The sequence below is a fragment of the Hemiscyllium ocellatum genome, chromosome 20 (genome assembly GCF_020745735.1).
Source record: "Hemiscyllium ocellatum isolate sHemOce1 chromosome 20, sHemOce1.pat.X.cur, whole genome shotgun sequence".
NCBI lineage: Eukaryota > Metazoa > Chordata > Chondrichthyes > Orectolobiformes > Hemiscylliidae > Hemiscyllium > Hemiscyllium ocellatum.
Window position 1 is genome coordinate 33,564,133 of NC_083420.1, and position 267,643 is coordinate 33,831,775.

The window sequence follows — 267,643 nt, forward strand, 5'->3', positions numbered from 1 at the left end:
GTAACATCTTCAGTGGGCTCTGGGTGAAGCATTGTTGATAAGTCTTGCTTTCTACCTATATGTTTGGATTTATTTGGGTTAGTAATGTCATTTCCTGTGGTGACGTCATTTCCTGTGGTGATGTCATTTCCTGTTCTTTTTCTCAAGGGTTGGTAGATGGGGTCTAACTCGATGTGTATGTTGATAGAATCCCGGTTGGAATGCCATGCTTCTCGGAATTCTCATGCGTGTCTCTGTTTGGTTTGTCCAAGAATGGATGTGTTGTCCTAGTCAAAGTGGTGTCCTTCCTCATCTGTACATATGGGTCCTAATGTCGTTTTGTGGCTAGTTGATGTTCATGTATCCTGGTGGCTAGTTTTCTGCCTGTTTGTCCAATGTAGTGTTTGTTACAGTCCTTGCATGGTACTTTGTAAATAACATTAGTTTTGCTTGAGTCTGTATAGGGTCTTTCAAGTTCATTAGCAGCTGTTTTAGTGTGTTGGTGGGTTTGTTGGCTATCTTGATGCCAAGGGGTCTGACTAGTCTGGCAGTCATTTACCAGATGTCTTTGATGTAGGGGAGAGTGGCTAGGGTTTCTGGAAGTATTTTGTCTGCTTGTTTGGGTTTGTTGCTGAGAAATCTGTGCACTGTGTTCATTGGGTACCCGTTCTTTTTGATTTTCCTTTGCTCTGCATAGTTGCTCTGTGCTGCAGTGTGTGGTGAAGGCATTGCATAGCCTCACTCAGGATAGAGGGATTCTAGGTTGGCCCACACTAAAACCCTAAAACAAAGCCAAGTGATTCAAATTTTCTTTGGCAGCTAGGCCGGCAAACTATTGTAGTTGCTGCTGATATGTTAATTCGAGACAGCAAAAACGTCCAGCTAGACCTAAACTAAGTAAGAGAACTCATAGGCTAGTATCCAGGAGTGTGCATACACTGGAAAGTCCACTTAGATGTAGTTTTGAACAGTTATATGGTTGGCAAATCCAAATGGGCTAAAGTCGACAAGATCAGGTTATGTCTGTGGGAAGATGAAGTGAGGACAATCAAAGGTGCCCTGGCTCCCACGTCTAGCCTGGTCTCCATCCTGGCACCTTTGCATAAACTCTTAAAAGACGGTCAGCCTTGGAAACAGTCATGTAGCCAAGCCAGGAAAATGAAGAAACAGCTATCAATGTCTAAGATTTTGGCACACAATGATCCACCAAGATCTGGCACTGACATGTGATGCCTCCCTGTACACTTTTGGGGTAGTGTTAGCTTATAGGAAAGGAAAGATGAACAGCATATGCATCCAAGACTTTGGTAAATGTAGAGTGTAAATATACCCAGATAAGGAAGAAAAGTCTGGTGGTCACATTTGGAGTCAGGAAGTTCCATCAATATCTTTACAGATGTAAATTCATAATAATAACAGACCATAAACCCCTGCTAGGTCTACTTAAAGAGGTCAAGGTAGTGCCACCCTTAGCTTCAGGCTGAATTCAGCAGTGGACTCAATTACTAAGTGTGTATAATTACAAGTTGGTCTAGGAGGCGAACTAGTGAATGAAATTACACCCCCACTGGTGGTACCGCCACTTGAAGAGGCCGTAATGGTTTTAAAGTTTTTGGATACACTTCCAATCACAGCTGACAATATCAGACTTTGGATACAAAAAGATACAGCCTTGGCAAAACTGAAACAGTGATGGGGAAAACCAAAGGAAAAACCTTTCTGGACCTGGAGACGCCAGATCACAGTAGAAGATGCCATATTATTATGGGGAGCAAGAGTGATTGTCCTGAGATAGAACTGGTCGAACTCCACCAGGTTAATCCAGGGGTCTCCAAAATGAACATTTTGGCAAGAAATTATGTTTGGTGGCCAGGATTCAATGCAAAAATAGCCATTTTGATGGAGTCGTGCCCAAGGTGCTAATAGGAACAGCAGCTCCACCACATTCATAGGAAAGGCTGGGTAAACCCTGGTCTTGGTTAAATGACAAACATGCAGTTCCTTTTATGGGATCAATGTTTTCAGTCATTGTGGCAGCCCACTCAAAGTGGCTAGATGCACACAGAGTTCATTCACCAAACTTGGGGATGACGATAGAAAAACTGTGCATATCTTTTACAATACACATACACCTGAAAGTGTTGGTCACAGATAACGGGCCATTGTTTACCAGCAGGGAATTTGAGTATATTAAAAGTCAAATGGTATTCGATATATAAGCACAGCTCCATAGGATCTACCATCTAATGTCTGGCAGAAAGAGTAGTCCAAACTTTGGAGGCATGTTTAAAGAAACAGATTACAACTTCACTGAATACTAAACTGCCCTGGTTCCTATCTGATTATGGCACCATCTTTCATGCAACTACAGGGATAGTTCAAGCAGAGTTGCTAATGGGGAGAAGGCTTTGCGCTAGGTTAAATCTGTCCTTCCTGGACCTGGGGGGCATGAAACTGTATCAGGAACATCGATGCTAAGCTACAGAGACAGTTAACTTCAGTGGAAGAAGTTTGGTGTAGGAACCAAGGAAATGGCTCTGCATGGGTAAGAGGCATGATTGACGCAAGGTTAGGTCCAGAGACATATAAAGTTCGGGTAAGTGAGACAAACCTGAACAAGCACGTGAGGTATATGAAAGCTGCAAAGTTGTAAACAATGTGCAAGCGAAACATGCCCAGTTGCTCGGAACAGGCAGAAAAGCTGCCGGAACCTGTGGGTTCTCTCGCTCCATTAAGCATTGAAGAGACATTGGAATCAGAGATGGACATGGTGGATGATGCTGTCTTGATGCCTTTGGTGCCTGAAGAAGAGAATGAATTTCTTCCAAGACAGTCTGGTCGTAAGAGGCGAGCTACTGTATGTTACAGCCTGCCTGTATCTGAGGCAGAATTCAAAGAACCTGACCCAGTGCTAAAATGCCCCAGGAGGAGCTGCAAGAAAAAGAACTGGTCCATGATCTCGGACTCAGTGGGGGAGGGATGTAGTGAATGTAATAACATCAGCCAGATGGACCTCACAGAAATGGGACTGTTAATCTGATCCAATCAGGGAACCCAGGCTAGCAGATATAAATGGAAGTGCCAGACATCCTGACACTCAGAGCTAGCTTAGGAAGCCAAATTAGTGTCAAGGACTTTCCACATGTAAATAAAGGGTGACTTAGTGATGGGATACCAGCCTCTGTGGAGTTATCTTATGTGGGTGTGGAGTCACATCATAGAATCCCTACAGTGTGGAAGCAAGCCATTTGGCCCAGAGTCCATATTATCCCTCCAGAAAGCACCCAGACCTACCCCCAATCCCATTCCTGTGATGCTTGATTTCCCATGGACAACCCACTTAACATTTGGACTGTGGAAGGAAACCAGAGTGCCAAGAGGAAACCCACATAGACACGGGGAGAACATGCAAACTCCACACAGACACTTGCATGAGGCTGGAATTGAAGCTGGGTGCCTGGCACTGTGAGGCAGCAGCACTAACCACTGAGCCACTGTGCCATCACATGTCAGCCACACTAATTAAGGATGGAAGATTTCCTTCCCTAAAGGACATAAGTGAAATAGATTTTTTTTTCTGATATTCAACAATAGTTCATGGTCATCCTTTGTCTCTAATTTCCAGATTAATATTGAATTCAAATTCCAGAATCTGCCATGGCAAGATTAAAATCCAGGTCCTCAGAACATTACCTGGTTCTCTGGATTAACTGGCTGCAAAGAACGCCTCATCTTCCACCGTGGAACACTTCAACCCCAGGGCATCAATGTGGAACTCATCAGTTTCCTCATTTCCCCTCCGCCAACCTTACCCCGGGTCCGACCTTTCAGCTCAGCACCATCCTCATGACCTGCCCAACCTGCCAATCTTCCTTCCCACCTATCCGCTGCACCCTACTCTCTGACCTATCACCTTCATCCCCACGCCCATCCACCTATTGTACTCTTTGCTACCTTCTACCCAGCCTCAACCCCCTCCCATTTATCTCTCCACCCTGGAGGCGCCCTGCCTTCATTCCTGTTGAAGGGCTTTTGCCCGAAACATCGATTTTCCTGCTCCTCGGATGCTGCCTGACCTGCTGTGCTTTTCCAGCACCACTCTGATCTAAACTCTGGATTAATTGTCTGGCAATAATAGCACAAGGCTGTCATCTTACCCTGAAAAGGGTCACCTACAGTTGGATCCATTCATTAGAAACAAAAAAATCAGTCTTGAAAACATGAAGAATATTGGAATAATATGTAGCTGTACATTGGAGTCAAAAATATTCTGGAAGTTGCACATTCAGCCGGATGGTCTGGATATGGGGATAGTGAACTGGAAAGTGAGAAAGCAAGTATCGAAATGTACAATGTACAACACTGACACCTTAAGGTGGGTAGTTATTATGCATGTAGACAATACAACAGAAAGATAAAACAAGACGCTTCCAGCCACAATAGACTCTGAGGCTGGAGAGTTCAAAGTTCTACCTTCTCATTCTTAAACTGCTGCTGCTACTGGGATATATTTCCAGTGGTCAGTCTCTACTCTGTTGCTCAAGCAGTCACTTCACATGTATTTCTCATTACACTATTCAGATGAGGACCCAGCATTTGTAATACAAGTAATTTAAAATCAGACCTATGCTGTTTGGAGAATATAGTGAGATCAGGTGCTATTTAGTGTCTATTTAGCTATTACATTAGCTGATTTCAGTGACCAACTCAGTCACATGAAATAGGAACAGAAATAGGCCATACGGCTTCTTGAGCCTCTTCTACCATTCAATAATATTATGGCTGATCTGTATATATTTTGAAGGTGATATTCCTGTTTGCCCATGATGTCCTTTGTTTCTCTTAGCTAACAAGAATCTGCCTACATCTATCTTGAAAGTATTCAATTGCCTCATTTTCACTGCCTATTGAGTTCATATTTTGATTAGATGTATGAAATACACTTCCTACGTTTGTCTCTGAATATGATATCCTGGCCTTTGGTATGGGCTACATTCAGCAATAGTTATTAAATGAGAAATGGTTTAAGACTAACTATATTGACACTATATATTTAAATTCTATTCCCTGTTACTGTTGTTCCTAATATCTGAAATCTCTCCAGTTATACCATCGCATCAATATTTGGATTGATGGATTAAGACTAGACCTAAATAACGTCATGAGCATACTTTTCTAACTCTGGACTTGAATTCCGCTGCCACAAGTGTCTGACTAAATGCATTTCTTGCAGTTCACTGTTCTAAGTCTAAAATATTTAATCTTGTTCTCTAAAGTTCCTTGACCTCAACTATTAGAAACAGTCTGCTTTCTTATATTCATTCCAACCTTTTATAACTTTTAACATTTTTGTCATCCTAGAATAAATGTTTGAGTATGAGAAAATTGAGAGCTAACAGAGGCTACAAAGTCAAAATAGGTCAGAGACTGAGACACTCAGCACTCTGGTCAGAATCTGCCCTCTTTAATCTCCTGTACTCCTCAAGTTATTTCTGACAAAATACAGTCTGACAAAGCTTGTTATCTTATACTTATCAGAAAATTTTGCAAGAATATTAATTTGAGGGAAACAACATTTTGTACTGTACGAAAAGGGAGTGTTGATTGGTGGCAGTGTTGCCAGGAAAATTCACTGGTTAGCTGATGACTGATGGTTAATTGCTAAGATTTGTTTAAATTTAAACCAAGCATAGGAAAAGGAGTTTGGTATAAGAACCAAGGGAATGCTTCTGCATGGGTCCAGTGTCGTATCAAGTTCAGGTAAGTGAGATAGTCCTGAACAAGCATGTGAGGTATATGAAAGATGCAAAGTAGTAAACAATGTTCAAGAGAAACATGCCCAGTTGCCCCGAACAGTTGGAAATGCTGCTGGAACCTATGGGTTCTCTCTCTCTCTCTCCATTAAGCATTGAAGAGACATTGGAATTGGAGATGGACATGGTGGATGGTGCTGCCTTGATGCCTTTGGTGCCTGAAGAAGAGAATGAATTTCTTCCGAAAATCAACCCATCCAGCCTGCCCTATCATTCAACACGATCATGACAGATTGGACACTTCAATGCCTTTTACTCACCCCATCCCTATACCATAACTGGTAATCAGAGGTCTATCAATATCTACCTTAGAAATACTGAAAGCCTTAACTTTCACAGCTGTCTCTGGCAGAGAATTCCAAAGCCTCACAAATGTTTTGTAAAAGAAATTACTTCTCATCCCAGACCTCAGAGGTATTGCCCTTCTTTTTAACTGTACCCCGAGAAACATTTTATCTGCATCGACCCTGTCTCTCCCTTTAGTAACTTGAAGGATTCAATTAGATCACCTGTCATTCTTCAAAACTCTACAGAATACTGGCCCAGTTTGACCAATCTCTCTTCATAGGGCAGTTGTGCCATCCCAGGAAAGAAATTTTGTGAACCTTCATTGCACTCCCTCAAAGGCAATAATATCTTACGCAAGATAGAGAGGTCAAAAGTGCAAACAATACTTCAGTTATAGTCTAAACAAGCTTCCACACAACTGAAGCAAGACTTCACTCTTCTTATATTCAAATTGCCTTTCAATAAAGGCTAACATTCCATTAGCCTTCCTAATACCTTCCTGTACCTACATGCTTGCCTTTAGTGAATTATTGACAAGGTGTCTTTGTACATCTATGTTTTGCAACCTCTTACCATTTAAGAAGTACTCTGCACATCTGTTCTTCCCACCAAAATGGATAACCTAATTTTTTTTCCACAATTTAAAACAGTTTGACTCTGATTGATCAAGGCATAGCCCTTACAAATTAACGAGAAATTGGCTAATACCTATTTTGTTAAGTTGAAACTATACTTGTATGTCCTATAGAATATATTTTAAATGCTCAAATGGTCAAGACAAATTCCACCACTGAATATGTCATACCCTTAAGAATAGTACCCCTTATTTATACTATTTTTCTCCCAAAGCACACCACCACACACTTCTTTGCACTGAACTTCACCTGCTATCTAAGATGGCAGAAGCAGAGTAGACAGATTTTGGGCTCTTCAGGCCAGGATTCATCAATCCATCTGCTTTTATCTCTTTTCTTTCTCTCTTTCCTTTTTTCTAAGATTTTAAAGTGTTTTATTTTCTGATAAGAAAACTTACCTTAGAGCAGCTGAGAACCAGAATGGAGTAGGCTGGAGGCTTGGAGTTACATGGAGTGGAGCAGGCTGGAGGTTTGGGAGTTACGTGGAATGGAGCAGGCTAGAGGCTTGGAGTTACGTGGAGTGGAGCAGGCTGGAGGTTTGGGAGTTACGTGGTATGGAGCAGGCTGGAGGCTTGCAGTTATGTGGAGTGGAACAGGCTAGAGGGCTGGATCGGCTGAGAGCCAGAGCAAAAAGGGCTGGAGGACTGGAGTGGCACAGAGCAACTGAGCTGGAGCAGAGTGGGCTGGAGGCCTGGAGCAGCGTGGAGAGGCTGAGAGCTGGGGTGCAGTGGGCTGGACGCATGGAACGGAGTGAAGACAGTTGTTGGACTGCAGTCTGGCGTGAGGCTGGTCAGACCATGTGTGGAAACTGAGCCACTGCAATTTAATCTTAATCTGTAATTTGTTTATCTTTTCAATTATGTTTTATTTGAAGATAATGCAACTTATTTTCTTGTTTAATTTCTCTTTTTGTTTCTAAGATTTGCATCTAAATTCTTTGTACCTAAGATGGCACCATGAAAGGTGACATTGTAAGCTTTTCACTGCATTCCTGTACTTCTGTACTTGAGTACATGTGACAATAAAGGATATTCTATTCTACACCAGTCAGTGTCATTTGAAGTTTTACATTATTCTCACAGTTTACATTTCTTCCAAATTTTGAGTCATCTGCAAACTTTGAAATTTATGCTGGACAGCAAGATCTATATTATTAATATATATCAGAAAGAACAAGGGTTTTAATATCAACCCCTGGGGAATATGACTACAAATATTCCTCTAACCTGAAAAATATCCATTTTTCCTTTACTTTGTTTCCTATTGCTCAGTAAATTTTATATCTGTATTGCTATTGTTCTTTTTATTCCATGACCCATCTCTTTTTTTCAAAAGTGGTTGTGTGCTGCTGTATGAAGCACACTTTGGAGTCCATGTACATCACATCAATCGTCTTGACCTCGTCAACCCTCTTTGTTACATCTTCAAAAATCTCCAATAAGTTGGTTAGATACAATTTTCCCAAAACAAATTCTACCATAATGTATATTCTTCCACATGACTATTAATTTTATCCTGAATAACTGTTCCTAGAAATGTCCCCACCATCAGAGTTGAACAGATTGGTTCTCCAATTGCTGAGCCTATATTTACAACTTTTTTGAACAAGAACTCAACATTTGTAGTTTGGCAATCATCCAACATTGAATCTGGAGAAGATTTAAAGATCATTGCCGTCACTCTGCAATTTCCAAACTAATTTCCTTAAATATCCTCAGATATATTTCATCTGCTCCCAGCACCATATCTACTTTAAATGCTGACAACTTACCCAGTTCTTCCTCCTTAACATTTTAAAATCCTTCTAGTAACTGAGTTTATTCCTCTATCACAATGGCTTGACTAGTTTCTGTCTTATAGATAAAGACAAAAGCAAAGTATTCATTTAGTACCTTAGCCATGACTCTTGCCTCCATGTATAAACCCTTCTTGTTCCCACATTAGCCCTCCTACTCTTTTTAGCATCCTTAGCAATGTGTTTGATACTTAGCTTCCCTTTAAAAAGAGTTTCCTTGACTCAAACTCCTCAATGGTTGCTCCCTTCTTTGGTAATTCAATCTCTTATCTCCAAACCAACTTCGCCTGACTCCTGAGACTGCTCCAAAGTGTCTAACTACACAGTTTCAGCTTTTAACAAACAGCTCACTTTATTGAACTGCTGCTGAATCTCATTAAACTTTAACTTCTCTCATTAAGTTAAGTGATTAAACGATTGCTGCTTGTCAGCTTTCTTTACCTCACTCTGAGCTACAAAAAATGTTTCTGTTTACCCCTTTCCTTCTTCCACAACATGAAGGCACCACTCCTCAGGATTTCTCCTGATCCTTAACTGCCTTGAATCTGCTCATGGTAAAATGTCTTTTGTATTTCAGCACTCTCCCACATCCAAACTGCAACTAACTTCTAGCAAACACACCCACATAAGAGAAAGCAGAGATCCACCATTGTCATGATGATGTAACCTGTTCTGGCCTGTCCTTAACCTGGTCTTTAGGATTATCTGAAAGTTTGTAAGATAGTTCAGCTCTAACTTGCTCTGGACTGCCATTATGACAAGCTTTGCAGATAACATGTCTCCAGCTAAACAAACTGATTTCATAGCTGAAAATGCGTTGCTGGAAAAGCACAGCAGGCCAGGCAGCATCCAAGGAACAGGAAATTCGACGTTTCGGGCACAAACCCTTCAGGAAAGTGTGTCCAGCAGGCTTTTATCTTAGCCTGCTGGAAACACTTTCCTAATTCCTGATGAAGGGCTTGTGCCCGAAACGTCGAATTTCCTATTCCTTGGATGCTGCCTGGCCTGCTGCGCTTTTCCAGCAACACATTTTCAGCTCTGATCTCCAGCATCTGCAGACCTCACTTTCTCCCCAAACTGATTTCATAGCCCTGTCTCTTCTATTCTGCTTCTATTAAACAACTAATATACCGGCAGGGAGATTTACTAGAGCTGCTTAGTAGGATTTAAACCAGTAAGATGGGTGGTGGGATCCAGGGAGATAGTGAGGAAAGAGATCAATCTGAGACTGGTACATTTGAGAACAGAAGCAAGTCAAACAGTCAGGGCAAGCAGGGACAAGGTAAGACTAATAAATTAAACTGCTTTTATTTCAATGCAAGGGGCCTAACAGGGAAGGCAGATGAACTCAGGGCATGGTTAAGAACATGGGACTGGGATATCATAGCAGTTACAGAAACATGGCTCAAGGATGGGCAGGATTGGCAGCTTAATGTTCCAGGATACAAATGCTACAGGAAGGACAGAAAGGGAGGCAAGAGAGGAGGGGGAGTGGCGTTTTTGATAAGGGATAGCATTACAGCTGTGCAGAGGGAGGATATTCCTGGAAATACATCCAGGGAAGTTATTTGGGTGAAACTGAGAAATAAGAAAAGGATGATCACCTTATTGGGATCGTATTATAGACCCCCTAATAGTCAGAGGGAAATTGAAAAACAAACTTGTAAGGAGATCTCAGCTATCTGTAAGAATAATACCGTGGTTATGGTAGAGGATTTTAACTTTCCAAACATCAACTGAGACTGCCATAGTGTTAAGTGTTAGATTAGATTACTTACAGTGTGGAAACAGGTCCTTCGGCCCAACAAGTCCACACCGACCCGCCGAAGCGCAACCCACCCACACCCCCACATCCACCCCTTACCTAACACTACGGGCAATTTAGCATGGCCAATTCACCTGACCCGCACATCTTTGGACTGTGGGAGGAAACCGGACCACCTGGAGGAAACCCACGCAGACATGGGGAGAACGTGCAAACTCCACACAGTCGCCTGAGTCGGGAATTGAACCCAGGTCTCAGGCGCTGTGAGGCAGCAGTGCTAACCACTGTGCCACCGTGCCGCCCACAAAAATAACCTGCCGCTAAATGGAGAGGAGATGGAGAGGAATTTGTTAACTGTGTACAAGACAATTTTCTGATTCAGTATGTGGATGTACCTACTGGAGAAGGTGCAAAACTTGACCTACTCTTGGGAAATAAGTCAGGGCAGGTGACTGAGGTGTCAGTGGGGAGCACTTTGGGCCAGCGACCATAATTCTATTAGATTTAAAATAGTGATGGAAAAGGATAGACCAAATCTAAAAGTTGAAATTCTAAATTGGAGAAAGGCAAGTTTTGATGGTATTAGGTCAGAACTTTCAAATGCTGATTGGGGGCAGATGTTCGCAGGTAAAGGGACGGTTGGAAAATGGGAAACCTTCTGAAATGAGATAACAAGAATCCAGAGAAAGTATATTCCTGTCAGGGTGAAAGGAAAGGCTGGTAGGTAGAGGGAATGCTGGATGACTAAAGAAATTGAGGGTCTGGTTAAGAAAAAGAAGTAAGCATACGTAAGGAATAGACAGGATAGATTGAATGAATCCTGAGAAGAGTATAAAGACAGTAGGACTATACTTACGAGGGTAATCAGTAGGGCAAAAAGGGGACATGAAATAGTTATGGCAAATAGAGTTAAGGAGAATCCAAAGGGTTTTTACAAATACATTAAGGACAAAAGCGTAACAAGGGAGAGAACAGGGCCCCTCAAAGATCAGCGAGGCGGCCTTTGTGTGGAGCCACAGAAAATGGGAGAGATACTAAATGAGTATTTTGAATCAGTATTTACCGTGGAATAGTTTATGGAAGATATAGAAAGTAGTGAAATAGATGGTGACACCTTGCAAAATGTTCATATTAAAGAAGAGGAAGTGCTGGATGTTTTGAAACGCATAAAGGTGGATAAATCCCCAGGACCTGATCAGATGTACCCTAGAATTCTGTGGGAAGCTAGAGAAGTGATTGCTGGGCCTCTTGTTGAGATATTTGTATCATCGATAGTCACAGGTGAGGTGTCTGAGGACTGGAGGTTGGCTAATGTGGTGCTACTGTTTAAGAAGGGTGGTAAGAATAAGCTAGGGAACTATAGACCAGTGAGCCTGATGTTGATTGTGGGCAAGTTGTTGGAGGGAATCTTGAGGGACAGGATGTACATGTACTTGGAAAGGCAAGGACATGGGAAATCATGTTTCACAAACTTGATTGAGTTTTTTTGAAGAGGATTGATTAGGGCAGAGCGGTAGATGTGATCCTTATGGACTTCAGTGAGGCATTTGACAAGGTTCCCCATGGGAGACTGGTTAGTAAGGTTAGCTCTCACGGAACACAGGGAGAACTAGCCATTTGGATACAGAACTGGCTCAAAGGTAGAAGACAGAGAGTGGTGGTGAAGGGTTATTTTTCAGACTGGAGGCCAGTGACCAGTGGAGTGCCACAAGGATCGGTACTTTTTGTCATTTACATAAATGATTTGGATGTGAGCATAAGAGGTACAGTTAGTAAGTTTGCAGATGACACCAAAATTGGAGGTGTAGTGGACAGCGAAGAAGGTTACCTCAGATTACAACAAGATCTTGATCAGATGGGCCAATGAGTCAAGAAGTGGAAGATGGAGTTTTATTCAGATAAATGCGAGGTGCTGCATTTTGAGAAAACAAATCTTAGCAAGACTTATACACGTAATGGCAAGGTCCTAGGGAGTGTTGCTGAACAAAGAGACCTTGGAGACCTTGAACCATGCAGGTTCATAGCTCCTTGAAAGTGGAGTCGCAGGTAGATAGGATAGTGAAGAAGGCGTTTGGTATACTTTCCTTTATTGGTCAGAGTATTGAGTACAGGAGTTGGGAGGTCATGTTGCGGCTGTACAGGACACTGGTTAGGCCACTGTTGGAATATTGCGTGCAATTCTGATCTCCTTCCTATCGGAAAGATGTTGTGAAACTTGAAAGGATTCAGAAAAGATTTACAAGGATGTTGCCAGGGTTGGAGGATTCGAGCTATAGAAAGAGGCTGAACAGGCTGGAGCTGTTTTCCCTGCAGCATCGGAGGCTGATGGGTGACCTTATAGAAGTTTACAAAATTATGAGGGGCATGGATAGGATAAATAGACAAAGTCTTTTCCCTGGGGTGGGGGAGTCCAGAACTAGAGGGCATAGGTTTAGGGTGAGAGGGGAAAGATATAAAAGAGACCTAAGTGGCAACTTTTTCACACAGACGGTGGTACGTGTGTGGAATGAGCTGCCAGAGGAAGTGGTGGAGGCTGGTACAACTGCAAATTTAAAAGGCACCTGGATAGGTATATGAATAGGAAGAGTTTGGAGGGATATGGGCCGGGTGCTAGCAGGTGGGACTAGATTGGGTTGGGATATCTGGTCGACATGGACAGGTAGGACCAAAGGGTCTGTTTCCATGCTGTACATCTCTATGACTCTATGAATAACCCTCTGAACTGCCATATGTTTTATCTGTTCTGGCAATCACTAAAGCCTAGCATTTTAATTACTTTACCTCTTAACTGTTAACCTCTTAAAATAACATGACTCCAGCCTTTTAGCACAACTAGGTTTCAAGGTATTTCAATTGCATTTATCTCATCTTCTACCATTAAACTTCAATTATCAAAACTTATACAGTGTATACTAAAATGCTTGCACCATGAACTAGATATTGGCCACAGATAAAGTGATAAGATGTTGCTTGAAAGTGAAGAGATGTTGCTTGATCTGTACAATTGCCACTGTCACATCTTCATAATTTTTCATGTTTATGCCATTACTGGAGCTGGCTTTATTTTGTCACCATGACCATTGTCTATTCTGAGACACCTTGTTTCCCATTTTATCATAAGTGATCCCTGGATTTATTTCTTGGTTTAAGTGTTTCCTGGATATTGTCCGGCTGTGGGTGTCCTCTGGAATTTATCTTTCATATAAGTGTTGCCAAGTTTAAATCTCTCATGAGAACAACAAAAGAAGGGAATTGATTGCTCAAATCATTCATTTTCTCCGCCATTCAACAAGGTCATGGCTGATCTCCTACCTTTACATGTATCTTCCCATTCTATCCCCATCTTCCTTGATTTAATCAATTATACAAAATATCTATCAATCTCTGACTTATTCAACAACTGAACACCCAGATTTCCTTGCGATAGTGAATGCTAGAGGCTTTCAATGAGGAGATTTCTGCTCAGTTCAATCCGAAATAACCGAATCCGTATTCTGAAACTGCGGTCCTTAGTTTTAGGTTCCTCACGCGGGAGAAATATCCTTCCAGCATCTCCCCTATCAAACCTCTTCAGAATTATGGACCTGATTTTCCGAGGAGTGGCAATCTCATGCATATTTCCATTCTGCTCTTTCTTTTTTTATGAAATGAGGGAGCTCCTTGTTGAGGTGGAGTTTCTGATCAGGGTTTGTTTAGTAACATGGATTCATACTTCCATTCTGACAGTTCTTTTGAATCACAGAACCATTGGGAAATGTCAAACCACATCCTCATTTCATAGCAGTCAGCTACCATATTCTGGAATTTAAAGATTCAGACAACAACAGTAATGTCAGTGTGATATTAAGGAGTAGGAGAGGAGAGTGTCTGCTGCATAGGTGCAAAGTAGGGTAATAAGTAGGTAGGATGTCAGAGTACCAGGTTAGTAGGGTGCCAGCTGGGTAGGGTGTAGGATGCCAGGACAGTAGGGTGACTCTGGAGTAGAATACCAAGAGGGATGGCAATGGAATGCAAAGTGGCACTGGAGCCAGGTTAGTGATGTAGGCTTTAGGGTTGGTCAGGAAAGATTGTGTGGGAAAGATCGTATTATGTGTGGGATGGGAGGTTGGGTGTTGGGTCCCAGGAGGAAGGTTGGGTCTAGTGAGGGGGAGCTGGGTACAGTAGCAGAGGAAGGGGCATTGGGTGTATGATGGAGGAACAGGGACCATGCCCAGTGGTGTGGGAAGGAGTGTTTTCGTGTGGGGTGGGTTGAAAGGAGAGCCAGTGCACAGCAGAGTGGGTGTATAAGGAGTCTGGTGGAGGTATTGTTGGGGTTGTAAGAGGTAAATATAGGGTCAATTGAATAATCACTCAGGAATTAAACTATGCAGTTAATAATCTTTGTTTTCTGAGTAACTATTTCACTTAATTTCATTGGAACCCTCTGAATTCTCCTGTTTAAATAAAAACCTTTGCTGATTTACAGATGTAGAAACAAACCAGCAGGTCTGGCAGGATCTGTGAAGAGTAATCTGCTGAGCTTTTCCAGCAACTTGCGTTTTCGTTTCTGATTTACGGTATCTGCAGTTCTTTCAGTTTTTATTACAGATGTAGAAAAATTGTCCAATGGAACCTTCAAGTTCCCAGGTAATTCCTTCGGATTCTGCTAGAATGAGGATTCAGCAGGGTTCCTATGGTTCAACTCCTTTTACGCTGGCATAAAGATTATCTGCTCCATGGGAAATCTAGACCTTTATCTCTCTGTAAGGCCACCTCTTGTTCTTCAAATCTGTAAAGAATGTAAATCTAATCTGCCTCATTGCAAAATCCCTACATCTCAGAATTCAACCTATTGAACCTTCATTACACCTTCTAGGGCAAGAATGTCCTTCATTTGGTTAAGAGACTAAAACTATTCACAGTATTCCAGGAGTGATCGCACTGAGGTCATGAAGTATGAAAGTAAAAAAGACATTTTCACTTTCATACTTCAGCATACTAAAAGCTAATATAGCATTTGCTTAGCGAGTGTTGAGAAGATTTGTAGCTCAGGTTGAGGTTCTGGATTTAAGTTTGCTCCCTGAGCTGGAAAATTCATTTTCAGATGTTGCATCACCATATTAGGTAACATCATTAGTGAGCCTGCGGATGAAGCACTGGTGGTATGGTCTGCTTTTTATTTATGCGTTTAGGTTTCCTTGGGTTGGTGACATTATTTCCTGTGGTGATGTTATTTCCTGTGGTGATGTCATTTTCTGTTCTTTTTCTCAAGGGGTGGTAAATGGGAACCAAGTTAATGTATTTGTTGATATCGTTCCGGTTGGCATGCCATGCTTCTAGGAATTCTCGCGAATATCTCTGGCTTATCCTATGATGGATGTATTGTCCCAGTCGAAGTGGTAGCCTTCCTCATCTGTATGTAAAGATACTAGTGGGTGGTAAGGCACAGGTCTACTAGCTTGACAATATTGTCCTTGTTGATGAAGTTTGGTGTATGTGTCTTTGGTTCTTCCAATAGTGTAGTCAGTGTTTCCTTGTCCAGGTTGATGTTGATTGATGTGAACAGAGCTGTTAGGTCAAAGGAGACCATTATTTCATCCTTGTCTATCTTGGTGTCTTCGACGGTCTTCAGGAATTCTTAGGTGGAGTGGATGGAGTGGCGTGAGTTTTCTACTAAGTGTTTTAGTCTTTGGTGTAACTCCTTGAATACTCTGTAAGTTGAAGTTCCTGATAGCGAGTTTATGGGCCTGAGGGGGGCTCCTGGTTTGTGAATAATAAGTAATCCATAGAAGTGTGCTGTGTTGGATCCAACTGGTTTCATTTTTAGAAAATTGGTCTTATTTATTTCTCCAGATTTCTGAAGTTTTTTTAATAGGCAAGTGATTCGTTTCTCTAGTTGTGGGGTCTGGTTTATCGCCACTTGTTGGTAAGTGTTGGTATCTGCAAGCAGTGCATTCGCTTTCTCAAAGTAGTCTCTTTGATTTAAAATGAACGTCAAGTGTCCTTTGTCTGTGGTAGAATAACAATGTTTCTGTCTTTGTTTCAGTCCTTCTACTGCATTTCTTTCTTGTGTATTGAGTGAGTTTCCTTCCTTTTTCCTGCTCAATGTTGGTACGACTGTCTGTCTGGTGGTTTGCTCGGTTTCTTCTGTGAGTTTGCCTTTCAGTATTGTTTCTAAGGCTGCTAAGATGTCTTTCTTGTCCGCATCCTGAAAGTTTAATCCTCTTACTAAGACAGCTTTTTCAGTATCTGTTAAGGGTCGGTCAGATATGTTTTTATCCATCCTTCTATATTGCCTGTGTTGTTATTTTGTGTACATTTGTCTAGTTCTTTTCTGCAGGGCTAGTTTTTTTCCATTTTCTGTGTTTGTTGCTGCCTTATGTCTATGGCTTGTTGTACTGTGTCTGTCTACTCATGGCCTGTTGCGTTAGTGAGTAAAGTGTTTTTGGCACAAAATTTCCCAATTGTATTTATGGAGTCTGTTGTGGTGATCATTGATCATCTCACTAAGCATTCTGCAGCCGTTTTGCTCTGCTATTCTTGTGGCTAGTGAGGTGTTAAAGGGAGATTTGTATTTAAGACTTTTAGGTAGTACCTGTTTCCTTAGGCATTCGTGCAGTAAGTATAACTGCTCATGTGTGGCTCTCTGTTGGATGGTATTGGTTTCCCATTTTTGAGCCAGTTTTAGTGTATTGCGCCAATAGGTGTTAGCAATTTTGAGATGATTTGTAGCTCAAGTTGAGGTTTTTGATGAAGGTTTGCTCGCTGAGTCGGACAGTTCAGTTTCAGATGTTTCATCACCATACTAGGTAACATCATCAGTGAGGTCCAGTTCAGTCAGTCGAAGGAGGGTTCATGCCCTTCCTGAAGAAGGGCTCATGCCCGAAACATTGACTCTCCTGCTCCTTGGATGCTACCTGACCTGCTGCGCTTTTCCAGCAACACATTTTCATCATCAGTGAGCCTCCGGATGAAGCACTGGTGGTAAGGCCTACTTCTTATTTATGTGTGTAGGTTTTCTTGGGTTGGTGATGTCATTTCCTGTGGTAATGTCATTTTCTGTTCTTTTTCTCAGGGGGTGATAAATGGGATCCATGTTAATATGTTTGTTAATGGAGTACCGGTTGGAATGCCATACTGCTAGAAATTCTGTGTCTCTGTTTGACTTGTTCTAGGATGGATGTGTTGTCCCAGTCAAATCCTTATGTAAGAATATTAGTGAAAGATACCTTCAACAACAAAACCTAGGGACATCCATGGGATCACCAATATCAGAGTTCTTAGCAGAGGCAGTAATGCATAGTTTCAAACAAACAGGTCTACCAACCAACCAACCAACCAACCCAAAATTTGGGTCCACTATGTGGATGACACCTTTGTCATCACTAAAGGAAACAAACTAGAGGAAACCTTCAAGACCACCAATAATATATTTACTGGCATAAAATTCATTAAAGAGGAGGAAAACAAACTGCCATTCCTAGACTTCGCAGTAGAGCGAACAGCCAATGGGGAACTTCAAACCAGCATATACAGGAAAACAACACATACAGATCAAATACTGAACTACAGAAACAATTGTCCCAACATCCACAAATAAAGCTGCATTAGAACATTATTTCAACAAGCCACCACATACTGCAGCACAGAGGAACTACAAAGAGCAGAGGAAAATCACCTCTACAGTATATTAAAAAGGAATGGGTACTCAACAGTCCGCCCATTTCTCACCAACAAACCCAAACAAGCAGACAAAACACATCCAGAAACCTTAGCCACTCTCCACTACATTGAAACCATCTCACAAATGACTGCCGTACTACTCAGACCTCTTGGCATCATCATAGCCCACAATCCCACCAACACACTAAAACACCAGCTAATGAACTTGAAGGACCCTATACAGACAACAAGCAAAACTAATGTCATTCACAAAATACCTTACAAAAACTGTAACAAACACTACATTGGACAAACAGGCAGAAAACTAGCCACCAGGATACATGAACATCAACTGCCACAAAACAACATTACCCACTCTCAGTAGTATCCTTACGTACAGATGAGGAAGGATACCACTTCAACTGGGACAACACATCCATCCTAGGTCAACCCAAACAGAGACACAAGTGAAAATTCCTGAAAGCATGGCATTCCAAACAGAACTCTATCAACAAACACATTAACTTGGATCCTATTTACCACCCCCTGAGAAAAAGAACAGGAAATGGCATCACCATAGGAAATGACGCCACTAACCCAAGGAAACCTAAACATATAAATAAAAAATGGACCATACCACCAGTGCTTCATCTGGAGGTTCACTGATGATGTTACCTAGTATGGTGATGAAAGGTTTGAAAGTGATCCTTCTAGCTCAGCGAGCAAACCTACATTCAGATAGTATTTGCTTTCCTACTTGTTTTCTGTAACTGCCTGTTAACCTTTTGTCCCTTGTGTACAAAGGCACAAATCAGAATGGAGTTGTGAAGAAAGATCACTGGACTCAAAACATTAACTGTTTTCTCTCCACAGATGCTGCCAGACCTACTGACATTCTCCAGCAATTGCTGTCCAATTTTTGTTCTGTTTTCTGTCCATTGGTCAATCCAAACTTAATAATAATATATTGCCATATGATCTACTGGACCCTGATTTGTGTAAATAACTTCGTGTGACACCTTTTTGAATGCTTCTTGAAAATCCAAATATGTTACATCTTACAGCATACATTTGGTTTCTCCACAATCTGTACCATGTGATAAATACAATTTCTTTTTCATAAATCTGCTCAATAATATTATTATATATTAAATGCCTATCACTATGTCTCCTGCACTAGGTTGTAGTACATTCTCTACTTCAATGCCAAGCTATCTGGTCTATAGCTGTCTTCTTTCTTCTGTTTTCCTTTCTTGAGTCGTGACATTTTACTGGCTAAATACTAAGTTCTAATAATAAATTCCTTTTCATCTTCGTTTGACATGAGTGTTCCCTTAATCTGTATCTCTGTCCACAGTTCAAGATTCCCACTACAGAAAACATAATCTCAACATCTACCCTGTCAAGACCCCTAGAATGTTGTGTATTTCAATAAGATGACCTCTCATGCTTGTAAACTTAAATGAATAAAGACCTAACCTGCTTAGCCATTTTTGATATGTCAACCACTTTATCCCAGCTTTGTGAATCTCTGTTAAATTATTTCCAAAGCTATTTCCTTTCTTAAATATAGGGACCAAAATTTTACAAAGTATAATTGGTGCAAACTCACCATGACCACACCTATTGTTCAGTTGTAACAAGACTTCCTTATTTCTAAACTCCAACCTGCTTGCAATAAAGACACAAATTCCATTCGCATTCTGAATTATTTGCTGTACCTGCACACTAGCTTTTTGTGCTTCATGTGCAAGAATACCCAAATCCCTATGTGCTGTACATTTTTAAAAAATATATTGAAAATTGGATCTTTTTAATATTACAATAAATACAAAACAATACAATTCAAAACAATACGAAGAACACAAAAAGAGTTGAAAAAACCCAACCCGCCCTCATGTGCAAATGTAAAATATATATAGAAAAATATATGTTAAAGAAAGAAAACAACTAACTTATTTAACTAAATAAATAACAAACTATTAAAGAGTATTAACTCAACTCAGCCAAACAAAACACTTAAACGTTTTTCCTGGGTATTGGACTTGTAAAGCACAATTGTTACGGCTACATAAAAGCCCTTATTAGTGTGGTAGATAAATCTGTGTCCAGGTAATCCATGGCTCAAAGGTAGAAGACAGAGGGTGGTGGTGCAGAGTTGTTTTTCAGACTGGCAGCCTGTGACCAGTGGAGTGCCACAAGGATCGGTGCTGGGTCCTCTACTTTTTGTCATTTACATAAATGATTTGGATGCGAGCATAAGAGGTACAATTAGTAAGTTTGCAGGTGAAACCAAATTTGGAGGTGTAGTGGACAGCGAAGAGGGTTACCTCAGATTACAACAGGATCTGGACCAGATGGGCCAGTGGGCTGAGAAGTGGAAGATGGAGTTTAATTCAGATAAATGTGAGGTGCTGCATTTTGGGAAAGCAAATCTCAGCAGGACTTATACACTTAATGGTAAGGTCCTAGGGAGTGTTGCTGAACAAAGAGATCTTGGAGTGCAGGTTCATAGCTCCTTGAAAGTGGAGTCGCAGGTAGATAGGATCGTGAAGAAAGCGTTTGGTATGCTTTCTTTTATTGGTCACAGTATTGAGTACAGGAGTCGGGAGGTCATGTTGTGGCTGTACAGGACATTGGTTAGGCTACTGTTGGAATATTGCATGTAATTCTGGTCTCCTTCCTATCGGAAAGATGTTGTGAAACTTGAAAGCGTTCAGAAAAGATTTACAAGGATGTTGCCAGGGTTGGAGGATCTGAGCTACAGGGAGAGGCTGAACGGGCTGGGGCTGTTTTCCCTGCAGCATCAGAGGCTGAGGGGTGACCTTATAGAGTTTTACAAAATTATGAGGGGCACATGGATAGGATAAATAGACAAAGTCTTTTCCCTGGGGTGAGGAATCCAGAACTAGAGGGCATAGGTTTAGGGTGAGAGGGGAAAGATATAAAAGAGACCTAAGGGGCAACTTTTTCATGCAGAGGATGGTACGTGTATGGAATGAGCTGTCAGAGGATGTGGTGGAGGCTGGTACAATTGCAACATTTAAGAGGCACTTGGATGGGTATATGAATTGGAAGGGTTTGGAGTGATATGGGCCAGGTGCTGGCAGGTGGGACTAGATTGGGTTGGGATATCTGGTTGGCATGGACAGGTTGGACCGAAGGGTCTGTTTCCATGCTGTACATCTCTATGACTCTATGTCTTATAGAAATTCACAGTTTTGTGTTGTACCATACTTGTGAGAAAATCCAAGGGAATATGCTCCATAAAAATCTTCCGCCAACCCGACAGGCATGGGGGAATTTTGGATATCCAACCTAGCAAGATATTCTTTTTTGCGCAGAAAGTGAGGATGCTGAAAAGTTTTTTCTTATGCGCATCTTCAGGGGACACACTGGACAGGCCAAGAAGAGAGATCAGGTCCTTCTCCACCCTTACACCCAAAATCCCCTCCATTGCACCCACCACAGTGCTCCAGTATGTTTGAAGCCTACCACAGGACCAGAGACAATGGGTAAGAGTGCCCTTACCGACCTTGCACTTGGGACATGTTTAAATTTTGACAAATGGTCCAGAGCCAAGTGTACCCTGTGGAGAATCTTCAACTGTAAACCATGGGTCCTATTGCAAATTAACATCTTTCTTACATTTTCCCAAATATCTCCCCATGCTTCTGAGAAAATCTCAATGCCTAGCTCTCTTTCCCACATCCTGCAGAGTCGATCGAGCTCATCTGAGGGGGCACCCCCCAATTGATGATATAAAGAGCTGACAGAAAGTGTACTCTTAGCATTGAGCACCCTCCTCTCTCTCTCGGATTTATAGGGATCAGTCAAAAGTGTAGTCTTCTTTTGAATAAAATCCCTAACTTGAAAAAAATGAAAGAAGTCCCTGTTAGATAGCTCATATTTCAGTGCTAACTGATCGAAGGACATCATTGTGTCTCCCTCAAATAAGTCGCCCATGCAAGACACACCTCTAGCTGCCCAATGTTTAAATCCTGTATCTAACATCCCTGGTTGAAAGTCTGGCACACCCACCATAGGTGTAAGAAAAGATGTTTTGCCAATATTGCCTTCCCTCTACCAAATTGCCCTCCATGCTTTAAAACTATTGATAACTCTTAGGTTATGGCAATATACCCGAACTGTCCTCATTTTGTCCAAAAACAGCAAGTTAGTAAGGGGGTACCTTGCCTGGGCGGTTTCGATATGTAACCATACTGAAAGAACATCCCCACTCACTCACGTTGGATAAAAGCGAGCTTCGTTGGTAGCTTTTAATGTCTGGGAGATTCACTCCCCCGAATCTGTGAGGCAGTTTAGCTAATTTGATAAGGGGCTGCTTACAATGCCAATAAAAGAGCTGAACCAGCCATTCAGTCTCTTGAATGTTTGCTTATCGAAAATTAGGGGGAGCATATTCATCTTAATAAGTGCTACTCAACCCAACCATGAGACTGGAAGCGCCTCCCATCTTTGAATGTGTTGTTTGATTTTGTCAAATAACTGAACAAAATTAGCTTTGAGAAACTGATCCAGAACTGGAGTAATGAATATGCCCAAATACACAAAACCCCCCTGTGACCATTTAAATGGGAATCAATATTTGCCCTCAAGACCCAGCTCCTTCATAAGACCACCCATAGGCATAGCCTCTGATTTTGCAAGATTAATCTTGTACCCCAAAAAGGTGCCAAACACACTGATACATTGTATAAGACGAAGCAGCAAAACTGCTGGATTTGACAAAAAAATGAGGACATCGTCCGCACACAATGAAATCTTATGTCATTTTGACCCTACTTCTGGAGCTGATATATTGGGATCTCTATGAATGACCTCCGCCAATGGTTCAATCACCAATGTAAAACACAGTGGTGAAAGGGGACAGCCCTACAGGTTCCCCCCTAAAAATGTTAAAATTGCTTGATTGCACTGCACTGGTGATGACCACAGCGGGAGGGTCACTGTAGAGAACTTTTACCCATCTTATAAAGACTTTGCTTAAGCCAAACCACTCCAGAGTATAAAAAAAGGTATGGCCACTCAACTCGGTCAAATGCCTTCTCTGCATCTAGAGAAATCACCAATCCTTGTATTGACTGCTGTTGACACACTTGAATTACATTAAACAGCCTCCTAACATTATTGGAGGATCTGTGGCCCTTTATGAAGCCCATCTGGTCCTCTTTAACAATAGAAGGTAACACAGGCTCTAGCCTTAACCCAAGAATCTTAGCGAGGATTTTAAAGTTCACATTTAAAAGTGAAATGGCCTGTACGAAGCACAGTCCTCCAGGGACTTCCCTTTTTTAAGAATAAGTGAAATATTGGCCTCTCTCAGAGATGGCGGGAGACAATTATGGCTGTATGAGTGATTGAACATCTTGAGCATAGGGCCAAACAATATGTTTATAAATTCCTTTAGAATTCACTGCGAAGTCCATCAGGACTGGGCACTTTTCCACTCTGAAGCTGCTTCACAGCCACTTGCACCTCTTGCTCTGATAAGGGGCATTGAGAAAAGACTCTTGTTCGGGGGTCATGCCTGGGAGCTCCAGATCCTCGTAAAAAGGACTCCATTTGGCCCGCCCCTCTTCACGACTCTCAGATTGGTATAACTTAGAGTAAAATCTCTGGAATGCCACATTAACCTTTTTGGAGTCACATGCTAGATTCTCTTCCCTTCCTTAATTACCGTAATGGCTTGAGGGCACTCCTTTTCCTGGCAAGATATGCTAAGTATTTGCCTGGCTTGTCACCATGCTCATACATCCTTTGTTTTGTGAAAGTAAGCTCCTTCTTTGCTGTCTGCGTGAGCATGGAATTCAATGCAGACCGCAGCGCCGTAAATTCTCTGTATCTTGACCAATGAGGGCCTGTCAAAGTAAACCTTCTCAGCTGCCTTCAACCGTGCTTCGAGGAGATGTTGCTGCTCACCCTTCTGCTGCTTCCTACTGGCAGAGTAGGAAGTGACTAACTCCCTAGCATAGCCTTTGGCAGTTTTCTAAAGGACGGATGGGCTACTAACCGACGTGAAAATGAGGACTGCAGATGCTGGAGATTAGAGTCAAAGGTGTGGTGCTGGAAAAGCTCAGCAGGTCAGCCAACATTCAAGGAGCAGGGAAATCGACATTTCAGGCAAAAAGTCTTCATCTGGAATGAGGCCGAGAGCCTCGGAGGTTGAGAGATAAAGGGGAGAGGGGTTGGGACTGGGGGCAAGGTAGCTGAGAGTGCAATAGGTGGATGGTGGTGGGGGGTAAGGGTGTTAGGTCAGAGAGGAGGATGGAGTGGATAGGTGGGAAAGAAGATGGACAGGTAGGACAAGTCATGAGGGCGGTGCTGAGCTGGAAGGTTAGAACAGGGGGAAGGTGGGGGGAGAGGAAATAAGGAAACTAGTGAAATCCACATTGATGCCGTGGAGTTGGCGGGTCCCAAGGTGGAAGATGATGTGTTCTTCCTCCAGATGTAGGGTAGTAAAGGAGCGTGATGGAGGAAGCCCAGGACCTGCATGAACTGAGTCTGAGTTAATGTCTAGGAATACCCAAATTCCCTACAGAAGTACTCCACAAACTTATTATGCTTGAGGATAAAGTGATCCATTTGCCAGTGCCTCAGATCCACTGTATAGTCCCTAATCTTAACCAACAGGTACACTGGAGCATGATCAGAGATGGTAATATTACCAATCATACAAGATGCCACCAAGTCCAGGGTTGCTACAGGGGTCAGAAAAATATCAATCCTGGTGTCACATCTGTGTGAATTGGAAAAAAAACATAAAATCCCTGCCTGTAGGGTGGAGATGACTCCAGCCGTCCAACAACCCTAACTCCACACACATATCCACTAATTGTTTAGTTTGCACAGAGGTTATCAGGGCCTTTGGACAACCTGTTTACTGTGAGATCCATGAGACAGTTAAAATCTCCCACTATAATGATATGCTAGGACTCAAAACTGATCAGTTTAGAGAACGCATCTACCAGAAATTTGAGGGGATGGGCCAGAGGGCAATAAACATTTAAAACGACATATTCTTCCCTGTTTATCAGGGCTTTGAGAAATACAAATGTCCCATGTGTGTCTTTAACACATTCTAGTAACTGAAATGTGAGATTCCTCCGAACCAATATAGCTACTCTCCTACTTCTGGTATTAAAGGATGACCCGATCAAAGCCATTCTGCTGTAGTTTCAAATGCTCCCTATCATCCAAGTGTGTCTCCTGTAACAAAGCAATATCCACCTTCTCCATCCTAAGAGTCGAAAGTAACTTCTTCCTCTTAATTTGTGAGTGACTCTTCTTGATGTTCTAGGTACACCATTTAATCAAGTCATTAGCCATAATCTTCTGCAGTAAGATTTAAATTCCAGACAGGAGGAACCCGAATCACAAGTCGCCAAGTCTTAGTGACACAAGATCTATCGAACATAAAACTACAGAAACTAAAACCACTTCACTTTACAAACGTACAAAGCTATCAAAGATTATATACAACAAAAACCAAAAAGCAAACCAACATATAAAGTGCCAACAGTATTGTATAGGGGAACTCATCCCATGCCCAAAGGGGACAATTACCCATCCCGAAACCCAATTTTCCATCCCACTGCCAAGACTGCAGCCCAGGCATTTAAATACCTGAACCAGGTATAAACTGCCCCTAAGTAGGCATCTAGTCATCCCAACCATTTACCTTCCTCTTAGCTAGAGCCACACAGCAAACACAAGCAGAAAAGAAAGAAAATACACCATGGAATAGCAATGTGAATAAAGAAACTTTTTTTCTAAAAAAAAAAGGGGTAAATACCCCACCCATCCTTTGGTATTACTTAGCTTAGAAATTGAAAGTACACATCTCAACTGTTGCCAAACTTATTTTAAACCAAGATATTACCAATAAAAAAAGGAAAAGAAAGCCCCAACTGGACCTCCCTGTTTTTTAAAGAAAAAAAAACAAAGAAAAACCCAAACAACACTACTATTTGTACATACTAAATTGTTCAGATTAAGTTAATTTGTCCACAATGTCTCTTGCCTTCTCCGACCTGTCAAAGAGCTGCATGGATCCATCTAAGGTGATCCGAAGCACCGTTGGATACCTCAGAAAATACTGGATCCCAAGCTCCGTCAGTCTTCTCTTGATACCGTCATAGGATTTTCTTTTCTGGATCACTGCTGCTGAGAAGTCCTGGAGGAACATGATCTTAGAGCCCTCGTAAGTTAGGGCCTTCGGATCCTTCCCCTGGATTCTGAAAGCTTCCACGATTCTCTACTCTATAATAATGAAACCGCACCAAGAGAGGACGAGGATGTTGACCCAGATCTAACCTCTGCACCATGACCTGGTAAGCCCTCTTGACCTTCAAGCCTCTCATTCCAGCCTCCAAGTTAAGGAATTTCGGCAACCAGTTCGTAATAAATTCCACTGGCTGCTCACCTTCCTTACCCTCCGGTAGACCTACAATCCGAATACTTTTTCGTCCTGCCCCTGTTCTTGAGATCATCCACTTGGTCACGCAAATTAAGGATCTGTGTCTCAAGGGCTTGGATCCTATCCTTGGAGGAACTGGTATCAGCTTCCACCACTGTGACTCTGTGTTCTACCTCATCTGTCCTTTTTTCGAGGCCTCCCAGCTGCTGTTCATGCTTCTGCAGCATGATGAAGACCAGGGCCAGCTTCTCCTCTATCTGCTTTGCCAACATCTTGCGAGATTTTGCAAGCTCCTTCATCAAGGCCTGGTAAGTAATTGAGTACAAGAATTCTGCAGGCTGGGTCGCCGGCCCAGCCTTGGATGCTCCTCTTCCCTTATACGGCATCTCTGATGGTGAAAACGCAAGTAAGTTGACTTTTAACAATTTCCTGGGACTCTACAACCTTTCCAGATTCCCAGGTTGGGCGGGTTAGAAGTTCATCCCGCATGTGTTGTGGTGCAGAGCTCTGCAACGCGATCCTCCTAAATTGTCGCCATCTTGGATCCCCCCCAAGCTGGACATTTTTGGAGTCTCTCCATTAACTAATCATCTGGCTTTTGATTCATCCTACCAAAATTCACACTTTCCTGCATTAAATTCCATCTGCTAAGTTTTTGTCCATTCACTCAATCTATTTATGTTCCCTTGCAAATTCTTAAATCCTCTTCACAACTTGTTGAGACCGTCACTAATTTTCTTCTATTTTCCTGATTTTTAGTTTGAAATTTTGAGTTGAAAGTTAAACATTAAACTTTAGACAGCAGCTTGTTTTGAAAAATAGCTGAGAACAAAAGACAGATGTTTGCTGTTGGTAACTAGTCTGGAAAGATAATGCATGTTAATTAATGCTCTGAATACACTGTAGACATTTTAACACCAAGATGTTGTTATGCTCAGGGACTGACAGCTAGTTGGATATTGAATTGGCCAATCAAGACGGACTAGAACTGGCCAGCCAACCTCAGAAAATGTTGAAAAAAAACCAGAAACAAAAGAGTTCACTGGCTGTGACTGGGTTTTGAGCAGGAGACAGTTTTTTTGCACACGCTTCTGGAAAGGATTTTTTTTGGTTTTATCCTCTCTAGTTCTTCTCATGTTACTGACTGGTTGGAAGTTCTGAGAAAAAAATCCAAGTCTGTAAGGAAATGTCAGTCTTCAGCTTCTTGAAAGATGTTTGCATTGACCAGTAACTTTAGAATTCAAGCAAGAAAAATAGTCCTATGTGCCTGTAAGAATTATCTAAAAATTTCATGAAGGCCTGGTACTCATTATTGAAAAGGAGGTAAAAACAATGACTGCAGATGCTGGAAACCAGATTCTGGATCAGTGATGCTGGAAGAGCACAGCAGTTCAGGCAGCATCCAACGAGCAGCGAAATCGACGTTTCGGGCAAAAGTCCTTCATCAGGATCTGATCCAGAAACTCATTATTGAAATGATAATCAAATCAGTAAATTATGATTGTTTTCTTTTCTAATTTAACCCTTAACTATGCCTGTCTGTCAATGTCTGACAATCAAGGAATATTGGGCTTAGATTGTAGATTGTAGGAATTCCTGATGAAGGCTTTTGCCTGAAACCTTGATTCTCCTGCTGCTCGGATGCTCCCTGACATGTTGTGCTTTTCCAGCACCATACTCTTATTGTGATCTCCAGCATCTGCAGTCCTCACTTTCTCCTAGTTAATTAGATTGCAGTTTATCTGTGTGCTGGCATGGAGAAAGGCACACTTGAACAAACGCTTGGCGAGTCGAGATTTGAAAGGAAATAAAGCAGTGTAATGATTCATATCAGGTGGGTATACTGGAAAGATTAAGTTATTTCCTATCAAAACTTTTATAATAACTTCAATTTGTGCTAATCCATTTGGGTCAGAATGGAGTTTCCCCTTAAAACTGGTTTCCTAACTCCTGTCTGGTAACTTGTCCTTGTAGCCTAATATACACAAGCTAAATGAAAATACCTCAATGATTAGAAGGGTCAATGGGCTGAAGTGGCAGATGGAGTTTAATTAAGATAAATGTGAGGTGCTGCATTTCGGAAAAGCAAATAAGAGCAGGACTTAAACACTTAATGGCAAGGTCCTGGGGAGAGCTTCCGAATAAAGAGACCTTGGAGTGTGGGTTCATAATTTCTTGAAAGTAGAGTTGCAGGTAGATAGGATAGTGAAGAAGGTGCTTGGTATGCTTTCCTTTATGGATCAGAGCATTGAGTATAGGAGTTGGGAGGTCATGTTGCGCCTGTACAGGGCAGATTAGGCCACTTTTGGAATACTGCATGCAATTCTGGTCCCCTTCCTACATGAAGGGCGTTGTAAAATTTGAAAGGGTTCAGAAAAGATTTGCAAGGATGTTTTGAGGGTTAGAGGATTTGAGCTATAGGAAGGGGCTGAATAGGCTGTTTTTCCTGGAGCGTCGGAGGCTGAGAAGTTTATGAAATCATGAGGAGCATGGATAGGATATTTATTAAGGTCTTTTCCTTGGTTGGGAGAGCTCAGAACTAGAGGGCATAAATTTAGAATGAGAAGGGAAAGATATACAAGGGACCTAAGGGGCAACTTTTTCATGCAGAGGGTGGTGTGCATATGGAGTGAGCTGCCAGACGAAGTGGTGGAGGCTGGTACAATTGCAGCATTTAAAAAAACATCTGGTTGGGTATATGAATAGGAAAGGTTTAGAGGGATATGGGCCAACTGCTGAAAAATGGAACTAGGTTAGGTTAGGATATCTGGTCGGCACGAGTTAGACCAAAGGGTCTGTTTCTGTGCTGTACATTTCTATAACTAAAATTACATTCTTAATACTAAGTAATTTTTAAAGTTATGAACTTGGTGTCTAAGATCTGCCATTTGTAAAGTCTGGTTAGGTACAATTGAATAATTTAGAGGTCACTGAATGTTTATTTGACTGTGTTGCGAATTCAGTGATCATGAGACTGATTTGGTTTGGCTTGCTATCCATTATAACAACATGCTGTCTCACTTATATTTATATCAGCAGCAAATTTGGATATGTTACACTCTGTCCCTTCCTCCAAGTCACTAAATAGTAAATAATTGAGTTGCTCAGACTAATTCTTGTGGCACTCCACCAGTTACGTTTTTCCAACATGATAAAGACCTATTCATTCCAAGTGTCTTGTGTGTTAACTGATCCTTAATCCATGGTAATACACTATCCCCTGTACCAGGGTCCTTAATGAATGCCTTCTAGAAATCCAAATACACTACATCTACTTTATTATACCTGCTTCTTCCATGTTCAAAGATCATAAGAGGGCCAACACTCACTCTCATTCTTTTCTAACAACCTGTATAAAATCTTGCCATTCATTTTTACGTCTGTATTTAACTTTCTTTCCTACTCTAAACACTTAATAGAGGAAAACTGTAGTCAATGTTCTCTATTTTCTTCACTTTATCCTACTTTGTTACTGTTAGACAGTCGGTAGAACACCAAAACTTACTTATCCATTAATCCCTCATCTCTACCCAAATTGATTCGACAGCCTGATTTCCTAAACCAATACCATCTGTAACTATTGTGCAAATGCCATCTTCCAATCTATTAATGCAACTCTTCCAACTTTACCTAGCTTCCTATGTTTTTTGAATGTCAGATACTTCTCTTACTATTCAGGAGCTAATACTTTTCAACCTGCAGCCATGTCTCTATAATGGCAATTAGATTTTTTTTGGTGTGTTATATCATTTAGTTACTTTGTAAAGAATGGTACATGCATTCAGCCTTTAGTTTTGTCTTTTTGTTATCTTTGAACTATCTAGTCTTGCTTGTTGGTGTACCTCTAATTCATGGGGAACTGAGACCAGTACAGGGGAAAGTGTGAGTGATATCATTAAGGCAGTCTATGCTTGAACAATGTTGGGATCTATATTCTAATGAATTGCAAAACTAAGGAATAGTGTTTTAAATTAAATAGTGGAAGCAAATATGTCAAAGAACAGAGACAGACTAAGAAGAAAATAGTAGTATGGGAAATGCAGATCAGAGAATGACCAGGAGGGACAGAGAAGAAAACGATAGACAATAGGTGCAGGAGTAGGCCATTCTGCCCTTCGAGCCAGCACCACCATTCAATATGATCATGGCTGATCATCCTTACTCAGTATCCTGTTCCTGCCTCATCTCCATAACCCTTGATTCCACTATCCTTGAGAGCTCTATCTAATTCTTTCTTATATGAATCCAGAGACTGGGCCTCCACTGCCCTCTGGGGCAGAACATTCCACACAGCCACCACTCTCTGGGTGAAGAAGTTTCTCCTCTCACCCAGAGTGGTGGCTGTGTGGAATGCTCTGCCCCAGAGGGCAGTGGAGGCCCAGTCTCTGGATTCATTTAAGAAAGAGTTGGATACAGCTCTCAAGGATAGTAGAATCAAGGGTTATGGAGATAAGGCAGGAATAGGATACTGATTAAGGATGATCAGCCATGATCATATTGAATGGTGGTGCTGGCTCGAAGGGCAGAATGGCCTACTCCTGCACCTATTGTCTATCGTTTTCTTCTCTGTCCCTCCTGGTCATTCTCTGACCTGCATTTCCCATACTACTATTTTCTTCTCTTAGTCTGTCTCTGTTCTTGGACATATTTGCTTCCACTATTTAATTTAAAACACTATTCCTTAGTTTTGCAATTCATTAGAATATAGATCCCAGCATTGTTCGAGCATAGACTGCCTTAATGACATCACTCCCACTTTCCCCTGTACTGGTCTCAGTTCCCCATGACTGGCATCCACTACCCCCACACCAGACCTTGAGCCATGTATTGTCACAACTCTTGGCAGAGTGGTCTGGTAGTATTGCGCAGTACTCCATGAGCTGCACCAAGAATCTAAATATTTTATTTAATCACCAAATAGTCCAACTGACTCTTTTGTACTACTATCAAGAATAAAAGAAATATTCATTAGGCTTTGAGTAATTAACTCAAAACTTGTGTATATGTATAAATAATAAGTGGCAATATTAGTTAGTTACTGTACACAATTCATATTTAGCCCTTTAATCCTGAACACACACACACACACCAACAGTCCAAAGTCAAAGACTAAAAATGGGAAGACACCATGAGCCAAAGTTTCTTGCTGACGAAATGGAAATGCTGATAGCTGTAGAATTGATGAGATCTTCAAATCAGATTGGGGTTTGGATGAGAGACAGATAGAAATTCTAAGATTTATCTTTATCAAATTCCTATAATATTTAAGCTGAGACACATCTTTGTAGCTGGATATGGATGGTAATGAAACAATGTAGGTTGGATGGGTTTTAGATTGGTTTCACAAGTTGGTGCAACATTGAGAGCCTGTACTGCGCTCTAATGTTCCACATTCTGTGTTTATCTTTCTTAAAAGCTTTGTCTTGTATTCTTTCCATATAGACATCTAACGTTTTATAAACAATGAGTGACCTACAATACACTTTAACTTCTGTTTCAAGGATTCATGTGGTAAACATGCTGGCAACCTAGAAATTATCCCAATGTTTCTTTCACAGTTATTAAGGAAAATGAGTTCCCAACAATACCAGCGCTATAATTTCACATACACTATAACAATTTTCATGTGGCTATGTTAACAGTCCTGAGAATACAGCCTTTGAGGTTCCACATTTTATGTCCTAGGTCCTCACACAACCTAAGCAGAGATTTCTCTACGTTTGTGAGGATTTGTCGAATGCAAAATTAGCATTATAAGAGACAGTGCACTTCAAAAATACTTACTTGGCTGTAAAGTACTTTCAAGACAATCAGTTGTCATGAAAACCAGTTTTCTTTTAGCTATAGTTGGAGCATTTAGCCAGATGTTATTTACTCTTTAAAGGGAATTATAGAATTGTTGTTAATTATGAATTAATCCTTTAAATAATTTAAATCATTTGGAATCTGGAACTCACTTCCTAAAAGGGTGGTAGACATAGGAACACTCAAGTAATTTTTAGATGAGCACTTAAAAATGCCACAGCATACAGTCTGGGGATTCTGTAATGCAGTGACTGCATCCCTACCTCAGGATCAGAAGCCCTGGGTTCAAATCCCATCTACTCTAGAAGTGTGTAATAACATTCCTGAACAGATTAAATTTTAAAAATTTACAGGCTATGGATCATTCACTGGAAAATGGAATTAGAATATGTAGATGGTGGATGACATGATGGGCCAAAGGGCATTTTTCTGTGTTAATAAAAATTCTGATTCCTACCCTCACTACATCACAGCCCTATCTACTGACCTCATTTCAATTTTCCAATACATTAATCCTGGTTCAGTTTGAATGGATCCCACTGAGATAAAGAAGTTCTTTCTTTCTGCAGACCTATTACCAGTGTCCCATGAATTGAAACTCTCACACTACTGAGACATACATTTAATCTTCCAGTCAGTTTATTCCAATACCACTTTGTGAGATTCATGCTGCAATCCAGATCTGTGGTGTTTTCAATCCTAGTTCTTCAAATATTTTTGAGCAAACATCATTACCACTTCTACCTATCTTGTTTTAATATGGAGGTCACCATCTCAATCCTCTTCCTCTCCAATTTTCTCTAACTCTAGCAAGGGCAGAAATTAAACTCACAGTTAAAGAAAAATACCTAGCCCCTGTCATTATGCTACTCCCATTTTTACATTCGTTTTCGTAACCCTACTCAAATGACCATTTTAATTGTCAACCATGTTCAATTTGTTTATGTGTTCTAAGAAAAGCATGAATTATTAGGCAAGGGCAAAGGTTAAGGCACTTTAACTGGGTTCCATATTCCTGCCCGATTCAATAATCGGCAACAAAGGAAGCAGATGTCCTGGGAGCAACGTTGGCCAGGTACAGAGCCTGAGAGTTGTCAGGCATAGATGGAGCAGAGACCACAGGTAACCCAGTACATGAAAGGAGCACACATCAGCAGACACAAAAGAACATTTTGGATGAATCCTTTATTATATTTCTAAGACACATATGGATACAAGATTGTGTAAATAGAGAGAAGGCAGAACAGACTGTCAGATGGGAGTCCAGCTCACTTCCTGGTGAAGCATAAAATAAGCCCAGGATGCTTAAATGAACCTTCTAATTTTGAGTAAACAACACAACATAAACAATATTCCTCTCTTTAAACACCGACAATATTAAATGAAGATGGTATTACTGTATGTGCTTGTGTATTATGATAAGTATAAAAGTTTAACTTTTTACGGCACTCGGAATATTAGCTTCTTCCATATTAAAATAAAAGCAAGTCTATTTCATCTTTATATTTTATCATATACCATCAAAAATACAAATTGTTGGCCAGGATCCTGAAAGAATTTTGGATCAAGTCAGGTCAGCAAGTCCCTGGCTTGTCAAATGACCAGGTTCATTTCCACAACAGTGGACAACAACAGGAAAAAAACAAATTAAAGCTCTGGGACTGGAGGAAATAAACAATATGTCAGTCATCAGATGATTCCTGGTGGAAAGAATATACTGGGGCTTTATAAAACTAAGGCCCAATTTAAAACCTGGTCACTTTTGTTTTTAAAAAAAAAGGTATTGCTGAGCAATTTCCCTGGCATCTGCTGTTGTCCATGCCATAACCCACCCTCGCTCACATTTATGTTGGTGTAAATCGTCGGGCCTGTGCACGAATCCTCTTGTCGTACTCCACTCGGTTTTGGCTGTGAAAGGAATACAATGTTACTCACCAAATGTTCATGGCTGACCACTATCGTGCAAAGTAAAATAATCTACAGAATGGGTCAAGACCCTGTTAAGTGAATGAAACTCAACCAAGAGACAATCGTTAACAAAGGCAGAAAAAGGCCTCATTTTGTTAAGAAACCCTAACCATTTACTAGTGGATGAGTGATGCTGGCTGCTTTCCCACATCTCTCAGCTCCTTCTCAAACAAATTATCTAAGATTTTTTCATCTTATTGAGTCCTCAATGAGAAATCCAATTAAAAAAATACATACTTCACTATACCATTATTTAACTTTGAAATGAATCAAATCCTATTCTGTTAATTGTCGGATACATTACAATAACCCACAGTTGAAAACCCCCAAAATCTGCTAGAAACATAGAATGAACAATGAACATGCCAGTGAGTCACTGGACATAGGCTCAGACTCTTGCCTCAGATGTTAACCTTTCATCCAGGTTTCATACTCAAATTATCAGCTTCACTCATTCACTCTTTGAACACAGCGTGAAATCCAGACTGTTTGCTGCATGAACAGCTGTGCATTTATACAACAGCATCTTATATTCACACTGGAATATTCATAGAGATGTACAGCATGGAAACAGACCCTTGGGTCTAACTTGTCCATGCCGACCAGATATCCCAACTCAATCTAGTCCCACCTGCCAGCACCCAGCCCATATCCCTCCAAACCCTTCCTATTCATACACCCATCCAGATGCCTTTTAAATGTTGCAGTTTGTACTAGTCCCCACCACTTCCTCTGGTAGCTCATTCCATACACGTACCATCCTCTGTGAAAACATTGCCCCCAAGGTCTCTTTTATATCTTACCCCTCCCATTCTAAACCTATGCCCTCTAGTTCAGGACTCCCCCACACCAGGGGACAAAATCTTGTCTATTTATCCTATCCATGCCCCTCATGATTTTATAAACCACTATAACGTCATCCCTCAGTCTTCGATGCTCCAGGGAAAACAGCCCTAGCCTATTCAACCTCTCCCTATAGCTCAAATCCTGCAACCCTGGCAACATCCTTGAAAGGATTCAGAAAAGATTTACAAGTTTCAAACATCTTTCTGATAGGAAGGAGACCAGAACTGCACGCAATATTCCAAAAGTGGCCGAACCAATGTCCTGTACAGCCACAACATGACCTCCCAGCTCCTATACTCAATACTCCGCCCATTAAAGGAAAGCATACTAAACACCTTCTTTATTATCCTATCTACCTGCAACTCCACTTTCAGGGAGCCAAAAACCTGCACTCCAAGGTCTCTTTGTTCAGCAACACTCCTGAGGACCTTACCATTAAGTGTAGTGGGAATGAATGGACTAAACATTCACAGCAGACAGCTCAATGGGGTGATTGGAATATTCTGCTGCAGCAGCTAAGATGTTTAAAAGTGAGAGTTCTTAAACTGCATGTAGTGGTTGATTTTTCATTAGAATTAACAAACACAAGACATGAAACACTAGTGCAAGTACAATTAGCTAACAGCATTTCAGAATCTTGTATGTCAAATCTTTGCTCCCTTAAAGAAAAAGCACATGTAGTTGAGGCTTACCAGTAGATTGTGTAGGCTTCTGCTTGAGCTGGGTCCTGAACATTTGGTTCATTTAAAAGTTCTTGAATACCTAATAATATCTGGGCAATAAAAGTAAATGAAGAAGTGTGAACACATTGTGCAAACTTCTCAGTTCAGACACTGCACTACCTTAGAATGTCAAATGCCAATGTCGAAAAAAAGCCAAAAAGAAATGGGTGTTTCCTTCTTGAACATCAGGGTTCTAGAAATTTGGGAAAATGCTAACTACTGTTAACGTCCTTAATCCTATCATCTAGTTTTTCAAAGCAGTTGAGGGGACGAGAACGGATCACATCTCTGAAGCTGAATGATGTTTTACATGTGAACGGTTACTTGCTATGAAGGAGAAAAGTTGAACAAACACTGGAAGAACTCAATGTTCTTTTGAGAAGTATCTTTCAATGTACAGCCATGCAAATCATGAAAACACCAGAATTATACTGTTAGCTGATCTGAGCAAGGCAGAAATACAGGTATGCGCAGTGTAGGCAGGGAAAAGGACATGAGAAATCCAAAGCCACTCAACGCCATCTGGGACACCAGTTAACAAATGATTGCTGGGCAAAGATATCATTACCATATATACTAAACGCAAATATTGACGCTGACTATTATCCTAAAATAAAATTAATTTTTCATTTACCTAGTTCATCAGGGATCAAACTACATTGATATTCTTAATTGCTTACTGTACTCATTATGGTTTATTCACTTAATGGCACACAGTGGAATCTTTAGATTTTTCTCTGCCAATTCTAGTGGCAATCTTCCAGTCAATTGATAAGACTAACATGTATCACATGATCTATCAGATTGCTTTCATGAAAGAATAACAAATACACAGCTCAATTTAAACTAGAGAGAAAAGTGGCAGAATAGATAAAAGGTATTTGCTAAATGGTCACATTAGCTGCAGATTGATCCAACTGGATGTCCTTAGACTTTAAGAAAAATGATGTTTTAGAATTCAAGGTGTGACTCAGAAGATCCAGGAAAAGGTATGATTTAGTTTTCAGGTTTAGATTTAGTTAAAAAAATGAAAGAAAAAAGGTTTTGTTATCCAACATGCATCAATTGACCTTCAGTGGAAATATGAGTGAAACACTGATGAACATTAACATGCCAACCAACAAGACAAAACAAATACTGGTTTACAAAAAAACACTTTGTGAAGATAGCTGGCTACAAGAAAACTTGTTTAAAGTGGCTTTCATGTATGCAGGATGGCACAAAATTACAGTTGGCAATATTCAAAAGCAGGTAAGTGTTGTCATTTACGTTCAGCAGAATGACCTGTTGGATGTTGCTGCTTGGAAGAAATGGATCAAAGTATGGAACTTGAGACCAAGATCACGTGTGCACAAATAGACCTCACAAGGTCAGTTTCCTGAAAGATGTGAAACAACTGGAAGATGGCAGGTTAAAGAAAGACAAACATTTTCAAAATGAAATGAAAGCACTGTGGCTAGAAACATTGTATCAATAGGTCTTACATGCATGGAATAAACCTGATCTAGATAGTGCAAAATCAACTTCTAAAATATGGGACATTCAATGTGCTTGATGGTGCTGAAGATGATTAAGTTGAAATTCCTGGTACTACCAATGATGACAAAGAGGAGAAAAATGCATGATTGTTTTACAAATATGCTACTAGGATAAATTTTTCCATGATTCAGAAAGTGGTTAAAAGAATTTAAGTGAAGGGCTTGTAGTGAATTTCTTATGATGAGTATATCAAATTTATATGTCGTTTATCGTGTAATAAAATGTTAGAGTAAAATAAGTGTTACAGAGTTCATACTAATTTTTTGTGTTGTTGGTTTTTACTTTATTTCACTTTATTTGGCCTTTCTTAAGGGCCAAAGAATGCATGCATTTCTATCCCTCAAGAACATTAACCATGGCCTTAAAACTGGCCCAACATCTGACTTTTACATTAGCATATGTAGTAGGTCCTACTCCAACCCTTCTCCAAAAGCAGATAACTCACTAACATGGAGAGGAACATTCAGTTGGAAAGACATCAGTGGCGCCCCAAAAACGAAGTTGGTCCCAGGGAATAAAGGAGAGCTTGTAACAGGAAAATAAATTCCTAAACCATGACAATCATTTAAAAGAGAACTGCATTCCGATCAATTGACTGAGGTTTGAGAAAATAATCTGCCATATCATTGCAGGGTTTCATAAATGTGCACACTTCATCTCAAACCTCAGAATTTAGACTGGACACTCACTTAAGTGCCCTCGATTATCCCTCAATCCCACCAGTAGGAGCTAAATCTATTTTCTAAATTACCCAGTTACTATTAGTGGAAATGCTCTCTGTGGAGTTATAATTAAACCCTATGCCACATCCTTTTTCACATCACGCTGACCTGTTTGATAGTGATTGCTGGCCTCCAATCCTTCTCCTCTTCTAGAATTGACAGACAGACAGTTCCTGACGGATATACATTTGGGTGGAATATTGGTGGCTCAAATTTGCCTTAAACAAAGAGAAAAATTTGAAAGGTTTTGCAGTGATAGAGTAACTTAACTAAAGCAGATTGGCCATCACATGCATACACAGGTCAATTATTAAACTCACACATGCATTGCAGTTGTGTTAATTCAGATGCAATGCACTTGAGGCATGAACAAGAGGTTTGCCACCATCAGCATTGAACTGTATTGTTATATGGTCTTCTGTTTCATTCACAGTTGAAAATTACAAATTAAAATAATGCAAAAGTCAAATTGTTTGAGATATTTTCTAAAGCTAGGACAAAGGAGGTTGTTGAGGATCAATCATCTCAGTTTCAGGTCATTGTTCCAGGAGTTCCTCAGGGTCAGAGAATAGTTAGAACACAAAAGATGGACATACTGCCTATTGTATTTATGCTGGCCCTCTGAAGAAACAATGCATTCCCCTGCTCCCCCCTCACCCTCCTTCTCATAACTCTCCAAAGTTTTCCTTTTCAGATAATGATCCAATTCCCTTCTGAAGTTTCAGATAATGATCCAATTCCCTTCCACTGTCAGGCAGTCTATTTTAAATCTCAGCCATCTACATGAAAAAAAACTTTCCTCACATTGTCATTAATTCTTTTGCCAATTTTCTTAAATAATTTCTTTACAATTGAGTTCTATCATTCTCAAATCTACCAATAAGAATGTTTTCACCCAATCTATTGACCAGGTCCTAATAATTTTGAATACTTCTATTATGTCTCTTTTTTAATCTTGTCCACTGAGAACAATCTAATTTCCTATAGCTACATAACTGAAGGTCTACATCCACGAATGCACTCTAGATGCAAACATCTTCACTGCTTCAATGACTTTTCTGACACAAGGCAAGAAGTGGAGATGTTCAACAATGCTTGTGGTCCTCAGTACCATTTGTGACAAATACTGAAAGAGTTTGTGCCTATATACAGAAGGACATAAACAACTAGCAACAGTGTGTATCAATGAAAAGATGGACTACAGCAAAATGTTGTGTCTCCTTCCAAACACATTATATTACACCTAGAAGGACCACACCATTAAATACATAGGACTACAAAACACACACTCTGATTGGGACACATACCATACCAACTTGGAAATACATCACTGCTCCTTCAGTATTAACTAGCCTAAGTCCTGAAATTCCCACTGTACCAGCACTACAGGTTCACCAACAACACATGGATACAATGGTTCAAAAAGGTGGCTTACCAACATCTTTTCAAGGGCAATTAAAGTTCAGCTATGAATTGCGACCTTGTCAGTGGTATTTAAAATCTCATCTACAAATAAAACAAATTGCTAAATTCTCACTGCTACAACACAATTAATAGTTTAAATTGAATTTCTCCAGATAATGCGGTGACAGTAATGTATTATGATTGTTCCACACAGTGCACTAGTACCAGTGCCTTGACTTACAGGTATCCAGAACATAATATTTCATATTTTTGCTTTCACACAAAAATGCCTGTCTATTGTCGATACTTACACTTTGGCGGTGAAGATGGATAGTCATCCTTAAAAAGCACCCGGAGTTTAAATAAGCCTCCTTCCCAAGTTGTCTGTTAGAGTGAAAGGCAAAGTAGATTTATTTTAAAATTGACTGAAATGATTATGTGCAATGTGGTTTCAGATAGTTTACTCACCCCTTTTTTGCCTGGAATAGCACACTCCCAATTCATCAGGTTCATTGTACCATCTGGATTCTTCACAGGTACAGCCACAAATCCCTACAAAACAGTCAAAAAGTATTAGGTCATACCAAATATGGTAATGCTATGAACACAGTCCCCTCAAAGATCTTTCCATCTTGTGTACCACAGATATTGGCTCCTTAAATACTAGTCCTTTCACACACAAGAACAATGACCCGTTAATTATCACCGAGTCTCTTTGACCTGTCAAATATCTGTGTACGAGGGCACTTGATCCCTTACATCTTCACACCGAAACCTCCTAAATGCACCTCAAGAACGAATTTGACAGTGAACCACTGTAGGATGTTCTTAGGGTGTGCTTTCTATTCTCAATTAATTCTTGGAATTTAAGTGTCACTGGCAAAAGCAGTATTTGTTGTCAATTTCCAATTCACTGTGAAGATGGTGGTGAATGAACTTCCTGAAATACTACAGCCTATATAGTGCAGATTATTTCTAGATTTATGAATTAATTTAATTTAACATTTCTCCATTTTAGCACATGCCTCTGGGGAACAAGCTTGAGCTTAGTCCAGTAACATTAACACCATGTGATCATCCTCTGTATGAATCCAAGGTCTCTCGTCCTTCTTACACAAAAGATCTGCAATTGTAAAAGTGAACCTATATCAAGTGTTATGGGGCAGAAATTAAGTATTGTGAGAATGTACTATGCCTTTATAAATATCATAATTTTCCTAAATTTTCTGTATTCTTTATTGTAGACAGGTTGAGAGTTTGCTGCATATTTTAAAAGCAACCTGACACTCATTGCAAGTACTGGTTACACAGCCGCTATTCAAGCAGAAGAAGAAGCCTGGTTTGCAGACAAGAGATGAATACAAATTTACCTGTCAACAAAATTGTTCTGTGAAATAGTGAGGGATTATTGATGACAAAGAACTTCTTCCCATCAACTCTGTGATTAGCTGCAAAGTAGCTTGGGGGTGTGAAATCATCAAACCTCTAGAGGAAAAAGAAAGCTGCTTTTGCTCTGCAGCAAAAATCATCTCAACCTGAAGACAGTCATTTTCCCCCTCATCAGTTGCTAGAAGCTCAGACTCCTAATCGGTAAATTAGAGATTTTATAAATGTGAATCAGTCACCTTGTACTTTCTGCAAGCAAAAGAAAGCATCTGGAGAAGGAGTATCAAATAGCAGGGCATCCTGTCCCAAGCTAAAAGATCCATCTCTACAAATAGGAACCATTTAATTGCTTTCCCAATCTTTCCCTCTGCCCATCACACTCATATTTTTGTTTCTTGTCTGCATGTGTGTATAATGAGGTAGTTTACAAGGGGGTCAGAGTTTTAACTAGTGGAATGTTATGTCAATGGTTCATAACTGTTTTCCTGTAGCGAGAAACCATTTATTTGTAATAAATAAATGTCATCCTTCCTAAATAGAAAACACAGACTTGGTTTCTCAGTCAACCTGGGGCAGGTAAATTAGGAACTCAAAATCTTTGAAAATCTTCAATTTTTATGATGACTCCGGATTTCCAGCCTGCTACCCTAGACAGCAGTAACACCATAAACATACGTACAAATGGATGGTCTTTCCTCCATGCCTTTCTTTCCTGTGAGAGGCGATTCAAGGCAATCCCTGACATCTTCGAGCCCTTAAGAACAGAGAAAAACAGACCATAAGCAGCAGACACAGCCTTTCTACCTATACTACAGATTGAAAGCAAGATTTCCCTGTTGAGGCATTTTATAAAGTCTAATGAATTTTCTGAAGATTATCAGCAGGAAACTATCAGATAGTCATCTGGTTATCAGCAGAAATATTATTGTTTCTCATATCTGAACATGCCCTACTCCACATACCCTCAATTCTACTGCACCATGGATAGGTTTCAGAGATCTGGGCAAGGCTTGGCTGTGACAACTTCCTCTCGCTAAACGACCTTCAAATGCTCACAAGAGACTGCCTGCACTCACAGAAAGAAGCAAGAATAGCAGGGAAAACAAAAATCCATCAGTGACTGTGATTATAGAAAAATAACTTCCTAACTGGTGACGGTTATAGGTCCTACAGGTTAAACAGTAGTTTGTTAGCTTTGTCACAGTCTTCAGCCGCAATTGGGCAGAGTTCCCAGAAAAATATTGAACTATGCTCATCTCACTTTCACATGGATTTAGACAATCAAGTTAACCGTTCAAACCAACTGGATGACTTGTAGCAAAAACATAAATTGCTGGAAAATCTCAGTAGGTCTGGTAGCACCTGTGGAAAGAAAGCAGAGTTAATGTGTCAAATCCAGTTACACTATGCGATTTGAGAAGACTTGTAGTTCAGGTCGAGATTCAGGTTGAGAGTTTGCTTGCTGAGCTGGTAGGTTTGTTCTCAGACTTTTCGTCATCATGGTAGATAACACCATCAGTGAGCCTCCAGTGAAGCCAGAGCTTTCACCAGAGGCTCACTGATGATATTACCTAGCATGGTGAAGAAATGACTGAGAACAAAACCATCAGCTCGACAAGCAAATTTACAACCAGCAACACCTGTTGAAAACAGATTGATTCCTGGACTTGACATATTAATTTTGCTTTCTCTCCATGGGTGCATCGCCATCTTGATTTCAAAATATATCACCCTTTCTCTGTGTTGGGTCAAAATCTTTGAATTCCCTCCTTATGGCATTTTGGGTCTACCTACAGCCATGGACAGCAACGTGTCAAGAACACAGCTCACCATCACCTTTTCAATGGCGACTAAGGGATGCCAAAGTGCCAATAAATGCCAAAGTGCACATTTCACAAGAGTAGATTAAAAAAGCTTTCCTTAGATGCAATGTGGAGCAGACTGGAAACATATATGAAGTCTTTATCTGGTTGAACCTTCATGCGATTGCAAACCCACACAGAAAGCTGACCCTAATTGCCTTCCAAAGTGATCTAGCAGCCATTCAGTTGGATTCAAAGGTGGCAATTAGAGATGAGCAAAATGACTGCCCACTGCTGGGAATTGGAAGCTACTGGTCTGGCTCCAGTTATCACACCCAGGTTAAGTAAAACTGGCTTCATCACCACAGAAATGTCAGTCATCATGAAAGTTGCCGGACTGCAACAATTCCACTGTTTAATATTCTGGAGCAAGTTATAATTAATAAATTAATTCATAAGTTAAATCTAAATGGATTCCAACTGTACACAGATGTCAGGGGCGGGGAAACAGTAAGGGGAGCCTCAGCCCACTCACTCCAGAGAAACTGACGCAAGTCTGTCACCAACAACCTAAGATGGGAAACTTTAATGAATTTCTGGTGGGGCAGGTTAATGTCAGTGAGCTGCCCACTGCAGCATGGATTATACCAGCTGCTGCCCTGAGCTAGGGGCAGTATTATACATGGTGTTGCCTCATTCTCCATGGCTGGGGGTTTACTTGCTGTGCCCTCCCCAGGACCTTAGTGCAATAGTTGTACGCCCACCCCTGGGTGTTGTCTATTATTCTGCCCACCCCAGCCCATGTTACCTGCAATTCTTCCCTTCCCAAACAACAATGTTATATGCTGCTCCATCAATATCTACCAAGCCCCACACCTCAGGTATCACTTGCTCCATCCCACAGACACCAGTGTTACCTCTCTCTCTCACACTCATCTCAGGGGTGTACCCTTTCTTCCAGGTCACCTCTCCTGAGGTGCACCTCGTCTCTATAGCACACCCATTCCCATGTACCTCCATCGCTTCCCGTACCCAGGGTTAGCCCCATCTCAAGTATCTTTCCACTCTTCTTCTGACCCCCAACCATTTCATGTTTTCCTCCTCTTTCCCACTCTACACTGTGTCCATCTCTTTCCCATTCCTGCCCTAATCAAGACTGTGCCTCTCCATTCTGGGCTGTACCTCTGGGGTGTAGACTTCCCTCCACTCCCCCCCCCCCCCCCCACCCCTCAGGATGTAGCCATGCCTCCTCAGGCTGTAGCCCTCCCTCCCTCTCCTGAGATGTACCTCTCTCCCACATCCCAAGAGAGGGGTACAGCCCCCAGGGGTGAACTCCCACCCACCCAAGGCTGTATCTCTCTCTCTTTCTCATCCCTCCCCCACCCCCAGGCTGTACCCCTCTCTCTTCCTTGCAACAACCAGGCTGCACCCCCTTCTCTTCACCCCTCCTCCCGGGCTGTAATGTGCCCCCACCCCCACTCCTTAGGCTGTACCTGCTCCCAGCCCCACTCTGAGCCGTACCTCTCCCAACCCCGACACACAGCCCCTGAGCTGTACCTTCCCTCACTCCCACCCCCTGAGCTGTACCTCCCCTCACTCCCACCCCCTGAGCTGTACCTCCCCCCACCCCGACACACAGCCCCTGAGCTGTACCTCCCCACACACCTCCCGGGCTGTGCCTCTCCCCAACCCCACACACACCCCCTGAGCTGTACCTCCCCCCGTGTACCTCTTGTTGTTGCCCCGGGCTGTGTACCACCCCCACTCCCCCCCGGGCTGTGTTCCCCCCCTCACTCCCCCCCCGGGCTGTGTTCCCCCCCTCACTCCCCCCCCGGGCTGTGTTCCCCCCCTCACTCCCCCCCCCCGGGCTGTGTTCCCCCCCTCACTCCCCCCCCCGGGCGGTGTACCCCTCCCCCGGGCGGTGTACCCCTCCCCCGGGCGGTGTACCCCTCCCCCGGGCGGTGTACCCCCCCACTCCCCCCGGGCTGTGTACCCCCCCACTCCCCCCGGGCTGTGTACCCCTCCCCCGGGTGTACCTCTTGTTGTTGTCTTTCCCGCGGCTCCGGTTCGCCCGGCTCGAGCTGCACTTCAAACGGACCCGAAGGACCCCGCGGGGGAGATGTCCGGCGCGCCGCCTGCCCAGAATGAGGCGTCTGCTCGGGGGAGGAGTTATCGTAACCCTGAGCCTTCCCGCTGCCGTTGCAGCCTCATCTGTGTGGATCTACGGCTGCACGGGATTCGGAAAAAAAAAATAGGAAGGTCGAATCCTGGCCAAACAATATCGTACAGGCATGGCGCAAGTCGACATGGTGGTCAACTCTGGCCCTGGCTTCCGGTCCTTTTGGGATCTTGCTGTGCACAGGTTGACTCCCAGCTGTTTAATGTCCAGTTTGGCCCAGAGCTTATTACTCATCCCCCTCCCCCGAGGATTGAAGACACAGGCATTCCCAGGCCGTGATTCAGTTCTTTAAAAACAATTTGACATATTTCTGAGACGTTTGTGCCATAGACTGCAGCACAGGAAGAGGCCATTCGGTTCAGGGAATCTGTGATCCGTTTTAATCTTCACAGGAGCCAACTCCCAATTTACCCCAGCAAGGTGAGGAAAGAGAGAGCTACACCCACGTGTAGCCACATCAATCAGCGAGTTACATTTCCTCCTGATATTGCCACACAGAATCTCAGCAGCACAAACATCCCGCCCATTCCTCACCCCGGAAAACATGGAAAACTTCCCGCTGCAGTCATATCACAACCAGTGCTTCCTAGTGCCAGGACTAGTCTTACTGCTGCCAGTGCTCATCAGACAAATTCCAAATACCAGAGCATACTGCTCTCATTTCAGTCCAGTATATCTAGTTTCTCCCCTTCTGGTGTGTACAAAGACACTGAATTAAATTCATCATTAAATCCATTAACATCATACCGCCTTGTTCCAAAACATCAAAGTGAAAACATAGAGTCATAGAGATGTACAGCATGGAAATAACCCTTTGGTCCAACCCGTCCATGCCAACCAGATATCCCAACCCAATCCAGTCCCACCTGACAGCACCCGGCCCATATCCCTCCAAACCCTTCCTATTCATATACCCATCCAAATGCCTCTTAAATGTTGCAATTGTACCAGCCTCCACCACATCCTCTGGCAGCTCATTCCATACACATACCACCCTCTGTGTGAAAAAGTTGCCTCTTAGGTCTCTTTTATATCTTTTCCATCTCACCCTAAACCTATGCCCTCTAGTTCTGGACTCCATGACCCCAGGGAAAAGACTTTGCCTATTTATCCTATCCATGCCCCTCATAATTTTGTAAATCTCTATAAGGTCACCCCTCAGCCTCCGATGCTCCAGGGAAAACAGCCCCAGCCTGTTCAGCCTCTCTCTGTAGCTCAGATCCTCCAACATCCTTGTAAATCTTTTTTGAACCCATTTATGTTTCACAACATCTTTCTGATAGCAAGGAGACTAGGATTGTACGCAATATTCCAACAGTGGCCTAACCAGTGTCCTGAACAGCCGCAACATGACCTCCCAACTCCTGTACTCAGTACTCTGACCAATAAAGGAAAGTATACCAAATGCCTTCTTCACTATCCTATCTACCTGCGACTCCACTTTCAAGGAGCTATGAACCTGCATGGTTCAAGGTCTCCAAGGTCTCTTTGTTCAGCAACACTCCCTAGGACCTTACCATTAAGTGTATAAGTCCTACTAAGATTTGCTTTCCCAAAATGCAGCACCTCGCATTTATCTGAATTAAACTCCATCTGCCACTTCTCAGCCCATTAGCCCATCTGGTCCAGATGCTATTTTAATCTGATGTAACCCTCTTCGCTGTCCACTACACCTCTGATTTTGGTGTCATAGGCAATAGACGATAAGTGCAGGAGTAAGCTATTCTACCCTTCGAGCCTGCACCTCCATTCATTATGATCATGGCTGATCATCCTCAATCAGTATCCTGTTCCTGCATAATCTCCATAACCCTTGATTCCACTATCCTTGAGAGCTCTATTCAACTCTTTCTTAAATGAATCCAGAGACTGGGCCTCCACTGCCTTCTGGGGCAGAGCATTCCATACACTCACCACTCTCTGGGTGAAGAAGTTTCTCCTCATCTCTGTCCTAAATGGCCTACCCCTTATTTTTAAGCTGTGTCCTCTGGTTCAGGACTCACCCATCAGCGGAAACATGTTTCCTGCCTTCAGAGTGTCCAATTCTTTAATAATCTTATACGTCTCAATCAGATCCCCTCTCAGTCTTCTAAACCCAAGGGTATACAAGCTCAGTCGCTCCAATCTTTCAACATAAGATAGTCCCGTCATTCCAGGAATTGACCTCGTGAACCTATGCTGCACTCCCTCAATAGCTAGAATGTCTTTCCACAAATTTGGAGACCCGAACTGCACACAATATTCTGAGTGTGGTCTTACCAGGGCCCTGTACAGCCGCAGAAGAACCTCTTTGCTTCTATACTCAATCCCTCTTGTTATGAAGGCCAGCATGCTATTAGCTTTCTTCACTACCTGCTGTACCTGCATGCTTGCCTTCATTGACTGGTGTACAAGAACACCCAGATCTCTTTGTACTGCCCCTTTACCTAACCTGACTCCATTCAGGTAGTAATCTGCCTTCTTGTTCTTGCCACCAAAGTGGATAACCATACATTTATCCACATTAAACTGTATCTGCTATGCATCTGTCCACTCACCTAACCTGTCCAGGTCACCCTGTAATCTCCTAACATCCCCCTCACATTTCAGCCTGCCACCCAGCTTTGTATCGTCAGCAAAATTGCTAATGTTACTGTTAATACCATCTTCTATATGATTAATATACGTTGTAAAAAGCTGCGGTCCCAGCACTGATTCCTGCGGTACCCCACTGGTCACTGCCTGCCATTCGGAAAGGGAGCCGTTTATCACTACTCTTTGTTTCCTGTCAGCCAATCAATTTTCAATCCAAGTCAGTACTTTGCTCCCAATACCATATCTTGCTCACTAACCTCCTATGTGGGACTTTATCAAAGGCTTTCTGAAAGTCAGGTACACTACATCTACTGGATCTCCCTTGTCCATCTTCAGAGTTACATCCTCAAAAAATTCCAGAAGATTAGTCAAGCATGATTTCCCCTTCATAAATCCATGCTGACTCTAACCTATCCTGTTACTGCTATCCAGATGTGTTGCAATTTCATCCTTTATAATTGACTCCAGCATCTTTCCCACCACTGAGGTCAGAGTAACTGGTCTATAATTTCCTGCTTTCTCTCTCGCTCCTTTCTTAAAAAGTGGTACAACATTAGCCACCCTCCAATCTGCAGGAACTGATCCTGAATCTTATCGAGCTCTGGAAATTAATCACGAACGCATCCACGCTTTCTAGAGCCTTCAGTACCCTGGGATGTTGACCATCAGGCCCCGGGGACTTACCAGCCTTCAGACCTAACAGGCTCTCCAACACCAATTCCTGGCAAATATAAATTCCCTTCAGTTCAGGTCCTTCAGCCACTGTTACCTCTGGGAGATTGCTTGTGTCTTCCCCAGTGAACAGATCTGAAGTACCAATTAAACTCTTCTGCCATTTCTTTGTTCCCCGTAATATATTCCCCTGTTTCTGTCTTCAAGGGCCCAAATTTAATCTGAACCATTTTTTTCCCTTTTACATACCTAAAAAAGGTATGCAAACTTACTAACTGTACCTCTTATGTTCGCATCCAAATCACTTATGTAAATGGCAAAAAGTAGAGGGTCTAGCACCGATCCTTGTGGCACTCCACTGGTCACAGGCCTCCAGTCTGAAAAACAACCCTCCATCACCACCCTCTGTCTTCTACCTTTGAGCCAATTCTGTATCCAAATGGCTAGTTCTCCCTGTATTCCATGAGATCTAACCTTGCTAATCAGTCTCCCATGGGGAACCTTGTCGAACGCCTTGCTGAAGTCCATATAGGTCACATCTACTGCTCTGCACTCATCAGTCCTCTTTGTTACTTCTTCAAAAAATTTAATCAAGTTTGTGAGACATGATTTCCCACGCACAAAGCCATGTTGACTATCCTGAATCAGTCCTTGCTTTTCCAAATACATGTACATCCTGTCCCTCAGGATTCCCTCCAACAACTTGCCCACCACTGAGGTCAGGCTCACCGGTCTATAGTTCCCTGGCTTGACTTTACCACCCTTCTTAAACAGTGGCACCACATTTGCCAACCTCCAGTCTTCCGGCACCTCACCTGTGACTATTGATGATACAAATATCTCAGCAAGAGGCCCAGCAATCACTTCTCTAGCTTCCCACAGGGTTCTCGGGTACACCTGATCAGGTCCTGGGGATTTATCCACTTAACCGTTTCATGACATCCAGCATTTCCTCCTCTGTAATCTGGACATTTTGCAACATGTCACCATCTATTTCCCTACAGTCTATATCTTCCATGTCCTTTTCCACAGTAAATACTGATGCAAAATATTCATTTAGTATCTCCCCCATTTTCTGTGGCTTCACACAAAAGGCTGCCTTGCTGACCTTTGAGGAGCCCTATTCTCTCCCTAGTTACCCTTTTGTCCTTAATATATTTGTAAAAACCCTTTGGATTCTCCTTAATTCTATTTGTCAAAGCTATTTCATGTCCCCGTTTTACCCTCCTGATTTCCCTCTTAAGTATGCTCCTACTTCTTTTATACTCTTCTGAGGATTCACTCGATCTATCCTGTCTATACCTGACATATGTTTCCTTCTTTTTCTTAACCAAACCCTCAATTTCTTTAGTCATCCAGTATTCCCTATACCTACCAGCCTTCCCTTTCACCCTGACAGGAATATGTTTTCTCTGGATTCTTGTTATCACATTTCTGAAGGCTTCCCATTTTCCACCAGTCCCTTTACCTGCTAATATCTGCCTCCAATCAGCTTTCGAAAGTTCTTGCCTAACACCGTCAAAATTGGCCTTTTTCCAATTTAGAACTTCAACTTTTAGATCTGGTCCATCCTTTTCCATCACTATTTTAAAACAAATAGAATTATGGTCGCTGGCCCCAGAGTTCTCCCCCACTGACACCTCAGTCACCTGCCCTGCCTTATTTCCCAAGAGTAGGTCGGGTTTTGCACCTTCTCTAGTAGGTACATCCACATACTGAATCAGAAAATTGTCTTGTACACACTTAAGAAATTCCTCTCCATCTAAACCTTTAACGTTATGGCAGTCCCAGTTGATGTTTGGAAAGTTAGAATCCCCTACCATAACTACCCTATTATTCTTACAGACAGCTGAGATCTCCTGACAAGTTTGTTTCTCAATTTCCCTCTGACTATTGGGGGGTCTATAATACAATCTCAATAAGGTGATCATCTCTTTTTTCTTTCTCAGTTCTACCCAAATAATTTCCGTGGATGTATTTCCAGGAATATCCTCTCTTAGCACAGCTGTAATGCTATCCCTTATCAAAAATGCCACTCCTCCTCCTCTCTTGCCTCCCTTTCTGTCTTCCCTTTCTGTCAGTCCTGCCCATCCCTGAGCCATGTTTCCGTAATTGCTATGATATCCCAGTTCCATGTTCCTAACCATGCCCGGAGTTCATCTGCCTTCCCTGTTAGTCCTCTTGCATTGAAATAAATGCGGTTTAATTTATTAGTCCTACCTTGCCCCCGACTGTTTGACTCACTTCTGTTCTCAGCTGTACCCTGTATATTAGTCCCCTTTCAATTTAGGTGCAATCCGTCCTTCTTGTACAGGTCACTTCTACTCCAAAAGAGATTCCAATGATCTGAAAATGTGAATCCTTCTCCCATACACCATCTCCTCAGCCATGCATTCATCTGCTCTATCCTCCTATACCTGCCCTCACTGGCTCGTAGCACTGGGAGTAATCCAGATATTACTACCCTTGAGGACCTCCTTTTTAAATTTCTGCCTAACTCTCTGTAATCTCCCTTCAGACTCTCAACCTTTTTCCTTCCAGTGTCGGTTCCAATGTGGACAATGACCTCCTGCTGGCTCCTCTCCCCCGTGAGAACATTCTGCACCCTCTCTGAGACATCCTTGATCCAGACACCAGGGAAACAACACACCACTCTGCTTTTTCTCTGCTGGCCACAGAAACGTCTGTCTGTATCTCTGACTACAGAATCCCCTAATACAATTGATCTCTTGGAAGCTGACGTACCCCTCGTTGCATTAGAACCAGTCTCAATACCAGAAACTTGGCTGTTCATGCTACGTTCCCCTGAGAATTCATCACCCCCTACATTTTCCAAAACAGCATTCCTGTTTGAAATGTATATATCCACAAAAGACTCCTGCCCTAGTTTCCGACCTCTCTCACCCTTCCTGGAGTTAGCCCATCTATGTGACTGTATCTGAGACTTTCCCCCCTTCCTATAACTGCCATCCATCACATGCTGTTGCTGTTGCAAATTCCTCATCGCTCCTATCTGTCTCTCCAACCGATCCACTCGATCTGATAAGATTCGCATCCAACAGCATTTATGGCAGATATAATCCACAGTAACCCTTAAACTCTCTTTAAACTCCCACATCTGACAAGAAGTACATATCACTGCAAAGGCCATTTTTGCTCCTTCACAATCTACAGACCCAGAAAATAACACCGTCTTATTCCTCCACAAACACTGCCCCAGGTTAAATTAATAGCTATGGCTTATATTTTAAGTTTAATCAAGAGACTTATCTCCAAAAACATATAATCAAGAAAGAATCCACTATTTAGAACTTAAAAATTTGATGCTGGAAAAGCGCAGCAGGCCAGGCAGCATCAAAGGAGCAGGAGAATCGACGTTTCGGGCATAAGCCCTTCTTCAGGAATGAGGAAGGTGTGCCAAGCAGGCTAAGGTAAAAGGTAGGGAGGGGGGACTTGAGGGAGAGGCGTTGGGAATGCGATTGGTGGAAGGAGGTTAAGGTGAGGATGATAGGCCGGAGAGGGGGTGGGGGCGGAGAGGTCGGGAAGAAGATTGCAGGCCAAGAAGGCGGTGCTGAGTCTGAGGGTTGGGACTGAGAAAAGGTGGGGGGAGGGGAAATGAGAAAGCTGGAGAAATCTGCATTCATCCCTTGTGGTTGGAGGGTTCCTAGGCGGAAGATGAGGCGCTCTTCCTCAAGGTGTCATGTTGCCATGGTCTGGCGATGGAGGAGGCCAAGGACCTGCATGTCCTTGGCGAAGTAGGAGGGGGGGGGTTAAAGTATTCAGCCACGGGGCGGTTGGGTTGGTTGGTGCGGGTGTCCCAGAGGTGTTCTCTGAAACATTCCGCAAGTAGGCGGTCTGTCTCCCCAATGTAGAGGAGGCCACATCGGGTGCAGCGGATGCAGTAAATGATGTGTGTGGAGGTGCAGGTGAATTTCTAACAGACATGGAAGGATCCCTTGGGTCCTTGGAGGGAAGTGAGGGGGGAGGTGTGGGCGCAAGTTTTGCATTTCTTGTGGTTGCAGGGGAAGGTGCCGGGAGTGGAGGTTGGGTTGGTGGGGGTTGTGGATCTGATGAGGGAGTCGCCGAGGGAGTGGTCTTTCCGGAACACTGATAGGGGAGGGGAGGGAAATATATCCTTGGTGGTGGGGTCTGTTTGGAGGTGGTGGAAATGATGATGTATCTGGAGGTTGGTGGGGTGGTAGGTGAAGACCAGTGGGGTTCAAGGGTGGAGGAGCAGGAAGTGGAGGAGATGCGGTGGAGAGCATCGTCAATCACGTCTGAGGGGAAATTGCGGTCTTTGAAGAAGGAGGCCATCTGGGCTGTGCGGTGTTGGAATTGGTCCTCCTGGGAGCAGATGCGGCGGAGGCGAAGGAATTGGGAATATGGGATGACGTTTTTACAGGGGGCAGGGTGGGAGGAGGTGTAAGCGAGATAGCTGTGGGAGTCAGTCGGTTTATAGTAAACGTCCGTGTTGAGTCGGTTGTCCGAGATAGAAATGGAGAGGTCTAGGAAGGGGAGGGAGGAGTCTGAGACGGTCCAGGTAAATTTGAGGTCGGGATGGAAGGTGTTAGTAAAGTGGATGAACTGTTTAACCTCCTCATGGGAGCACGAGGTAGCGCCGATACAGTCATCATGAAGCGGAGGAAAAGGTGGGGGGTGGTGCCAGTGTAGCTGCGAAGAATCCACTATACTCACTACTGCAGCCTTTCTCTTAGACAGACTGAAAAAACAAATAACCTATCTGATTCTGTGCTGTGAACTTCGCCCAATAGCTCGTCCAGGTTTAGTTGTGAATTTCACTGTTTGTTAATTTTCAGTTTCACTTGAGGAAGGAATGGGGCCCCAAACGCTTGCGGTTTCAAATAAACCTGTTGGGCTGTAACCCAGTGCCATGTGATTTTTAACTTCATTAATTTTAAAGACCTCTATCAGGCCCCTTTTTCCTGCACTAGTGAACTCCATAATGAAAGTGTACAATAATATATAGTAACATCAATTTTAGTTGACCCAACATTACATATTCCATTCGACAAGGGAGGCGCGGTAGTAGTTTGGCGCACCGACCTTTACACCGCTGAGGCCAAACGCCAGCTCGCGGACGCTTCCTCGTATCGCCCCCTTGACCATGACCCCACCTCCCACCACCAAACCATCATCTCCCAGACCATCCATAACCTCATCACCTCAGGGGATCTCCCATCTACCGCCTCCAACCTCATAGTCCCACAACCCCGCACCGCACCCAAAATCCACAAACCTGACTGCCCCGGCCGACCCATTGTCTCAGCCTGCTCCTGTCCCACTGAACTCATCTCCGCGTACCTCGACACGGTTCTGTCCCCTTTAGTCCAAGAACTCCCCACCTACGTTCGGGACACCACCCACGCCCTCCACCTCCTCCATGATTTTCGCTTCCCCGGTCCCCAATGCCTTATCTTCACGATGGACATCCAGTCCCTGTACACCTCCATCCCCCATCACGAAGGACTCAAAGCCCTCCGCTTCTTCCTTTCCCGCCGCACCAACCAGTACGCTTCCACTGACACCCTCCTTCGACTGACTGAACTGGTCCTCACCCTGAATAACTTCTCTTTTCAATCCTCCCACTTCCTCCAAACTAAAGGAGTTGCCATGGGCACCCGCATGGGCCCCAGCTATGCCTGTCTCTTCGTAGGATATGTGGAACAGTCCATCTTCCGCAGCTACACTGGCAGCAGCCCCCACCTTTTCCTCCGCTACATCGATGACTGTATCGGCGCTGCCTCGTGCTCCCACGAGGAGGTTGAACAGTTCATCAACTTTACCAACACCTTCCATCCCGACCTCAAATTCACCTGGACTGTCTCAGACTCCTCCCTCCCCTTCCTAGACCTTTCCATTTCTATCTCGGGCGACCGACTCAACACAGACATCTACTATAAACCGACTGACTCCCACAGTTACCTGGACTACACCTCCTCCCACCCTGCCCCTGTAAAAACGCCATCCCATATTCCCAATTCCTTCGTCTCCGCCGCATCTGCTCCCAGGAGGACCAGTTCCAATACCGTACAGCCCAGATGGCCTCCTTCTTCAAGGACCGCAGATTCCCCCAGACGTGATCGACGATGCCCTCCACCGCATCTCCTCCACTTCCCGCTCCTCCGCCCTTGAGCCCCGCTCCTCCAACCGCCACCAAGACAGAACCCCACTGGTTCTCACCTACCACCCCACCAACCTCCGTATACAACGTATCATCCGCCGTCATTTCCGCCACCTCCAAACGGACCCCACCACCAGGGATATATTTCCCTTCCCTCCCCTATCAGCGTTCCGCAAGGACCACTCCCTTTGTGACTCCCTCGTCAGGTCCACACCCCCCACCAACCCAACCTCCACTCTCGGCACCTTCCCCTGCAACCGCAGGAAATGTAAAACTTGCGCCCACACCTCCTCCCTTACTTCCCTCCAAGGCCCCAAGGGATCCTTCCATATCCGCCACAAATTCACCTGCACCTCCACACACATCATCTATTGCATCTGCTGCACCCGATGTGGCCTCCTCTATATTGAGGAGACAGGCCGCCTACTTGCGGAACGCTTCAGGGAACACCTCTGGGACGCCCGGACCCAACCAACCCAACCACCCCGTGGCTCAACACTTTAACTCTCCCTCCCACTCCACCGAGGACATGCAGGTCCTTGGACTCCTCCATCGGCAGAACACAACAACACGACGGTTGGAGGAAGAGCACCTCATCTTCCGCCTTCCAACCACAAGGAATGAACTCAGATTTCTCCAGTTTCCTCATTTCCCCTCCCCCCACCTTGTCTCAGTCGGTTCCCTCAACTCAGCACCGTCCTCCTAAACTGCAATCTTCTTCCTGATCTCTCCGCCCCCACCCCACTCCGACTTATCACCTTCACCTTGACCTCCTTCCACCTCTCACATCTCCATCGCCCCTCCCCCAAGTCCCTCCTCCCTACCTTTTATCTTAGCCTGCCTGGCACACTCTCCTCATTCCTGATGAAGGGCTCTGGCCCGAAACGTCGAATTTCCTGTTCCTTGGATGCTGCCTAACCTGCTGTGCTTTGACCAGCAACACATTTTCAGCTCATATTCCATTCCAAACCCATTGCCCCAGCGGTTACTGACCTACAGCGCAGATACCCACAAATCATTTACCTTTCAATCCAAACATGGCCCCACCTTTTCCTTAACATATCCATTTCTATTCTCCTTCAGGGTTTCAACACCAAAGTACACCAATATTCTTTGCTCTAGTTCTGGACTGGAGCTTGGTCATGATCTCAAGACAAGATGAGGGACTTCTTCTCACAGAGAGACATTGGCTTTTGAAATTCATTTCCAGATAGATCCGTGGAGGCTATGCTGTTGAATGTACTGAATTTGGCTTTTGAACATCATGAGGGCAGGCAGGACATCGATTTAAGACCACAACACATCAGCAGGCCTGATGGGATAAGTAACCTAAGGAATGATGATGGGCGTTTGCCCGAAACGTCGATTCTCCTGCTCCTCAGATGCTACTTGACCTGCTGTGCATTTCCAGTACCACTCTCAGCTCTGATCGCCAGCATCTGCAGTCCCCACTTTTTCCCATGTGATCTAACCTTACTAACCAGTCTACTGTGCCAAACCATGCTGAATGCCTTGTTGAAGTCCATATAGACAGTGCCCACCGCTCTGCCTTCACCAATCTTTGTCACCTCTAAAAAACTCAAATCAAATCTAGTGACAGGGATGGAAAGTGGTGCAAAAATGGGAAAGCCAGGTGAAATTTTTGCAAATGCATAGCTTTGATTTTTTGACATGACAGAGGGCCAACTGGTGCAAAGTTTGCAATGGTCGTGATTGCTTGAGGCCACCATTTTTTAATGATTTGGAATGTTGATTTTGGACTGGAGTGTACAAAGTTAAAAATCTCACAACAGCTGGTTGTGGAGTATAAATTGTAAGACACAGAATGTATAGCAAAAGTTTATAGTGTGATGTAACTGAAATTTTATATTGAAAAAGAGCTAGATTGTTTGTTAAGTCTCTCATCTTTTAGAATGAACGCGTTGGTTTCAGTTCTTCCGTATGTAAATTGTAGAACTTTTTAAGAGTTACGTGCAGAGGGTGGTATGTGTATGAAATGAGCTGCCAGAGGAAATGGTGGAGGCTGGAACAATTGCAACATTTAAGAGGCATTTGAATGGGTATATGAATAGGAAAGATTTGGAGGGATATGGGCCAGGTGCTGGCAGGTGGGACTAGATTGGGTTGGGATATCTGGTCGGCATGGACGGGTTGGACCGAAGGGTCTGTTTCCATGCTGTACATCTCTATGACTCTATGCTCCAGTTATGACCTGTGCACCCCTTTCCCTACCCTTAAAACCAAGACGTCATCCTTCCTACTAACTCCTTTATGTTACCCATTCTTGTGCCTTTTGTTGAGTTTTTTTTAATGAATCTTTTTTAATGAATCCTAGAACAGGATAATCCGGTCAGTGAATAGCTGCCACATTACAACACTGCCTTATTGGATACAAAGCATTTAGGGACATTCTGAGATTGTATAAAGTACTGTAGAAATGTAAGATTGTCTTGTTTACTCAAATCTCAGTTCAGCAGCCATTCAAAGAAAGTGTCTATCGGCTGGTACAATTGCAACATTTAAGAGGCATTTGGATAGGTATATGAATAGAAAGGGTTTGGAGGGATATGGGCCGGGTGCTGGCAGGTGGGACTAGATTGGGTTGGGATATATGGTCAGCGTGGACAGGTTGGACTGAAGGGTCTGTTTCCAAGCTGTACATCTCTATGACTCTATATCAGCTTAGAATCTGATTTAAATTATAGTTGTGTCGTCACATTGAGAGCTCTGGGCTGAGGTATACTTCTGACGGCCACCAGAGGGCAGACAGGTAAAGATGTTGAAGCTTTAATACAATATTTAGGTGAAGACCATGCAGCTCCTCTGGCTCTTGCTCGAAATGTCGAGTGTCCTGCTCCTCGAATGCTGCCTGACCTGCCGTGCTTTTCAGCACCCCACTCTCCACTCGGATCTCCAGCATCTGTAGTCCTCCCCGTGTCTGCACTGGTTTCTTCCGGGTGCTCCGGTTTCCTCCCACAATCGAAAGGTGTGCAGGTCAGGTGAATTGGCCATGTAAAATTGTCCATAGCGTTAGGTACATCAGTCAGAGAGAAATGGGTCTGGGTGGGTTCCTCTGTGGAGGGTCGGTATGGACTTGTTGGACCGAAGGGCCTGTTTCCACACTGTAGGGAATCTAATCTAATCCTCCTGTTTGATTGGTGATCAGATTTACTCTCATTGTATATAAGAAAATCATTTATCCAAAGTACCAGAGGGTTAGGGACAGCAATACATCTCTCAGTGGTCGCCAGTAATAGAAACAGTTAAGAGGAGAGTATTGTAAACACAGTCATTTGTAACCAGGCACTTTAATCTGAAGGTGTGGCTGAAGAGCGTGGTTGTTCTCCCCCATGTCATATCACCTTCTAGAAAGCACAGTTAGAATTCTTGGTCTCTATGATGAAATGTTAAGGTGAGAAATTCCAAGTTTAATAAAGTGATAAGGGTCAAAGTTCAAGCCCCCAAGTCTGGCAGGACTGAAACCCAAGATGTATACAAGGTAGCCAGGAAGGAATTGAAGAATAGACTTAGCAGAGTTAGAAGGGGACATGAAAAAGCTTGAGCAGGTAGGATTAAGGAAAACCCTAAGGCGTACTACACTGATGTGAGGAACAAGAGGATGGTCGGAGTGAGGATGTGACCCATCTGGTATAGTGGAGGGAACTTGCAGTTGGAGTTAGAGCTGGCAGGGATGGATACTTTGCTTCACTATTCACTACTAAGAGGGACCTTGACATTTCAGAGTGCAGCATGAAACAGACTGATATGCTAGAACAGGTTGATGTTAGGAAGGAGGATGTGCTGAAAGTCTTTTAAAAACGTAAGGATGGATAAATCCCCTGGACCAGAAGGGATACTACAGGAAGTGAGGGAAGAGATTGCTGTGCTTTTAGCGATGATTTTTGTGTCCTCACTGTCCACTGGAGTAGTACCAGATGATTGGAAGGTGGCAAATGTTATTCCCTTGTTCAAGAAAGGGAATGGGGATAATCCTGGGAATTATAGACCAGTCAGTCTTACGTCAGTGTTGGGCAAAGTATTGGAGAGGATTCTGGGAGACAGGATTTGATTAGAGATAGTCAACATGACTTTGAGAGGGGCAGGTCATGCATCATAAATTTTACTGAATTCTTTGAGGAAATGACAAATCATGTTGATGAAGGTAGAGCAGTGGATGTGGCGTACGTGAATTTTAGCATGGCAATTGATAAGGTCCCCATGGCAGGCTCATTCAGAAAGTAAGGAGGCATGGGATACAGGGAAACCTGTCTGTCTGGATGCAGAATTGGCTGGCCCATAGAAGACAGAGAGTAGTGGTAGACGAAAAATACTCAGCCTGAAGCTCAGTGACCAGTGGTGTTCCACAGGGACCTTTGCTCTTTGTAATTTTTATGAATGACTTAGATGATAAAGTAGACGGGTGGGTTAGTAAGTTTGCCAATGACACGAATATTGGTGGAGTTGTGGAGGGCTGTTGTAGGTTGCAAAGAGACATTGACAGGATGCAGAACTGTGCTGATAAGTGGCAGATGGAGTTCCACCTGGAAAAGTGTGAAGTCATTCACTTTGGAAGGTCAAATTTGAACGTAGAATACAGGGTTAAAGGCAGATTCTTGGCAGTGTAGAGGACCAAATGGATCTTGGTGTCCATGTCCATAAATCGGTCGAAGTTGCCACCTAGGTTGAGAGGGTTGTTAAGAAGGCGTATGGTGTGTTGGCTTTAATTAGCCAGGGTATTGAGTTTAACAGCCACAAGGTTATGCTGCAACTCTACAGAGCCCTGGTTAGACCACACTTGGAATATTGTGTCCAGTTCCGGTTGCTTCATTATAGGAAAGATGTGGAAGCTTTCGAGAGGGTGCAGAGGAGATTTACCAGGATGCTGCCTAGACTGGAGGGCATGGCTTATGAAGAAAGGTTGAGGGATCAAAGAAGGATGAGAGGTGACTGGATTGAGGTCTGCAAGATGTTGAGAGGCATTGGTAGAGTGGATAGCCAGAGTCTTTTTCCCATGGCAGAAATGTCCATCACGAGTGCGTACAATTTTAAGGTAATTGGAGGGAGGTTTAGGGGAGGTGTCAGAGGTAGATTCTTCACACAGAGAGTGGTGGATGTGTGGAATGCACTGCCAGCAGTGGTAGTAGAGTCAGATACATTAGGGACATTTAAGCAACTCCTAGATAGGCACATAGAAGTTAGTGCAATGAAGGGTATGTATGCTGACACAACATCGAGGACTGAACGACCTGTCTGTGCTGTGCTGTTCTACCTTATAAGCGACTAGCAAACTTAGACATGTGCTGAACGAAGACAGGATAAGGCCAATGCACAACTATAAATAGGGCTTTAGTGGGCGGCACGGTGGCACAGCAGTTAGCACTGCTGCCTCATAGCGCCAGAGACCCGGGTTCAATTCCCGCCTCAGGTGACTGACTGTGTGGAGTTTGCACATTCTCCCCCTGTCTGCGTGGGTTTCCTCCGGGTGCTCCGATTTTCTCCCACAGTCCAAAGATGTGTGGGTCAGGTGAATTGGCTAAATTGCCCATAGTGTTAGGTAAGGGGTAAATGTAGGGGTATGTGTGGGGTTGCGCTTCGGCGGGTCGGTGTGGACTTGTTGGGCCGAAGGGCCTGTTTCCACACTGTAAGTAATCTAGTACAATCCCAGTAGCAACAAGGAGGAGTAAAGAACCACTTACGAATAACAAAATTTTAAGTGCACATATGGATTTGGGAAAGTTTTTGAGGGCAAGTAAAAGGTTAAGTGGAAAAGGCTCCACATTGATATATTAGAGTCATAAGGATATACAGCATGGAAACAAACAAATCTTTTGGTCCAACTCGTCCATGCCGGCCAGATATCCTAAATAAATCTAGTTCCATTTGCCAGCATTTGGCTCATATTTGTCTTAAACTCTTTCTATTCACTTAGCCATCTAGATGCCTTTTAAATGTTGTAATTGCACCGGCCTCCACCTCTTCCGCTAGAAGCTCATTCCATACACCCACCACCCTCGGTGTGAAAAAGTTGCCCCTCAGATCCTTTATAAATCTTTCTCCTCAAACCTTAAAGCTATGCCCTCTAGTTTTGGATTCCCGCATCCCTGGGAAAAGACTTTGTGTATTTACCCTATCCATGACCCTCATGATTTTATAAATCTCTAAGGTCACTCCTCAATCCCTGATGCTCCAGGGAATATAACCCCAGTCTATTCAGCTTCTCTCTGTAGCTCAAATCCTCCAATTCTGGCAATATTCTTGTAAATCTTTTCTGAACCTTTCAAGTTTCACAACATCCTTCCTATAGCAGGGAGACCAGAATTGCATGCAATATTCCAAAAATGGCCTAACCAATGTCCTGTTCAGCCACAACATGATCTCCCAACTCCAATATATAATGCACTGACCAATAAAGGCAAGCCTACCAAATGCCTTCTTCTCTATCTATCTGCGACTCCCACTTGCAATGGACAATGAACCTGCACTCCAAGGTGTTTTGTTCAGCAACATTCCCCAGAACCTTACGATTAAGTGTATAAGTCCTGCCCTGACTTGCCTTTCCAAAATGCAGCACCTTATATTTATCTAAATTAAATGCCATCTGTCACTCCTCAGCCCGTTGCCCTGTCAAAACAAGATCCCGTTGTACTCAGGGGTAACCTTCTTCACTGTCCACTACTCCTCCACTTTTGGTGTCCTCTGCAAACTAACTATTCTATTTGAACTTCAGCAAAAAAAACTTTTGAGTGTCATTTGGGAGACAGAGTCATACAGCACAGAAACAGACCCTTCAGCACAATTCGTCCTTGCTAACCGGCTGTCCTGAACTGAACTAGTCCCATTTGCCTGTGTTTGGCCCATATCCCTCAAAATCTTTCCTATCCATGTAACTGCCAAGTGTCTTTTAAATGTTGTAATTAAAAACATCTCTGTGAGATGGTCAATGGTGTGGTAGGGTTAGGCATTTGAGATTCATGGAGTAACCATAACACATGGCAATCAACACATTGCTCAGTCTGGAATTGTATAACAATCCTAAATTGCTCATTCATTTAGGGTTGATAAAGTAAATAAAAACATAGGCTTTGGATAGATTAGGAATTTAGGCCGACAGATGTTGATTCAGATAGAAAGTTCAAGAAAAATAACATCTGCAGGAATACATAGTCTGCACTCGATTGTAGGTAAATTGCCTTTTCTGCTGGGGCATAACTTTCGAGTTTAGCCTGATGACCTGCTGTGTCTCAATACTGAGCAAATCTGTACTGAATCAAGATGTGTACTCTCTGCAATCCTAATTTTCTTCACATTCTCACAGGCAAGAACGAACTGCAATCCATACACCAAATCTGTGGAAGTAGTTTAGGAGCAAGATAGATGAAACTTCAAGACATTCGTGATGAAGGGCTTATGCCCAAAACGCCAATTCTCCTGCTTCATGGATTCTGCCTGACTTGCTGTACTTTTCCAGCGCCATACTTTGACTCTGACTCTTTAGCATCTGCAGTCCTCACTTTCTCTTAGTTGCTGAAACTCCAAGAAAATAATACTTGTCTATTCAATGCACTGGGTCACGAAACAAGTGAGAGAGAGAGAGAGAGAGAGAGAGAGAGAGGGGGGGGGGGGGGGGGGGGTGGGGGCAGATATCATTTTCCTATATACCATAGCTATTAAACTCAATTGTTCATAAGATTTGGATGGATTTACAAAATAGAAAACATTTCATGCAATTCTGTTTCCCACTAATGCAACAGTAACTAAGCTTATTTAACATTCCAGTCCACCTGTTATAGCTCACTTCAAATTAACTCACTCTGGTTCTTTGAAAGAGAAGCAGTTCCTATTTCCAGGTGCCCTGAATTCAATTGCCCATCCCAAATCTTAACTGAAAATTTGTTTCTGGTTGGGATGTTTTCTACTTGAGTGGAAGCCCATGGAAAAAAAAACTGACTTCCAATTCCTGACACCAAATGCTGGTCTTTACATCAAATATTAACATAACCACAAAAACAGGCACTGCTGAGCCCAATTGAATCCTTACACATTCCATACAGCTTTCAACAATTCCAGAGGATTCACAACTCTGAGAACAACTGGTTTGGAAAAGTTTGAAACTGAAATCTTCCCACTTAGTAATGGAGTTCCATAACCAGGTATTCATTTTATCTCAAATCACAAGACCAGAAGTAACATACCGCCCAATATATGGAAGCGTTGGTTTTATCTTGGGCAGGCAAGCCACTTATGAGCAAATTATTGATGAGGTTAAGGATGAGGCACAATGAAGTTACTAAAAAAAAACAGACCAGAGAGGATGACAGTTTCAATGCACTGTTTTACTAGGATTTTTACAATTAAATCCTAGGCAGAAATATGGAGCCAACTCTGGGATATAAACTCAAATGACCCTTTTCTTTATCATGTTACTGTCTTCCAACAGACAAAGAGACTAGATGGAGTGTTAGAAGCTCACGAGGAAACCATTGCAGCCAGAGCTGTTCCTCAACTTAGTCTTTTAAAAGGAGATTAAAAATCTGACCATCTCAGCCTTGAATATACTTAACAACCCAGTCTCTCCATTTTCTTAGGTAAAGAATTTAATTACTCTCAGAGAAGAAATTTCTCATCTTTATTTAATGGGTAACCACTTACTCAGAGATTATGGTGTCTTGGTCAAAACTTTCAAACCACAGGGAACAACCACTCCATATACAACTTGTCAAGTTCCCTAACAATTTTGTTTGTTCAATAAGGTCATCTCTCATTCTACTAAATTCCAATGAGTATGGACCCATCCTACTCAACCTCTCCCCTCCGAACAGGGCTTCCATACTTGGGAAACAACCTAGTGAACCTTCTCTGGACTGTCTCCAATGAGAACATATCTTTCCTTAGATAAGGGACCCAGAACTGTTTAAAGTTTTCCAGCTGTGCTCTGACTAGTGCCTTGTATAGTTTTTAGCAAGAACTCGGTATTTTTATATTTCATTCCCTTTGAAATAAAGGCCAACATTCCATTTGTCCTACCTATTAATTGAACTTGAATGCTAGCTTTTTGTGATGGATGCACAAAAGTTCCTAGATCTTTCTATGCTGTAGCTTCCTGCAGTCTTTCCCTATTTAAACAATATACTTCTTGTCAAAGTGCATAACCTCACATTTTCCCTCATTATATTCAAGGCTGGCAGTCAGACTTTAATCATCGTGCTAGGCCAAATTTACTTGGGCAATTATAGGCTCTGCTTACTTGATGCTCTTAGTAACTCTGTCACCGGGCCCAAAAACAGAAGTTGCTGGAAAAGCTCAGCAGGGCCGGCAGAATCTGTGAAGAGAAATCAAAGTTAACATTTTGAGTTCGATGACCCTTAGAATATTGTGGGGTTAGGCTCAATTCAGGCAATGCAATACTTCAGATAATTCATAATCCAAGCCGGATTCACTTCCTACTTGTTGGATATGGAAAGCAGGAATAGAAAGATAATTGCAGAATTGTGAGAAAGGGATTTCGGGCATTTCAACATGACCAAACAATGTACACAAGTCTTAGATCATTGCACTCAGTGAGGGACTGGCTTTTATTGTGTTCAACCAATGCAACAATATACAAAAAAAAGCTTTCAGCTTTTGCAGATTTATCACAACAAAAATTGAATAGGTTTGGAAGAATGATCAGAAAACCACAGCTTAATTGACAACACTTCCCAAAGCGCTCTCTTAGGAATCCAAATTAGTATGTTTTGATAAATGTGTGCGGAATAAATTCCCAAAATTAACTGTTTTTATAATTGTCATAAGGACCAGACACCCCTAGAACATAGGCATGAACCTTAAAAGATTCTCTCTCATTGCATCTATTCTTGGACTACTTAGTGATCATACACTGTGCTGTTCATAGCCTTGACCTGAAGTGGACCAGTAAAATGCAATTATTCTGTTCTAATGTATTGATGGTAATAGCGTATGCTGATGTGCAATTGCAAAGGTATCAGACAAATACCTCATCCCAATTGCAAGTCGTCATTTACAAGTATTTGCACACCTTTTGACAGAGGCAAACAGAAACTCCAAGAGATAAATTAGTTTTATTTAGTTCAGGTGCTGGGGCTAATTTGGCCCACCAATGCCTTTCTGGCTCAGACTCACTTTGTTTGCACAGTTCAGGTGGCAAACCTGGGACAGTTGTATGGGTCAGAGACTAATCAAAGGAAAGTCTAGGAGGTGTAAATTCACTATTATTAAATTCCTTTCTCCTACTACAAACAAATCAGAACAATGCGTTTAACCATTTATACATCAACTACAAATGTACAGAAATACATTAAAGTTACAACACAGAAACAGACCATTCAATCCAACAAACACGTCAGTGTTTTAACACTTTTTGTGGAAGTAAACACATTTATCCACCTTTATCTATATTCCTCTTCCCTTTCTCTTGCATCTCTCAATCTTAGTTATTCTGATACATTGACAGTTTCTGCATTGACCACTAATCCTGAAAATGACTTTTACAGTCTCAACTCAGAAGTTTCTCTTGATATTTGTTCTAAATCTCCCACATGCAATCTTATATGAACACTGGAATAAAGTCAGTTTTCAACCTTGTTCTGTTCAACATAATTTTAAACATATTTAATACCCCCAATCTTTTGGTTTTAACAGCAGATTAAGTACAAGAAAAAACTGCATGGACTGTGCAAACGCAAGGGAAAGCGGTGTGTGGACTGTGCAAACGCAAGGGAAAGCAGCGCATGGATTGTGTAAACACAAGGGAAAGCAGCACGTGGACTGCGTAAACACAAGGGAAAGCGGCACATGGACTGCGAAAACAAGGTGAAATGGTGTGAAAGACTGGATATACACAAAGTGAACCGTATGTTGGGCTATGTACACAGGAGCAGAACTAGTGTGCAGATCTGTGTAAACATGGGAAATCCTGTGTGGGGCTGAACATATAAATGTTGTTTGTTCAGCTCACACAGGTACAAAGCAGTGGCACTTGGCTGTTATTTTGTTTGCTGAACTCTACAGATACCCATCACTGACACCCAGGTGTCTAATTTTATTTTCTATGTTTACAGGTGTATTGTTAAAAGAGACTCGTTTACAATAAAATGTGGCTACAGCGTAAACCGAACTTGTTCTCACTTCTATTGCCAATTCATGTACATTCCAGCTGGAGTCAATGGATAGTGCATCAAAGCGGAAATTTTGACTGAGCCTACATCAATTATTCAGGAATATGGAGATTACTTGCAAGGCCTATATTGTCACCCTAGTTGAGGCCATATTAAGCATTAAGGTACTAAGTGACACCATAGACATTTTCCATGTCTGATTAAAACACTAAATGAAACAGAAAAATTAACCTTTATGAAGGGAGAGAGATTTAGAACCCTTAAACTCTCCTACTGAATTGGGAAAAGGAGTGCCATATTCAGCACAAACAGCTCAATTTAAATGGTTTTCCGGCTAAATTGTTTCACTGAGGTGATTTTTGTTTAAATGGCCAATAACGGACAATGTCCCTGAAGAAAGGGTGAAACACACTAAAAAGCGCAATAGATATCAGTAGTTACAACAATGAGAAATTCTGTCAGGCAGAACATATAGAAGCTTGAACACAGCACCAACAGGTTCAAGAACCACTTCCTCCCTGCCATTATTAAACTGATGAATTGGACTCTCTACCTTCAAATAATGTTGATCTTGTTAATGTTGTTCTTGCCTCGCGTATATCCTGGGCAGTGGAACCCGCCTCACTCTGTCCAAGCTCTCTTCACCCTATGATCTATATGTCCTTACTTACTATGATCTGCTTGTAATGCTTGCATTTCACTGTACTTAGGTACAATCAATTGAAAAGTTCTGAAAACAGCCAGAATTGCAACAAGTCTAAGTGTTGGCTTCAGCAAGTTTTTTTTATATAGATATATAAACGTTTAAAACATACTGGAAAGATTTAACAGCTTGAACTATAGGTCTTTAATAGTACACAAAACCCCTAAAAATATATGTGTGAGAGTGTGCGTGTGATAGAGAGAGAGAGAATCCAAAAGTGTACAAACCACTTCTCAAGTGTTGAAAACAGCAATTATTAAAATTAAAAAGCATTACACCATGCGACCTTTTAAAAATATTCTGTCAGAATTTGGCAGTTCCTTGTACATTTTCCCTATGATCTTCAAGATAAACTGCTTTCAGTCGACACTGATGGCTATCTTACTTAATAAAACATGAAACGCCAGTTGGAACTGCTTGGGTCCATCTCCAGCATCCACAGAACATCTAGCAAACTGAAGCAACTGATTTTGAAGTACAGTGAGAGGTGATTACCCAGCCACTGTGTGTGCTTCCTCTTACAGCCTACATACATTTCTGAAGGAATTAGCTTAATCAGAGCCATGTGGAAGCACATCTGTTGAATATGACACAGCCTTTACTCCATGATCAATAAACTGTTACCTCAGCTTTACACTCAGTTCAAGTTCCAGGCTTTTTTGCAAAATATTATTTTAACCTAATTATTTTACAAATAGGCATTTATTGGTTTAATCCAAGGAGCAAAACTTTGCCAAAGTAGGCTGTTGACCAGTTGTACTCCATCGCTGAAGTGGTACTGTTGCCCCTAGCTAGACATGCTTCAATATACAGATGTCTTTATGATGCATTAAGGTTTCTAAACTCTTGAAATGTTCACTGTCAGTACGAAAACTCAGTCTTTGTACAGCGGAGGCAGAGAGGGAGATCAAGGTTCAAAGGTTTTGCAGGAAGTGTTCTGGCTGCTCCCTCTTGCATTTCTCCAGAAAGTAAAATAACTTAAAATTTCTTGATAGGTCAATACAGAACTGACATCACATCCGTGATCCTCGTTCTTGCAGAATCTGTAAGAGAAAGTAAACATATATGTTACTGTAATCTCTGCTGTAAGATCCACATATAACCTCTGTATAGGCTGTGCACAATACCACGGAACTCGGCTGCAGCACCTTGACAAAACAGCTCATAATGTACCACAGTTCACAGATACGCCATCTTGATAAAAAAGCTAAATCCAAAGATTTCAGGCACCTCACCTCAACAAGACAGCACAATCTATGATGTACACAGATGCATCACCTTGATAGTACACCCATAATATAACAAATTCAACACTGAAATTCTGTTTGGATACCTAGCCTAACTGGTCAGTAGATTAGCAAAATCAACTAAGTAGACAACACTTTTTTACAACTTCCTGCCTTGGAAGGCACATGAGGGAAGGTATGCCACAGCATAACTGTTTTTTAATACTCTCGAGGAGAAATAAATCACCTAAGGTTTCTGCTCCTGAATGTGATTAGAATCCCTAATGCATGTGTGCACATTACTTGACAGGAGGACTGGGCTCAAATCAAACATGGAAAGCATTTACAGACATTAAGGGATGATAGGAAAGTGGCTTACCCCATAATCTGGCTCCGTTACACCTCTGCATTATTAAAAATACTAATATGTTCTAATCAGTAGCAATAACTGTTGCATGAAGTTGCATGTATTACACTGGCTAAGAGATACTACTTCCAGCAGCACATCTAAATGATCAGGGTTCCTCTAGGTTTTACATTCAAGTGTTGAAGAATTCAGCTTCACAGAACAGCAACAATGGTATCAGCACTCAGACTAGATTTTAGATTAGACTTACAGTGTGGAAACAGGCCCTTCGGCCCAACAAGTCCACACCGACCCGCCGAAGCGCAACCCACCCATACCGCTACATTTACCCCTTACCTAACACTACGGGCAATTTAGCATGGCCAATTCACCTGACCCGCACATCTTTGTGACTGTGGGAGGAAACCGGAGCATCCGGAGGAAACCCACGCAGACACGGGGAGAACATGCAAACTCCACACAGTCAGTCGCCTGAGTCGGGAATTGAACCCGGGTCTACAGGCGCTGTGAGGCAGCAGTGCTAACCACTGTGCCACCGTGCCGCCCACTAATTCTATGAAATTTATTCAACCTAATTAAAAAATGCGGCTGCTAAATTATGTTGCTGTTGACTGGCACTAAAGCATAGCTTGTACTTAAGATTGCATAAGATTTTGGACCGTGTCTGCAATCTTGAAATTACTCATTTAAACTCATTCCAAAGAGACAGACAAAATTCAAACTGCCCCTCCTGAAGATGTTAATTTTTCACTGTGGTATGGTTTTCTCAATGCCTTAGCCAGGAGGGTTTTTTTTCCTCAAAGATAAGGTGGAATATTAAGTATCATCAAGCAATCCAATTGTGAAAGTATCACAGCCAAGCCCAGTCCTGCACTGACAATGTTCACTAGCGGAAGAGTACTCCTTTCCAGTAGAACAGGCTGATCAAAATCTTAGGAGCAGTAAGATCAAGTTCAACAATAACAGAGTCAGGACCAGAAGCCTGGACGTGGATCGTGCAGCACAATGGACTTTAGTCCACACATGTAACATAACGTACAATTCTGAGAAATAGATGCTTCACATTGTGCTTCATGATAGCAGTGACATTGACCTCCACTTACCGTCTCTGCAGTGCATTTATAACTTGGTCAGATGAGAACCATTCCCCTTTTACATTTGTATACTGAATAAATATAATGTTGGAGTCCGGGACAAGCTTTCAACAGCCAAGAAACTAACAATCTAAAAACTTTTTCTGCAGAGAAACATTAGAGGGTTTTGTAGTTTCTGAAGGGTCACTGAACTCAAAACATTAACTCTACTTTCTCTCCAGAGGCTGCCAGACAGACCTGTCGCATTTTTCCAACAGTTTCTGCTTTTGTTTCCGACTTACAGCATTGGTAATTTTTTAGGATTTTGGATCTATGAGGCTAGTCATAAAGAAGTATCAGTAAAGAATGAAGGTTAAATGATTAAAGTGGCAATAGCAGACCAGCAAGGCAAGGAATGACTATATGCCTATCCTAATATTAATAGTCTTAATATCGTTAAGTTAAAAATTGAGAATGGTATCAAGTTATTGAGAGCAACATTAGCTGAAATGAATTGCCAAAGCCTCCCTTGTGTCAGAGGCAATACCTAGACGATCTGCTCAAGGTTTCATTCAGCAGGCACAGTAAGATCGAGGACTGACTTGCCTTGCTTGTATTGGATCAGAGACTACATGGAATGGCAAAAGGCTTTGATGATCCAAATTGAGGATGGATTGCAGCAGAGTTACCAATCTGCTCATGTTATTGGTAAAACAGCAACAGTTCTCCCCTCCCTCCCACCTTTTATTCTGAAAATCAGATGCACAGTAAGCAATAAACTCAAAACACAGCTTAACGTAAACTAAACAGGTGGGAATATGTTTCTGATTATCAATATCTTAGCACCCAGCAAAGGGACTATATAGATATATACAAATGGCAACAGGACAAGGTACAAGAAATTGGATTTTTAGTGCATGTATTTTGTAGATGTCCTCAAAATTGAAGCCTGGGTCTCCGTGGTGGACTATACCAAGCATCTCTGCAGCACAGCAGAGCATTCAACACTAGGAAAACACATAGCACAATATCATTCTACCAGGCACATGGGCATCCAGGCTGGTCCAGTGCAGGGTCACAGATTACAGTTCTACAAGGGTGAGGGCAAATGGGGAAAATAAGAGGGTTTGTGGGTTTCTACAGGTAGCCAATGCTCACCAGTACATTTTATTTCAAATTAATCTGAGTCATTCATTTCGCAATCCGTTTCTTCATCTTCGCTCTGGATTCAACATGCAGCAAAAATATAAACAGGAAGGAAAAAGAATGTTGTAGGAAATTTAAACTTTCAAACTATAGTCAAGTATCCTGTCAGCACTAAAAAAAAAGGGTTCAACAGAAATAGATGGAGAAAGGCTATTGATAAAAAGTTATACAATTTGTCTTACTGTTTTCATTAATTTGAAATCCAATATTTGTTTTTTACTTCAATCTTCTTCATCTTGTGAAAATAGAGATCCAAGGTGATATTTGGGAGGACTTCCAATACAGATAATGGACTTCCAATACAGATCGTGTTGACTCCCAAAGGAGTGAGTTCAGCCTTTCAGTATTTCACTTAAGGGAACAAAGATTTATTTTTATGCAAGCATATGACATGCAAAACCTTGAACTTCCTCATTTTCAATGATCCATTCTATCCTGGTGAAACAGCAATTTGCTTTTACTTTTTCAATTTCTTGATCACACGGGCCAATTGTCCAAGGAATGGCAGATGGAGTTTAATTCAGATAAATGTGAAGTGCTACATTTCAGAAAGGCAATCAGGGCAGGACTTATACACTTAATGATAAGGTCCTGGGGAGTGCTGCTGAACAAAGAGACCTTGGAGTACAGGTCAATAATTCCTTGAAAGTGGAGTTGTAGATACGTAGGATTGTGAAGCCGGCGTTTGGCATGCTTGCCTTTACTGGCCAGAGCAAATGAGTGGAGGGCTTGGGAGGTCATGTTGCAGCTATACAGGACATTGGTTAAGTCACCTTTGGAATACTGCATTCAATTCTGGTCTTCCTGCTACAGGAAGGATGTTGTGAAACTTGAAAGGGTTCAGAAAAATTTACAAGCATATTGGAGGGTTTGAGCTGTAGGGAGGGGCTGAATAGGCTGGGGCTGTTTTCCCTGGAGCTTTGGAGGTTGAGGGGTGACCTCACAGAGGTTTATAAAATCATGAGGGGCATGAATAGGATGAATAGACAAGGTATTTTCCGGGTTGGGGAATCCAAAATCTAGAAGGCATAGATTTAAAAGGAACTTAAGGGACAAAGTTTTCATTCAGAGGGTGATGTGTGTATGGACTGAGCTGCCAGAGGAAGTGATGGAACTTGGTACAATTATAACATTTAAAAGACACCTGGATGGCTATATGAAAAGGAAGGGTTTAGAGGGATATGGGCCAAATGCTGGCAAATGGAACTAAATTAATTCAGGATCTCTGTTCAGCATGGACGAGTAGGGCTGAAGGATCTGTTTCCATGCTGTACAGCTCTATGACTCCTTGTCAGTATATTGCATTAGTTGCTCACAATGTGGCGGTTTCTACAAAGGAAAGATCAAACACAGACTGGATAACCACTTTGTGAAACACTTCAGTCCACAGTATTACCACCAAGCTTCAGTGATGTAATTTTAAGTCTCCATCTTGCTCCCATACTGTTTCTGACTTTGACTTGTCAGTATTCCATTAAAATTATACACAAGCTCAAGAAAAACCTTCTGAGCTCAACACTGAATTTACTTTTAGATCATAGTCTCTGCTCACATTGTTTTCTGTTTTTTTTGCTGCCTTTTTAAAATTTTCTTTCCCCTCTTCAAAATATTTACTTTACTTTGTGCTGAGATGGCAGTTACCAGATCATTCACGTCACCTTTTGACAACTCGAGATTCTTTACTTGTCTCAATGCCACTTCCTCTTGCTTTGAATCATAAAATATTTTATCATGCAATCTATCCTGCCCTTCACCTTATCACAGACCTTTCTTCTATTCTTCTTCCCCTCTTTTCATGTGTTAAATCTATTACATACTTAGCTTTTCCTTCTGATGAAAAATCACCAATCTAAAGTATTAAGAGCTTCTCTCTCTCTGCAAATATGACTGAACGACTAACAATTTCTGATATCCTTTGTTTTTGCACTGATAAGTTCAACAGTAAATACTAGCTTTAAATTCTGAGAGAGAACTAGGGCAGGGGTATCCCTTCTATCAGTAGCTACTTTTGGCAGAAGACATAGCAGCTCATTTAAAATCTAGGGCACACAAAATACATTTACACTCACTGCTAAATCCAACAATAGAGTTACACAGCTCAGAAACAGACCCTTTGGTCTAACTTGTCCATACTGACCAGGTTTCCTAAACTGAACTAGTCCCATTTGCCTGCATTTGGTCCATATCCCTCAAAGTTTCCTATTATACACTTATCTAAATGTCTTTTAATGTATTCACCTTTACTATTTCCACAGCAGCTCATTCCATATATACATCATCCTTTTGTGTGAAAAAGTTACTCCTTGGGTCCTTTTTAAATCTTTCCCCCTCACCTTAAATCTATATGCTTTGGTTTTGGACTCCCCTATCCAGGGAAAAGACCTGGCCTATTCATTTTATCTATGCTCCAGGGAAAATAGTTTCAATCTATCCACCTCTTGGTATAACTCAAACTCTCCAGTCTTGGTAATATCCTTGCAAATCTTTCTTGCACCCTTTCCAGTTTAACAACATCCTTCATATAGCAGAGCACCCAGAGTCATTCAGTACTCCAACTGTGGCCTTACCAATATTTTGTACAGCCGAAAGATGACATCTCAACTCCTGTACACAATGCTCTGACCAACGTAGGCAAGAATGCCCAATGCCTGCATCATCCTGTCTAACTGTGAAGCCACTTTCAAGGAACTATGTGCCTGCACCCCCAGGTCTCTCTGTTTGACAACACTCTCTAGGATTCTACCATTAACTGTGCAAGTTTTCTGTCTTACCAAAATGCAACAACCGACACTTATCTGAATTAAACTCCACCTGCCATTCCTTGGCCCAGTGCCCCAGTTGATCAAGATACCATTATTCTCTTAAAAAAAACCCTTCTTCACTATCCACTGTATCACTAATTTTGGTGTCACCTGAAAACTTATAACCATGCCTCCCATATCCTCATCCAAATTGTTCTTTTATAAATGACAAGTAACAGTGGACCCAGCACTGATCATTGTGGCACACCTCTGGTCACAGGCCTATAATATGAACAACTCTCTGTCATCACCTTGCCTTAGAATAAGCAGAGCCAACATTGGATAAATATCAGAATAGAATATCCTGATGAAGGGCTCTGGCCCGAAACGTCGAATTTCCTGTTCCTTGGATGCTGCCTGACCTGCTGTGCTTTAACCAGCAACACATTTTCAGCTCTAAATATCAGAATATTCAGTAATATAGTACCTCAAGTATGATCTTTATTAGATAGATCCTTTCTGAGACAAACCAGCTTTGCGTATTATAATTAACACTGGAGCTGACAAAATTATGTGAAATGCCCAATCAGTTGTATGTGGTATCCTTAAGAGATACTTAAATATCTATTCTGGTTATCATAATGAGTGTTAGCACACATCACTTTTTGCATCCAATGTTTGCATGATATATTCCCAGAAGCAGCCCACACCGTAATGCACTCTCCTTACCCAACCTTACAGAAACACTAGTCACTCCTGTGCACATATGAGAATGCTGCATACAATGACGAACTGCTGACAAAGACCATTTGACACTCCACAAATTCATTTCTGTTTGGACTTTCAAAATGACTTTTGTCATGATACTTTGTGCTGGATTAATGCCAGAGATCAGAATCACAGAAAACAAGCACTTTCAGTCCATAAATGAGGGTTAATTTGTACAATTCCACTCACCTTGGCTTTTTCGCTGGGTTCCGTGTTTGTGCCATATGGAGCATTATGCAACTCCCTGGAGACAACACAAAGAAATTCAGCCTGGTCTTCATTTCCATAGTTATAGGAAGAGCCAATACTGACTAACTGGATAGGGGAATAAGATGATTTGATTAATCAATGTACATTCACAGAGGTCAACAGATCAAGACATGTTCCCAAATTATCATGCATCAGGGAAATGGGGTAATAATGTCAAGTTGCCAACTGACACCAATCCCAATACCCTCTGCTCCATAAAAGCATCAATAATTGAATTCAGTTTACATCAGTTTAGGTAATTATAAAAACATTCTACAGTATATGTATGAGTGATACACAGCACAAGCAACAGAAAGGCAAAAGGAAGGACAATGTTTGGTGGTATATGGTCATGCTTCTCAAGATGCCACGTGCTGAAAGTTTTAACAGACACAGATTATAATCAACAAATCACTCTTAAAATGCACACTTAACAGCAAGTGTGAATGAATTACTGCCTCTGGCTGAAACAAATTAGGATGGGCACAACCAATTTAGTTTCAACAAAGTCTTGAAGTTCAGGAGCAAACGGAGAATTCATTTATAGTTTAAGGTTGATTATTATAATCGCATAAAATAGATACAAACAACCAGACATTACATACAAACAATAATCCAAGTTAATCTTGGGAGGATAAAAAAGATTTCAGACTTTAAGGGCAATGATAATGCTGAAAATACCCCTTTCACCTCCTTCCTAACTTATTCCTGCTGTCTCTCTCATTTCCCTTATTTCATTCCTTCCATCATACCCTGCAGTATCTTGATCCCTTCCCTTCCCTTTCATTTGGACCTTTTTTTTGTTTCCACCATTCCGATCTCTGTCATCTCATATTTCAGTGCCTGGGGAAAGTGGAAGTTGTCCAACATGAGACACTGGAGTCCAGTACCTCCTTAGCTGAATAACTTCAAGCTACTGGTGACTTTACAGGACAAAGGCAGGAAAGTGAATGCTAAATACATTAAATATACTTGCACATGAACAAGCACTTCTTCAAAATATATTAAATACATTAATTTTTAAATTTAGAAAAGCAAGATCTGTGCTGTGGCCAGACAGTGAATAATATTACAGATAAAGACTGAGATGGCTTATGGTTTGGTGACTGCCACATCAAAAAATGTTCCAACTGTGGCAGCAGGCAAAAAGAAACTGAGCAAGACTCCGATGTGAATGCAATTAAAATCAGAACCACAGCAGTGATCCTGTGAACATCCTCTGCAGGGTAAAGATACAGGAGCCTGGAACCAAATACTGCAGTGACTGCCAGTGGTGCGGATAGTCACTAGGAGATAGGAAGATGAGACAAGACCCCACACCAGACACTAACATCCTACTCAGGCAATGTCAAGTTACAGTGCTAATTTATGAAGAAGGTCTCAACTCAAGCTTCTGCCACACATTTGGTTCATAATTGAACCAAATGCCATCTGCTTCCAAAAGTGCATGGAATTTTGGGAAATATCAAGTAGATAATTCAGCCATTGATTTATTATTCATTAAATTCAGAATGGAACCTGCTAATGAATATTTTAACCCAAACTTCCTTTCAGCTCCACAAAAGTTAGGGATTGTGGTCACTTAGTTTGTCCATTACCTTGCATAACTTGCCACTATTTCCAGAGCATCCAAATGATTCCAGTACAATTTTCACTTAATTTCCTTGTGCACTTCCCTGGTAACAAATGATCAGCAGTGTATTCATCAGTCCAAATTCAAACCTTTACAAAGGAGCTGGCCAGTGATCATTTTTGATATCTTAACCAAATGCTTCTACTATACATACACAGCATCTGAACAATGAGCAAAAGGAACGGCATCACATCTTTCCACTAAGTACTTTAAAACCTTGCAGGATTGGACATTGAGTTCAACAATCTCATCACCTTTACCCCATTTTTTCCCTTGCTTTTTTTCTGCTTTCTATTTTTGTAATAGAGTTATTAGTGATTATTCTGGTTTTCCTGGTTATACCTCCTCTCAACCCATCTTTTCTTTCTTTCATGTTCCATTAGCATAGCTTTTTACTTTGAATCATTGTTTAATCTCTCATGCTTTCCCATCAGATCACAGACTTACCCTTTTAGGTGCTTAGTTGTACTGTACAAGAATTATGCTTTGCTGAAGAAAGAGATGCTGCCAAAGCTTTTTGTGTTGCACTCGTCAGAACAATCATAAGTGAACTGCACGAGAAGAGGTTGCTGACTTGTTAGCAAACAGACTGATTGGTAAAGGTGTTGCCATGGAGAATGCACCAAGGAACAGTTAATCGCCAAGTTCAAATTCAAATGAGGCAGAGGAATTCTAATTGGACTAAAGCATTGCCAAGAAGTGTGCACAAGCAAATGGCTGACCCACCAAGCTTTTGTTTGGGTGATAAATGCACAATGATGACATGCTCTGTTTGCAATAGACAGTGTGTCTGTGAATATATGTAGCTTCTAGCACATTAATGAGCTCAAACAATAATCAGAATTAGTTGTTTGCATAACTCAGCATAAATCGGATTAGTTAGACACTTTTGAATTTTATAAAGGTGGTGGATGCAGTCAGTACTTGTGTTGCTTGATATGATCCGCCATGTGTTAGGATGTATGGCCTACGTAGCTGTCATCACATTGATGCTGAAATTCATATGTTACTCATTTGTGTGGTACACAATAACATTTTTTGCTTGACGGTAGCAGACATTACCAGCAAACACCACTCTGGTCGCTCCAGCATAGTTGTAACATGAAACAGTTTGCTTCACCTCTTGCTCAAATTTTTGTGACATTTTATGCTTTCAGGGTAGTCAGGATGTACAGAAAGCATTTTTCAGGATTAAAGATGGCAGATTTAGGCCCATTCCTGAGTTGGTTTGCTTTACAATAATCAACTAATTTCCTAATTTCCATTCTCCATGGTAACACCTCTACCAAACTCACTGAACAACCAGCATCCTCTTCTCATGCAACATAAATTGTTGGACCTTCCTTTTTGTTCTCTCCTCTAATTTGCCCTGCCTCATTTAAAAAAGGTGTTACATCTCCAAGCAGTTCAGGCAATGGGTTATTGATAGGAAATGTTATCACATTCTTTCTTCACAGATATCACCAAACTTGATTGGTTTGCAATTTTATTTCTATTTCAGATTTTCAGCGTCAACAGTAATTTGCTCACACACCATCAGATGTTCCCCTGGCTGACTTACCCTCACAGATACAGTTGCTTAGCCAGCAATCAAAAGCTTGATTTGATGAATTATTTCAAGAAAGTGTTGAATCTGTCACAGGACTCCTCAAACAAAAACAGGTATTGTAGAATATTCATCAGAGCCAGTGATTTGGACTAACAGCTGCATACAAGGGTCAGTAGAATTTTTTCCCCACCTTAATGACCTGAGTTTTGTTTATTTTGCATCTTCGAAGAAACCATATACAGAACAACCTCGATTAGCCGAGCATCAATTTTCTGAATTTCAGATTATCAGAAGAGATTTCAAGGTCCCGTAAAAACGCTACCTATTATCCGACCAGTTATCCAAGCTCTCAGTTATCAGAACAAAATACTCCTTGCCAGTTTTGTGTTGATAACTGAGGTTATTCTGTAGTTCTGGGAGGTCTGGGTCAGGCTGGTCTATACTGCGATACATCAGGCATGGACTGGGTAGACTCTGTCTTTTCCTGTTCATTATTTGAATTAATTTCTCTGCTCATAAAATTATGGAGCAAATCCATCTCTCAGTCTCATCCCACAAGATTGACCATAGTGTCTGCACAGAAAAACACCAACACCATCTGCTCATGCTAGAGTATCTTAGCGGAAACGCTGCTTTTCCAGAGTGAGCAACAAAAACAATCCAATAGTGATGTTTTAAAACAGTTATTTAATTATTATATTCCCTGTAATAGAAAAGGGAAAATAAAGTACTGGCACCTGAAATATTTTTGTAACAAGGTCTCAAGGGAAGATCTTCTGGTAACCAGGAATAAAAGCTACTGTAAACAGGTACACCCTGTAAATAAGAAGCAGCTCCTGCTTGATTTTACATTGATGACACTAACATTTGGCTCTGATCCGACCTTCAAAAACAAAACAAGCAACTGCCTGCAGCAAGACGACATTCACAAACACAATGCTCACAATACAAAGTCTCATTCCAGGGCCCCTTTGCAGATCAAGAATATGCTTATAAGATGGTGGCAATGTTGGTTTAAGGGGCACAAGAAATGCAATCTTGTCAACATCACTTGCATTTTTTTAAGAAGAAAAAAGATTGAGGCTTAGTAAAAATCCTGGGAACATTAAATTGAAACAACCTGATAACAGAAGCTGATTGTTACCATGTAGAGTGACCAAGTTAGCACAGGAAAGGATAACTTGTGGCCTGGTCAGGACGCATTTCAATATCAAAAATCAATAGTGTTTCAAAACTGCAAAGTCATTGTGGTTTATAGTCCACCAGCAACCAACACAAGTGCCATTACTCAGGAGAGTCAAGATTAGAGTGGTGCTGGAAAAGCACAGCAGGTCAGGCAGCATCCAAGGAGCAGGAAAATCGATATTCCTGGTGAAGGACTCCTGCCCGAAACGTTGATTTTCTTGCTTCTCGGATGCTTCCTGACCTGCTATGCTTTTCCAGCACCACTCTAAAATGTTGACTCTAATCTCCAGCACTTGCAGTACTCACTTTCGCTCATTACTCACGTGAGCCTGATTCATTGTTGACACACTATTTTTCATAGAAGGCAAATGATGAAGTCCAAGACTGCCGTGCCCACAGTCCATACATATGGTGACCCAATTATTGAGAAGAATCCTTAATTTCCACTTTGATGAAGATATTGAGGGCAATTACAGTGTCTGTCACTCCAGCTGAAATCAGTTAACAGTACAGTTGGAGACTGAACCTGTAGATTCTGTTCTGTATGAACATGCCAAAGACAAAGCAAGATCATATTCATGCTCTTTTGCAGGAGAATGAGAATTTAGAGGCTAAATTAAAAAGGTCAACCACAAAAGTAATCATGTCTGGATTACTACTGGAGTGAAGAACAAATTGGCATAGGGTAAATAAGATCAGAGAGTGAATGCAAAGTTCAAAGACTGGTGTGGATAAAATGGGTTTTAATAAAGAGACTGGAACCAATATAGGGGAAAGACGGCGCATTTTAGTTGAGAGTGACTTTACTTGCAAAATGCTAGGGGACTTGCATTCTAGAAAGTGAAGCAACTAGGCTTATTTATAAGCCCTTAAGCTAAAGGGTTAGTGGGGTTGGAGGCAGCAGTGTGCACAGAGAAGATCAGCATGAGGTTCCCTTGCCCTATGTCTGACCTGATGCCATGAAACTCCATTGGGTCCAAAGTTGATGTTGAGACTCCCAGAGAAAATCCCATCTAATATTTACCACTGTGCTGTTAACTCCGCAGAATCTGTCCTGCTGGTAGGACAGTACATGCATAAGATGGCTATAGTGTTTTCTGAGACTGTGTGCAAGATAGTATTCCCTGAGCATGACTATGTCAGCTTGACTAGTCTGTGATACAATTCTCCCAATCTTGACATTAGCCCTCAGATGTTGGTAAGGAGGAATTTGCAAGATCATAAGGGCGAAGTCTGCCATGGTCACTTCCATACTTCTGGTTTTGTTCCTTTGAGATTTTTAAAGTATTGATATTTTTCAGAGAACAATTTAAGAGTCAATGATACTGAGAGTCTGGAGTCACATGTAGGCCAACTCAGGCGAGCAATTATTGACCTGAACATTTGGCCAGAGGGCAGTTAAGAGTCAACCTCATTACTGTGGGTCTGAGGATAGCAGTTTTTTACCCTCTAAAGGACATTAATGAACTAGATGGACATCCACAATTGATAATGGATTCATGGTCATCATTAGAGTTTCAATTATACCCTTTTCTCACTGAATTGTGGTGCGGTGGGATTTGAAACTAGGACCCAGAATATGACTTGGGTCTGGGATTACTACAGTGACAATACTACAATGCCATCTCCTCCACATTACGAAGAAATACATATGCATTGGAGACACTTCAGCGAAGTGTCAAAATATTCAGAATGGTTTACTCCAGAGAACTGTGGAAGCTGTATATAGAATATATTCACTGCTAAAATAAGACATTTTAAAAATAGGAGAAATTCAAGGTTATGAAGAACAAACAGGACAGTGGAGGCGAAGCCAACATAAGATCAGCTATGATCTGGCTGAATGGCAGGGTAGCTTGGGTGACCAATAGTCTACTGTTGTTCCTAGTTCTAATATTCAAAGACTGGATGTGAATAGGGCACATTGTAATGAAAGTTCACAAGTCTTAACTGGTTGCGCTGCCAAAAAAAAAGTTCAAACACAACGCTTATGAAAAAAGATACAAGTGTCTTATTTTAAACCTACACATGCCTAGACATGCCTCACCAGCCCACTGTGTATATCCAGCTGTTGCAACTCTCTGCCAAGGAGCAGTAACTGGAGAGCACAAAAACAACCACCAAAAACAAAATACTTTTCATTCTTAACCAGATTATTTAGGTCACATCATAATACGAAACTCAAATCCTAGCTATGCTTATCGGCCTGTCTGGAAATAATTATAGTAGTGTTGGATAACCTTGTTGTGTTAACACTGGGTCTCAATGAAAGGCTGTGTTGTGAAATGTTAGTTAACGTGCTTTGCCATTGGCAGGGTTTCCAAAACAGGGCATGCTTTAAAGCACAGATGATGTCAATAATTTCTTGTGCTGAATGATGCTACTGACAACCCATCCCTTTCCTAATGAGGAGGATAAAAATAGCAAAACTAAACAGCCAAGACCCTTTTTGATGGCTAAATAGGTCCACATAGATCAAAAATGCAGAGATAATTGCCTGGTCATTTTCTGCTAAATGTATGAATCCAAGCAGATTTCATGAAGCAAGTGTTTATTAAGGCCAACATTAACCAAATATCAATCATGCAACAGCTCATTAAGGTGCATGGTGATGTCTGACTGCAAAGAAAAAGTGCCGGCGTTCTTAACACACAACATGAGTACAACTATATCACTGAGGTAGGAAAGAGAACAGTACATTCAGGAGAAAGATTCCATTATGAACGCAACAGGCCAAATGACCCTATAGTCCACACTGGTGTTAAAGCTCTATCAGTGCCTCTTCTCATCTTTGTTCATCCATCAGCATAAAATGGATTTCTGTCTTGCTCATGTTCAGATCCAGCCCACCCTTGGAGCAAACTGGTGTTTCAAACTGGAAGCCCTCTATTTGAATGCAAAACTGCCTTCTCTTTACATGTGGATCTAGCATTCAATTTTCTAACTCCATAACTGATGTTATTCCTGGGGTGGTTCCAATTCAAATTTAAATGTGCTAAATTTCAGGAATTATACTATTTCACACCCAGGATGAATATAGAATCCTCAGTTTGCCTCTCGGACCATTTAAGCTCAAGATAACATCACAAGAATGAACTTTTGGGTGTTTGATGAGTTGAAGTAGTTATCAGAGGGAAAGGAGATGCTCTTTGAGATTTGTTTTGTTTTTAAACTTCTCAACATGCAGGAATTAGTTCTTACTCATATCTGTAGTATCTATTTTATACTATTATTAGGTTGCAGTATTTTATTTGGGAACCTGGATTCAAGAGTGGAGAAAAAGTAGATTTGTCTTCATTTCTTTGAAGGTGACTTATCCTTTTTTTTGCAGAAGTCACAAAGTAATTTTGAATAGTATTCAAATAGTTTTTCCAAAAAGGAATGCGACTCAAGTTAAATGAATTGATCAGCAATCTGGGAATTAACTGATGACATGTTTGCAAAGTTGAATTTTTATAACATTCATAAATACAGACCAGGCCATCATCAGGTTTCAGTTAAAATAAGTCATCCAGAACAGCAATTGTTCTTGTTCTTCTCTTCAAACACAGAATTGTAAGTGGCATTCAGGCTGAAAGGGAGTCTTGAGTTGCTTCAGCATTCTCAAGCAAACAAATTGGAAATAATCACTCTAGTAAGAAGTGAACGAGATGGGAGTGATACTTCACTGTAAAAAGGGTTAATTTTTTATTTTCCCTGTTTGTGCTAAGTGGTCTTATATCTCTGTTTTTGCTTAATAATTTTGCATTCTTTTTAGGTAAAAAAAATAGAAGCCTCATGTCAATATCTTCAGTGAAAGACCACCTCTGTAACCAAAGTGCAAAAAAAAACTTATGATCAGTAAGCTAAATTTCATTGAGATCTTACTTGACCAGTAATAACATCAGTGTTGATCTTAAAGGAGAGGCTTGTCTGGGATAGGAATTATTTGAATTTACGTATACCGGTAACCCTAAAAATGTATTTAGGTGAGCATCAAGTACCAAAAATCTGGAATCCAGCAGCTATAATGATACCTATAATATCTTAAAGGTAAATGTGGGGCAATAGTTATACAAGAATCAAACAGTAAATTTGAGAAAACAGAAAATCTGTCAATGGAAGTATTAATTTTATGGAGTGATTAGAAGTGTACATAAGTGATAAAGGATAAAGGGTAGAACCTAAAAGTCTCATTATATAGAAGCCAAAAAAATTGTGGATACTAGAAATCAGAAACAAAAACAGAAATTGCTAGAAAAGCTCAGCATCTGAGGAAGGATCACTGGACCTGAAACACTAACTCTAATTTCTCTCCACAGATGCTGCTAGACCTGCTGAGCTTTCCCTCATTATCTGCCCGGGCAGTCTCCAGCCCAGAGGACTCAACATTGAGTTCTTCAATTTCAAATAACCTCCTGTTGAATAAGGGCTGAACAATAAAGGTTGGGATAAAGTTAGTCCCAAGGAGTAGCCTTGAGGATGCTGTACGGCATTTGACTCTCAAAAATAGACATGGCCAATATCAGATAAAGCGTTTGAATAATTATTTTCAAGAAGAAATTCAATGATTGCCCATTGCATGTTCCACAGATTCTGTGTACTTATTGGAGAGTTTGGATTGTTTAGCAATATCATAAAACAGACTGAACAACATTAAATTCAATACTAACTTGAACTGTCCAGGTTTGGTTCCACAATTTGTCAGAAGATAATAACATGAGTACTAGTTGACAACCAACTTCATCAACATTTCCATATGCTACACTTCACAGCACAAACCTTGCAAGTAACAACTTTTCTACATCTCCACCAATGCAAAAAGCAAAATACTGTAGATATTGGAAGTTTGAAATAAAAAGAAAATTTTAGAAATACTCAGTTGAGGTGGCATCCGTGGAGCGAGGAAAAATTTAATGCTTCAGGCCAATTAGCTTTTATCAGTTCTGAAGGACAAGCATCTTTTGCCAAGTATATGTTTGAAGACACATGATCTATTTAGATTTGGAAACGTTATCTCATCCCCAGTTTATTCTCATTAGTCTAGAATTTGATAAATTGCTACTTTATACTTTACAAACATTTCGTGCAAGCTGCAGTCTGTTACATACTCTATTGTACTGAATTTTGAAGCTTCAAGTCTCCTGTGGTAAACAGCCCTAAATTTAGGTATAAAATCTTTTGCCCAGTGGCCTCAGTCTTGCCGAGGTTATAATTGCTGTCTTTGTTTATTGTTGGCCTCAAACATCCAGCTATTTTTGAAACTTGCTTTTGCTTCATTTCAAGCTCATTTTGCTTCATTTCGAGCAATTGTTCTTGAATGGTGCAAATAAATTGAGAAACACTTTCTGAATTAGATTTTATGCATATTAAATATATGAAGATTTTACTGCAGTGGCAATGACAAACTATCATACATTGATGTATATTTTTTCCTTCCTTTTCACTTCTTTTGATCTTGGAAACTTCATTCTATTAATCATTACATAAAATAGAAGGGCTACAATAAGTGTAAACATTTCTCTTCCAAGAACTGATTAAATTTCATGAGGAAAATATCTATGGAAGTTATGGAAGAGCCTTTCAAAAAGGATACAGCTATTTTTCTGCTCAACTTCCAGGAATTAAGTAAATATTTCACACCAACACCAATATTAAGTATACAGACAAGAGAATGGAGTGCAACCGAATGATGAGTAACATATCCTGATTACTTCTCTCTCCATACTGTGGCAGTAGTTACATCCAGGATGTTCCTTTTGTGACTTGTGTGATGACCTAGCCAGAAAAGTTTCAAGTCTTTTCATCAGCTGATTTTTATCCTATTAGATCTCTCAAATTCAGGTTTTAAAGTGAATAAAAATATGATGATGAGACCAAGTGCCAGGGAATTGAATGGCTGGAGAGTCCTACCCAAGCTAACCATAGGCTTTTTATTTTTGATTTTCTCTCTCATTTGTAGGTATAAAGAAATTCCACTACTTTTATCAGGTAATCTCACAAGCTGAGTGAATAAGGATTGAGCAATATTGTTTATCCGCAGAGAATAAACAGTGTGACTGATTCCATCCTCAACAAATCATTTCCAAAAGGGCATACTATCACAGATCAGAAGCAAGGTGCTGCTTTGATTTCCCTCTGTCGAAATGTTACCTTGCCAGAGATCAGATAAATGAGTAGAGACAAGAAATTGTACCCAGGAGTCCTGGTCTAGCTATTGTCCTGGAGATTTAAAATCTAATGTTATCCCATAGATGTAAAGTGCATCTTCTATTGTATCAGAAGACAGCGACACAGGACATTTTGTACTGTTGGGTCTCAAAGTCTATTTTGAAATAGGAGCTAAATTAGCAGGAATTACTATTTTCAGGAGTTCTCAGCAGGCCTGTGCTTTGTATTAAATATTCAGGGAATACTTTGGAACAAGTCTGAATACAGAGAATCTCTACCCATCAAACCCACTCTGCACTCCAGGCACCAGTGTTACATTAAAACAAAAGAGCAAAATACTGAAGGAGCGGAACTCAAATATGAACAGAAAATGCTGGAAACACTCAGCTGTTTGGCAGAAATTTGGTAGGAAGAAAACGTCATCTACTGGAATCATTAACCTGACATGACACTTCAGAGATTAAGCCCAATCTGAGTGTTTCAGTACTTTCTGTTTTTATACCAGGGCTTCAGCTTTGTTGCTCAAGGCCAACTGAACAAGATTTGCAAAATAGTTCTTCTTTAAAAAAAATGGCTACTCTCAAATCTTAAGATATAACTCAACGGAAAAGCAATCATCGTGCAAGGACACAGATAAGAGTTGTCTTCATAGCTAAGTTTTTAAACCAAGCCTGACGCAGGTATCATTACTGTGCAAAATGAAGATTATCAAAAAGAAGCATGTAACATTATACAGATTAATTTTCAAATATGATTGCATAATTTGTATTTTAGGTCTACATATCTTTAAAAAATCTGTAAAAAAAAGTACATTAGAGAAGCTAAAACAACGTTGTAAGCAGTGCAATCAGTTGCAGTACATAAAGGTGCTGTGTGTACATTATATAACATTCATACATACACACAAACACACAATAGCAGCAACCACAGAATTGAAACACATGAAAAATCTTTCAAAGATTGGGAAGATGTAATGTAAAGCAAGCGATGGTAACAAGCAGGGAAAAAGTGGCCGTGCATTATTAGAGTGAGTGTGGAGGGTATATTGGGACAGACCTCGCTGGTGCTGTTGTGGAAACTGGTCTCTTCCCCCTTCACTTCCCGCGACACAATCAGCAGAAACTCTGACTGATGATCCCGCCCATAGCCATACGGGGAACCTATACTGACCAGCTGTAACAACCAGAGCAGAGAGTTTGTAATACTACGTATGCTAAAGGAATTTTTACACTTCAAATTCACAAAAAGTGGAAATTAAACACATTTAAAATGATTTGTATAACATTTCAAATATATTTTCATTAGTTGTTTTCAACATTGACAGAGTGGCAATTATTCAAAATATATAATAGAAATATTGATCAGAAAACAATCCCTATTTTCTGATGAGGTCCTAGAATCTTGTACTCCAGAATAGTTCACAGATGCCTACCCATTACCTTTCATTGGTAGCAGTCATTGTATAGGATAACAGTTGACTGAGGGAGCAGACATTTTTATGGGTCAGAGGAATGAAAAGAATCATCCATCAATCTGATCCTACACAAAGTGCTAGTACCCAGTTATAGAAGAACATTCAAAAGACGATGAATCAATTATATTATCTACATCTGCTTAACCAGGTAGAGTGCAAGTTCAGGCTGGAAAAGGAGATGAATGATGGACCCACATTCAAAGCATACACAAGTTGAAAGCTATCAATTAACTCAGGTCTGAAAAATCCCAGGCTCAACTCCTGGTTTGCCTTCAGGTTAGCACATTAGTCAGGGTGTAGCTGCAGTGTTAAATCAGCCTTGATATCCTTGGATTATTGAGTGAAAAAAAAGAAAAATTTAATAGTAAAATTTACATTAGTTGTCCATTGACACTCTGTTGGAAAGGATAAATATGGCAAGAACAGGATAAGTATGACTGTGATGTCTCACAGAACTGAAGAGCCTGTGAACACCATGATCTTGACTTGTGTAAAGAATGGCCACTTAGAGTAGGCTTCCAAATATGCACAGCAGCTATGAAAACTGCCCTTATGGGGATAATCTTCAGAAGAGAGGAAACTCTCAAAAATCGGTAGGAATCCCTAAACTCATTTTAGTACAATATGTTAAATGAAAATCGTACAAAGAGAAAATAATAGCATAAATCAAGGGTAGCCACTTTCTGGGAGATGTACTGCAATACTTGTAAGACTAAAAACTCCCAATATAAAGGATTAAGATGGAAAATGAATTTAATTAAAAACATTTAAGTTCAACCCTGAAAATTATTGCTTTTCAAATGGACCATCTAAGATTTCTTCTATGGCACAAAAATATTGACTTTGATCTTTAATAGCAATTCTGCCATATCAAATTTTTGAACATGAGAAAACCAATTCTACAGTTCACAAAACACCACACTTTGGGTATATTAATACTCTGTTAAAAAGGATTGTACAAGAGATATTAGGAAACAGAAAACAGCAGTTCCAAGGAAAAATTAATGGAGTTGGGTGAACAAAGGGGTCAAACAATCATCTTTGGTGCAAGGGGTCAAGGTAGAGAAATGTAAACAGAAACAATGAACCAACAGGGAATGCACTTGTGCTCTCAGAAAAAGGGACTTCTCTTCTTTGACAAGCTAATGTCAGGTTAGGGGCTAAATTGAAAAGCAGAATGAAATAGGTAGTAATATCTGGATTACTACCTGACACACGAGTAAATTGATAGTGTCAACAAGGTTAAAGAGGTAAACACGTGGTTCAAGGATTGGCGAGGGAGAAGTGAGTTTGACTTTATAGGTCATTGACAACAGTACTGGGGAAGGACAAAGCTGTTGTGTTGGGATGGGCTTCACCTGAATCATGCTGGGACTAGAGTTCAGGCGAATTGCATAACTACGGCTGTGGGTAGGGCTTTAAACTAAATTGTTCAGATGGGGGGTTTTGGTGGGTTGGGGTTGGGGGGGGGATGGGGTTTGGGAGTACATTCCATGGAAGATTACAGAAAAGAGAGTTGGCACTCTTCTAGTGGAAGAGCTCACCTGAGGTAAAAGTTTCCAGAACAAGTAATACGACAGTGTGGGGAAAGGGTCAAGATCTAACTTTATGCACAACAGATAAGGGGACAACCATTTGAAAGGGGGCAGTCAACACAGCACTGAGGGCGTTATACTTATATGCCTGCAATATATAAAACATGTTGGATGAGCTGGTAGCAGATTAAAATTCTGGATTTAGTGATCAGACAGATTAAAGGAACTGAAGGTGAAGGAACGTTAGGGAGCAGTGAACATAATATGACAGAATTCATCTTGCAGTTTGAGGGGCGAGAAGATTGAATAAGATGAATGGCATTACGATTGAGTAAAAGTTATTACAAAAACGAGGGAGGTCGTGGCCAGAGTTGATTGGAAGGGAAGCCTAGCAGGGAAGTCGAGCAGCAATGGCAGGAATTTCTGGGGGCAATTCAGGAGGCATAGCAGAAATTCATTCCAAGAAAGAAGAAACTTACTAAGGAGAGGATGAAGTAACCATGATGACAAGGGAACTCAGGGACAACATAAAAGCAAACGATAAAGCGTACAATGTGGTAAAGATTAGCATGAAGCCTTTCAAAATTAGAAGAACAATAAGAGAGGGTAGAAGATGGGAAGAAGCTGGCTAGTGATATAAAAGAAGATTACAAGAGTTTTTTTAGAAATACCTACAAGGTAAGAGGGGCGAGAGTGGGGACACATTTACTGTTGGAAAATGAGGCTGGAGTAGTAATGGGGATAAAGATATGGAACGTATGAATGGAAACTTTACATCAGCTTTCGCACTGGAAGACACAAGCAACATATCAGAACTTCAAAATAATTGGGGGAATAGGTGAGTGCAGTGGCTTATGAGGAGAGACTGAGTAGACTGGGATTATATTCATTGGAAATCAAAAGGATGAGGGGGAATCTTATAGAAACATATGAAATTATGAAGGGAATAGATAAAGGTGTTTCCACTGGCAGGTGAAACTAGGACAAGAGGGCATAGCCTCAAAATTAGGGGGAGCAGGTTTAGGACTGAATTGAGAAGGAACTTCTTCAAGAGGGTTGTGAATCTATGGTATTCCTTGCCCAGTGAAGTAGTTGATACTATTCAATAAACATTTTCAAAGCTAAGATAGATTTTTTTCACGAAGGAGAAGTGCTGGGGAAGCTGAAAGGTCTGAAGGCGGATAAATCACCCGGACTGGATGGAATACATCCCAGAGTTCTGAAGGTGACAGCTAAGGGAATTGCAGAGGCATTGGCAGTGATCTTTCAAGAATCACCAACGTCAGGGTAGGTTGCAGAGGACTGGAAAATGGCTAATGTAACAGTACTTTTTAAAAAAGATAGGGAGAAATAGAGGCAGAGGTCAGGAAACTACAGGCCGGTTAGCCTGACTTCAGTCTCTAGTAAGGTTATTATTAAGGGTGAGATTGTAGAGTACTTTGAAGTGTATGGTAAAACAAGACAAAGTCAATGTGGATTCATTGAGGGGAGATCTTGCCTGATAAATCTATTCAAATGCTTTGAGATGGTAACAAGTTAGATAAAGGACAGCCAATGGATTTGGTCTATTTGGCAGGAGAAATAGCAAAAGCACTTGTGGTAATTTTCTAAAATTTGCCAGACTCTGGGATAGTTCAAAGAGATTGGAAAACAGCAAATGTGATGCCATTGTTTTAAAAAAGGGGGGTAGACAAAAGATGGGGAATTATAGGCTGGTTAGCTTAACTTCTGTAGGAGATAAGACGCTTGAGTCTATTATCAAGAAAGAAATTGCAAGGCATCCAGATAAAAATTGTCCCATTGGGCAGACAAGCATGGGCCCATGCTTAATCAACCTTTTGTAATTTTAAGACATTATGAGTATGGTGGACAATTGGGACCCAGTAGATGTGGAGTACCTAGATTTCCAAAAGGCCTTTGTCAAGGTGCCACACAAGAGGCTGCTGCATAAGATAAGGATGCATGGAATTACTGGTAAAGTATTAGCATGGATACACGATTGGTTGACTAACAGGAAGCAAAGAGTGGGGTAAATTAGTGCAATTCTGGTTGGCAATCAGTAACTAGTGGTGTGCCTCAGGGATTAGTGTTGGGACCACAATTAACATCGATGATTTGGAGTTGGGGATCACAGATAGTGTGTCAAAGTTTGCAGATGACACTAAGATGAGTGGCACAGTAAAATGGACAGAGGACTGTGAAATTTCGCAGAGGAACATAGATACTTGAAGTGAGTGAGGCAAAAGTCTGGCAGATGGAATACAATGTTAATAACTGTGAAGTCATCCATTTTGGTAGGAGCAGTAGTAAAAAGGATTACTTGAATGGTAAAAAGTTGCAGTATGCTGCTCTGCAGAGAGACCTGGGGATCCTTGTGCATGAATCACAGGAGGTTGGTCTGCAGGTACAAGTAATTAGGAAGGCAAAAGGAATTTTGTTCTTCATTGCTAAAGGGATTGAGTTTAAAAGCAGGGAGGTCATGTTGTAGCTGTGAGGCCACATCTGGGGTCCTGCATAAAGTTTTGGTCTCCTTACTTGAACAAGGATATACTGGCTGCAGAGGTGGTTCACTACGTTGATTCCAGAATTAAGGGGGTTGGCTTATAAGGAGAGACTGAGTAGACTGGAATTATATTCATTGGAAATCAAAAAAGGATGAGAGGGAATCTTATAGAAACATATGAAATTATGAAGGGAATAGATAAAGGTAGACGTAGAGAGGATGTTTCCACTGGCAGGTGAAACTAGAACAAGAGGGCATAGCCTTAAAATTAAGGGGAGCAGGTTTAGGACTGAATTGAGAAGGAACTTCTTCAAGAGGGTTGTGAATCTATAGTATTCCTTGCCCAGTGAAGTAGTTGATACTATTCAATAAACATTTTCAAAGCTAAGATAGATTTTTTTGAATAATAAAGGAATTAAGGGTTATAGCGAGAGGGCGGGTAAATGGAGTTGCAGCCACAAAAAGATCAGCCATGACTTTATTGAATGGCAGGAGCAGCCTCAAAAAGGCCAGATGGTCTACTCCTGCTTCTTGTTCTTATGTATTTGGATTTTCAGAAGAACTTTGCCAAGGTGCTGCACAGGAGGCTGCTAAAGAAGATAAGAACTCATGGCATTAGGGGCAACATAAATGCCAGGATAGAGGCTTGACTGATTGGACACAGGATAGAGAATAGAGATAAAGGTGCCCTTTTCAGAAAGACAACTTGTTACTAGTAGAGTTCTGCAGGGGTCAGTGTTGACACTATAACTATTCATGTTATACAGTCACAATTTGGACAAAGGAACTGAGGGCATTGTTCTAAGTTTGCAGATGACACAAAAGGTAGATGGAGGGATAGGTAGTGCTGAGGAAAGCGGGAGGTTGCAGCAGGACATGGACAGTCTAGGAGAGTGGGCAAAGAAGGAGTACAATCTGGGAAAATGTAAGGGTATACATTTTGGTAGGAAGAATATAGGGGTATTTTCTAAACAGGGAAAGGCTTTAGAAATCTGAAGTGCAAAGGGACCTGAGAGTTCTAGTTCAGGATTCTCGTAAAGTTAACATGCAGGTTCCATTGATGGTTAGAAAGTCAAATTCAATGTTGGCTTTCATTTCAAGAGGGCTAGAAAACAAGAGCAGAGATGCACTACTGAGGCTGTACAATAATTTGGTCAGATCACATTTGAAATACTGAGAGCAGTTTTGGACCCCTTATCTAAGGAGAGATGTGCTGCCATTGGAGGCATTCCAGAGGAAGCTTACAAGAGTGATCATGGGAATGAAGTGTGTGTCATTAGGGGAGTGGTTGTGGGTACTGGGTATTGAGGGCTCTGGCTTCCTGTATTAGAAGAATGAGGTATCTAATTGAAACTTACAGAATACCGAGATAGTGTGGACATGGAGAAGACGTTGCCACCATATAGGAGAGACTAGGACCTGGGGAACTGATGACCCTTCTAAACAGAGATGCGGAAGACTTTCCTTAGCCAGAGTGAGAGTTCTCTGTGGAATTCACTGCTGTAGAGGTTATCGAGGCCTAGTCATTGAGTGTATTTAAGACAGACACAGGTTCTTGATTAGTTAGGGATCAAGGGCTAAGGGGAGAAAGCAGGACAATGAGTTGAGAAACAGATCAGTCATGATCAAGTCTACAGAACAGACTTGTTGGGCTGAATAGCTTAATACTGCTTCTGTATCTTTGGGTCTTATTGCCTAATGCTTTGCACACAGAATGGTCACTTCAAAGTAACAAGAAAACTATTCCGTGACAATATCTGAAGCGTTTCTTTATTCTCTCATGTGATGTGGGCTTTACTGGCATAGCCAGCATGTTACCCCTAGTTGCCCCTGAATTGAGTGGCTTACTAGATCATTTCAGAGGCCAGTTAAGAGTTAGCTAGATTCCTGAGAGTCTGGAATCATATGTAGTTCAGAGCATGTAAGGATGATAGATTTCTTTCCCTGAAAGACATTAGAAAAATCAGATGGATTTTTACAGCAATTGATCAAAGTTAACATGGTCACCATTAAAACTAACTTTGCTTTTCAAATTTATTAAAATGAATTAAATTCCACCATGGATTACAATCCATGCGCCTACAGCAACAGCTTGGACCTCTGGATTACTGGTCCCGCAATATTACCACTATGCTACGATCTCTCCTGCTTAAGAAATAGGATCTGACACCATGTAAATGAAAACCTTATTATGTTGGAAATTCAAAAAAAACTATATGTACTGTCTGATATGCTCCAACTTACCAGAACCTCTAAAAAAAAATGAAAACAGATCTATATTTATATATTAATCAAATCTCTTATCATGTTACATGTAAGGACCTCAAAACAGTGTATGAACACGTGTGTCTGTGCGTGCATGTTGTTGGGGGGGGGGGGGGAAGGGGGATTAAAATTGGGTTATTTTTTTTAATATAAATGGTGTGCATGAAAAGTCAGGATACTGGCACTAGGTGACAGAACCACAGCAAGTACAATGGGCCAAATGGTATTCTTCTGCACCCTAACAACTGAGATTCTTGAAGGCTCCACCAGTTTTTCTGCCCTTGAGCAAAATGCAGCAACTATTAATGAATAACTTCATTTGTAATTACCCATCCAGGCCAAACTAGGGTTCAACCGTGATGTTATAAGAATTTTAAAGAGCAGAGATAGTTTGTCTGTTTTACATTTAAACATTCTGACTTTATGTTTATCATAAATATCTATATCGACATTTAAATGGAAATTATTTATTTAAATTCATCATGTAAGCCCATCTTTCTGCCAGTTAAAGTGAAATTGCCATAGTCCCAGAGGATCTAAGCTACTCTCACAATAGAGAGACACAACTCTGAGTTTAATCTGAGTGTCACCTTGCCATAGGAGAGGTGCAAGGTTGAGATGGTGATACCAAATGGTATAGGAAATGAACTCATGCTTTTGGCATTATTCTGCATTGCAAACCAGCTGTCCAGCCAACTGAGCTAAACCCTCACCCCTTCTCTACTATCATGCTATTGTAAATATAGGTTTACAAATCTATTATGGAAAATGTTGACAAAATATATTACCTATGTAACATGATCCACTTCATAAAGTCAATTTATAAATTCATGATACAATTTCATTCTTTAAGAGGATATATTGGAGCAGTGCAGCAACATCAATGTTATTCTTAATTGGCAGTATAGTGTGGACCTTTTGCAATTTTAAAATGAAAGGGGAGTTTTTATTCAGGGAATAAAATGTAGCTACTGTCAGAATTATAAATACAGTGCCCAGTTATGCGTATTGCTGTATAGCATGCAAAACAATTATTTTGGGAGAGAGAATCTTCCCTTCGAATGAAAAACTATTCATATCCCTAGGCTAACAAAGAAAACATTTGGAAGAAGTTATACTGAAATGTCACAGCCTGCAGCAATAGTGCATTCGCTAAGCATTTGAAATTTACATCACTAAATGCTTATGCATCTTTTGGTCAGGTACATTTCCAGTTGTTTTAACATTTTATACATTGCTTCAGTTTTAAAATATCCATTGATTGAGGATACACAAATGCTGAAATGAGAATTTGATTAGGTAAGTCACATTTTTTTGGATTTGAATTTGGTTTGGCCAATTATCAAGGTTGCCTTCAAATTGATGAAATTCACTTGTTTCTAATGATGTAGTGCACAAAGGTTAAGCACAAAGAACAAAGAAGGAATTCTTACATTATTGCTAAGCATAATCTAGTGCTGGACAGATCTAAAAATCTAAGTGACTGCTTTAACATCTTTACCTGTTCAAACCTCCATCCATCAGACATTGTAGACACCATTTGGGTGAGCTCCTCTTCCTGGCACTGCAATACTCGGTAGACATGCTTCATGGGAATCTGAAGGTTACAAGGTAAAAGGAATCAAATCAAAGATCCATTAAAGAAAATAACGAACCACAGTTGAGGATTTTTCTAATGATGGAAAATCATATCAGAGCTTGAGATAGAATTTTAAAATGCAGCTGAAGAGACACAAAGGTTTTTTTTAACAAGTTATACTTCAGAGTTTGTAAATTATTAAACTGGAATACAGTGTGTATATCTTCACTGAAAGCAATATTCCACTATACACTTAAATAAAAATAAAAAGTATATATTTCAATTTAAAATAATCATATTTCACCCAGACGACAATACTGAATTTTCTTAAAGGGCACTTATTTTTAGGTAGGCTTTTCCCATCTCTATCAGTAACTCCTTGTTTTGGTACTTTGTCAACTAGTCAGTTACCATGTAATACTAAACAAATGATTTTAGAATAGCGTTCACAGCTCAACCTGTCCCTGCCCCACATACATGCATTTCCATAATGAGTTTCTGGATAGATAAAAAGGAACAGGAAACCCTTGCTGATTTTCCTCTGCCTAATGCAGGAAAATAAACAAATTCCAGCAATTTTTACTGTGTGCACCCATTATCAGTTAACTCAACAGAGACAGATTGAACTCCGGTCCTTGGTCATACTAAATGAGCCAAACCATGCAGGAAGCTGCAGAACACATTTTCTTTTAAAGTAGCAATGCAGAGTTGAATTTGCAGTTATTACTGACCTGCAGGCCTGGCTTGGCAGCTCAGTTGCTTTTCCTTTTGATAACAAAAGTAGCATACTGTTATCAACATTCTCACCATCTGTGCACTCAGAACTTCGCTGGTTTCTTTCAGATTTTTGACAACAGCCTGTATTTTTACAAACATTTGTTGCAGCACTTTTCAAATATAGTTAACCATTGCTGCAATTTTCAAATTTGCTTAGCAGTTAGGTATTGTTAATAATGCTGGAAACACTCTGCAAATGTTGTACACATTTAACAATTTAACATCCCATGAGTGAACAAAGAAAATCCACATAATCCTGTCACAGTTCCAATTTCCTCTTCCCGTTTCATGCTCTTAATGCTTCTCCACATGGTACAATTCTACTGAAATGGTGATCTTCTGACATCTTGCCTAAATGACCATTCTTTAACTTGAAGATGAGGTAATGAGTGTCAGCAGGCTATTTAATCCTAGCATAAGCACACTGAAATATAGTCTACTCCTACGTTGCACCAACTACTGGTATGAATACAAGTTTCACTTTTTCAACAATTAATTAAAAATACATGGAAATTGAAAGATATTTCAAGTCCAATCAGCTAAATCATCATGGACCACTAGTAACAACAAATCTTTCTATGTGGTTGAATTATTCTTCATTTTTATACAGACATTTGGGGAATTACTTGCTGATATACAAAAGATCAACACAAAGGCACAGTTTTTTCATTTATGGGATGACAGCATAGGCAAGGCTAGGATTTGTAGACTACTCCATTTGCTCTTGAGGAGCAAGTGTTGAGCTGGCATCTTTAACTTGCTACAGCCCATCTGGTATAGTTACACCAACTTTGCACCAGCATCACTGAAGGAACAATGATACAATTCAGGATGGCATGCGTCAGGATGGCATGCGGTTTGGAGTCATTTGCATCATCTTCTGGTAGAGCCCACATGATAGAAGGTGCATCAAGGGAGTCTTGATGAGTTTATGTAGAATCCCTACAGTGTGGAAACAGGCCCTTCGACCCAACAAGTCCACACTGACCCTCTGAAGAGTAACCAACCCAAACCCATTCCCCCTACCTTATATTTACCCCCGACTAATGCATCTAACCTACACACTCCTGAACACAATGGGTAATTTAGCATAGCCAGTTCACCTAACCTGCTCATCTTTTGGGCTGTGGGAGGAAACCGGAGCACCCAGAGAAAACCCATGTAGACATGGGCAAACTCCACACAGAGTCACCAGAGACTAGAATTGAATCTGGGTCTCTGGCAGTGAGAGGCAACAGTGTTAACCAGTGAGTCAACTTGCAGATAATGTAATCTACCTTGTCAATGTTACACCAAAAGAAAAAATGCTGGAAAATCTCAGCAGGTCTGGCAGCATCTGTAAGGAGAGAAAAGAGCTGATGTTTCGAGTCTAACTGACCCTTTGTCAAAGCTGGGGTCAGTTAGACTCGAAACGTTAGTTCTTTTCTCTCCTTACAGATGCTGCTCGACCTGCTGAGATTTTCCAGCATTTTCTCTTTTGGTTTCAGATTCCAGCATCCACAGTAATTTGCTTTTATTTTGTCAATATTACACATTGCTGACTTTGTGCACTGGGAGAGGGATTGAATATTTAAGGTGCTGAATGGACATGGTGTTGAGCATCTTGACTTTTGTTGGGGTTGGTATCCACCCAGGCACATGAGCTTTTCATCACACCTCTGACATGTGTCTGTGGGATAGTGGACTAACTTGAGGAAGACAGGAAAATGCTTGTTTCTGCAGAATTAATAGGTGATCTGCTCTTATAGTTATGGTATTTATATGCCTTGATTCATAAAGTTTCTGGTCAGGATATTGATGGTGGTGGATTCAGCAGTGGAAATGCAATGCTCATTAAGAGAAGATGGCTTGGTTGTCTCTTGTTGGAGACGGTCACTGACAGCAACTTGAGTCATGAGAATGTTAACTGCCATTATCAGTGGTAGCCATGAGGTGGAAGTGCCGGTGTTGGACTGGCGTGGACAAGATCAGATGTCACACGACACCAGGTTAGTCCAACATGTTTATTTGAAGTCACAAGCTTTCAGAGTACCGTTTCTTTGTCCAACCTTGCCATTGTATGTCCAATGGTATTAATAGCTAGGGGCACAAAATGATACTGAAGGGCTTGCAATCATGCCAAGAGAGCAGAAGCAGTGGAGGAACAGAGGAATTGCAGTTTCCATGGATACAAATCATTAAAATCTAACGAATGGGTAGGAAAAGCAATGCCAACAGATTGATTGCATTTGTCTCAAAAAAGTTGGAATACCAAGGGAGAATGTAATTCTACAAGTCTTTTTCATACTCTCATTTGGAACACTGGATTCAGTTTTAGATACTGTATTTCAGGAAGATACATAAACCACAGAGAGGGTACCATATGGATCAACCAGAATGATACTATGGCATGAGGATTAAAGCAGACAGATGGATAAATTAAAACTGGTTATGCCACTTTTACGTTTAAAATGATTGAAGGATTTTACATAAAAAGTAGATAAATTCATTCCTTCAGTGGAAGCTCCAGAAGCCTGGGACATAATCTTGGAATTAGAACTAAGCCATTTAGATGTAAAATCAGGAGGAAGTATTTCCACACAAATCAGTTTTGGAAATTTGAAACCCCTGCCAAAAGTCTAAAGGTGAGTAGAACAACTCAAACAACTTATAAAAGACAAAGATTGATTGATATTTGGAGGCTAAGAATATCAAGCTATATCAGACCATTTAGTTCAGTTGGCTAGGTGGAATGTAGATTGGAATTATGCTAATTGATTTAAATCAAATGGGTTTGATTCTCCATCTAATTGGGATAGACTTGGGGACTGTCTCCTCACTGAGTCTGAGAAAATAATGGCACATAGCGAAAAGGTCAAAGGCAAGTTGAATGCCCTACTCCTCTTCTAATAGTCCTCATGGAACCACTGCTTTCCAAAGCAGCTAAAGGAGATTGCATGATCAATATTGTGAGGGAAAATGACAGCTTTCAAGAGGGAATGCCACTGAGTGAATGAGATCTAAAGATCTATCCAGATATTGAGCAAACTTCTTGATTGCTGAAAATAGCGCAATTTCTTTACAGCACTAAGTTCTTGCTTCCAACCTCAATTCATTAATTCCTCAAGACAAATGTTTCATATTTGCACATGGTCTCTCTCCACTCACCTGCGATGTTTTGGTGTCTCTCTCTCTTATTCTGTCTTTCACTAACTTTATTAGTGATGTAATGTTGTAAAATTCTGCTTCCTCCAGCACACCTGAAAGGGACAAACCACCATCAACTACATTCAATCTATAATATCACACAGAGATTAAATAGCATTCCTTTCAACCATGAAATCAATGATTTGCAAGTCTTTATTTGTTCCTAGAATGTGATAGCATTTGTTATTCAATTCTTCCTTTAAGAAGGTAGTGCTGAGCCACTTTCTTGGTGTAGGTACATCCAGTTCTGTAGAAAAGAATTTTAAGAGTTTCCTCCACCATGACTGAAGGAGTGACTATATAGTTCTTAGTCATGATGGTGTGCATGTTGATGGGGAACAAACTGTTGATATTTGCAAGCATATGTTGTCTTTGTTCTTTTGAGTGTTAGAGATGTTAGGTTTTGGTGGAGCAGAACAGCCTTGATGAGTTGCTGCACCGTATCATGCAGACGGTATACATGCCAGTGACAGAGTGATTAAAATGGTGGATGGGTGCCAATAAAGCTGGTTGCTTTAGTTTAGATTTTGTTGAGCCTCTTAATTGTTGTTGGAGCTGGACTCATCCAGTCAAGTTGAGGCTACTCCATCACATTCCAGACCTGTGCCTTGTAGTTAATGGAAATACTTGGACAGTCAGGGAGTGAGTTAGTTACTGCAGAATTCCAAGCCTGCTCTGCAGCCTGTATTATTATTACTGATGGACCAGTTAAGTTTCTGGTCACTAATGCCCCTCCCAGGAAGACGATGGTAGGGGATTCAACAATGGTAAAGCTACTGAATGTCATGGGGAGACAGTCATTGCCTTGCATTTGGCTGACATGAAAAGGATATGCTGCTTACCAATTTAAATCTGAATGTTGTCCATAACCTGATGGATGCAAGCATACATAGTACCTGAGGAGTCTCAAATGTTACTAAACAATATGTAATCATCAACTATAATTCCCACATCTGACCTTAGGTGGAAGGAAAGTCACTGGTGAAGCAGTTGAATATGGTTAAGCCTGGGACACTACTTTAAGAATTCCTCATAGTATGGTCTTGGAGTTGAAATGATTGGCCCCGAACAAGCACAGACATTTGTATTTGTGCAGGTATTACTTCGACCATGGAAAGTTTCCCCAATTGATTCCCATCAATTTCAATTTTTCCAGGAGTCTTTGATGCTATTCCATTTAAATGCTGCCTTGGGATGTCAAGGACAGTTACTCTCAACTTTTAAGTTCAGCTTATTCGTCTAAATTTGCACCAAGTCTGCAACAAAGTCTGTGATGGTGTCTGGATGGGTTACTCTTCGGAGGGTCAGCATGGACTCAATGGGCTGAATGGCCTGCTTCCACACTGTAGGGATTTTATTTATCTGTAATCCAAGGATGCAATAACTATAAATAAAAATTAAAGATGTAACAAATAGATCTTGCCTTCCTCTGCTAAATCTTTATTAATAACCAGTTTCCCATGTCGCAGGTAATTAAGCACGGGTCCAAAGTAGGTAGGATCTCGGTCAATTAGATAGGCACCAGTCTCATCCTGCAATGTCAAATACAGAAGTCTGGTTAGAAAGCAAGAAATCACATTTGCAAATACTTAAACATAAATTGGTTAGGTTAAGCAAATTATTGTTTTAATGGGTTTCACCAATTTCCCATATATTTTCAAACAGAACACAACCACATAATGGTTTACTAATATAGGCTCTATTTATTGAAAAGGCTGAGATACACGGATATCCTTGCCTAACACAAATTTAAGTTTTATGGGGTGGTTGGGAATGTGGAATTCAAAAAGAAAACAAACCGATCAGCCATGATCTCATTGAATGGTAAAGTAGACTTGAGGGACTGAATGTTTTACGGCTACTCTTTTGTGCAGAATATACATATGCTTGTACGTCGAATGCCGGTAGGATGCTATAAACCCACCAGCCTATTAGATTTAAAACTTACGAGGCAAAATATTCATTATGGGCTTTAGCGCCAATAAAATTGAGTGGGGGGAGGGGGGTTTGCTGGTGATGGCCAACTGCCCTCAATTATGGGATGAGGATGGACACAACTATTATTAATGGGTATAATAACTTAGAACATTACAGGCCCTTTGGCCCTCAATGTTGCGCAGACCTGTGAAACCAATCTGAAGCTCAGCTAACCTACACTATTCCATTATCATCCAATGACCATTTAAATGCTCTTAAAGTTGGCGAGTCTATTACTGTTACAGGCAGGGTGTTCCATGCGCCTACTACTCGCTCAGTAAACAAACTACCTCTGACATCTGTCCAATATCTATCACCCTTCAATTTACAGCTATGTCTCCTCATGCTCGCCATCACCATCCAAGGAAAGAGGCTCTCACTGTTTACTCTATCTATTCTTCTGATTATATGTCTCAATTAAGTAACCTCTCAATCTACTTTAAAAACAGCCTTAAGTTCCTCAGCCTTTCCTCATAAGAACTCCCTTCCATACCAGGCATCATTCTAGTAAATCTCCTCTGAACCCTTTGCAACACTTCCACATCTTTCCTATAACACGGTGAGCCCAACTGCATACAATTCCCCAAGTGCTGCCACACCAGAGTTTTGCATAGCTGCAACATGGCCTCGTGGCTCCAAAACTCAATCCCTTTCCCAATAAAAGCTAACACACCCTATGCCTTCTTAAAAACACTATCAACCTGGGTGGCAACTTTCAGGCATCTATGCAGGCACACTTATGATTCTTCAGGCCCTTTACTGAAAGCAGGTGCCGTAAGGAGGCCCGTAGCCCTAAGCAATGGGCTACTATTTTGGAGGGGAAACCCATTAGTAGGGTAGCCTGTGGCTAGCTAAGCCACACAAGTGGACCCACTAACCCTGTTTGGACACCAGCCCTCTCTTCCCATCAAGAGTTGGTGGTATGGTTCCTTGAAGCCTTTAGGCACCTAAAGACCCAATTAAATTTCCAAGTTGCCATTCATCATGAGGCTCAACTGACAACATGCCACTTATAGGTCAATAACTTTGCCACCACCCTTCTATTCCACTTACAAGAAAGTGGTCCTGAGCAGGATAGTCAGGGAATTGGTGTGCTGGCAACAATATGAAATTTCATTTTGAGCTCTATCAGGGTCTACAAGTTAATCTCCTGGAGCCAGCATAACACAGTGCAAACAATCTCCCATATCAGCAATCTAACAGTTATAGCAATGTCATTTCTAAATACCATATCAACTGTTAGTAACACCTATGCCCTATAAGTTGAAGGATGTGGGCTCAGGCTACATTCTAGAATTACTGTTCAGTGGTGTTGAGGAAATTGAGCGATGCCAGAGGTGCTCTTTCTCGGACACATTATTAAATTGTAGGTCCCTTTGCCCTCAGATGCACATTAAAATAACCCTATAATAGAATTAGCAGGAAAACAGGTCCCAGTCTCCTGGTTCTTTGGCCAATATTTACTCTAAATGTCCAGTCATATATTTAATTGCAGCTAGTTGAACATTCCACTATAAGAACAGTGACAACCACTTCAGTGCTAATTAATGGGCTATAAAATCCTTTGGGACATTCAACAAACATGAAAGGCATCACAAAGACAAGTATCCTCTTACATCATAGAACATCTTGAGCACTTTATAAGTGTTGATGGCTTTGAACATGAAAGTGGATAGGGAAATTGGGTAGGAAGAATAAATGAGATGTTGATAATGGTGAAGAATAAGATTGAAGACTTTATTACCAACTGTAACATTTTGGATAAATATCTATAAAGATTTATAAAGGCCAGCATCAAAAAATTAAACCCATCATTAAAATACATTTACATTGATTCTTTGTCCCAACAGCTGAAGTTCCACTGCTGTTGAGTTGTTCACAGTGGACTGCCCGACAGCGTGTTCAAAGCACATAAAAAGCAAGTCCATCTAAAATTTATACACTAATTTGGAAGGGTCAATGGACTCAAAACATTAACTCTATCCACACAGATGCTGTCAGTTTCTTTAGCAATTTCTCTTATTTTGCTGAAAACATAAGCTTTGCAACTGAATGTATTGCATTGCTAAATATTGAAGATTAAAAGAAAGCTAAATCTTGCTCTGCGACCACATTCCAGACTTTACCTCAAATTTATAGACCAATATTCATGAATCCCATTTGGTCTTTGTGATGTTGAAAAACCCCAAAATGACCACAACTTGAGTACTTCAAAGTATTAAACTCCACACTATAGAAAGGATATCGATTTTTTTTTATGAATCTGCTTCAATATTTAAATGATGCTGGTCTTCCTCAACTTCCTTGCCCAATTACCATATATGTTGATTTCCTTACATAAGATAACGTCGCTGTTTTGAAATACTGAACAACCAAGCCTTGGGGCCAGGTTCAGAAATCTGAGTGAAGATATTTCTTAACTCAGTCTTAAATGATTGACCCCTTATGATTATGCCGTTAGTTCTATACTTTCCAGTTAAGGGGAAACACATTTTGGGTATCTATCCTATAAATAATACATATTTTTACGACATTGGAGTTTAGAAAAATGAGAAGCAATCAGTATAGACCCAACCTTATTAAACACTCATCCCAGGAATCAAGCTAGGTGAATGTTTTTGGCAGCCACACCATATCTCAAGGTAACAACACCCTTCTTTAAGTAACTGAGACTAAAACCGCACAGAGTACTGTAGATATAGCTTCAAACCTTTGTCGTTGCATCAAAAAACCCTTACCCTTGTATTTCAATTTCATTATAATAAAGACAAACATACTAGTTGTTTTCCGACTGACTTACTGTTCAAAAATGTTAACAATAACTTTGAAAATCCCCAAAGGTGAACATTTAATAGTTTCAAGCCATCAAAAAAAAATTGTTTTTCTCTTCTTTCAAAGACAATCCCACATTATTCTCCATTCAGAGCTGCCATTTCTTGCCCACCCAATTAACCTGGATATAACTTCTTGGGCAGATTCTCTTGTCTTCTTACAGTTACTTTACTGCTTAGCTTTGTTGTGTCAGAAAAATTAAGATCTGCCTTTCATCTAAATTATTATGCTAGGCTGTGAACAGCTGGGCAGCGATCCCTTCAGTATTCCATCATTAACTTGTATATTAAAATACAAATATTAAAACAAAAGTTTTACATTCAATAGCCCCATAATGAGACCATCAGATTCCACAAAGATCACCATCAGGCAGGCTAGGGTTTAAATTATAACATAGGTCTTGCAGCCTTAGAGAAACTACATTCGGGCAAACAGCAATGCACTGGAAGTGTGTGTCACACTCACATGATCAATAAAATAAAAACATTAAAAATTGCACAGGACATCTAAACATATATAAAAGATACCCAAAAAGTAATTATTATAGTAAATTAAGTTTTATTTGTGAAGCTTGCCAAATCAGTGCAGCATAGCTTCATCACTAAACTTCTTAAAGTAGTCTAAGAGGTTCTTGCATAATGGCAATACATTTGTGAAATTATACCACAGCAGAATAGCTCACATTTCTCGTTGAAAAGCTACAACCTAATCAATGATTAGAGTGGAATCTAAAGGGTTTGTTTTCATTTTTCTTTATCTTCCCCACTGCCTAAAAATTAAAGAGCATGTGCATGTGAACCACAACAGTTTCAGACTTTGTTAGTTACAAATCCTAGGCCTATTCTTGAACATTCTTTCAGTTCCAGCAGACAACGCTGTGCCATTTTTTTGAAAATGATCCTTTCCTCACAGTCTTTTAATTTTCCTTTCCAAATTTGCATCTACTGTACGTCTTTTTTAAAGTTGTTTCAGATGGTGCTAATCTTCAGGATAGTTTATGTCCTAATACTTGTGCATAAAAAAAGAATTTCTCATAACCTTTCATTATGAGTCATATCAGAAATGGACCAAACAGGAAACTAAAAACCAAGAAAAAAGAATAAGTACCTCAAAGAGAGACACAGGTAGAAATTTAGCAACAGAAATATTGCTTCAAACAAAAAACTGTGCATCCAAGTTTGAGCAACATTCTTCTTTTCCTCTTGAAGATAGTATTTTATATTTAGGCAGAAACCCAAGTGCTAGTGCCCCAAATAAAGTTATTGAAGAATGTTAATTGCTATTTAATGGTAAAGTGTAACTGGTGAGAAAACAAAAATCAACATTTGAACACACAAATCCGGGGAAGACGCTCTGACCAATAAAGGAAAGCATACCAAATGTCGTCTTCGTTATCCTACCTATCTGTGACTCTCAAGAAACTTTAACTGCACTCCAAGGTCACTCTGTTCAGCAACACTCCCTGGGACCTGATCATTAAATGTATAAGTCTTGCTCTGATTTGCCTTTCCAAAATGCTGCACCTCACAATTATCTAAATTAACTCCGTCTGCCACTCTTCAGTCCATTGGCCTATCTGATCAAGATCCCTTTGTAATCCGAGGTAATCTTCTTCGCTGTCCACTACACGTCCAATTTTGCTGTATCTGCAAACTTTAATTATACCTCCTAGGTTCACATCCAAATCAGTTACATAAATTACAAATAGTGGTGGACCCTAGTGGCATAGTTCTGTATCCCAATAGCTAGTTCTCCTCGTATTCAATGAGATCTAACCTTGCTAACCAGTCTCCCATGGGGAATTTTGTCAAACACCTTACTGAAGTCCATATAGATCACATCCACCCCAGTCTGCCCTCAATCCTCTGTTACTTCTTCAAAAAAACTCTATCAAGTTCATGAGACATGATTGCCCATGCACAAAGCCATGGTGACTATCCCTAATTAGTCCTTGCCTTTCTTGTTCCTCTGGATTCCCTCCAATAACATGCCCACCACCAACATTAGGCTCACCTGTCTACAGTTCCCTGCTTCTCCTTATCACCTTTCTGAAATAGTGGTACCATGTTAGTCAACTTCCTGTCATTTGGCATCTCACCTGTGACTATCGATGATACAACTATCTCAGTAAGAGGCCCAGCAATCATTTCCCTAGCTTCTCAGTGTTCTTGGGTACAACTGATCGGGTCCAGGGGATTTATCCATTTTTATGCATTTCAAAACATCCAGCAGCACCTCTTCTGTAATATGGACATTTTTCAAGATGTCACCATCTATTTCCCACCATTCTATATCTTCCATGACCTTATCCACAATAAACACTGATGCAAAATACTCGTTTAGTATCTCATCCATTTCCTGTGGCTCCACAGATAGGCTGTCTTGCTGATCTTTGAGTGGGAGATAGCGAGGACTGCAGATGCTAGAGATCAGAGCTGAAAAATGTGTTGCTGGAAAAGCACAGCAGGTCAGGCAGCATCAAAGGAACAGGAGAATCAATGTTTCGGGCATAAGCCCTTCTCCCTAAAGAAAGGCTTATGCCTGAAGCGTCGATTCTCCTGTTCCTTTGATGCTGCCTGACCTGCTGATCTTTGAGTGGCCTTATTCTCTTCCTAGTTACCCTTTTGTCCTTAACGTATTTATAAAAACCCTTTGGATTGTCCTTAATTCTATTTGCCAAAGCTATCTCATGCCCCCCTTTTGCCCTCCTGATTTCCCTCTTAAGTATACTCCTACTGCCTTTATACTCTAAGGATTTTCTCGATCTCTCCTGTCTAAACCTGACATGTGCTTTTTTCTTTTTTCTAAACTAGTAGAGGTAAAGCAATGGGATTGATTGAAATGCAATTAGGATGACTCAATTTTTAATTAATTAAGTGGAAGAGAAATACTGATTTAAATGGTTGAACCTCTAAGTACTCTTTTCACCTTTCTTTTCTTCATCATATCATTTCAAATAAATAAGGTCACTTGCTTCATAAGAAGGGAAAGCTGCTTTAGGAGATTTCAAGGTATTTACGAAAGAGATAACATAGAAGGACAGCCCAGCAATCTGTTGTCAGCTTTATTGTCAATCAGAAGAATAAGAGAGAGAATCAAAAGCAGAAAATGCTGGAGACACATCATGCAAAATCAGCAAAGAAAAAGGACACTGATTCAAATTTCAGATGAACAAGGTTTTGAATACCAAAATTGACAGGGAAAGAAAGCGATAGGGAAAGAAAAAGTGACATAGAAACAACTAAATATGGCCTAACCCCGACCAAACTAAATCTCCAATTGCCTTATGAATGTTTCAACTTCTTGAAATGGTATCTCACTGGCCAGAACTGGACACAAGAGAAACATGCAATCCAAACAAAAGCCACAAAACTGATCTCAGTACCTGAGGTCTCAGAGAAACCATCCAATTGTATCAATGCATTCTCAGCATTACAGTCATAGAGATGTACAGCATGGAAACCGACCCTTCAGTCCAACCCGTCCATGCCGACCAGATATCCCAACCAATCAAGTCCCACCTGCCAGCACATGGCCCATATCCCTCCAAACCCTTCCTATTCATATACCCATCCAAATGCCTCTTAAATGTTGCAATTGTACCAGCCTCCACCACATCCTCTGGCAGCTCATTCCATACACATAACACCCTCTGTGTGAAAAAGTTGTCCCTTAGGTCTCTCTTATATTTTTCTGCTCTCACCCTTAACCTATGCCCTCTAGTTCTGGACTCCCCCACCCCAGGAAAAATACTTTGTCTATTTATCCTATCCATGCCCCTCATAAATTTTGTAAACCTCTATAAGGTCACCCCTCAGCATCCGACACTCCAGGGAAAACTGCCACAGCCTATTCAACTTCTCTCTATAGCTCAAATCCTCCAACCCTGGCAATATCCTTGTAAATCTTTTCTGAACCCTTTCAAGTTTCACAACATCTTTCCGATAGGAAGGAGACCAGAATTACATGCAATATTCCATCAGTGGCCTAACCAATGTCCTGTACAGCCGCAACATGACCTCCCAACTACTGTACTCAATACTGACCAATAAAGGAAAGCATACCAAACACCTTCTTCACTATCCTATCTAACTGCGACTCCACTTTCAAGGAGCTATGAACCTGCACTCCAAGGTCTCTTTGTTCAGCAATAGTCCCTAGGACCTTACCGTTAAGTGTATAAGTCCTGCTAAGATTTGCTTTCTCAAAATGCAGCATCTCGCGTTTATCTGAATTAAACTCCACCTGCCACTTCTCAGCCCATTGGCCCATCTGGTCCAGATCCTGTTGTAATCTGAGGTAACCTTCTTCGTTGTCCACTACACCTCCAATTTTGGTGTCATCTGCAAACTTACCAACTGTACCTCTTATGCTCACATCCAAGTCATTTATGTAAAATGACAAAAAGTAGAGGACCAAGCACTGGTTCTTGTGGAACTCCACTGGTCACAGGTCTCCAGTCTGAAAAACAACCCTGCACCACCACCCTCTGTCTACCTTTGAGCTAGTTCTGTATCCAAAAATGGCTAGTTCTTCCTGTATTCCATGACATCTAACCTTTCTAATCAGTCTCCTATGAGGAACTTTGTTGAATGCCTTACTGAAGTCCATATAGATCACATCTACTGCTCGGCCCTCATCAATCTTCTTTGAGTTTCTTTTGAAGAAGTAACAATCAAGTTTGTGAGACATGATTTCCCACACACAAAGCCATGTTGACTATCCCTAACCAGTCCTGGCCTTTCTAAATTAACAGCTTCAGACTGTGGGTGGACTCAAAACAACGAAAACATTCTATTGCTGGTGGTAGCACGGAGAAGAGTCACATGATTAGGTACTCGGAGGGATTTCAATACCGCTGTACACACATCACAAATGTTAACATACAGATGCAGCAAGCAATTAAGGTTGACAGTTATACTCCAATCCCTGTAATAAGGTTTACAAAAAGGATGTCTTGCAGAACTAAGTGGGCTTTGCTGAGAGCATACATACATCACGCAGTGTGCTGAATTTGGTTTTCTTAAGGAAAGGCGTATCTTCTTTAGAGAGAGTGTAACAAAGATGCATTCAACTTATTCCTGTATGGTCAGCAACAGTAAAATTTTTATTCGTTAGCCCTTTTTTGCCAGTTTTTATCTCTTCTCCTGAGTATTGGCTTTCGCTAAGCTGTGGTCCAACAATTGCTGACAGATATGTATCATCTCACTGGAATAATTCACACACAGGAGTCACATTTATGTCTGCTGGCAGACTATTCAATCATAGTGAGAACAGGAGGGCATTATGACTATCAGTCTCACATTTATGCATATTCACAATGGACGGAGTTATATTAGTGGGTTTTTTTCACCTGGTTCCAAGTCCAAGGGAGCTTAGGTCATTTGCAATGATACAGTTTGTGCTTTGAATAACTGCATACACTCCTTATGTCACTTACTGGGGGGACTGGGGGGAGTGGGGGAGTGGGAGTGGGAGTGGGTCACGGTGGCTCAGTGGTTAGCACTGCTGCCTCAGTGCCAGGGACCCGGGTTCAATTCCCGCCTCAGGCAACAGTCTGCGTGGAATTTGCACACATTCTCCCAGTGTCTGCGTGGGTTTCCTCCGGGTGCTCCAGTTCCCTCCCACAGTCCAAAAGATGTGCAGGTTAGGTGAATTGGCCATGCTAAATTGCCCGTAGTGTTAGGTGGATTAGTCAGGGGTAAATAGAGGGGGATGGTTTTCTCTTCGGAGGGTCGGTGTGGACTTGTTGGTCCGAAGGGCCAGTTTCTACTCTGTGGGTAATCTGTAGGCAATCCTGAAACATGTAGGTATATTTCTGAACCAAACCATTCCTAGAATTGAGACAGCCTGAAAACCCCTCATGTCATAATAACACCCAGGTCTTCCTCCCCAAAAGACTAATTCCCAAGGTATCAAAGAAATTCAACAACAGAAATATTCAGGTCTGTCAACACCTTTAGAGAGAACACATAAGGTAAAGTTTAGGTGGTAACACATTTCAACTCTACTTCCTGGCTCAGCAGGGAAAGTTTAATGAAAATTACAATGTACTCCAGATACAACTGAGCAGAAACAGCGCCATGCGAGAATCATGTATACAGAGAATGTTTTTTTGTCTCGTACATTTTAGTGCATTAGAGGCAGGCTGAATTCATCTGGATGACTGTTAGTTATTGCCGAGGGACTAGTATCTTTCCAAATTATTTTTATCCCCTGGGCATCTTCAGTTTCTGGGGCAGTGATGTTTTGTTAATTGCGAAGGGTATTGCAACATGCTTAACAGCTGAATGCTGGTTAATGACCTTTACAGACTACACACACAGATAGCTGCAAAGTTGTGGGCTTAAAGGCAAGGTTACGTTTTTTTAGTTCAGTATTACAAATAATTAGAAAGCCAAAAGGTAGGAGACAGTAGTTCATGCATGTAACTAACTCTTTCCAGCTGAGGAATAAACTGGACACAGGATTTAAATCTCCTCTTGTCAACAGTGATCAGAAGTTACAAAATTATTTTTTAAAATCCCAACATTTGCAAGAATGGCAGCAACTGAGTATGCACCTTAACACAGTAGTTTTGTTTTTCAAATCAGTTATTATTTTGTTAATATGAAAAACACACCTATTAAGTCAGAATGCTGAGCAAAAAAATGAGCAGTGTAAAAGAAAACCCTGCCGACTGAACTGGACCATTGCTGCAAATGCATGCAAGATATAACAGGTGTAAGTATAAAATTCACATCCTGTATCTGTGGTCAGTCACACGGAAACCAAGCTCAGCTCATTTACATCACATTTTCCATACAGTAAAACTTTTAACTGCTCAAAGAATAAATGCATGGTTAGAAATAATCTTTATTTGAATATTAGCATTTTGTAGAAAATGACTATTCTATTAGCAGGGCTCCTCATTTTCAGGTTTTCTTTTGTAAAATCAAAGCTGCAACTTTCCAGGCATTTGTTTGCATTTTGTTTTTGAAAACAGATTAAAATTGAGGGGTAGGGAAATAAATAGAAAATAAAACCAGTTTAAACTGGAGAATTTCATTTTTCAAATAGTCCATCATCTATTCTATCTCATGGTGAATGGGATATACACCCTTTAAAGAATTAACTTTGTTATGTTCACCATATGTAGCAAAGGAAGCAGGTGATGGGTTTGAGCAAAACAAGATACATAGCCTCCATGGTAAAGAAACCTAGAGGAAAGGAAATTATCGCTGCAACCGTTTATCATGCCCTTGTAAAGTACTGTAGCATAGTGAGTTGCATCCTTTAGGGAAAAAAATGATGGCTCAGACTCGGTTGGGTTGATTAATTATGCAACAAGAGAATTGCTGACTATAACATCAATTATTAAGCACAAGTCTCAGCTGCTTCAGATATGCAACCAGATATTATAGTTTTAAAAAACCATTCCTGAGCAATTGTTCAACAGCTCTTTTCCCAAAACGTCCGCACATCCACATTACCAAATTGTATGCACTGGAGAACAATGAAAAACATCAACTGGTTGAATTTTGGGAATATGGGAAAATTGTGAATTATGCAGTGTTTACTCCATCCGATAATACACTACACAGGTTTAATTCTAGTCAGCAGAAGAAATTGCCACAGACTTCCAGCTGTAATATAACAAACATGAATAATGTAGAGCAACATTAAACCTGTCTAATGATGGGACTACCCACATTGCAAAATTCAACGTGCACTTAATGAATAGTGCATTGTACATCAGCAAGTGAGCAGTAGATATTGAAGGAAAGCATTTTAGCTGATTCTTCACTCCTTAAAATGTTTATTATCTCAACTTATTTAAAATAGCACATTAGCTAATCATTAAAGCATCTGCTGCTGACTGAGCTAAATAGGATGAGGTTTTTTTTGCTAAATACAAGTTCTTCTCCGAACTTCAGTTGTCTTTATATCCGTGTATACCAGTGGTTGCAGTACAAAGTATGTTAACTGTACATGGGACTTATTTGATACTATTCCTTGAGAATAAAAGGTTAGTGGTATGGATTCTAGCATATGATAGATGCAAACACTGAAACAGAGAGATTGCTTGGAAACTGTAGCACATCACAAAGCTGCTGCTGTATTTCCTTTGATATTTTGATCAGTGCATTGCAAACTCATTCTTGTATAAATTCTACACACACTACACCAAATGTTCAACTTTTATAAACTGGGGTTAAACAACAGGAAAATCCATTGACAGTTAAATCAAGATCATGTAGTAAAGCTGCTCTTGAAATCCTTCATTCGAGAATTGGGAAATGACAGAACCAAAAGCTGAAGGTTTGGACAGTTTGGTTATATTAGATGGTCTGCAGTAGAGCAGAAAGATCAAAAAGCAGCAAATCCACAAGCCAAAAGGATCATTGGAGTGAATCCTGAGGACAGGAACAATTGGACTGTCTTCCCACAGTTTCCCTCGACCCAAAACACCCATGCTTCTGGGTTCTGACTACATGTGTATGCAGGAGGAGTAGTATATGGCAGTTAGAATTTTAACAAGTTAAACCATATGTCAATGGCTCATAATGGTTTACCTCTAGCTAAAATCTCTATTCGCATAGTCATTTTTGGTAAGTAGGAAAACCATGCTGCTTTTGTCAAGTTGGGTCTGAAAGGCTGTGATCAACTAGGAGAAATTGAAGACTGCAGATGCGGGAGACCAGAGTTGAAAAATATGGTGCTGAAAAAACAGCAGGCCTGGCAGCATCCGAGAAGCAGGAGAATCGAAGTTTCGGGCATAAACCCTAGAAGGGCTTATGCCCGAAACTTCGAATCTCCTGCTCCTCGGATGCTGCCTGGCCTGCTGTGTTTTTCCAGCACATTTTTCAACTCTAAAAGGCTGTGGCTTTTTATAATATTTATAAATTTTGATAACTGCTCTGAGAACAGCAGGGCTTGATTCCCTGTGTGCAACCCCACTGAGGCACAACCAAGTTAGAAAGATGTGAGAGAAACATCAGAGGCACGATTGCTAGAGGTGACAAGGGATGGGCTAGTGTTTTAGTATGGTGTGAGCATCATTATAAATATTCTGAGTTAATTCTCTGAATAACTAAAATGCATACACTGCAGATTATAAATTCAAGGTATCGTGTCCAGTGAGAGATCAACATCGGTAAAACAACATAAAATATACATTTTGGGTGAGGTATTAAACTGAGGCCCCATCTGTATCCTTGGGTTGTTGCAATCTCATAGCATTATGTGAAGATCATGAAAAATCTCAAATGTCCCAACAGATATAATCAACTGCTAAGAACATTAATCTCAATGAGGTTTGTGGAACCTCAAACTACATGTACAGATTGGCTACTGCATTTACCCACATTAAAACACAAAGACTACAATGCCCCATGCTGAGGATGAATTTTTTTTGAAGATGAATGATTAGATAGAAGTGAGATGATATTATCGGTTGTGGGTTCACAAATGACTTAGGAGTCCTAAATTAGCATCGCTAGATCTCTGACAGTCAGGACATTGATTATGAGTGGTGCAAGTAGTGGTAGATTGTTGGTTTGAGCTGCTGCTTCATCTTGAGCTCTCTTTTTCCATTCTCTCTCTGTAGCTATTCTTGTTGACTGATCTTGACAGAAGTTTTGAAAAATTGTCATTTTGATTTTAATTAGGCATCTGCTCCTGTTGCATTTTTTTTTGTAAATGTATTAGCAAATTTTTAAAATTTACAAACATATAAAATTATTGAAAAATACAATCAATACAACAATTGTCTACTAACTACTAACCTACCCTATAATATAAAACAAACCTTAACACTGGGTGTGTTCTATTAACATGAATGCACAATCACAGAGGCTTTGAGATTGACTTTGAAAGATTTCCTTTGCCAACATGCGAGCAGGGCATCTTAGTGATATAACACTTCACAATGCAACAAAGGTCTAGCTTCCCAAGGTAGCAAAAGCTTTAAGTTTGTATTTCATTTTGTATCTATAATAAAACAAAATACTGCAGATGCTGAAGATCTGAAACAAAAATTGCCATTAACAAATTACTTCTTCGAGTCCAGGGACGTGCAGATTAGGTGGATTAGCCAGAGTATAAACCCCATGAGGGATTATGGGGATAGGGTGGGATGCTCTCCGGAGGGGCTAAATGGCCTCTACCTGCACTGTAGAAATTCTATGAAAACAGAAATTGCTAGAGAAACTCAGCAGGTCTGGCAGCATTTGTGTAGAGAAAACAATTAATATTTTGAGTCTGATGACTTTTTCAAAATTTCAGATACTCATTAGGGTTCAATACCCAAAGAACATCTTAATTTATATTCAACTTCAGCTTTTGTTTAGAAAATTGAAAAATGCTACATTTGCCCTGGTAGAGGAATCTTAGTTGAAAAATTTTAGTTGTGCGCTCTCTGCCAAATTCTGGATTTATCTTGTTTAATTTAACTTCAATTATGTGGACAGACTGAAGAGGTTGGGACTAATCCTTCTTGGAGTGAAGGTGGCTGAGAGGCGATTTAAAAATGGCTCTCAAAATCACTAGATTTGAAACTATACCACCGATCCTTCACTGTTGGGTCAAAATCCCAAATTCCCTACCTAACAATATGAAAGGTGCACCAATCTCTTGTAGTTTACTTTAGTTCAAGGTAGCAGCTCACCTCAAGAGTAATTAGGGATGGGCTTAGCTGGCATTGACAACATTCCAAGGATTAATCTGACCTGGGGAGGAGAAAGAGGTGAACCTCTGAGAATGTGTACAGGGTATAAGCATGTAGGGAAAGAGTTAAGTTTTGAGTTTTGTGAAACAAGAGGTTCAGCTGAGCATGACGCAAATCAGGTAAGGACTTGCAATTAACAATGGGATGCTGGAGGCAAAGGTAATGGGTTAACAAGGTGGAAAAGCATTCATTATGTAGAGCTATTTAGCAGTACTGAAAACATTTGTTACGCAAGGTCAGTTTAACAAAGTGAAGTGAAAAGTATTCATTATGTGAAGCCAGTTAAGGTTAAGAACATTCATTGTGTAACAGATGGCTTAATCTTTACTATGACACTCACTGATTGTAATGGTCACCCAATCAATATGCATGTTGGCTTACCTAGATGCGCCTCCCTGTAAAATGACTATGTAATTGATCAAGAAATTGCTATTCCAGAGAAAACCAAGAACCCACGTCTCTGTGCACATGGGTGATCATTCTCTCTCCATCCAGGGTCTGGAATAAAGATGAAGGAGCTTTTTGCTTTGACTGAAGGCAGGAAACAGGAGGACAATACTGGCATAGTCAGCAGGATCCAAACGAATATAGTTATGATCTGACAGTGTCAGCAGTCGCCTGGAACTTTGGTGTCTTGAGATGGACAGGTCCACAAGGTAAGATTTTAAACTTTGGTCCCTCCCGATATTCTCCTGTGCCGGAGACATTCCCCTAACTCGATCGCTCTCAATGCTACGGATTCCTTGAATGGTAATTAGTTCAGTCGAGAGAGACAGTTTCACAAGCGGTGCTGACATGCAGGGGCTCGAGCCCTCCGCGTTTGAGTGAGGTTCGAGCCCCCCTGAGGAATAAAGTGAGAAAGGGGTTAAAGTCTTCTAATGGCAAAGTTTGAGGCTCTGCGAGTCTTTGCTTTGGGGAAGACAGTGGCTTGGATTGCAGCGCCATGTGGTCTGCTGCAAGGGCTTTCTCTTTTTCTAAGTGTAATTTCAGTGAGAGGACGCAAAAAATACAAGAAATGCTGAAATTAAGGGTGTACTAACACTTAGGTTGAAAAAGGAAAGTTTCAATGTAAAGTGTGCCACGCTGGAAGTATTTGATATTTTAAAAAATTGGTTCGTTAAAAAACTGGTTCATAAAATCCTTTTAAGAAACTGTTTTGCCTTATTTGAATCAGAACTCAATGTGTCTTGTGGGCTATGTAGTGGGGCAGATTTTGTTTTTACATTGAAATTGTACCACATTATGTTCTTTTTAAAATCGTCAAACTTGTAACCTTAAAAGAAATTAATGGAGTGCCTTGAGCCCCTGATTTGTTTCAAATTCTACAGCATCTGTTCATTAAAAAGAGAGTTGGGTCAGTAGTCATGCTTCAGCCATATGAGAGTATTGTATTAAAATATCTTTGCTGCTGTGCTTTTAATGCAGAATGTTCACAAAAACAGTGCATTTTTAGTTTGATGTTTTGTTCGTAAGAGAATATCAGAACTTTAGGGTGAACTGTTTCAGTTCTGTTAATCATTGTTAAGACTTCATTGGCCCCCTTCATATTGAAAATTCAAAGACTGTTGATCTCTACCAAAGTTGCCACTGTAATTCTGACTGTTTTATTTGGGAAGTTTCATTTGGAGAACATATTTTAAAATATTCAGTTGTTTCCCATGAATATTTGAGATTTGAACCTGAACTGAAAAACTGCCTTTTCAATTGCTAAAGCACAGGTAGCATTGTTTTCTTCATATTCCAGACTTTTGAAATACTTTTCTGGACAGCTTTCACATTAGCCAAGTATCAATTTGTTAAAAGAAAATAAATTTTGAATAACCTGAATGGAATCCCCGAAGGGTTTGATTTTAAGACCATTGACTGTTGTTTATAATTGACTGAATTGTTTAGGCAGTATAATTTAGAAGTTTATGGATTATATAAAACTTGATAATGTCATAAATAGTGAACAGAGTAATAGACTTCAAGATGACTGAAAATGTTGAAATAGGCAGATACAATTTAGTGTAGTTAAATGTGTGACTGTCTTCATACTGATAACCAAGTTGGCAAGGGAGGAATGAGAGAGGAAATGCAAAGATACTTTCAGCAGCTAACATCTTCTCTAGAGTTTCTCCATTCACAGGTAGAGCATGCCTTCGGGCCACCGCCCACCTCTCCAGAGCCTGATCCAATGGATTCAATCAGCTCCTCAGTCATGAGCATGAAAAAGTGAAGAAACTAACAACAGTGAAGGGGAGGTCGGTTCGCTTTTTTTTACAGTGGTCTTCCAGTGGACATTAAAACCACGTGTGCACTACCTTGTCTTTTGATTATTTAAGGGATATGAAGATTCACTGACCAAGCTATCATAACAGCCAGTTGGCTTTGTTACATTTAATAGCAGAAAGCAGCAAAGAATGCTGCATTCACATAACCTGCAGTTGTAGCTGCAGCACTGCCTGCTCAATGCTCTGGTATCCTTCACTGAAGCAACCCCACAAGGATAGAATTCTCATCAGCTTTGTTAAGTATTTAACTGCCCTTATCCAAGAATTCAGATTTCTCCGTGGAGTCAAGCAGAAGGATAGATTGAATTTTGTTTACAGGTTGGACATTACTGAAGGAGACTAGAGAACTGGAACTGTTTCCACTCAACTTAGGAGGGGACGGAGCGGTCACTAATGGCCTAAGAGTAAACTACCATGTGGGAGGATTCTTCGAGTTCTAGTTACTGAAATGGACTAGTAATTGTTGTTGTTATAATCATTGTATACTGTGTGTCAATAACTTGCTTAAATACTGGCTGTCATGAGTCTTATGAAAGCTGGCAGTGCCATCTGGATGGTCATCATAAAATGATAAAAGGAGGGAATGAGAACTTTTGAGTTTTGTGAAACAAGAGGTTCAGTTGATCATGACTCAGATCTGATAAGAACTTCCAATAACAATGGGATTTGGAGGCAAGGGTAATAGGTTAACAAGGTGGAAAAGCATTCATTATGTAGAGTCATTTCACAATATTGGAAATATTCAGTATGTAAGGTCAGTTTAACAAAGTGAGAAGTATTCATTTATGTGAAGCCAGTTAAGGTTAAAAACATTCATTGTGTAACAGCAGATGACTTAATCTCTACTATTGACACTCACTGATTGTAAAAGTCAAGCGAAAGTGAGGACTGCAGATGCTGGAGATCGGAGTCAAGACTAGAGTGGTGTTGGAAAAGCACTGCAGGTCAGGCAGCATCTGAGGAGCAGGAAAAACTGACGTTTCGGGCAGAAGCCCTTCATCAGGATTGTAACAGTCACCCAGTCAATATTTATGTTGCCTTATCTGGATGCTCCACCCTGTAAAACGACTACATAATTCATCAAGAAGCTGCTATTCCAAAGAAGACCGAGAACTCATGTCTCTGTGCACATGGGCAATCGTTCTTTCTCCCTCTAGGGCCCGAAATAAAGATGAATGAGCTAAAACTATATTGTCTCTGAACGTTTTGCTTCAACTGATGGGGGAAATGGTACAGCACCTAGACATAGCAAGAATATACAGAGTTAAGACATAAATTTTAGATGACATGAAGTACAACATCAATATTTAGCATTATGCATGGTGCCATTCATTGAATCAGAGTTAAATAGCAACATTTGCATAAAATTAATGAAAGATACTAAATTCTTGATACCAACATCAGATTCCAACTTCAGACCACTGCTTTTGCAAAAAGGCTTGAGAAATAAGATGCAATATTTGGGAACAACCGAATAATAATAATAGCTCAACTAGTAAAAGTTAAATAATAACATTAACCAAGCTGAATTGCCTATGGAACACAAACCTTTATCCATGGGATAATCCAAGAACCGGATCCAGGAACTGGCCTGTTCAGTTTACATCATAGCTTGGATCTGATGGGTCTTTCCACAAAAGCTCTGTGAAAGTCGGAGATAATGATCTTGCAGAAGCTCTGATTTTCCATCTCTAACCCAGGCTATCAATGTCAAATAAAGAATTCCCGTTAGCTGATCTCAACTGATGCAGCATACGCAGACTGATGATAAAGCTGGAGTCTCAGATCCGCTGGGCTCAAGAATATGACACTCTCTTTACTTCCTTTTGCAAGGATATCCACATGGTCACTAGAGGGAATGGGGAATGTGGATACAGATAAACTGTTGGTCTTGATGATGCTGAATAATGCATATCATTGTCACTTGGCTAATCATTATTACTGATGTAATTGAATTGAACTTATTGTCACGTGTATTGAGGCACAGTGAAAAGCTTTGTCTTGTGAACAATACAGGCAGGTCACAGAGTTAAATAGCATAGATACGTAAATAATAGGTAAACAGCGGCAAAAACAAAAACAGTTATAGGCGAATGTTAAGAGTTTGAAAGTCCATTCAGTATTCTAACAACAGGGTAGAAACTGTTACGAAATTGGCTGGTGTGTGTTCAGGCTTCTGTACCTTCTCCCGATGATAGAGGCTGTAGAAAAACATTGCCAGGGTGGGAGAATGCTGGCGGCCTTTCCTTGACAGCGAGCCTGGTAGATGGATTCTATAGATGGGAGGTTGGCCTTTGTGATTGTCCAGGCCGAATTCACTCTCTGTAACAGTCTCCGGTCTTGAATGGTATAGTTACCACACTAGGTAGTATACATCCAGACAGAATGCTCTCGATGGCACACCTATAAAAGTTGGCAAGGGTATTCACCATCATGCCAAATTTCCTCAGCTGCCTGAGGAAGAGACGACTTTGTTGGACCTTTGTAACCAGTGCACCCACATGTTCTCCGGCTGGTTTTATAACTCTTGCCACAAGTTACTAATCTCCCAATAGCAGCTGCAGTCAATTTTGTTTTAACCAAAATATTCAGCATTTAAATAGGAAATGGATTTCTTAATAAACTGAAGATGAGAAACTTTATGGTCATCAAATACTGCCCTTATCTTAATAGGAACAGAATCCCTACAGTGTGTAAGGAGGTTATTCTGCCTATCAAATCCACACTGACATACCAAAGAGCGTCCTACCCAGATTCAGTCACTCCAGAGGCCCACATTTACTATGGCTAGTCCACTAGCCTACACGTCCCTGGACACTGAAGTCATAGCAATGTAAAGCATGAACACAGTCCCTTCGGTCCACAACTTTTAGCGTAGCCAATCTACCTAACTTGCAAACCTTTGGACTGTGGCAGAATATCAGAGCACCCGGTGAAAACATGAAAACTCCACACAAACACCCAAGGCTGGTAACAAACCCAGGCCAATGGCACTTTGATGCAGCAGTGCTAACGACTCAGCCACTGTGTCAATGATTGCCAATCTTTACAATGGATGCAGCATCTTTTACCACATTGTGTTCCTTTCATGCTGTACTGAGACAAGTTACTCAGATTTTACATTTTAATCTTTAAAAAAAGTAATATTTTCACAGCTGGATTCTACCTTTACTTGATCTGACAATTTTTTGACTTTGAGTTTTTCTACTTTGATGAAATCAAAAAGCAATGCATTATCTCCAACCTGAATTCATGCTTTCAGGGGAAAGTATGATGTCAGTAGAGCATGGCATCATGTCCACCTGATCTATATAATTCTTAATAGTATGTCGATAAAACCATTCACCCATGTTCAGCTTATAACAGAGTGCCAGATAACTGCCAATGAGAGGTGACTACAATTTAAGGTGATGATGGGTGAAGCATCTTGCACAGCATTAAAGCTCATTAGCTTATGATTTCTAGTGCAGAGAACTGAATCACGAGAAATGAATGAAGAAATTTAGATGCTACACATGTGAATAAACAAAGTTGTGAACTAACATGAAAAAAAACCAAACTAAACCAAACAGATTTACAGCATAGCACCTGTCAACTGTGTAACAATAAACTCTCAAATAGGATGGGGCACACTTTAATTAAGGTAATTATAGAACCAACATAAAAGCAAAAACTGCGAAATATGTAATGGATTGCTGGGTCAAGCAATGAAAATAAACAATTTACAATCTATATCAATAACTAACTAGTAAAGTTAGATCACATTGGATGCAAACTGGCTTTCTGGTAGGAAACATGGGGTGTTGGTGAAGGATTCTTTTTCAGACTGGAAGCCTGTGACCAGCGACTTTCCACATGGTTCAGAACTGGGTTCACTTTTGTTTGTCATTTATATAAATGATTTGGATGAGAATATCGGAGGCATGGTTAGTAAGTTTGCAGACGTCACCAAAATTGGTGGTATAACAAACAGTGAAGATATTTATCTAAGATTACAAAAGTGACTTGGCCAATTGGGCCACTGGGCTGAGGAGTGACAGATGGAGTTTAATTTGGATAAAGGCGAGGTATGGCATTTTGGTAATACAAACAAGTATAGGACTTATACAATTAATGGTAGGGCCCTGTGTAGTGTTTGGAAAACAGAGATCTAAGGGTTCAGGTACCTAGCTCTTTGAAATTTGCATCGCAGATAGACAGGGTGGTTAAGGTAGCATTCAGCATGCTTGCCTTCAATGCTCACATCTTTGCGTATAGGAGCTGGGACATCAGGTTAAGGCTGTCCAGGAAGTGCATGAGGCCTCTACTGGAATACTGTGTGCAGTTCTGATCACACTGTTATAGGAAGATTATTACTGAAATGGAAAGGGTTCAGAAAAGATTTACCGGAATGTTGCCAGGATTGGAAGATTTGAAATATAAAAACAGACTAGAAAGGCTGGGATTTTTTTTTCCACAGGAAGGTAGACGGTTGAAGGGTGATCTTACGGAGATTTATAAAATCATTAGGGGCATAGGCAAGGTGAATGACAAGGATATTTTCCTTAGGGTAGAGGGGTTCAAAATTATGGGGCTTTTGTTTTAGGGAAGAGAAGATAGATTTAAAAAGTGCGTGAGAAGCTACTTTTTATGAACAGAATGCAGTTTGTGTGGAATGAACTGCCAGAGGAAGTGGTGGGTGCCAGTACAGTTACAACATTTAAAAAACTTTTGGATAAGTTCATGAATAGTCAAAGTTGAGTGTTATGGCCAAGTGTAAGGAGGTGGGACTAGTATAGTTAGGAAATAGGATTGTCATGGAGGCTTGTGGCCAGTGAAGTGCCACAAGGATTGGTGCTGGGCCCTCCACTTTTTGTCATTTACATAAATGATTTAGATGGGAGCATAAGAGGTACAGTTAGTAGATTAGATGACACCAAAATTGGAGGTGTAGTGGACATCGAAGAGGGTTACCTCAGATCACAACAGGGTCTGGACCAGATGGACCAATGGGCTGAGAAGTGGCAGATGGAGTTTAATTCAGATAAATGTGAGGTGCTGCATTTTGGGAAAGCAAATCTTAATGGTAAGGTCCTAGGGAGTGTTGCTGAACAAAGAGACCTTGGAGTGCACGTATCACCCTCTGCGTGAAAAATTGCCACTTAGGTCTCTTATATCTTTCCCCTCTCACCCTAAATCTATGCCCTCTAGATTAGATTACCTACAGTGTGGAAACAGGCCCTTCGGCCCAACAAGTCCACACCAACCTGCCGAAGCGCAACCCACCCATTCCCCTACATTTACCCCTTACCTAACACTATAGGCAATTTAACATGGCCAATTCACCTGACCTGCACATCTTTGGACTGTGGGAGGAAACCGGAGCACCCGGAGGAAACCCACGCAGACACGGGGAGAACGTGCAAACTCCACACAGTCAGTCACCTGAGGTGGGAATTGAACCCAGGTCTCTGAAGCTGTGAGGCAGCAGTGCTAACCACTGTGCCACCGTGCCGCGCTCTAGTTCTGGACTCCCCAACCCCAGGGAAAAGACTTTGTCTATTTATCCCATCCATGCCCCTCATGATTTTGTAAACCTCTATAAGGTCACCCCTCAGCCTCCGATGCTCCAGGGAAAACAGCCCCAGCCTGTTCAGCCTCTCCCTGTAGCTCAGATCCTCCAATCCTGGCAACATCCTTGTAAATCTTTTCTGAACCCTTTCAAGTTTCACAACATCTTTCCGATAGGAAGGAGACCAGAATTGCACGCAATATTCCAACAGTGGCCAGAGGATGTTGTGGGAGCTGGTACAATTGCAACATTTAAGAGGCATTTGGATGGGTATATGAATAGGAAGGGTTTGGAGGGATATGGGCCAGGTACTGGCAGGTGGGACTAGATTGGGTTGGGATATCTGGTCAGCATGGACGGGTTGGACTGAAGGGTCTATTTCCATGCTGTACATCTCTAGGACTCTATGGTCAGACGGAAGGGTATGCTGTATGAATCTATGACTTAAATTGGGGGAAACAACATTCAAGTTTGCTATGATACAATATTCAGGAACAAGTCAGCTGTGAAGGAAATTAGTGGGGACAAGAACATGGCGGTGCAATATAATGTGGATTTAATATGAAATAAGCCACTTTTCTTTTGCTAACTGTGAGCAACTAAAATATTGGCACTCAGATATTTAGTAGTTCTTGGACATAAAGCACAAACTCAGCATGGAAGTACAGAAAGTAATTAGATAAGCAAATATTGAATCATTGCATCATTTTAATTGGTATATGATACAATGGAAAATAAATCTGCTGCATTTAGAAAGGAATGTTTTGAGACCTCAAATGGAGTAGTGTGTAGTTTTGGTCTCTTTACCTAAAGAGGATACATAAAGGCTCAATATTGATTTCTTGAAAGAGAAGCATTTCTAATGAGACATTGAAGAGAATGGGCCCAAGTTCTCAGGAGTTAGCAGAACGAGATGCAATCTCAGTGATATGGACAAAATTCTGGAGAAGGGTTGACAGGATGGATGGTGCAAAGCTATATCTTTTGTCATGCAAAATCTAGAAGATGAGGCAGCCAATAATTTACTACTGAAATACTACGAAATTTCAACACTCAAGGTTGGATACTTTTGTACTTCTTTTGCGTACTGCCTATGGTTGCTCAGTCATCAAGAATGAAACACGGATAATGAATGGTTTTTGTGATGAGAACAGGAAAATGGAGAAAAAGTAAATGTTTGTTGGCCTACTCCTGCTCCCATTTCTAATGTTCTTAATCATTTAAGAGGCCTTGGGGAAGAGTAGTACTACTACTGAACCAAATCCATCTGTCAGTTACCCTCTCACAGTACTCATTATGACAGTTAGTCAAAGTCAACCTGATTTTTCTCTTCCTCGTGGCACTGAACAGGATTTTGCTGCATCGCCCTCCAATTTTGAGATCAGCTAACAATTCTGGACTTTCTCAGTTTGCATGGTTTGGTAGCAGCACATTAGGCTGTAAAGTCCTTCTGCTAAATTCTAGAGAATGAATGGTCCAATGTAGCAAAAAAAAAGAAAAACATATAGGGACCAACAATCATGCATTAAGCAGGGATGGCACTTCAGATACCAATATGTTTGAATTGTTCCAATACAGCGCAAAAATTGGTACCTAACCAAGGAAGCTGGCACTCACACAGTATACCCTTTCTGCAAAAAGCAGGATAAATTTAATCTTGTTAATTGCTACCTATCACTCTACTCTGAATCATCAGAAAAGTGGTGGAAGGTGCTGTTGAGTGTTATCAAGCAGCATGTACTCAGCAAAAACCTACACATTGATGTGCAATTTGCAGCGTGCCAGAACAATGCGGCTCCTTATTACATGAGCTCATTATAAACTAGATCCAAAAATAGACAAACAATCCAAATCGTCCTTGGTGTCATGACTGCAGTTTGCAGAATTTGGCATTAAGGAGCCTTTATAAAACTGAAGTCAATGAGAACTGGGGGAAATTCCACTGGTTGGAATCATTCATAGCGCAATGATGGAGGGTGTTGAGTGCCAATCACTTCATACCCAGCACATTTCTTTAAGAGTCCCTCATGACGGTGTACTGGAAGTAATCAACTTCAGCTGCTTAGAAAAACAACTTTCACTCCATAAGGTTAAAAGTGGAGTGGTTCACTGATGATTACTGCTTTGAATTCCATTCGCAACCTCTCAAATAAAAAAAAGGCCCTTTTTATTCATTCTCAGGATATGGACACCGCAGCCTTGGCCAGCATTTAGTGCCCATGCCTAATTGCACTGATGACAGTTAAGAGTCAACCATATTAAGTGTCTGGGGTCACATGTAGGCCAGACAAGTCAAGATGGCAGTTTTCTTTCCTGAAGGGCATGAGTGAACCAAATTTCTTTTGAATTGAATTCAAATTCCATCATTTGCCATAGCGGGAATTGAACCTTGTCCAGAACATTACCCTGGACATTAATAGTCTATCAATATCATCACTAGGTTTTCACCTTTATTTGCTCATGTGCAATAAGATCCAGACACTCAGGTTGGGTTGATAATTATGAGATATAGTGTGTCACAAATTCCAGGAAATGCTGCCCCAACAAATAACATTCAACTGAATTAACATTGAATTTCTATTAACACACCAGAGCTTAGCATTGCAGACTAGTTACAAATACTTTTGTCTGAAAAGTAAGGCTGAGAATAGAACAGTACAGAGTATCCCACTTCCTGTCCCACCATCTTTAAGCATGCCAGCAGCGTGATGGAATAATCTCCCACTTGTCTGCAGATCCAATAGCACATAAGTTTGACAATACCCAGAACAAAATAGCCCATTTGTTTAGCACTGACCCACCACTTCAAGCATTCATTTCCTCTAGCAGAATATAGTATAGTGGCTGTAGGGCTTTCCATCGACAAGATTCCCTTCAGCAATTTGCCAAGGCTTTGTTTGCATTGTCCACGTCCATAATCTCTACCGCCAAGATGGTCAAAAGACAACAGATGCTTGGGAACCAAGTTATCCAATACATATATAATTCCAGCTTGGAAACATATGACTTCCTTCTTCAGTGTTGGGCCAAAGTCCTGTAACTCCCTCCCTGGAGCACCTTCACCACATGTGCAGCAAGGAATATGAATGTTTGTATCTAACTAAGTTTTGGTTTTGACTCCCAGGTTAGTTGATTAAAAGATCTGACGAATGTGATACAAATTACTGACCAAGAACTCTTTCAGATTAAGGAAGCCAGACTGCTGGTACAATGAATATACTTGTTGCAACCAACCAGTGATCTGCGTTTTTTAGCAGACCAACGTATCTGGATGCATCCACTTTGACAAATTCCATAAAATAGAAATGAACTACAAGTTCCCTAATCTCAAATGAAATAGTCTATTTTCAGGAATTAACTAGATATGTAAGTTTTAAAACACAATGTCTACCTTGCTGATCATAATAATAACCTTTATTGAAAGCTGAGTGAAAACATTTACACACCGATATTTCCCAATACGACAAGTGACATTCATGAAAACAAATTGAGTCAGCAACAGGATTTAATTGTGGAAAGTATCCAAAGCAAACTTAATTTGGATCTCACCCAGAATTCTCTCAAATGCACACAACAGAAGTCACTAGTTAAATGGGGATGGTCATCAAAGCATCAACACTTGACACCACTGAGTGAGAAAAGAATGCCAAACTAACAGAGCGAGACCATAAGAATAGCAAGAAACTTCAAAAGCAAAATCTATGACAAAGCAGCAAAACACAAATCAGCTGACTTAAAGTTTACAAAGAGGAATTAAACTAAAAATGCTAACACTTCTAAAAAAAAAGTCACAGAAAACAGGTCTTTCCTAAAATATAAGCTATTTTATATGTAAAATTCAAAGCCTCATGTAGCTTGACTCCCAATTGTTGCCCAAAATGTTTCAGCAAGATTCTACTCAATGGCTAAAAATTCCCACCACACTCATAACCAAGCAAGTAGCTTTTAACAGTCTTAGTTAATCCTCATTCCACTGGGCCGCCCGGATGCAAGAATATTCTACTTGCAAAACCAAAGTTGTTAAAATCAGGTTAATGCTGTATATTGGATTTGCAGAACCTGAAATGTCTCAGATTAAGTATTAAGGCAAATGCACACAAATATACTTAGACACAGAATCAAATTAAGCACCATTTCACAATCCTCAAGCCTTAATAGTAATCCTAATATCAAAGACTGCACATCAACCAATATTCTTCAATATCCAAAACTCTTTGGTCTTCAATTACTCCTACCAGTAATCCATCCTTGTTAACATACAGTCAATAACTCAAGAATCCCTCAGCAGATTCATTTCCATTCTCATCTTCCATCCATCAGCCTTCACATTTCCCAAATAAAATCCAATATTTATAACATCTAGCACCAAACAACTGCAAATTGTTTCATCTACCAACCTAACCTTACAGAGGTAATGCAAGACCGTTACATTCATCTGCTAAAGCACCATTAAGTACTGCAAAAACTGTGAGATTTAAGTTAAGTACATCACGTTCACTACTCAGTACAATCTCAGCTATGTTGGGAAACTTTCACACTGTCCACGGGTCCTGTTGTTTATTTCCCAATTTTCAGTCATCCAGAGGCGAACAAAAGTTCCAGCTACAGCATTTTATATTTCCATTCATACAGCCCCCAACTGGGCATTGACTTTAGCAATTTAGGACCTTAAACACAGAGCTCTGTTTGCTCTACAGTAGAAGACATCTCTGTCTGTGGGACACTGAGGTAGACAATCATAACAGAACACAGCTGGCAGAGAAATCCTGGTGTCCTCAATTTCAAATCTGAATCCACTCTCCCAGCCTAAACTTTTTAATAAGTGAGCAATTTGACATTTCAACTGAGCACTAAATTTACAGGTGTTCCATGCATAACTTTCAGCTTCTTCCTATTTGCCACTGCAATAACTATTTACACATTTTTATTTTCAAATGAAAATATTGTTACTTCCATTGCCCAAAGGAAAATCCACCTATTTCTTTATTTGAGCAATGTACCAAAGTACACAGTCAATGTTATCTCATTTCTTCACTTCTCTCCTGCACTGCTTTGATTTTATTAAAATCATGTTGTCTTTCAGCTCTTTAGCTCTAATTAATGGTTGTAGCCTTTAAGTAGCCTATTTCTTTTCAGATGCTGTAACCTAACTACACTGGTGGATGCCTTTCACAGCTGAATAATACTCACAAACACCCATTAACATGTAGCTGCATGTACCCATTACAGAGCTCAGTTACATTTCAAAAAGGTGGCACTTACCTGACCAAATTGAATAACAGAGGTCTTTCTTTACACATCATAAAAACAATACTTTGCATTGCAGAAATAGCAGTGTTAATTTGAAAACTGCATAGTCAAAACTATGCCTGCATATAATCTGAACAAATCATGTCACAAGCTGGTTGGTTAATCACTGGGCTTCAAAGATGCATAATTATTCTGTCTACATTCTTCTGGATACTGTAGCCCTCAATTTAGCTTCACTCTTTCTGTCTTGCTAAAATTCCAGACCTAGCTCTCCTTACGCTTAGCGGTGAAGGATTTCAGTTGGCAACCATCAAAATAAATGAAGAAAAAGTAAGTTTTTAAAAATCATTATGAAATGATTTGAACCTTGATGCAAAATCTCCTACAATCAGGAAGGAATATTAATCAGAGGCTTGAACTAGTACCAGTTCTACACATTACTCACTTGCTTTGCCACAAGCTTCAAGTGTATTATTTCTACCACGCATTCAATTCACCAAATACTTGGCAGTGATGAATCATATTCCAGAACACAGTTTTCACCACAGGGTAAGGAACCTTTAACAGAGCAATAACAAGGTGCAACTCACAGATAACACTTCCCAGGACTTAAGTCAAATTACATTGACTGAGATGGGGAAATGGGATGACAAAGCAAAACCCTTACATGGAGGAGCATCCAGATAAGGCAACATACATATTGACAATCAGTGAGAGTCAATAGCAAAGATTAAGCCATCTGGTGTTACACAATAAATGCTCTTAACCTTAGCTAGCTTCACGTAATGAATACTTTTCACCTTGTTAAACTAACCTTACATACTGAATGCTTCCAATACCGGTAAATGGCTCTACATAATGAATGCTTTTCCACCTTGTTAACACATTGTTAACTGCAAGTTCTTATCTGATCTGAGTCATGCTCGGCTGAACCTAGTTTCACACAACTCAAAAATTAACTCTTTCCCTACCTGCTCATACCTGATATATATGCTCAATGTCATGATCTGGAATTGAAGCTTTCCTTTTATATGGCAAGTCACATTTGACTTACTCTTTATGTGTGATGAAAGGATCAAAAATTGGTAATTGTTAAATAAAGATTGCAAGGACTTATAGTATTTCCTACATGGATTTCCAACTGTGCCGTAATAAAGGAACCAGATGTCTACGACTGCATTCTTGCAAGTTAATTTCAAGCCAGTGTGGTAGACAGATAGCTAACTTATTGTATTCACTACTTACAGCTTCCTTATTCCAAGACAGGAAACATTAGCGATACTCTGCAAATAGAAACAGAACACTTTGGCCTCACGAATCTTTGTCAGAATGTTCAATTAAATTCACTTGTGGGACACAGGTGTCACTGACTAGCCAGCATTTATCACCTGTCCATTTTTGCCCTTAAATGGTAGTGATACGCTGCCTTCTATAGGTTGATCCACAAAGCCCTTAGGGAGCGATTTCGAGGATTGTGACCCATCAACACTGAAGGAACAGTGATATATTTCCAAGTCAGAACAGAAAGTGACTTGGAGGCTGGTGAGATGGTAGTGGTGGTGATCCCATGTCTGCTGGTCTAGTCATTCTACACGGAAGAGGTGATGGGTTTGGAAGATGCTAAGGATCTTTGGTGAATTTCTGAAGTGCTTCTTGCAGATCCCATCATACTCCCGACTTGTGTCTTGGAGATAACGAACAGTTTTTGGTGAGTCAGGTTGAGAGTTACTCACAACAGTACTCCTAGCCTCGCGATGGTTAACACCATTGAATGTCATGGGGCAGTGGTTAGATTGTCTTTTGGTGGTTTGGTCATTGCCTGGCACTTGCATGGCATGAATGTTACTCGACACTTTGCAGCCTAAGGCTGGACATTGTCCAGATCTGGCTGTATTTTAACATGGGCTGCTTCATTATCAGATGAAATGCGAATAGTGCTGACCATTTTTAAAAAATTCATTTAGTGGACTTGGGCATCGCTGGCAGACCAGCACTGAGCCTATCTTTATTTGCCCTCAAGAAGTGATAGTGAGCTGTCTTCTTCAATCGCTGCAGTCCACTTGCTGTGGGTTGACTCAATGGCGGGAGAGAGGGAATACCAGGATTTTAACCTAACAACTGTAAAGTAACAGTGGTACATTTCCAAGTTAGGGTGGTGAGTGGCTTGGAGGTGAACTTGCAGGTGGTGGTGTTCCTAAGTTCCTGCTGCCCTTGTCCTTCGAGGTGGAAGTGGTTGTGAGTTTGGAAAGTGCGGTCTCAGGATCTTTGGTGAATTTCTGCAGGGTATCTTTTAAATAGTGCACACTGCTGTTAGTGAGCACCAGTGGTGAAGGGATTGAATGTTTGTAGGTATGGTGCCAATGAAGCAGGTTGCTTGGTTCTTTAGTGTTATTGGAGCTGCACTTATCCAGACAAGTGGGGAGGATTCCCTCACACTCCTGACGTGTGCCATGGAGATGGGGGATAGACTTTGAGGGGTCACAAGGTGAGATACTAGCCACAGTATCCCCGGGCTTTGACCTGCTCTTGTAGCCACTGCGTTTGTGTGTTGAGTCCAGTTGAGTTTCTGGTCAATGGTAATCAAAGGACATGGACAGTGGGAAATTCAAGTGATGGCAATACCGTTGAATGTCAAGAGGTGGTAGTTAGAGTGTCTCTTATTGGTGATGGTCATTGTCTGGCATTTGTGTGGCATGAATGTTACTTGCCACATGTCAGCCCAAACCTGGATACCGTACAGATCTTGTTGCATTTGGACACGGACTGCTTCAGTATCTGAGGAATCACGAATGGTGCTGAACATTGTACAATCATTAACGGACATCCCCACATATGACCTTATGACAGAGAAAGGGTCATTGATGAAGCAGCTGAAGATTGTTGGGCTTAGGACACAACCCTGAGGAATCCCTGCAGTGATGTCCTGGAGCTGAGATAACTGACCGTCCACAACCACGCCCACGTTCCTTTGTACCAGGTATGACACTAACCAGTGGAGTGCTTGCCCCCATTACCCCTCATTCCAGTTTTGCCAGATCTTCTTGATGACATACTCAATCAAATGCAGCCTTGATGTCAAGGGCTGTCACTATCATCTTACTTCTGGAATTCAGCTAATTTGTTCACATTTGAATCAAGGCTGCAACGAGATCAGCAACTGAGTGACCCCGGCGGAACCCGCACTGGGTGTCACTGAGCAGGTTGTTGCTGAGCAGGTAAGTGCTGCTTGATAGCACTGATGACCCCTTCCATCACTTTACTAATAATGGAGAGAAGACAGATTAGGTAGTAATTGGCCAGATTGGATTTGTCCTGCTGTGTGTACAGAACATACCAGGGCAATTTTCCACATTGTCAGGTAAATGCCAGTGTTGTAACTGTACTGGAAGAGCTTGGCTAGGGGAGCGGCAAGTTCTGGAACACACGTCTTCAGTATTATTGCCAGAATGTTATCAGGGTTCATTCCTTTGCATTATCCACTGCCTCTCGTCATTTCTTGATATCACATGGAGTAAATCAAATTGGCTGGAGAATGGTATCTGTGATGCTGGAGACCACTGGAGGAGCCAGAGATGGATCATCTACTCGGTACTTCTGACTGAAAATTGCTGCAGATGCATCAGCCTTATCTTTTGCACTGATATGCTGAGCTCCTCCATCTTTGAAGGTGGGGATATTTGTGGAGCCTCCTCCTCCAGTGAGTTGTTTAATTGTCTATCACCATTCACATTGGATGTGGAAGGATGGCAGAGCTCAGACCTGATCCGTTGGTTATGAAATCGCTTAGGTTTGTCTATCACTTGCTGTTTATGCGTTTAGCACACAAGTAGTCCTGTTTGGTGGCTTCACCAGGTTGACACCTCATTTTTAGGTATGCCTGATGCTGCTCTTGGCATGCCCTTCTCCACTTTCCATTGAATCAGGGATAATCCCCTGGCTTGATGGTAATGGTTAAGTGAGGGAGATGCAAGGCCATGAGGTTGCAGATTGTTGATGGCCCACAGCACCTCATGGATGTCCAGTCTTGAGGTGCTAGATTGGTTTGAAGTCTGTCCCACTTAGCATGGTGACAGTGCCACACAACAGGATGAAGGTTATTCTCAATGTGAAGGCAGGACTTTGTCTCCACAAGGACAGTGCAATGGTCACTCTTACCTATACTGTCATGGACTGATATTTCTGCAGCTAGCAGATTAGTTAAGATGAGGTCAGGTATGTTTTTTTCCTCACCACCTGCTGCAGACCCAGTCTCGCAGTTATATCCTCTAGGACCCAACTAACTCGATTAGTAATGTTGCTGCCGAGCCACTCTTGGTGGTGGACTTTGAAATCCCCAACCACAGTACATTTTGCGCTCCTACCACGCTCAGTGCTTGCTCCAAGTGTTGTTCAACATGGAATACTGATTCATCAGCTGAAGGAGGACAATATGTGGTAATGAATAAGTCACTTCCTTGCCCATGTTTAACCTGAACCCATGAGACTCCATGGGGTCCTGAGTTGATGTCAAGGATTCGTAGTGTAACTCCCTCTGGACTGCATACCACAGTGCCGCCACGGGGTCTGCAGGGTCTGTCCTGCCGGTGGGACAGGACATATCTAAGGCTGGTAATGATGGTGTGTGGGGTGTTATCTGTCAAGGTATGATTCCTTAAGAATGACTATGTCAGACTGTTGCTTGACTAGTCTGAGACTGCTCTCCCAGTTTCAGCACTAGCCCCCAGATGTTGGGAAGGAGGACTCTGCAAGGTTAACAGGGTGGTTTATGTTTTTGCTGTTGTCTTTTCCGGTTTCAAGGTCGATTCCAGGTGGTCTGTCTGGTTTCATTTCTTTGTCGTGGCTTTCTAGAAATTAATACAACTGAATTGCTTGCTAAGCTGTTCAGAGGGCAGTTGAGAGTCAACCACATTGCTGTGGCTGTGGATTCACATGTAGACCAGACCAGGTAAAGATGGCAGATTTCCTTCTCTAAAGAACATTAGTGAACCAGACAGGTTTTTCTAACAATTGACAACAGTCTCATGGCTATTAGTTGACTCTTAATTCCAGATTTTTAAAAAATTGAATTCAAATTCCACATCTGCCATGTCTGGATTCAAACACAGGTCCACAGAATATTATTCTGGGTTTCTGGAATAATAGTCCAGTAATAATACCACTAGGCCATCGCCTCCCCACACACTGATAATCGATTACACAAACATCCCTATTTCTGACCTTATGATGGACGGAAGGTTATGATGAATCGAAGATAGTTGGGCCTACGGGACTACGCTGAGGAACTCCTGCAGAGATGTCCTGGAACTGAAATGATTGACCTCCAAAAACTACAACCATCTTACTGTGTGCCAGGTCTGATCCCAACCAATGGACAGTCTGCCCCAATACCTACTGATTACAGTTTTGCTAGGCCTCCTTGAAGCCACACTCTGTCAAATGCAGTCTTAATTCAAGGGCTATCACTCTCATCTCATTGCTGGAATTCAACTCTTTTGTCCATGTTTGAACCAAAAATGTAAGGAGGCTAGGAGGTGAGTGGCCCTGGCAGAACCCAAACAGGGCATCACTGAGCAGGTAATTGCTGACAGGTGCTGCTTGATAGCACTGTTGCTGATGCCTTCCATTACTTTATTGATCATCAAGAGTAGGTTGATCTGGCAATTACTTGGCCAGGTTGGATTTGCCTGTCTTTTTGTGTACAGAACATACCTGGATAATTTTCCACATTGTTGGGCAGATGCCAGTGTTGAAAGTGCACTGAAATAGCTTGACCAAAAGAGTTGCAAGATCTGAAGCACAAGTGTTCAGAACTATTGTCAGAACTATTGTCAGAACTATTGTCAGAACTATTGTCAGAACTATTGTCAGAACTATTGTCAGAACTATTGTCAGAACTATTGTCAGAACTATTGTCAGGGTCAGAGCCTTTGCACTACCTAGTGCCTCCAACTGTATCTTGACATCAAGTGGGAGTAAATCAAATTGGCTTAAGATTGGTATCTGAGATGCTGGGGACCACTGAAGGAGGCCGAGATGGATCAGCATTTTTGGCTGAAGATGCAAATGCTTCAGTCTTCCCTTTTGTACTAAAGCACTGTGCTATTCCCTAACTGAGGACGTGGATACCTGTGGAGTGGCCTCCACCAGTAAGTTGTTCAAACGTCCGCAATTCACAACTGGTTGGAGCAGAACTTGGATGTGATCCATTTGTTGTGGGGTCACTTGCTTCTTATGCTGATTGAAATACAAATAAGTTTGCTTGGTGTTGCTTCTGACATGTCATCCTGCACTCTTTATTGAGCATTGGCTGATTCCCTGGCTGGATGGCAATGGCTGAGTGGGAATATGTTAGGCCATGGGGTTGCAGATTGTGCTGGTGTATAATTCTGCTGCTGATAGCCCAGTGGGCTTCCTGGATGTCCAGTCTTGACCTGATAGATCTGCACAACGTCTGCCCCAATGTGGTCCACACAACATGATGGAGGGTATTCTCAATGTGCCGGTGGGATTTCGTCTCCACAAGGACTGTGCGATGGTCACTCTTTCTGATACTTTCATGCACAGGTGCATCTGCATTTAGCAGATTGGTTAGGATGAGGTCAAATATGTTTTTCCCTCTTGTTGGTTCCCTCACCACTTGCTGCAGAACCAGTATTGCAGCAATATCTTTTAGGACTTGACCAGCTTGATCAGTGGTGCTGCTGCCAAGACACATTGAAATGCCCCAGAGTTCGTTTTGCACCCTTGCCACTCTCAGTACTGCCAAGCGCTGCTAACATATGGGTATACTGGTTCTTCAGCAAAATGAGGACAGTATGTGGTAATCAGCAGGTGGCTTCCTTGCCCACATTTAACCTGAAGCCACAAGAGATCAGTCAATGCTGAGAAACTCCTTCCTGACTGTATACCACTGTGCCACCGCCTCCACCAGTGGGACAGAATATATTCAAGGATGATGCCATTGACTGCAACTTTTTCTGTGAAGCACGATTCCGTGTCTATGACTAAGTCAGGCTGTTGTTTGATTAACCCGAGAGACAGCTCTTCCAAATTTTGTCACCATGGAGGGCTTTTGCAGGGTCAACAGTGCCGTTTCCACCATTGTCTTTACTGGTGCCTAGATTGATGCTAGGTGGTCCATCTGTTTCATTTCTCTGTTTAGATTTCAACTTGATTGATACATCTGATTGGCTTGCCAGACCATTTCAGAGGACAACTGAGAGTCAATCACATTTCTGTGGGTCTGCAGTCACATTTAGGCCAGCCTACCCGAGATTCCCTTCCCTGAAGAACATTTGTGATTTAGATGGGTTTTTCCAACAGTCATGATTTTTAATTCCAGATATTTCTTCTTGAATACCAATTCCACCAATTGTCATGGTGAAATTCAAACCTGGGTCCTACTACGTTTGGCAAATTGCTAATAGTCTAGCGATAATTCCCCTTAAACAGGCAAAACATAAAGGAAAAACAACTTTAAGAATGAACAGAGATGGAAGGAGAGAGGAAGAACGATGGTAAGATCTGCAAAAGGCAGAAATTACTTCAATGACCAAAAGGACTGACGATGATGTCATACAAAGATTTATGGTGGAAATAAAAAAAAGAGAATTATGACATCAACTTGCTGTCAATAAAGTAGTTATACAGTAGTTATGATCTCAAAGTACTGATATCAGTGCTGAATCCAAAGGCCGAAACATTAATGCTTTTCTCTCTACTAAGTATTTCCAGCAACCAAAACATTTTTCTTTTCCTAATCCAATCTGCTCTAAATGTTCTCCACAACAGAATTGACAAATTTTTTTTATAACTGACTTGTTCTATGTCTTGCTCTTCACTACATCTTCCCGACCTTCCATAAAGTCGGAGACAGCTTTTTTTTTGTAAATATGGTTGGTTTCTATTGCAACCTCTTCATCAGCAAAGAAAAGAAGGGATTGAGGAAGGAATTTGTGGACTCCACAGCTCACAGGGGGGCAGGATTTCCTGCTTGCTGCATGCATTCAAATTCAGATACCCATTTATAGTCCTATAACACACGCTGCTTCATGTACTCTCTGGATTAAACAAACATTATTTTTAACCCTGTAAAAGAAAACTTGAGCAAGACAAACAAAAAAGGGAATAAGATCCTGGGAAATACTGAGAATCAGAAGTACCTTAGTATTCATGTCCATGGGTCCCTTAAGGTTGCAGGTACATAAAATGGGTAAGGCGGCAGGAGATAAACTTGCCTTTATTAGCTAAGGCAGAGAATTTAAGTGCAAGGAGGCTATGCTTAAACTGTACAAAAGTTAGTTAGGTCACAGCAAACGTACTGTGTGCAGTTCTGCAATCTACATTCTAGGAAAGATGTGATTGCACCAGAAAAGGTCCAAAGAGGATTTACCAAGATGTTACCTGTGTGTGGAGCGTTTTAGTTTTGAAGAGAGATTGGATAGAGTGACAGTGATTCCATGGGAGTAAGAGGGACAGTGTGGGGACATGATTGAAAGGCATAAAATTATAAAAGGGGCACAGACAGTGTGGACAGGAAGCAAGTTTGTTCCCCTTGGTGGAGAAATCAAGGTTGGGGGGGGGGGGGGGGAGAAAAGAGGCACAGGTTTAAGGTGAGGGGAATCTGGAACTCACTGCCCTCTAAGAGTGGTAGAATCAGAAACCGTCATAACATTTAAGTAGCACTTAGATGCCTACCTGTGTCGCCAAGGCATGCAAGGCTCTGAGCCACTGCCATAAAATAGAATTAGAATAGTTAAGTGGTTGTTTTTGACTGGCGCAGGCTCAACGGATAGAAGGGCCTTTTTTCTCCTCTACTGTAGTCCTCAATGACTACATCAAGAATGATCAGTGAAATACTTGCATGAACCCTCAGAGACAAAAAAAAAGTTTTTTCCAAACTGAATCTCATCCATAATGTTGCTCAAGAAAATGCAAGGGTAGTGATCCTACAAGGACCAACTACAACACAGGCAGAAATTCTAACAGACCGTTTACTGTTGATATAATATCCTTGGTCTCCTACATTCCAAAGGATCAGCTCATCTGAAATGTAAACCTGGTTATAAGCGATGAAGTTTATTTCCCCTTTCTCCTTTTTTGTCTTGCCTTCCTGCACATTGCAATTATACCCCTGCTTCAATGACTGGTAAATGACATTCATTGAACATTGTCAAACCACCTGAATTCTCGCTGGCCTGTATATGTTTTCCATTAAATAGATGCCTCCTGCAGTGATGTAGCCTGGCTACTAATCAGAATGTATGACCTTGGTAATGTAGCTTCAAAATAAATCAAACATGTGACTTCAAACATCACATTAAGTTTGGAAACAACTGTATGATTCAAATAGACCAAGCAAACTTTGAACTTTTCAAATAAAGAAAATATTTGTTGCAAGCATTTAGTTTTAGGAATGAAACATCAATCTGTTCAAAAACATACAACTGACTCACAATCAGATAGTTCACTGAGCAGACTGACATTAAGCATGTACAGAATGGCAGCAGAGTGGGCTTGTAACTTTAGTATGATAAAGTCTTAGTAATTCTCCAGTGTTTCATCATTTCTATCACAACATGGCAATGCTTTGTGCTTCTCCCCCAAAACCATTGAGTTGCCATTTCATCTTTCAGACTTAGCTTTTGATTAGATTCCCTACAGTGTGGAAACAGGCCCTTCGGCTCAACCAGTCCACACCAACCCTCTGAAGAGTAACCCACCCAGACCCATTGCCCTCTGACTAACGCACCTAACACTATGGCCAATTCACCTGACCTGCACATCTTTGTGACTGTGAGAGGAAACCAGAGCAGCCGGAGAAAACCCACGCAGACACTGGGAGAATGCGCAAACTCCACACAGACAGAGTCTCCCGAGGCTGGAATTGAACCTGGGACCGTGGCAGTGTGGCCACAGTGCTAACCACTGTGTCACCTTCAGCTTAACTCTCTCGCTTCAGGTTTCCCATTTCCTTCTTAGCATTAATAAAAGGTGCTATCAGATACATTTCTTGTTTGGGATAGTGCTTAGAACACAAGTTCCAGTACAACAGATAATACTAGCAATGAAATTTCAGTCAGGCTTCTTCCTGAGTTATCACTAACTTACTTGCCTTGCATCAGCAAAAGATCTTTTGATGGAAGCACTTCTTTTTTTAAAAAACTTGTGGGAATTTCATGGTGACAGCAACTGCAATATATCAACCATGCTGAAAAACTTGGAAACCTCTCTGACATAAAGACAGCTACAAACATCAGTTGAAACTATAGTGCTTAACGGGATAGACGTATTGTCACTTGACAAGTGAATGAAATTAAAGGTAAAATTTGGATGGGTAAAATGCCATATTCTGTGGGCTTTTGTTCCCATCTGATTAGAGTTTTCAAATGGAAATCAAACTAACTAAACCTAATAACACGAGGATGACTGAAACAGCTCAACGCATTGTGATGGTTATAAAACTTGATTTGAGAAGTCCACACAACTGAAGTGAATAACTAATGAGAATGTGTATTGGGTGTGAGCAGGTAGGGAAAGAGTTACGGTTTGAGAAACAAGAGGTTCAGCTGAGTATGACTAAGATTAGATAACCTGCAGTTAACAATGGGGTTTTGGAGGCAATGATAATGGGTTAACAAGGTGGAAAAGCATTCATTTTGTAGAGCCATTTAACAATATTGGACACATTCAGCATGTAAGGTCAGTTTAACAAGGTGAAAAGTATTTATGACATGAAGCCAGTTAAGGTTAAGAGCATTCATTGTGTAACGCCAGATGGCTTAATCTTTGCTATTGACACTCATCAATTGTAATGGTCACCCAATCAATACGTACTTTGCCTTATCTGGATGCTCCTCCCTGTAAACGACAACATAATTTATTAAGAAACTACTGTTCTACAGAAGACCGAGAACTTATGTCTCTGTGCACATGGGCGATTGTTCTCTCTCCCTCCAGGGCCCGGAATAAAGATGGAGGTCAACTATACTGTCTGAGCATTTTGCTTCGATTGAGGCAGGAACAAGATGACATTACTTAAAAAATGTAGGTTAGATTGTTAAGGAAGTTACATACAGCTAATGATCACTAATCTCTATAATTTCACCCTTAGTATTGCTAAAAATGAAGACAAAAGTTTTTGTCTCATGCAAGAACAATTTGTACGAATACCAATGCAAAGGGAAAGCAGCATTTATACTATCTGAAAAGTGTGCTGATTTGGTTGGCAAGTGGACTCTGCTTTGTAGATGCAATGCCACTGAAGAATATGGATTAGTGTGGTGCTGGAAAAGCACAGGTCAGGCAGCATCCGAGGAGCAGGAAAATCGACGTTTATGACGTTCAGGTATATGAAAAATATGTCAGTTAATGATGATTGACAGCTAACTGCCAGTTTGACTCTGACTGCTTGAGGCAATGGCTTGACCAATGAACCAGAATAAATGGCTGTCATCTACTCTATTAAGATTACCCACAGTGTGGAAACAGGCCCTTCGGCCCAACCAGTCCACACCAACCCGCCGAAGCACAACCCACCCAGACCCTTTCCCCTACATTTACCCCTTCACCTAATACTACGGGCAATTTAACATGGCCAACTCACCTAACCTGCACATTTTTGGACTGTGGGAGGGAGCCCCAGAGGAAATCAACACAGACACAGGGAGAACGTGCAAACTCCACAGTCAGTTGCCTGAGACAGGAATTGAACCCGGGTCTCTGCCGCTGCGAGGCAGCAGTGCTAACCACTGTGCCAGCGTGCTGCTTATTAAGTTGACTAATATTCCAGCTATATTTCACTTTTAGCATTACAGTTTCACTGGTCTCTCGGTCATGGATAAATGGACCCAGAAATTCAGCTTCTACAAGCTCGTGTCTACCTGCACTATTGGATGCAATACAGCACAATTACTACCAACAGGGAGAAAAGCAGAGAAGAGATTGAAAGATTGTTGATTGAAAGACTGCAAACATTGGTGTTCATGGGACATTGATTCAAACATCTGTAACAATGGATAATCTCAACTTCTCATCATTTAGCTGCTAATACAAATGCACCCCAAAAAAATCTGTTATATAGCATCTCAAGTTACAGAACTTTATCAGGAGACAGCACAGACATCATTCCAGAGTGTGAAAGATTGGTTAGCAGACAAGTATTCAATGCACAATCCACAATAAAACAAAGTCAATGGAAAAATAGCTTCAAGTGTCGCTGTGCTCAGGATTGATTTACAAGATATTGAGCACTGCAATCAACTATACCACTCCTTTAACATGGTAAAATAACATGCTTCCAGACACACCAAAAATGCAGCTGTGAAATTCAACCAAATCCAGTTAAATGCAAATTACATTAAATATGTACGCTCAGAATAATTACTACTATTGAAAGATATCAACTTATCGTGGAGTACAGTACCAACATGGCCCTTGACTTGCATCTGAAAAGTGTAATAAATGGTTATTACTGTCAGATATCAGAACCCAGTCCAGTCTCCCCTGTTCAGTCCATACCATCCGAGACAGATGCTGCAGAATATTCTGCTGCAGCAAAGATAATTGCAACACCTCATTTGTTATCAGTAACTAAGTACTGTACAGGGCAGGGACTGAGCTCAGGATCATCCTGGCTATATGGATATCTATTCTCTAGGGAAGTCATCATGCAAAATGAAATTGCTGACTTGAATGCATTTTTACAGATTATTACATTCAAGATAAACCTCCTTAGTTTATATGCTAAAATAGCACAGGAATGTGACAGATTACAGAATCTCTCCAGCAGCGTGCTTGTTCAAGTCCCAAAACAAAACAAACTACAGTAAGTGGGCTGTGTTGCAATACCAGCCAAGGCAATTCACCATATTCACTAAAATGAGTGACAGAAGTAATATCCAGCACAAACTCATGCACAACAGTAGAAAACTACACACAGTTAATATCTGGTGGGAGAAACAGTGGGAATATTTTATGAGAAATAAACTTTTGTTAAATTCTGGAGCATTTTAAACTAAATTTCTTTCAATTGTGGATTTTGTATGGCTTGTAGTCATGTTAGGTACCTTAAAGTGCCAACTAATAACATCAAAAGCTAAACAATTGATTAATGTTGTGGTTCGTCAAGAGAGAGGATTCTCAGTGTCTGCAGGCAATATCAATCCTGCAGTTACGCCCTTTCCTAAAAATCACATTCCATCAATCATACACATTAAGAATTCCTACGTTCTGAATTAGAAATTGAGATTCCCTTATTGACATGGAGTGATGGCTGATCTCACAAGTTGCAATGAATCGTATGCACATACAACACGGTAACAACTGAAAGGAATACAAAAACTGGTGCACATAAGCACAATCAAAATTTCCCCATTGTTGGTGGTGTTTTGGGATTTTAACATCATTCACAAATCCCCAGATTACTGAAACATCCGCTCATTTTAGGTGAAAGTTTAAGGAACGTTTTATTTTTAAATCAGTATACCCTATCTGGGACCAACGTCTGCCCAAAATGCAGGGTCTTCCTCACCCACCGTCTCAGTCCATCCCTTTCTTCCCCAGTACCTTGTCAGAATCCAGGTCGGGGTCGGCTTGGCACAGTCGATATAGGAATGACTTGGGGTCGCGGCAGAGAGTCTGGCGGGTGCTCAGGAACCGGGTGCCACCGACATTCAGACGGACCCACTTAGCGGCGGCAGCCGCGCGCTCCAAACCAGAGCATTTCCGGCACAGGGAACCGTTAAAGTTTTCCGAGAGCTCCGACAACGAACCACTCACCGCCGCCATTGTCAGCGACCTCCCACCGCATCCCCACCGCCCCCGCCGCCACACCTCCTGGCATGCACCGCATCACGACCCCACCCTCCGCCACACCTCCCGGCATGCACCGCATCACCACCGCCGCCACACCTCCCGGCATGCAACGCATCGCCAGCCCCAAACTCCCTGGAATTGGGCGCCCCACCTCCCGGCATGCACCGCAACCCCACCTCCCCGCCCAAGACCGCTACTCCTCCCAGCATGCACCGCATGTTGACAGGGGGGAAGGAGCATCGCTCTGAAAGCTGGTGTTTACAAATAAACCTGTTGACTATAGCCTTGTGTGATATTTAACTCGACCCCAGTAACCATTTTTCAAAACATGCATTTCTAATTTTTGTTTCAGATGTCCAACAGCTACAGTTCTGTGTTTTATTAATATCTCTCCTAGCTCCATCTCCATATTTCTGCTTATTCCTTCCATCGCCACCCCCCCCCCCCCATCAGTAGCACATATACCACCTTTTCCTCACTACAATCAGTTCTGAATTGTCTCCACAGACATTGCCAGGCCTTTTGATTTTGTTTCACGTCTTCAGTATCTGCAGATATTTATTTTATTTTAATGTGAAAGTTCAGGAGTTCTCTTTGGATTCGAAACGATAACTTTCTCTCTCCACGGATACAATGAGACTTGAGTTTCTCCAATTATACTGTTTCTATTTATTAATGCTCTATGGTAAATCTTTTAACACCATGTTACAGATATTTGAATGATATGTTAATAATGCAAATTGCACAACAATGATAATATTCACACCAAGACTGCTTCTAACACAAACTATATTACTTTTATCTATCACGAATCATGATATTCATAAAAAACGTTCATGAACGTTAAAGGGGTGCTTACGAATTACTGTTACTGCAAAACGATAACTTTGAAGAGCATGCTATAATTAAACCATTAAATGGGTTGGTGGTAACCACCTAATACTTCTAAAAGGTTTATTTTAAAATGTTAACATTCTCCAAACTGTTGGCTTGGATTTGTTAATTTTGCCAAGAGCTTTTCTTCTCATGCTTTCCAAAAAAAAGCTTTATTTAGGGAAAACTGCTCACAGGGTAATGGCTCGACATAATTCTACGTTAGAAATTAGAATTGGAACAGGCCAAGTTGTTTCTAAGATTTATATCGAAGGTAGTGTAATTTGTCATAAAGTATTTATCAGGAGTTTGAGCAGCTTCAGTTAAAATGCGCCATCTAATGGTAGCAAGATGAAAGATCAAAACAAATATTCCAGTAACCATTAAAACAAATTTTTCCACCCCTAAAAATATGGCTCAGATACTCCAATGAGCAGAAAGAGCAGTGTATACTGGAGTTGCACACCAGGATCAGGTTGACTCCAAGAGAATTGCTCAGGAAATTGACAATACCAATAGGTAATTCCCTTGCTTGTAATAATGACTAAGTATGGAAGTAGACCACATAATCTGTACCGATCATGTTCCCAAACTAAACTAATCCCTGTCTACCTGGATTTGGCCCATATTCCACCAAAACCTTCTCATTTGTAACCTATCAAAATGCCTTTTGAATATTGCAACTGTACTTCATCCACCACTTCCTCTGGCAAATCACTGTTCTCCCCGCATGCCCTTTTCAAAACTTTCTTCTCACCTTAAAATTATGCCTCCCAGTTTTGAACTTGACCACTCTAGGAAAGGACCCTTACCATTCACTCTTGTCTATGCCCCTCATGATTTTATAAACATCGAAGTCACCCTTTAACCTTTAAGAATGTGGTGGAAGCAGACAGTGTTAAATTTTCAATGTAGAGGTAGGTAGATGGATTTTTTTTCAAGGTAGTGAAGCCAAAAGTTAATGGGGATAGATAGGGATATGGAATTCAAAACACAAATTGATCAGCAACAATCTTGTTGAATACTAGGACTTCTGCTCCAATTTTATATAAAAATGAATAATCAAAAGTGTCTTACTTGGTCTAATTCTGTAGAAAGAGCTTTAATATATTGGAAGCTTTAATATATTGGAAAGGATGGTACATATGAAAGATGTAGAAATTAAAGAGGAAAGGACTAGGATGTAGTGTAAGGTAATGATATTGATAAAGACGAGAGTAAATAATAGCACAGAGTCTGAATTAAAGGCTTTTCATCAGAATGCTCACAAAATTCTTAAGATGGGAATGAATTGCTAGCACAAACTAAAAAAAATTACATTATATGACAATGACACAGCTGCAATGTTAACAATGCTGCAACTTGAATTTAAGGGCTTTTGACATTTACGAAGCACAGAAGAAAAACATGGTAGGTTAGCCCCAGCAATAACAAAAAAATTCAAAACCACAAGAAATTATTTTGGTTTAGAAGATCAAGTAGTAGAATCAGTTTTGATGGAGTTAGGACCTAGCCAAAGTAAATGGTCATTGGTGGGGATCACAGTCATTCAGGTAGCATCCATGGAAAGAAAGCAAGCTAACGTTGAGTCTAGAGCTCTGATCCACTGGGATCTCCAGCATTTTTTGTTTTTAGTAGATTACAGCATCTACAGTGATTTGCTCCTTGTCATTAGGAGGAGTAGTACTATAATTACACAGTAGGACAGAGTATGTGTAAAGAAATAATCAGAGCTTCCAAGAAGGGTACTACAATAATCATTAAAGACTTTGTTTTCAATCAACGCAAAAGCTAATCAAATTGGCAAAGGAAACCTGAAGGATGCATTCATACCCCCACTCTGTGTTAAATCTGTTCTAGAACTTTGTCACGACCAGGTTATTTTGGATCTCAATGTGTAATGAGTTAAGATTAACTATGGACACAAGTGTGAGAAATGTGGGTCCATAACTACTGCCTTAAAAGACCCTAAGGCCAAAATGCCAGTATGCCAATAATGAACTGTGAAAATAGTTTAAAAGGTGAGACAGTGGAGTTGCAACGACTGACCTTTAGGAGACACTTCATCATTCTCAAAGATGTTTTCCATTGTAGGAGAATTGCTCTACCAGAAGGATGCACCATCTATGGATAATAAATTAAGGACGGTAACAAATTGACAGAACAGGCATACAATGGTGTGGAGATTAGTGATTGTGTAAAAGGTTGAGAAAGGGTGTGCAATAGAATAAGAATTTATAGCACGAGAAAGAAAAAGAATTAACAGTTTCCACAAACATACAAAACGAGAGCTAAAGTGAGTACTGAGTGGGACGGGGGAAGTGAGGGAATGTCATAGGAATTGAATAAATATTTTGTATTCATTTTCAGAATGGAAGAGACAAAAAGCCTTCCAAGAATAGTTGAAAAATCATGATGCAAAAAGGAGGCAGGTACTTATTACCACTAAAACAATGAGAATACAGATGTGGCTCAAGTGTGACAAATTCCCTGGACCTGATGACCTGCATCCTAGAGTTTGAACAGAAATTGATGCAGAGGTCATAATCTTCCAAAATTTCCTAGATTCTAGGAAGGTCCCAGTTGCTTGGAAAATTGTAAATATAACACTTCTGTCCAAGAAGTTTGGGGAGTGGGGGACACAGAGGCCAGGAAAATCTAGGTTAGTTAGTTTAACGCCTGTCATTGGAAACATTCTAGAATCTAGTAGTACAGAGGTAGTAGCAAGATATTTAGAAAATCAGAATGAAATCAGGCAGTTAATATTGTTTTGAAAAAGGGAAATGGTATTTCACACTCAAGTCCTGAGAGCTGAATAAATGACAACCTTCGATGTAATGTATTTAGATTTCCAAAAGCCATTTGATAAGGAAGGTTACTGTACCAGTAGTCCTATAACATGCATTTATTAAACCCAATTTGGTTTTAATATGATTTGTAAATTGTGGATTCTTTAAAACGTGATTTCACCTCCAGCACAAGCTGAACAACAAAACGCAGCCTCACGATCCTCCGTCTGCAAAATGCAAATTGTGTGTTCAGCTGAAACAGGAATGCAATCAGCTCTGCAAGTCTTGAAACTTAGCTCAAAACTTATTTCAAACTGGGGAGAGTCTTCAGGAGAACTGGACTTCTGCATTGGCATTATGTGGTCAGTTGGTGTTTTCTGGTGAAGAGCTTCATGAAAGATACGATGCTGTAGTCTTTTTTTTAGATTAGATTACTTACAGTGTGGAAACAGGCCCTTCGGCCCAACAAGACCACACCGACCCGCTGAAGCACAACGCACCCATACCCCTACCTTTACCCCCTTCACCTAACACTACAGGCAATTTAGCATGGCCAATTCACCTAACCTGCACACCTTTGGACTGTGGGAGGAAACCCACGCAGACACGGGGAGAATGTGCAAACTCGACACAGTCAGTCGCCTGAGTCGGGAATTGAACCCAGGTCTCTGGCGCTGAGAGGCAGCAGTCCTAACCACTGTGCCACCGCGCCGCCCATTTTAAAGTGTTAATTTACTGTATCATTTCATTAAAATATTATTTAAAGATTTACTTAGACTGTGCTATCATTTGTGTTAGGCTAACTACTATTTTTGTTTCAGTTTTTACGGATATTTCTGGTGGATCATCCCAACCCTTTTTCCCCAAAGGCCCTATTACGTATATTGTATGATTTTCTACAACATGGTGTTGCATGGGAACACAACTTCTGCATCATAGGAGAACTACCTGTACAAATTGAAAATATATAATGTTGGAAGTGATGTTAGCATTAAGAGAGAATTGCAAGACCGACAGGAAACTGTGAACATAAATGGGTCATTTTCAGGTTGGTAAACTAATGAGTAGAGTTCTTCAGGGATCAGTGCTGAGGCCTCAACTCTTTATGACCTATATTAATGGCTTGGATGAAGAGACTACATGCAGAGGATATAAAAGGTCTGCATAAATATTCAAAAAGGTCTGCATTAATGATTCAAAAGTTTGGCACATGGAGTATAATGTGGAAAGGTGCAAGTTGCTCACTTGCAGAGTTGAAATAGTCACTTAAAGAGAATCTGCAAAACAACGTGTTACAGAAGGATCTACGTGAACCTCATTTCATATGCAGGTACAGTAAGCAATTAAGAAAGCAAATTACAAGGGAAATGGAATATACCCCTTGTTAGAAAGTAAAAAGTTTTTGCCAGAACTGTTTAGGGCATTGGTGAGACTATACCTTGGATACTATGTACAAGTTTGCTATCTTACTTGAGCAGGGGTATTCTTGCATTGGGAGAAAGTGAGCTCTGCAGATGCTGGAGATCAGAGTTGAGAGTATGATGATGGAAAAGCACAGGTCAGGCAGCATCCGAGGAACAGCAGAATCGACGTTTCGGGCAGGGAGGCAGTTCAGAGATGGTTTACTCAGTTAATTCCTGTGATGAAGGGATTGTTTTGAGGAAGGCTTTAGCAAATTGGGCTTATACTTGGGAGTTCAGAAGACAGGTGACCTGATTTAAAAAAACAAAATTCTGAGGGGGCTTGGAAGTAAATGCTGAGAGGACATTTCCCTTCTTGGCACAATTTCAAAGCAAAGGGTACCCCATTTAAAATGCAGATGAGAAAAAAACGTTCTCTGTGGTTTAACTCCGCTCTCTGTGGAATTACCTCCCGAAAGAGCTTTGGAGACTGAATCATTAAATATATTTAAAGCTGATCTAGATTTTTAAGTTATCAAGAATGTCAAGGGTAATGGCAATAGGAATGAAAGTGGAGTTCAGACCACATTTGGTCAGCCATTATTTTAATGGCACAAGGACTGAAAGGCCTACTTGTGTTCATATTCCTTATCTTCTTTCAGGTTTTATGGGGTTTAAAAAAGTGCTGACATTGTTCAATGCCCTGCCACTACAACACTTTTCCCTTTATTTCAAAAGTCCGATTACAATGCTACAACTACTCCATCACTTCCCATACAGAAAGATAATTGTTGGGCTACTTTAGTATTTTATGGAAATGTAACATCCCTCAGTTATGCTTCAAGAAACCTTTAATTACATAGAATTTGTATCCGTTCCTTTTAAGTGTTGTCTCACATTGAGGTATGATTTCATAGATATTAGCGTTATTCTTACACTTCACCCAAATGGTCATTCTGCCCAAGAATAGCTGGGAAAAGTAGACTGCACTAAGCCAAAGGCAGCCCCTGTCTGACAAACATGTGTTGTGTAACACAACTATGAGGAACAGAAAGCCTGTCATTTTTACCTTGTCTGATGTAGCCCTATTGCTTCCCCATTGAAACAGTACAAACAGTGGTGCTGAGAAAGATCCAGTATGCACATCAGGTAAGCTAACAATTGAGCCATTCACAGTATTAAGAGCTACTTTAGTTCTGGGCAAGTTTGTGTATCAAATGACAAGTTGATGTGAAAAGCACAAAAAACCCAAGATCATCGATGTTTTGTAATGTCAATGCCAGAAGTACATTTATACAATATTCCATGAAACATCAAATTGCTTTACATCAATGTGATGTGTAGTGAGACTCATGTGGAGAAGTAGGATCCGAGAATGAGCATTGCCATATGAAAGATAAATATTTTTGGTGATGTTCTTTGGGATAAAGCAGCAAAAGAGTGCCATATTATTTAGATATTCACTAGAAAGTGCTTCTTCTGTACTAGATTTCAGCAGTCAAATGCAGAAGCTCATGTCACAAACAATAGGTTTCTGTCCCACTAGCAACACTGTGACCGACTGGGACGCATGTTCAAATAACGAGGCAAGAGAAAGATTTGATGTTTTATACCTGCAACCCCTACATGCTTTAATTACAGAACTATTGAGCATTACGTGAAAGATCAAATCATTCCGCTCCATCTAAAGCACAAATATTCAGAAAATATTATACGTTCATTAAATTATGAAGAATATGATTCAAATCATTGACCAAATAGAAAATTTATATAATAAAAGCCTGGAAACAAAGTCAAAATATCATAGTTTACAATAGTTATTCATATTCAAAGGCTGAACATCACATACATACACAACATGGCCCCTGAACATGAATTAACTCCAGATGCAACTCATATATTAGAATTTAAATAACAGACTGAACTACACGCTAGCTTTAACCAGTAAGTGATTTGACGAATTAAACAAAAACAAAAGAAAGTGTGTGGTTTAATATATTGCATTTCTTGCTTCAGACTGTCTTCACTTTACCCATTGCCCATGTGTATCAGTGCCATTGGTCTCTCACCCAGACAGGAGTTTGACACCATGTGACCAGCCGAATGATTACCATCCTAGACAAAATGTGCAAGCGGCAAGGATTTTTTTTTGGGAAGGAGAGAATTCCTTCCCCTGGATTGCTCACAACTAGGGTTTCCGAGAGCAATGATGAGTGATATCAGAGTACATGAGCTTAATGCTCTTTATCTGCAAGTCCTCTCTCCACATTTTAAACACTAATCCAAAATAGAGTTACTGCATTCATCACAATAATGAAATTTCAACTGTCCAAACACATGTTTGCTGTTTTAATTTAAGGAGATACAGAATTAGAACTGCAGAAAATGTTACAATTCTACATGATAAGGTTGAAAATTTAGCAGACTGGAAAGGAACAGGAATGACAAATTTTATTAGACAATCTGTACTTGCTTGCTGAAAAAGCACTAGCTGTAAAGTGCCAAGATTGAAATATACTCACTTCTCATTGTTCTGTAGACATGCTAGGTGAATCAGATTTATACAAACATGAAATATAAAAAATGAAATCACAAAAAAAAAAGCACATTGTACACAAAAAAAACATGCTCACTGAGCAGATTTGGAAAGGACTCCCAGATTAAGGCAGCAAGCCATGGATGCGGTCACCAATTGTACAGTCATAAGCAAACAGCCAAATGGATGTTTTGAACATGAAATTCATGAAGTTCACCTCAATATGATGCCAAAATGTGTAATCAATTCCTCAATTTACACTCACAAAAAGTATATGTAGGGGAAGGAAACACTGTTGCTTCTGTTTGGCATTGGTTGATAACTATGCACCTGGTAACAATACAAGGTGCTTAACCCATAGTGCTTCAACATGTTTTTGGGAGACTGATGAGGTACTGGACTCCTGTTGCTCCTCTCCATTCATTTTCTCACCAAGTGTCATTACAGGGTTGATATGTATACACAGGCAACTTAAGACCTGCAAAAAGACCAACAGGTCCCCAGCATTACAACAAGTTCTATTTATAAGTGCAGTCAATGAGGCAGCTAATGCATGCGCTATCAACTGGTCTCTTAGAAGGTACTGAACCTACCCCTCTTTACCAAACTGCAAAATCTGCATTACTGTCTACCTACTTTGCTGCATTCTACCCTTTTGAAATCTTGTTACGTTCCACATATACAATAACATGAGAAACAAAAGACCCGTACATTTTATACTCTCACAGTGAACATTGTTATCATCTGTAAAAAGCAAACTGTCGATAATTGATCTGTCAAAACAAACAGAGATCTTAGAGTGATTATGCTCACTCCTGTGGACCAGTGGCTGCACCTGCTGCTTCAAGCAGGTTTGAAAGCATGTTACCCTGATTAAAGCTTTTGTGGTTTATCAGGGACCTACCCAAATACACCATCTATAAAAATAAAACTTGGTTAGCTCCTGATCAGTCAATACTTCTAATGAATTGGGGCTCTTTGACTTGGGAGAAGATTTTGACAGCTTGGTACATTAGGTGTAGATGCAGAGAACATGAGGCAATCCTGTAACATTATAGGCTGTAAATTCCTGAGGTTCCAACTAATCAGGTTTTAGAGGTCAGAGAAAGCTAAGTAAACAGAGGAAAATGACAAGATGATGGATTGTGGTGACAGCTGGTTTCTATTCCAGCAGACGCAACTCACAGCTGGACTCCAGCCCTCCATTCTAAGAAGTTACACTTTTGCTAGACAATCACTGGAAGACTGACTGAAGACCACTTTTTGTAGGTCAGCCAACTCCTGAATGAGTCAAGAGCCACAAACTAGATTCTGCAGCACTCAATCTGTTGAACAGAAGCAGCTGATAGGCACAACACCAGGTGCAGACACAAAAACTCAGCAAGTCTTGGTAGCATCTGTGGAGAGAAAGCAGAGTTAATGTTTCGAGTCCAATGGGTCTACGTCAGAACGAACTGGAACCATTAATTCTGCTTTTTCTCCATGGATGTTTTCAGAGTTTGAGTTTCTCCAGTAATTTTTTTTTTTGGTTTCAGATCTTCAGCATCCACAATTCTTTCTTTTAGCCTAGATACAGGAGGTTTGAAGTCACAGCTCACCATGAAAGCCAACAATTCCCCACCCGAGACCTCCAAAGATCAAGGGCCATGCGGATGATAACGTATCAAGGATGGAAAACAAAAACACAAAGAATGTGTGAAGAGTTTCGCCACTTATATTTCAGAAATCTCATTTTATGTAAATCACCTTTGCTCTGAGTTAATGTCTGGCTTTGTGATGTGGTGGACAGCTTCTGTTGTAGACAGTACAATTCTGTTATAGTAAACATAATCACCAGGCAGTTTGGCGAAATCCTCCAACTTTGAAGGATTGCACTGCCCCAAGACATGTACACGATACCATCATTGCAGATGAGCTGAGTTACTTTGTCCTCTTCCCAAGGATATGCAATATGACAGAGTTTAGTTTGATGGGCAACAGTCACTCTCTCAGCCCTTGCCTGGGTGGTCAGTCTCTGCGGATGAGTTGATGTGCTAGCAGGTAATCCATGTTGGGTGGGAAGGAATGGGAGCCGCTATTCCCAAGAGTCCAAAAGGTTTGCTCACAGGGGTTCACTGGATGACAAACAAGAGTAGGAAGATGGACTGTTTGCCCCCAAGATGCAAAGGCCAAGTTGATCTTTTTGATATTGATAAAGCCAGGTGTGTCTCGATTTGTGGCTCAGCTACTCACAGGTGAAGCATTGGGATAGCCCCAACCAGTAATGACTTTTGTTGCTTTAAATGGATTTCTTCTCTCCTCTTGTGATTGCACAAAAATAGAAAGAATCCCAGAAGTGTCTCACTGCAGTTACACAAGTACCAGGTGTAATTCTAACCCTCCCCCTGCAAACACACACATATATATTTATTTTTATATATATATATTATACACACTGAAAATTTACAGAAGTTACACAACAGCTGACTGGGTACTTTCAAATCCAGTCAAGTGTACATGTGTGCAGCATTGAGCACAGTCAAGTACCTCAAAATCCTTGCTGCCTTCAACATCCTGTCCCTTTATACAGGGACCATTGGCTCAAGACAGATCCTGGGCATATGTTGTACTATGCTGTCACTGCAGTCACAGCAGAAACTAAAACGCTGCAACTTGCAAAGTGAACATCTGGTTGCACATGCCACTTCCAGATGTGTACAAGCCTGACTCCATATCTGAAATCTAGCACGGAGCAAGTATAAAATTTTAGCGAGTGAATATTGCACCATCACTGAAACAGTTTTAGATACTTCAATCATTTTAAGGGAAGGGGAAGCAGCAAAATAACTTGCTGGTTTAAGCGTGCATTAATTCAGTGCTTTGCACAGTGTTGAACCCCAGCTTGTTCAGATCAACATCTTCAGCCAAGCGAAATGCACTGACTGCCCAAGACCAAAAATCCATTTCAATCTTTATGATTATGGACAACAACTTAACAGCAGCCTGCTATAGAAATGAATCAAAATGAGCAAACAATTATATAAAACAAGACATGTACAGAATTCTATCACAGCACATGGGGCTGCTTCAATAAGAACAGGTCAATTAATTACAAAACTTCATCTTCTGTTTCGAGTGTGTAGCTTGACCAACTATAACCAACTTTGAAAGATAGGGCTGTACAGTTCGATCAATACAATTTCACTCTGGTAAAGTAGGTCAGGCATAAATAAAGTATTTCCTTCTGTGTTTAAGTGTGTTTATATGCACATTGACTCCTCAGTACCACTATATACCCTTGGCATTCGTACAAATGAGAAAGCAATGCTGCAGGAGTCAGAGGCCAGAAGACAGCAAGAACAGAAGTGAAAATGTACACAGCTCTTGAATAATTTAAGTAAAACAAAAAATAAAAATGTAATATCACAAAGGTCAGGCCCCAGTGTAAATGAAGGGCTGCCTGAATTGGAATGGCGGTTGCGGGGTACACACACGATTGAGCTTTGCAATCTGTCTGTGATGCAGTTTATAAATGCATGAATTCCCTAAAAGCATCAATTATTCAGCAACCTGGAACGAGAGCAGACATTACACAAAGAGGCAAGGGGTCTCTTATCTGCAATATAACAGGCCTGCAGCACAAAGAGCAGGCAAAGCAACCCCTGCAATCCCATTTACATGGAAAGGAAGGAAGGAAGGAAAGAGAAATGGTTGGAGCAAGCCAGTCCCCGCCTCAACCTCCACATAAGGTTTTATGTGGACATCTATGGGCTGTTTTCTTTTTAATTTGGGAGGAAGTAGGCAAAGTGAATGGAAAGAAGGTAGAGAAAGGGTGGGGGGTGGGCGGGGGAGAGGGGTAAAGAGGTGAGGAAAGAATGAGAAAAGGAAAGAAATAGATGGGAAGGGATGGGTGGGGTGGCTTTTTATGCTGTGCTAAAGTTCTGACTGTGGAGCACCAGCAGCATATGGGGAAGCTTCTCCATTCGTGTCAGCTGTACTGTACTAAATGCCAGCATTCTGTTGGTTCTGGTACCGCCGTCGCCATACTTCCTGGATCTTTTTGCACCACTTGTGCGCATTTCCACTTGGATCCATTAAATAATATGTCCGATTTGGCTGCAGGACAAAACATTAAAGTAAGTGGCAGCATAATAACTCATCTACGTCATGTTACAAAGGAACATTTTTATTTGCACATTGTCTCTAATGGCGAGTGGTGGTGGTGGTGGGGGATGATGAGGGGTGAGGAGGGATAGAGAGAACACTCAAAATATCAGTGCTCATGTGTTCTAAAATGGCCTATTTGAACTCCAAGTACTCAGAGCTGTAATCAAAATGCTTTCTGTAGAAGCACTTCCAGAGCACTGGCACCATAATGTTCCACAGGGATAAAGGCTGATTCAAGTTCATTCCACAGAGGACTCTGTTGTATTCTAGAGTCACCTGGAAGGTGACATGCTGCAAACCAAGACCAGTTTACAATGGCTTTTACATTGCCAAATGCTCCTCCTACTTGAGTGCTGGATTTCATCCAATGGGCCACATATGATTATTCTTATTTTTATCAACCTGGGATATTTTTTGTACTGTATTATAGATGATGAATTAACTGTCTAAGTCAGGGGTTCCCAAAACTGAGGGCTGTGACCTCATAAGCAACCGAGGTCATGATTTTCTCCTCCTCAGAGACAGTGAAGACTCTGGCAGGAGAGTCTTGATAATGTTTCCAAGTCCTGATTATATGTGCATGCATGATTTTGTTTCTCTTGCTATGACTTGGAGGTCAGAGACTAGGGAATCGAGTGAAGCCTCAGCACTGCCTCCATCATTTTATCTGCAAAACAAGTGTGGAAAAGCACCACCCCCGCCCCGTTACATCATTACCTGCATACCCCACTGACTCTACACACCTCAAATCTCGCTCACCGTCAATCCTGCTTTTGACGTTATGCATCCTCAAAATTTTCAGTATCTAAATTGGCCCTCATTGTTTTTTGAGTGAATAACACTGCATTTGACTGATATTGAGCAGAGATATCCTAGGGAAAAGCTAGCAGCTGATCTACAATAAAAATTTCTTTGATTAGGTTAGTCTGATGCATAAAACAAACTGTGCTATGAATAGACTTACAGTATGAACAAAAAAGGTTTTGAAGTTCTTGGCTTCTGGACGTAGTTCCTGTGACCAGGGAATCTCCCCTTTCAGAACTTTGTTGACAGGATCCACGTAATAGAGGTGGGGGCCCTCGGTGAGAAGTAATTGTCGGCGTCGTGCAAATAGACCCTGTACAGTCAAAATCATTACCAATTACAGCAACAATCAATACAGAGCTAGTCTGGAACTGAAGATCAACATAGCTGCATGAGGATCATTGTTGCAAACAAAAGACACAAAACTCAAACATTCATGGTCAGTGTCACATTTACTGTCAGAGATTTTACAGCTTTCAGCTCATTGTGTCCATGCCTGTCATCATTCATTTATCTATTCTAATCTAGTTTTCAGTATTTGGCCTTAGCCTTCTATTCCATGGCCTTTCAAATGTTAATCTAAATACTTCTTAAAATGTCTTGATGACTCTGGCCCCTATGACCCTTTTAAAGTAGCGAGTTCCAGATAAACCACCCTCTGGGTAAAATGAAGTTCCTAAATCCCTCTTTTTCCATGACCTATGCAGCATCGTCTTACTTGGTAAAGACAGTGACAAAGGACTCATTAGTACTTCAGCCATGCACCATCCCTTTTTAAATCCCCAAACTGCTTGACCTCTTTTTAAACAATCTTTTCCAATTATATGCTATACTAGATTTTTGGGTTTGTTTATTGTTGAAGACAGACTAGCATGCTTTACAAGTTTTTTGGTTTCACAGTTTAGCACAAATGTGAGAATGGCAAATTTCAAAAGGAGCAGTAATTTAGTTCTGCTGGAGGGAAAAGCATTGAAAAGCTGGCAAGTTGATGTCAGCCAGTTGAGGCACCTCAACAGAGAATGCCTCAGGGATCTAATGTTTGCCACACTTTTAGTTATTTCAAAAAGAGACTATGCTTGGACATGTTGCTTTTTTATTCCCTGCAGAAGGCAAGGTTGTGCACATAAATATACTTAGCTTCTCGTAACTAAGTGAGTCATGTTGACAGTCTGACTGGTCATTTTAAAACTAATTGTGAGTCTACATTCTAAACACACTCAGGATTGTTCAAAGTATTGTCCAACCATGGAAACACATCTAACATTAAACATTATCTTCAGGGTTTTGCAAGCACAGGTGATTGAACAAACAGCTGAAGGGACATGCTACTTGGTATGAGTCACCAATTAGCGTCACAGATGCACAGCATGGAAACAGACTCTTTGGTCAAACTGATCCATGCTGACCAGATATCCTAAATTAATCTAGTCCCATTTGCCAGCACTTGGCCCATATCCCTCTAAATCCTTCCTATTCATATACCAATCCAGATGCCTTTTAAATGTTTTAATTGTACCAGCCTCTACCACTTCCACTGGAAGCTCATTCCATTCATGTACCAGCCTCTGAATGAAAAAGTTGCCCGTTAGGTCCCTTTTAAATCTTTCCTCTCTCACTCTAAACCTATGCCCTCTAGTTTGTATAATTTATATACCTGCACATGACAATGAAATTCATTCATATTACTTAGTGATGCCAGATAAAATATCCTTTTGTCTTGTTAGCAGCATCTGTTCAGTGCAAAATGTCACTTGTGTAGTAACTTTCATTATGTCTTTGGATTCTCTTTTATGTTAGCTTTCAGTCTCTTCATATATACTCTACTGGCTTCTTATTTCTTTTCTCACTTCCCTTCTGAGCCTTATGTATTGAGCCTGGCTCTCATTTGCATTATCAATCTGACATATATCTCAAATGCACTCATTTTTTAAATTCATTCACAGAATGTGGGCTTCACTGGCCAGACCAGCATTCATTGCCCATCCCCAGTTGCTCAGAAGGCAGCTGAGAGTCAACCACATTGCTGACTGTAGGGCAGACCAGGTAAGGATGGCAGTTTCCTTCCCTAAAGGACATTAATCAACTAGATGGATTTTGCCTGAAAAATTGACAATGGTTTCATGGTCATCATTAGATAGATTTTTATTGAATTCAAATCCCACTATCTGCCATAGCAGGATTCCAACCCAGATCAGGTCTCCAGATTACTAATCTAGCAATAATACCATTAGGCCATCAGCTCCATTATTCTGCTTCAATTTACCCATTCTTTGTAATTACGTAACTCTGAATTTGTTTGTCCTACTTTCTCCCTCATGAGAATATTCCTAATTGTACCAGAACATAGTTCTTTAAAAAAAAACCATTGCTCAATTACATTTTTTTAAAATGCAAATTTTTGTTTTCAATTTATTTGGGTCAAATCTGTTCTCATTCCATTTAAGTTTGCATTCCCACAATTAATTATTCTTGTTTGGGATCTCTCCTTATCCTTCTCCACAGCCAACTAAAATTTGTGATAAAATAATCACTGTCCCCCATTCACACCTGATCCACTTGGCCCCCCTTCATTACCAAGAATCAGATCTAGCAATTCCTCCTTTACTGTTGAAATGAAGCATACTGATGTTCAAAATTGTCCTAGAGACATTTGGTTCACTCTGCCCTTTGTACAATAGTTGGATGTTCAAACACCTGTATTTGCAGATTCAAATTCAAGCCTGATTTCAGATTTTGGCCAGCAGAATGAGCTCAATGATTGCCAAGCAAAAAATAATACCTTACACTTTTGACCAATTGACTTACAATGGAAGCGCGCTTTCGGAATACTTCTCAGATCAGTCCAAACAAATTTGCCTAGTTATCCACACTCTCATTAGCATAATAATGAATTAGAAACACTTTTACCCATTGAAACATAATGAATATTGACCATTTTGACATGATTGCAATGGCAAAAAAAAAGCAAAGGAAATCACAATAAGCAAGGTGCCTGAACAATGCAGTTACACAAACAACACTATGGTGTATGGGTAGTGGTTTGGTAGTTCAAGTCAATTCAGAGCCTGGGATCTAGGTTGTGTGCCAGTGTACACAATGTAACCCACCTAAAGAATGTTTTTCATTAGTCAAACAGATTCTGTCAATGAAACCACTAGTATTTCCTCTCTCTGCAGCAGTTTGCCTTCACTGATGCTTTATCAATTAGCCTGCAGAGTTTCATGGAGTCAACTCATCCATCTCAAAAGGCAAAATGAGATGAACAACAAATGCCAGTTATTCTGTGATGTTTAAATCCCATAAAAGAATACAGAATAAATAGTGCCTTCTTTATCATTGTTGAATGACTTTGTATCCAGCATTATTAAGTATCTAGTCCTGCCCCTTCTTTGAGCCAGGTCTCTAGCAACATCACATTTTCACTTCGCAATTCCATCTGCAGCTTCAACTATTGCCAGATTCCACATAATCATACACATGCACAGTAACCCTAATTGAGGCTGTATTACATACCCTCTTATTCTGATCCCACCTAATAATTTTATTCCGACCATAATGTGATAAAGAACAAATATCTGGAACCAGGGACAAGAGCACTCAGCCAGATCATAGTTTTGCCTTCCAAGCAGTCTAGCATTAAACAAAAGGTGGCAGAGTTTGTTAGATATCAATGAAAAATAAGCTTACCTTCCTCTTGTCAACTGGGCCCATCTTTAGGATCAAATTGTTTTCTACAAATTGGTGCCTGAAAGAGAAAGGCATTACTGGCAACATGCAGGTTTATGGAAGCAATACAGAACAGGTAAGTAGTTAACAATATTGTATCAGGGTATTCCAAACTTTGTTTCTTTCCACTCAACACCTCACCTAGCACACCAGCCAATGCCCAATACCCCTTGTAAGTACCAATACATCCTGGGGAAACCCTTTAAATACTGAAACTCCCTTTGGTTTGCAATCTCTTATGTGTCAAATATCCGGTTGAGCAAATCTATAACACTGCAAAGGAGTACTTTCTAATACAGGAGATTAACAATATTGGAGTAGGACAAGGGACTGCTGAGCACACAAATATGATAATTTTTTTCTATTAGAAACATAATTAATAGCCATAATGCCAAATGACAATTAATCTGACATTGAGAGATGCTGGTGGTAGCAATGTATACCATACAAACAAGGAGTTTGCAGAAAGACAGATAGGCTGAGTGAGCAAGCAAAAATCTGTCGGATGAAGTATATATAATATGAGGGAATGTGAAGTCATTACTTTGGAAGAAGAATGATAAAGCAAATTACTACTATGGAATTCTAAGGTACAGTGCATTTTGGATACTCCAGTGACAAAAATACAATAGGCAGTACAGTACATAATCAAGAATGATAATGGGAAGCTATCCTTTATTATGACAAGATGTAGAACATAGAATATTACAGCTATGCTTCAGTTATACAAGACATGATCAAGACATCTCAAATACTGCATGTAGTTGGTCTCTTTATTTTAGGAAAAATATAAATGTATTTGAGGTAGTTCAGAGGCGGCCAACTAAATTACAACCTTGAATTAATGGATTGTCCTGTGGGGGTCAGTTGGAAGGTTGGGCTTATTTAGAAGAGTGACCGTTGACTTTATTGAAGTATACAAGATCCTGAGGTACTCTCATGGTGGATTGAGAAAGGATGTTTCCTCTGAGGACATAGAAATAATGTTTCCTCTATGTGCAAGTCCAGAACCCTTTTAGGACAGAGATGAGATTTGTTTTTCTCTCAGAGGGCTGTGAGACTTTAAATACTCTGTTTCAGGATGAAGTGGAAGTGGAATCATTGAATATTCTTAAGACAGAGATGCAATCAATAGGCTCAGCGGTAGATGGGAGGATGGAATTTGAAACAGTGAGAGATCAGCCATGGCAGAGCAAGCTCAAAGAGCTGCATGGCTCCTATTTCAAATGATGGAAAGAGGCAAGTTTATTTTTATAGACATGGGCATCATCAAAAAATCCAGAATTTGTTGCTCATCCCTAATTACCTTTAGAAAGTAGTTCAAGTTGCTATCTTGAAATTTCTGAAATCCATTTAGAGGAGATACACAGTGCTGTTTGGAGAGGGTTCCATGTTTTTGGCCCAAAGTCAATACAGAAATAGCAATGTGGCTCCAAATTAGGATGGTATGTAGTTCAGACAGGATTTTTCAGTTGGCTTTCCCATGTGACTGCTGTCCTTTTTTTTGTAAAAGGGAGATACAGGTTGTAGGTATAGAAGTTGCATCAAAGGAAGCTTGGCAGGTTTCTACTGTGCAACTTCACATAGTGCACATTGCTGCCATTGTGAGCTAGCAATGATGAAATTATTGTTCAAGATGGAGAATGGGTGCCAAGGAGGTGCTTAGTCCTGAACAGTGCGAAGATTCTCAAGTTTGGAATTTACACTCATCCATGCAAACAGAGCGTACTCCATCACACTCCTGACTTGTGCCTTCCAGATGATGGATCAGGCTTTCATGCATCGGAAGTGGGTTACTCACCACAGAACTAGCATCCACTGTCCTGCTCCTGTGGCCATTGTATTTATATGGTTAGCCCAAATCATGTTTCAGGTCAATGATAAGCCCGACGATCAGGATAGTCTGTGGTATTCAACAATGGTAATATTGTGGAGCCGTATTCTCTAATTGGAGATGGATATTACCTGGCATAATATTACCGCCACATAATGGGACAAGGCTGAATGTTGTTCAGTCTTTCTACATACAGATAGAGATTTTCCATTTTCTCAGAAGTCAAAACAAGTATACCCACTGTGTTGGCATCAGTGAACATTCCCACTTATGACTTTAAGATGCAAGGAAGCTAATTGATGAAGCAGCTGAAGATGATACGTCCAGGACATTACTGAGCTCTTGTGGCACATTGGTAGTGCCCTGACCTCTAGGTCACAAAGCCTAGGTTCAAGTTCCACCAGATCCAGAGGTGTGCCACAACATCCTTGAATTTCTGCTGGCTTGTCTTCTAATCAATACTTACTGCATAAGTTCCTCATTACTCATGGAAATGTCCTGGACTGAAATGATTGCTACCAGCATCAAGTTCTAAAGCATAAATATTCAGCACTATGGTCAGGATGTTGCCTGAGATCATTGCCTTCACTTTATACACAGCTTTCAACAAATTCTTAATGTGATGTAGAGAGGAGTCGGCTGAAATCTGGCATCTGAGACAGTGGGGATACTGGGAGACCAATATGATAGATCATTTAATCAGTATACCTGGCTAAGACATTTGATAATACTTCACATTCTTGTCTTTTGCACTGACGTTTTGGGCTGTATCAGTGAAGATGTGATACTTGTGGAGCTTTCTTCTATGGGTGTTGACAAGGACATCAGGATACTCTACCTTCCTGAGACAAGGACTCAAAGCAGTGTACCAGCTGGAATTATAGAGTGATACAGATGACCAAGCATAAAGGGACATGGTGAACACATCGAATAAAAACATTGACGCAGATTACCAGGGATTTCTGTTGGCTTGTTTCTCAAGCAGCAACCGTTTATCCTCATCTGTAAACTGAAGATCCAGCTCAAATGAATTATCGTTGAGGTCATGAATGTACTGCTCGATGTTACTGCCTGACCTCTGGGGAGGGCTAGGCTCAGGCGTAGACAGCGAATGCGATGAGCTGGAGGAAGCCACCTGCATGCAACCAAACTGGCTGAGTAGATCATCATACTGCAGCCAGTCACCATGGGGTAGAGGAAAGAAAGAACAGAATCAGCTTAATAACTTGCATTTTAGTGTACTCTGATATCAAAGTGTTTAACAGAGGCAAAACACAAATGACATTTCAGAAGGTATGGAAGACAAAAAAAATTTTAAAAATCAAACTGAAGGGAAACAAATTAAAAGAGAAAAGAGAATTTTAGAAAGGCAATGGATATAACAATTGAAAACTCAGCTTCATTTATTGGTGAGAATACCACGTACCAAATAAGCAGAGGGGCTTTGCCCAAATTATGGCTGGAAGAGACGTCTCAGTCCAATTTGATGTTCATGCCCATTACACACAGACAAGAAAATCAATGTATTTCAGTCTTGTGTGATGTTGCCCACATTCCACATGCAAATTCCAGCAGTGATTGAAAACTCAGTTGATGTGAACAGTAAGATTCATTTAAATCATCTCAAAGACAAAGTGACTGCTAAAGTACAAAATGATACACAACATAAAGAAAATGTCAAAGCAGTTTGGTGCAGGGGTCTGAGTACTTACATTGCCATAGCAATCTTCATCATCCTCAGACATTGCCGGGAGATACGCGGTGAGTTTTGGGGGGATCTGAAGGTGCAGATTTTCCCAAGCAACAGGTTCGAAGAATGAATGGGCTTTGAGGAGTCCATAACCTCCCATCTCTTCACAGCCTAAGCGTTTGGTGTGTTCGAACACCTAAGATGTTGGAATAGGCAAAGTATTCTTGGTGTTAAAGTCAAATACTCAAATTATTCCAAGCACCAGTGTCCATTCTGCTACACTCTTCACCCACTAATTTAGTTGGTGTGTAATTAAGTCCTTTCACTTTTTCCAATAGGGTGAATTCACTAACCATGTCCTACAGACAGCTTGAGCACTCTGGTGGGCAAGGACAGCAACATGCAAGGCAAGAAACCATAAAAACTCCCTTGTTCTTTGAATAAGTCTAAAGAACATTTTACAACCAGCTGGAAAGGTAATCTGAAAAACAGCCTACCACAGTATACACTGAAGTGTTCATACCCCTGGACTAAGACTTGAACTCAAGACTGTCCATCTCAGGGAACTGTACTAATGAGAAAAACCATGAAGCAAAAGTTAAACTCAATCTACAGCACATCAAACTTTCAAACCAACAACTGTAGCGAGTTTTTGGCAAGCAGAACCTGACCTCATACAGTTGTTGGCACTTAGCTAACATCATACTATATTAGAGTCCAGTCAAAAATAAACAGATCAGACATAAATAATTAGGTTTATGGTCATCTATATGCATAACAAAGGTTAAATAATGCTGACAACGTTTTGCAATATAATCAACAGTAGGAACAAGGGAACTGCGTGCACAGATTTAAAATTATAACACTGGGCCTCAAATGGTCAAAAAGCAGAGGGTTATTTCAGAACCAAAGAAAAAGTGCAGCACAGAAAGAAGCCATTCAACCCACTGTGCTCCCAGCAGATGAAGCAACTAGCCACCCATTTCCATCACGTGGTCTGTAGCTTTGCAGGTTACAGTGCTTGAAAGGCAGTTCCAGGTTTCGTTTTAAATAAATTGAGGGCTACCCAATTCCCAACACCCACCACCTGGTGAAAAAGTTGTTCCTCATGTCTCATCTAATCCTTTTACCATCATCTGAAATCTGTGCACTATGATAACTGACCTTGCCATTAGGGGGAAAAACAGGAATTCCCTGTCCAGCTGTCCCAGCCCCTTATTACTTTGTACATTTCAATTAAGTCACCATCAGCCTGCTTTGTTCGAAGGAAAGAAATCCTAGCCTATCCAGCTGACCATTAACTTTTATCTCAGCAACAGGAAATAATGTTAGATTCAAATAGTCACATTGCTAATCACTCTGCCACAAAACATTTGGCTAACCTCTCACACTCGTTTTGAAAAATGGGACAATGTTCTCAGACCTCCAATCCTACGGTACCTTACTTGTACTAAGTGAGGATTAGAAAAAGATCCTCAGATCTCTGCTACTTCCTCCCGGGCTTCTTTTAGCAGTCTGGGAGACAATTTATCCTATCCTGGTGATTTGTCCACCTTCAAAAAGTTCAGTTTCCCCCCAATACTTCCATTCTCATTACACTTATTCTATCTAGTATTTAATTCTTCCTGTAACTAGAAGATCTGCATCATCCTTCTTCATGGAAACAAGGCAAATCATTCATTTAGAACCCTGGCCACAACTTTTATATCCACACACAAGTTGCTACATTCACCTCCAATAGACCCATACCTTTTCCTCTCATCATCTTGCTCTAAAGTACAAAAACATCTTTGGATTGTCCTTAATTTATTCAGCCAATTTTTGGGATCTCTCTTTCCTCTTCTTTTTAAAACGTGTTTTTACTTTATATTTTCCGTACTCCTCGAAGGTTCCTAAACTGTTACTTTTTGAGACCGTGGGGGCGTCACGGTGGCTCAGTGGTTAGCACTGCTGCCTCACAGTGCCAGGGACCTACGTTCGATTCCAGCCTTGGGTGACTGTCTGTGGGGAGTTTGCACATTCTCCCCGTGTCTGCGTGGGTTTTCTCCAGGTGCTTTGGTTTCCTCCCACAGTCCAAAGATGTGCAGGTCAGGTGAATTGGCCATGCTACATTGCCCATAGTGTGAGGTGCATTAGTCAGAGGGAAATGGGTCTGGGTGGATTACTCTTCAAAGGGTCGGTGTGCACTTGTTGGGCCAAATGGCCTTTTCCCACACTGTTGGGAATCTAATCTAATCATAAACTCAATTTTTCTGCTTTATCATACCCAAAATACTTCTGCATAACTAGGGTCTCTAGATTTTCCAGTACCCTTTTTCTTTGAGGGGACATGTGTACACTATGTAGTATGTTGCTTTTGAACATCTCCCACTGATTTACCAAAAACTCTCTTTCAAACAGTTGTACCCAGTCTATTTTTGCCAAATCATCTTTCAGCTTTGTCAAGTTTGCCTTCGTACTTTTATACAAGTTACCTGTTCTTTTCCACAAGGGTGCTAAAAATAACTGGATTATGATCATTTTCTCCAAAATGATCACCTGCTGCTTTTCATTCACCTGCTTAACTTCATTCCCAAGATAATATAGAATTGGATACTTTCTTGTTGGGCTTGATACATGTTGACTGAAGTTCACTTGAATTTAGTTCAAGAAATTTGTATTACGTTTGCCTTTCACACTGTATTTCAACTATTCTTTTCTTATTGTTACTACATTCAAACATATTCTACATATTTGCTCCTCTAAACTCACTATTTGAGGTCTATAGTATAGAGCTGGCAATACAGCTTGCCCCTTTTGTTTCTGAGCTCAACACATATGCCTCATTTGATACTTAATTTAGTATATCATCCCTCATAATTGCAAATGATTCTTTAGCCAATGATGCTACTTCCTACTTTTTAAAAATTTGCTTTGCTATCTTGCCTGATAATTCTCTAATCATGGATGATGAACTGCGATCTTTGCACTTCAAACTCAAATTTTATTATAACAAAGGCATATGGAGGCAGAAGTCAATCTGTGCTCTGAGCTCATTGGCTTTATGAGCTATGTTTACATATATATATTTTTAACACTGCCAAATTCCTGCGCTGAACAATTTTTAAACACCATTGACTAAATTTCAACCTCCTATTCAACACTCTGAATTTATCCACAAATTTCCATTGTCCTGCCAATGTAGCTTAAACCTTCCGCACAGAACGAGCAAATTTCTCTGAAAGGATATTTATTCCACCCCTGTTCAGACGTAGACCACCCAGCCTGTATAGATGCCCAACTTCTTTCCAAATCTGATGCCCATTCTCCTACGCCAGCTTTCCAGTCATGTTTTTACTTACTCAGTTTTCATATTTCTATGTTTGTTACTGGGAGTAATCCTGAGACTACCGCTTTATAGATCCTGCCATGGAATCTCTGATATAGCTTCCTGATATCTTCCTTGAGGACCTCATTTCCATTCCTACTCATCTTGTTCGATTTCTTAGAATCCTGACAGTCACCCATTCCCTCTGACTGCATTCTTCTGATCTACACTGTAACTAGTTCCCTAAACATGCTACCCACTTAGTCCTCTGCCTTATTGATGTACGACAGCAACTCCTGCCGCCACTCAAGTTCCAAAACCCAGAGTGCTCAAGCTTGTACAGCAAACATGTTCATCTTTCCCATGACTGTTTTTTTTTTACAAAAAGGCAAAAAGCACCTTGGTTTCAGAAAGGACTCCTTTAAAAAATAATTTCAAAGGGTTATTTGGAATTATCAGTCTATCCACGAATCATATTATTACATCGGTTATATTCATTGCATAAATTTTGATTATATAGATTCTCAACTATTCAACTGCTGGGAGAGAGCATGATAGCTGTTCAAAACTCTGAACAGGGAGACTAATCCAATTATGTTCATCAGGTTAAGGGAGTTGTGACACCATTATGAAAGCTGACCTTATCATCCTATATTTCAACTGTATTTTTAATACTATTGAATTGTGATTTGTTATTCAAATGAGACGTTAGGAGTATAAATTGTTGGACTTGGTCAGAATTTGGTTGCTGCACTGGCTGAGGAAAAGGGACATTAAACTACTTACCAAAAGTTGCTGCACCAAATCTTTTGCTTTTGGAAAAAATTTTTCTGGGAATTCATATTCTAGCTTAATGATTTTCTGGAATATGAGATATTCATTGCTATAGAGAGAAGAAATAATCACAGATTAATAATCGAATCAAGCAGAAATCTAGACACCTAAAATATTCACAAGGCTAAGCAAATTTATCAAATTATAAAGTTCAAGGTACTTAATGCCACTGAATAAAAACATTTAGTAAGCACTATATTCAAAAAAATTATAAATATTGCTACCAGGAAACCCACCTATCTATTAAAACATATAAGTTTGGTCAACAAAAACAACGCCCTGGAAAAACTGGGTCTGGCAGCATCTGCTGAGAGAAAAACAGTCAACAGTGACTCTTGTCAAACATTGATTGTTTTTCTCTCAGCAGATGCTGCCAGGAATGATGTTTCTTCAGCACTCTTTGTTTCAGATTTCTAGCATCTACAGTTGTGCTTATTTTATAAATTCGATCCTTTATTTTAAATTTAAGCCCGTTCCAATCAATCAAATGAAAACTTAGTGACAAGGCAGCTCACAGGTAACCAAATATGTTTCATCATAGAACCATGGAAATATTTTTTAATGTGCATCAAGCTGCAACTGTAACTAAGGATGGGGAAAAAAAAACAAAAAGAGGGCCAGTTACTGATGCAGTTCCATTCAACACACTAACTGTGCCACATCACTGTTCATCGGGAATGGCACATCATACACTGAGATAAGGAAGGAGGAAGAACTTCATGCCCAAAGCAAAAAGATTAAGTTTTCCAAAAAAATACATTGCAGCACCTAAAAGTCTCACACTTAGCAGTTTTATTCAGAGTACCCTCAGTCAAGTTAATAGGAATTAATTTTTAAAAAAAATCAAACTTGAATGTTGAAACGTTTGAACGCAATAGATCAAATTGCCAGTATAGAAATAACATTGTAGAGCCGAGTTCCCGATTACATTATGTTACTCATCTCATAGGTTTGAGCACTTACCCAGCCCTAAATGGTGGCAATCCAGCTACCAGCTGGTATATAATACAGCCAAGGGCCCAGAGGTCAGAACTGTAGGGGTTAGAAAAATAAATGTCAATCCAGTAGCTGGTCTATTTACCCATCGTTTTACATTTTTACTTCAACAAGTAACAAGTGTAACAGTTGAAGAATGCTATTATGTGAATAAATTGAATGATTTGGACTCAAGTCCCAGTCAGAGTAGTGGGGTCATGTTTGTAATTCAATTTAAATAATTATTTTTAAAAACTTTGTTCACAGGACGTGGATTTCACTGGCTACAGCAGCATTTATTGCTCATCCCCAACTGTCCAGAGGGCACTGGAGAGTCAGAGATGTACAGCACGGAAACAGAACCTTTGGTCCAACTCGTCATGCCGACCAGACATCCCAACCCAATCCAGTCCCACCTGCCAATACCTGGCTCATATCCCTCCAAACCCTTCCTATTCATATACCCATCCAGATGCCTTTTAAATGTCACAGTTGTACTAGCCTCCATGACTTCCTCTTACAGCTCATTCCATACATGTACCATCCTCTGCGTGAAAAAGTTGCCCCTTAGGTCTCTTTTATATCTTTCCCCTCTCACCCTAAACCTATGCCCTCTAGTTCTGGACTCCCCCACCCCAGGGAAAAGACTTTGTCTATTTATCCTATCCATGCCCCTCATCATTTTATAAGCGTCTATAAGGTCACCTCTCAGTCTACGATGCTCCAGGGAAAACAACGCCCGCCTATTCAAAATCTCCTGATAGCTCAAATCCTCCTGCCCTAGCAATATCCTTGTAAATCTTTTCTGAACCTTTTCAGGTTTCACAACATCTTTCCGATAAGATGGAGACCAGAATAGTACTCAATATTCAAAAAGTGGCCTAACCAATATCCTGTACAGGTATAACATGCCCTCTTAACTCCTTATTCAATACTCCGACCAATAAAGGAAAGCATACCAAACACGTTCTTCACTATCCTATCTACCTGAGACTCCATTTTCAAGGAGCTATGAACCTGCACTCCAAGGTCTCTTGGTTCAGCAAAACTCCCTAGGACCTTACCATTAAGTGCATAAATCCAGCTAAGATTTGCTTTCCCAAAATGTAGCACCTCACATTTATGTAAATTAAACTCCATCTGCCGATTCTCAGCCCATTGGCCCATCTCATCAAGATCCCATTGTTATCTGTGATAACGTTCTTCAGTGTCCACTACTCTTCCAATTTTGGTGTCATCTGCAAACTTACTAACTATACCTCTAATGCTCACATCCAATTCATTCATATAAATAATCAAAAGGAATGGACCCACCACTGATCCTTGTGGCACTTCACTGGTCATAGGCCTCCAGTCTGAAAAACAACCCTCCACCACCACTCTCTGTCTTCTACCTCTGAGTCAGTGCTGTAGCTAAATGGCTAGTTCTCTCTGTATTCCATGAGACCTCACCTAGCTAACCAGTTTCTCTTGTCAAACGCCTTACTGAAGTCCATGTAGATCACATCTACCACTCTGCCCTCATCAATCCTCTTTGTTACTTCTTCAAAACACTCATTCAAGTTTGAGAGACATGATTTGCCACACACAAAGCCAAGGTTGACTATCCCTAATCAATCCTTGCCTTTCCAAATATATGTACATCCTGTCCCTCAGAATTCCCTCAAACAACTTGCCCATCACTAATGTCAGGCTCACTGGTCTATAGTTCCCTGGCTTGTCCTTACCATCTTTCTTAAATAGTGGCACCATGTTAGCCAACCTCCAGTCTTCTGACACCTCATCTGTGACTATCGATGATACAAATATCTCAGCAAAAGACCCAGCAATCACTTCCCTAGCTTCCCACAGAGTTCTAGGGTACACTTGATCAGGTCCTGGGGATTTATCCACTTTTATGCATGTCAAGACATCCAGCACTTCCTCCTCTGTAATATGGACATTTTTCAAGATGTCACCATCTATTTCCCTACATGCTATATCTTCCACGTCCTTTTCCACAGTAAATACTAATGCAAAATACTCATTTAGTACCTTCCCATCTCCTGTGGCTGCACAAAGGTCGCCTTGCTAGTGTTCGAGGGGCCTTATTCTCTCCCTCGTTACCCTTTTGTCCTTAACGTATTTGTTAAAACCCTTTGGATTCTCCTTAACTCTACTTGCCAAAGCTATCTCATATCAACTTTTTGCCCTCCTGATTTCTCTCCTACTGCTTTTATTCTCTAAGGATTCACTAGATCTATCCTGTCCAAAGCTATCATATTCTTCCTTCTTTTTCTTAATCAAACCTGCACTTTCTTTAGCCATCCAGCATTCCCTATACCTACCAGCCTTTCCTTTCACCCTGACAGGAATATACTTTCTCTGGACTCTCATTATCTCATTTCTGAAGGCTTCCCATTTTCCAGCTGTCCCTTTACCTGTGAACATCTGCCCCCAGTCAGCTTTTGAAAGTTCTCGCCTAATACCATCAAAATTGACCTTTCTCCAATTTGGAACTTCGACTTTTAGATCTGGTCTATCCTTTTCCATCACTATTTTAAAACTAATACAATTAATAGAATTATGGTCGCTGGCTCCAAAGTGCTCCCCCACTGACACCTCAGTCACCTGCCCTGCCTTATTTCCCAAAAGAGGTCAAGTTTTGCACTCTCTCTAGCAGGCACATCCACATACTGAATCAGAAGATTTTATTGTACACACAGTTAACAAATTCCTCTCTATCTAAACCCGTAACACTATGGCAGTTCCACTCTATATTTGGAAAGTTAAAATCCCCTACCATAATCACCCTATTATTCTTACAGATAACTGAGATCTCCTTACAAGTTTGTTTCTCAATTTCCCTCTGACTATTAGGGTGTCTATAATACAACCAATAAGGAGTTCATCCCTTTCTTATTTCTCAGTTCTACCCAAATAATGTCCCTGGATGTATTTCCAAGAATATCCTCCCTCAGTACAGCTGTAGTGCTACCCCTTATCAAAAATGCCACTCCCCCTCCTCTCTTGCCTCCCTTTCTATCCTTCCTGTAGCATTTATACCCTGGAATGTTAAGCTGGCAGTCCTGTCCATCCCCGAGTCATGTTTCTGTAATTACTATGATATCCCTGTCCCATGTTCCTAACCATGCCCTGAATTCATCTGCCTTCCCTGTTAGGCCTCTTGCATTGAAATAAATGCAGTTTATTCATTAGTCCGACCTTGTTCTCTGCTTTGTCCCTGGCTGACCTGACTGTTTGACTTGCCTTTGTTCTCAACTGTACCAGCCTCAGATTGATCTCTTTCCTCACTATCTCCCAAGGTCCCACCCCACCATCTTACTAGTTTAAACCCTGTCTAGCAGTTCTAGCAAATTTCCCTGCCAGTATATCAGTCCCCTTCCAATTTAGGTGCAATCCATCGTTCTTGTACACGTCGCTTCTACCCGAAAACAGCTTGCAATGATCCAAAAATGTGAATCCTTCTCTCGCACATCATCTCCTCAGCCATGCATTCATCTGCTCTATCCTCCTATTTCTGCCCTCACTAGTCGTAACACCAGGAGTAATGCAGATATTACTAGTCTCGAGGACCTCCTTTTTAAATTCCTGCTTAATTCTCTGTAATCTCCCTTCAGAATCTCGACCATTTCTCTTCCTGTCATTGGTTCTGATGTGTACAATGACCTCCAGCTGGCCCCCCTCTCCCTTGAGAACATTCTGTACTCTCTCTGAGGCATTCTTGATCCTGGCACCAGGGAAGCAACACACCATTCTGATTTTTCGCTGCTGACCACAGAAATGTCTATCTGTATCTCGGACTAGAGAGTCCCCTAACACGATCGATTTCTTGGAACCCGACATACCCCTCATTGTGTTAGAGCCAGTTTCATTACCAGAAACTTGGCTGTTCGTGCTACGTTCCCCTGAGAATCCATCACTCCCTACATTTTCCAAAACAGCATACTTGTTTGAAATGGGGATAGCCACAGAAGAATCCTGCACTAACTGCTTATGTCTCTTCCCTTTCATGGAGTCAACCCATCTATGTGACTGTATGTGGACTTTTCCCCCTTCCTATAACTGCCATCCATCACAACCCCTTGCTCTTGTAAATTCTTCATTGCCTCTAACTGTCTCTCCAACCGATCCATTCGACCTGTTAGGATTCGCAAGCAATGGCATTTATTGCAGATATAATCCTCAGTATCCCACAAACTCTCTCTAAACTCCCACATCTGACAAGAGCAGCTTATCACTCTACTAAAGGCCATTTTTGCTTCTTTCAATCTATAGACCCTATGGGTCTGGAGTCACATATAGGCCAGGTCAGGTAAGGGTGGCAATTTCCCTTCCTAAAGAACATTATTGAATTCAGATGGGTTTTTCTGACAATTAACACAATGGTTTTGTGTTCATCAGTACACCCTGAATTCCAGATTCTTTACTGAATTCAAATTTTTGCTGTGGCAGGATTTGCAACCAGGTCCACAGAACATGAGCTGAGTTTCTGGATTAATAGTTTAGTGATAATACCACTTGGCCATTGCATTGCCCCTTCTGATCCCACCAGCAAGAGTGCAAATCCACTGTTCTCTTTCAGAAAGGAAGTAGAGTGAGAAGTGTCCAGTCTTAGGCACCCAGTGACAAAAGTACACGTTCACAACAGTTCACTCTCAGAAGGGAGGAACACAAATGCTCCCAATAGCAATAAAGTATTTAACCAATCTCTTCTATTACTGATTTGGGTCCGTTGTGGTGTTTCCAAAGCTGAGATGCTTGGTTGAAGGCCACATACCAATAATACGCTATTAGGGTGCAATACCAAAAGGTAATCAGCAGCTGTAGAAAATCTGTATCCTATGATGTAATTATCACCGTAATCCAAGTGATGTAAGGGAAATTATTGGAAAATTCCAAGCTTATAGAGAAGAATCAGTGACAAGAAGATCTATAACATTACCTTTTACAAGCTGACTTCTCTGTTAGAAGCTCTGGTGAAACATACTGCGCTGTTCCAACAAAAGAATTTGCTCGCGCTGCAATACGAAAACAAGACAATGTGAAACATGCTTACAGAGCAAACAGCACACTTGTTCACTGCATCCTGTACTCTTACCCCAGTGTTCTAAATTCAAACTGACAACAAATGAAATTAGACAGGCTTAAACAAAAGTAGGAGCACAAATATTACAAAGGCAGTTCCCATTGTCAAAATACCATGAGAGATTTGTACTCATGTAGCACCTCGTCAATTCACACAGGAACAGATTGACTTCAGAAATGTAGTAGCTCACGGAATTAAGCACAGCACTGAAACTGTGCTGTAGCTCAGTGCAGAATGCCTGGCGCTAATACTGGGTACGTACGCCCCAGGACATGTATGGTCATTTTTTTTTGCGTATGAATTTTCCACCCAAAAGGTTGATGGACAGGAAAGGGTTAATTCTGCACCTTGCGTACTATCTGAAGATAATACTTTTGCTGTTCCAAAATCGGTAATCCGTATGTGCATGTCCTCGCTCAGCAAGATATTCTCTGGTTTAAGGTCCCTGTAATAATTTAAAAACAGGTTAAAGTACAAATAACCAATAGAATATTTACAGCAAAGGACGTTGTCATTTGGCCCATCATCTCTCTGAAACAATTTATCTACTGCTGCTTCGAGCCTTCCTTCACATAGTTCTGCACATTTCCTTTCCAGATAATAATCTAATTTCCTCTTGAATGACTTGACTTAACTTGCTTCCACTACCCCCCATCAAGTAGTGATTTCAAGATCCTATCCACTCACTGCACGAGAAAGGTTTCAATGCTGCCATAGCTTCTTTTGTCAATGTAGTGGAGGCATTGGCATAGTGGCAATGTCACTGGCCAGTAATTGAGGCGCTCAGGGTTCAATTCACGTAGTAATTTAAATTAAATTAATAAATAAATCTGGAATTAAAATCTAGCTATTTGAATTAAATGTTAATTGTAATGAAAAATGATTTGGTTCACTGCCATTCAGGGAAGAAATCTGCCATCCTGGTTCACCTCGGTGTGACTACAAATGACTCAAATGCCACCTGAAACTGTATTGTAAACCACTCAGTTAAAATTGAAAAAGGAACAAAACTGGACAGACCATATCATCAAAGTGAGAATGGCACACTCCATCCATTCAACCCTGAACTTTCTTTCTCACTAACATCTGGACATTTGCACTACTGGAAGAGCTATCCCACAGCCTAGTTTAGCCACAGACAAGTATATAGTTACACCCAAAAATAATACTTTACAGATAACGTCTCAGGCATCACATCACTGGGGTACGTTCCATCAGTAGGACAGACCCACCACAGGTAGCAGTAAGTCAGACTAAGCAGTCAGAGAGGGAGTCCTCAACATTAAATTCCCATGAAATCTCATGGCATCAGATCAAACATGGGCAAGGAATTCACCTACTGATTACCATGTCAACCTCTTCAGCTGATGAATCAGTATTTCTCAATGCTGAATACCAACTGGATGTACTGAGAATGGCAAGGACATAAAAAGGATTCTGGGTAGGAACTTCCAATAGCAGTTTGGTAGAATCACCATCAACTGAACTGAAGTCAACACAATGGAAGCTTGTGAGAATGTGAACGATAAGGTCCAAAAAGTAAGAATGCACTTTAGCTGGGCTGCATAAATGTGTAAACTTTTTATTTCCTCATATTTTATCTAAGAAAATGCAGATTTAAATAAAAATTTCCATAACAGCTGTTCGACAGGGTCTGCAGTAGGTGGTAAAGGAAGTACCAAGAGGCAAAATCCTACCTACTGCGTAAGAATCTGGCTGTGATAGTACTAACAGGAGCAGCGAACGTATGTACTCATGAAAACAAAGTGCAATTTTCACATTGAGTATACCTTCTAGTGTGCTGTGTGGCTGTATCATTGTACTAAATGGGATAGATGTTGAACAGATCTAGCAACTCAAAACACAACAATAATGAAACATTGTGGGTCATTTGCCGCTGCAGTATTGTATGCAACCAAACTGTAACCTGGCATATCCTACACACTACCATTTCCATTAAGCCAGGGGATTAAGTCTGGTTCAAAGAAGGGTGTAGAAGGGTTCAGCACCAGGTATACCTAGTCAAGTTTTGGTGAAGCTACAACACAGAACTCATATAGCCAAACAGTGGAAGTAGAAAGGGATAAGGCTAAGTGATTTCACAACTCAGTTTATGACTGGGGCAAGGTGTAAGATGTGATCCTTGCCTCAAAATATGCTTCTCTTTCTGGTCTCCTCAGTCTCGGTTAATTCTTCAGGTAATACGACCGGAAATGTTAGCAATTTAACAGATTTGAAACAAATGCAGATGCAGGAAAGGCAGTTTTATTATGGGAGAGGAAAGGAGGGAAGGGTGTGAGAAAGAGTGTGTACACGAGACAAAAAAAATTGGAAAGAAACAAAAAGGTGAACTTCTATGATAATGTAAAAGAGACATTAATGACAAAATAGATGACAAAAGAGACATTAACTGACAAAAGACAAAAGTTACAATGGGAAAATATGTAGAGAGTTTTATAGTTGTTAACAGCAACAGAATTATCATCAACACCTGCTTTCTCTTCAGTGCACTGTGTGAAGGGATTTAGTAGGCTGCCAGCTTTACCAAGCATCCAGTCATCCAACATTTTAATACACTACCTACTACCAACAGTGAAATATTCCTCAGATTCATACATTGTTCCAATGAACCTCAACAGAAGTTTGAGTAACAGTACTTTATCTTTCAATTAAGCACTTCACAGTCTTCCAGGCTCAATATCGAGTTCAATAATTTCAGATTATAACCACTACCTATTCATGCAGTAGCTGCCCCTTCTGTTATCTACAGTTCACTTGGAACAAGTTTTGTTTTATAATTGTTTCTTTACTATCATATTTTGCCTTGCACTACTATGACTTTGTCATTAATTTCTACTGCCTTTCACTGTAAGAGAAAGATGGTCTTTTCTTCTCTCCATGTTCCCCAGCATGATTGCTTAAAATATGTTCTGACACTTTGTTCAGTCTGACAAAGGTCACAGACCTCAGAGTCATAGAGATGTACAGCATGAAAACAGACCCTTCAGTCCAACCTGTCCATGCCGACCAGATATGCAACCCAATCTAGTCCCACCTGTCAGCACCCAGCCCATATCCCTCCAAACCCTTCCTATTTATATACCCACCCAAATGCCTTTTAAACGGTGCAAATGTATCAGCCTCCACCACTTCCTCTGGCAGCTCATTCCATACACGTACCACCCTCTGCGTGAAAACGTTGCCACTCAGGTCTCTCTCATTTCTTTCTCCTCTCACCCTAAACCTATGCCCTTTAGTTCTGGACTCTCACATCCCAGGGAAAAGACTTTGTCTATTTATCCTATCCATGCCTCTCATGATTTTGTAAATCCCTATAACGTCATCCCTCAGCCTCCATGCTCCAGGGAAACAGCCCCAGCCTGTTAAGCCTCTCCCTATAGCTCAAATCCTCCAATCCTCGCAACATCCTTTAAATCTTTTCTGAACCCTTTCAAGTTTCACAACATCTTTCCGATAGGAAGGAGACCAGAATTGCACGCAATATTCTAACAGTGGCCTAACCAATGTCTGTACAGCCGCAACATGACATCCCAACTCCTGTACTCAATACTCTGACCAATAAAAGAAAGCATACTAAATGCCTTCTTCACTATCCTATCTACCTGTGACTCCACTTTTAAGGGGCTTTGCACCTGCACTCCAAGATCTCTTTGTTCAGCAACACTACCTAGGACCTTACCATTAAGTGTATAAGACTTGAAAGGTTAAGACTCTCTCTCGCCACTGATGCTTCCTAACCTCAGTATTTCCAGGATATTCTATTTTTGTTTGTTTTCCAGCATCTGCCAAATTTTGCAGGAACACCAAGAGTGGCATTTTCAGTGTTTTCCCTCAATATTCTAATAATGCTCACATAACACCCTTGTATCTTTTCAATTCCATGACATATTCTTGTGAAATCCAAAGCAAAATTTCAACTATATCATCATTTGGTCATCTTCCACCAGATTTACTTTCTCATGCCTGATGCATTAACGTGTTGTTGACATTCTTTACTACTTTCCTTCTTACCTGTCACTCTGTGTCTCCTCTTGGCTTTTCTCACCTTCCTCCCTGCAGTCATCAATTTTCTATTATATTACAAGCTCTGGATTTGTCACATGAATCAGATCCTTAGTTAAATTCCATTACTCACCCAAGAAGCTTCAAACTTTGTTAGTTGTCTTTACTCTGTGACAATGTCTGGTGTGTACCTTATCTATTTTCTCTTTGCATTCTGTCTTTTGTCTTTCATTGCAACTTATCTTGAGATGTTCAAATTCTTTTTGCAGTCAAGTACCTTAATCTTTGACTTTATTCTGCTTGTATGGCTGCACATTTTACAATCAGGGTTTGGAACCAGATTTGCAGTTGAACTGATGCATCAGTATTGAGTGTGGGGTGCTGGAAAAGCACAGCAGGTCAGGCAGCAACCGAGGAGCAGGAGAATTGACGTTTCGGGTATAAGGTCTTCTTAATTATTATCAGTCTTGATGAAGGGCTTATGTCTAAAACGTCCATTCTCCTGATCCTCAGATGCTGCCTGACCTGCTGTGCTTTTCCAGCATCATACTCTCACCTCTGATCTCCAGCATCGGCAGTCCTCACTTCCTCCTTGATGCATCAATATACAGAGTTAATGTGGTGGAACCCAGTTTATAGTGCCATTACAAATATGGAGGTGTAAATTGGGTGTTAGATGCTTTTGCTTGTTTCAGAGATTGACGGCAGACGTCATTGTCTTCCACACTGATGCACTCTCGGGTAGGAATTGCCCAAAAGTGATTAGGCTCAAAGGCTTTCCTGGTCCAAAGTTACCTGTACTAGTTCTACTGCTGTTAACATAGCACAGACTGGCAAGTGGAACAGACTTTTGTGGTCTGAATAGTTTAATTGAAAGCCACCAGAAAATTTATTTTTGTACTAATATGCAAAAATATTAAAATTCCTCACCTGTGTATGATCCCAATCTCATGTAAATATTCCAGTGCTGAAACAATTTCAGCAGAATAAAATCGTGTACAGTTCTCATCAAATGAGCCTTGCTTACGAATATACTTAAGTAGCTCCCCATTTTTAGCATAACTAAGGCCAAAATCTGCATCGAAGTTAAGGAACAAATTGTATGCTAATTATGCACAGACTGCAAAGTTGAAAAACATTTGCAAGGTAATTTTTAAAAATAATTTCTGTGTATCCTTGTAACTTATTTTACAGAATAATTTAAATTTATACAAGCAACAACTACATGGCTCCCTGGTATTTACTTTTAAACAATGATTGGAACACCACAAAACAAAAGGATACAGAGTTTTTCATCATCCTGAAAAGTGAAGTAGAGTTTTACAAAAAAGGGGTGATCCAGGCGAGACATGATATCCCTTTCTCGAGTAACGTACGGTACCTTATTCTCCTTAATAATATGACGTTTCTCCAGAATTTTAACTGCAAGACAAAGGAATTGCCTCACTGAAGCTGTACATGTTAACTGGAAAAAGATCAATCAAGTTTTCTACTTCTGCTGAAAATCAGCAGTACATAACTTTTAAAAACAATAACTGTTAATAGTGTCTGTATACATGCCTTTAAGCTCAATTCAAACCAATCTTCTTTTATTATTCTGAAACATATTTTTCCACTGGAATCACAGGACAGGCATAAGGAAAGCCATAGCAATTATTAGTGTGTAGATCAAGAAGGCATCTGTCCAGCAACAACTGGTTGGTTCCTTGCCTAACCAACATATGGGCCGGGTGCTGGCTGGTGGGACTAGATAGGGTTGGAATATCTGGTCGGCATGGACATGTTGGACCGAAGGGTCTGTTTCCATGCTGTACATTTCTATGACTCTATCTGCCAACTCCAGCTGGTCTGTTGTAATCAGAAATACGTATGGATTTCACTTACTGTTCAATTTAAACCAATGAGGAACTACAACACGTTAACACATGGCAATCCTTAGCTCTGGCATCTTCCAACTAAATAAAATGGAACAAACAAGTTTCTGGTTATACTCCCTCTGTCTCACTATGTTGACCCAAGGCTTTTCAACCTGTTCACATGTTTCTGGAAACATTGCTATCAACTAATTGCTATGACTTGGGAACATGGCAGTCTTTCCCACTCTACCTTTAAATTGCTTCTGAGCTCAGGGAGGGGTGGATGTCTAGCACATGAGAAAGAACATAAGTATCAGGTGTTTGTTGTGGCAAAGGTCTAGAAGTCAGCAGTGTAGCCAAACCCAATTTCCATCATCCTGTGCCCCAGTGTGATCCCACAACATCTCCATCTAAATGTGTACAAGTCATTCTGCTAAAGTGTGCATTTTGTCAGTGTGAATTGGTAATAACTCGATAGATGAATTGTGGGCATTGTTTGGATAACACAAACTTCCCACTGAATGGGGATAGTGATTTTCTATAAGCAATCTTCTACAGCCCAATTTTCCATAGCATAGTTTTCCACAGCCCGAAGTCACACAGAAATCCAACTGTTGCGTTATAGCAAAACAATCTGAACAGGATTTGGGATTTACAGCCAATGTAAGTTGAAAAGCAGTTTTCCCAAGATGATCCCAATTGCGAGACACATGATGGGGCTGACAGCTCAAACCACCATACAAATTCATTACTTACTTGCATATTCTTTGCCAGTTGCTTGCTCACGCGCCAACACAACCTGCATTGAAACAAATAAAATAGTGACCACATACTAGAAAAATCAGTGCAGAAAATACAGATTCAAGTACTCATTTACATGCTTCAATATCAAAGGCAAGGTTCTTCTCAACAGTAAAGGCTCTGTTTTATTCCTGCTTTTAAGTTTTTCGTGCCAATCTGACATTGCTGACTTCCTTAACACTTTGTTAAAGCTTTAATTTAAATTATGGTGTGTTTAAATCTGCCGAGTAGAACTTGAACCCACAACGATTCGACTCTGCAACAGTACTTGAACTAACATTTGTGGTATCAGTTAATGGCCCAAAAGCCACAACCACTGCAAAACCTCAGCTGGTTCCTTGTTAATTCTGCATGGAAGGGGAACCATTACCCTGTGTCCAAGTCCATTCATCACCGCAGTTCTATTAATTTCTCCTCTGCCCACTCTGAACTAGGGATGGGCAGTAAAGTATGGCTTGTCTGTGTTGTTCACATCCTAAGAATAAAATTAAATTGGAACTTTCTGTAAGTGGGGACACTTATTGAGTAAAAAATGAGGTCTGCAGATGCTGGAGATCACAGTTGAAAATGTGTTGCTGGTTAAAGCACAGCAGGTCAGGCAGCATCCAAGGAATAGGAAATTCGACGTTTCGGGCATAAGCCCTTCATCAGGAATGAGGAGAGTGTGCCAAACAGGCTAAGATAAAAAGGTAGGGAGGAGGGACTTGGGGGAGGGGCGATGGAGATGTGATAGGTGGAAGGAGGTCAAGGTGAGGGTGATAGGCTGGAGTGGGGTGAGGGCGGAGAGGTCAGGAAGAAGATTGCAGGTTAGGAGGACGGTGCTGAGTTGAGGGAACCGACTGAGACAAGGTGGAGGGAAGGGAAATGAGGAAACTGGAGAAATCTGAGTTCATCCCTTGTGGTTGGAGGGTTCCCAGGTGGAAGATGAGGCGCTCCTCCTCCAGCCGTCGTGTTGTTGAGTAGTCTTAGGTAGGCACAACACCAAATAGGAAGCTTTAATGTAATAGCCTAGCACAAGACTTGTAAACCCATTCGGATCTTGTGCCTCGGATCAAGGAACGCAAGCATGCCAAAACATTTCCTCCAGGAAGTGAGAATGTTAGCATAGAGCATTATGAAGCCCACTCATCTCAACACAAACATAATTTGAAACAGTTTAATTTCTGCACACCTGCCATTGTAAGCACTGGTTCATAAATATTCAAATTAAAATATAATTTATATTATTCAACTCATAACTTTGCGGAACCTTTCACTCAATGTTCAAGGCAACACTACCACCATCACCAGGCATATCCACCCAATGCAGTGCAGATACAGCAGAGATGGTGGCATTGTGGTATATATATTTGGAAAAGAGATGCCCTGGGATTCTACAGATTGACTCCAGGCACCATGAGCATGGCATCATGTCAAACATGGAGGAAAAAAATCTTGCTATAGCAATATGCTTCCTCGCTGATAAATCAGCACGTCTCTACATTGAGCACCATTTGGCAGTACTGAGGGTGTCAAGGACACAGGGTGGGTGACTTCAATACACCGAGCTGCTAGAGTCCTAAAGGCCAAAGCTACAAGATTGGACTTGTGGCGTGTGATCATAGAACCAACAAGAGACAAAACACACTAGATTTCAACCTCACCAATCTACACCACACAGATGCATCTGTGTTTGACAGTATCGATTAGGGTGACCATCACACTGTTCTTGTGGAGACAATAAGGTGACCCTCCATCATGTTATGGGGCACTGTTACCTTGCTAAATAGGTGAGACTTTGAATAGATCTAGCAAATCAATACTTGGCCTCTAGGAGGCACTGCACGCCCAAGCAGAACTGTATTTCAACAACGTGCAACTTCTTAGCTATGGATACTTCCCACTCAACCATTACCATCAAACGAGGGATCAATACTAGTTCAAAGAAGAGTTTCATCGTAATAGAAGCAGGAAGTGGCCATTCTTGAATATATTTAATTAAACTGTCTCTACTGCTTCCTTGGGCAGAGAATTCCATAGATTCACTACTCTCTGGGAAAAGCAGTTCCTCATCTTTGCCCTAAATCTACCCTCCCTAATTTTGAGGTCATGTCCCCTTGTCCTAGTCACACCCACCAGCAGAAAAAACTTGCTGATCTCTATCTTATCAATCCCTTTCATAATTTTATATGTTCCTATAAGATCTCCTCTCAATCTTCTAAATTCTACCGAGTACAGTCCCAGATGGCTCAACTTCTCCTCGTGGCATAACCTCATCTCTGTGAAGAGTACAGACGGAATGCCAGAAGCAGCACCAGGTAGACCTAAAAATGAAATGAAAGGTCAACCTTCTGATGCAACAAAACAGGACTATTTGTGATACCAAACAGTAGGACAGGCTAAACAATCCACAACCAAAAAAAAAAATCAGATCTAGGATCTACAGTTCTGCAGCATCCAATCATGAATGGTAGTGGACAACTAAGCTGTCATTGGAGGTGGAGGTGCTACAAATGTTGCCATATAAATGATTTTGATGGGGGGTGGGGGGTGGGGGGTGGGGAAGGGATGTGGAAGTGTGCTCTGCAGCACTGATAATTCATCTTGGCTTCCTCTGAAGGTTGCCAGCATCACAAATGCCAGTTTTCAAACAAGTCAATTTAATCCATGTGACATCAAGAACTGGTTTGAGAGGGTGGATACTGGAAGGGCTAAGGGGTCTGACAATATTCCAGGCATTTTAATCATAACGACCTGTGCTCCAGAACTTGCCAGGGCCCTACCCAGAACAACTACAGCACTGGCCTAACCAACAAGGCAGAAAATTGCCCACTTGTGTATGCACACCATGCTGGACAGATCTAACCCAGCCAATTACTGCTCCATCAGTCTACTCTTGATCACCAGTAAAGTGATAGAAGGCATCATCAGCAATGCTATCAAACTAGTAAGGTGGGGAGGATGGGACCAAGCGAGGAAGGAGATAAATTGGAGACTGGTACAGTTGAGAACAGAAGAGAGTCAAACAAACAGTAAGGGAAAGCAGGCACAAAGTAGGACTGATAAATTAAACTGCATTTATTTTAATGCAAAAGGAAGGCAGATGAACTCAGCACAGTTAGGAACATGGGATTGGGATATCATAGCAATTACACAAACATGGCTCAGGGATGGACAGGCCTGGCAGCTTAATGTTCCAGGATACAAATGCTACAGGAAGGAAAGAGGGGGGAGGGGTTGGCATTTTTGATAAGGGATAGCATTACAAATGTATGGAGGGAGGATATTCCCGGAAATACATCCAGGGAAGTTATTTGGTTGGAACTGAAAAATAAGAAAGGGATGATCACCTTATTGGAATTGTATTTATAGACCCCCTCCAACAGTCAGAGGGAAATTGAGAAACAAATTTGTAAGGAGATCGCAGCTATCTGAAGAATAATAGGGTGGTTATGGTAGGGGATTTTAACTTTCCAAACATTGACAGGGATGCCATAGTGTTAAAGATTGAGATAGAGAGGAATTCATAAAGTGTGTACAAGAAAATTTTCTGATTCAGTTTGTGGATGTACTTACTAGAGAAGGTGCAAAACTTGACCCAGTCTTGGGAAGTAAGGCAGGGCAGGTGACTGAGGTGTCAGTGGGGAAGCACTTTGGGGCCAGCAACCATAATTCCACTAGATTTAAAATGGAAAAGGAAAGACCAGATCTAAAAGTTGATGTTCTAAATTGGAGAAAGGCCAATTTTGACTGTATCAGGGAAGAACTTTGAAAGCTGACTGGGGGCAGATGTTCACAGGTAAAGGGACGGCTGGAAAATGGGAAGCCTTCAGAAATGAGATAATGAGAATCCAGAGAAAGTATATTTCTGTTAGGGTGAAAGGAAGGGCTGGTAAGTATAGGGAATGCTGGATGACTAAAGAAATTGAGGGTTTGATTAAGAAAACGAAGGAAGCATATGCCAGGTATAGACAGGATAGATCGAGTGAATCCTTAGAAGAGTATAAAGGAAGTAGGAGTATGCTAAAGACGGAAATCAGGAGGACAGAAAGGGGACATGAGTTAGCTTTGGCAAATAGAATTAAGAAGAATCCAAAGAATTTTTACAAATACATTCAGGGCAAAAGGATAACTAGGGAGAGAATAGCACCCCTCAAAGATCGGCAAGACAGCCTTTGTGTGGAGCCGTAGAAAATGGGGAAAGATACTAAATGAGTATTTTGCATCAATATTTACTGTAGAAAAGGATATGGAAGATATAGAATATAGAGAACTGGATGGTGACACCTTGCAAAATGTCCATATTACAGAGGAGGAAGTGTTGGATGCCTTGAAACACAAAGGTGGATACATCCCCAGAACCTGATCAGGTGCACCCTAGAACTCTGTGGGAAGCTAGAGAAGTGATTGCTGGACCTCTTGCTGAGATATTTGTATCATCGATAGTCTTCCGGCACCTCACCTGTGATTAACTGTGGCTAATTTGATGCCACAGTTTAAGAAGGGTGGTAAGGGAACTGTAGACCAGTGATCCTGTGGGCAAGTTGTTGGAGAGAATCCTGAGGGACAGGAAGTACATGTACTTGGAAAGGCATAGACTGATTAGGGACAGTCAACATAGCTTTGTGTGTGGGAAATCCTGTCTCACAAACTTGACTGAGTTTTTTGAAGAAGTAACAAAGAAGATTGATGAGGGTAGAACGGTATATGTGATCTATATGGACTTCAGTAAGGCATTCAACAAGGTTCCCCATGGGAGACTGGTTAGCAAGGTTAGATCTCACAGAATACAGTGAGAACTAGCCATTTGGATACAGAACTGGCTCAAAGGTAGAAGACAGAGGGTAGTGGTGGAGGGTTGTTTTTGAGACTGAAGGTCTGTGACCAGTGGAGTGCCACAAGGATTGGTGCTGGGTCTTCTACTTTTTGTCATTTACATGAATGACTTGGATGTGAGCATAAGAGATACACAGTTAGTAGATTTGCAGATAACACCAAAATTGGAGGGCAGTGGACAGCAAAGAAGGTTACCTCAGATTACAACAGGATCTCGACCAGATGGGCCAATGGGCTGAGAGGAAGCAGATGGAGTTTAATTCAGATAAATGCAAGGTGCTGCATTTTGGGAAAGCAAATCTTAGCAGGACTTATACACTTAATGGTAAGGTCCTAGTGAGGATTGCTGAACAAAGAGACTTTGGAGTGCAGGCTCATAGCTCCTTGAAAGTGGAGTCGCAGGTAGATAGGACAGTGAAACAGACATTTGATATGCTTTCTTTTATTGGTCAGAGTATTGAGTACAGGAGTTGGGACATCATGTTGCAGCTGAAAAGACATTGGTTAGGCCACTCTTGGAATATTGCATGCAATTCTGGTCTCCTTCCTACTGGAAGGATGTTGTGAAACTTGAAAGGGTATGTTGCCAGAGTTGGAGGATTTGAGCTGTACGGAGAGGCTGAGCAGGCAGGGGCTGTTTTCCCTGGAGCGTCAGAGGCCGAGAGGTGACTTATAGACGTTTACAAAATCATGAGGGGCATGGATAGGATAAATAGACAAAGTCTTTTCCCTGGGGTGGGAGAGTCTAGAACTAGAGGGCATAGGTTTAGGGTGAGAGGGGAAAGATATGAGAGAGACCTAAGGGGCAACCTTTTCCACACAGAGGGTGGTACATGTATGGAATGAGCTGCCAGAGGAAGTGGTGGAGGTTGGTACAATTGCAACATTTAAAAGGCATTTTGATGGGTATATGAATAGGAAGGGTTTGGAGGGATATGGGCTGGGTGCTGGCAGGTGGGACTACGTTGAGTTGGGATATCTGGTCGGCATGGACAGTTGGACCGAAGGGTCTGTTTCCGTGCTGCACATCTCTATGGCTCTATAAGTGTAACCTGCCAAGCAAAACATGCTTACTGATGCTTAGTTTGTGTTCTGCCAGTGTTACTCAACTCTTGACCTTGGTTCAAACATTGGCTAAACTCCAGAGGCAAATTAAGAGTGACTACCCTTGACCTCAAGGCTGCATTTGACAGAGGAAATATTGGAAAATTACAGTTAATTGACGTCACGGGAGAAAATCTCTTTGCTCGTTCAAGCCTGATACAAAGGAGATGGTTGTTGTTGCCAGTGGTCAGCAGTCTTAGCTCCAGAGCATTTGTGCAGTAGTTTCTCAGGTGGTGTTCTGTGCCCAACCATGTCCAAAGGCAACAAGACTCGGTCTATGAAACAAAAACAGAAACTGCAGGGAGAAATTCAGCATCTATGGAGAGAGAGCAGAGCTAGCATTTACAGTCTGATGACCCATCTTCAGAACAGTTCCAGTGAAGGATCTGATGATGGGTCATTAAGATAAAATGTTAACTCTTTCTCAACACAGATGCAGCCTGATGTGTCAAATGTTCCCACATTTTCTATTTATATTTCAAATTTCGAGCATTAGTAGAACTTCGCTTTTATGCTTGTGTCCAGATACAGTTTTCAGGTCTGACATATGCAAAAGAAATTTACAGTGGTCAGTTTTGAGCTAGAGAATAAGATGCCTTCTCTTTCAGATGAGGCATTAGACTAAGGCTTTGTCTGCCCTGTCAGGTGGATGGAAAAAACAAATCACTGCTGCTTGTGGGAGCTTTTTATGCTCAAATTAGTTTACAAGAATTCCTGCATCATAGCAGTGACTGCACTTAAAATGGCTGTAATACGTTTTGCGATGTTTGACGGTTAAGAATATTGTTATATCAATGCAATTTCTCTTTTTGTCTCCTTCCTTCACTAGCCTGTGTCAAATTTTTTTTTAAACACACAATGAATTGTTACATTCCACAGCTCCCTCTATGGTTTACTATCTTGGGGTCCTGCAAAGGATGCCTTGGGGTTAAATAGCACAAAAAATCTTTTCATCAAGAATATGCAGTTTAATGTAAAGCAAAAAAATTTTAAACCTAACATTAATTATGATTTGCAAGTGAGATAGAATTTACTGAAGTATTAGATAGAATTTTAAAATACTCATCACAGGAAGTAGGCACTCGTTACGGCCTCATTTATTGCAGTTAAGTCAACTACATTGATGTGGATGTGGAGTCACATGAAGATGAGACCAGGTAAGGTTGTTGTTTCCTTAAAGGACATCAGTGAACGTGATGGATTTTTAAGACAATTGACAGTGGTTACATGTCACCATTAGGCCACCTCTTTATTAGAGATTTGTTATACAATTCAAATTTCACTATCTGCTATTGACTGGATTCAATCCCTTGTCCCCAGAACAGTGGCCCTGAGCACTGGATTGTGACATTACCAGTATGCCTCAGTTTCATCTTGCATTTGATAAATGGTGCACAGTTTTAAACCCAAGTCTGTGGTCTGTGGTATTCATTGTTAGGTCAGGAGGTGTACAGAGGATCAGTGCTCATTAGGGTACATATCAATACGAGAAAATGTTTGTAATCCAGAAAGCTTTGCAGACGCATGGGGTTATTTAGGTTTATCGGGAGTAAGTGTTTGCTGTGGAAAAAGGATTCTTGCATTGGTCAGTGAAATGTATCTGAAGCAAAATCATTATTGCAATAGAGGATACATTTCCTCTCTCCACAACTACAGCACAATTACAGAAATGCACAGGCATGTGAAGAATGAATGGAATTCATTGATGAAAAGAGCAAACCAAACCAGAATGTTGGCAAGAAGGCATTAGTTTGAAAGTTACCAAGAGACACCTGCAAAGAACTGCATGCAACTATGAACCATCATCAACTGTGGCTAGTCAGCCAACAGCACCTCAGCAAGGGTACCTCTCATGTGCCTGAGAGAAATAAGGGTTGACTGTGACCTTCTCCCATCAACAAACGCCACATCTTTGAAATTTCTTGAACCACCCCATATGCACTTCCTAAGAGCAGTAAACAAAAAAAACCGAAAAGGGAAAATAACCTCTGGAATTTCTAAAGTTCCCAAATTATGATATTAAACAATAATCCTGATCAGCTGCATTCAAAAGAACAAACTTGCTGTGAGAAAAGCAAAAGATATTTAACTTATACACATGCTAGTTTTTTTTAAAAAAGTACTACAGCTAGAAGAACCTGCTTATTTTTTTTACCATGGTAATAAATCAAAATAGTAGGCTCCCCTATCAGCGTTCCGCAAAGACCACTCCCTTCGTGACTCCCTCATCAGGTCCACACCCCCCCACCAACCCAACCTCCACTCCCGGCACCTTCCCCTGCAACCGCATGAAATGTAAAACTTGCGCCCACACCTCCTCTCTCACTTCCCTCCAAGGCCCCAAGGGATCCTTCCATATCCGCCACAAGTTCATCTGCACCTCCACACACATCATCTATTGCATCCGCTGCACCCGATGTGGCCTCCTCTATATTGGGGAGACGGGCCGCTTACTTGTAGAACGCTTCAGAGAACACCTCTGGGACGCCCGGACCAACCAACCCAACCACCCCGTGGCTCAACACTTTAACTCTCCCTCCCACTCCACCGAGGACATGCAGGTCCTTGGACTCCATCGGCAGAACATAACAACACAACGGCTGGAGGAGGAGCGGCTCATCTTCCGCCTGGGAACCTTCCAACCACAAGGAATGAACTCAGATTTCTCCAGTTTCCTCATTTCCCCTCCCCCCACCTTGTCTCAGTCGGTTCCCTCAACTCAGCACCGCCCTCCTAACCTGCAATCATCTTCCTGACCTCTCTGCCCCCACCCCACTCCGGCCTATCACCCTCACCTTGACCTCCTTCCACCTATCACATCTCCATCGCCCCTCCCCCAAGTCCCTCCTCCCTACCTTTTATCTTAGCCTGCCTGGCACACTCTCCTCATTCCTGATGAAGGGCTCTGGCCCGAAACGTCGAATTTCCTATTCCTTGGATGCTGCCTAACCTGCTGTGCTTTAACCAGCAACACATTTTCAACTAATAAATCAAAATAGCATAAACTATTTTAACATGCATTAACATAACTGTACAGCGGAAGATTTTTTTCAGGTCTACCAAGGTTCACTTCAAGTTTTGGAATAACAGCAAGTATTTTTGATGGATTATACTCGATAAACAAAGCTCACAATGTTGCCAGGGATTCTCATGCATTCAAAGAGAGATGCTAGCAACTTCCGTTGCTCAATACTCCAGCGTATCCATTCATGTATTACAAGGTTCTGTGGACTTCTATAAATCAGGGCCCCTCCTTAGAATCAGTTTCAAGTTTTTAGCTTAAAACCTAGAAACTGATATCTACGTAAAGAAAGTCCCAGACTATTTCCTGTGTAAATCTCATATCTACAGGATTTCCTCATGCACTTCAGAACTAATAGATTATTTTTGAAATGTGTTAATTTATATAGGCAACAGTGGAAGAATACAATAAGGTTCCAGCAATGGGATGGATTGATGCGTTAATTTGTTTCAGTGCTGTTAGTTGAGGTAGCAAGATTAGTCAGTGCTATCAGATCTTCCTGATTTTTAAATAATGACATGGTGTCTCCAACAACTATTCAAACAAGGAGACAGGGTCTCAGTTTATCATGCAATGGACAAAGAAAAAAGGCATTCATGTCAGGCCAGCACTCTCTCGAGCACTGTACTGAATTTCAGTGTACACTTGGTTCTCAAGTCCTAGAGTGATATTTAAATTGAAGACATTTTGATACAGGAAGCTAGCATTATGTGCTTTAACCTGAACTGAGCTAAGTGGTTAGATAACACATTTCATGCATCTCAATCACCAGGAACAGACGATATAGGTTTATTCCCATCCATGTGAAGGTCCTTCTCCCATGTATTATAGGAGACGGGTACAGATGGAAGACAAATCAGCAGACAGATGGCATATGGTGGTGAAAAGAGACAGAAGATGGGGAAGGCAGCAGAGAGAACCATGGAATAAAAGATAACCCTATATATCGCAAACATACACAACTTAAAAATGGCATTTACAGACAGATATTTAAAATTCGTACTGTTGAGAATGATCCCTCCCCGAGAATCTTGCCAAACTTGAAGTCTTCAGGCCGTTTTTTTCGTGGCTGTTGAGTGTGCCCTGCTGTCTGCTGCCGCTGGGACTGTGATGACGGTTGTTGCCGTTGTCCTGCGTGCTGTGGTAAAGGGCTTACCACTGGTCCAGTATCACCTGCACTACTGTCCATGGTGATACCAGAGATAGCAGGCCGTGTGCTGGAATCAGACTGATTCCTCACCATTGATGGAGATGGGCAGGAGCAAAGGACCACACTGGACTGAATGGGAACAGCATCATACTGCAAAATAAGACAACAAAACAAAACAAACCATTAAAAAATTATATAAGTTCAAAAACAGAAGTCAAATCACAGAGTACAGGATCAAGATATCCATTGTGTGGCTCGAAGTACAACCCATGAGAAATTCATGAGTCATAGTTACCAAACACATTAAATCCTGCCCTTTGCTACAGATTATATTTAAACAATACAACAAAGTATTGCCAAACCCCCTAATTCTCCAGTACTCACTGGTAACTGGCCCCCTACTTAGAAATAATATTTATGTACTCAGATGAGGAAAATGGAACAAACACAATGGATAAAGGATGATTCTTCTGCTTAGGTTTGTAGCCAATGGGACTGCTAACAAAACAGTTGGAAAGTGCTTTGTTTTCCTGTATGGTTCTCCTCTTTTTCCCTGTCATGGAAGGCATAGTTTCATAGAGTGATATCTTGTTGACAGTCATTCCTTGTGCGAGATCCAGTAATTCTCATTAGGCCAATACTTTAGCATCAAGCCTGACCATCTCTTCACCAGGCATCTACATCTATATTCAGTTATAAGAAGTAAAGTGATCCACAACAACACAAGAAACAGATGAGAGACTTCACAAATCCTTTTTTGATCTGACACTACAACGAGTGTAATGTATCAATGTAATAATGTAAGTGTAATAATGCACTATTAATTGCATTTACAAAGTATTTAAGGGATCCTTCTGAACTCATATGCATCTAATACCTGCCGAAGAGTACATTAAATATTTAGAATGAGTCATTGCTACACCATAACTGAATAAATATTTTAATATGTTAATTATGTATGCAGTGAACTCCCTTGGACAGAGAAGTTGCCTCAGCAAGCAGTCTAATTAGTTCAGTAAGTCCTCACTTAAAGTCAAGGCCACATTCCTGAAAATCATGATTTTAAGTGGAACATTGCTTTCTAAGGAAGCAATGCCAAAACCATTAGGTTCTGTAAGTGGTCATTAAAAAAAAATTAAAACAAATGTATTACTAAATTCCCACTGTGGAAAATGATATAACATTTAAAATTAAATAAATTCAAAAGAAAAACCTGGCTTGATGTTTATAGGAATTCCTTTTTGCTGGCAATGCTTCTTCTCAAAACTTCTGCCACCTGATCCTCTTGGTCTCTGAAGATCCTTCCCTCTGCTCAGAGTCATCACCTTCCACCCATCTGCCAACATACACTCCTATCATTTCATTCTCCCGGATGTACAGTCCTCTGCAAGATCCAGATTTCATCTGAAGCTGGAACTCCAGCGTTGTGGAAACACATCTCAGTGATTCAGAAGTTTTGGGTTTTCACAATCCGTGCTTTTAAAAAACACATTCAAAAGTTGCACCTGCCTTGCTGCTGTTCTCCCAAACTCTCACAATAACAATTCAGAAGAGTAAAGGGGCAAGTCTGAGCATTTTTAAAAAGAAGCAGACTGTAAAAGACCCAAAACCTCTCAACTCTCACTTCCACATCAATGAAGGTTCAGCTTGAACAGGAATAAAAGTCTGGGAGAAGGAAGTGATATGAAGATAGGGAAAAGAATAGGTAAGAGCTGGGATAAAAGGTTCTTTTTCAGAATGGCAGCCGGTGACTAGCAGTGTCCCGCAGGGTTCAGTGTTGGGGCCACAGCTATTTGCATTATATATTAATGATTTGGATGAGGGGACTGGGGCATTCTAGCGAAGTTTGCCGATGATACGAAGTTAGGTGGACAGGCAGGTAGTACTGAGGAAGTGGGGAGGCTACAGAAGGATCTAGACAGGTTGGGAGAGTGGTCCAGGAAATGGCTGATGGAATTTAACGTGAGCAAATGCGAGGTCTTGCACTTTGGCAAAAAGAATAAAAGCATAGACTACTTTCTAAATGGTGAGAAAATTAGTAAAGCCAAAGTACAAAGGGATCTGGGAGTGCTAGTCGAGGATTCTCTAAAGGTAAACATGCAGGTTGAGTCCGTGATTAAGAAAGCGAATGCAATGTTGTCTCTTATCTCAAGAGGGTTGGAATATAAAAGCAGAGATGTGCTACTGAGACTTTATAAAGCTCTGGTTAGGCCCCATTTGGTGTACTGTGTCCAGTTTTGGTCCCCACACCTCAGAAAGGACATACTGCCACTGGAACATGTCCAGCGGAGATTCACACGGATGATCCCTGGAATGGCAGGTCTAACATATGAGGAACGGCTGAGGATCCTGGGATTGTATTCGTTGGAGTTTAGAAGATTAAGAGGAGACTTAATAGAGACGTACAAGATAATACATGGCTTGGAAAGGGTGGACGCTAGGAAATTGTTTCCATTAGGCGAGGAAACTAGGACCTGTGGACACAGCCTTAGAATTAGAGGGGGTCAATTCTGAACAGAAATGCGGAGACATTTCTTCAGCCAGAGGGTGGTGGACCTGTGGAATTCATTACCACGGAGTGCAGTGGAGGCCGGGACGCTAAATGTCTTCAAGGCCGAGATTGATAGATTCTTGTTGTCTCGAGGAATTAAGGGCTACGGGGAGAACGCTGGTAAGTGGAGTTGAAATGCCCATCAGCCATGATTGAATGGTGGAGTGGACTCGATGGGCCGAATGGCCTTACTTCCACTCCTATGTCTTATGGTCTTAAGATTGCACCCTGAAGTCAGGAGTGAGGAAAGGCAACAACTATGCAGTTAAGGAGAAAAGACTACACTGTGGGTTTAGAGAGTAGAATACATGCTGATCAAGTCATTTAGGAAATGACATTAAAATAAATCTCATCATGCTTAATTAGATTACATGCTTAATTATTTTATGTTAACGCCAGTTGACCAATGTTAAAAAAGGCAACGTTAAACAAAGACAGCTTGATCTGCATCATTATTGATTTGCACAAAATTGACTTCTTTCAGCCACCAGGAGGAACTCCTGAGGACTTTTTTCAAAAACCAGAAAAGATGGCAGTTGAATCAATTTCAATTTGTGAATTTCTTTCCCATAAACAGCTGTGTAAGCACCTGATGGTTCAGTTTAGAATGAAATGCGCACCCAACCACGGCAAGTGGGATTGAATTATACCAAGCCTAAGGATCCAAAACTTCAATTATGACCAGAAAACTGCAAATGATGAATTCACATGTGCAAAACAAAAGAGCACAGCAGAGCAAGGATATTAAATATTCATGTACATTAATATCCTGTTCTGCATGGTTTCATACAGTATCAGATTAAAAGTAAAATTTTAAAAACTGCTCTAAACACTAAAAACTTTACACTTTTCAAGCGTTTCATCAATATGCACAGTTGTTCTTTTTAAAAAAAAAGTCCTGTGGACTTTCTACTAAATAAAAATAACATCTGGTACTTTCCCAGTAAGTGTCTTCAGTTACCATTTTAGCCTTAGAAAATATACAAAAGCCACAAAACTTTGTAGGTTACTTCCCAAGACTTACTGAAGTTGACAAGTCTAGCAAAATCAAGACAATTACTCATACCTCAGAACACTGATACTTAAAACGCATTTTACGGTAATTTGCTAATTAGCCAGAAACGAAAATGCTCAAACGAAAAACAATTACTACTACTCGGTTACAGAGCACACATTAATTACAACACTTAAGTGATCTTTCTCAGGAACACAAACAAAAGTAATTCAATACCTTATACCTGCTCCACACAAGATCACTGCTCAATTGTACTACAACACCATTTAATTGCCTGTTCCCCTTATATAGGTATTTTCTGATTTCACTACCAAATGATATGAATAATTTTAAGATTATGCCCCCCTTGTCCATCAGAATTTAACATTCCAAATGGTAATATTATTTTGCATGGTATTCTACCCAGAGCAGCCATGCGTTTTCTGAGAAACGATGTACAGAATTGAAGACTTTTCTAGATGGGGTCAGGTCAAGGCTCTTGTTCCTTCATTAGGCAGTACCAGAAGTGATTTGAATATCTTGCCTGCCATGTACAGATTTTCCTTGTATTTATATAGTACTTCTTCACACTTGACATATTGACATGATGCCCGATAAACAGCAATGGGGTTGATGAACAGTTACTTTATCTGGTGACAAGAGAACTCCCTTACCTTCCCAACCTCCACTTTAAAATCTATGTCTTGACATCCCAAATGGTGTCTCAGTGTCACACCTCACCTGGCAAAATATCCATAATCTCAAATCCATAAACTGAAGCTTGCATACACCCAGCATTCTGATAGGCCTGCCTGACCAATTCAAATAGGTTGGATCACTTCCAATTCCCTCTTCACCAAAGCTGTTCACAACCATATCTTAGGTGAGTGATCTAAAATTATGGAATACAAAAACCTGACCTCAGTGTAAGAATCCACACCCATGCTCATTAATCACTTTAGTTTCTAGCCCTTTTGCATTAGGGTCAAAATTGTCTTAACTTCAAGTTTCTTTTTTTCTGCTACAGCTCCATAGACCACATGCCAATATTTAAAAGTTGTAGTTTTTACAGCACCCCATATAACTTCTCACTTCATAACCAAAACTCAGTTATTTATATAACACTGCTGTTTGTAAGGGTTTGTTGTGTGTAAATGGGTGGTGACGTTTCTTACAACATTGATGATACTTCAAAACAAATGCTTAGAGTCATACAGTGTGGAAACAGGTCCCTTAATTAGCCGTGATGTGCTCCAGAATATCCTGACATGAAGAAAGGCTAAATCTAAATTGTTGCATGAGTCATGTAGAATTCTTTGACTTTATTATAGGTTCTTACTGTTGAGTTCAAAAACCACTTCAGTCTGAAATGTGTGTGAGTGCGCGAGAGCGGGGTCGCACACAGAGAGAGGGAAAGAAGAGAGAGGAAGAGTGTGTCTTCGTGAATGTTAGAGAGAGAGGCACACACAGTCGGGGGGGGGGGAAGACAGAAAGAAAGAAAGAGAGAGAGACAGAGAGAGAGACAGAGAGAGAGAGAAAGAAAGGAAAGAAAGAGAGAGAGAGGAGAAAGAGAGAGAGAGAAAACAGAAACCATTACTTGTCTGCATATTAGTCTCACTGTTATACCCCATAACTTGCTGACAGAAATACGGTCTTCCTGACTGACTCAGTGAAACCTCCACCCAACGCTATTTTTGTTAGCTTTTGATATTTTAAAAATATGGGGTTTTCTCTTCCCATTCATTATAGTCACATCTCAATGAAAATACACTCTACTGTTACAAAGTTGAAGCTTTGAAATCAAGCTCTCTTCAAATATTGTACAAATTTCAATATCTTGAAACCACCTTACTGAAATCAACAGAATGGAGGAAAGAGAATGGAGCTTGAAGAACATCTCATAGCTGGTAATCAGTGATCAATCTGTTATAGTTTGAAAGAACCTATGTTCCTGATAAAACATTTCTCAATGCAATCAATTATACAGTCAAGTGGTATAACATATGCTCCAAAAAATGAGGAATTTAGGTTTGAGTAAGTAAGGGATCATTCACATTTTAATGCAAATTCTCCACCACCCCATCCCAAACATTTCCCTCCTCAGTTCCATTATTGCTGGACACCCATTGCTAAATGGTGACAACACAATTAATACTACTTCATACCTTCTCTATGAGCCATTATAGAGTGTTAGCAGGCTATTAAATGGTGAAGATGGCCAGAGCAAAGGCCAATTTTGACCTCATCAAATATCTTAACATGCTCACTTGCGCAGCAGTCACCAAAAATGAGGGAAAGTTAGCTTATTCTCCCTTCTTACCTAAACTGGAGCACTGCTATTGTGAGCCCAATTGATCAAAGAAAGCAGGCCAAGGATCAAACAGCTTTTTCTGACAGCAAGCATTGCAGCGATTCAGAGAATGCACAATCCACTAATTAACTGAAGATAGGAAATTCTAAGTCTGGTTATAACAGAAGTGCAATATCTAATGAGACTTAAATGAAGTACCAATATTCAGAATTAACACTAAAAAAAACATTAACTGTAGTAACCATATTTAGTAACCCTTACTGACTGACAGAAAGTGAGGACTGCAGATGCTGGAGATCAGAGTCGCAAAGTGTGGCATTGAAAAGCACAGCAGGTCAGGCAGCACCGAGGAGCAAGGGGAAAATAAAATCGACATTTCGGGCATAAGCCCTTCATCAGGAATGTACAAGTCAGCCCAATCCTGATGAAGGGCTTAGGCCTGAAATGTCGGTTTTCCTGCTCCTAGGATGCTGATGTCCAGTTATAGTCTGATGGCAAATAAAACATCATGGAATAAAAGTGGAACACGTGAACTCTCAAACATAGAAGGCCATTCTCCCTTCACACCAATTTCTTTAGTGTTAACACATTTACATGTGACTCCAGATCTACAGAAGTATGGTCGACTCTCAACTGCCCTCTGGGCAATTAGAGTTGGGCAATAAATGCCACATCCTCAATGATTAAAATAACCAAAAATCACAGCATCTGTCTTCCACAAATCCTGAACAGGCTCTCAAATGAAAAGGTTTTGCTAAAATATAGGTAGGCCTTTGCCATTCATGGTTTCATCTTTTCAGAAGGTTGATTTCCGTGGATCTCTCCCTGTCAATCCTGAACTGCCCTTACACATTTAACACAAATTTATCGCATCCAGTCCATTATGTCTGTCAACTACTTTTTCTTCTGCTTCTTTTAATATATAAACGTCTATAATAAGCTGATGTCTACCATCTGCTCTCATGATATAGCTGAAATGTTTATCTTTCTCTGTTTGATACGGTTTCTTTTTTCTAGCATTTTGTTTATTTTTATGTAATAAACATCGTATGTTTCCACATGTATGGGTACATCTCATTAATTGCTTGTTTGTCGTCTATGGCACTTAGGCAAAAACAATCAAATGTAGAACCTCAGCATCCTTTTCTCAAGATGCAATTTCTTTAATGTTAACACATCCTTCATTTCAACAAAACTGATGTTGGCGATCTCAATTTTTGATTTGATCCCATACTCTCACAATCTGTTACATTTACCCATGAAATGGGAACATTTTTGCTTATTCCAGAACTTTTTCACTTGGTTTAATTTTCCCTTCGAGGGTTAAGTCTCTTTTGATCTTCTTCACATTCATTCTAAAGTACTGTCCACAGTCCTTGATTTTATTTTATTTACCAGATCTCCCAGTGGCCCTTTTAACTCTGGAATTATTGCCTTGTCATCTCAAATTGCTGACATTCAATTCATCAATATTGTAAACTTGCAGATCTGTCTTTGAAGATAGCTGTAGTATCCGGGATGGGACAGAGTGCTCACTCAATGCACTCCTTTTTTGAGTGAAAAGCTGACTGATAAGCCCTACCAAGTCTCATCACTCATGATTTATTAATATAGGTTCTGAACTACTCTTATTATTTGTCAATTTCTAGCCATTTTAGGCATTCCATTTTCTGGTAGTAGATGCCATCAAATGCCTTTACGTTGTCTAAAAGGCATACAGGATTTTGCACTTCCAGATTTCTTTAAGTGACTCTCAAGTGAAAGATACCCTCGCTTTCCCTTTTTTGGTCTACATCCTGACTACTGTCCACTTCTACTTGTGCGGACCGGCCATTCCTTTCCAAAACAGTTGTCATGATTATTTTCATCACATGCCTCATTATTCTTTACCCTCAACACTTTAGGCTTTTTGTTTTCTTTGGAAAGTCAACAGACACTGACTACATAAAGTCCTCAAGTAAGAATCCTGATCTGTAAAATTTGTAGTAGAGGAATAGCATATTCAACATTAACATTCACAACTCTTAGGTATTCTGCTGGCCATTCAATTTGCAGGTGTTTTTCTTGCTTTAACTTTTTTCCCTCTGAATTGACTTCTGCCTCTACCACATCTGGACCTTCACTTCCCTCACAGGATATCAATTCAATTCAGTTTATCACCATACAGCTCGTTGATATATTCCATCCATTGTTTCTCTACACTTTTTTTTTGGCTGGGTAAAGCACAGCTGTGCATTTCCAAAAATTTACCTGTACTTCCACAATGTCATATACTATATCCATTGCACCCGATGTGGTCTCCTCTACATCAGGGAGACAGGGCACCAACTTGCAGATCATTTCAGAGAATATCTCTGGCTTACCCACGCCAACAAACCCCAATGCCTTGTCGCTGAACATTAACTCCCCCTCCCACTCCACCATGGACATGCAGGTCCTGGGCCTCCTCCATCACCAAATCCCAACGACCTAACGCCTCAAGGAAAAATGCCTCATCTTCTATCTTCTACCTGCAACCACAAGGAATTATAATATGGATTTCACCAGTTTCCCTATTTCCCCTCTCCCATACCTTATGGCAGTCCCAACCTTCCTTCAGTTCAACCAGTCCGTGCAGAGTTGTATCGGTTTCTGTGCTGTATGACTCAAGTGTTTCTCCTATATAAATCAATGTTAAAGTCAGAGTAAGATTCCAGAGAACAATTTTTGCCAGAAAAACCAATGTAAAATTTGAAATACTGTATTATGATTCTACAGCACTGCATACTCCTAGTTGAAGTAACTTGTAAAACAAAAAAAAGTGAAGACAACAGTTTTTTGCTAAAAGTCTTTATAGAAATTTTTAAAATTCATTCCCAGGATGTGGATGTCACTGGCCAGGACAGTATTCATTGCTCACTCCTAATTTGCCAGAGGGCATTGAAAGTCAACCACATTGACAGAACTAAATTTACAGTAAAAGGTACAGAACAGGTTCCCTAACTAATGTACCTGTATAGGCACAGTGCAGTACAGCGGAGAATTATTTTATAAGACACAGCAGTTCTACTAGAATAGGTACAGACAGAAATTTTAAGAAAAATGTAAAATGAAGTTTATTTCAGTATCTGAGCAGAGAACTGTTTTATTCCTTCAAAGAACTCAAATTGGATAATAGGATTTCTTTTTCATGAACCATATTAACTTTTCCTAATTTTTTTTTAAAAACAGCCCAGCTAAGTTTAAGGATTAATTTAACTACATCCCATGACAGATTTAATGCTAACTAGCTTATGCTTTCTACTTTTCTTCACGCCGTAACTAGAGGGGTTATTTACATTTGTTACTTTCCATCTGATGAACTTCTTAAATCTAGGAAATTTTAGAAAATGATTATTAATGCACCTATTACTTCATTAATCTTCGCATTCAAGACCCTAAGATGGAGACTTGACACTCTGTAGTTCCATCAGTTTGCTTTGAACTGCTTTCCAGTGATTTGTAATTTCACTACACTCTATCCCTTCCACCTCCTGACATAGAGATACTTTACTGTTACATTTTGGGTCACTAGCGGAAGCACTGTATTTTACCATAGTCTGCACCCTCTTGACCTAGCATCTTCAGCATATATCCCTCAGACTTGTGAGCCAGATTTGGTTCATTAAGAGTGGAGAAGAGCATAACAAACCAAGTTAAAAATGAGGCACTGACCTAGTGAGATAATAGAGAATGAACACATGCTAAACAGTGGAAGCAAAGTGCTTTGGACAGCTAAATAATCTCCAATCAAACAGCTCAAAGTTCGGCAAGCCTGCCACATTCAGTTGTGAATGGTGTTATACTAGGTAAAAAATTAAACCAAGATTAACGACTTCTTTAGAGACATGTTGGTTTCACAGTTTAGCAAGTGTTCACTCTTCATGTAGTGAAGCAATCCACACATACGTCAAGGAAGACATGTATAATGTTAAGGCTTGTGCTAATAAAGGGTGAGTAATGTACAAGCCACAAACCTGTCAAGCAATAATCAACTCCAACAACACTCCAATGACTGATATTCAGGGACAATAAAATGGTCAAACACCTCACTATCAACATTGAGGAGTCACCATTGGTTAGAAAATTAACTGGATCAGCCACACAGACAGACATGGGGGAGACAGGAATGGCAAATGTGAGTGAGAGGGACACACGTCAAACAGTAACAGTTGATCTGAAATGGAGAGAAATTTTGAAATTAAACAATTGAGAACAATTCTAATTAATTTCAAAATGCTCTTGTCTTGCCTAGTGACATTGAGACTATATAAAGCACGTCTAGACAGCCTGAAGTTCGCTCACAAACAGATCCCACCAACTTGCTGGTTAGACTTTTTTTTACCCAATCAACCTTTACAGAGCTGTTGTTACATACTACTGGCATAGATAGGATTTGAACCCAGGACTCCTGGTCCAGAGACAGTGACGCTACTATTGCTCCACAAGACAGCACATCTTTCTCAAGTTTCACCACCGACCATGGTGGGATCTGAACACTTTCAAACATTTCTCTGGAGTTTGGGATTACTACCTGGTGGAATTATCATGATGCCAATACCTTTTTACCAACATAGTTAAGATCCTTGCTCCCATAACTCTACAGGTCTATTGTTGATCCCATTACACTCAGCAATGCACAAAGGCATTTTTAAAGAAGATGTGTAACTAGAATTGTGACTTTTCATATTTGCTGCTTTGTTATTGAGCAATTAAACATTTCAAAAACAAATCCATCCAGTTGAAACCTGTTGTATGTTTTGTAATCAATGAAACAACTTGATTGACTTGACTGAGCAATTTAAACAAATATGGGACAGGCAATAAGGAATGATCAGAATAAAGGGAAATTGAGGAACACCTTCATGTTTCTTATATTGATTAGTATTTCAAATTCTCCTGTGTCCTCTAAAAACTGGAAAAAGCTTTTTTTGACAAATAACTGGCAGCTTTGCTCCAAAGCTTTGGAATTTTCACAAGTTGTTTTGTGAAATTATTAAATAAATTGTAATAATCTACATCAGCTTAGTTCTCCATTGCTAGACAGGAAATTATAAGTAGACAGCTTTTTAGATTAGATTAGATTACTTAGTGTGGAAACAGGCCCTTCGGCCCAACAAGTCCACACCGACCTGCCGAAGTGCAATCCACCCACATATTTACCCCTTACCTAACACTACGGGCAATTTGGCATGGCCAATTCACCTGACCCGCACATCTTTGGACTGTGGGAGGAAACCGGAGCACCCGGAGGAAACCCACACAGACACGGGGAGAACGTGCAAACTTCACAAAGTCAGTCGCCTGAGGCGGGAATTGAACCCGGGTCTCTGGCGCTGAGGCAGCAGTGCTAACCACTGTGCCATCGTGCCGCCCACTTTATGTACGTACTTTTTGGATGCCTCTAGAATCCTGTATGGGGAGTCCTTGTGGTGGGTGGCATGGTGGCACAGTGGTTAGCACTGCTGCCTCACAGCTCCAGAGACCCGGGTTCAATTCCCGCCTCAGGCAACTGTCTGTGTGGGTTTCCTCCGGGTGTTCCGGTTTCCTCCCACAGTCCAAAAATGTGCAGGTTAGGTGAATTGGCCATGCTAAATTGCCCATAGTGTTAGGTGAAAGGGTAAACGTAGGGGAAAGAGTCTGGGTGGGTTGCTCTTCAGAGGGTCGGTGTGGACTTGTTGGGCCGAAAGGCCTGTTTCCACACTGTAAGTAAACTAATCTAAAACTAAACTAAGGCTCCCTTTCTGTAATGGATTTTTCACTTAAAATGGTTTATGTCTAAAGTACCATTTGTCTACTTACTTGTCTCAAGGACCATTTCCTTTTTAACATCCCTTACGTTCTGGTCATGTTTTGCATCATTGCATCTTTCAAGTCATTGTGCCTCTTGCATCATGAGGAAACTGCCATTAAGTCAGCGAGACCCTCCTATTTAAGTTAGTATCCTTGTGTCTGTGTGCTGCAGTCAAATATCAACTCACTTGTCCAGATTAAAATGTTGGTTATAACTAACCACTGACAATCACCTTAAAAAAGAAAATAGTAGACCACAGCTACTCAAGGTCACCGATATTCAATAACACCTCAGCTGATCTTCTCAATTGCAATGTGGAAAATGCAATTCCAAAGACTTGACCTTGAACTACTTCATCACGGTTCACAGCCCTAAAATGTAGAATTCCTAAATTTCAGGCTGTAAAAGATCAATTTTGTTCAAATTGTACAACGCTAGTTTTATAATGAAATCCTGAGAATAACCTAAACAATATTTCACCATATTTACTGTAATACTGGAAATCTTCTTTCAGGATTAGATTAGATTACTTCGAGTGGAAACAGACCCTCCGAAGAGCAACCCACCCAGATCCATTCCCCTACATTTATCCCTTCATCTAACACTACGGGCAATTTAGCATGGCCAATTCGCCTAACCTGCACAATTTTGGACTGTGGGAGGAAACCAGAGCACCCGGAGGAAACCTCACGGGGAGAATGTGCAAACTCCACACAGACAGTTGCCTGAAACGGGAATTGAACCAGAGTCTCTGGCTCTGTGAGGCAGCAGTGCTAACCAGTGTGCCACCGCGCCGCCCAGGATTGAACAGACTCAAACTTCAAAAATGACCACTTGTACGAGAAGAGTCAGAATTTAAAAGAAACTCTATACATAAAAGATTGCAAGTGCACAGAATGATTCATCACAGAGTCGTTACAGTAAGGGTAAACGTATATTTTAAGAGAAATTTAAATCTTTGAAATGAGGGACATCCCTTGAAGAAAGACAACAGGCTAGGCCTGTAGTCTCTGGATTTTAAAAGAGTCAGAGGTGATTTAATTGAAACGTGAAAAGATCCTGTGGGGCTTCACTGATGGATATTGAAAGCGTGTTCCCTCTTGTGGGAGAATCTAGAACTAGGAGTAATAGTTTCAAAACAAGAGTGCCCATTTAAAACAGATAAGCATTTTTTTTCTCCCATGGTCAAGTGCCTTTGGAATTCCCTTCCTCAAAATGCAGAACATTTAAATATTCTTAAGGCTGAAGTATATAGATTCTTGATTATCAATGAGATGAAAAAATTATCAGGGATATGCAGCAATGTACAGTTGAGGTTAATATAAATCAGCTACTGAATAACAAATTAGGCTCAAAGGGCTGAGAGGCCATCTTTGTTCTTTGTTTGTACGTAAGTTCAGAGGCAAAGTGTTAATGGAGCAGACAGTAAAATTAGTTTTCAATACTGTACCACAGTTATCAGACATGATTAGCCAAATGACCTTCTGAACTTCAAACCTCAATGGATCAATGTGAACTATTTTTAATCTGAATATTGGAGGAGGACTGAGCGGTGCAGTGATATGGATTTGGCAATGTTTATATAGGTGTCTTCAAGCAAATCAGGGTAATGAAGAATATTCCTAGATGTTGGTCTAGTGAGATCAGCAGGTTTACAATGAAGTAACCAAACTTTCAGACCCGACCCTTCCCAAGCTAGCAGTTGAGGGCAGAAAAAGGTCCTGGCTGTTATTTTTCAACTTAGAGTTGAAAAACTAATTAACACATTTTATATACAAAGAACAATATAGCACAGGAACAGGCCCTTCAACCCTCCAAGTCTATGTTGACACATTTTGCCCTTCCATACAAAACAGTCTTCACTTACAGGATCCATACACCTCTATTCCCTTCCTGTTCATGTATTTGTCTAGGTACTTCTTGAATGCTGCTATTGTATCTGCTTCCAACATCTCCTCTGGCAGCGTATTCCAGGTACTGACAGTGTATGAAAAACATACTTACGACACCTTTTAAAAACTCCCCCCCACCCCCCGCACATCTTGAACCTGTGTCCAATAGTAATTGACCCCTCCATCCTGGGTAACAGCATCTAACTTTCCACTCTATGCCATTCACAATCTTATAAACTTCTACCAGTTCACCTCTCAATTCCCCATAACAGGCAACATCCTGGTAAACCTTTTCTGTATCTTATCCAAAGCATCCACATACTGCTGGTAGTATGGTGACCAAAACTATATGCAAAATTCCAGTGTGGCCTGGCTATACTTCCATAAGGTTGCAGCATAACCTGTCTATCCTTATACTCAAAGCCCCTTTCAATGAAGGCAAGCATGCCATAGGCCTTTTTTCACTACCTTATCTACCTGTGCTGCCACCGCCAGTAATCTTTGGACCTGCACACTCAAGTCGCTCTCCATATCAATACTCCTAAGGGTTCTGCTATTCACTGTATAATTTCCACCTGCACTTGACCTTCCAAAAATGCATCACCTCACATTTGTCCAGATTAAACTCCAACTGTCATTTTTCTGCCCATGCCTCCAACCAATCTAGACCCTGCTGTACCCTCTGACAATCCGCCTAACTACCCAGGACTCCACCAAACGTTGTATCTTTTGCAAGCTTACTAATTAGACCAGCCACACTTTCCTCCAAATCATTTATGTAGAACAGAAGTCCCAGCACTGATCCCTGTGGAATACCACTAGTCATAAACCTCCAACCTGAAAAGCATCCTTCCAACGCTACCCTCCATCTCCTATGATTAAACCAGTTCTGTATCCATCTTGCCAGCTCACCCCATTACCATGTACCAGTCTGCCATGAAGGACAACATCAACCTCTTTTCCCTCAATCATTTTCATCACCTCCTCAAAACACTTGAGCGAATTAGTGAGACGTGACCACCCCACACTAAAACATGCTGTCTATCGTTAACAAGATCATTTGCTTCTAAATGCATATAGATCTTGTCCCTGAGAATCTTTTCCAATAATTTCCCTACTACTGACTTGAGGCTCACAGGTTTGTAATTTCCTGGATTGTCCCTGTTACCCTTCTTAAACAAAGGGACAACACTGGTTATTCTCCAGTCCTCTGGGACCTTACCCGAGGATATAAAGGTGTCTGTCAATGCTCCAGCAATTTGTTCTCTTGCCTCCCTCAATATTCTGGGATAGATCCCATCAGGACCCCGGATTTATCCGCCTTAATATTTTTTAAGATGTGCAATATCTTTTCCTTTTCAATATTAACTTGGATTAGAAATTCGACATTCCCTTCCCTGAGGTCATCCTCCACCAATTTCTTCTCTTTGATGAATAATTACGCAAAATATTCATTTGTACATTGGATAGGGTGGCATGGTGGCTGAGTGGTTAGCACTACTGCCTCACAGGCATCAGGGACCCAGGTTTGATTCCAACCTTGGGCGACTGTCATGTGAAGTTTGCACATTCTCCACATGTCTGCATGGGTTTCCTCCGGGTGCTCTCATTTCCTCCCACAATCCACTGATGTGCAGGTTAGGTGATTTGGCCATGCTAAATTGTCCATAGCGTTCAGGGATGTGTAGGTTAAGTGCATTAGTCGTGGGAAATGTAGAGTAATAGGGTAGGGAAATGGGTCTAGGTGGGATACTCTTCAGAGGGTCAGTGTGGACTTGGGCCGAATGGCCTGTTTCCACATAGTAGGGATTCTATGATCCTTGAAGAGGGGAGAAGAAAAGAGGGATGTTCAGGTAGATGGAGATATTTCCAAAGCTCAGTGCTAAATCAGCTGAAGGCAGGGTCACCAGTGAAAGAGCGATTGAAATCAGAGAACTTCAACAAATCAAAGAAACACAGATGTCTCAGAATTGCAAGAGTGGAAGAAATTAAAAAGATAGACAGGAAAATCTATAGAAGGATTTGAAAACAAGAACAAGAATTTATTTTGAAAAGACATTGTGCAAATGGGAACAAATGTAGAACAGCAGGCACATTGGTGATAAGTGCACATGTATTGGTGCAAGTTAGGACTTGAAGAGCTGAGTTTTGGATGGTCTTAAGTTACAAATAGTAGCATGTCAGAGGCTGGTCATTAAATTCTAGACCTATAATGCACATGCTTGATTAGAGCTAAATGTTCTTCTCCAACAGTGCCACTTAACAGCAAATTGGAAGTAAACAAGCTTCAACAGCTTTGAACTCGATAGACAATACTTAGTATGGAAATAAATACAGTATTTATTTCATAACCAAGGAAGTCACGAGCTCTCAATCTTCCTGATGAGTCACAGTCTGAGTTCCAGTTCCTCAAGTGTTTTATTTATACAGCAAAAGCGAAACAAAAAACATGTTTGGAAGGAGTAATTTTTCAAAATATAGAAGACAATTCAAAACTCCTTTGTAGATCATAATACAAGGCCCCCTCAGCAGAAACAAATGTTTGTCATTGCAAAAATCTCAGAGCAGCAAAAAATAGAAATATTTTCACCAAACTTTTAAATATATTGAAGGTTAAGTTCATGTGCCCTTTGATCACTTCCTTAACCATATAACTACTACACATTAAGAAAAAAATTCAATCTTTGATCTGAAGTGATCTGACTGAACTAGAATTGGCTTTGGTACCTCCAAGCTCCTGCTTACTACCTTAACTATTCAAACCCAAAACTTCTTAACAATATGCCAACTCAACGCTGAAGAACCACCACTGGAGGGCAAGCACCATCTGTACAACCACAGCCAGAGGAAATGAACATCTTCAAAACTGCTTGTTTTCCAACATTGATTCTGCTTTACTTTAAGTTGCTTAATTTGGTAGATTTTTATATCAATTACATTGTTTGATTTTATTTTTGATTTTTGCTTAAGAAAAATTCTGTACTGCCATTCAACAATTAAAACAGTCCCATATGTCAAGTTTCTTTTAACGATTAGATTTTCACAAATTTTCCAAATTGGAGTTGCACAAAACCTAGGCCCTATGATGTTATTATAAAACTCTGTAAACAGCCATTCAAAAACCCCATATAATTGGAGAATAAACTCCTGTCAGGTATCTTGCATGAGAAAGCTCCCGATTAGAAATGCCCTTCCTGCAACACTAATAATGCCAGGTTCATAAATATATTGCACAAGTAACTCCGTTGCCACAGCAGTGTTGACACTAGTTTATTCACATAACAGCTCCCATGCAAATGTTCAAATGATACACCATCTTAAGCATGTGAATGTTATCTACACCTGTGAATTATGTGGTATGTAGTCCTTTAAAGCCACAAATCTGATCACCAAACAGAATTTCACAACACCACTAATTAATTCAAGTAATGCACCAAGTATAAAATGCTTTGAAATTTTAGGGTTTAGATTAGAAGCACCTGGGAAATCACCAACCGCCTCTCCTTTTAAAGATTGCATATATCACTGTTAAAAATCCAAAGCAATATGGACTAGATAGCATACATCACTATATAAAAAGTAATACATTATTAATTTCAGACCAAAACATACACACTTGTCGTCAAATTCAATTGATTCAACAGCTGCATGTGCTCCCACCATTCAAAATGGATCTGCAAGTGTCTTGGTATACAGGACAAACTGCTCTCCAAGGACAAGGCACTGACGGAATTGCATTGTTGAGATCAACAGTACAAAAAATATATATTGTTGCAATTTACTGAAAGACTGGAAAGGTTGGACAGACTGGGCTGTTCCAATTACATTTAATTCTGAATGGTCTTGACAATATGGATGTGGAAGGGATGTTTTCTCTTCTGGTTGAATTCAAAATGGTAAAACACGCCTAGAAATTAGCAATACATTTTTAGGATAAACAAAAAAGTCACCATTCCTGGCACCATTTCAGGTACCCAGGTCCAAAATCATGGGTACAAAAATGTCTGGGTTAGGTGAATTGGCCATGCTAAATTGCCTGTACTGTTAGGTGAAGGGGTAAATGTTGGGGAATGGGTCTGGGTGGGTTGCGCTTCGGCGGGTCGGTGTGGACTTGTTGGGCCGAAGGGCCTGTTTCCACACTAAGTAATCCAATCTAAAATTGATAACATAAAGTTAGAAGTTCAACATTACAGTCCTTTTTTAGCCATGGGCATGCAGATGCTCCACACTTGGCTTTACTTAAGAGGGCTTGCACGCCCTGGGCATGCACTCATTTAAGTTACCAACTCCTCGCTGACTGCTAGAATCCCATCTGGGCTCACCAGCCACCTCACTGCCAACTGCGAGAGTTCATTATTTAAGGCAGAGATAGATAGATACCTTTGCCTAACAAGAATTTAAGGTTAACGAGCATAGATGGGAATGTAGAATTCAAAACACAAGCAGATCAGATTATTGACTAGCGGAACAGGTTTGTGGGCCACGTTTTTGCTTCTATGGCCTATTTTTGTTTCTAATTTGTATACTTGTGAAAATCTCAAATTCACACAACCAGTCTGTTCATGGGGTCTCATTTGCCAGATTAGACTAGCCATTATTTGGCCATCTTGCCCATGTCAACAAATGTGTCAAATTCCACGGTTTCAAGTTTCTATATCCCAACTCAGTATAAAAATCCCATTTTCCAACCACAGGAATGCTGAAGGACTAACATCATTCCCCGAGACGAAATGATAGATGAAGATACAGTAGATGGAAAATGCAGTGAATCTGATCAGAAAGTGTGTCAATGTAGCATGTAGAAAACTACTGGACAAAATGAAGAGACATAGAATTAGGAGAGAAGCAAACTGAATTAAACATTGGTTGGAAAAGAGATAATTATCAAGGGAAATGTGTCAAAGATTGGAGTAGGTAGTGGGATCCCATAGGATTTCTGCTCAATGAAACACCTACTGGCTGAGAAAAGCAAATAAAAAGACACATTTTCTTAGCTGTCAATGTAGAAAGCAACCAAAACATCCCACTCATAGCTAAAACTAAAAGAAACTTTAAACAGTTACTGCTAGAGAAAAAAAAAGTTAAGTAAACAAATGGGATTAAACATTGGCATGTGGCTACAGAGAAATAATAGATGCACTGGCTGTAATGTTCTTTAAAATCTCCAGATTCTGGAAAGGATCCAAGGGATTGAAATACCACAAATTTCATGCTTCGTCACAAATGAAGAGAAAGCAGGAAAGCTAACAACTGCCACTGGAAAATTAGTAATAGGGCATTTAGACAATCAAAGTATGACAGATTTAACATGATTTCACAAAAGAAAAGTTTGAAAAATTTTAGATTTCAAGTACAGGATGTCGGTTAGGCCACATTTGGAATATTGCGTGCAATTCTGGTCTCCTTTCTTAATGAAGGATGAAGTAATTCTTGGAAGGGTTCAGAAAAGATTTACAAGGATGTTGCCAAGGTTGGAGGATTTGATCTATATGGAGAGGTTGAATAGGCTGGGGCTGTTTTCCCCTAGAGCGTCGGAGGCTGAGGGGTGACCTTATAGAGGTTTACAAAATCATGAGGGGCATGGATAGGATAAATTGACAAAGTCTTTTCCCTGGGGTGGGGAGTCCATAACTAGACGGCATAGGTTTAGGGTGAGAGGGGAAAGATTTAAAAGAGACCCAAGGGACAACTTTTTCCACACAGAGGATGCAGCTTGCATGGAGTTTAGAACGAGAAGTGATCAAATTGAAGCATGAGATTCTGACAGGACTTTGCACACTAGGTCTGAGAAAATATATTCTTTTTGAGGCATCCTATAACTGGAGAGAATATATGGTTTCTCAATTTAAGATTGAAAGGAGGAGGAATTGGAGAGTCATAAATATTCAGAATGCTCTACCACAGACAGCTGTGAAATTAATGAATATAGGCATGATGTATAGATTTTTGAAAGACAGCGGAGTTGAAGGTTATGGAGATCAGGCCGAAAAAGTGGAGTAGAAGCCAAGATAAGCTTAGACACCATGTTGCTGAATGGCAGAACAGTTTGCAGATGCTTTACTACCTACTCCCACTCCTGTTTCTCACCTTTCTACACAGGCCAGATATACCACAGCCAAATAGAATGCAATTCCTCCAGTTCTGCATCAGCACAGACAACAGAACCACCAAGATCTTGTCAAACAACTCCCTGCTACCTATTGCAACAGTGACACTTTATCCTATTTCCCACAATGATAATCTTAGCACCATCTGCACAGCACTTCAATTTACACTGCAAGTGCACACCACTATAATCGGCTTGTCTATAGAACCTTTTAACCAATGGATAGCGAAGATTGTCAACCCATCAACATGGTCTGGATTTGAATTTCCTTTAGTTTGTGATCAGAGTCTTCAATGGTAATATCAAAGAACTGATAACACACATACGAAAATATCATACCAAGTATGAATACTGAACTTTCACCTTTAGAGCCAGCGATGAATTGGAAGCTTGTCAACTAATGAAAGTTCCTTGCTATAGAAAGTTTATACATACAAAACACTAGCAACACACAACATAACTAAAACATTGGCCAAGTTTAGCTACTAGCAGTTTCAAAGTCTTTAACGATGGGTCACAAATGTCAGAGAATAACCTTAGCAACAGTTAGGCAGATCAAGTTAAGAAAAGGATAAGCAACCTTGAATCCAAGAAATTTTAACCCACAAGTTGCAATCTCCTTCTCAAAGTTGCATTAGTGTGGTCAGTTGCCAATGTTGTTCATCAGGCAACCTCAGCTGGGGACTGAAGAAAGGCATGAGGATAGTTTTGGAGTCAGGTCTCAGTGCAAATATTGACACAATTCCAGGACAGGGAAGGCCTTAACTTTGTACATGGGGAGCATAGCAATTCAAACATGCAAAAAAACAACCCTTTATGTCTTCAGGACATTCGGCCTACACTGACCTTCTCATTTAAAGAACCGCCTATCCAAACCCAAATCCAAATGGGGAATCCTTACTTAAGGTTAAAATCAGAATTTATGTGGGTTCTGACAGCAGGATTTTCAGGGTTGCAGGTTATGGATGGAGGTGTGTTAGAATTTCAAAGCAAACGAATGTAACTTAATATTAGGAAGTCTGCAAGGTATAAATATAATGGTATAAATTCATTTATAGGCATTAAAAACTATTTCTCAGCTTCAATCTGATAGACAGGACCATAATGGTTGCATATTAAAGAGATGGAAATATACATAACCTCTAGAGCAGACTGATCGTAAATTTACTAGTTACGTAAAATGGTTTTCTCAAGACATGAAAATGCCAAAAAAAAACACCGGCCAACTTTACCCTTATAGAAATACCAAAAATCAATTCCACTTCTCAGATCAAAGTGCACAATGAATGCTGGCCCAGCCAGTGATGCTTACATCCCAATTAAAAAACAACTCTGGCCCACCCACAGTTTACAGCAAATTTAACACCACTTCCCTATTATTAAATTAGAGCTAAAAGAATCAAAAGGGTATTGAGTAGGATGATCGACCCGGTTTGGAGGGCCAAATGGCCTACGCCTGTTCCTTTTTCTATGTTAGCACGTGTTATCTAACAAAAAAAATGGAATAACTTAAGCAACTAAAGTGTGAAATTAATTGGCATAATTTACAACTCACTAGGCACACAGAAAATTACAACCAGGTTGCCACTGCTGTGTACAAAACTGCATGTCTTAAAGATGTAGCTCTCTTTACTGATAAGAATTCATAAAAGTAGTGCTACGGAGTACTATCAGTGGAGAAAATTTGTTCAAATCAAGGTAAACATTTTATTTTCAGTTTAGAAATTCAACTTAAAACCTAGAAAATTATAATTTATTAATGTAACTTATTTTAAGCATGGTTATGTTTTATTAAAATGAACAAACAATCCATACAAATTCTGAATTCTTGGCAAGTAATTGAGCTAGTAAAGACAGTCAGAGTGGACAAAAAGGGGCAGTTCTCCATTCCTTGATTGTGCAAGATTAGCTATCTCTTACAATATGAAAATTAGGTTGTGATAAATGTGCAGGAATGCCAAAGACTAAGAAACATTGGCAGGTCTTACCCCTTTCTCCTCTGTAATGTCTCAATGAACAGCAAATGCGGTTGTCCTGTCAAATAGATCAACATGATGGATGACCTCGCAAGGCACTCATGAAATTGTATGTTGCATAAACATAATGAATAGATGGTTGGGGGAGGGTACATGGTAAACAATATGACATTTATGTGACTAATATGTAAAATAGAAGCAGACAGATTGCAAGCACAAGACAGACAAACATTTTAAATGAAGCTTAAGCTAGTTAATACTAAGCTCAAAACAACAAAGCCCAGCTCCAATAAACAGCAGCAGCTAAGGTTCTAGCATACTTACGTTATCAAGCAGATTAGGCAGAGTGTGGTTTCCTGTAGTAGTAACTAATACCTCTTAGAACTTTAAGAATGGAGAAGTGGGTTCATTCACATATTTCATCTTTACTGTAGCTATTTTAACCACAGGGACCAGCTTGGGTCACATGTAAAACACTAGCTACACATTACTTCTTTCTGGAACTTTTAAAAATTAATTTTAAAAATGGCTTTGTAATAATTAGATTGCACTTGCATTAGTAGATACACTGCAATCTTACTTGATACTCAAACGGAGTGCTTAAGCCAAATTAACTTGTCTGACCAAAAAGCTTCCTGTTGCCTGTGTTTCCTCCTCTGACTTTATTCACTTTCCTGTGCTTATACCATTGTTTAATTATTAAACAATTTTCAGCAAGTTGCTTTTAAAATTCTGACAAGTGAATGAGGAATAACCACTATCTTACAAACTAATACCTTTGCTCATCTCTAAATCGATTCCAGTACAGCCAGAAGTTCGAAACAACTTCTTTGATCTTTCCAAGTTACACAAAATATTCTCCAACCAATTCTTTCTCCTCCTTGTACCCTTAGTCTTCAAAACAATGCTGCCCAATACACTCACCACATGTGGTGAATTGGCCACAAGTATATAATGAAGCAATAGTCTTCACCAGGTGAGAGATTTCAACCAGATGGACAATAGCCCATTTCACTGAGGATGTGATTTCAGACTGTGACACAGCCTGTTGCAATGTAAGAGAAAAAACAAGAAAATCTTGCAGGAAAAATAATGAACATTTAAAAACTGGGCCCTAGCTCTGTTTTAGGTTTGCAACAAAGAGCCCTCAATGAAGGAAGTGAAAGCATGTGGAAATATTTTAGTTGCTGCATAACATGAAGCTGTGTAATAAGTGGCTACTGTGACAACATTGTTGCTGCCACAGTATAACACACACTGACCAGCTTTAATGGTATTCCACAATCCCAGTGCATCTCTAGGAGATCGTTTGCAAGATTTACCCCATTCCTTCCATACATTACATATCACACGGCAAACAGTGACCAGATTAACAAGATGCTAACATAAAATACTGCTCTAAACCACTCTTGTCCTGTGAAGCCACAGCAGTTTTACATTTCTCTAAAATGTTCAGAACTTTAAAAATCTAAATTTAACAAACCTAAATACCCTATCCACACAAGCACATCACCATACATATGAGTGCTTGAAGATAGCACAGGATGCAAAAGCAAGAATACCAAAGATATGAGGAATTCTGGGCTCCACACACATCTCGGGGCATTTTGATAATGACATAAAAATAAAGTACCAAATGCTTCAAGATGCCAATATTACTCGCAAAAGCAAGAAAGTTGGGAACATACACAACATGGCCAAAGAAAATTTGTTAATGGTTGACAAAGAAAGAGACCTTTCTGAAGTTTAAAACTCTATTACTGAAAACAAACTGAATTTCAATCAATTGTTTTGAAATAACTGCAAGCACAAAGGAGAAAAGATGAACAATATATTGTATCAAATGCCTCATTGACAGTGCTGAAGGTGTGGAACAGATGTGTATTTGAAAATGGTTGGCAAATTAGAGGATTGAACATGAAAGATTTTCAGTGAAAGCAGTAAATCAAGACACAAGAGGTTATAGGTCAGCAATGTTTATAGTCTGCATGGATTATAACATTCAAAGTCAGAAACTGCTCGAAAATTTTGTTTCTGATTTCCACAGTTCTTTGGTTTTTCATTTGTAACATTCAACTTTTTCATCTGATTTGGTGTGTTTGATAAGATGAAGAGGTGAACATTGAGAGGGCCTTAAAAGATAGGAGCTAATCAGTGAAAACAATTTTTTGTTGATTTTCATATTAACATACAGCTGTTTAAGCTTTAATTAAAGCTTAGTTAACTGTATCAAGATGAAGGGGTCTATTCCAAAGACTTTTTTCTGAGTATTACCAATGGTCCTGAATGAGAGAGAGAATGTCTAGTACAAACAGGAAGAGTAAAGCAAATGCAATTTTAAAGTCCTCAAGCTGCAAAAGTAAATCGCGAGTCACTAACTGTTTTCTTGCTCCCTTATTAGTAGGAAATTTGTACAATCCAAAGTTCTCGGCAAATGTTGGCTTTCCCAGTTGCTTAACCATGAGAAAAATCTTTTGACAAATAAGACACAGGAAGAGAGATGGGAAAGTGAACAAACCTTCCCAGATCTGTTATGAAGAATTTATATTCTTCACTTTGCTAAGTAGGGTCCATTTGTGTAGTCCAGAGTCTGTCATCATTGCCTGTAAACTATTCAGCTTGGAAGAGGACTGTTGCATCTCCCAATATTCAAACTTATGAAAAGTATAAATTAAACAGGATTCAGATTTCATGTCTTCTGGGTTTCACAGTTTTTGAATGAAATTGTAATTTCAATGCAGCCAGTTTAATGCACTCTCTGGATTTATTCAATCTTGGTTCAGGTCTTCATAGCTGCCATTTTAGATCAATATCATTTTAAAACACTTTAGTTCATGGTGGTGTCTGGCATTAAAATCAGATGAAAAGATTGAATGTTACAATTGAAAAACCAAAGACCTGTGGAAATCAGAAACAAAATTTCCCAGCAACTCCTGACCTTGAATTTTATAATCTATGTTGAACTTTATCATGACAACTTCCCACCACTAACCTGGGATACAAACAATATTGGTCCTGTCTGTTTGCAGTCAGTCTAAGTCAATATGAAAGAACTCAAAAATTGAAGTGACAACACACAAATTCTGCATTAACTGTCTTCATCCTAACACGGGTGACCAGCTCACTGAACTGTGCCATTTTACCCAACATTTAATGTTGAAGTGTGTGTGTTTAGATGTCAACTGAACACCAAGTTATGATTTGCCCATCTCTTCCTATTCTCCAAGCTAAGCTGTTCAGTTTTGAAGATAGTTCATATGGTACCAAGAGGGTGCTGCAGCATATGAAGTCAAGCCCACAGGCTTTTAGCAGTGCAAGTGATAAAGCGGCAGAAAAACCTGATTTGTTCTGAAAAACAAATAAACGCAATTTTATGCCAAAGGACAATCCTACCTGCTCAGAACTGTCAAAAAGAGCCCGAAGGAATTTTAAAAAGGGGTTAAAAAAAATTGAATGCTTATCCCAGCCAACTCTGCTTACTCAAGCTTAGAAAGTTGGTGCAGTGAAGACAAATAAGACTTCCACTCTTGATGGGCACATGCAAAGCTAGGTAAACGGTAAATGGAAAAGGATCCATGCTCACCATTCATTGTACAACAGCTCACTGGGACTACTGATACATGAGCAGGGAAATTTTATTGAATGTACCTCAAGAAACAGGTTCAGAATCCAGAGTGATGGGAATATAACAACAACTTAAGCAAAGCCAACTGTCAGACATTTTATAAAATAACATTAGGACACAGCTCATCACAACAATTTCACAACAGGACATCTTGCTTTCTCAAGTTTCAGATGAACTGATCTTTCACAGTATGACAATAACGTTTTCAGTAGAAAACCTTTACTGATCGTTAAAATGTGACCAAACATAAATGTCTACCATTTCATAATTCTCTCGAATATGCATGCTTTGGGAAAGTAGCAAAGATTGTTATTTTATCATTAATAATTTAAAAGTCTTCTGCAAGAGTTTCAGAAATTGAAGTCACCCCAGCCGCAGACCTTGCAGTTTAATATTTAAAAAGGTGCTGGATGTTATAAAGGCACTTGCACATAAAATTCATAAAAGCACTCAGGTAGTGAGCAAAACTAGCATACCTGATTCTAACATAACATGCAGTTGTGAACTTTTCTATAGACGCTACACAAACTGAATAACTTTAGGTGCCCATTCAGTCTTTTGTAAATATGCACATTTTTCCATGGCAATTTGCTACCCTGTTTATAATGATCTTTAACGCAATTTCCATACGATCCTGCAATAGTAAATACAATCGGTTCTGATATAATGTGATAGCTTGGTTCTTGTGCAGTCTTGCGTTATAAGAAAATCCTGCAATAGCTGCACCATTTAAACTAACAGGGCTGGAATCATGTTATAGCCAGTGCAGGTAAGTTCACATTCTGCAAATAATGGTCTAAATTTTTCAATCGCATTAAAGCCCATTCGTGTTAAAGAAACACTTTATAGCAGAACCAATCGTAGGCTCAAATTCTCTGGGTCTAAAGGCAATGCCAGCTACTGACTAAAAGCCCATGTGTCATGATCTCAGCTATGTTACTAATTGATAAGTCAGATCCAAAAACAAAATCTAATCAGGTTTCATCATAGGTCATTAAAATCTTACTCATTCTCGACTCCCAAGTTACTGGTTTCATGTTTTCTCTGTAGTTGTGAACCCCCAGAGAATTAACAAGCTTCTTTAATATTCAAGAAGCCATACACTGGTTTACAGTCATGGCTTTGGAAACAGTGACATAGTTTATTATTAAATCTCTTCAATGGAATAATGTGCACAATTCTGGTCTCCCTCCTATAGGAGGGATGTTGTGAAACTTGAAAGGGTTCAGAAAAGATTTACAAGGATGATGCCAGGGTTGGAGGGTTTGAGCCATTGGGAGAGGCTGAATAGGCTGGGGCTGTTTTCCCTGAAGTATTGGAGGCTGAGGGGTGATCTTATAGGTGTTTATAAAATCATGAGGGGCATGACTAGGGTAAATAGGGTAAATTTCCCCGGGTGGGGGAGTCCAGAACTAGAGGTCATAAGTTTAGGTAAAAAATGTGAAAGTGACAGAAGGGGCAACATTTTCCACACAGAGGGTGGTGCGTGCACAGAATAAACTGCCAGAGGAAGTGGAGGAGGGTGGTACAATTACAACGTTTAAAAGGCATCTGGATGGGTATATGAATAGGGAAGATTTAGATGGATACGGGGCAACTGTTGGCAAACAGGACTAGATTAGTTTAGGACATCTGGTCGGCATGGACGAGTTGGACCAAAGGGTCTGTTTCCATGCTGTATGACTCTATGACAAAGATAGATCAACACCTATACGATTCCAAATTAAAATCCCAACTCAAAAAAAACACATACGCACCTATCATCAAAGCACACTACTAATTAAAGTCAGGAATACACTACTGACTGGTCTCAGTTCAAGGATCATGCTCTCGACGAGCAAAGTTTGAGATGAAAAGTTACTAAGAGTTCTGTTGTACCTTCCCATCTAATCGCACAAGGTGTATTGATCTCCTCCCTCCTCACTGTCCAGGCCCCAAACATGTTCCAGATGAAGCAGTGTTTTATTTGTACTCCTTTCAATCTCGTCTACCGTATCTTCATTAGTGAGGAGCAACTGACAAAGCAAATTTCCATTGTTTTCATCCATCTTATAAACAACAAGGTCATTGGTACAAAGCAAATCAGAGTCTTCCAAGTGATTTTACATCTGAGGTGCTGACTTCACTCAATCCTGCCCAAATTAAGTTAGGTTGGCAACAGCAGAATATCCAAAATTGGGGAGAGGAATAAGTAAATCAAAATCTCATTCTCATATTAGTTTGCTCAAATGATTTCACTAGAGTCAAATGGCCGAGTTCACACCTCACCCCCAGAACTTGAGCACAAAACACGCTAAGTGCAGCATTGAGAGGGTGCAGAGCTGTCAGGGGTGCTCTCTTTCACAAGTTGAAGGAGAGAGCTTCAATTTGTCTGTTCACATATACATAAAAGATCTGAAGGTACTCAATCAGGGAATCCTCTCAGTTCCTTGCCAACACTCAATCTATCAGCTTACATCTCCAAAATGGATTACTAGATCATGTATATAATGTAGGTACAGTCTTCCTATCTGAAGTCTAGCTGCCAGTGTACTTAGAAGATAATAGCTGATTAGTCTGTTTTCATGGTTCTGATATTGTGAAAACACTCAATCGGTATCCTGTGCCCTCTTTTTGAAAGTGATGAGATTTGGAGTCACTATCTTAAATGATAAATTATTCCAGAAATGTGCACCTTCTAGAATCAAAAGCAATCAGGACTGGGTACACAGGCTGATTTTCTCAGATGGATGATGTCATAGTTTGCTTTGCTAATAACTCCTCTCAAGTTCCTTGGGATATTTCATTATATTAAAGGCATTTTATATTTGTAGCATGATACACCTCATGCTTCATCGTAATTGCTCAACCAACACTCAACTAATATCTTGATACCATTTTTAAGACAGCGCTGCACCCTCCCAACACTACACTTGTGTTTTGTGCTCAAATTCTGGGGGTGAGGTGCGAACTTGACCATTTGACTCGAGTGAAATCATTTGAGCAAACTAACATGAGAATGAGATTTTAATTTACTTTTTTCTCTCCCCAATTTGGGATGTTCTGCTTTGCCAACTTAACTTACTTTGGGCATCTCAGGTGTAAAATCACTTGCAAGACCATGAGAAATAGAAACAGGAATAGGCTGCCTGGCAACTTGAGTGTGCACCACGATTCAACAGGATCATGGTTGATCCAACATGCTCACATCCACTTTTATGTCTTCTGCCCATAACTCTCTATTCCCTGTCTGATCAAGAATCTATCTCAGCCTTAAACACATACACAGATTCTGCCTCCACAGCTGCCTGTACCAAGGAGCTCCAAAGACACTTGACCCTCTGAGGGAAGATAATAGTCTTAAATTGGCATTCCTTTATTCTGAGACTATACCCTCAGATCCTAGTCTCCCACGAGTGGTAACACCCTCTCAGCATTTACCCTGTTGAGCCCCTTAAGAATCCTATAATGTAAACACTTGCGGTCCCAGCATTGATTCTTGAGGAACTCACCAGGTTAGATTACCAGCCTGAGGAAGAATCCTTACCTCATTTGCAGTTTCTTGCCCATTAGCTAATTCTCTATGTCAATATACTCCCCGCAACACCATGGGCTCTTATCTAATGATTTAACCTTTTGGGAGCCACTTTATCCAACACCTACTGCAAGTCCAATGCAACACATTTACTGGTCCCCTTCTATTCAATTTGGTTGAAGTTTCCTTGTAAAACTCTAATTACATGATTTCCCTTTCATGAAGCCATGCTGACTCTGCTTGATTGGAGTAGGATTTGAGTTTTTGAAAAGATTTGTAGCTTAGGTTGGGGCGAGGTGATGAAATGTCTGCAAATAAAAAAAACCACCAACTCGGTGAATGAATCTATGCCGTAGATTATGATTTTCAAAAATTCTGTCATTACTTCCTCAATAACTTATTCCAACAATAGATATAGGGGTGTCACACTGGAAATTTTCCAATCCTCCAGTACTTTTCCAGAATCCAAGAAATTTTGGAAAATTACATTAATGAATCCATAGTCTTTGTGGCTATTTCTTTTGGGATACTAAATGCAAGCCATCAGGGCCAGGGGTATTATCTGACCTCAGCCCCAATAATTTGTCTAATGCTTCTTCTAGATGCTGCAGAATTGAGAATTAATTGTGATCTGTGTAAATCTTCACTTTAGGCATCAAGAGAGAAATGGGGCAAAGAGGTGACAAGAAACACATGAGGAGGAGATATGGTGGCTCAGTGGTTAGCACTGCCACCCTACAGCACCAGGGACCCGAGTTCGATTCCACCCTAGGTGACTGTGTGGAATTTGCATATTTTCCCCACGTCTGTGTGGGTTTCTGCTGGGTGCTCCAGTTTGCATCCACAGTCCAAAGATTTGTAGGTTAGGTGGACTGGTCATGCTAAATTGCCCATAGTGTTCAGGGATGTGCAGGCTAGGTGGGTTAGCCTGGGAAATATAGGTAGGGGGATAGGTCCAGGTGGGATGCTGTTCGGAGGGTCACTGTGGACAGTTGGGCTGAATGTCCTGTTTCCACACTGTTGGGATTCTATGATTCTATTCTACGACATGCAGAGGGGTGCAAAAGTATAAAGGTCAGGCTAGGAGATTTTAATTCTCCTGACCAAATTGTTGTGTGATTGAATTGTCCATTAACACCCTCAGGATCCAACTACATTGGCTTCTGAAAAATATGAATATCAGTGACAGCATTGAACGACTGGCTGCTTAGACAATTTTATTTGTGAGTACACTGGATTGAAGTGATTCTATAAATGTGAATCAGCTGTTTGGGAGAAAACTAATTGTCAAACATCGAAGATTGTTTTCACTGGGACCAGACAGAAACCTTAGCTAAAGGGATTTGCTCCATGCTTCTTGGCAGTTGCTTAGGGAGTGTTATTGACACAAAAAAAATTGAAAAACAAAAAACATCTCTGACTCAACCAACCATATATGGGCATTAGCTTGGAATAGATTCCACTCTGTATTTAGTCCACTGAGCACATTATTGTTTAAAATATTTGATTCTAAAGCCAACAGAAATTGGAATTATGACAAACTTCAGTTGAACTAGTAGATGGCAGATTGGTTGTCACCTGATGACAACCACCCGATGAAGGAGCAGTGCTCCAAAAGCTAGTGCTTCCAAATAAACCTATTGGACTATAACCTGGTGTTGTGTGATTTTTAACTTTGTTTACCCCAATCTAACACCAGCATTTCCAAATAAAAAAGAAACTGAGTATCAATTTATGAGATTAAATGTAAAATAAGGTGCCAATCAACATGCTTGGTTTTGTGCTGATGACTGCAATATAAGCAAAGTTACATGGCCTTCAACTCACCAGAGCCCTGAAGTACACCAGAACTAGGTGGTTACAAATGTGTATTCCATTTGAAAAAAAGTTTAATAGATTACGAGTTTACAGAACTGTGAAATGAAAACTAAATGACATTGAAATGCAAAACCATGCTTCTTTCAACTGCTTTGTTCTTAAATAATTTCCATTTCATCTGGTGTTTTCTGTAGTCTAGGAATGACCATAATTCTGTTTAAGCGCTGTTATACTTTAAAATGGTTATAAAGAAAAAAATTTAAATGATTATATGAAAATGGGTGAATGTTCTCCTTTTATTATAGCCTCAGGATAAAAATATTCTAGATGTGATCATTGCTTTGCAATAATCTCCAACCTATATCTTCATGGCTGTGAAATCTGTGCCAGTTGGTTCAAAAGACAGTGCTCTCACAGCTGGTCACAAAAAAACAGAAAACCTGTCAAATTCACTAGGACAGCCAACAGGAAGAGCAGGTGGAAAATTACATTTTAAAAAAACGTTGAACAACACAGCATTTCTCTTTTGGTAGCTGTTTTATTTGCAGTTTCTGTCCAGTTCCCCTGTGCCTCGTGCATTCTCAAAATTAAACACAGAAGAGGAAAGGGCCATATCCGGATGTCCTGTATCATTAGAAAAATACTTAGCCAATATCATCACAATAAGCTTGCATCATATAACTCAAACTCTTCTGCTTCCCCAAGCATGCGTACTGGTGGGTAATTGTAGCTTTCACTGACAACCTGCATTATTAAAGTACTTATAAGAGAGTAAAGCGTTTCACAGGAGAGCTTTCAAACAAGCATTTCACAAACTATGAGGAAAAATGCCCAAAAACGTGGTGACAGAAATAGGTTTTAAGTAGCATCACGAAAAAGGGTGAGTCGTTTAGGACAGGAACTCCAGCTTTAACAGCCTAGACAACTGAAGAAATGACTAGGAATAGTAGACTCACATTAGGGATGTGCAAAATTGCACTGTCAGGCTGAGAGTAAATGACCGAACGGAGTGAGAGGTAAATACAACTTTGCGAATATTAGGATACATGCAGACTTTGGCTGAGTGGCTACCAATTCCAATTCCTTAATATGTGCAGGAATGAATCCTCACCTGCCACATTGCACACATGCTCCATTTTACTGTCACAGTTTTTGTTCTTTCTCTGTTAGCTTCCCTTAAAAATCTCAACCATGCTCCTAACTGACACACCTCCACTATAAGTAATTTGCACTTACAGTCTATATTCAACAAGGCTTTCTATTTCTGTAGCTTTGTCATTCCTCCTCTAAGCTCAGCTGTTACTTCTATTATAAATACAAAGTCTGGTGAAAAATGACATGCTTCCCTGACAAAGGAATAATAGCACAGCAGTAAATGATTAAAGCACTCTTAAATTTAGTCCTCTTTAAATCAATATAGAATCTCTGAGGACAGTATCCTCTGATAATTAGTGGTCTTTGAGCAAGTTATCAGACTACAAAGTGTGACCAGTGGGAGGATAGGGAGGTTTCCACTAAAGCCGTACAATTGCCACCAAATATCAACACACACATCTTCACAGAATGTTGTTCAACAGTCAGGTTTGGAAACTTGATCCACTTTGCTACTTGTGCTCCACTTTCAACACAGATACTGAGGAAACCAGGAACATTCAAATCAATCCCAGTCTGCTTTCCTTCCTGTCTCATCACCCACCCTGAACAGGTTGATTAGAAAAATAGGTTAAATAAGAGCGAAAATTCCAATTTCCTTAATTACTTGCTGCACCTGCATGTTAATTCTTTGCACATGGAACAGAAGAACACAGTAAGGTTAGATCACATGAGATCTCGGGAGAGATAGCCAATTAGATACATTATTGGTTTGACAGTAGGAGACTGTGATGATAGAGGTTTGTCTTCCGGGCTTGTGCCGCAAGGATCAGTACTGAGTCCACTGTCGTTTATTATGAACATAATAAATTTGGATCAGAAAATAGGAGGCATGTTAATAAGTTTGGGGATGACACCAAAATTGGTGGCATAGTGGACAGTTAAGGTTATCTCAGAGTACAATGGGATCTTGATCAACTAGGCCAGTGGACTTAAGAATGGCAAATGAAGTTTAATTCAGATAAATGTGAGAAGCTGCATTTTGGTAAGAGAAACCAAAACAGGACATACAGTCAATGGTAGGGCCCAAAGAAGAATTGAGACACAACTGGGAGTGCAGGTACACAGCTCCTTGAAAGTGGTGTCAAAGGTAGACAGGTTGGGGAAGAAAGCTTTTGGCACACTCGCCTTCATTGATCACGACACTGAATACAGGAGTTGGGACATCATATTATGGCTGTACAGGACATTGGTAAGGCCACATTTGGAATACGGTGTACAATTCTGGTCACCTTGCTACAGGACGATAAAGATTTACAAGGAATTTAGCATGATTAGACGTTTGAGTTATTAGGAGACATTGGATAAGCTGGGACCTTTTCCCCTGAAGCACAAGAGGTGAGGGCTGACCTTACAGAGAATTATAAAATTATGAGGGGAATAAATAAGGTGAAGGGCAAAAATATTTTCCCCAGGATAAAGGAATCCAAAACTAGAGGGCATAAGTTTAAGGTGAATGGGAAAGAGTTCAAAGGGACTTGAGGGACAATGTTTTTCCACACAGAGGATGGTACATATATGGAACAAACTGCCAAAGGAAGTGGTAGAGGTAAATACAATTACAATATTGATAAGACATTTGGACAAGGACATGGATAAGAAAGGTTTAGAGGGGTATGTGCCAAACAACGGCAAATGGGACTAGTTCAACTTAGGTAACTTGGTCGGGATGGAGGAGTTGAGCTGAAGGACCTGTTTTTGTGCTGTATTATTCTATGAAACATAAGATCCAGAGTATAAAAGCTGGAGTTTCAGCTATTCACTGAAACTGTAAAAAGCTCTGGTTGTAGAGAATCCTTAACAGAATTACCATATTGATTCCAGGGATGAGAGATTTGAGCTATAAGACTACGTTGAAGAAACAGGATTTGTTCTCTTTGGAACAAAGGTGATTGAAAATATATTTGATAGAAGTGTACAAGCTTATGACAGATTCAGATAAGGTAGACAAAGAAAAGCTGTTCTTACTGCTGATGGCACAAAATCAGCATAGATTCAAGGTTTTGGTCAAGAACTGCAGTGGGACTAAGAAGAAAAACTTTCATGCAACCAGTGATGATGGCCTAGAACACGCAGCCTTTGGAGAGGATTTTAAAACATCTGTGTGCTAACGGGGGAAGGACAGCAGGTAAATTTGTCAACATTACAAAATGCTTGTAAACAGGCAGTAAATGTTAGGCTATTTATCCACACAGGCCATCACAGCTAACTGTGAGCTTAATTTCTTTCCATATGCCCTTCCCATAAATTATTCAATAATGATCTCAAGTGGATATTCTTTGCCTTTCCACTTCCACTCCTTCCTCCATCATCCCCTTAATCTTATTGGGACTGAAGCAAATTGTGATGCTATAGGTGTACATGAACCACATAGTGTTATGTCTGTCTGTATATGTGCTATTTTAGTGATATAGATTATTGCCAAGCCTGCATTTGGCTCTGAGTTGGTTGCAGTAATGTTGATTAGTTTGCAGTGCAGCCATGTGGAAAAATGTTGACTAATTTGTAAGCCTGATTTTAATAAATACAGTAGTCTTTAATATTCAACTTGTGACCAAATAAACCCTTTTGGAAGGAAATTTGCTGTCTAATGACAGCTTGCTCTTCTTCCCGTTTATCTTATTCTTTCAGCTTGTAACTTGTACCTTAATTTGGGAAATTGGACTTAATTTGGGAATAAAAGCATAGGGACCTGCTGTTCATTTATGTGTTCTTGAGTAGCATGTCAGTAACTTGTTAAAATGTTTTAGCAGCTCATTTGTGGATCAGTGGAGTATATAAACAGCTTTTTAAATAACTTCTTCTAAAGGAAAGGGATTTTTTAAAAAAATCACCAGTTTGGTAGCTCTTCTGTGTTTCTGCAGCTGTCACAGATTTGAGTCCTGACAAAAAGCACCTGTCGTAATTGTTGGCTGACATGAATAAACACTTATTTACACTAGAAGAACTAAAAATAATTCAATTGGAACCTGAAATAACAAAATTTTGGAAAACACCAGGCCATTCAACTCCTAAAAAAAACATAGGTCAATCACTGCTTTAGAGTCGGCAACACCTATTTCAGACCTCCCTTTTCTTTTAGATGTTGGTAGAATGTCTGTTCTAAGATCATCAAATGTGCTTTTTTATTTAATAGTGTACTTTGCTGGAATTACATTCTGACAGTCAAAACCAACAACTTCTCCTGAATCCTGCAGAACTACAACTAAGTGATACCTCCCTAGACACTTGATTCAATCATTCGATGCCCGTGACTTGTATTTAATCGAGTATCCCTTGACCTAAAATGAGATATCGTACTGGTTATGACATTGGGCAGCAATCCAGAGGTTAAGAGTTCAAATCTTAGCTGTGAAATTGAATACAATAAATCTGCAATTTGTGAACGGTTAGCTGTAAAATGACCTTGAGAGCTATTAAACTGTGGGAAATCAAGAAACCATAGATTAACACAATTTAGGAGAAGTCCATCCTAATTGTATCAGCCCTATGTAACAGCTACAATTACTTTCACTTCCTAACATAATTCAAATTGGCTCATTTTTATCATTACAAAAAGAACATCCCCATCTTGGCTTCCATGGGACATCCAATACATGGTTAATTCAAAACATCACACATTCAGGGCTACTAGGGAGAGAGATTACATATCTTGTTCCAAAATGATTTACATTTAGAAATATATATTCAAATATATATTACAGCTTAGTCAGCATTCAAATATTAAATGCGAACATACAAATTCACAAAGAATCAAACCTTACTGGTACATTGGCGGAATAAACAAATAAAACAGAGCTATCCTTGAACACAAGTGAGAGAGTAGAGCTTTACAAAAGTAAAACTGCTATGTTTTTGCACCCTAAGGGGAATTTTGTTTTTCTCTTTCCCCTGTTAGTTCTCCAGTATGCAACCGTTCAAGTGTTCTCTGGCTTATACTCAAACCACGATACTAGTGGCAATTCCCTGTCATCCTCATGCTGTGGAACTTGGGTTGTTTTGACAATTTTAAACAGCCTTTTCACTACTGATTTGGGTAGCTCTCTTTCCTGTCAACATCAAGGGGTAATTACAGCAGTACCACAACAGAGACAAACAACTGTGAGGAAAAAGCAAGTCATGTGACCAGCTTCAGCCCATTTTCTTCTATCTCTTACTTCAAAATACTCAATCACATTGTTTAGGAACTATGCCAGGAAAAAAAAATTGTAATCAGTTAAAATATTTGGGTATATCTACCATGCGCACATTATTTAACCCCAATCTCCAACAGGATTTGTAAAAATAAAAGCCTAATAACAGATTTTCCAGAGAAATTTATGCAATAAACCTTTGGACATATCAAAAAAAAGGACTGGGTTTTGATCAATGATCCCCATGAGTCCCATTTCTACCATGAGCCATGGATACAATCATAGCGAGAGGATTCAAGTACAGGAAGAAGGATGTTTTGCTGCAATTGTACAAGGTATTGATGAAGAAACACCTGGAATATTGTGTCCAGTTTTAGTTTCCTCATCTAAGGATGGATATCTTGCTGTACAGCAAACACAGTGAAAGTTTATCAAATTGATTTCTGGAATGGCAAATTGACGTATGAGATGAGATTAAGTTGGTTTAGGATTGTATTCTCTGGAGTTTAGAAGAATGGAGAGGATCTCATAGTAACCTATAAAATTCTAACAGGATTACACAGGTTAGGTGAAGGATGAATGTTCCCAATGATGGATGGGATCCAGAACCATGGATCATAGTTTGAGGATAAGGGGTAAACTCTTTAGAATTGAGGCCAGCAGAAATTTCTTCACTCAGAGAATGGTCAGCCTATGGAATTTACTAAGGAAGTGGTTGAGGCCAAAACCTGTGTTTTCATGAAGGAGAATCTATAGATCACATGGCTAAATGGATACGATGAGAGGACAGGATTAAGGTATTGAGCTCAATATTCAGCCATGATCATACTGAATGGCAGAGTAGGCTCGAGGGGTTGAATGGTTTACTCTTGTTCCAATCTTCTATGTTTCGATTTACAAATAGTGGCATCTGTGGAATGTCCAATGCACCAATAGATTCCATGTGTGAAAGGAACAAAATTGTTGTTTATGTTTAAACTGAAACACCAAGCATTAATATGCCATCATTTAGCTGATCAGAAGATTGAAGGCTCGTGAGCTGAAAACTACAAGATATCTGATGTCTCTTTATAGATGTTGCCCAGATCTGCTCAGCCTTTCCAGCAACTTCTGCTTTTATACCTGACGTGAAGCTCAGGTCTGAAATTCTTCTCCAGATACTTTACGCCATCTGCTATTTTCTCAATATAATACCCTACATGTTGTGGTGGTGCAATCAACACTGGCATCATTTTGTACCTCAACAAACAGTCGTTCTTTTTTCTGTGCACGACTAAATTCACTTGGTCACACACATTTTCCCTCAGAAAAGATGGACTCAGGAACTAAAGGAAGAACTAAGTTTGACATTGTCTCATTAGCCTCAAATTTTCAGAACAATCGCAATACACTATGCAACACCTCTGCAAATTTATAAAGGTTGAAAATTGAATTAGGGATATTAGTTGGCATGTATGATTTTGTGCCACACCATGCAGTTGGCTGACTACCTCGAGAGCTTGATATTGTTTATCACTGGCTTAAGAAAAAAAAAATCACCAGTTTATCTATAGGCAACACAATCTCTAGAGTACAATCCTTTCTGCAAGTGCATAGACAGTCCACTTTTATATCATGCAATACAAAATAGACCTTTTGGATTGCTGTTGAGTGTTTATTATAACTAAATAGGTTTCAGAAAAGAAGGTGACCAATAGAATATAACTGTTCAGTTCCAAGTGAAAACAAAAATATGGCAAACAGGACTTGAAAAACAAAAAGGGGCATATTTTATCACTTATAAAGATCATTTCAGCATAATTACTGAAAAATGAAGGTCACAATCAAAGATTCAAGTCAGTTTACGATTCACTGATTTCAGACAGCTATTTTCTAAGACAAATGGCAACAAATTCTAGGACAGGCATTATTAAATGCAAAATCCCACTTTTATTCAAATAGAAAGCTATGAAAGATTAAACAGGTAGCAACCAGTCCAAAGATGCATTTCCTCAGCCACAGTGAATGATAAATCATCAGTGATAAACAAGGCAAGACAGAACCATATCCATCAACCATCACTGTACACTAGCACCAGAACTTTTAATCAACATCTTGAACACTGATAAAAGTAAGGACATGTAATATATTTGATTAGTGCTTTCAAAATTTAGTAGAGGACATTAGAATAAAATCTACACAAAACTATGTTTCACAGGGACATTGCCTGTAATGACACAGAATTCAATCTAACCACAGAAAGCAAGCCTTGTTGTTTAGTCAATTTAAGTTTTTTTCATTACGCATGATATAAAAGACCAGCAAATTCAATTACACTACTTCAAAAGCAATGGCCTACTTCAATTAAGTCCTTCTGCAGTTGAATCCTGTATCATTTAATAAATAATTTATTCTGAGAAGTCAAACTGATCCTACTTCCATCCCATTCCAGAAGAATATTCTAAAAAGTCTGGTAGCCACAGAATGAATAGACATGTTGCACATAAGAACTAAAGGCAACATTCAGAAACCATCCAACTCATTATCTTGCATGCTTCTGTATAAACTTTAAGCACACAACTCTATGCTGGTGCGTAGATATTCCATGTCTGCAAACACAAACTCACGTGTATCATAGCCCCGGCGTGTATTAACGTTTGCACCCTGCAATTATGCACACATCCTCCCTCACGTTAAATGCTGTATATCATTCACAAGAAGGTTGGAGAGAGCAAGGACTGCAGATGCTGGAAAGTTGGAGTTGATAAAGTGTGGAGCTGGAGAAAACGCAACAGGTCAAACAGCATCAGAGAAGCAGAGGGGTCGATATCTTAAGTCCTGATGAAAGGTTCTGAGCTGAAATGTCAGTTCCCCTACTCCTGCTAGACCTGCTGTGCTTTTTCTAACTCCATATTTTAGCAACCTCCCATTTGTAAGCACACATGCATGGCTTCATTAGTAATACATGTTGACATCATCACTCCCAAGCACCCACTCAGTCCCAACCTGCAAATATCCAATGCTCTCATCTCGACCTTCCCAACATAGGCATATACCACTTACCCATGTGTACATGCTTTTCCCCTCTTCCCCCACTTCCACATGACATTCACTCTCTCCCCACCCCTCCACATGGACATCCATTCTCTATCTCCCAAAAATGGACCTGCACTCCAATCCACTTCCTCTCCTTTCCACAACTTACAACGTTCACCTAATTTGCCTTCCTAAATCACATGAACACACACATACACTCTTCTCCCCCTCCACACCACATACACTGACAAGCATGCAAATCGCTGCCCCTATACACATCACCTTGGAGATGCATTTATATCCATTTCAATCCTTCACAGATGTGTGCACCTCGACCCCCAGACATACACACACAAATTCCCACTCACCCTCCAAAAGACAGGTGGGCCTGTGCACCCATATTTCCCCGCTCTCAACCATTCCATACCCTCCACATCCTCGCTCTCAACCACCCCATTCCAGTCGCTGCCAATCGTCGCCCACACCAGACCCTTCCCATCCTCATTCTTCCCTCACTAGATCCTCCACAACGCGCACTCTTTTTCTCTTCACCTTCCTCCTCCAGCAACTCCGCATCCACAAAGCCTGACAAGGTTATGGAATGGGATTACCGATCAAACCAAGGCCTTCCGTGCCCCTCCCAGCCAGCGGCAATGCCGGTGCCCGACCTGCAACAGTGCCATTCCGTCTTGTGTTATGGGAGAGTCCCCCTCCCCTGATATGGTGACAAGCGACAGTCTCTCCTCGCCCCCTTAGCCTGGGTCCCTGGAGACGGGCCTGCCTCAAGGCCTGCCGTCTCGTAGATGTTCTCTGAAGGGAAGGGAGTATGTGTCAATTTCACGACTTCCCCAAACCGGCCCATTAGGACCTGCGTTTTCACCAGGCCAATACCTACCATTTGGCTGGTGGTTCTCGCCATGGACATGGACACGGTCCCCACCCAGCCTTTCCCCGGCCTATGGCCTGTCCCTGGTACCGGGCCCCGGCGCTGATCACTGGCCCCGCTTGGCGGCTGCTACCTCCGCCATTTTCCCTCTCCTTACGTCATAGCACAACAATGCGCCTCGGCCCAATAGGAAGTCCCACCTCCTCGTTCTGATTTGACAGCACGGCGGAGCCCGGCTTCCCGCGGTGTAGAACCGCATCTCGATTGGCTAATGCAGTGACAATCAAGGTGTGAAATGACCTATCATATTGACGAATCGCCCCAGGCCGTGAATTAAAATTGCGCATGTGCCTGGCAGGACACCTGATGAAGTGTTAACTGTTGCTGTGGCAGGTAGAAAAGGCTTTGTAATTATTGAGTGGCTTTTGCTACCACTGAACATCTTAACAAAGCTATTTCTCTCCATTGAACTAAAAGCAAAACACTATAGCTATTGGAAGTCTGAAACAAAGAAAGAATGGTTGAGAAATTCAGCAGACCTGGCAGCATCTGTGTAAAATGTTTAATATATTTGATTTGTTATAGTCATGTATACTGAGCTATAGTGAAAAGTGTTGTCTTACGTGCTTTACGGGTGGATTGTACTATATAAGTGCATCAGGCTTACTGAACAGAGTTCAGGATACAATGTTACTGAAGGTGCAGAGAGAAATCAACATTTTAAAGAAGTCAATTCCAAAATCTGGTAACAGTGGGGAAGAAGCTGTTCTTGAATCTGAATTTATGTGTATACAAACTCTTTTATTTTATGCGGGGGAGCATAACTGGGGTTGGAGGGTTCTTTGATTATGTTGGTTGCTTTCCTGATGTAGTAGGAACCACGGATGAAGTCAGTGGATGGGATGCTGATGGACAGGGCTGTGTTCACAGCACTCTGTAATTTCTTTTGGATATGGAAGGAGTAGTTGCCATACTACACTGTGATGCATTCAGATAGGATGCTCTCGATGGTGCATCTGTAAAAAATGGCAAGAATCTTTAAGGACATGCTGAATTTCCTTAATCTCATCAGGGGGTAGGGGTGTTGCTGTGTTTTCTTGAACATACTGTCAACAGGATGGACCAGGGCAGACTGTTGGTGATTGTCATTCCTAGGATCTTGACTGTGTCCACCATTTGATGCAGACAGGGGCATATCCTCCACTCTGCTTCCTGAAGCCAATGATCAGCTCCTTCATTTTGGTGATCTGAATGGAAAGATTGTTGTCTTTACACCATGCCATTAAGCACTCTGTCTCCATCCTGTACTCCATTTCATTGTCTGAGATCCAAACTAAGATGGTGTTGTCAGCAAACTTTTATGTGGAGTTGGTGCAGAATTTGGTCACACAGTTGTGTGTGCATGTATAAGGACTATATTAGGGGCTGAGTATGCAGCCTTGCAGGGCATTGGTGTTGAGAATTATCATGATGGAGATGTTGTCACCTATCCTTATTGTGGTGTCTTGATCAGGAAATTGAGAATCCAGTTATAGAGTGGGGGAGCAGAGACTCCAGTTCAAGAGTTTGGAGACTAGATTGTTTGGAATTATGGTGTTGAAGGTTGAGCTGTAGTTAATAAGTAGAAGCCTGATTAGTGGCCTTGTTATCCAGAGTTTCCAATGATGATTATAAGCCCAGGGAGATAACATCAGCTATGGACCTGTTGTACTGGTAGGTGAGATACAAGGGATCAAGACAATCTGGAAGGCTGGAGTTGATGTGATCCATGACCAACCTCTAAAAGTGCTTCATAATTCTGGATGTCAGAATTACTGGGTGGTAGTCATTGAGGCATGGTTTTTCTTTGGCACTGGGATGATGGTAGTTTTCTTGAAGCAGGTGGGGCTTTAGATCGTAATAAGGAGAGGTTGAAGATGTTTGGGAATACTCTCCCCTGCTGGCTTGCACAGGATCTGAGTGCATGGCTGGGGATTCCATCCAGGCCAGTCGCTTTCTGTGGGTTCACCCTTAAGGCTGATCTAAAGTCTGTGGTGGTGACAGAGGGTCCAGTTGCATTCGAGACTGCTGGAACAGGTAAAATCAGTTCACTGCCCTTCTGTTCAAAACAAGCTTAGAATGCATTTGAGTTCATCAGTTAGGAATGTACTGTTGCCTACAATTCTGTTCAACTTTACCTTGTAGACCATGGAAAGAATGTCTATGAGAGGAAATAACTTTTGAGAACTTCAGTACTCGAGTTGTATCAGACGCTGAATGTTGACTTTTTCTCTCTCCACAGCTGCTGCTAGACCTGCTGAGTTTCTTCACCACTGTCTACATTTGTCTTTTGTTTTTGAAAATATATTCTCTATTTATCTTGTAGGAAATAGAGCAGATAATTTATTTTAATGGATGAGTGATAAATATTGACCAGGAGACACTCAAATCTTAGCTGTCCTTCAAAATTGTGCCATTATTTTCCATCTACGTGAATGAACCAACAAGACTTTGATTTAATATTGCATTGAAAAGACGGCATTATAGAGAGTGCAACATTTCCTAAGTACTTAATTGCCTCCATGTTTATGCTCAGATCTTCTAAATGGGCTACAACTCACAACTCTGACTCAGAAGTGAGCGACATGCATTTGGAGCAAGAGTAGGCCATTCAGTTCCTTCAGCCATTTTCCCCCCATTCACTCGGTAATGTTTGATCTAATTCTAACATCAAATTCCCACTTACCCCAGATAATCTTGCATCCCCTTGCTTCACAAAAATCTACTTCTGTCTTGAAAATATTCATGCACTTTTGACCTGAAAATGTGGTGGCAGCAGATTCCCAAAGATTTAGGACCCTCTGAAAAGGCTTTTATCTCATCTTTGTTTAAAAACTAGGCATCATCCATTTAAAACAATGATACCTAGTTCTGGATTCTTCCATATGAGGAAATACCCTCTCCATATCTAACCTCTCAAGACTTTTCAAGATCTTAAACATTTCAATCAAGTCACTTCTTAGTCTTCTAAGCTCCACTGTATGTATGACTACCCTACCCAACCTTTCCTTGTATGATAATCTTCCTTTCCAGGCATCAGTGTATTAAACTTTGTGAACAACCTCCAACACACTTACATTCTTCATTAAGTAAAATGGCAAAAACTATGTGCAATACACCAGATGTAGTCTCAGCAGTGACTTGTATAACTGAAACATGACCTCCGACTTTGTTATTTGTTATGAAAACAACAAATGCTAGAGATCACAGTAGGTCAGACAGCATCCATGAAAAGAGGGTTAGCTAACATTTCGAGTCTAGATGACTCCTCATTTATATAAGTTGTCAATAGTTGAGGTCCTATCACCAATCCCTGTTGCACGCCACACTTTGGAGGTCAGCCAGGTAGACCTCATAGAATATGAATTCCCTGATTGGACCAGGTTAACCTGGTCCAATCAGAGAGCCCTGGCTGACAGATATAAACAAGAATATCTGAGGTTTTGCTCAATCTGAGAGCTGGTTCTAAGGAAGCTGAAACAGTGTCAAATACTATGCATGTGTAAATAATGGGTGATGTGGTGATGGGATATCGGCCTCTGGAGTTATTTCGCTCACTAGTCTTGCCAACCTGAAAAAGACTCATTTAAGAGTGGCAAGGTGACTCAGTGGTTAGCACTGCTGCCTCAGTGCCAGATTCCACCCAGGTTCAATTCAGGTTCAATTCCACCCTCTGCCGACTGACTATGGAGTTTGTACATTCTCCCAGTGTCTGCATTGGTTTCCTCCAGGTGCTCTGGTTTCCTCCCACAGTCCAGAGATGTGCAGGTTGGATGGATTGTCCAGGCTAAATTGTCCATAGTATTCAGGGATGTGCAGGATAGATTGATTAGCCATGGGAAATGTGGGGCTATGAGAATTAGATGGGGGCTGGGTGGGATGCTCTTTGAAGGGGCAGTGCAGACTTGATGGGCCAAAATAGCCTCTTTCTGCAATGCAGGCATTCTCTATAATTCTGTATGTTTACCCCTTCCTGTGAGCCAGCTGATCTTCTATCCATACCAACATACTACACCCGACACCATAAGATTTTATTTTCTGCAATAACCTTTGTAAAGTAAGAGTATTTACAAGTGTCAATAAGTCTTTGTGGTCACTTTAATAAAACAGTTACATTACATTCATTTCTTGTTTACGTCAAATATTTAAGCCTTTCATTATCTTATTACCTACAAATTGTTTAACCAAAAAAATGTAATTTCCTTCACAACATTATTGGAACAGACATTTTGTAATTCATGCACCATAACATTCAGCTTGCTCTGTACCGCATAGCTTTGCAATTTCTCTCTATTTAAATAATATGCAACATTTCTATTCCTCAGCCAAAGTGAACAAGTTCTTCTACATTATACTGCATCTGCCATATTTTCATCCAATCATTTAACTTGTCCCTTATCACTTTGTAATCTTATGTCCTCTTTGCAAATTACTTCCATACTCACCCTTATGTAATCAATACATAACATGTTTAGCAACCATACATTCAGATCCTTCATTCAATTTATTGGTATAGATTCTAAACTGCTGAGTCCTCAGCAGGTTCCTATGACATTCCATTTATAAGATCTTGCCAAACAAAAATGATCCATTTTTGCCAACTGTCTGTTAGCCTATTAGCCAACTCATCCTCTATCTCTATTAATGTTGTCCTGTAATGTAATCCTCTTTTGTGTAAGCTTTGAAGCACAATATCAAATGTTTTCTGGAAATCCAATTCACAGAACACATCTACAGAATCCCGTTTATCATGTTGCATATTACTTCCTTAAATAACTGCAACAATTTCCCTTTCACAAAGCCATGTTGACTCTGCCTGATTGCATTGAAATCTTTGAAATATTTTGCTATAATCTACATAGAAATAAATCCTACCATTTTCTTCTTTACAGAAATGAATCTCACTGGCTAGTTGTTTCTGTATAGAAGAGTTGTATTCACTTTTTTTCCCCAATCTGATGGGGCCTTTCCAGAGTCTAGCTAACATTGTAAAATTAATATAAAACATCCACTATCTCATTTCTTTCAAGACACTAGGATGAAGTCCAGGAGGACTTAGGGACTTATCAACTTTAAGTTCTAATAACTTTGTTATTACCCATTCTGTAGTGATTTCAATTGTATTAAGTTACAGGTATTACTGAGATGATATTTGTATACCCTTTAGTAAAGATAAATGCAAAATATCTGTTCAATTCATCTGCCATTTTCTTATTTTCTGTTAGATGCTCTCCAAAAGACCAATGCCCACTCTTTCCCTTTTGAAATACCTGGAGAAACTCTTACTGATTTTGTTTTTATAGTTCTAGCTAATTTTCTCTCATATTCTAATATCTCCATAGTTATTTTGTAAATTTACTGTTTTTATATTCTGTACAATCTTCTGTGTGGGTCACCAAATACCATTAAAACTTAAAAAATTATTTTGGTTCTTTACTTTCAAAAGACCTGGTTTTGAAAACTCCCTTTAAAAGCCATTTGACCACCGACTGCCTCAATGACTGCTGTGCTACCATTACTCACACGCTTGCAACTTTGAAGTTTTGCATTTTTTTAAAAAAATGTGAGAGTGGGCTTTGCCAGCATTTATTGATCATCCCTAATTTTTTTATTTCAAAATATACTTTATTCATAGAAATGAATCTTTGGTACCTGTACAATTTGTCATGTCGTTCATAGATATATACATTGCATGTCTTAACATTACAAAGAGCAGATTGAATTAATCGAATTACCATTTTCCTATTTACAATTCCCTTTATTAACCATCCAGTCTCTTATTATTTAGCTGTGGCTTCAGCGGAACCCACCTACTGAGTGGGTGCCCTGTTATACGATAGCAAAGGAACCTTCTTTAACCCCCAGTTTATGGGGTTACCATTGTCCATTTGACTGTCCTGTCTCTGGGATAGCTGTCTGCATCCCCATGGTGAGCACGAACTGCTGGACCTTCATTGGGCTGAGGTAGCTATCCAGCTCCTCACTGGGATCATTTACCCGCTCTGGTGTCATTGAACCAAGGCAAGGGTCCGCACCGTCCAGTTCTCTGTCTGACAGCTTTCAGTTACCTGTAGTTGTGGAGCAGTGGGTATCCCCTGGTTCTCACTGGGTGGAGGGTGGACTTCGGGGGGGGTCAGTTATTTCCTGGTTGGGAGGAAATGCCCTCCTCTTTATCTACGGCTCTCTGTCTCTTCTTCTGGTGGTGATGACCTTCTTTGCGCCCATCTTCCCCATCCGAAGAGCCGACCGTCTCTCCCTCATGCAGCTGTCTTTTCCCCCTTTGCTGTGGGAGGCTTTGGGGGCCTGGCAGGATTTTCTCTTCCTGTTTTTAACAAGTATCCACTCCTCTGCCTTCTCGATTACCTCCTCCTCCATTGCTTCCATCTGCCCAGCTAGAGCTGGGATCAGCTGCTGTGATCATCCCTAAATATATTTGAATTGAGAGGCTTGCTAGGACATTCAGAGGGCAATTACAGATCAGTGTTATCAGATCATTGTGGATCTGGAGTCACTTTGTGGTGAGATTAAGTAAGGGTACAGAATTCCTTTCTTAAAGGGCACTAGCCAACAATAGAGGATGGACGATTGGTTATGGATACTGAGGCTAACTTTATATCCTTAATTTATTAATTGACTCTAAATTCAGCTGCCATTTGAAACTTGTCTTCAGAACATTAGCCTGGGCCTCTGGATTACTAGTCCAATGGCATTACCATTATACTGCCATCTTCCCCTTTCAACAAACACGAAAATAAGGGCAAAAGCAGGGAAATGAATGCTAAGGTTCTCTACAAGAAGGGAAATAATTAAAAATAGTCTAATAACAGTGAGAGTGATTAGGGCTCTTTGAGATCGCAAGGACCCTGTCTCTGTACAGTGCTGCTTATTGTCTTGGCTAAATTCATATTTGTAAGTATATAATGAGCATTTCATCTGTCCATTACACAATAACACCAGATAGTTAACCGGAATAGCCTGATATAATAATAAAGTTGTAAATAACTTTCAGTGTAATTACTGAGTCACACGCACCAGGAAAGTTGCGTGTTTGATTCAGTCATGCAGAATCCCCAGGTTATTTGGTGGAAAAATCTATTGGCATTCTGGTGGCTGACTGTTCAGTGAAAACCCTCAACCTTTTCTGAAAACTAAGTATCAGTAAGCTGGGGAAGAATACAATCATGATTTCTAATCCAGTGACCCTTGATATCTATTGTTGGCACAGGCTAATAAAGGAGACTTTCTTTTTTAGGAGAGGAAGGATCGGTAAAATGGCTGTAATGTTTACATACTACCAAGAGGTGTCACTGATACACTGAACACTGACTAAATAAGTGTATTTCTGTCAAAAATTTGGGATACCCACAGCTCTGAAAACAAATAGTGGATTTTCACAAGTACAGATACATTAAGGTGCCGTTTATCAATGCCCTAACCTCCTGTTTCTGCATCTCTCTTCTGAACACTCACTGTTAATCTGGCTCTGGAGATGCGTGGCAAATGGCAGAAAAAGCAACTGCTACTTGTAGGAGGTAAGTTCTCTTCGTGGTTTGTGATCAGCTTCACTTCTCTTTTGTAGGGGGTTGTTTAGGGTTAAAGAGGACCCAAAGAGCCCTCATTGTTAACTCTATTTCTCTCTCCACAGATGCTGCTAGACTCACTGAGTTACTGCAGCACTTTGTAGATTCTGACAATCTGAAATAAAAACAGTGGTTAGCTTTTGTTTTAAGGCTATCAGGGTTAATGCTAAGGTTAGGGTATTGTGATTATAGTTAGTGATTTAGGGTTAAGGCTATGATGTTGGTATTCACCTTATTTTTAGGTTAGATTATCAACATTGATGTTAAGCTTACAGTTAGGTTTGTGTTTTGGAGTGTGTTTCATTTAAATTTTAAAGTAATTAGGTTCTGGTTAGGTTCCTAGGGCTTTGGTGTTTGTTAGACTTCGAGTTGGGGCAAGAACAATGTTTAAAGTTAGGTTTAAACATAAGGTTAAGAAAGGGAAGCAACAGGTGAACTATATCCCTTAATTGCATTGTACTTCTAGGTACTTTTTACAAAAGGCTATTGGAGTTGTTTGAAAAACAATGGAAATTAAAAATCAAAATATAAAAAGAAAACGTTAAAAGATTGTTATCACGGGTGTCAGAAATTAGACTGACAGCGGGTGGTTTCCTGAGGGTTTTCTATAAGAAAAGTAGAAGTATTTTGAGGGTCCCAAGGGAGTGAGGGTTTTTTCAGTTTGCAAATGAGGACGGAGGGGATATTGGAGAAGATTGCCAGGAATGGGGCAATCTATAACAAAGTCAGGGATGATGGGGATAATATGGTTTAATCTGGACAGGAATCAGAGTTGGGAATTTTCTTCTTCCCTTTCGTTTGGATAATTTACGTCTGTCTCCTGTTCTGTGACATGCAGGGAAATCAGTCCAGGTTAACTAAAATGCCTGTTAATAGTTTTATGTTCCTTGATTGTTCTAATTCCTCAGTCTCTCCAATGCCCTGTATAGTTGTAGCAAGGCATTTATACTCCATCCACCTTGCAATTAAGGGCAGTTCCATTTGCCTTCCTAATTAATTGTTATGCCTGCTGATGTTCTCTGGTTTCTGTTTATGTCAGACCACCCTGACTAGGTTCTGTCTCTGTATGATGAATTGTATAATATCAGTTTACCGTCCTGGAGCTACTAATACAGTCATCTTATTTTCTCTCTGTCAATTTTCTCTCACATCTCACCCACAGTCAGTACTTAATCTGCAATGGTTAATGTTGCTGGAAAAGCACAGCAGGTCAGGCAGCATCTGAGGAGCAGAAAAATTGACATTTCGGGCAGGAGCCCGAAACATTGACTTTCCTGTTTCTCGGATTCTGCCTGACCTGCTGTGCTTTTCCAGACCACTCTAATCTTGACTCTAATCTCCAGCATCTGCAGCCTTCACTTTTGCCTACATAATCTGCAATAGCATGTCTTCCTTGTCCACAAAGATCTATTGTCTGTTCCCTCCTACTCTTCAGGTACGTATTGACTTGCTATTGTCAATTGATCTCTATCTCTGTGCAGCCCAATACACATCACATGAAACATGGTTTCAGATTGGTGCAGCTGAAAACGTGGATTTTCAAAGGTATAAAACATCCAGTTTCTTAAAGAAATAGCAAGGAAGAACAAAAAAAAAGTCTGCAGCTTTGAATTCTGAATTAGTCAAAATGGCTGTGTATTTTCTATTTCCTGCAGTTGTGGAAATGAAATGTGATAAGATTCAGAATTGGAATTTCCACTGGCAGGGGCAGAACTGTGAAATAGCTACAGAATAGGTGTAGAATTAATTTAAAAATCTAAAACATTAACAGTTTCAACTCAGCTATCCTTGCTCGCTGCTAAAAGCTGTTTTGCTGTCTGGATCATACTTTGAGGAACAAAGAAACCAGACAGGAGAGATTTTGCAGGCTTTGAAGGTATAGGTTGAACCCCATATTATTGTTACTTTATGACCGTATTTATTCAACAGAGCTCAATGAGAGAGGCTATTGACCACACCGATGCTGGTAGCTGAAACCTCTATTTGGACAGCCTACAGATGATGCAAGAGATAGGATCATCTTAGAGATGAGGTCCTTCACCCACAATACATCTGCCATGAGAGGAAGAATTTATTCTCAAGAAAGCTATTGATATATGCAGAAGCTCTGAAATTATCAATCATCTGCTATAATATGTTACTGGGAGAACAGAAAAGCCTTTGCATTATGCTGAGAGACATTCCACACTGAACAAGAACAACATATGGAGCGGGGTGTGGAAACAAATATTTGAAGAACAGCACAGTAGAAAGACCAAGAATAGAGACATCATACAAAAAAAAGGAAAGCATGTATCTGGTGGTGGGAGCGGGGAAAGTATTGCTCTAACTGTGAGAAACTGAATCATTTTGCATTCAAGTGCTCAGCTGGAAAGAAGCAAAACTACGAAGACGGCTGCTTGATTGATGTCAGGCGATGATTCTGGCAAATCACTTGAAGCCATTCAAAAGATAAGATGCACAAGGTATTAAAGGTAATAAATGGTTTGTGCTGGTCAGAACAATAAGTACAGAAGAAGAGCATCAAGTCAATGTGATGTGTCAGATAGATTACTGGCAATTCATGCAACATAGTGCCTTGCAGGTCTGTCCAACATCATTCAAGGTAGTAACTGAGAAATGAAACCCTCAAAAGGTAAGTGTGAGATTATATACTGGATTAATATTCGTGCCAAGATGAGAAACCATGTTAAGGACCCAATGCAATGGGAAAAATGAAAAACTGGAATTCCAGATGGTAGATATTCAGCAAAATTAATTCATCTCAGCTGAAGCCAATCTAAAGCTTGGACCAATAACCCTGAATATGTCAGAAGCAATTTGCGGTGTTTTGCAGGCGATTAAGCCTTTGACTGCCAAACAGATCCTAAAAGATTAAAAAATATGTTTTTACAGGTCTTTGATGTATTCCCAAAGAGTGTCTTGATTATAGGTGAGTGTGAGAGACTAACTTAGTCAAAGCGAATTCCAGCTGCCCTTAAGACCAGCCTGAAAGATAACATGGAGGATCTGGTATAGGATCTGATAATTTAGAAAGTTAAAGCTCCTACAGAACTGGCTTAGCAGTGAGATAACTGTGAAATAAAAGGCTCTGAAACTGACAGTATATATAAGCCTATAGGATCTGATAAAACTTTGAAGAGTGCTCTTTACCTCATGTTAACTATTGAAGAAATCTTGCCACAACTTGTTGAAGTAAAGCTCTTTACTCCCCTTGCTACAAAGCGTGATTACTGTATTATGATTTGATTTACCAACTCACAAGTGCACTATGTTTACTATACCATGTTTCCATTTATTCATAAAACTGTGTCTTTGTAGTTCTTTTTTAATACTTCAAGATAAACTAAAACATCTCTTAGAACCCATTACTACTTCGCACCTTTCAATTCTTACTGACCCAATGCTGCAAGCAGTGTTTAGACCTGTCTCTGTATCAAAGGCTACACCTGAAGCAGTGTTAATACTGTAGCCAACTCAGAACAATGCCAACCCACCATTGTGTCTCCATAACTTACTCAACACTCTGGAAACATTATAATATATTAATCAGCCCTTAATAATCATCTCTTGGGACCTGAATAGATTGGAGAACATCAAACCTTTGCTCTGCTAGGATGTACCTTTTAAATACCTATTAAATAGGGCTGCTATCCCCTTTAAGAAACTTATTGTCAAAACTGCAATTCCATGAAAATGCATGAATGAAAGTAAGAATTGTTAAAACTGGCAATTATAAATGAAATCTCACAACCCAGCTGCAGAAGATTAGTTTAATATCCAAATACTTTTACTTAGTTTATATAATTTCTCCTCTATTTAGATCACATAGGTGTAATATTTCTACTAACAATACTAACTTTCGAGACAAAAGGACTAACACCTCTTAATTATGCAAGCTCAGACTGGACATTATAATTCCATGAGCATTCAACAAGTGCTTGAACCACCTCCTGTTTCCCCAGGACAGATGTCACACGGATGTCAAACTTTTGTGTATTGTAAGTACAACTATGTAACACAGTGCTAAAATTTATATGTATGTAAGAACTGTGTATAAAAAGGCTCCTGTGAAAACTGTACTTCGGATTCCATTGCCACCTTGAACTGTGCTATTGTAGATGCTCAATAAAGAGACTATTTTTACCACCCACTGAACTCAGTCATTATTGAACACGATCCTACACTGACAAAAGAAACTGGATGAAAGCAGCAGTTTTCTAACAACATTCTGGGTGCCATTTGGAAGTTACAGTTAGAGACTTATGCCATTTAAAATTTTCACTGCTCTGAAATAATATCAATGAGACAAGGACAAAAAATGTTTTTTTTTGGCATAGCAACTAGATATAGTGAATCTAAAATAACCACAAAGAGAAAAGAATTATGGTGGAGATGGCAATGGAGAAATGGATAGGAACTTGACTGAGGATGCTGGCTGCAGTTGTCCCTGACAATGGGGAAGATTTTGCCAGTGACTAATTTCAGAATGTGTGTAAAAATAAATGTTAACATTGTGGACATGAGCACAACAGCAAAGTGCTGCTTTGGTTCTGTAGAATGTGAAAGAAATTGCGTGATAATTGCTGAGATACTTCAGAAAATTCTAGTGACAAACCATCTGTCTTGGTTTGGGCAGTCCAAGTAAAGAAATCATTACAAATGGTAGGGGTGTACAGACCATATAAATTGATTTTTGGGAGAAATATAAAAAGAAACTGCTAATAAATGGTAATATCCTGGCTTAGGAAGGGACTACAGATAACCCCACTTTTGTTTTGAGCATTCAATCAGGGAGAAGGACATTTATTAAGGATAACATTTCAGAGAAAAATAGCAAGCCTTACAGCATCATGCAGTAATTTTAAATATACTTTAATCCAGGGAACATGGTATATTGGAAAAGAGTGGAAAGATGTTGGGAAGGTCGTGAAGGAAATAGGATGTTTATACAGTGTGGTAAACAAAACTGTTAGAGATATTCTTCGTTTAATTGGCACTGCTTATGCACTTGTGACTAGAAAATGGAGGCATCATGAACTTTATGTATGTGTGTGTGTATGTATATATATATATATATCATACACACACACACACACACACACACACACACACGTTGGATAAGACCATAAGACATAGGAGTGGAAGTAAGGCCATTCGGCCCATCGAGTCCACTTCGCCATTCAATCATGGCTGATGGGCATTTCAACTCCACTTACCAGCGTTCTCCCCGTAGCCCTTAATTCCTCGAGACAACAAGAATCTATCAATCTCAGATAGTTATAAGGACGAGATTATAGCAGGTGAATATAGACAAAACAAAGCTATTTGCCCCAGAGATCAACAACTGAAAGTTGGTTTTAAATAGCATATATGCACCAGTGAATGGAATAATCTTCCCCCTTACAGGGAGAGCAGAGAAAGCCAAAGGCAAGTATAATCATGGTTTAAAAGTACAAGACAAGGGACAGGATTGGCAATATGAGATAAATTTGTGGAACACTGGAGGAATGCAGCATGAGTTCTGAAAAAGTGGACCTGGAAGTAAACCTAGCCCCAAGAAAACATGCAAACTTGCGCAAGGATTTTGCTCATAGGAGGAGATCTTGTAGTCGTTCAGCGTGAGATAGGAGAGTAAGTAGAGGATGTGTTTTGTCCAGGATATTGACAGTAGGACAGGCTAGGAATACCACGAGAAGTAAAATTTTCAATGACTGAATGTTCAGTTACTGCAAACAAGAACATAAATTGATGAAGTATGCCAAACAAAAGGAAAGAATTTGGTATGTATACCAGATAGTGGATACCCGGTCTTATTTACAGAAGGAATGCTGTCTGATAGCAAATGTGAGGAATAACGTCAGACCAGTGACTCAGGATTTTGAAAGAATCTTTGTGGTCAGGATGTTTAGTGCAGATCTCCCTCTGGAGGGAAATATTGGCCGGGAAGATCTTTGCTCTTTTAGCAACATTCTTCTGGGAACATAAGTTACTCAATTTTAAAAAAAAGGTGCATTTCTTGCAGGGTGAAAAATTTCAAAGGGAATTTTTTTACTAAATATTTTAATTGAAAAGATTTTAGGTTTTTAACAAAATTACAAAACCAGTACAAAATAATATGACAACTTTATAATGTAATAGCAATAATAGAGAACAAACTACTACTCTACTCCACAGGCTACAAAAATATACAAAAAGCCCTATAAAAACTACAGTTCAATAAAGGAGAAAGAAGAAAAATAAATAAAATGAAATAAAATTAAACCAAGTTATAACAAGGTAATTTAAATGATACTCAATTAGATTACCGTGCACAGCGCAATCTCATCATAGCTCCCCACCACTGGGACCAATAGTAAGTAGACCTGTACTTGTTTGGGATTCTTCCTCCCAGGGGCCCCCAAACCAATGGACACGGCTAAACAAAGGCCCTGAATAACATAGCCGACACATCAGCATCAATATAATTCAAAAAGGGCCACCATGTGCTCTATAACAATTACATTTTCTGGTGCACTATACTCATAAGGAAGTCGGGGGGTATGTGTTCCATGACTATCCTGTGTCAATTCTCTGACACCCAGCTCATTACAATATTCTTCCTCGCGCAAAAAGAAAGAATATTAAACAATTTCTTCCCACGCACATCCAGGGAGGGAAGATTTAGGATACCCAAAAGGAGGGATACCGGATCCAAGCTAACCTCAGTTCCCAAAACCTTTACCAAAGCACTTGCTATGTCATTCCAATGTGGATCTTGTGGCATGACCACAAACAGTGAGTAAGAGTACCAACCTCCATTTTGCACTTGGGGCACATTGAGGACACTCCTGTCTTGAATTTCACAAGCTGTTCTGGTGCCAGGTGAACTCTATGAAGTACCTTCAGTTGAATAGCCTGGGTCCTCTTACAATTCGAGATCTTCCTAACATTTTCCCAGATATCCTCCCACATCTCTAAGGAGATTTCCACCCCTAATTCTTGAGTCCAGGTTTTTATATAGCCATTCAATGTCCTTCGAAACATTACTACCTAACAAGTATGGAGGCTGCTAACCGAGAGGGCGCCCGTAGACAGAGCACTCTCCTCTCCATGTCTGACTTGCAGGGATTAACCATTAATGTCGTCACTTTTTGTATCAAGTCTCTAACCTGGAAGTAATGAAAGAAATCCTTCAAAGGGAATTTTTGAAACCACCTAAGGAAACAGATGATTTGGATGGGTAGCAAGTTAAGCAAGTGTATATTTATGTGTTGGATGATATAACAAGGGTATGGTATTTCTCTTTAGTCCATTTTGCTGAAAGACTGTAGGACTTTTAGACAGCTTTGGATCAACAGACTTACTTGGCAAGTACTACTTGCATCCTGATTAATAAAGTCAGGTCCTCATAGATGATGATTTTGCATCCTGGGAAGAAACAGAGCAGTTAAGAAGTTTCATCAGGCAATTAAACTGATTGTGCACTCAACCTAAACCTGATGTCACTTACAATATATTGGAATCTAGAGCTTTGGTGGAGCATACTACTATCGAGGAAGGCTTCAGAGCGGATAATCATTAAAGAAATTCAATTCAGAAGAATGTACATTCAACTTTCCATTTATACTGATGTCTTGTGTGCCATTTTCTGGATGGTTCTTTGAATGCAGCAGAGCTTTTCATTTCTTTTCATGAGAGAGAAAAATAAATGTCCTTCGACCTGCGAATCCAAAAAATGAAAGAAGTAGTAAGAAGTACCTTAGCTACTGAAACATTGTCACTCCTATAAGCCAGATGTAAGGATGTGTTTATCCAATAATCTAAAGGAAATCATGAGCAAGGGGGAGTCTGGGATATGTTTGCCCATTGAGTGTTGTGGATAATAGCTCACTTTGGAACAATAGAGGGTGTTAACTGAGAAAATATTGCGGATTGACCTTGCGATCAAAGGAAATATTAGAAAGAAGGCATTTCCAAAAGAGAGGGACATCTGGTGGTTAGATGAACTTTAAAAGAAATAAAATCACTTTTTGATTTAATGTGTTACAAATCATCTTGTGCAGCAAATGAAAAAGGAATGTGGAAAGTTGGTTGATTGTATAGACAATGAAAAAATATAGGTAAAAACAATGACTACAGATGCTGGAAACCTGATTCTGGTAGTTTTGTCACTGAAAAAAGGTAAGATGTATAATATGGAAAAAACAAATTTTTGGTTACTTTTTAAAAATGTTATTCCTTGATTGTACATAGAGTCATAGAGATGCACGGAAACAGACCCTTCGGTCCAACCTGTCCATGCCGACCAGATAACCCATTCCAATCTAGTCCCACCTGCCAGCACCTGGCCCATATCCCTCCAAACCTTCCTATTCATATACCCATCCAAATGCCTCTTAAATGTTGCAATTGTACCAGCCTCCACCACATCCTCTGACAGCTCATTCCATACACGTACCACCCTCTGTGTGAAAAAGTTGCCCCTTAGGTCCCTTTTATATCTTTCCCCTCTCACCCTAAACCTATGCCCTCTAGTTCTGGACTCCCCGACCCCAGGGAAAAGACTTTGCCTATTTATCCTATCCATGCACCTCATAATTTTGTACACCTCTATAAGGTCACCCCTCAGCCTCCGATGCTCCAGGGAAAACAGCTCCAGCCTGTTCAGCCTCTCCCAATACCTCAAATCCTTCAACCCTGGCAACAGCCTTGTAAATCTTTTCTGAATTCTTTCAAGTTTCACAACATGTTTCCGATAGTAAGAAGACCAGAATTTCATGCAATATTCCAACAGTAGCCTAACCAATGTCCTGTACAGCCGCAACATGACCTCGCAACTCCTGGACTCAATACTCTGATCAATAAAGGAAAGCATGCCAAATGCCTTCTTCACTATCCTATCTACCTATCTTATGGGCGGCACAGTGGCACAATGGTTAGCACTGCTGCCTCACAGTGCCAGAGATCTGGGTTCAATTCCCGCCTCAGGTGACTCTCTTTGTAGAGTTTGCACATTCTCCCCATTTCTGTGTGGGTTTCCTCCAGGTGCTCCCGTTTCCTCCCACAGTCCAAAAATGTGCAGGTTAGGTGAATTGGCCATGCTAAATTGCCCGTAGTGTTAGGGGCAGGGGTAAATGTAGGGGAATGGGTGTGGGTGGGTTGCGCTTTGGCGGGTCGGTGTGGACTTGTTGAACTGACGGGCCTGTTTCCACACTGTGGAATCTAAATCTACCTGTGATTCCACTTTCAAGGAGCTATGAACCTGCGCTCCAAGGTCTCTTTGTTCAGCAACACTCCCTAGGACCTTACCATTAAGTGTATAAGTCCTGCTAAGATTTGCTTTCCCAAAATGCAGCACCTTGCATTTATCTGAATTAAACTCCATCTGCCACTTCTCAGCCCATTGGCCCATCTGGTACAGATCCTGTTGTAATCTGAGGTAACCCTCTTCACTGTCCACTACATCTCCAATTTTGGTGTCATCTGCAAACTTACTAACTGTACCTCTTATGCTTGCATCCAAATCATTTATGTAAATGACAAAAAGTAGAGGACCCAGCACTGATCCTTGTGGCACTCCACTGGTCATAAGCCTCCAATCTGAAAAACAACCCTCCTGCACCACGCTCTGTCTTCTACCTTTGAGCCAATTCTGTAACCAAATGGCTAGTTCTCCCTGTATTCCATGAGATCTAACCTTGCTAATCAGTCACCCATGGGGAACCTTATTGAACGCCTTACTGAAGTCCATATAGATCACATCTACTGCTCTGCCCTGATCAATCCTCTTTGTTACCTCTTCAAAAAACTCAATTCAAGTTTGTGAGACATGATTTCCCACACACAAAGCCATGTTGACTATCCCTAATCAGTCCTTGCCTTTCCAAATATATGTACATCCTGTCCCTCAGGATTCCCTCCAACAACTTGCCCACCACCGAGGTCAGGCTCACCGGTCTATAGTTCCCTGGCTTGTCTTTACCACACTTCTTAAACAGTGGCACCACATTTGCCAACCTGCAGTGTTCTGGCACCTCACCTGTGACTATCGATGATACAAATATCATATAGCAAGAGGCCCAACAATCACTTCTCTGGCTTTCCTCAGAGTTCTCGGGTACACCTGATCAGGTCCTGGGGATTTATCCACCTTTACTCGTTTCAAGACATCCAGCACTTCCTCCTCTGTAATCTGGACAAATCTGAACATCTTCAAAAGTTTTTATTAGAAGTACTTGGGAAATTTGTTACTATCACATGTTGTTATTCAGGTGACCGGGCTAATTGACTAATGAATTGACTGGGTAGCTGTAAAGGGGGAACCATTGTCCTTGCTGGCTTTGCATGTACGTTGATTAATTAGAAACATGGATGATTTAGTGGTGATGGGTAATAGATAAAAAGTACCATGGATGGAGGGGAATAAGAAACCGTTGTTGGGTGCAGTAATATTTTTGGATATAAAAAGAAATAAAAAGATAAAAGGGGAAACAGATAGGACATATATGGAAGGAGCTATATGACTGAATAGTGCATTGCTTTATTTCCTCCTCTAAATCCATTTTAATTTTATTCCCTCCTTCTCTCTCTCGCAAATCTTCTTTATTTTGATGTTCCAATATCCCTGATGGTCAATGTTTGTAAATATTTTGTTTAATTAGAGACTGTGGATGATTTGGTGATTGGGGGAAAAAAGAAGTTCAGAAAGTATATTAAAGCTTTTCTGGATGAGGAGAAAGAAAGTGATTGCATCGTGAATGAACCTGATCTAGAAAGAAAGGTGCTTTGGTTTCTGTCTTACCAACTGACTTGGATCCAAAATGGCATGCAGCGCTTGTGCAGAGGCTAAGATTGGAACTGACTGGAGTTAATACAGTTTCGTTAATGAATAATACTTTTCTTTATTGACCATTTATATTTGTTAATATATTGATTGCAATGAGGTCAGCCAGCTGGATCTCATAGAATATGAGTTCCCTATTAATCCGGACCAATCAGAGAGCCCTGACTGACATATAAAAATGAATGTCAGAAATGCTGAAACCCTGGTGCCTGACTCTGCAAGAGGCAGTACTATATTCAAGAACTGTTCATGTGTAAATAAAGGATGACTTGGTTACGGGATACCAGCCACAGTGGAGTTATTTCAGTTAACTTGAGTAATTTGTAAGTGGAAATAGTTTGTGCATTTTTTTGTATTTTTATGAAAAGAGGAATGTTCAGAAAAATGCAGTTGTACTGAGTATACTCTCTGGTCTGCTGTAGTCTTCTTTTTCTGCAATATGTTCTTTGTGTCCAGTCAGTGTAACCCATAAACACTCATCACTTGTAGTAACGACAGGTACCCAGCTTTACTTCTCCATTATTAAACCTTAATTCAGAATTGTTGCAGTGCTGCTGGTTGCTTCCATGATACTAAATCGCAGATGAAATAAAACTATGACTTTAAACCAACAAATTCAAAATAATTGTGTTCACCTATTGTAACTGACTCGATCTCCTGGCCTTGATTCCCTAACTTATTGCTATCTCAAGCTAAAATCAAAAAGCATTCAACCTCAAATTCCTGTTTCACCTCCCAGAGTGGAGCTTTAAAGCCACTATTTTGGTTCATTGCTAGATTTCGTTCCCTCTCCAGGCTATTGGCTATCACATTCATATTTTTGTCACTTCAAGATTCACTTTTTTTCAATTATAAAGGCAGAAAATTTCTTGAGAATCCTCAACAGGTTTGGTAGCATCTGTAAAGAGAGCAGAGTTAGTATTACAAAGCCTATAAGAGTCTAATTCAGAGCCAAAGTATTTTTCAATGCCTTTCCTACCACATTGTCGACCTCCAAATCATTTAGTTCTTTACCAGCCACATGCTTTGCTCCCAGAAGATCCTTTCTCCCCACTGTGATTGAATTCTATTCTATGATGCTGTAGCTTCCTCAATGTCTTTTGGCTCCTTGTTGCCTTTCTTGACCTTTACACTCTTTTCCGGAACTGAATAAAATACATTAAATGTAGCAAAGAATAAGGAGGAGATCTCATGTGAAATTAACTTCGACCTTCACTGCCTGATCTTACAGTGCTTACAGCATTTCCTATACTTGTTTCTGAATAAAATGAAATAGATACTTAATTCCTTTTACTACAGAAACAGTAACAAAGAAGAGGATTTTTAAAAAAGTTAGAGATTTCCAGGTGCAGCCCTTTTAACCAGGCCTGTTCTTTGTCTGTTAGTTTGAGATGGCAGTTAACTGTTTTACAATACCTCATAAAGGATTTGAGTTTGCAAATATTTGTAGCCATAAAGACATTCAGATAAGATCTTAAAGATATGGTGTAAACAGAAGAAGACTTGACACACCAAAGAACTAGGTGAAGGGCCAAGGCCTATGCTGCCACATCAGCAGAGTTGGAAAAGATAGGCAGTGTTACAAATAAAAAAGAAATCATGATGCAACATGAAGCTTGCTTTTGGAAAATAGAACTTAAAGGGAAAAAGTAAACTTAACTCTGAAACCCTTATAGAATAAATTTATGAAGTAAATTTGGGGATTAAATTAATTTTTATTTTCCTTTTTGGATATTCATTCTGCAAATTGATACAATGAATTGAGTCAAAACTGAATGTCGTGGGATAAGTATCATTCTTCCAGTCATAGAGTCATAGAGATGTACAGGATGGAAACAGACCCTTCAGTCCAACTCGTCCAGGCCGAACCAGATATCCCAACCTAATCTAGTCCCACCTGCCAGCACCTGGCCCGTATCCCTCCAAACTCTTCCTATTCATATACCATCCAATGCCTTTAAATATTGCGATTGTACCCACCTCCACCACTTCCTCTGGCAGCTCATTCCATACACATACCACCCTCTTCATGAAAAAGTTGCTCCTTAGGTCTCATTTATATCTTTCCCCTCTCACCCTAAGCCTGGGCCCTCTAGTTCTGGACTCCCCCACCCCAGGGAAGAGACTTTGTCTATATGTCCTATCCATGCCCCCCATGATTTTATAAACCTCAAAAAGATCACTCCTCAGCCTCCAACGCTACAGGTAAAACAGCCCCAGCCTGTTCAACCTCTCCCTACAGCTCAAATCCTCCAACCCTGGCAATATCCTTGTAAATCTTTTCTGAACACTTTCAAGTTTCACAACATCTTTCCGATAGGAAGGAGACCAGAATTGCACGCAATATTCTAACAGTGGCCTAACCAATGTCCTGTACAGCTGCAACATGACATCCCAACTCCTGTACTCAATACTCTGACCAATAAAGGAAAGCGTAGCAAAAATGTCTTCTTCACTGTCATATCTACCTGCGACTCCACTTTCAAGGAGCTATGAACCTGCACTCCAAGGTCTCTTTGTTCAGCAACACTCTCCAGGACCTTACCATTAAGTGTATATGTCCTGTTAAGATTTTCTTCTCAAACCACAATTTGAGTAACAACTTTGAGTGACAACAGTCTGTCAGTGTAACGTTCTAGATAGGTCTCTTGAACACCCTGTGTCTGACTGAGGAAATATCATGTTGAGAAAAGTTTTGCACCATAGTGCATTAACCATTATTCAGCTTCAGTCTAGCTATCAATGATATTAGTGGCTCCGCAACATAGTCTAGCAGATTACTCCAAGCACCTACGCTCTTTGACAGAGAACAAGAAGTATGGTGCTGGAAAAGCACAGCCAGACAGGCAGCATCCGAGGAGCAGGAGAATCAATGTTTCAAGCATAAACTCTTAATCAGGAGTGTGACACATTCCTAATGAAGAGCCTATACTCTCCTGCTCCTCAGATGCTGCCTGACTGGCTGTGCTTTTCTAGCACCACACTTTTTGACACTGATCTTTAGCATCCGCAGTCCTCACTTCCTCCTCTTTTTCAGACAACAAAAGACTTGCATTTTTTTGATTTTCATGACTTGTGGGTGTCCCCAGTACTTTACAGTCAATTAACTACTTCCAAATATAGGGCTGAATGTTGTTTTTTTTCTAGCTGAGTGTTAGTTTTGTAGATTTCACAGAGCTTCACTCTATGACATCTATCAAGATTTCTCACTGCATCCTAGCAAACCCATCTCATTAACTACCTACCTAGAGTCTATAGTACTTTTCTTGTTCAAATCTAGCCTCATTCTACCACTCACTGCGCTCAAAAAAAAATGTCACTGCTATGATAACCCAGAATAGACTGGGTATTCCTGGGTCTGGCACCATTTTTAAAAGTCTTGCTTTAGTTAGTCTGAAGCTGTCTTGTACATTTCTTGAAATTTTTCCCAGACACAACAAACAAAGAAAGATTGATGCCCTGCTTTATGGGAAAAGGGCTTAGAGGTGTTTATGGATAGAATGATGCAGAGGCAGGGTGTTGTCTTCCCTCTGTGCCAGCAGGACAGAGCAGTAACCAAAAGGATTGCTGAGGGCAGACTGATAGACATTGTTTACTTGGACTTTAGTAAAGCCCTTGACAGAGTTCCCACATGGAAAACTAATTAGTAAAGTTAGATCACATGAGATTCAGGGTGAGCTTGCCAATTGGATATAAAATTGTCTTCGTGGTAGGAGATAAAGGGTGGTGATGGCGGGTTGTTTTTCAGACTGGAGGCCTGTGACCAGCGGTGTTCATCAGGGATTGGTACTGAGCCCACTTTTGTTTGTCATTTATATAAATGGTGAGAATGTAGGAGGCACGGTTAGTAAGTTTCCAGATGACACCAAAATTGGTGGTCCAGTGGATAATGTAGAAGGTTATCTAAGATTACAAAGAGTTCTTGATCAAATGGGTCAACAGGCTGAGGAGTGGCAGATGGAGTTTAATTTGGATAAATGTGAGGTGTTGCATTTTGGTAATACAAACAAGACAGGACTTATACCATTAATGGTAAGGGCCTTGGGTAGTGTTGGTAAGGGCCTTGGGTAGTGTTGTAGAAGAGAAACCTAGGGGCTCAGTACATAATTCTTTGAAATTTGCATCATTGGTAGGCAGAATGGACATTTGTGTATGAGAGTTGGGACGTCATTTTTGAGGTTGTACAGGACATTGGTTAGGTGTCTTCTGGAGTACTGGTCGTTGTGATATCAGAAGGATATTATTAAATTCGAGAGGGTTTAGAAAAAAATTACCAGGATGTTGACAGGAGTGGAGGGTTTGATATATTAAAATAGATCTAAAAGACATGGACTTTTCCCTTGAGTGGGGGGTGCTCAAAATTAGGGGCATATATTTAAGGTGAGAAGAGAAAGATTTAAAAAGGTCATGAGTGGCAACTATTTTACACAGCATGGTTTGTGTGTAGAATGAATTGCTCAGAGTACAATTGCAATGTTTAAAAAACATTTGGCTAAGTTCATGAATAGGAAAGAATATGGTGAAGTACAGGCAGGTGGGACTAGTTTAGTTTGGGAACAAGGTCAGCATGGACTGGTTGGACTGAAGGAGCTGTTTCTATGTATGACTCTATGCCAGCCTGGTCTGAGATTGCTATCTGAGTCTGGGCAGTCTCAGCTATCTGGAGGAATACATAGCAATGTGTGATGAAGTTCAAATGAACCTCTCCACTTCACCAGCGTGAGTGCCACCAGCTTCTGTCAACACCTCTCATTCACACCATCTATGCTACTACGTGCAAACTCCCTTGAAGGCTCATATTCTATCACTCTCACTATTGCTGAAACATCATCACTCACTTGCTGTCACCCATAAAAACCCTGACACCACCACCCTTGCATGCCCTCTGGGCTGCCTACTCATTCACGTGGGACGCCTTCTAACAGCAAACGTAACAAGAACGTCATCTACTTTTATCTCTCCCTTCTGTCACATTTCAGGAGGAAATGATAGATATAATCAAGACATATGATATGCTGCCTGACATTTGGCTCCTAAACCTTCATGAGGCGAGGATCCTGACTGACAGCCCTGAGTGTCTGACTGACCTTGTTCAAGCTTCTGGACTGGTAGTCGAGACTGCCCTTGTTTTTCTGTGCTGGGGCGCCGACTGAAAGCTGTCTCCCTTGAATTGATTGAGGACTACTGATAATCATGACAGGGTTTAGGCATCACAACCAGTTCTCAACCTATCCTTGCCCATAGGGAGGGCCTCAACTGGGACCTTAGGTTCATGTCACATTACAGGTGATGACCATTGCACTACACACACACACACACACATATTCCTACACACACCCACGCACACCCTTATAGACACACACGCTCCCACACTCTCACATGCACCCTCTCACAGACTTAAGACACTCTGCACTCACTACATACACACACACACTTTTCTCACACTCACAACCCCCATCCCAAACAGACACACACACTGACAAAGACCCACATGCACACATATATTTTGTGGGGTGAATTTGTACTTGCAGAGTTACATTGCACTTTGTTCAAAAACTGCATACATTCATGTAGAACTCTGAGCTCAAAAGCTGCATGAATTTATGTAAAACTCTGTTATCTCACTTTTTAGGTTAGAATCAATCGAAACATCAGGTCATAGACAGAGAACACAGGGGGCTAACACCTTCAACGTATTGTCTAGCTATCACCATTGTTAACAGCTAACCCGAGAATGCAACTTTAAAAGAAAGGTTTTATGATTTACACATGAAAGAAGTGAAACTATCACTGTATTCTAACAGATGAAAGGCTTAACAGACAATCAATTTTCCAATGTATAATTTCAGTTACATCACACTGCAAATTTTTGCTATAAATTCTGTGTTACGATCAAGCCCTTCACTATCACATGATGAAGGACCGTTGCTCCGAAAGCTAGTGTACTTCGAATTAAACCTGTTGGACTATAACCTGGTGTTGTGTGATTTTTAACTTTGCCCAAGAAGAGATAGACATGTCCAGGTTCTGGAAGGAGGATATTGTTTCTTATTTCTTAAACTAAACAAAAGTACAATAAAAGAACTGACATTATGAGTTGTGTCCTTAACATTAACTTAGGGCAGATAAGGTTTTAAATCCTGAGACTGATGCTGTTTTCAATTTATATTTTTCAGGATAGAATGTACTGTAGCTGAGCAATACTAGAGGGGCAAAGATAAATAGAGGATACAAGGGGTTACAGTTCAGCACATCAAGCTCTCATAAGCAACATTTACGAACATATGATAAGGAACAAGGGGTATACCGTTCAGCCCTTTAAGCATGCTCCCCTCTTCAATAAGATCATGGCTGACTGATTTTAACCTTAATTCTATATTCCTACATATCCCCTGATAATCAAGAAGCTATCTACCTCTGACTTAAACATATTTTAAAGGCTCTGCATCCACTGTCCTATGAAAAAAGAATTCTGAAGACTGTCAAAGAGAAGTTTGTTGTCCTCATCTGTCTTAAATGGGGACCCGCTTATTTTTAAATTATAGCCCCTAGTTCTTGATTATTCCACATTCACTTGGTCAACTCCCCTCAGGATTTTATATGGTTCAATTAAGTAATTTCTGACTTTTCTGAACTCCAGGATATACTGGCCTAAGCTGGCGAGCTTTTCCGCATGAGGTAAACCACTTATTCCAGATCTAATGAACCTTCTCTGAAATGTTTCCAAAGCATTAATGCCTTTCCGTAAGTATGGTGACCAATGGTAATTCAGATGTTCCAGGCGCACACAGTACTCCAGATGCAGTCTCACCAATGCCCTGTATAGCTGAAGCATAACTAACCTACTCTTGCACTCCGTTCCCCTCACACTAAAACGTAACACAAAATAAAACGTAACAGCTTTTCTGATTACTTGCTATATCAGTAATTCATGCACTAGCATACCCTGATCTATCTGCATCCCAGAACTCTGCAACCTCTCACCATTTAGATAAACACTTCTTTATTCTTTTTGCCTAAATGGGCAATTTCACACTTTTCCACATTAAACTCTATTTACTAGATCTTTGCTCGATCACTTAACCATCAATAACGCTTTTTAGCTCAAGTCCTCTTCACAACTTGCTTCCACATTTATCTTCGTCTCACCACCAATACCTGGAGCTTTTATTTTCTGTAATAATCTTTGATGTGAAACTTTATCAAATGCCTTCTGAAATCTGCGTACATCCATTGGTACACAAAGTTGTGATTGCAATGAGAAAGACTTAGAAAGACAGCAGCAGCACAGTACTTGAGAATAATGTTCATTTCTAATGACAACAGTTTCCCTCAGTGACCGTCCACCCTGGTAGCCCATGAATTAGCCAGCCTGGATATCCTGAGCAAAGTTAGCCTGATAAGCCACAACATTGACTATACATTGACGTCTATTGGTCAGGTTGACCTCAAGTTGAAACTGCCTCCCTAAGAACACTGTGGGGCTTCCTACATCAAGTGACCTGCAGCAGTTGAAGATTTGGATACAGAACTGGCTCAAAGATAGAAGACAGAGCGTGGTGGTGGAGGGTTGTTCTTCAGACTGGAGGCCTGTGACCAGTGGAGTGCCACAAGGATCAGTGCTGGATCCTCTACTTTTTGTCATTTACATAAATGATTTGGATGCAAGCATAAGAGGTACAGTTAGTAAGTTTGCAGATGACACCAAAATTGGAGGTGCATTGGACAGCGAAGAAGGTTACCTTAAATTACAGCAGGACCTTGATCAGATGGACCAATGGGCCGAGAAGTGGCAGATGGAGTTTAATTCAGATAAATACGAGGTGCTGCATTTTGGGAAAGCAAATCTTAGTAGGACTTATACACTTAATGGTAAGGTCCTAGAGAGTGTTGCTGAACAAAGAGACCTTGGAGTGCAGGTTCATAGCTCCTTGAAAGTGGAGTCGCAGGTAAATAAGGTAGTGAAGAAGGCGTTTGGTATGCTTTCTTTTATAGGTCAGAGTATTGAATGCAGGATTTGGGAGGTCATGTTGTGGCTGTACAGGACATTGGTTAGGCCACTGTTGGAATATTACGTGCAATTCTGGTCTGCTTCCTGTCGGAAACATGTTGTGAAACTTGAAAGGATTCAGAAAAAGATTTACAAGGATGTTACCAGGGTTGGAGGATTTGAGCTATGGGGAGAGGCTGAACAGGCTGGGGCTATTTTCCCTGAAGTGTTGGAGGTTGAGGGGTGACCTTATGGAGGTTTACAAAATTATGAGGGGCATAGATAGGATAAATAGGCAAATTCTTTTCCCTGGGGTTGGGGAGTCCAGAACTAGAGGGCATAGGTTTAGGGTGAGAGGGGAAAGATATAAAAGGGATCTAAGGGACAACTTTTTTAAGCAGAGGATGGTACGTGTATGGAATGAGCTGCCAGAGGAAGTGGTGGAGGCTGGTATAATTGCAACATTTAAAAGGCATTTGGATGGATATATGAATAGGAAGGGTTTGGAGGGATATGGGCCGTGTGCAGGCAGGTGGGACTAGATTGGGTTGGGATATCTGGTAGGCATGGACGGGTTGGACTGAAGAGTCTGTTTCCATGCTGTACATTTCTATGAATCTCGATGAAAGACAGTTCACCATCACTGTCAAGGTTAAATAGGGATTGCCAATAAATGTTGGTCCAGCCAGTGATCCCCAAATCACCTGAATGAAAATAAAGATTATAGATATGAAGGAAATCAAAGGATCGAGCTAATGTGTAGGGAAGTGTCCAGGTGGAAGTTCAAAGGGCCAAATGTCCTACTTCTGTTCACTTATGTTCTTATTGATCGGACCGATCATTGGTGCTTGAGTTTCTTACCCTGTTCCATGTAAGGCTTTGGGTATATGCCATAAGAATAGAGTGAGCATGGCTGGACAAAAAAAAATCTTGCCTTGTATTTCAGTGTGGGCCATCTACAATTTTCTCAACATTAATCAACATGGTTGAAAATCATGTGCAATGTGCGCTTGATTTCCTAATGTGGAATTAGAAATGATGGCGCATTGAGCTGATTGTTCCAATGTCAACTCTCTGAAATAACTACTAACTAGCTCAGTTTCCCTGTCATTTCCTTGTTGAGTCCAAAATGATAGTCTTGGCTCTCTCTGCTTAACCTCATTCTCCATCCTCCTTTCTTTTATTCCACCAGGAGAGTCAAGTTGGGAATTTGTCCCTAACGTTTTTTGAAACTGAGTATTGCAGTTTGATCATTTTATCAATATGTTTGATGCTCACTGTGTACCTGTGCTGCCACTCAACACTCGCATCTATTTGTCATGATTCTGCATTCTCCAAAAATTCTAGTAAGGAAAATGAATATTGTTGTTCTGCAACATTCCTTAAAGTCACACAATCCTTTTCGGCCTTGAATACGTGACTTAAGCAGTAAGACTTCAAGACTGATTAAACTTGCAAAGCTGAATGGAGCTGAATGTCACCAATGGGCATTTCATGGATGACCTGATGCAAAACATCCCTTGGGTTGATCTCCTGTGAAGCTTATATGTAGCATTCGAATTGTACATTAACATTTGTGTGTGGGGCTGTTGTGGTGCACAGGTACTTTCCTTATCTGTCAGTTGGGAAAGCTGGTTTCAAATCCCACTGGCTCCAGAGTTGAACAATAACATTTCTAAAATATGTGCAACAGTTGCCACCAAGAGCAAGTTAAAGGGCTGGATTCAATGAAAGCAAATTGATACACCTGCTACACAGCATAGAGGAGATAGAGTCCAGCAGACATTGGGCTGAGCATAGGTAGAGCCCTACGCAGTGCGACTGCTTTCTGTTGGTGTTGGACTTGTTCCAGGCTCATGGCTTAGCACTTAAGAAGGGCTGTAATGTTAAATTTGTAACTTTATTTTTCTACTTTATAGCTAAATTTAGGTACCTTTGTGCCTAAGATAACGCTGTGCAGTGACTTTGTACACTTTTCATTGTACTCCTGTATCACTTTACTTGAGTACACTTGACAATAAAACCAAATTCTAATTCAAATTATCTGACCTTTAAAAATGTAAAATAATGGATCTGCTGTGCAGCTGTTACTGTCTAGGCGGAAGGGAATTGGTTTTCGCAGGATCAAAAAAAATGTGCAACAATGTTATAGATATTTTCTAATCAACCTGTTCAGAGATGTTACGACACATCTGAAGCCGGTGGGACTTGAACCCAGGTCTCCTGGCTCAGAGATAGGGACACGACCACTGAACTACAAGAAACCTCCCAAGGACATTCAACACAAATAAATCAATTTTATGTGGCTGTGTACAATTGAATGAATTAAAAAAGGTGTAAAATAAACAGAAGAATGTGCAAAATGTTCAATAATCAAAGCCCCTTCGCACCCTGGTAATGATCTCCTACAACCTCTTCCGTCAGGCAGAAGATACAGAAGCCTGAACACATGCACTAGTAGGTTCAGGTACAACTTCCTGCCAGCTGTTATGAGACTACTGAATGGACTCTTTTGCCTCAAATAATGCTAACTTTGATTGATCTCTCTTGTATGCCCTGTGCAATGTTACCTGTATGTGTCCATCTAAATCTTTTGGTCTGTACATCATTGCTTACTACAATCTGCCTGTTCTGCTCGTAAACCAAGCTTTTCACTGTATTTCAGTACCACGTGACAATGAATGAATGAATCAATCAATATTGTTGCAGTAAGCAGGTTGCAGCTTATTATCACAAGTTGCTGTGTGCTTAATTGAATTGAATATTTTCCTCTCCAGTTTTTAAAGTTTCTCCCAACTTCCTGTTTGTAGGAATTGTGCACAGCATGAGTATGGGAAGAAGAGTCTGAACATGTAGACTGGCTAATGTAGAGTCACTGTCTTTTGATCTCATAGTCACCAGTTCAGATACTGAAACTGCAAATTTTGTGGAATATTAAAAATAAGAGCTGTTATGCACAGTTCAGTCTTTTGATGCTGCTTTGCTGAATGTAAAGCAACAAAGTCTTTGTTGTGCTGCTACCATGGCACATAGTGTAACTGAACCAACGTGTTACACATTACTCCTATTGTGGTCTACTCAAGACTCTACATAATTCCAGTAAAGTTTGTTTGTTCTTACATTTTGAATCATTTATATGGAGGCAAATTTACTACTTTTTTTCCTGATTGTTTTCAATACTTGCATATTAACTTTTGGTGATTTACGCTGAAAATGTGTTGCTGGTCAAAGCACAGCAGGCCAGGCAGCATCTCAGGAATAGAGAATTCGACGTTTCGAGCATAAGCCCTTCATCAGCTTATGCTCGAAACGTCGAATTCTCTATTCCTGAGATGCTGCCTGGCCTGCTGTGCTTTGACCAGCAACACATTTTCAGCTGTGATCTCCAGCATCTGCAGACCTCATTTTTTACTTTTGGTGATTTACGTACAAGTACACTCACCCAAGTTTCTGGGACTACCAGCATTCCACAATCGCTTACCATTTCAATGTATGTTCCATTTCGATTTATGGCTGCCAACAACAACTTAAGGTTTACATAGCACCTATAAAATAATAAAACTCCCCAATGTACTTCACAGGAGCAATATGGAACAAAATTTAACATCTTAAAACAAACAATTGGAAAAAGAAATAGATTTTGAAGAGTTTATTAAGTGGGAAATTGTAATGAAATATGGTACAGAGGTATTAGGAGGAAATAGAGTCTTTGAGATGTACAGCACGGAAAGAGACCCTGCAGTTCAATTTGTCCATGCTGATCAGATATCTTATATAAATCTAATCCCACTTGCCAATATTTGGCCCAATTCCCTCCATTCAAATACTCATCCAGATGCATTTTAAATGTTGTAGTTGTAACAGCCTCCACCACTTCCTCTGGCAGCTCTTTCCATGCACGCAGCACTCTCTGCCTGAAAAAGTTACCCCTTAGGTCGCTTTTAAATCTTTCCCTCACACCTTAAACCTATGGACTATAGTTTGGACTCCCCTACCACTGGGAAAAGACTAAACCTATTTACTCAAAAGGCCAGATGGTGTATCCCTGTTCCTATTTCTGGTGTTCTTATGTTTTTATGTATCCTATCTATGCCCCTCAAGATTTTATAAACCTCTATAAGGTCACTCCTCAGCCTCCAATGCTCCAGAGAAAATAGCCCCAGCCCATTCAGCCTCTCCCTGTAGCTCAAACCCTGGCAACATCCTTATAAATCTTTTCTGAATCTTTTCAAGTTTTATAACATCTTTCCTATAGTAGGGAGACTAGAATTGCATATAGTACTCCAAAAAGTGGCCTAACCAATGTCCTGTACACCTGCAACATGATCTCCCAACTCCTCAACTCAATGCACTGACCATAAAGGAAAGCATACTAAATTCCTTCTTCACTATCCTATCTACCTGCGACTCCATGTTCAAGGAGCTTTGAATCTGCACTCCAAAGTCTCTTTGTTCAACAACACTCCTCAGGACCTTACTATTAAGTGTCTAAGTCCTGGCCTGATTTGCCTTTCCAAATGCAGCACCTCACATTTATCTAAATTAAATGCCATCGACTACTCCTCAGCTCATTGGCCCATCTGATCAAGATTCTGTTGTACTCTGGGGTAACCTTTTTTGCTGTCCACTGCACCTCCAATTTTGGTGTCATCTGCAAACTTACCAACCATACCTCCTATCTTCACATCTAAATTATTTATATAAATGATGAAAAGCAGTGGACCCAGCACCAATCTTGTGGCACACCAGTAGTCACAGGCCTCTAGTCTGAAAAGCAACCCTCCACCACCACCCTCTTGTACCTTCGAATCAGTTCTGAGTTCAATTGGCTAGCTCTCCCTGTGTTCCATGTGATCTAACCTTGTTAATCAGTTTACCATGAGGAAGCTTGACAAATGTCTTACTGAAGTCCACATAGATCATGTCCACTGCTTTGCCTTCATCAATCCTCTTCATTACTTCTACCTAGGCACTGGACTGTGTTGAATTCTCCTAAGTCAGTCCAGCGAGTGGGCTATGATTATAGAATCCCTACAGTGTGGAAACTGACTATTTGGCCCATCTAGTCTGTCTCCCCCTAAACAACATCTCACTCAGATCTTACCCTACCCTATAACCCTGCATTTCCCATGGCTACTCTACCTAACCTAGACATCTCTGGACACTTTGGGCAATTTGGCATGGCCATTCTACCTCACCTGCACATCTTTGGATATAAATACTAGGTTGTTCATCAGGGGATAGACTGTGCATTGTTCAGGAAGAAGGGTTGGTCAAGTCTGAGATTGGTGATCATAGTGACTAAAAAGACGAGGGAATGAAAGCTATAAATGTGTGTGGGGATTAGACAATTTATTGTCACCCTACCCTCAAGAGGAGGAATGTTTCTAACAAGAGCATGAAATTAACCTTAACAGTTATACAACGAGGCTGAACAGAAATTGGGAGGCTGAAAGAGCTTCGGGAATGGAGGAATGATAGCATAAAAGTGAGTTTTTTGTTGAGATAACTGAAAGGAACATGAAGCGTGAGGGGAATTGTTGATAGTCTCAGCTGGAGACTGCAACTTACTTGTGAAAACATAATGCTAAAACCCTGCAATTTCTTTTCCCCTAAACTCAACTGTGCAATTAGGAGGCAAAATACAGTGCATGTCTGTCATACATGAAGTCAATTAAATGCAGTGTCAGGTGAGTAAGTTGCTGCTTTTCTCTTCAGGAATATGTCATGAGGCCCTTCAAGGGTCATATATTACTCATGCATGTACTGATACTGTAATAATACCCATCTGTCATCAAGTTGTCACCCTTTTATTGAAAAGCCATTCTTTTGGCACCATGAACATTACAGATTATAGCTTCAAGCAATCATGATTGCCACATACTTTTCATCAATTGGCCCTGTGTCATATCATGCAAAGCTATATTTTCGATCTCATTGAATGGTGGAGAAGACTTGATGTGCTGAATGGCTTATTTCTGCTCCAATTTCTTATAGTCTACTTCAAATAAGGTTTCGATGCCTGGACTACTCCATCGGTACCTCGCAATATAATGAAAAAGAACCTGCTGATCATTAAGGCCTGCATGCCCTTCATAATTTGATCCAACAAAGTGGGCGATGTCCTGGATGTAGATAAAATTGCAGATTGAGAGCTGCCCTCTGCAGTTGGGGATGAGGACCTTGACCTGGAGGGACATTCAAGAGGCCATGAAAGAGTTATGTACCATTAAGCATGAGAAACCAAACAGAACCACACTGAAACCAGCTTCCAGGAAGGATGTGCTGTGTTAGGATATCCTGTCAGTGGGTTACTTTCTGTTGTTTACAAAGCAATCAACCCCTGGTCAGTTTATGTTGACCTGGTAATTTCTGCATGTCTTGAACTTTTTGATTGATGAATACTGTAAATGTTTCTTTTTTGGTATGGTTGTATATATGGGATCTTCAGCTGATTCCACATGATGAATCTGCATTTGTAGGGTCTTCCTTTCCTGCTTGGGAGACTGCGGCAGCTAATGAGACAGAGCAGTAACATGGCACAGTGCTGAGATTCGGTGGCTTTTGATGCTTTACTCGTTATGTGGAATCTGAATGTTGCACTCTCTTATGATAGGCAGCAAATTGGAAGCAATCATGAAGTACCTCCTTTATACACTTCTATTATTTGTTGGCCTTCAACATTTGAGAGTATGCATAGGGTAGAAAATTGTGCTGAAATACTTGAGCAACCTGTCGGACAGTTTATCACCTGAGAAAGAAGAGCTTTTTGGACCTTCTGTCAACAGAGGGAGCTATGAGGGAGAATGTAGATAGGTTCCACCTCCCTGTCTTGAATAGTAATGCACTGTCATACACTAGAAATAACCGTGTTTAAACTGAATTCAAGTCCACAATCATCTCCTTTATGTGAGAGCTTTATTTCAGTTAGTCACACTCAATAAAATTCACACTCTGTATTGATTACTAGCTCCCCATGTTTATACAAACAATTATCTCTTAACATATCCATCACTGTTTCATCATTCCATTAAAAGATAACACACACTCTTTGAAAGCTCTTAGGGAGAATACAAGGTTGCCTGCAGAGATGTGTGGAATTATCACTGATCAGGTGGTGTAAGTATGGATGACCTCTGCAGGTCCTATGACACTTCCAGCCCATTGCTTGTAGCCTCAGTGTTGTATACATAAAAATTCAATGCCAAGCTACAGTTAGCAATGTGATGGTTCAATGATCCCTGGTGTCTTATGTTTTCTATAGTTAAGGAGTCAGTTGATTGTGAGAGATGAGCAATGCTTATCCATTACAACTTATTTTATCCTTTGAATGTCTGAAGAGGATCCTCATATGTCAAATAAGTATGATTTCACTAGGTCCTACAGCTACAAAGGGCATTAGCAGATATTTCAAAAGTGTCACTGAATATATATTTGTGTAAGTGCAGGCTTGTTTGCAATGAAATGTGCCTTCAGTACAGTTTTTCATCCTTTCTTTCCCACTATATTTATTTGCTGTTCTGATATCATAACAGGACTGAGGGAGCCCACTTCGTAATTGTCCCAGTTTGTTTGGAAGACTTGGTTATTCATCTCTACAAAATGATACAACTCAACATCAGAAGTCACAAAGTGTCTAGACACTGAGCGGAGAGGAATGGAAAGACTGTACTAGAGAGCTGTGATCAATACCGTATTATTAGAATGTAGAGAAGAAGTTTATTGAACTCCTGGACATCAGACAGGCATTTTTGGAGAAGGTAAAGAGAGGGATGGAGCAGACTCAAAGTAAGGACTGATAGATGTGGCAAAACCCTCATAGCTATCATTATGCTATAATTTTAGATACAGCTTTGTTGGCATGATATCTGTTGTATTTTTCCTCCACTCGAACTGTCCGAGACATCTTGATAAATTACTTGCTACCAACTCTTTCTCTTGGCATTTGTCTAAATTACTGTACCAAATGGGGAAGAATGCCACACAATGTCTCAGGCAGAAGGAGGGCTTAACATTGATAAACAGGTTTGTTACATGTTGATAAAGTTTGGCACTGGAAGAAGCACAGCGATTTAGGCAGCATCTGAGGAGCAAGAGAATTGATGTTTTGGCTTAACTCTTCATCAGGATTGGAGAGGGGAAAGGAGGTTGAGAAATAAGTAGGGGGAGGGGTGAGACTGGGGAAAGGTAGTTGGGATGGCAATAGGTGGGTGAAGGTAGGAGATGATTGTAATAAGTCAGTGGGAAGTGGGAAGTGGGAAGGTAGATGGGCAGGTTATTCAGGTAGGTCAGGTCAAGAGGGTGGAGTCAAGTCAGGGGTTGGATCTGGGATAGAGTGAGGGGGGGGGTGTGGAGATTTGGAAACTGGTGAATTCAATGTTGAGGCAGTGTGGTTGTAGGCTCCTGAGGTGGAAGATGAGATGTTCCTCCTTCAGTTTGAGGGTGGCTTTGTCTAGGCAGTGAAAGAGGCCCAGAATGGACATGTCATTGGGAGAGTGGGAGGGATAGTTAAAATGGATGGCCACAGGAAGGTGGGGTTGGTTGTTTGGTGGTTACGGACCAGAGGTGTTCCCTGAACCATTCTGCAAAATTTGCGTCTGTCTCTCCAATGTAGAGGAGACCACATCGAGAGCAACAGATGCAATAATAGAGGTTCAAGGATATGCAAGTACATAATAGAACATAGAACATTACAGCACAGTACAGGCCCTTCGGCCCTCGATGTTGCGCCGACCTGTCATACCAATCTGAAGCCCATCTAACCTACACTATTCCATGTACATCCATATGCTTGTTCAATGACGACTTAAATGTACTTAAAGTTGGCAAATCTACTACTGTTGCGGGCAAAGCATTCCATACACTTCCTACTCTCTGAGTAAAGAAACTACCTCTGACATCTGTCCTATATCTATCACCCCTCAATTTAAAGCTATGCTCCCTTGTGCTCACCGTCACCATACTTGGAAAAAGGCTCTCCCTGTCCACCCTATCTAACCCTCTGATTATCTTATATGTCTCTATTAAGTTACCTCTCAACCTTCTTCTTTCTAACGAAAGCAGCCTCAAGTCCCTCAGCCTTTCCTCATAAGACCTTCTCTCCATACCAGGCAACATCCTAGTAAATCTCCTCTGCACCCTTTCCAAAGCTTCCACATCCTTCTTATAATGCGGTGACCAGAACTGTACACAATACTCCATGTGTGGCCGCACCAGAGTTTTGTACAGCTGGAGCATAACCTCATGGTTCTAGAACTCAATCCCTCTATTAATAAAAGCTAAAACACTGTGTGCCTTCTTAACAACCGTGTCAACCTGGGTGGCAACTTTCAAGGATCTGTGTACATGGACACCAAGATCTCTCTGCTCATCTACACTACCAAGAATCTTACCATTAGCCCAGTACTTTGCATTCCGGTTACTCCGACCAAAGTAAATCACCTCACACTTGTCCGCATTAAATTCCATTTGCCACCTCTCAGCCCAGCTCTGCAGCTTATCTAAATAATCTTCTGCGGTCTTGGACAGAGGTGAAGAGGGAGGTGTGAGCACAGGCTTTGCACCTCTTATGGCATCAGGTGTGAAGAGGGATTGGTGGGGTGTGTGGACCTAATGAGGGGTCACAGAGGGAATGGTCCCTACAGAATGCAGATAGGAGTGGGGAGGGAAATATATTTTTGATAGTGGGGTCTGACTGTGGGTGGTGAAAATGGCAAAGGATGGTACACTGGATTTGGAGATTATTGGGGTGGAATGTGAGCACCAGAAGGATTCTATCCTTGTTCTGGTTGGGGGTGGGGGGTGGGGTGGGGATCCAGGGCAGAGGTGTGAGAAAAGGAGGAGATAATAGCGTGATATCTGAGATACTGAGAGTCTTTAGTAAGACTTCAGGTTATACTGAAGAGTAAATATACATTACTGTTACTGAAACATTCTGGTACACATCTTAGAAAAGTCTAAATAACAATTGGTTAGCTCTTCCCGGGATCAATCTTTTATAACCTGATAGGACAAACAGGAAGACAGCTAACAATCCACATACATGAACATCAACTAGCCACGAAACGACACGACCAGCTATCCCTAGTAGCCACACACTCAGACAACAAGCAACATGAATTCGACTGGGAAAACATGACTATCATAGGGCAAGCCAGACAGAGAACAGCCAGGGAATTCCTAGAGGCATGGCATTCATCCACAAACTCCATCAACAAACACATCGACCTGGACCCAATATACCAACCACTACAGCGGACAGCTGAAACTGACACTCGGAAGCGGCAAGGACAGACCACTATAAATACCGGAAGAAACATCAAAGAAGCGCTTCGCAGGAGGCTCCAGAGCACTAATGATGTCTCCTAGCCAGGGGACGAAACGTTTGCAACAAAAACTTCCAGCTCGGCGAACAGAACCACAACAACGAGCACCCAAGCTACAAATCTTCGCACAAACCTTGGGTGTAACTAATATTATGTCAGTTAACCCTCTGAGGGTTTAATTGCTTTATACATCAGGGACAGTTTAGTCGGCTAGTGTAGCCTCAACACTGCAGTTCAGCCACCCAATGCCCAGACCCCATGATAAGCGGAATACATGAATGCACAATAACATAGAGTTGAGTCCAAAGAAGCAGCTCACTACATGGAGACAGCAGCCATAGCGCAATCCCTATCATCCCCAAGTCTGTATCAGACAGTTGGCTGAGTGTTCTATTTCAGCAGGCCATTCAACATGCAGTCTTCTCCTGCCACGTTTAAATCTGTTAAGTAAACCAACAATTCAGCTTTGTGAAATAAATGTCCTGAGGATACATCAAAGATCTTCACTGCATCTTCAACTGGCATCTCCTTTTGCCCTTTATTCAGCTGACTGCTGCTTTTCCTTGGCAGTTTATTCAAGAGCTAAGCATGGCACAAGCTGCTGATCATAGCTGTCACTGCTGCTAGGAGATCATGATGACTTTCAGGGCATCAATCATGAGTAGTGTGGACACCCATGAAAGCTTTTACAGTGGAAACAAGCTTCAGCTTGGGTATTGTTGTGGAGTATTTGACAGATAATGATCGTTTATTTTGTGCTCGCAAACAGAGAATCTTTAACACAGGTGTCAAAGCCCCCTGTGCCAATGTACAGAATTTCTTCAAGCTTTATACAGAGTACAGTTTGCAGATTACAATTCCTATATTCACTATCCATGTGTTCCATAATATCTTTGCTTCCCACAGTCTGAGTAGGCATTGTCTGTTCCTCACCCTTAGACAGCTATTAGTTTGGATGCCTTGTTCATTATTTCCAGCTTTGTTTATTACTAACTATATGGCTTAAGACTTAACCCTTGCTAATTTAACCCCTTCACATGTGCAATAACTAGAGCATGGAGATTATTTGAATCCATCAATCTACCTTTATATTTGTTCCTCAATTCCACAGTTCCTCTCACCAGGTAGTAGAATCTAGACATTCAATGTTGTCTGCTAAGGCTTGATCCTATTGCTGGAGTGTATAGTATATCTTAACTGCTCATTATGCCTTGGATGATTACTGGTGGGATAGCATAGAATTGTTTGGGTGTTTCATCAGCCATTTTCATGATTCTCACAGTTTGCCTCTATATATTTCAACTAGTTCTGCCTTTCCCACTCTTGCTGCCACCTGTGGCTGTAGGCACAAAATGGTTGAAGTTGGGGCATGAGTGACTGTTCCTATATTAAAACTGCTGCTGCCCTGTGATAATACAGTATCTCCCATCACCAGTGTATGTGACAGGTGTTGGTTTTTTGATGCCCATGAATTTCCATTAAATACATATCTTGCCTCTTTTGATACATATATTGGATGAGTGTATACAGGACTTCTACAGGAAATTTTTGTAAACTTGTCATTATATTTCCCCTATCTATTACATATTATGGTATATTGTTATACATATATAATGATCCTTCTTAATTATTCCAGCACTCTCTAGCCTAAAAAATGTCTACATGGATGTTGACTTCTGGCATAACTGAGATTGCCAGAATAATGCCAATTGACATTTTATAATGTATGACACATTCCACATTGTACACATGTTAAACAGTTGAGCTGGCAGCTGGTATAGAAGTACCTCACCCTTATGAATTTTTCTCAGATCTTCTGTCATCTGCTTGAGTATCCATGATCTAACATCATTTCTGATCCCATAATTTGAGAGATTATCTTGCATCTTGATTTATTAATGGACCAGACATGAATGTCCGGGACTGCGGCTGAGCTCTCAATTACCCATGTCAGGACTTGGTCCATACTGAGCTATCTATCCTGGATCTTTGTCCCTTTGCCTAGATTTCTATAAGTTGAGAACTTACAGTCTAAACCTTTTTGTCTGTTGTCACCAAATCAATTGAATTTATTACTGAGACTCTTCGTTTAATGCTATAGCAATATCTTTGACAGAACTGTATTTCAGCTGGTCCTTTCCCAGCACTGGGGTTACAGAAACGTTTCACCCTCCACCATTAAGTCAAGCTGCCTGTGCTTTTATTTTTTGTCCAAAGCTGTATACAGTACTTGGGTTTGATCCGAACACCACTCAAGGAAATAAATATCAGAGATGCTTTGAATATTCGTTCTAGCTTCACTTATTACTAACTATTTGACTGAAGCTTTGATCCTTACTAATTTAACACCGTCCATTTGTATCAACCATGGTGATCTATCAGATTTCCTCTCAATGAAGCTTGCGGCTAGTTTTTGCTGTGTTATAGGAGCCAGACTTAAAAGCATAGCTGTGTTTTGTGATAGGGGAATCCATGGAAATATTATAACTCTGCAAGGATCCCAAAAGCAAATAGGTTGAAAAACCCTAGTCCAATGCATTATTGTTAAACAATAATCTGTACAAGGGCAACAATGTTTATTCTGTGATGTGCAGTATAATTAGAGCTTTTTATCTAACTTGTAATGTCTCTGGTTTGGCAGTATTTAATGGAACAGTATTGAGTCAATTTTATTCTGGGACATCATCTGTTCTATACCCACCCTTCGACATAGGTGAAATTGTCGCAAAAAATTATGTTTGTTTCAACATTGAATCTTTGCACTAAAGATACAAAATTTACAAATTAGCACTTCATTCTAATAGTATAATTTTGCTATGCCCCCAATATAAAATAATTGTTAATAACCCACAGAAGAAACGAATGGCTGTATATTTGTCAATGCCTTTATTTGTATGACAAGGCGCAAATTAGCAGCAATATATTTTTTGTAAATATAATTCTTAATGTAAAAATTATACTTCAATAGGAAGCTCAGCTAAATATAGTAAAATGTAAATAAAATATCAGGAAAACCATCAATAATAATGCTGCAAATAATAATGGTCAATTTAACAGGTGCACTTACTCCTAGGCAACCATGTACATGGACTCCCTTTCAGAATAATTAGATTGGGTGCTCCTCCTTCATTGTTCACTGGAAACAGCCATGTCAGACATTACAGCTAAGTAGTGATGACATCAGCTCCATAAGTGGGGCTGATTCACACCAGACTGAGCAAGTGACAGAAGTCTGGAGTCAGCCTGTCTTTCCTGCAGTATGAGAGGTATTGGAAATTCGGTTTGGTAGGGGTTGCAAACAGTTTCTTTGGTGAAGTAGCTTAGCAGGGTTTGTGGGTGGGCAGGATGGGTGGTGTTGGAGGTGGGCAGGATGGCTTCTGTGTTGTGAACAGGTTTTGGAGTCAGGACCCATTGTTTACTTTCTGCTTAAGATATTGTTGAAAATCTGATTGATGAAACACAATGCCAATTTGCATTTTTAAATGTCGATCCCACTTTCAGACAGGCTTCTCAAGACCTTGAAAAGTCTCCACTTGAAAATCACAACAGACAGTAAATGGAACAGGAAATCCACCCACTCCCTTTTGACACATCTGTTTTTTGCCAAGTAGCAGGTGTGAAGGGGTGGGTGTGGGATAAGTTCAAATTTCCACTCTGTTAGTTCTGTTATTACCAGCACAACTAGAACGCCAATCTTATTGACATCCAGAATTTTTCAGTTCAGGAATCTCCGTGGAGAGTATAGTGGGTCACAATGTATTTGGTCTCACATCCTGATAAAACCATTTAGTCTTGAGAGATGACACCACGCTCCCCCCCTCCCCCCAACCTAGTCATTCCTACCATCAGATTGTTAAGAAAGGGAGTGCAACCCTCTTTACAGTCTTAAAGTAAACACCACCCAAATCCCACACCCTCACCCTGATAACAGGTGGGTATCATGTTAGTTGGCCTGATCTGATAGTGTATTCGGGGGACAGCATTCAATTTGCAGTATATGGTCATCAGATGGACACTCTACACGTACAGAATTACATTGACACTGGAGTGAACTAATTTTAGATTGTAGTGAGTGCAGGCCAATGAGAGGATGAGTGGAAAAGAAGAGGCAGTAACAGAACTCAGAAATGCAAACAGAAAGTGATGTAATTATCAGCAGGTCAGACAACACCCTGAGAGATAAAACCCTCCTGTCATTCCTATCATCAGATTGTTAAGAAATAGAGTGCAGCATTCATTATATTGGGGAGAAGGAAACAGAATTAAAGGGTAGGATTTTCATTTTAGGGTTAATCATGTTAATCATGGTCGAGAAAACAAGAGGTGGGAACTTTCCTGGCTCACTGTACCCTCTCTGGGAGAAAGTGCCATGGAGCATGCGCTTTTTGATCCAGGGCAGGGTGGAGGTTGGGCTGTATGAATATGTCAAAAGTGTGGCACTGGAAAAGCACAGCAGATCAGGCAGCATCTGAGGAGCAGGAGAGTCAATGTTTTGAGT

General features: G+C 40.6%; 3 protein-coding genes across 4 annotated transcripts; all 3 read right to left on the reverse strand.

The window, feature by feature from the left end:
- Positions 1-33,327: 33,327 nt before the first annotated feature.
- Positions 33,328-44,694, reverse strand: ube2ia (ubiquitin-conjugating enzyme E2Ia). The gene is made up of 7 exons (XM_060840263.1): positions 44,587-44,694; positions 41,428-41,502; positions 39,831-39,914; positions 39,674-39,746; positions 38,067-38,176; positions 35,668-35,747; positions 33,328-34,069 (listed from the first exon to the last, which is right to left on the reverse strand). The coding sequence occupies exons 2-7, from the start codon at positions 41,491-41,493 to the stop codon at positions 34,006-34,008; spliced, it is 477 nt and encodes a 158-aa protein (XP_060696246.1). The 5' UTR covers positions 41,494-41,502; positions 44,587-44,694; the 3' UTR covers positions 33,328-34,005.
- An 18,968-nt stretch (positions 44,695-63,662) lies between these two features.
- Positions 63,663-139,837, reverse strand: LOC132825444 (BTB/POZ domain-containing protein KCTD5-like). 2 transcript variants are annotated; one of them, XM_060840721.1, is made up of 7 exons: positions 139,579-139,837; positions 98,845-98,953; positions 97,383-97,474; positions 93,381-93,476; positions 85,159-85,275; positions 73,526-73,651; positions 63,663-66,998 (listed from the first exon to the last, which is right to left on the reverse strand). In XM_060840721.1, the coding sequence occupies exons 1-7, from the start codon at positions 139,798-139,800 to the stop codon at positions 66,969-66,971; spliced, it is 792 nt and encodes a 263-aa protein (XP_060696704.1). In that variant the 5' UTR covers positions 139,801-139,837; the 3' UTR covers positions 63,663-66,968. The 2 variants fall into 2 exon arrangements, with proteins under 2 accessions (XP_060696704.1, XP_060696705.1); XM_060840722.1 differs by lacking the exon at positions 85,159-85,275.
- Positions 139,838-146,493: 6,656 nt separating this feature from the next.
- Positions 146,494-226,536, reverse strand: LOC132825446 (3-phosphoinositide-dependent protein kinase 1-like). Its single transcript, XM_060840723.1, has 14 exons — positions 226,396-226,536; positions 186,455-186,751; positions 176,466-176,508; positions 175,138-175,275; positions 174,784-174,928; positions 170,178-170,275; positions 169,687-169,762; positions 164,730-164,798; positions 163,719-163,815; positions 159,648-159,821; positions 158,889-159,106; positions 156,063-156,120; positions 152,536-152,688; positions 146,494-151,520 (listed from the first exon to the last, which is right to left on the reverse strand). Exons 1-14 carry the CDS (start codon positions 226,423-226,425, stop codon positions 151,407-151,409), a joined length of 1,710 nt encoding a protein of 569 aa, XP_060696706.1. The 5' UTR covers positions 226,426-226,536; the 3' UTR covers positions 146,494-151,406.
- Between the last annotated feature and the right edge of the window lie 41,107 nt (positions 226,537-267,643).

Bases quoted from the DNA above. Each gene is read 5' to 3' on its own strand.
- ube2ia (XM_060840263.1), bottom strand. From the start codon at position 41,493: ATGTCAGGGATTGCCTTGAATCGCCTCTCACAGGAAAGAAAGGCATGG. The intron at 39,915-41,427 runs GTACGTATGTTT...ACTGTTTTGTAG, and splicing joins GGAGGAAAGACCATCCATTT to GGATTTGTGGCTGTACCTGT. The intron at 38,177-39,673 runs GTAAGTATCGAC...TCTTTGTTTAAG, and splicing joins TCCATCTTCACCGCCAAAGT to GCAAATTTGAGCCACCAATA.
- LOC132825446 (XM_060840723.1), bottom strand. From the start codon at position 226,425: ATGTCCATGGCGAGAACCACCAGCCAAATG. The intron at 175,276-176,465 runs GTAAGTAATGAA...TTTGTCTTGCAG, and splicing joins AACTGGCAAAGAATATGCAA to TTAAAATTCTGGAGAAACGT. The intron at 164,799-169,686 runs GTAATGTTATAG...TAACCCCTACAG, and splicing joins GAGAAGTCAGCTTGTAAAAG to TTCTGACCTCTGGGCCCTTG.
- LOC132825444 (XM_060840721.1), bottom strand. From the start codon at position 139,800: ATGGCGGCGGTGAGTGGTTCGTTGTCGGAGCTCTCGGAAAACTTTAAC. The intron at 93,477-97,382 runs GTGAGTGGAGAG...TGTAACCTTCAG, and splicing joins GAGACACCAAAACATCGCAG to ATTCCCATGAAGCATGTCTA. The intron at 73,652-85,158 runs GTCTGTCCCAAT...TCCCCTATCCAG, and splicing joins TCCACAACAGCACCAGCGAG to TTAGTCAGTATTGGCTCTTC.